Here is a 288358-nt window from a genome sequence, read left to right as displayed (position 1 = left end):
CATCCATCTAACCATCCAACCTCCAGTCCATCAGCTGATCTTCCTCACAAGCAAAGGCCCTGGCCAGTTTTAAGCCATTTGCCCGATTTTGCTTGCCAGCTGGTAAGCAGGCTTTTCTTAAAGTGGTGGCATGTTTGATTTATTTTGATTCACCCTGGTGTTCATTATTAGACTGATTTGTTTACCATTTATCCACAAGCAATTGTATGGACTTTCCATTTAATAGCGCAGCTTTTTTTTCCCCTTTATACAGTTTATTTGTGCTATTACACATTGAGCTGCTGCTTTTTGGACTACACTTTTTTGATTTGCAGTTATTTGTGAATTTTCAATTTATTTTCACTTAATTTTCAATGTATAAATATCTCTGACTTAGCGCGTTTTTTTTCTTGTTAATTTTAAAAAATAATATTGTAAAAAAAATTAATGAAACAAATGGTCAAAAAAAAAAATACTGACACCAGTGGCAGAACTAGCACATAAAAGTCACACTTGCGTTCTGCCACTGGGGTCAGAGGGAAGGGGTCGTCCAGGGGTCAGTGGGGCCCTTCATGGCTTCTTGCATCGGGGCCTTGAAGGTTCTAGTTACGCCACTGATACTGTACCTGGAAAATTGACCCCCTATAGCTGACTCAGCAGTACACTGTACATAAAAATATATATATACACAGTATACAGTATCTCATAAAACTGAGTACACCCCTCACATTTTTGTAAATATTTTATTATATCTTTTCAAGTGACAACACTGAAGAAATGAAACTTTGCTACAATGTAAAGTAGTGAGTGTTTGTTTAACAGTATAAATTTGCTGTTCCCTCAAAATAACTCAACACACAGCCATTAATGTCTAAAGCGCTGGCAACAAAAGTCACAAAATGCAAAATTATCACATATTCAATGAAAATTATTAAAATGCTTACAAATGGGTAGTGGTAGGTTCCTGGCATGTTTAACAGATATTCAGAAATCTGCTCAATCAGAAATCACCTAAAGGAGATATATATATAAAATGGCATTTGCCAGCAAAAGTGCATTTCCTGGGGAGACGTCTAGCACACTACAAAGGTATTCTATTTCATCTATTGCAGTTGAATTAAATAAATAAAATAACATAATGACTACGGTTATTCCTAAACTACTAAGTCGTGTTTTTTACAGTTTCTTAAAAATAATTTGCAGCTTTTGGCATAGATACCTACAGTCATTTGAAAAGTAAGTACACCCCATTGAAATCGATGACTTTTTCAATATGTTTCAGGCAAACATTAGATTAACCACCTCAATACAGGGCACTTTCACCCCCTTCCTGCCCAAGCCATTTTTCAATTTTCAGCGCTGTCGCACTTTGAATGACAATTGCGCGGTCATGTTACACTGCACCCTAATGAAATTTTTATCATTTTTTCCCCACAAATAGAGCTTTCTTTTGGTGGTATTTGATCACCTCTGTGGTTTTTATTTATTGTGCTATAAACAAAAGAAGAGGGACAATTTTTAAAAAACACAATATTTTTGACTTTTTGCTATAATAAATATCCATTTTTTTTTTTAACAAATTTTTAACAGTTTAGGCTGATATGTATTCTTCTACATATTTTTGGTAAAAAAAAAATCGCGATAAGCGTATATTGATTGGTTTGCGCAAAAGTTATAGCGTCTACAAAATAGGGGATAGATTTATAGCATTTTTATTTATTTATTTATTTATTACTAGTAATGGCAGTGATCTGCGATTTTTATTGTGACTGCGATATTGCAGCGGACATATCGGACACTTTTGACAAATTTTTGGGACCATTCACATTTATACAGCGATCCTGCTATAAAAATGCATTGATTACTGTGTAAATGTGACTGGCAGGGAAGGGGTTAACACTAGGGGGCGATCGAGGGGTTAATGTATGACCTAGGGAGGTGATTCTAACTGTGGGGGGAGGGGACTCACTAGGGGAGGAGACCAATCGGTGTCCCTATGTACAAGGGACACACCATCGGTCTCCTCTCCTCTCTGACAGGACGTGGATCTGTATTTACATACACAGATCCACGGTCCTGCTCTGTTACCCGGCAATCGCGGGTGCCCGGCAGACATCGCGGCCGCCGGGCACGCGCACCGGGTCCCGAGCGACGCATCGCGCGCGCCCCCTAGCGCCCCCTAGTGGCTCGGGAGGGCGATCACGTCATATGACGTCCGCCAAGAACAAGAGGTGCCTCGTCCCGCCGTCATATGACGGTGGGCGGTGGCTTAGTGGTTAATGACATTTATGACCACTCCTCCATGCAAAATTCTTTCACTTGCAAAATGTTTGTGGATTTCCTTGCATGAACTGCCTGTTTTGAATCCCATCCACAACATTTTAATGGGCTTTAAATCAGGGCTTTGACTAGGCCAGCCCATAACCCCCTATTTTTTTCTTAGCCATTCCTTAGTGGATTAGTGGATTTGGCTTTGGAGTATTAGGTAAGTTAGCATCTGTAAATTGAGTACACCCTTCTTTTGTCATTTTGCATCTTTGCTATAAATTATCTATTTGAACTGTTACCTGCAGCAACATTATTATTAGTTAGCAGATCATTACCATTATAGGCAGAATAGGTTAGATGTTACAGTGACTCCACTTAACTGGTAACTTTTGAGATGATAACCACAAAGGACATTCATTGTATTCAATATTCAGCCAACTCATAGACTTTCATTGTTAGAAGCAACAGTAAGAACTGCCTGCACTGTGCAATGAGTAAACATGGCTGCACCCATGTGCATATACAATTACAAATAAAGCATGGAGGGGCTTTTTAAAAGTTTAAGTGATACTTTACCCATAACAGTTTGAAAACAGTTAATGTTCTTTAATAAGAGCACATACCTCCACATAATTATGCTCAGTGTGTGCAGTAAATTGCCTCCAGCATTGCTCCTGTTTCTTCTTACTGGAGGCCATCATTTTGTTGAAGCCCAGAGCAATCACTTCCTTATTGGAAACTCTACCTCTCTCTGGTCTCAAAAACTATATGTCACTTTTTTCAACTAAAATATGTACATGTACAGCCTGTAATGTATGTCTTGGCTCAATCAGAGAGGAAGGCTGACAGAAGCTTTACATTGCTGAAGTTTTTTTAGGCTGCCTATGAACCTGAAAGAAGAGAACATCAGTTTGTGTCATTCCTATTGCTTTCTTCCCCCTTTAGCAACAGCAAATCTTAAAGCTGTCAACTGGCTGGCCTCTGGTGGCTCTGATTTTTGGCACACTGCAGAGAATAGAGAGCAACTGAGGCTGTGCAGAGTGGGATGAGCAGCCTTGTGACCACTATCAGTGTCTGGTTAACGTTTGTAGGAGGAGTTTTCATTCTACTCTGGCTGTCCTTCAAGGCTGCAGGACCCCTGACCCTCTGCCTGGACATTGGCCCTGTGCTGATCACATGCACTCCAAAGAAAAAAAAACTCTCTAGCAATACACACCAAATGGAGCATATGCAGCTTGTCCCCAAAGCTCCGTTCTATCAGGAGATGGTCTGGAGACTGTGGAAGGGAAGGAACGGAGAAGACAGGATCAAACAGCTTTTTTACACAATGCAAAGGATTAACCCCTATGTTCCACAGTGAGTATAACAAGCATGCATATATACAGACTGATTTAACTGTTGTGTGTTTACTCCCACTTTAAGGCTAATGACTCATCTTGGCCGTAGTTCTTCTTTAATAAGGATGGGCGAGCGTTTCAGGGCGAGCTTAAGTTTGGACCGAACATATCCTGTTCAGGTGATTGCCAAACACCGTAATTTTCTGTACGCTCAGCGGGATGTTCAGTCAAGCGCACAATAGGTTGCTAAGGAGTGAGGACTGGAAGACTGCCGTTGAATTTGCCATCAATAGAACATTGTTTTACAAAAAACGACGTTGGGGGTCCCCCCATCCATACTAGGCTCTTTGGGTCAGGTATGGATTTAAAGGGGACCCCACGCCAAAATAAAAAAAACAACGTGGGGTCACCCCTAAAATCCATACCAGATCCTTATCTGACAATGCAGCCTGGCAGGCCAGGAAAGGACGGGGACAAGCGAGCGCCCCCCCGAACCATACCAAGCCACATGCCCTTAATATGAGGGGTGCCCCAAAGCAAGGGCCTCTTTCCCACAACCCTAGGTGGTGGTTGTGGGGGCCTACAGGCAGGGGGCTTATCGGAATCTGGAAGGGGCCCCCAGATCCTGGCCCCCCTATGGGAAACATAGTACCCCTACCCATTCACCCAAAAACCTGTGTAATTACGCACCACCAGACCCGAAAAAAAGTAAAAAAAAAAAAAACTTTCCGCCTGACTTCCTGCCGCACTTAAATAGGTAAGGGGCGGAGCCACCTAGTGACGTTACCTGGTGGCGCCGCCCCCTTTTGACATCACTGACCCAGCATGCACCGGTCAGTGATTTCACAAGGGGGGTGCCACCAGGTGATGTCTATTACCTATTTAAGAACTGCCATATGGCAGAGCAGGCATTGTCAAAAAAACTCTCTCTGGGTTTGTTTTGTTTTTTTACATTTGTTTTGGTGAATGAGTAGGGGTACAATGTACCCCTACTCATCCACATAGGGGGGCTGGGATCTGGGGGCTCCTTTGTTAAAGGGGGCTTCCAGATGCTGATAAGCTTCCTGCCCGCAGATCCCCACCACCAACGTTCAGGGTTCTGGGGAAGAGGCCCTTGTCCCCATCAACATGGGGGCAAGGTGCTTTGGGTGCACCCGGGAGAATCATTTTATTTTCCTTATATATCAGTTTTGCTGCAGCACGTTCTATACACCACACCCTTTTAATTTTTTCTTTTTTATTGCCAGCAATGGTTTGCAGCTGGGAAAATCAATTTAATTTACATTTTTTCCTTTACATATGTCAGTTTTGCTGCAGCAGGTTCTATACATGCTACAGAGGAGCCACTTTACAGGCAATGTAAGGGTACCCCCCAGGCACTATAGTTAAAGGATTTTTTTCATTTTTATTGTTTCACTTTAAGCATCATTAAAATCACTGCTCCTTTAAAAACAATATATATTTTCTTTTAATTTGCATTGATAGTATCAATGCAATTTTTTAAAAATATTGGTATTTAAAGGAGCAGTGATTTTAATGATGCTTAAAGTGAAACAATAAAATAGAAAAATTCCTTAAAATATAGTGCCTGGGGGGTCCCCTTTGTCTGCCTGTAAAGTGGCTCATCTGTACCATGTATAGAACCTGCTGTAGAAAAACTGACATATGTAAAGGAAAAAAATTAATCAAAATTGATTTTCCCGGCTGAAAACCATTGCTGGCAATAAAAAATAAAGAAATGAAAAAGGAGTGGCGTCCCCCCCATGCATACCAGGCTCTTTTTTGTCTGGAATAGATTTTAAGGAAACCCCCACAGCAAAATTTTAAAAAAAGGCGTGGAGTCCCCCCAAAGTGTCAGGGCTGGGCTCAGCCCTTCCTTCTCTGAGCTGGCCACTTAGCTGTCGGCTAATTGCCAGCTCCCATCTCTCTCCAAAGTTACCCAGCTGTTGTTGATTCTGCTCGTCAGCCCTGCCTACTTAAAGCCGTCCAGCTCACTTGATCTCTGCCTTCGCCTTTGTCAACATCACAGGGACTTTCTCCTGCGTTTCTGTTGAAGACTTGCTCGGCTGACGTTCCTTCTGGCTCCTGATCCTGCTTGCTGTACTACTACATTTATCTCTGGGTCTCTGACATTTCATTGGCTGACTACCCGATCCGGTTACTGAACTCTGGCTTGTTTTCACTACGCTTACTCTGTTTACCTTATTATTATTATTATTATTAATAAACAAGTACGATTTAACTTTACTTCTGTCTCGGTCTGATTCATGGTTCCTGATACAATGTCTATATCAGATCCTTATCCGAGAAAGCAGCAGCCTGACAGGCCAGGAAAGGGGGGACGTGTGAGACCCCCCAAACCATACCAGGCCACATGCCTCAAAATGGGGGGTGACTTGGGTCAGGGTCTTTTTTTATTTTGACATGGGGTTCCCCTTAAAATCCATACCAGACCCAAAGCGGACCCCCACATTATTTTATTTTTTATTGAACATTTTTGTATTGCCAGCAATGGCTTACAGCTAGGAAAATAAATTTTAACGTCATTTTTTTTCTTTATCCACAATACAGATGCACCACTTTACAGGCAGACTAAGGGGACCCCCCCCAGTCACTGTATTTAAAGGAATTTTTCATTTTTATTGTTTCACTTTAAGCATCATTAAAATCACTGCTCCTGTAAAAACTATCTCTTAAAAAAAAACATTTTGCATTGATACATGTTCCACAGGGCAGTACCTGAGCCTCCATACCCTTTTTATGGCCAATAACTTGCATTCAAAATGGGGACTTTTTTGATTTTCCAAGTTCAGGTCGCATAGACTTTAATAAAGTTCACGGCTCAGGTCTGAAATTTTTACATGTTTGGGAGTTCTGGTGCGAACCGAACCAGGGGGGTGTTCGGCCCATCACTATTCTTTAATACACCTGGAATGTTACTTCCCAAAGGATTATTTTTAAGGGGCATTTGTTAGGGATTTTTATTTTAGGACTATCTTTCTATTCATGTGTAGTCTTTGCACTGGGACCCAAGATGTGTGCAGATGCACATACCAGGGAGACAGAGATGATTTTAGCGGCCAAGCTATAAAATTTTACTACAAAGCGTGTATTTTATTATTGATGGCAAGAGATAACCTCCACTATTTTGGTGAAATGATGAATGCTTTCTTTTGAAATTTTCATTGTCTTATTTTAGAGTACCATAAAGGTGATCTGCAAAAACTAAACATCTTGAACTTATGCTTTTTTAAACTTGCCAGACCTAATTGCCTGTTTTCAGTCTATGACAAAAGTAAGGAAACAGGAAATTTCCTTTGTTACTGCAAGAGGGAAATGCAAAAAATATTTAGCTGGTCCATTTATAGCTTATCCAGCTTGTTCAGTCGATTATGAAAGTGATAGCAGTAGGTTTTAGCTCCTTTCAGTTGTTTGAAAATAAATGAAAACTATATATATATATTAAATTGCAGTTGATAGCATTCGAAGAGAAGCCACCCGAAAATTACTGTGGTGCAGATCATACAGGACACCCAATCATCCCTGCTAAAACTTTAACACAAAGCAAATAAAATAAAGTACTTAGCAACTTAGAGACTTATCCAGATGCGGATTTTCTTTAATTTAAAGCCTCTTTAAACTGTTATAGCAATTAAAAAAAACTCTGTCTTTAACAAATAGTTTTATACATCCAAGAGAATGAAAAATGAAGCAGTCTATAGTTTAAAAGTACTGTGGTTAAAAGAAGTGTTTGCATGTATCCATTTTTTTTTCTTTTATATATTTCTCACATTCTTCATTTAGTTCACAGTCTTGTACTAACATAACACATGCAAAACAAAAAAAAGAAAAAACCCTTTAATCAACCGTAGGTTCTTTTTATTATCAAAGTATACTGTATATAGGTAAGTTTTGGTAGAAAACTAGTTACATCTGTTTTAGTCAAATCATAAAAAGGGGAGAACTATGAGTACCGCAATATTCAGGGATTTTCTTTTTTTTATTTAGATTTATATTACTGTTTTTGCTAAAAAGCTTTTGAAAAATCATCTTACAGACAAGTGAATAGTAGTTTTTGTTAGTTTCTAGTCTAGATAAACATGCAAAAGAGATCAGATTGATGAAAATAATACTATTTATAAAATATATATAAAAAAAGCTTGTTTCTAAGTATAAATTAGCTCTTTAGAATTGGAGATCGTGCTGGACTGGCTCAATCAGTCATTGGTCAATGGGTAGGTGATGATGGGGGGTGGGTTGGAAGAATTCTCTTTCAATGATTTCTGCCCAACTTAAAAAGAAGGTGATGGTGAGCCATTTTTGCGGGCTTGGGCTGCTACCAGGGCCGATGCTACCACTAGGCGAACTAGGCAGCCGCCTAGGGCAAACTGCCGCCTAGGGCGCAGTCACGGCCGCTGGTTCCCTATCTCAATGTGTGGCAGTAGTAGTCCTTAGTAGTCCTTGCCGTCACGCAGTCCTGTGGAGGAAGAGGAGGAGGCGCTGGGAGCTTGTCACAACCTCGATCATGCAATAGTTGTTGGGTCAGTGGGTGGATTCATGTGCTCCCCTCCCCTTCTCCCGATCTCTGCGGATCTCCTACCATGCAGAGCGTGGATAATGGCCGCTGCTGCTGAGCAGCTCCTTGACCTCCTCTCCAGGATGGACGGCCATAGTGTGGAAGACTTGCCAGAGCAGCGATCATCGGAGAGTCAGTGTCAAGGTAATGTGCATGACGGTCCGCTGCCCGACACTGACAGCATCTCGTGACGTCACTCCCTGATCGAGGGTGCCTCGAACATCCCTGCTACCAGCAGGCCCGTGATTACCTCACGCACAGCCCTGATGATATGATGCCACCTGCTATCCCCTGTCATCATCATGCTCCTCCTCATCCCCCTGTTCCTGGCATCCCACCACCCTACCTCTGAGGCCTGTCATACATTTTATCACCCCCCCCCCCTGTCATCTTCAACCCCCCGTCAACTTCCTTCACTCCAACCCTGTCATCTTCATCCCCCCTGGTCAGCTTCCTACCACCCACCCCTGTCATCTTCATCCTCCCTGTCATCTTCACTCCCCGGTCAGCTTCCTACCACCCCGTATCATCTTCACCCCCCTGTCAGAGCTTCCTACCACCCCCTGTCATCTTCAGCCCCCCTGTCAGCTTCCTACCCCCCTCTCATCTTCATCCCCCCTGTCAGCTTCCAACCACCCCCTGTCATCTTCACCCCCCGTCAGCATCCTACCACCCACCCCTGTCATCTTCATCCCCCCTGTCAGCTTCCTACCACCCCACCCCTGTCATCTTCATCCCCCCTGTCAGTTTCCTACCACCCCACCCCTGTCATCTTCATCCCCCCTGTCAGCTTCCTTCCACCCCACCCCTGTCATCTTCATCCCCCCTGTCAGCTTCCTACCAGCCCACCCCTGTCATCTTCACCCCCTGTCAGCTTCCTACCACCTCCAGTGATCTTCACTCCCCGGTCAGCTTCCTACCACCCCGTATCATCTTCACCCTCCTGTCAGAGCTTCCTACCACCCCCTGTCATCTTCAGCCCCCCTGTCAGCTTCCTACCCCCCTCTCATCTTCATCCCCCCTGTCAGCTTCCTACCACCCCCTGTCATCTTCACCCCCCCGTCAGCTTCCTACCACCCACCCCTGTCATCTTCATCCCCCCTGTCAGCTTCCTACCACCCCACCCCTGTCATCTTCACCCCCTGTCAGCTTCCTACCACCTCCAGTGATCTCCACCCCCTGTCAGCTTCCTACCCCCTGTCATCTTCATCCCCCCTGTCAGCTTCCTACCACCCCACCCCTGTCATCTTCATCCCCCCTGTCAGCTTCCTTCCACCCCACCCCTGTCATCTTCATCCCCCCCTGTCAGCTTCCTACCACCCTACCCCTGTCATCTTCACCCCCTGTCAGCTTCCTACCACCTCCAGTGATCTCCACCCCCTGTCAGCTTCCTACCCCCTGTCAGCTTCATCCCCCCTGTCAGCCTCCTACCACCCCCTGTCATCTTCACCCCCCCTGTCAGCTTCCTACCACCCCACCCCTGTCAGCTTCCTACCACCCCCTGTGATCTCCACCCTCCTGTCAGCTTTCTACCCCCTGTCATCTTCATCCCCCCTGTTAACTTCCTACCACCCACCCCTGTCATCTTCACCCCCCGTCAGCTTCCTACAACCCCCTGTCATCTTCACCCCCTGTCAGCTTCCTACCACCCCCTGTCATCTTCACCCCCCCTGTTGGCTTCCTGCCACCCCACCCCACCCCTGTCATCTTCATCCCCCTGTCAGCTTCCTACCACCCCACCCCTGTCATCTTCATACCCACTGTCAGCTTCCTACACCCCAACCCTGTCATCTTTACCCCCCAGTCAGCTTCCTACCAACCCATGTCATCTTCACCCCCTGTCAGGTTCCTACCACCCCCTGTCATCTTCACCCCCCTGTCAGCTTCCTACCACCCACCCCTGTTATCTTCATCCCCTCTGTCAGCTTCCTACCACCCCACCTCTGTCATCTTCACCCCCTGTCAGCTCCCTATCACCCCCTGTCATCTGCATCCCCCCCTGTCAGCTTCCTACCACCCCCTATCATCTTCACCTCCCTGTCAGCTTCCTACCACCCACCCCTGTTATCTTCATCCCCTCTGTCAGCTTCCTACCACCCCACCTCTGTCATCTTCACCCCCTGTCAGCTCCCTATCACCCCCTGTCATCTGCATCCCCCCCTGTCAGCTTCCTACCACCCCCTGTCATCTTCACTCCCTGTCAGCTTCCTACCACCCACCCCTGTCATCTTCATCCCCCTGTCAGCTTACTGCCACCCCCTGTCATCTTCATCCCCCCATCAGCTTCCTACCACCCTCCCCTGTAATCTTCATCCCCCTGTACCCCACTGTCAGCTAGCTAACAACATACCCCCTGTCATCTTAATCCCCCACTGCCAGCTTCTTAGCACCCCACCCTCTTAAATTTACTGGTACACATGACATATGATGGATGAAGGGACAATTTTTTTACTTGACAACACGGACAGAAGGATATTTGTCCTTCCAGTGAAACAGTGAAACCGCCAATGAAGGGACTTTTTTCTTTCAGTGATACCAAAAATGCAGGAGGGACATTCTTTTTTTTTCGGGGGCGGGGGGCGGGGGTGCGCACATAGCTGGTCTTGCCTAGGGCGCCAAATTGCCTAGCACTGACCCTGACTGTTATCTCTGGGTATGGCCTTGAAGTTGTTTCTGCATGTACTTGTAAAGGTAGGTAAAAAGGAGCACCCCATATCCAGTGAATGCAAGTTGGAAAGTGAGTTTGTAATCTAGCTCAATGCTGCCTCTACTAACACAGTCGGCATTGATCTTTCTGATCTTGGTGTTAGGGACACACCTGTTTGGGACCATTCCCTCATTATTACTAGTATGAGTCTTTGTTCCCCTGAAACACATTGGTTTGATTACTTGTTGCCACTCTCAGTAAATGATTACAAACTCACTTTCCAACTTTCATTCACTGGATATCAGGCACACCATTTTACTTACCTTTCTAAGTATAATTTGATTTTTTTCCACCATGTGCAAGATGACAGCCTTATATGTTCATTAAATATTCAGGCTCCGCTTTCTGATTTATAGTGTTGCACAATGGTTGTGCTTTACTGCCCCTGCTCATAATGCATGTCTGAGTTAGCTGACTTCATTAAAAACAATGCATTACATATGTAAACAATATCTCATCTCAGCAGTTGTTGAACGAGATATATCCAGTTCGGCTCCAGAGCAATTTTTTAAAATTTTTTACATACATGTAAAAGTCTAAATTTTTGGCAATAAAATTACTTAAACCCTCATAACCTTATATATTTTGTGAAAGCAGAGGCCCTTTAGAATCAAAAGGTAATAGTTGCAAAGTTTTATGTCTGATGATATTTGTGCAACTGTATATTAAATGCAAATTTTCAGGAAAAAATATAATAAAATTAATTTTAGTGCAAAAGCACACAATATAATACCCATTTATTGTTAAAATGTAAAAGATGAGACTGCATCAAGTAAATAGATATCAAACATTCCTTGTCTTAAAATTGCCCGGCGATATCGCCAAAAACTATGGTGTTCAAAAATCACCATAGGTGACGCTTTAAAAGCATTTACAGCTCATCAGTTTAGAGTTAACTGGGTGCTCTTGTGCTAGAATTATTCTTCTCGCTTTGCCATTGGCAGCGTTATGTTATGTGTGGTGTGACTGTGGTTTACATATGCGTGCACACCCTGGGCTTGTGTTTGTGTTTGCGCAGGTGTGCAGGGCAAAGGGGGTTATGGCATTAAAAAAAAAAAATAATTAATACATTTTATTATAATTTAATTTTTTTTTTAAACTTTTTTCTTTTATTTATTTTTGGTTGATTGCTATCACAAGGGGGTTAATAAACCCTTATGTGATAGCATTGAGCAGATGACAGGTACTCTTTACGAGGACATTAGGGGTTCCCCTGGTTGCCCCCTGGCTGTACTGGCCAGGAAATGGTGGATCTGAAACCGGAAGTGACATCACTCCTGGGATGCATGGCATCTTTTTGGCCTAGGCCAGAAAGCAGTAAGCAACGAAAGAAATGTAAAACAAAGTTGAAAAAAATATATATACAGTAATACATTTCTATATATTTACTAATGCTAGCAGCGTAAGGATTGAAAAAAGTTAATGTTGATTGAGAGAATTTACTTCTGCTTTAGGTATGGGTGTGTAATATTGTACAAATGTGAAACATATAAACATTTGCTTTAAAGAACAGTTACCGAAGAACATTTGTTTAAGAACATGTGTATGCATAGTGCTGTAAAATGTAGCAGTGGGGCTTTTTGCACATCTTCTTTTTGAAGGCCTGAGCTATCACTGTCTGTGTTCATGGAGCAAGAAATGCTATGCGAGTAGGGTTGCCTACATCATGCACAACAATATCCTTGTTGTTTACAGTAATATGGAAAAATAGTAAAATACTACATTATTCTATTTTTTTTCTTACAGTATACACAAACCCATTGTTTCACTGCTGCCTATGCAGTCAGTGTAGGTAGAACAACAAAATCAATAAATATTTAAGCCACAGGATTGTAATCAATGTGTCGATTTATGTTGTCACCTGGGATCCCCTGCCACTTTGTTTACAAGCACTTGTTGGGCTAGCAAGTTACATTTGAAGTGAGAGTCCCTCGGGAGTGCATCATGTTGGTATGTGTCAGTTATCATGATTGATGGGGCCTAGTATGTGGCCAGGTATGGTTCAGGAGGGAAGGGAGGGGGAGTATGCTCACCAACCAGGCTGCATGTTCAAATAGGGGGCTAGTATGGATTTTGAGAGGAGAGCCTACGCTTTTTTTTTTTGCAGTATCTGGTATGGATTTTGGGGAGAACCGCATATTGTTGCTGTTTTTTTGGCACAGCGTTATTGGTTGTTATGTCTGGCATCTGGCATTCCAGCAACCAATTACACCTTCAGTTGCTAGGATGCATGTGGCTGTCCTACACAGTGTCCTAGGTTGCAAGCATGCTGGCATCCGCCAGATCTTTAGTACCCAATGAGAGGGTGGATACACAGGCCAGAGCAAGAAGCACATCTAGTGATGGTAGTAATACAGCTAATAAATGTATGACTTTCTGCAGCAACCGGAGGCTCAATTCGGCAAACAGGCTTTTTAGTTTGCATATTCGGCAAATGGCAACCAGCCAGAGTTGGTGGTGAACCCTTTGTTTCTGTGAATTTAAACTTCATCCTTACAATCAAATTGAATTGTACTGTTACTGGAAATAATATATGGCAAAATGTACTCCCTACAGTAACCTATAAGAAGAAGAGGAACAAACATGGTTAGACACCAGCAGCATTTGTAAAGACTAAGGATTATTAATATTGCTTGTATTTTTTATGAAAGGAGTATTTACCGTCATGTTATAAAACTCAGCACTTACCCACACTTGTGAAGTATTTAAACACAAAGTTAAACTCACTAAGGCACTTAGGAAGAACTACCATTTTAGGTCTAGTTTACTTTGCCTTTTGAGATCAGTTTAGGTCAGATTAAGTTTTTTCCTCACTTCAAGTCTATGTGAATGCATGGTATATGAATGTAATGAAAGTCAAAAACATCTAAATTCAACTTAAATGCCTGTGTACTCTAGTCCATGTTTTATGTCCTTGAAAAAAGTATAGAAGAGCCAGGACTTGAAGGCTCTGTTGTATGGAAATATAAGCTAAGGTCAACAATTTTTTAAACATTAAATGTTGCTTTTGTACATTACTGTTTACAACTGGTCACACTTAAAATGCACTTCATATTATGTTACTGTTTTGTTTACTTGTAGAAAATCATGTTGAAATTAATTTTACAACATCATTTTTATTAGCACTTTATGCTTTTATGGAAGAACTAAGAATACTTTCAGTCAACCTGAAGTGACTTTCTGTAACATCTGTGATCACTTACAAGATTTCAAGGATACTGAATAAATTGTCTTAAAATAGTATGATCAGATACAGCACATGGGATAATCCCAGCTGGGAGCCTACATTTAGAAATAAATGTCTATACTATGGCCAGTGAAATGTTAAGTACAGATCTGTGTGCTAGGTTGTGTTACATTATATATACATTACACTAATGTTCAAATGGAAAACTTTCCTGCCTGGGTCTAAAGGTAAAGGTCAGTCCATTTTAAGGACATTGTAAGATACTTTAAGTACTGTGCAAATCAGCATGTGAGCTTATAAAAAAAAGTCTCAGTCTAAAGTTACTTCACTGACAACATCAAGGCATAGCTGCATGCATTCCAGGATTTCCTGGGGCTGTTCCAGGTTCTGGCATTCAGGAAGGTGTGGCTTCTCTGGAAATTAGGAGGGGTTCTAGACAGGTCAGTACCTTCCCTCATATAGTATCCTATATTATCAAAAAAATCAGGGCTAAGGACAGCCCAAACAGGAAGTTTAAAATGGAACCATGTAGCATACGTAGTATAAGGCTTTATTGAGAAAAATATCAATTCAAATTCATACAAAAAGGGGAGTTTAAAAAAAACAAAGTCCACCACCACACTTAAATATAAAAAGATGATGTTGTCTAATCACCACAGCAGCTGCTCATCCAACCTGCACACATTCACCACATATAGTTTACTAGATGGAATAATAAAGTACTTGTCTGATATACCAAGTGTAGGTGTCCAGGCTACTGGGGTATAAGCAGTGGGAACCACCTAGTAATTACCGTGGCTATTAACTACACATTACTCCCATGGCAGACAGTCGCCACCTGAACCTCAGCTAAATGGGGCACAGTGATCCCAACACAAAAGCAATTAGTAAGAAATGCACTAAGGACAGTTGTAATAAGTTATGTAATGCAGCTGGAGTCAAGTTGGCAATGAGAATAATCCAGTGGACTCAATGTGAGACTGTGACAGTTACTGCAGTATCAAGAGTACACAACAGTCAGTAGTGTGCATCAGCAGTACAGTGCTAATGAAGCAGCAACACATACAGCCCAGCCATCTGACAGACATCAAGAGAGGCAATGCACAGGATAGATCCTGACTGTGGCTCACCCAGACCTTGGAAGTCCAGCCACAATCCACTGCATCAGCAGGGAAAACCCAGGAATACTGCAATTCCTCCGCCACTCACCGGGCGGCAGGATGGGGTGCTGCTCTCACTGCCAGAATCTCCAGAGGCCTTTACTGTTGAAGCATTAACTGTTGAAAATGTCCCAGAGACGCAAAGGGGGCTTGGGCTGTGAGGAAGTCTACAGTTTGTGTGCAAGCCAGGCAGGGCAATGACAGGGCAATGGCTTTTTGTTGGCCAGTATCCAAATCCTCCTGTAGCCCAAAGTACAGCCCGATGGTATCAGATCAGCATCGGTCTGATGCTGCATCTGTCCCCCCGGTGCCTCTGCACTGAGAACCGAGCAATAAAATACAGCTGATCGCTCGGTTTTCAGAGCTTCGTGAGCAGAGAGCTGTAGACTGTCAGTCACAGCTCTCTGCTCTTCCCTCTCCTCGCTCATTGGAGAGCTGGGCTGTGGAGGGGCAGCCGGCTCAGGCTCTCAGCGGCTCGCTGAACGTACTGCACTCCTGTGATCCATAGCTTTGGCTGGACTTCTCCTTTAATGAATAATAAAGGAAATATTTGGTTAGAGTTTTAACATTCAATCTGTTGTATGTCAGTGTTATAGTCCCCATAGATAGCAGAATAGTGACTATAATTATGTCCATGGGTACCACCAGATACACTTGCCTTGTGCTCTTGGGTGAGTAGTGAATTGAGTCAGTTGTTTTCTTTTCATTTTCACACTATAGCTTCCCACAGGATAATGCCAGTCCCTCTCCCTCCATTGCATTAGTTATGTCCAACAATATTAAATGCAACGTTTTTGAGTCATGCAGGAACCCTTTATCAGGGATGCCATCACTTTAACAGTTTTGCAGCTGGCTGTTGCTGCAGCACACTTAAGCCTAGTACACAAAGGCCAAATGTTGGACGGATTTGGCCGGTTCAAGAGAAACTAGCCGACATTCAGGCCATGTGTACTGCAGTCGGTCCGACGGCCGGCTTTTGTCAAAGGGGTATGATCGAAAAAGGTCTGCCGATTGGCTCCTGATCTGTGCGCTCAGCCAGTGGCTGAGCACACTGACCAGAGTGTCCTGGCGAGGGGGCCTTCCCCCAGTCAGAACACAATAGAAAAGCAGGGTAGATCAATGTACTAACGTCAGATAGTACAGCGGCTACTCCTGAGCTCTCGGGTTTTTTTTTTTTGTTCAGCCCTGCAATATTCAAGCATGAACGCAATGGGAATATTCTTATCATAATTCCTTGTATAGGTCACAGGATTGGGAAGCAGAGACAGACTCTCTTGCAGTCCATGCCTGCTAAAATTCTGCTCCTTGTCCCCAGATAAGCAGTACTATGTATGTTCTCTTGACATTAGCTGAATGAATGAATCAAGTACTGACTATGTGTAGACAAACTGTGCTGCTGCTGCTATTGCTATACTGAAATTCCCAGTTGGCCTTAAGCAGCATATAAAGAGTGCCCTTTTGTGCACCATTGGAAAATATTTTGCGTAGTCACTTTTGGCCCAGAGGAATGTATATTGTTGAATATATTTGCAGCCCAGAGGAAAATATAATATTCAGAGGCCAAACAGCAGGCAGGGAATAGTGAGAAGGCACTGAAATAGAATGCTATTTGATCATGTGGGGATTCATAAGCCACAGAGAAATGATAAAATACAGAATATTGTATGAGTCATTTATCCCCTTGTCATCCTAACTGTCTTGCTACTTTATATGTCCTTTTCTTCAAAATGGTACAAAATAGTGGAAATTGACTCACTAGGTCAAATATGAGCACACTTTGAGAATTATTATTATTATTATACAGGATTTATATAGCGCCAACAGTTTACGCAGCGAGAATAACTTCTAATGCCTCTAAGGCCTTATGCACATTATGCTCTTCTGAATGCTTTTCTCCCGACAGGAGAGAAGCAGCTTTAAAAATGCACCTAAAGCTACGTTTTTCAAAAACGTTTAGACATGTTCAGGTGAATCAAGCATTTGGGTGTTTATTCTTTTCATTCGCCAGAATAGTATTCTGAAAATTGAAAGAAATTAACACCAAAAATAGAATTATAGTAAAATTTTTTTTTCATTTTGGATAGAGTAAAGGAAGATTATAACCCCTGTAAAGTTTATTTTTGCGCTCTTTGTCCCAATGGGGAGATTTACCTTCACTCCCTGTACCATAGCCAAAGCAGGAAGTGAGAGGAAATCACTGCAAATTAGGAGATTCTCTTGGGGACCCTCGGGTCACCAAAACTAAACAAAAATGTCCTCATGGGAAGATTTCCCCTCTATTTCTTTTTTGGGGACAACCCAAAATTTGGGATTTTCTTTTACTTTCACTTTCAAAGTAATGGTAAACAGGACAAAAAGAGAGGGTTGAATCTCCCAAACTGGGACACAGACAGCAATATAAACTGACCAGTGTTCTAATCCCTCTCCTTTCTATCTAAAACTAAAAATAAAGTTCTGACTGCAGTAATGCTTTAAGAGTCAAATGCTCCTAGCGTTTAGGAGCGTTTAGAAGCATTAGGCATTTTTTCTGCCCAAAAGCTCCTCTCCTGAATGCGATTTTGGGGTGTTTAGACCTTGATAACTTTTTTAAAGTACATAGTCAGTCAGGTGCCTAGGTAAAGTTTTGGTGCATTCCGAACTCTGTGGAGTTCTACTCTCCAGATAATGAGCGTGGAAGTTGTTGTCTGGGTTTCCAGATGTTTGTAGCTGTGTGGTAGGATTATACACATCATCACAAGTAAGCCAGTTAAGAGTAGTGTCTTGCCTGACCAAAGGATCTTGGACAGGTACTAACCGGCTCGTATGCCAAGTTGGTTCATCCTTCAGCCTACAGGTTACTGGTGTCAACTGGCTGTGGATTCTCCAGGATTAAACTAGGGGTTAAACATTGAGAACATAGAGAAAGTGATGCCACCATTAACATGCCCATGTACAAGACAATACCTTATGTTTTCCTGCAGAATACTTTTGCTCAAATGGGGAAAGAGCTTGAGAAGCAAAATTGATAGGATGTTTCTCTCCCTCCTTAATCTGTGATATATTTGAACCAATAACAACAGCAGAAGCATCACAAGAGACAAACGTTGGTGCATTTGGTGAAAAAAGTGCAAGTGTTGGTGCAGACGCTATCCAATGTTTCAGGACACATACAGCCTCGGAGCAGGCTTGTGTCCACTGCCATTCTGCATCATTTTTGAGTAAGGCATGCAAAGGTGTTGTGATTTCGGCATAGTCAACTACAAACCTAACTATTAGTTTGAGAATGCTAGAAATTAAGTAAGCTCTGCTTTATCTTTGGCTCTGGTAATTTACGTGTAGCTTGAATACAAATATATTAGTGGAAGAGATCCAAGATTTTTTTTACCTGTGAGTCATCAACCCAAGAGCAACAGAAGCAAACAACAAAACAGGGTGATCTAGGATGGCTCATTGGTGATAAATTAAAAAAACTACAACTTCCAAAAAAGGGGTGCCCGACTGCTGGATGTGGCCCGCGACATCTGTTGATGTGGCCCGCCATCCCCTGCTCTGGGATGGCGGATCAGCAAGCCCAGATCGTCCCCGAGCATCAGTGTGAAGAACGGAGCCAGCACTAGAGAAAGCAGAGCTGATGCTTCCTGTATAACTCTGGCTCCTGTCACAGACGCAGTAATACCAAATGTACTCCACCCATGACAGGAACAATACAGGAAGCATTGGCTCTGCTCTCTACTGCAGCCACATGCTTCCTGCAGAGCTCCTGTCACACTGATGCTCGTTATCGAGTCTGGAACCCGCGATCTGGGACAGGATCCACCAGGGATACCCACTGTCAGTGCCAGCAGTACCCACCAGCAGTGCCAGCAGTACCCATGGCCAGTGCCAGCAGTACCCATCAACAGTGCCAGCAGTACCCAGTGCCAGCAGTACCCACCAGCAGTACCAGCCAGCAGACACCACCAGCAGTACAAGCCATGGAGGACAGCTTAGCAGGTGCCCAAACTGGCAGTAGGGTATGGACCTTTTTTCCTGATGGGCAGGATTTATTTATATGGCTAAGAATGTTATGCTATGCATCATTAAAATTTTATCTTATTACTTTTTTCTTAATTTCTAGAATTGATATAAATCATTGCAGGAAACTTGTTGTATGCAAATATAGAGTCCTGAAGAAGCGGCTTTTGACCGTGAAACGCATTGACTATGTAAAATGTGACATTTACGTATGGAAGAATGCATTTTTCCTTTTTATGACGTGATGTATTTTGCTCTTTATGCCCATTTGTTGGGAAATGTGCTGCCAGCCATACCCTGGGACAACAGCAGCCAGCGATACCTGCAGGAGTCCTGAGGAAGAAGTGACAATTGAGGTCAGTTGAGGTACGGGTAAACATCAGTGTGAAAGCCCCTTCACACGATCGGTCCGATCGGGTCCTCCACTCTCTGTTTTTCGGGTGGACCCAATCAGACTCTCCATTCACCTCTATAGAGCGACAGATGTAGACGGATTTGTGTCCGTTTAAACCCGCCTATCTCCAATCCGATCCACTTAGAAAAACAGAAGGGGATCTGTCCCCTTCTGTCTAGGCAGAAAGTACTGGAGGGCCCATAGAGTAGAGCGGGCTGTGTCTGTTACTGCTCTGCATATGGAATGTGCACACAGATCTGTCATCTGCCGCTATGCTCATTGTGGCCCGCAAACGCTTATCAAGTCACTAAAATGGCGCTCGCACTTCAAAAGGTTGGGCACCCTTGTTCGAAAATATCATTGTTTATTACATACATAGAATACAGTTCCCAGCAAATGGGTATAAAGAGCAAAATACATCATGTCATAAAAGGGAAAAATGCATTATTCCATACGTAAATGTCTTATTTTACATAGTCAACGCGTTTCAAGGTCAAAAGCCGCTTCTTCAGGACTCTATATTTGCATACGACAAGTTTCCTGCAATGATTTATATCAATTCTAGAAATTAAGAAAAAAGTAATAAGATAACATTTTAATAGTGCATAGACAAACATATGCATAACATTCTTAGCCATATAAAGAAATCCTGCTCATCAGGAAAAAAGGGCCAGGGATCATTGTACCCTACTGCCAGTTTGGGCACCTGCTAAGCTAGATGGCACAAGAAAACAAAATACTCCTGAGATGTTATTATCCCCAACATTTTCAAAAGAAAATCCCCTAATTTCCCTGGGATGGCTCTTTTTATTTAGTGTTTGTACCTATAAAAACCTAGGATAACCTACCACCTTCCTAAGGATCCTCGTCCTTTACCTTTGCACATCTTTACCCTTTCCTCTTTTTCTTTTTGTTATTCAATGATACAATTGTCTTTGTTGATTTACTCACACTTAGCTTAACTAAAAAGCATTAAAAATAATCAAAAGTAATTTCAGTTTAAATTCAAAAATTTAGATAAAAGCGTTATTTAACCCAAAACCAAAAATGTAATCTATTGCAGCTTACCAATCATTAGTGGTGGCTGCATCAGTTTTCTTTTTTTCCCTTCCCCTTCTCTGTTTTTACCTGGTGATCTGGCCAGTAACACACCTCTGGTGTTAGAATGCCTCCCCTCTGGATGAATTAGCACAGGGGGCAGATTTGGACAGCAGCAATCTGGGGGGTCAGTCTGGGTGAAGGAGAGTGTTAGATGTACTAGCAGAGTTAGATGCAGAGTTAGATACAATAAACAAACTGAAGCCGAACTTTGTAACAGCCAACTTTTTTTTCTATTGGCGTAAAGGGTTTTCATAAACAAATAAAAGCTGAGCATTGTAAGCACCCCTGCTAGTGGTGAATGGTTTGTCTTATCCCTGTAGCTGCAAGAGAGCTTGTTTTGAAAAAAAAAAACAGACTTACTGGCTGGACCACCAGATGAAAATAGAAGAAAGAAAACCTAAAAAATAAAATTCTTGCAGCCATCACATCTAACAATTGGTAAGCTGCAACTTTATGACCAGGCCATTTTTTTTATTTTTGTCACTGCGTTACTTTAACTGATAATTGTACGGTCATGCAACGCTGTACCTAAATGAAATGTATATCATTTTTTTTCTTTGGCTGGTATTTGATCACCACTGGATTTTTTATTTTTTGCGCTATAAATTAAAAATAGAGATAATTTTGAAAAAAAAAACCAACAAAATTTTGTACTTTCTGCTATAAAACATTTAAAATTCAAAATTTTAAAAACCAAAATTCTTTATAAATTTAGGCCAGTATGTATTCTGCTACATGTTTTTGGTTAAAAAAATCCCAATAAGCGTATATTGATTGGTTTGCATGAAAGGTATAGTGTCTACAAACTATGGTGTATATATACTGGAATCATTTTTTTTTTTTTTTATACCAGAAATGGCAGCGACACTAATGACACTAATACAATGATCAGTGCTAAACATATACTCTGTGACATTACTAATGACACTGGCTGCTAAGGGGTTAACATCGATCAAAAGGGTTAAGAGGGTTATACCCCTCTTCTAATGCCCCGTACACACGGTCCGATGGAAAATGTCCGATCGGAGCGTGTTGTCGGAAATTCCGACCATGTGTGGGCTCCAACGGACATTTTCCATCGGATTTTCCGACACACAAAGTTGGAGAGCAGGAGATAAAATTTTCCGACAACAAAATCCGTTATCAGTAATTCTGATCGTGTGTACACAAATCCGACGGACAAAGTGCCACGCATGCTCAGAATAAATAAAGAGATGAAAGCTATTGGCCACTGCCCCCTTTATAGTCCCGACGTACATGTTTTACGTCACTGCGTTTAAAACGATCAGATTTTCCGACAACTTTGTGTGACCGTGTGTATGCAAGACAAGTTTGAGCCAACATCTGTTGGAAAAAATCCTAGGATTTTGTTGTCGGAATGTCCGAACAAAGTCCGACCGTGTGTACGGGGCATAACAGTTATAATAACTACCCTGTAAAAGGCAGTGTTACTTTTGATGTCAAATTTCAATTTCGTTTTAGTCATAGTTTTTTGACTAAAATGCCATTTTAGTTTTAATCGTATTCTAGTCATCTGAATTGTTTAAGTTTTAGTCGTATTTTAGTCAACTAAATCTCCAGTACATTTTAGTGAATTAAAATCTAATGGGTTTAGTTACACTGTAATGCATTATTTAGGCATTTCTCTAGAATTGCCAAACTCATATACTGCTGGAGTAAAAATCCAATAACAGATTAAGGTTTGAACATGCACTACAGACACAGATTTAGATGTTGTGATATATAACGTCTTTATAAATAAAATCAAGTTTCATAAACAAACAAAAATATTGCCTTTTGCCAAACAGAAGTGAAACTTTAAAATATAAAAAAAAACAAAAAACTGTAAGCTCTATTGGCTGTAATGCCATTGCATATATTACCAACATTAAATATAAAGAAAAAAAAAAAAAGAAAAGCCTTTTTCTTTTTTTTTTTTTCTTTCAGCAGCTTAGTAAGTGCCCTCTACTTTTCTTATGTGGTAGTGCAGTGTTGATTTTCATGTCTTTTTGACTAAAGTGGCATTTTAGTTTTAGTCATATTTTAGTCATCTGAATTGTTTTAGTTGTATTTTCGTCAATTAAATTAACACTGGTAAAAGAAAGATGCTTATACTTACCTATTCTCAGGGCGCTCAGGTCTGGACAAGTGATTGGCTCCCAGCAGCTGGCTTTAGGGGAGAGCGCCGACAATCGATGCCCCATACTAAGCCTATGGGTGACGTCACCCCCAGGAATTCCATCTGCTGTCGGTGCTCCCCCCCCCCCTTGCCGGGGAGATCATTTGACCAGATGGGAGCACCCTGAGAATCGGTAAGTACATACATCTTCCTTTTAAAGGGGAGTTAGAAGGTGGGTGGGAGCCGTTTTAAGCATAGTTAGTTCTAGCCCAGACTTCTACTTTAAGCTAAATGGATACTTACCTTATCCCTACAAAAAAAATATTCCACACCAAATCCTCATAGCCACCTAGATCTTACAGTGCCATAACTCCCAAGTATAAAATAATTTGCTTTGAAATGAAGGCTTTTTCTCTTCAGCAATCTTTACATTAATCAATGGCTGCCGTTTTCTATCACCACTTTATATGGCATCAGCTGCCTTTCAATTGCGCTAAGTGCCCCTATTCTATAAGCCTTGTGGGAAAAGTACTTTTTTTTGCCATTGTTATGTGAAATGTGGCAGACTGAATATTTCTGGTAATGTCATTAACAGAAAAAAAAACACGTTAACAGGACCATTCGATGGTACTTGACAGATGTACACCTTTGTAAGCAGCTAATGTACTCTATCAAAACGCAGCACTAAATGTTTTTGGTTCTAACACCAAACTTTACTTACTACACGTGAGCAAGCAATGATTACATGTTAAGACCAAAACATATAGAAAAACATTCAATGCACTATATACTTCTGGCCCAATAATAAATACAGTTTTACTTAGACAATTGTTATTAAAGTACCAGATGTGATGATGCATGGCAAATGTCAAAGTGTGACACTTTTATGTATACACTTTCTACTAATCAACCACATAAAAAGCTTTAGCAAGTTTCTTTCTAATCTGGTTGATATAATCTGAACCATAAATTCAATATTTGTGCGTTCTGCAGAATAGATCACTGACATCTGCACTATTATTTTACAGCAATTGAATAAACTATGTTTTTCTTCTTAAAACAGTAAAACAAAATATGCCCACAGTAAAGGATGACACCAATTACGCCAACTAGGCTTTATGCATCACGTTTACCTTTAGGGGTTTTTTTTCATTTATATATACAATAATTATTTGATCCCATGCAGGTTTTGTAAGTTTGCCCACTTACAAAGAAATGAAGGGTCTATAATTTTTATGTTATAAATTGAGTTTCAGTTCAGTAAGTAAAATAAGTATTTGATCCCCAAGCAAAATATGAGTTTTGTCGCGTATACACGACCGGACTTTCCGGCAAAGAAGGTCAGACGGAATCATTCCATCAGACATTCCGATCGTGTGTGGGCTTCATCGGACTTTTTCTTTGAAAAATTCTGACGGACCTAGAAATAGAACATGTTTTAAATCTTTCCGACGGACTCAATTCCTATCGGGAAAACCGTTCGTCTGTATGCTATTCCGATGGACCAAAAATGACGCAAGGGCAGTTATTGGCTACTGGCTATTGAACTACTTTTTTCTAGTCCCGTCGTACTTCATCGCATTCTAAACTATTGGACTTTGGTGTGATCGTGTGTAGGCAAGTCCGTTTCAGCGGAACTCCGTTGAAAAAACCATCAGAGTTCATTCCGACAGAAAAAACAGTCGTGTGTACGCGGCATTAGTACTTGGTGGAGAAACCCTTGTTGGCAAGCACAGAGGTAAGACGTTTCTAGTAGTTGGTGACCAGGTTTGCACACATCTCAGGAGGGATTTTGGTCCACTCTTTTTTACAGATCTCTAAATCCTTAAGGTTTCTTGGTTGTCGTTTAGAAACTTGAAGTTTCAGCTCCCTCCATAAATTTTCTATAGGATTAAAGTCTGACTAGGCCACTCCATGACCTTAATGTTCTTCTTCTTGAGCCACTCCTTTGTTGCCTTGGTGGTATGTTTTGGGTCTTTGTCATGCTGAAAGACCCATCCATGACCCATCTTCAGTGTTCTGGCTCAGGGAAGAAGGTTCTCATACAAGATTTTACAATACATGGCCCCATCCATTGGCCCTCAATGAGGTAAAGTTGGTCTATACCTTTAGCAGAGAAACAGCCACAAAGCATAAGGTTTCCATCTCCATGCTTGACTGTAGGGATGGTGTTCTTAGGGTCAAAGTCAGCATTTTTCTTCCTCCAAACACGATGAGTCCCCCTCCTCAAGAAGGCACATGTACAGTCATGCCAATAAACATCTAAATGATTCAGAGAAGGATTGGGAGAAAGTGCTTTGGTCAGATGAGACTAAAATTGAGCTCTTTGGCATTAACTCGACTTGCCGTGTTTGGAGGAAGAAAAATGCTGACTATGACCCTAAGAACACCATCCCTACAGTCAAGCACGGAGGTGGAAACATGATGCTTATTATGAATACTTATTTTACTTACTGAACTGCAACTTAGCATTTGTTTTATGTGTTTTTTTCAGGATTTTTGGTTAATATTCTGTCTCTATTATTTAAAATACACCTATGATAAAAATTATAGACCCTTCATTTCTTTTAAGTGGGCAAACTTAAAAAATCTGCAGGGGATTAAATACCTTTATCCCTGTCTTGGTGTGTTCTTTGGCCTTCATGATGCTGTTTGTTCACAAACCTCTGAGGGCTTCACAGAACAGCTGTATTTTTACTGAGATTAAATTACACACAGGTGGACTCTATTTACTACCTAGGTGACTTCTGAAGGCAATTGGTTCCACTCGATTTTAGTTAGGGGAATAAGAGTAAAGGGGGCTGAATACAAATAAGTGTGGTACTTATCAGATATTTATTTTTACAAAAATTTTAAAACCATTTATAATTTTCCTTCCACTTCACAATTATGTGCCATTTTGGGTTGGTTTATCACATAAAATCCTAATAAAATACATTTACGTTTTTGGTTGTAACATGACAAAATGTGGAAAAATTCAGGGGGTATAAATACTTTTTCAAGTCACTGTATATAATGCCAAGGAATGCTGGGATGTGCTGGAGGGTCTATTAATGCTGGCTCCTGGGGGCTTTATTGTTGCTGGGGGGATCTATTGTTGCTGGGGGTTCAATTGTTGATGGGAGAGATCTACTATTGAGGGATGGTCTATTGTCGCTGGCTGCTGCTGAGTCTATTAAAATGAATACTAGAAGGTCTGTTGTTGCTGGGAGTATTTTGCTGCGGGGGGGGGGACCTATTGTTGCTGTGGGGATCTATAGTTGCTGGGAGGGATCTGTTGTTGCTAGGGGGATCTATAGTTGCTGGGAGGCATATATTGTGGCTGGGCGGATCTATTGTTGCTGGGAGGGATCTATTGTTGCTGGGGAGATCTACAGTTGCTGAGGGTGTCTATTGTTGTTGGCTGCATGGGACCTATTTTACTGCCTTTCATTAGCAAATTCCATACAAACTACTTAGCGCTAAAAATGATATTTGCTTATGTATTCTCTAGATATGGAGTGGAACCAAGGGCCGATGCTCAGAGGTGGGTAGGCAGCGGAGACAAGAGGTGACTCGGAAAGGGAAAGTACCTGTACCTATTGTCTGAGAAAAAAAGCCCCGCTGCTCATTAACATTGATTGCATGTAAATACAGAGGTGGGCAGGAGTAATCTCCTGGAGGGTGAGGGCAGCTGCTGGGCATGTGTTCATGAGGTCAGCTGCTGAAGTACTTCCTCCTAACGCTTTTACAAGGAAGTAAGACCTGCTCTCAAGAATATAATAAAAGATTTTTATTTTCTGCAACAGAGATACATAATGATATATTGGTACATAGGGAAGTTGGAATAAAAAAAAGTGAACTTAGTTCACCTTCATAAAACACCCCACTAGGCCATCACACTACACCTTTGCAACTCCCCCTTCTTATAAATTCAGGTCTTACAACCATGCCTCCTCCTCTTGTAACATATCTGTGGGCCATATTGATGACAACAGAAGCCTGCCGGAAAAATTGCCACTGGTTTAAAATGGCTCCATCCCATCTTTTTACTATGATGGAGCGGCCATTGGAACAAAAACCCCCTAGTGCTGTAGGAGGGAGCGACAGCCTTCTCCCGGGGGCCCCATGCGTGCAGTGTGTGCTCACTCACAACTGCTTATCTCATCCAAGATGACAGCAGAGAGCGCACTGCACATGCCTGGCCCTAAAGATGGTGCATCCTCCTATAGCACTAGAGGTGCTCCAAACAGCTACTCCAACAGATGTGCAATGCTCAGGAAAGAAAAAATTGGCTTCTCGTAGTATAATCATTTAATTATTAAAAAAAAAAGTAAAACAGCAGGGGAACATTCATATAACAGAAAGCCATCTAGAATATAATACAGTATACAGAGCTTCAGCAAGCTAGTAACAGACCACAGTCACAATCCTGATCTCCCTCAGTATTAGACATGTACTGACATGTCTCCAAGTCCCATCTGACTCACTTCTTCACCGGGACTTCATCAAAAAATGTCTATTACACTATGAGAAGCTTCTTGTTTCATGTTTTTTTTTAATATACCCATTTTATTCCCTACATGTTGTTATTATGTGCACTTGCCATAAATTTGTTTTGTCGCTTGAAAACTATTTGTTAAAGCAGACCCATCTCTTTCCCCCTCTCTAAAAACTGTCAACGCTATTTAAAAGTAATTCTAGTAATAAGTTCACTTATTTCTATTAATTCGCCTTTTTAAAATGTCCTTGGTAGCCAGCTTCTTCTTCCCCGTAGTCCCCATCACTATGGGGACAAGGTGCTTTGGGGTGGGGGCGCAGAGCTTTATGATTTACTGCTGTTCAAGGGCTCTGGACTTCAGCAAAATGGCAGCCTCTGGCAAAAAGAAACAGGAGCAATGTTGGAGGAAATTTACAGCACACACTCATTTTAGTAGCATAATTATTAATGTGGAATGTATGTTAGATGCTAAAGAACATTATTTTTTATCAAGTTGTTATGGTAAATTTCCGCTTTAACCACTTCCCGTCTGGCCAATAGAAAAATGACGGTGGTTGCTTTTCTATTCTGACTGGATGTCATATGACGTCCTTCAGAACAAGCCCCTCGTGCATGCCCATCTGTGGTGTAGTTTGTTTAGCTCGGATAATCACAGTAAAGAGCCTATGCGATGCCTGTCAGTGCCCACCAGTGATGCCTACCAGTGATGCCCACCAATAAAGCCAATCAGTGCCCATCAGTGATGCCAATTAGTGCCCATCATTGCTGCCTTTCAGTACCCACCAGTGATGCCTGTCAGTGCCTCCTCATCAGTGCCACCTATCAGTGCACATCAGTCCTGCCTATCAGTTACCATCATTGCCACCAATCAGTGCCCATAAAGGCTTCCCATCAGTGCCGCCTATCAGTGCCCATCAGTGCTGCATATTAGTGCCTCCTCCTCAGTGCCCATCAGTGCAGCCTCATTAGTCAACATCAGTGAAGGAGAAAACTTACCTATTTACTACATTTTATAACAGAAAAGAAGAAAAACTTTTTTTTTTTTTTAAATCTTGGTCTTTTTCCATTTGTTTACCAAAAAAGTAAAACTCAGTGGTGATTAAATACCACCAAAAGAAATCTCCAGCTGTCTCAAAAAATGATAAAAATTTTATTTGGGTACAGCATTGCATGACCGCTCAATTGTCATTCAAAGTGTGACAGCACTAAAAGCTAAAAACTGGCCTGAGTAGGAAGAGTATTAGCTGGAGTTCAGCTTTTGTTAGTGTATCTAAGTCTGCTCCCCTCATCCAACACTACCTCCACCCAGACCATTCAAACGCAAATGTGTCTCCATTCCTTCGTCCAGAGTGGGGGCACTCTAATACAGGAGCAGGGGTGGATCCAGGGGGGGCAACGGGTCAATTGCCCCCCCCCCGAGAAAATAGTGAGCAGGCTGTGCTGATGCTGACCCCCCATCAGCCGTTGCTGACACAGGGCAGCGGCGCCGAAACTGACAGGCTCTGTGAAGGGAGTGACACAGGCAGAGCCACAGCTGCGGGGGATTTCCACCCCCCTTCTCCTCCTTGAGCTAAGCATTCACCTGGCAATGCACTCCTATTGATTACATTCAGGGCTGATGGCTGGGAAACTAGCAGCTAGAGGATTATGGGACATGTCGTTCTGGGTACCAGCAGGCCCCAGGATGATTCCCTGAGAGGAAGCGGGAGGGGGAAGAGGAAGAGAGGAGAAGAGGGACCATGAGGCTGTCGGGTGGAGGGAGCCAGTGATTCTATTATCATCCTCCATGGTAAGAACTTACCTCCAGGTGGGGGGAGTGAGGGGAATGGGGGCGGGGCGGGATGCAGGCTTCCACAAAGGTACAGGACCTTATCACTGGCTACATCCACCCTTTCCTCTCCTCCACCTGGCTGCTCTCACCCTGTCCTCCCCTCCACCTGGCTGCATCTACCCTGTCCTCCCCTCCACCTGGCTGCTCCCACCCTGTTCTCCCCTCCACCTGGCTCCTCCCACCCTGTTCTCCCCTCCACCTGGCTGCATCTACCGTGTCCTCCCCTCCACCTGGCTGCTCCCACCCTGTTCTCCCCTCCACCTGGCTCCTCCCACCCTGTCCTCCCCTCCACCTTGCTGCTCCCACCCTGTCCTCCCCTCCCCCTGGCTGCTCCCACCCTTTCCTCCTCTACACCTGGCTGCTCCCACCCTGTCCTCCCCTCCACCTGGCTACATCCACCCTGTCCTCCCCTCCATCTGGCTGCTCCCACCCTGTCCTCCCCTCCACCTGGCTACATCCACCCTGTCCTCCCCTCCATCTGGTTGCTCCCACCCTGTCCTCCCCTCTACCTGGCTGCATCCACCCTTTCCTCCACTTGGCTGCTCCCACCCTGTCCTCCCCTCCACCTGGCTGCATCTACCCTGTCCTCCCCTCCACCTGGCTGCATCTACCCTGTCCTCCCCTCCACTTGGCTGCTTCCACTCTGTCCTCCTCTCCACCTGGCTGCTCCCACTCTGTCCTCCTCTCCACCTGGCTGCTCCCACTCTGTCCTCCCCACCACCTGGCTGCTCCCACTCTGTCCTCCCCTCCACCTGGCTGCAACCACCAATACTTTTTCAAGACACTGTGTATTTATATGTGTGCGTGTGTATATATAATTGCATTTTATAGTTGCCCCCCCTACTTTTGTCCCTGTCCTCCCATGTGCCCCCCTAAATATGAAAGCTGAAGACGCCACTGTCTCTCACCGCCTCTCTGCGTCACCGCATTTCTGCATCTAAAAAACTGCCATTACTATGCAGGCCTCACTCTGGGACAACAGGGACACTGTCACTGGCCACTGGCAGTGACAATCTGCATCTAATAGGCGACGTAGCAAGTGACAAGCCCCATCTGAAGGCAGGTGACGGTGGCAAGTGATACACTCAGGGCTCCCACTGATTCTGCATTATGGTGAGTTGAACCATTTAATTTTATATTGCAATGTAATAAGAGAAATAATGCGCTTCAATCATCCTGACACCATATTAACCATGGTGCCATGATGATTGAAGCGCCAACACCAGCCATTTCCCCTACAAATTGCCCGCAAAGATTTTGGCAGTGCCCCTCCCAAGATTAGATCTGCCCCTGTACAGGAGGTGTGTTACTGGCCAGATCATCAGATGAAAACAGAGGGAAAAAACAAACAAACAAATGCGTCCACCACATCTAAGAATTGGTAAACTGCAATATATTACACTTTTGGTTTTGCATTTAATACCACTTTAACGTAAAAAAAAAACCCACCTAGCATTTAGAAGCACTTTAACCATGGAGCACACCCACTTTTGATAAGTGACATTAAGTTTTCAGTACAGTAATATGTGCTGCCTAGACACCCCAAGACTGGTTGCATAGACACCCCCAAAAGGTTGGAATCCTAGCTGCAGGATTTTTTTCCTATGAGCAGGCCAGATTATAAAATGAAAGTGTGTGCTTGATGATATATGATTTAGTTATAAAAACAGGATAGGCTGTGTCAATGTATTTGTGAGTGAGACATAGTAAAAAAGAAAACATCTGGAAAAGGATACGGGGAGTTTCTGTACTTCCTCTGACTTCTTTAGATCTCACATAAAGATTTTTTATTCCATTACTAATTTGGAAGTACCTGGCACTCTATGTCAGAAAACAGCAGCAGACTTTGGTTTCATGCCTTAGAATGTCCACTGTTTGCATACTATTTCATTCACAAATGATCCAGGGCACATGACTCTAGTATGAGTCACAGTAACCTCCAAAGCACTTAAATAACTTACAACCGGTGATTCAGCTCTATAATAATCACTATAAAGTAAACATTAGTAACCGAGCTGCTTACTATGCTGCCCACACAGTGATACCACTCCCACATATTTTGGTGTAGGAAGAGACTTGGTACACCCAGCTGATGACTAATGTCCAGAGGTACTCAGCAAGGAGGAGCAGCACTGTGGGTAGCTTCCTCCCACAGAAAACTACACTGTAAAGCTTTCCAATGTCTGGCCACTTTCCCTGCTAATGTAGTCTATGGCAGTGTTTCTCAACCTTTTTTCCATCAAGGCACATTTATGCATAATCCCGAAACACCCCATTCTAAAATATAAAAAAAATATAAACAAATAGTTTTACATAATGCAGTAGCATCAACACATTGGGACATCCAGCTTTGGAAGTGATTTATTTTTACAAAGCAAATATACCTTTTTTCACATTGGAACTGCTACCGACTAGTATTCCAGCATTTCTCCTCTCCCTCACATTCTGCTAATGTGACCTCAGTGCTGAGGCACAGGGGTAAACAAGGATGTTCTCAGGCTCCTTATCAACCTATGACATTGGTTATTAGAATGGCAGCAGCTGGCTCACACAGTGACCAATTTTGTAATGCACAATTAAAACCTGTGGCTTTGTGTAACAAAAACAAAGGCGGGTTTATTGACATTTTTGGGCAATTTTAAACAATGTTTAGGCATTTTGTCAAGGCATCCCTGAATGCACCCCGAGTGGAAACGAGTGGAAACTACATTTACTAGAGGAAATATATTTTTCTTTGTTCAACCACTTGCCGACCGCACTATAGCTGAATGATGGCTACAGCACGGTCGGCCAGTTCTGGGAAGCGTCCACCATGCACCCACAGCGGGGCACGGGAGGCACACTCTGTGATAGTAATGTCCTCCGGGCACTGCTGATCACAGATTGGCGTAAAGAGCCAATCAGCGGCTCTTTACCACGAATGGGGTGTCTCGAGGATGTCCATAATTTTAAAGGGTGCCTTGAGATTGTCCATAATTTTAAAGGGTGCCTTGACTGAAAAAAGGTTGAGAAACACTGGTGTAGAGAAATAACAACGGAGCTGGTGGAGGGTGTTGAAAAGTATTATGCTATCAAGGACTGGCCCCTGACTTATCTCTGCACTGCACTGCACTGGAAGCCACCACTGCTTCTGAAACACAAGAACCAGTTTACCTATCTAAAGACAGAGATGACTCCGTAGGGTCACCCCACTAATGCTAAGCACCTGACCCTGTATAAACTGTTGGCAGTGAGCCTTTGACTGTGAATGGCGTGTGGTAAAAATTGCCAGGAAGTTTACCAATGGTCATTGAAAGGTACTTCATGATGCTGAGACCCAGATGGCGATCACACCAAATTGCCAGGAGGGTAATAGTATCAAAATGGTTGTGTTTCCTTACGTGGTTACCAGGGACAATGCTGTTAATGGTATGTTTGCCAGGCTTACTCCTGAGCCTTTGGTACATAAATGTGTTGCCCTAGGAAGAGCAACAGGCCACATCTGATGCTAGACTTTTTGCGGATTCAGGGGTGTCAAGAGAACATTTTGGTACTGCCTTGACAAATGTTGCAATCCTCCAGAAAACTTGGGAGAATATTAAGAAGATAAATTCCAGAGGCAGATAGTGGTAACCTCTTTTAATATGATACGATGTGACCAAACTAAACAGTGAAACATTAGAATAACTTGTGGTACCCCACTTTTTCAGAAGGGTGGTACTGGAGCTGGTTTATTAGCATTCTTTGGGTGGTCATCTGGCTTGAAAAAAGACTAAAGAACTAATTATTCCCAGATTCTTTTGGTTGGGATTGGATAGCGGCTGAAGAATTCTGCAAAACTTGTCTTATTTAGCAAAAAAACAAAAAACAAAACTGTTTCACTGCCCTAGTATTGTGGCCCCTTTGTACACCTGCCCATTATAGAGGTGCTTTTTGAAAGAATTGCAAAGGGCTTGGTCAGACCCCTGATAAAGTCCACTGGGGGCCACTAGTATATTGTTATTTTGGATTATGCGTCCCAATAGAAATATCTGTTCACCCACACTGGAATAGCAAAAGAGATTCTTACCGATCAATGGACAGTCAAAAGTGATGAATGAGTCATGTATACATAACTATTTGATCCTAATCACTTTTGCTGGAGGTTAAACAGTTAGGAACCTCTATGTACCATCCAAAAAAAATGACAGGTTGGTGAAGCAGTTTAACAACTACTAAAAGCATGTTGCGTATAGTAATTGACAAAGATGGGTTAGACTGGGATTGTCCTCTACCCTATCTCATGTTCACTATATGCGAGGTCCCCCGGTTTACCAATATTTTTTTCCCCTTCCAGCTGCTGTATGGTAGATGGCCCAGCGGCCTGCTGGATATTGTGAAAAAGATAAGCAATAAGATAAGAAGCATCACCACAAAGGAATTCGATTAACTGCTTCACTATATATGAATGCCTGGCAGAACAAGCATCGGCCTGTGATTGGTCACAACAATCACATGGTACAGGACCAATGAAATTGGCCCTGTACCATGTGATTGCTGTGACCAATCACATTGATCACAGTAGTAAACAATGGCTGCATGACTGTGTAAGCAATCACAATATAAAAACAAAAAAGAACTACTGCCCAAAACAGTACAGAGTCACCATGTTGACACTGCACTGCTTTTGTTACAATATGTAAAAAAAAAAAAAAAATTGCAAAAAGATTTTTTTTTACATATTGTCACCAGAGCATGTGCAGAGTCACTATGGTGTCCTGCTGTGACGATGATCATGTACAATGTCTGGCTGCTCTAATATCACTTTAAGTGCTGTCTGCCATTGTCTCTGATCACAGCCACAGCAGTACAGTGTCCTTAATCACTCCTGCACCAGTCACCACATACCTAATCACCCCCGCACCAGTCACAGTGTGCCTGATCCCTGCCACACCAGTCCCAGTGTTCCTGATCACCACCACAGCAGTCCCAGTGTCACCATAATGACTCAGTCACATGTGCGATGCTCTCTGAAGAGCAATCCATGTTGGGATCATACTTCAGAAAGTATTTAACAGGTAGTGAGGAGACATTGTATCGCCACCTCACCACTTACTTTAATGCCTTGGACCCTGCACAAGCACCCATATTCACTTGAGTGGGTTGTGATCGACAGGCGTACAGGGGGTATAATTCCGGCCACAGCTGCAAAGCGAAGCATTACAGCCACAGCATGTCTACACCCCCAACCACTGCCTCTGCAACTAAAGAGGATAGTTAAGGGTGGTAAAACTACAGCTCAAACACAAGGTTTTACCACCCCCTAACCTCAGGTGTGAACAAGCCTTAAAGGATAAGTTCACCTTTGCGAACATGTTACATATTCCACCTGTTTTTAGGGTGGGACATGTAACATGTTCCCACTCCTGCAGCTGCTCCCGATCCGCAGCTTCTAGTGACAGCAAGCCTCGGATCTTCTCCCTAAACTCGCTGTCACTATTTTAAATAAACATGGCCGTACACTGGTCCACATAATTTATTTACAGTTTTGTGTAAAAAATACATTTTCATTTTCTTTCCTGCATTTTCCAAAAATGTGTGGCAAAAAAATATCATTTTGCCTTTCAGAAAATACCTTGGGTGCATGCTTTCCCAAATCTGGTCATTTTCTGGGTGTTTTTCATGTCCTGGTACTTCAGAGACTAAAGAAATATGATAGGTAGTCAGGAAATTAGACACGTAATTTATGCTCGTTGAAAGCCGAAAGGTGCTCCTTGGATTTTGGGACCCTCTTTACATCTAGGCTGTGAAAACATCTCACAAATGTGGTATCCCCATACTCAGGTGGCATAGCAGAATATGTTTTTGGGTGTAATTGTAAGTATGCTGTGTGTGAGAAATAACTTGTTAAAATTACAACATTGTGAAGGAAAAAAAAAATTAATTGAATTTATTAATTTTACAAAAAAATGTGACAAAAAAATTACAACTTCAAAAAACTCGCTATGCCTCTTACTTAATACCTTTGACTGTCTACTTCATTTTGGGGTATTTCAACTATCCTGGCATTTTAGGGTCTCAAAAAAGGAGATAGGCAGTGAGTACATCAGGATTGATCAATTTTCAAATATACTGTGTATACCATTGCTTGTAGACTCTATAACTTTCACAAAGACTAAATAATATGCACTGATTTGAGTTATTTTTTACCAAAGAAATATAGCACAATACATTTGGTCTAAAGTCATGAAGAAAGATTATTTTCAAAAGTTTATAACAAAAAAGAAAAAATTTGTTTTTTTTCTTTTTTTTCTTTTTTTTTCTTTTTGGCCTTTTTTTCCTTTTGTGATATGGGATGATTAGACCCAATGTGGTTAGCATTTTTTGCCCATGCAGGGGTTAAAGCTTCACTCAGCAACAACAAAAACAGAAAATGCAGAGCCACCTGGCTCTTCTGTCAGCAGTGCCACTGTCCTTTACACCTTTACACTGGTCCCCCAGACCACAGGTTCATCAGGCTCACTTAGCCTTTACCTATGGCACCTAGCTGTATTTGCGCACTCTTGGTCTCAGGATAGTGGCTCCCAGCACCCCAGGCTCTCCAACTAAAGACTTACAGATCTCCCTCCTGGACTCTCTGGTTGACTCAGCTCTGTCAGTCCTCTGCAGACCCACTTAGCTGTCCCAACTCTTGTAGTCCTGCGGTTAAGGGAATCTCTTCAACATGGAGTCTTGTCTCGCTAGTAGGTTTCTGCTTCTCACAAGTTAGGGAGGTAAACTATAAAGTGCTCTAGCCAGGTAAGCAGAAGACAAACCTGTGGCTTCCTTGACAGACCTAACCAAGGACACAGTGTCCACAACTGTTTTCAGTAACTGAAACTTGGATTGTGTATAAAAACAGTATTCCTTCTGTTTTCAAAAGAGAATTTTGGGTTGAAACAAATGCCTTGAGTTTGGGTTTAGGCATAGTCCTCACTCGGGTAGTAAACTCAAAAGCATTTGAACCCTGCAGAAAAGAATTATAACACAGTTAAACCTTGGATTGTGAGCATAATTTGTTCCTGTAATCCAAAGCACTCGTAAATCAAAGCGAATTTCCCCAAAAGAAATAATGGAAACTCAGATGATTCGTTCCACAACAATTTATACATATAAAAATGATTACAGCAATACAAAATAATGTATAAAGTGTACTGTAAAAATAAAACAAATTAACCTGCACTTCAGGAGCTACAAAGTATAAAGGAGAAGAGGGGCGGTTCACATTGCCTAGGTAATCTTCCTGTAATTGTATTGAAGAGGAATCATGGAATCATGATCCCTCTTCAACACAATTAACCTAGTTACTAGGACATGGCACCTTCTACCATTATTTATACACCCACAGTACCATCCTGTGGTGGTGTATCTTTGCTAATCTTCCTGTAATGTCGGATCCAAATCACATCAATTAAGATAAAGATCTGACTTGGAGGCAACTTCTATTAAAGTCTATGGGCACGGATAGAAGTCCGGAAGTCGGATAGAAGTCGCCTTGAAGTAGTACAGGAAGCTTTTCTAAAATTGAAGCGACTTCAGTAGTGCCAATTAAGACAGCTCTCATTGACTAAAAATTGATTTCACATGTCACGAGACTTGGGGTCTCACAAGTCGGATCCCAAGTCGTGACAGTGTAAATGGAGCCTTATACTTAGTTGTGACGTGACGTGACGCTACTCGTATTGCAATACCTTGCTCATTTATCAAGTTAAATTTTTTTTTAAATGTTGCTCATCTTGTAAAGCACTTTCAGACCAAGTTACTCGCAATCCAAAGTTTTACTGTATAGTGGAGCAGGAGTGCCTGGCCATCAAGTGGGTCTTGGAGTACCTAAGGTACCACCTCTTGATAACGCAGTTACACCTGGTTACAGATCACTCACTGCTCAAGTGGATGTGCCAAGTGAAAGAGAAAAATGCCAAAGTAACGCGATGGAAGTGAAGCTGTTTTCTGTTGACTGCATGCATGTAAACGAACATGCACAACGCACACACACACAACGTATATCAATGTATATACAAATCAAAATCAAATTCTCAATGGATTTTTTTTTTCTCTTCATATATGATTCTACTTTCGGCTGCCATTTACTTCAAGAATCATTAAAATGAATCATACAATTTCCAAAAGGAAATAACACTTTTTAAGAATGTTTTAGTAATTTTAGTAAAAATCTACATTTCTAAAGCTGTAAATAGCCTTAGCAATCATTCATCTGGAACACTTCAATCATAACAAAAATGTTTTCCAAATGTAAATAAAAGACTGAGAGCAGCTCTCACAAGCCTCATGTACCACACAAAGTACTGAATGGTTCACATATTTTCTTTACTAGTCTGAAACTGGGGCTTGGCATCCTGAAGGCTGGAGTGAATGAATGAGTCAGACATCAGGAAGAAGCTCTCTGTCTTTATTTATTCTGACCTTAGATGTTTAAACAAGAGCACTGTGTGACACCTCCTCAGAGGAAGCTCGGAGTGACACAGGGGAAAGGAAGCTGTGCTGGAATTACACCCTGCATTTTTAAATACTAATAAAAATACTAATATTCCATGAGATGTCTAAGCAACCCAAAAAGAATGGATTTTTATTTAGACGTAAAGAATTACTTTATTAAAATAAACCTGTCACAAAACTGGACAGTTCAAACTGAGAACAATGATGAAGCGGAAGAAACTTTAAGTGAAATGGCATGTCATAACTATTAGTCAATCTGGAGATATAGGGAATTTTTTTTTGAAAAAATCAACTTTTTTGAGTTAAAAAATAAGACAACGGTAAAGTTAGCCCAATTTTTTTTATATTGTGAAAGATAATGTTACGCCGAGTAAATTGATACCCAACATGTCATGCTTCAAAATTGCGCCCGCTCGTGGAATGGCGACAAACTTTTACCCTTAAAAATCTCCATAGGCGACATTTAAAAAATTCTACCGGTTGCATGTTTTGCGCTACAGAGGAGGTCTAGGGCTAGAATTATTGCTCTCGCTCTACTGTTCGTGGCGATACCTAACGTGTGTGGTTTGAACACTGTTTTCATATGCGGGCGCGGAGGGGGTGCGTTTAAATTTTTTTTTTCTTATTTATTTTACCTTTTACTTTTTATTTTTACACTGTTTAAAAAAAAAAATGTGTCACTTTCGTTCCTATTACAAGGAATGTAAACATCCCTTGTAATAGAAAAAAAGCATGACAGGATCTCTTAAATATGAGATCTGGGGTTAAAAAGACCTCAGATCTCATATTTACACTAAAATGCAATAATAAAAAAAAAAAATGTCATTTAAAAAATAAATAAATAAATAAAATGTCCCTTTAAGAGCTATGGACGGAAGTGATGTTTTGAAGTCGCTTCCGCCCTGCAGTGTCATGGAGACAGGTGGGGGCCATCTTCCCCTCACTCGTCTCCATGTCAGCCCAGGGGACAGACGCGATCACCTCCGCCGCTGCCGTCGGCTCCGGTAAGTGGTGGAGGGCACCGGATTGCGGCTGGAGGGGGGCCCTCTCCCGCCACCGGTAAATGTGATCTCGCGGCGAGTAATGGCTGCGATCAGCGACTCATATCAGAACTGCAATATTGCAGTAGACAACCGGACACTAACTGACACTTCTGACACTTTGCGAGAACCAGTAGCACTAATACAGTAAGCAGTGCTAAAAATATGCACTGTCACTGTACTAATGTCACTGCCTGGGATGGGGTTAAACATCTAGGGCAATCAAAGTATTAACTGAGCGCCTAGCCAGTGTTTTGGTGCACTGTTGCTTTTACTAGGGGAAGAGATGTATTTTAGTCCCTGATTTGCAGGAACACAAAATCCATCCCTTCCCCCCTGTCAGAACGGAGATCTGCCTTGTTTACATAGACAGAGCTCTGTTCTGACTCTCTGCCCGATGATCGGTGGTTCCCCAGCATCCAATGCACATTGAGTGCCCAGCATCCGCAGATTGGCTTCTGCTGTGAGGCGGAAGTGCAGGATCACATATATATATGTGATCTGGTGCAGAGCTGTCGCTCTGTAGCAGTAAAACTAGCAGTATGTAGCAGTACAGGGAGGTCAGCAAGTGGGTAATGTCAAAATTCCTTTTCTCTTAACTTGTTCCAGGTCAGTGGCTGAGAAAAAAATGGAGCAATTAGATCAGCGTGACATCCAGGGAGCCTACACCCTCAAAAAGAAAAGGTCAGCAATGACAGACTACATCATTTTTCCACCATATTCCCATTTTGAATTGCCCAGGTTTGCAGCATGCTTACTTTAAGCTGCCGTATAACAATCCCTTATACTTAAAGAGGTTGTAAACCTTCGTGTTTTTTTCACCTTAATGCATCATATGCATTAAGGTGAAAAAACACCTGGTGGTGACCGGCCCCCCAGCCCCCCCCGTTTTACTTACCTGAGCCCTGGAACTTGACCCAGCGGGAATACACTGTCTCTCTGCCCGGGGTTCTCGGCTCTTGATTGGATAGATTGATAGCAGCGCAGTCATTGGCTCCTGCTGCTGTCAATCAAATCCAATGACATGGGCGCCCGGGGGGCGGGGCCGAGTCATACATTCGGCAGCTATGGACGCCGAATGCTGGACTCGGGAGCGCGCCCGCAAGGTAAGCCCCTCAGGAGAGTGCTTCTCCTAAGGGGTTATATGATGTGGGGAGGAGCCGCAAGAGCCGCACGGGGGCCCCAGAAGACAAGGTTTCAGGGCCACTCTGTGCAAAATGAGCTGCACAGTGGAGGTAAGTATATGTTTGCTAATTAAAAAAAACAAAAACAAACCCTTACAATCACTTTAGGTAGCCTGCATGTCCTTTGTGTCCTGTTTTAGTTTGTTATTGATACTTAGAAGGAATCTGTCACAAAGGAAAGCACTTGTTCTGATGACTCAAGTAATTCCTTCAATTATGTCGCACATACCATTTCTTAGGAAATGAAGCTGAATAAGTTTAATGACACACTGCCCTGCAGGTATCATATAGCACATGAGTCAACGAGCGTCTGTTTCCATTCTTCTTACATAAGTAGAGTCTTTCTGATTATTAGAGGTGATTAGATGTATTTATTGTGGATCCCACATTACTTATAAGATAGATTATACATCGCGTAAAGTGAATGTGCAAAGTAAAAATCTAGCATTGGATTCTACTGTTTTCCCCTCTTTAGCAGGTTTCACTTAGTCACTAAGGTTTCAATATCCTCAACCCTTGGACTAAACCCAGCCCCAGGGTTAATCGCTATCCCCTTCACTACATGTAAGCAATGTTACTGATCATTAGTGGACAATCTATGGATGGGGCAGTGGAATAAGACTTTGGGAGTAGGTTTAAACCATTAAGTTAGGGACGTGGAGCCCCAAAACTCTTAACCAAGATTACAGAGGTACAAAAAAGGGTACTTTGGTGCATGTATTTCAACTGTTGAGAGGAAGATCTTCAGAACAGAAGAGGGTCTGGTATGTGACAGTTGATTGTCAGCGACAAGGCTTAATCTTACTTGGGCATAAGCTGATGCGACATGAACAGCATGGGCCAAGGGCACCCAAGGAAAACAAAGATCAGTTCGAGGACCAAAACAGGTACTTGCAGACATAATGAGTTATTTGCTGTTCAGCTTTGTTATCTTAGAAATGTGCTAGGTTATTCAAATTTCACTTAAATCTCATCAACACTGGTAATCTCTGCCTGATTTATGTTAAAGTAGACCATCACTCTCCTTTTATAGATTGCATTATCCAGCCCCCCTTATCTTTAACAAATTTGTAAACTCTTTCTTTTGGATAGGTAATTTCTTCCACTTCACTATTCCTCACCTGAGCAGGATGACAATTGTTGGGTCTGCCCCTCCCCCTTCCTACCTGCATCCTCCTGAGATATATCACACATTTCAGGAGGCTTCAGGAGAGTCTAATGTGCACATCTTGTGCATGCGCTTTGGTTAACCAGCTGTGACTGATCAGGAAGAATCCAAGATGATGGAGCAGGACGAGCTGAAGATTTCAGGTTATATGATGACTGTGTTGGACACCATTGACTGATAAGTACCTGCTTTGTAAAAGTCAGCACCTACAGTAATTGTAGCTGCTAAATTTTCCTTTTTGCAGACCCAGCTAGGTTCCTCTTTAAGCAGATATAAAGACATTAAGTTGTGAAAGAGATTGGCGGCTCAGTGATGCTCAGAGGTGATGCAAATCAATTTAGCCTTTCACACCTACCTCAGAGTGAAAAATGTTCCACCTTTTGCATCTCTCCTACAATTTCTATTGCAGGAGTGGAAAAATTTAAGAGCCAGCAGGTATATTTAGGAAGATAATGAATTTGGAGTTACACTGACAACAAAATAAAGGATTTTTCATCAACATATGACTTATCCTTTACCTATAAAAGTAATATATATATATATATATATAATTATTATTATTATTATTTCAGGTACTTATATAGCGCCGTCAATTTACGCAGCGCTTTACATATACATTGTACATTCACATCAGTCCCTACCCTCAAGGAGCTTACAATCTAAGGTCCCTAACACACATTCATACATACTAGGGACAATTTAGACAGGATCCAATTAACCTACCAGCATGTCTTTGGAGTGTGGGAGGAAACCGGAGTACCCGGAGGAAACCCAGGCACAGGGAGAACATGCAAACTCCAGGCAGGTAGTGTCGTGGTTGGGATTCGAACCAGCAACCCTTCTTACTGCTAGGCGAGAGTGCTACCACTATATATATATATATATATATATATATATATATATATATATATATATATATATATATATATATATATATATATATATATATATAATGAAAAATAAACCCAGTGGTGATCAAATACCACCAAAAGAAATCTCTATTTATGTGAAAAAAATTATATAAATTTTGTTTGGGTAAAGCATTGCATGACTGTGCAATTACCAGTTAAAAATGGCCTGGTCATGAAGGGTGTAAAACCTTCCGGAGTTAAAGTGGTTAAAATGTATATCCGGCCAAAACCTTTTCTTGTTTCCATTTTAGATAGCGTGGGTAAGGATTTGAACCTGTGTTGAGTTTTTTACTGCTATTCAGCTTTGAGAGATAACGCCCTACTTATTGTCACAGTATGGACAATTATGGGGTGTAGACACCTATAAGACCTGTGTGATTGAAATTCTTTGGCAGCATTTATATTTAAACAAATATCAATGGTATGTCCTGGCAGGTTTCATGTCATTTCATATGAAAAATACATATGTTACAGCATACACGGTATGTTTGTATATGATGAAACAGTGATTTAGTGCGATGAAACGGCGTCCTTGTAGTAATTACTCATCAATACCTGTATGTTGGAAAATTCCTTATACAATTTGATGTTTTACAAATATACATGCCAAAGAAACAGCATTCTATTATGAAAAGGGGGCTCTAATACACACGAGCAGACTTTTCGACCGACTATCCGACGGACTTTCAACGGACTTCCAACGGACTCTCCGAATGAACGGATTGCCTACACACAATCACACCAAAGTCCGACGGATTTCTACGTGATGACGTACAATCGGACTAAAATAAGGAAAATGATTGCCAGTAGCCAATAGCTGCCCTAGCGTAGTTTTTTGTCCGTCGGACTAGCATACAGACGAGCGGACTTTTCTATAGGAACTGGGTCCGGCGGAGTTCCGACGTAAAGATTTGAAACATGTTCCAAATCTAAAGTCCATCAGGTTTTCGACCGAAAAAGTCCGCTGCAGGTCCGATGAAGCCCACACACGTTCGGATTGTCCGCCAGACTCGGTCCGTCGGACCAGTCCGGTCGAAAAGTCCGCTCGTGTGTGCGCGGCATTACAGTTAAGGCCATACATTTAGAACAACTAAGTATATTTACACTCTCTACGTTAGAGAGGTTGGAAATTGGATTTGACTTTTTACAAATCAATAGACTTACATCTCTGTTAAAATCATTTCACAACCATTGTAGGCTTGTTGTTTGGGAATACAACATGAAAACAATATGCATATAAGGGGAAGTATAATAGGATAGAAAGATAGGATATTTGTAAAGGTTGTAAATTGCTGTCCACCTCAGCAGATGTATGAAAGCTTATCTTATGACCTAACCTTGAATACAGACTTCCCTCTTCCTACATATCTGCCTCCTCCATATCTGTACTCTTCCACTTTGCTAACTGGTAGCTGTTTTAGCAAAACTACACTCCTCAGCACATTTGAATTCATGACACAGATGTGCTGAATTGGGTGCATGTGAAGCCACAATCACTTACCACAAGGCCAATTGCATTTGTTATGTTATAGCAGCAGGTGCAACAAATAAATTGGGGAATGAAAGAATTGGTATTCCTACCACCTGTTGATTGGACACAGTACCTATTGACTAAATATTAAATATGCTTTTTGGTTGGCCAAGGGAGTCTTCCAAAAATAATTACTGCAAAATACCGTTTGAATTTATATACATAACAATGGATTCAATGTCTGCAAATGTGCAGTTGAAAAGTGAAGTGCTTGTGATATTTAACATGAAATGATTTAACAGGCCAATGACAAATCTATTTAACAAGCTCCAATAACTGGAATAATCGTTATTATTAAAGATTTTCCTCTGCCAACCAACCATAAAGTTGCTATAAGTATCTTTATGAGATTCATAAAACACTATAGTGACATATATGCATATAATATGTTGTAGACATAAATCTGAATTGAGACCAGAACTCATGAGTAAACCATCAGTCATAGGCCATCCATACAAGCACATTATTCGCTGAAATAACCATTCTTATGAACTGTTGCTTAAATGATAATTATAGACATTCATAATGCATAGACATTTATTACTATAATCTTATGCACTGATTACTTTCACTTATCTTTCAGAGTGATTTGCTGGTATATCCCGCACTGGGCTATTTATTGTGGACTTTTTATTAACTGTGCATGTGTCATTTATTACATTTTTTTTACAAATATACAGAAGACAAGTTTAATGAATGTCACATATGTGAAGCAAAAAGATACTGTCAGGGCTTACAACTCGGTGCATAGGTAAAAGAGTACTATTATAAATGATGTGCCTCCGCCCAATATTGATCCTTGTATCTCCAGGTGCTGTACATGAATTGGCAGCTACTCATGCTTGATATTTCTTTGGTTAGCTTATCCATGAACATGTCTTTGATCACATTTCTGCCGAGAGCATCTGCAACAGACAAATCTGCTTTTTCTCAGTATCGCTCTTCTCAGTGTAACTCCATACGCTGTACTCATTTACTTGCACCACTCTTCCAGCCAGGTGGTTTTTGACCTCTGGTGAGATTAATAAAATAATTTTCATTAGTAGATCTGTTTAAAACATAAACATTTATTGGGTAATATCCGTCAACTAATTTATTTACTAATGCATTGTTGTGAAATATTCCAAAACAAATTAATGATAACCTAAATGAATCCACTCTGCTTAAAATTTTATTATCCAGTCACTCAAACCATCAACTGTTGGTGTACTTATTCTTGCTCAATATACACATAATGTTAACATTTTCAGCTGCATCTTTAAAACATTTATATTAGATTGTGGTTCTTTAACCACTTCAGCCCTGGAAGATTTTACCCCTTTCCTGACCAGAGAACTAACAATTGCGCGGTCGTGCAACATTGTACCCAAACAAAATTGACGTCCTTTTTTTCCCACAAATAGAGCTTTCTTTTGGTGGTATTTGATCACCTCTGCGGTTTTTATTTTTTGCGCTATAAACAAAAAGATGAACGACAATTTTAAAAAAGAACGCAATATTTTTTACTTTTTGCTATAATAAATATCCCCCAAAAATATATAAAACATTTTTTTTTTCCTCAGTTTAGGCTGATATTTATTCTTCTACATATTTTTGGTGAAAAAAATCACAATAAGCGTATATTGATTGGTTTGCGCAAAAGTTATAGCGTCTACAAAATAGGGATAGGTTTATGGCATTTTTATTATTCATTTTTTTTTATTAGTAATGGCGGTGATCTGCGATATTTATCGTGACTGCGACATTATGGCGGACACATCGGCACCTTTGACACTATTTTGGGACCATTGTCATTTATACAGCGATCGGTGCTATAAAGATGCACTGATTACTGTGTAAATGACACTGTGTTATGTACCTCGTAGTAGAGCCTGACTTGTAGGATGAGACCTCTCTTACATCCCTGGTTCAGGAGCCACTGGAATGGGGACAGTAGTCTCGTGAGCGCAGTGGGGTAGGAGTGCCTGTGAAAGTTGTAGCGGCTGGCGCAGCAGCAGGATGATGACCCTCCAGGGATGGTTGGAACTGCAGATGACAGCAGAAGCAGGAACAGGTCAGCGACCTGATGAGCTGGTGGATGCAGGATCAACAGCAGGCTGGAGCTGGGTGAGACAAGCCGGGTGAGTGCAGGCATACACAGAGCTAGACAGCAGGCAGTAGAGGAGTCAGACAAGCCAGGTCAGAGCAGGTAATCAGGTAGGTAATGCAGCAGGCTGAAGCAGGGTCGGATAAACAGGCAGAGGTCTGGAAATGGGTAACAAGCAGGAGGTATTAGCAGAGTCAGGCAATCCGGGGTCGGGATAGGAGATAACGGGTAGGTCAGTCAAGCCGGGTCGGTACAGATGATCAGCTGGCAGAACACAGATTACTAGGCACAGAGCTGCAGATCAAACAGCACTGCACAAGTGCAGCTGCTGTTCCTTTGAAGGCCTATTGGCGCCAAGCAGCGCTAACGTGCACGCGCAACTGTTGCATGCGTTGGTGCACCTGAGGCGCACACTGGCACACCTGGGCAACCAGGCGCTGTTGTTCAGCCTGAACAGGAATGCGCGTGCACATGCATGCAAGCACGTACCCCCGTTCTGTCCTGGCATGTCCTTGACACACTGACAGGGAAGGGGTTAACCACTAGGGGGTGATGAAGGGGTTAGGTATGTCCTAGGGAGTGATTCTAACTGTGGGGGGAGGGACTACCTAGGACATGACATCTATACAAGGCAGAATGGGGAAATGCCTTGTTTACATAGGCACTCCCCCGTTTTACCGCTCCACACCGCAATTGTGGGCCGCCGGAGAACATCGAGTTCCTGGGACCCGTGGGCACACTCCCGTGGCGCGCGCACACCCGAAAGGCACCAAATTTAAAGGGACATACCCCTACACCCATTTGCCTGCCTGTGCCATTGTCCCGACGTACATCTGTGTGCGGCAGTCTGCAAGCGGTTAAAACAATAGGCTACATTTTTATATTTTCAATTCTTTCGAACATCCTTTATATCACACTAATGTTCTATTTGTTCAACTGGAACCAAACCAAACCAACAGTTAGTTGATATTATAATTGCCTGGTGTCAGGTCACCTTGAGGGTAGGTGACAGATGCACACCGTTGGGATCAGGAGTGCACTGCAAGGCAGTGGACCCTACGGCTGACTGCTGCGGATGGGAGTCTGGGTATAAGGAAGGCAGGACCGCTGGAACACCATCACGGATCCCACCGGGGTTAGAGTGTAGGATTCCCTGGGGCGCGGAGTCTAAGAGCCAGCAGGTGTTCACCAGAGCCTCTAGTGGTGAGGATGGACTGGGCTGCAACTGGCTCCAGGTCGTGACCCCCAGGGTCCCCCAGCTCACACCCGCAGTAGGCAACAGAAGGATAGGAATAGTAAAGGAATAAGCCAAGGTCAGGGCCACAAGCAGACAAGGACAACAGAGTACACGCCAAGGTTCAGGGTCACAGGCAAACAGGGATAGTCGGGGACGCGCCAAAGGTCAGGGTAACGAGCAGACAGGAATAGTATAAAACACGCCAAGGTCGGTAACATAAATAAACGTAGAGTACACGGCAAGCAGGAACAGGAAGCCAAACACACAAAGGTTGATCAGCAGGGCTGACCTGCAGTGCCAAGGTTAATATAGAGTTCTCTGATAGGAGCTAGGGTGGAGCTATGCTAGAGGAGAGTTAATAAAAGCAGTCAGGTGAGAGACAGCTGGTCTTTGGAGATAAACACATGGAGACAGGTAAGCTGACGAACAACCTCTATTGCATAACCATGACAGTACCCCCCCTCTTACGAGGCCTCCCCCTTCCCCGCCTGGGACCAGGTTTAGAGGGGAACTTCAAATGAAACTTCCTCAACAGACGAGGTGCAAAGACCTCAGAAGCCTTGATCCACGACCTCTCCTCGGGACCAAACCCCTTTCAATGCACGAGGTACTGGAGAATGCCTCTACAGAGTCGGGAATCCAAAATTTGGCTAACCTCATACTCCTGATTATCCTCAGAGACCGGCGCTGCGTTAGAGAGAGGACTAGAGAACTTATTGAGGACTAAAGGCTTCAGAAGGGCAACATGGAAGGAGTTAGAGATTTTGAGGCTTTTGGGAATCTGGAGCTTGAAACAAACCGGATTCAGTTTAGAAGTTATGGTGTACGGACCAATGAATCTTGGGGCAAATTCGAGAGAAGGAACCCCGAGTTTGATGTTCCTGGTGGAGAGCCAGACTTTGTCTCCTGGCTGAAGAGGAGGCGGCTTACGCCTGCGACGGTCAGCAAAACTCTTGAATTTGTTGGCAGCTTTCTGGAGGGAATCATGAACGTCAGCCCACATGGAATTGAATGATTCCTGAACAGTAGCCAAGGCTGGAATGTCGGAAGAACAGGTCATAGGAAGAGGGAGTTGAGGATGTCTTCCATAAACAGTGATAAAGGGTGTTTTCTGAGAACTGACGTTGACATGATTATTGTGGGAGAACTCTGCCCACGGAAGTAGTGATGCCCAATCATCGTGATGAGCCGAGACCAAGGTACGGAGAAAGATCTCCAACTCCTGATTAACCCTCTCAGTCTGGCCATTGGATTGGGGATGGTAAGAAGAGGTAAAATCCAAGGTAATGTTGAGGGATTTGCAAAAGGTTCTCCAAAAACGGGACGTAAACTGAACACCCCTGTCCGAAAGGACATGGGAAGGAACACCATGAAGGCGGAAAATCTCTCGTAAGAAAATGGGAACCAAGGCAGAGGCAGAAGGGAGACCAGGAAGAGAAACAAAATCAGCCATCTTGGAGAACTGATCGATTACCACCCAAATGGCTGTATTATTCTTCGACAGTGGAAGATCAGTGATAAAATCCATGGCGATGTGAGACCAGGGCTCCTTAGGAATGGGCAAGGGCATGAGAAGACCAGCAGGGGCTAGTGTGGAAGATTTAGACTGAGCACAGACATGACAAACCTTAACGTACTCTTTAACATCCGAGCGGAGGTTAGGCCACCAGTAGAGACGACTGATGAGCAGGAAGGATCGGAGGAACCCACATGACCTGCCACCTTGGAATCATGTCCCCAACGAAGGATCTTAGCTCTTAGCTCCGTGGGAACAAAGGTCTTGCCAGGAGGAATTTTTGATTCCAGGGTGGTAGAATGGGCAACAATGCATGAGGTCGGAATGATCGGCTCAGGATCAGGGGTGGACTCCTCGTCCAAAGTGTCAAATGACCTAGAGAGCGCATCAGCCCGACTGTTGCAGGAACCAGGTTTGTACGTAATCGTGAATTTAAAACGAGAAAAGAAGAGACTCCACCTGACCTGTCTGGGGTTCAGACGTTTGGCATTCTGTAGGTATTGTAGATTCTTGTGATCAGTAAAGATCGTAATGGAGTGAGGGGAACCCTCCAAGAGATGACACCACTCTTCCAACGCCAATTTAATTGCGAGAAGTTCCCGATCACCAATGGCATAATTTCTCTCTGCCTGAGAAAATTTTTTGGAGAAGAACGCACATGGTTGACGTCTCTTCTTAAAGAACTGAAGAAGCACAGCTCCCACCCCCTCGAAGAAGCGTTTATTTCAATAAAAAATGGGTCCCCAGGATTTGGTCTCCTCAAGAGAGGTCCAGAAACAAAGGCCTGTTTCAGATCGTGAAACGCAGAGACAGCCTCGGGAGGCCAGTCTTTGGCATTCGCACCCTTCTTGGTTAAAGCGATAATAGGCGCGGCAATGGAAGAGTAATTTCTTATGAACTGCCTATAATAATTTGTGAAGCCAAGAAAGCACTGTGTGGCCTTGAGGCTAGCAGAAAGGGGCCAGTTGGTAATGGCCGAGACCTTTCCGGGATCCATGCGAAGACCCAAACTAGAAACAAAACATCCCAGAAACCGGACCTCAGGACATTCAAAGGAACATTTCTCCAGCTTGGCATAGATATTATTCTCTCTAAGGCGCTGAAGAACGGTGCGGACATGGTTTCTGTGAGCAAGCAGATTTTCGGAAAAGATGAGAATGTCATTCAGATAGATGACAACAAACTGGTACAGTAGATTCCTGAAGATTTCATTGACAAAGTTCTGGAACACAGCTGAAGCATTACACAAACCACAAGGCATAACCAGGTATTCGTAATGCCCGTCCCTAGTGTTAAACGCAGTCTTCCATTCGTCACCTTCCCGTATTCTAATGAGATTGTATGCACCTCTGAGATCCAACTTGGTGAAAATGGAAGCCCCCTTCAACCTGTCGAATAGCTCAGATATTAGAGGTAAGGGGTATCGGTTTTTGATGGTCACTGGGTTTAACCCTTGATAGTTGATGCAGGGTCTGAGGGTACCATCCTTTTTAGCAACGAAAAAGAACCTTGCTCCTGCAGGCGACGAGGATTTCCGGATGAAACCTCTCTCCAGATTCTCGGCGACATACTCAGACATGGCCTGGGTCTCTGGAATGGACAGAGGGTAGATACGACCCCTGGGCAGAGTTGCTCCAGGGACAAGGTCAATGGCACAGTCAAAAGATCTGTGGGGAGGAAGCACCTCAGCAGACTTCTTACAGAACACATCCCGGTAATCGCTGTATGCCGCGGGAAGATCAGAAGATACGGATGTGGTAGCAATGGGAAGTCTCTCCTTGGGGACCACCTTGAGAAGACAGGACGAGAAACACGAAGGACCCCAAGCCAGGATCTGCCCAGAGACCCAGTCCACATGTGGAGAGTGGATCTGTAGCCAAGGAAGGCCCAATACAATGGGGGTAGAGGCCTTGGGTAGAATGAGGAAGGAAATCCACTCCTGGTGGAGTATCCCTACTGACATCCTAATAGGTAGCGTCTGGAAATGTATAGGACCCCCTGGGAGCATAGTGCCATCAATTGCCGAGACTACCAGTGGAGTAGCGAGGGGAGAAAGGGTAAGCTTCATAGAAGAAGCAGCTCTCCAGTCCATAAAATTGCCGGCAGCCCCGGAGTCCAGATATGCTAGGACCGATTGGGGAGAAGGGCCTACATGGAGGAACACCGGAAGAAGATGACGAAAAGGTGATGTTTCTGGGTCCAATACTCCACCTTCCAAATGTATTAGACCCGAGCGTTTCCTGAACAAAGCGAGCAGGAGTCACGAAAATGACCCTTGCCCCCACAATAAAGACACAAGCCTAGAGTTCTGCGTCTAGCACGTTCTTCGGGGGTTAGTCTAGTCCGGCCCAGCTGCATAGGTTCCTCAGCAGGCAGAGGATGCTCCACAGAGTGACGGGGGAAGAGTTCTGGCTGACTAGGACCTAGAGGGTGCTGGTGTCTTTTTTTCTAGGGACCTCTCCTGGAAACGAATGTCAAACTGATTGCACTAGGAAATTACATCGTCCAGACAGGCGGGGATGGCTCTTCCTGCTAATTCGTCCTTCACTCGGTCAGAGAGGCCATGTAAAAGGTTGCGACCAGGGCCTCATTGTTCCAGCTCGATTCAGCTGTGGGGATACGGAACTGAAGTGCATATTGTCCCACTGAACAAGATTCTTGGCGAAGGCGTAAAAGGGCACTAGCCGCTGAAGAAACCCGAGCTGGCTCCTGGAAGATATTACGAAAAAGCTTCAAGAAGTCGGACAGGCTGGAAACCACTGGGTCATTCTTCTCCCACAGGGGGGCAGCCCAAGCTAAAGCTTCACCAGAGAGGAGGGAAATGATATAGGCTACCTTAGCCCGATCAGACAGAAAGTTTTGAGGCTGGAGCTCAAAATGAATGGTGCATTGGCTGAGGAAGCCCCTGCAGGCCTTGGAGTCCCCAGAGAAACGGGACGGAGCTGGCAGTAAATATGAATGTGTGGCTGCGACCGGTGCGATAGGTGCAGCTGCTAATTGTACTTGAGGCTGCAGGTTCGGGTTTCCCAAAGAGGCCTGGAGCTGCTCGAAACGGGAAGCCAGATCCTTAAGGAATAGCATCACCTGAGTCTGATTAGATTCCCTTCGTCTCGAGTCTGCGAACTATGCCCTGCAATGGATTGGCTGCAGGAAGCGGCACGTCAGCCGGGTCCATGGCTGCTCAAACTGTCAGGTCACCTTGAGGCTAGGTGACAGATGCACACCGTTGGGATCAGGAGTGCACCGCAAGGCAGTGGACCCTACGGCTGACTGCTGCGGATGGGAGTCTAAGTATAAGGAAGGCAGGACCGCTGGAACACCAACACGGATCCCACCGGGGTTAGAGCGTAGGATTCCCTGGGGCGCGGAGTCTAAGAGCCAGCAGGTGTTCACCAGAGCCTTTAGTGGTAAGGATGGACTGGGCTGCAACTGGCTCCAGGTCGTGACCCCCAGGGTCCCCCAGCTCACACCCACAGTAGGCAACAGAAGGATAGGAATAGTAAAGGAATAAGCCAAGGTCAGGGCCACAAGCAGACAAGGACAACAGAGTACACGCCAAGGTTCAGGGTCACAGGCAAACAGGGATAGTTGGGGGCACGCCAAAGGTCAGGGTCACGAGCAGACAGGAATAGTATAGAACACGCCAAGGTCAGTAACAGAAATAAACGTAGAGCACACGGCAGGCAGGAACAGGAAGCCAAACACACAAAGGTTGATCAGCAGGGCTGACCTGCAGTGCCAAGGTTAATATAGAGTTCTCTGATAGGAGCTGGGGTGGAGCCATGCTAGAGGAGAGTTAATAAAAGCAGTCAGGTGAGAGACAGCTGGTCTTTGGAGATGAACACATGGGGACAGGTAAGCTGACAAACAACGTCTATTGCATAACCATGACACCTGGATAACAAACAAATCTATTGCTGAAGGCCAATATAATGTAAAAGCATAACTTTTAAAAATTGCGAGCAGACAGGCTCCTGATTGCAGAAGAGACATGTAATGTCTCTTCTGCATTAAAACAAAAAACCTTCCTGGCTGTGCAAGCACAGCTCAATCTACATTCTGGCACAGCGCCTCCTACAATGACTGTACTTCAAATGACGTCATCCTGTGCCAGCCAATGAGAATGGCTTCAGCCAAGGACCTGGAAGAAGCCAGGTAGGGCATACCGATAAGGGATGTGATATAGTTGAAGGAAGGCAAGTTATGTGGTGTTTAGCTCTGCTTTAAGACCAGCGGTAGAGATTGATAAAAAAAACACAGGACACATTGGTATTGATTTACTAAAGAAGTAGAGCATGTTCACTTTGCAAAGTGACTTTTTGATTTCACATACAATGAAATTTTTAAAATAAATTGTATTTTTGCTTGCACATGATTGGATGATAGTAGACAGCAGAGCTTCACCTCACTCACTTAGGTAAGTGAAAATTCACTTTGCTAAGTCAACAGCCTATTTGCCTTTAATAAATCAACCCCATTTAATCAAAGAGTTGCTCTTTCAGTTTAACAATAATATATGTCAGTGGTGATTACATGGGAACATATTCTGAGAATTAACGCCGAACTCCAGGGTAAGCAAATATTGTCTAAATACAAGATTCATGTGTATTCTTCCTTGAATCCTGGTGTGCTTTGTGTATTTCTTCCAGATCTGTGGCGTAATCCAATGTGCAAAAGCTTTCTGTAATAAAGACTGCTCACTGCTGCTCTCCTTCTTGGACTCTCCAGGGTGACTGGTCCTGTCTCTGGCCCCTCCTGTTGTTTTCTACAGGCAGACTGTAGTGTATGGAGCATGTTGGATCCTTCCCACAGTTCTGCTCACTGTGCTGATTATGTACAGCACAGTGATGATGTGATCACAAATTTTACAAGGTGATAACTTGGTTTGCAAAAGCATTTGGTACACAACAATTTAATTCATAGTTTTTGTAGCTATTGAGGAGTCTATTTCAATAAAAGTTTTTGTGCCCGGAGTTCAGCTTTAATGTTACTAAACTTGATCTAATTTAACCATATAGCAAATTCTGTACTAAAATGTTTGTCTTTTAATATATTTATTCACTAAAGCTCAAAATTACCTTTTTAATTTAACACAGACTGTGTTTTTAAAAAAAAAAGTCCTACCCCTAACTCCAACCCATTTCTTGGGCTAAATAAGTTAATAAGTTAATTCATATAAAGTAAAGACTTAATTGACTAATCTTATGAAGCCATTGTAGGGGTTAGGGTTTTCCAAATCAGTTTAGTTTGTTTTTTACCAGAAAAAAAAGAAGTAATAGGAAACTGTAGTCTTACTCATGGGTTATATATAGCTACCTTCAGGGGATTAAACACTTAAAAAAAAGCTGTACGGACATCCCCTATCCCATTCCCAGCTAGCCTGAGTTTTTTGTTGGTGTCTGTAAGGATTGAACATACTCCTATGCCTCATCACAGCTGGCTGCTCAACCCACAGCTCTGCCACCGTCATCACCCTCAGCCAGCTTTTTTAGTTGACAGGCAACTGTCCCTGCTTCTCTGGCAATGCCCCCTAAACTGGTGATGGCACAGCTGTTTTCATCTCTTCATACTGAAGCATTGGTCGCCAGAGAACAAGCTCTGCTTTGGCAGTCATGTCTGTTTTGCTATGATTGGCAGGCGGTGCCGTGGTACAATATTTGAACATCGCAAGCCCAGTGTTCTAGGCTTGGGATAGTTCTTTCTGTACTGGCCCGCACTATGTTAACCTGCGTCCTGATCCTGTATGCTGCTCCTGTATCCTGTATCTAGTATCCTGTTTCTGATTTCCATGCTCCTACTTGCTGTTAAAGTGCATTTTTCAGGAGCTCTGTATTCGGACCTCAGCCCATCCCAGCTGCTAGCCCTGACCTCTGCCTGTCCCTGGAATACTCCCTGTCTGCCACCAGCCCTGACCTCGGCCTGTCCCTGGAATACCCATTAGTGTGTTAAATCTGTTACCTGACAGGACCTTGGCCTGTTCCTGGAATATGCTTACTGACTGCCTTCTGCCCTAACTCTGCCTGACTCTGACTTAAGTTACCTGTCTCCGCTATCCTCTGATCATTTGACACCCTTGACAATCATAGGTTTCTCATTTACGTCTTGGCCATTGACTATAGCACTGTGTATTAAGACCAGTAACAACCAAGTACCAGTAAACCTACTTGCCTTAATGGAATAGGGGCTGCTATAGGTGATGCTACACCCACCAGCTATAGTCCTAGACCACCAGGGCTAAAGCAAGTGTGACAGTGACCAGTGTGTTCTCTCTTTAGAAAAGTACCTCTTTTTTAATATTTACTGTTTCTGCAAGATTTCTGCTAGCAAGTCTTGGTTCTTCATAGTCACTACAGCTCTCCTTTGCAGCTTTCTGGATCAGTTGACTCTTTGGCTGAGCCTCGGGGGAACACACCCTGATCACGCATGGAAGAAGATGCAGGGCTGACCTGTACCATCACTTCAGGCAGGGGGGGCGCAGGCTGTGGTTCTTCTTTTGACCATCTGTCCCAGTGGCCAGTACACCATCCTACTTCTTGGTCACTGAGCCCTTAGATTTAGTCATCCCTATGCTCCTAAAAGCCCTTAGATTTAGTCATCCCTATGCTCCTAAAAGCTCAGAAGTCATCTTCTTGCAGTCTATCAGTGCCTGTAGGGCCTACTTTGTGTAGAACAGGGGTCTCAAACTGGCGGCCCTCCAGCTGTTGCAAAACTACAAGTCCCATGAGGCCTTGCAAGGCTGATAGTTACAAACATGACTCTTACAGGCAGAGGCATGATGGGACTTGTAGTTTTGCAACAGCTGGAGGGCCGCCAGTTTGAGACCCCTGGTGTAGAACAAGGCTAGGAAATTTCATCCTAGGAAGAAAACGGGGGGGGGGGGGGGGGTGCATCCTTGTTTTTTTCTAGTCTAGTGTGGACCAGCATCTGGCCTTGGGTATCAACAGGTGGCAAAGCTCAGCTTTGGCAATTCTGTTTCAGATGCCGTTGGCCTCTCAATCCTTGTTAAGGCCTTTGTGCACAGTGTCGCACACATTGCTTCCCCTGTGAGTTTCCTATTCCATATACCTATTTAGGATATTCCTTTATCTGACCTTTCTCACAAGGTGGCCTTTCTTGTTGCTATCACCTCTGCATGGTGTGTCTTTGAATTAGTGGTCTTATCCTGTAAGAAGCCTAGCCTAGTGTTATAGAAGGATAATGCCCCGTACATACGGTCGGATATTCCGACGGAAAAGTGTCTGATAGGACCTTGTTGTCGGAAATTCCGACCGTGTGCGGGCTCCATCACACATTTTCCATCGGAATTTCCAACACACAAAGTTTGAGAGCTTGCTATAAAATTTTCCGACAACAAAATCCGTTGTCGGAAATTCCGATTGTGTGTACACAAATCCGACGCACAAAGTGCCACGCATGCTCAGAATAAATGAAGAGACGAAAGCTATTGGCTACTGTCCCAACGTACGTGTTTTACGCCACCACGTTCAGAACGATCGGATTTTCCAACAACTTTTTCTGACCGTGTGTATGCAAAACAAGTTTGAGCCAACATCCGTCGGAAAAAATCGATGGATTTTGTTGTCGGAATGTCCGATCAATGTCCGACTGTGTGTACAGGGCATAAGATTGTTCTGTGGCCTAAGCTCTTCTTTCTCCCCAAAGTGGTTTCCTTCTTCCTTCTTAACCAGGTCATTGTTTCTCCCTTTTTATGTACTGTACTTAAACATCCCAAGGAAATTTTTCTCCACTGTCTCAATGTAGTATGCTTTGAGAGTCTACCACTTAGCTATAGCCGCTTTTCAGCAATCCAATTCCCTCTTTGTCATTTCTGAAAGTTCCTGTAGGGGGCTTCCTGCTTGCTAGCTCCATAATTGTTCAGTGTATTAGGCCAGCCTCTTTCTCAACCAGGGTGCAGAGGCACCCTGGGGCGCCACTGGGGTTTGTCATGGATGCCCTTAACCTACAGCACTCCTGATGACAGTGTTAGGGCTCATTTACACTTGCTTCGGCTTCAACACACATGAACGGCTAGTTTACACTTGCTTCAAAACAAGGCTTCGGACAGGCTTTGTTAAAGCTCTCTGAATACTAGTCAAAGCTGTCACTAAAAAAATGGTTAGCTTACAGTCCTGTTTACACCTTGCTTTTGCTTTGCTTTGCTTTGGCTTCACAAAGTGGCTGATTGCTCGGGTCTCCCAGTTAGTTAGCCGCTAGGATTGCTTCTACAAGAGAGCTGACCTCCGGCTCTAAAAAACCTCAGGTGCAGTCATTATCTCCGTATAACCACTTGAAGCCCAGCGATGTACGGGTACGTCGCTGGTCGGCAAAAACTTAAATTTAGTGAAGGGGTAAAAAATATATGTGTGTGTTTATATCCCAGTATTGGACCAATTATCATAAAGCAGAACCTATATCAAACCATCCAGATGCTGCCAGGAAAATGTTGTCCATTAAAACTATCCTGTAAAGGGAGACTTGTGACAGAGAAGTACATCAAAAAGTCTGCAAAACTCTTGCCTGTATGGAAAGGCAGCAGAAAATATTCATTATTTAAAAAAATATAAAATAAAAGACGTGACACTTTACTAAAAGAATAAAAAATAGAAAAAATGCATCCAGGACATGAGGAAAGGTTTTGTAGTTGGTTGAGTGTAAAATATAAATGTATACTATATTGTTGATAGCTCATAAAAAGGCAGAAGACCAAGCAACATATTAAAAAGGAAAACTAAATGGTACAAGATGTCAGTGAAATACTACAAGTAAGCTTGTTTCATTGTGCAAAAAAATGAAGGTCAGATAGGAGGGCATCTTTCAACAGGATCATATTCTCAAACACAAGTCAAAGTAACACTGGAGAGACTTCTAAACAATAGAAAGTATGCCCTGTAACTGTGCCGTCTTTGGGTAAATCACCCCCTCAATTTTTCATGTTTAGCATTACCGCCAAAAATGAAAAAAAGTCCCAATTTTGTAGTTGTCACCAGAACAGGAATAGAGCGGAGATCTTTCAATGGAGACACTAGTTCTGGTGACAACCAGGGAATCCATCCCTATGGAGAGATTTCTCTCACTTACTGTTTGGGCTAAGGGACAGGAAGTTAAGGGAAATCTCCCCAATCGGGACACAGATAGCAAAAAAAAAAACCTGACAGGGGTTATAACCCTCCCTTACTCATTCCAAAATGAAAAAAAAAAAAAAACTTTGCCTTTAGTTCTGTTTTAGCTTTTAGCTGGTATGCGGGGGATGATGGACACTTAAAGTGATTGTAAGGCTATATTTAAAAAAAAAAAAAAAAAAACATGTTATACTTACCTGCTCTGTACAATGGTTTAACACAGACCAGCCCTGATTCTCCTCCTTTTGGGTCCTTTACCAGCGCTTTTGGCTCCTCCTCTTCGGCAAGTAGCCCTATAGAAAGCCATTTATATGGGGGCTCTCGTGAGAGCTCACTCTAAGGCCTCGCTGTCTGTATTCATTGACACAGACAGTGGGACTCAGTTCCATCCCCTGCTCCTTCATCACTGGCTTTGATTGACAGGAGCCAATGGCTCCCGCAGCTTTTGGCAAAACCTGTGAGAGCAGCGGGAAGGAGAGAGCCACTGCTCTCATGCACAGCACTGGATCAAGAATGGGCTCAGGTAAGTATAAAGGGGGTGAGGAGTGGACTCTGTGACACAGAAGGTTTTTTTATCCTAATACATGCAATGCATTAATGTAAAAACCTTTAGGCTTTAGCAGGGCTGGGACGAGGCAGAGCGGACACCAGCCCCGGGCACCATGTTGAGGGGGGCCACTTGTGCTGCTCTTGAAAGGAGTGATTAACTCCTGTCACAAGGAGCTAGCAGCCAACTTCTGCTGGAGGAGAGGATTTGGCTTCCCTCCAGCCTGTAGGGGGAGATAGAGAGCCTGCACTGAGACTGAGAACGCAGACTGCCCTTCCTCCTCTCCTTCCTCCTCCTGTCATGACTTGTCACATGACTGGAGATGGGGAAGAAGAAGCTGCCTGTGTTAACTGTGAGTACAAGGGGAAGGGGGGCCTTAGATCTCACCTCCCTTCTCCTTTTTAGAACCCCCCCATGCCCATTCCCCCTCCTCATACTCCTCTGTACACCTCAGACATTCCCCCTCAAACCTCCCATCCCCCAGACCCTCTTAGCCTCCTCTCTCTTACACTAGGTGGACATTTGTGCGTTGCAGGATTATGTACAAAATCATATGCATTCCTGCAATGCACAAAAACACACAGCTCTTTTGCAGGTGTGCGGTGGTACCATTCATTTTTAGTGGTGTCAAAATGTTTTAATGCCACCTCCACACACCTTGCTTTTTTGGTAACAAAGTAGCATTTTGGTATGGCATGATTTTTAAAAAGGCTCTTTTGTACATTTTTAATGCCTAGGGCAGCACATTGAAATGAATGAAGCTGCACTATATGTGCTGCACAAAATCACACACACACTTCGTCACAACTGTAAAGGTGTGAATGAAGCCTTAAGATTCGTTTACACTTGCAGTAGCCCTCTGGGGACCAGGATCGCTTTTTGGGGGGCATTTGACAGGCAGTGACGATGCATTATGTCTCTTCCTCACTGCCTGTTTAACCCCTTTAAAATCTGGCACCACCGCGCCAAAACTCCATGCATTGGATGATGTTGCAGCTCTGCCCCATTCACTTGGGTCATGTTAGGCAGTCAGTACTGCATGTCAAAGATGATGGGGATCATTTTTGCTGCACATGTGCATATCCCTATACAGCTTCCTTTGCAGCTCAGGAAGGTGTGTGTGTGTGTGTGTGTGTGTGTATGTGTGCGTTGGGGCAGAGCCATATTTAGTATTGACTGGACCCTGAGCAAACATTTTTTTGCTTGCTGATTGGTTGCTAGAGGTTACTGCACATAATAACCGCTCACTGATAGGTTGTTAGAGCTTACAGAACATCATTACCACTAACTGATTGGTTTCTAGAGGTTACTGCAAATCAATATTGCTCACTGATTAGTTGCTAGAGATTACAGAAGATCATTAACGCTCATTGATTAATTGATAGAGGTTACAGCACATAATTTCTGCTTGCTGATTGGTTGCTAGAGGTTACTGTACATCATTACCACTCACTGATTGGTTGCTAGAGGTTACCATACATGATTACTGCTAACTGATTTGATGTTGCAGCTCTGCCCCATTCACTTACATGGGTCATGTTAGGTGGGCAGTAATGCATGTCAAAGATGATGGGGATCATTTTTGCTACACATGTGTATATCCCTATACAGCTTCCTTTGCAGCTCAGGAAGGTGCGTGTGTGTATGCGTTGGGGGCAGAGCCATCTTTAGTACTGATTGGACCCTGAGCAAACATTTTCTTGCCCCCCTGCTCTGAGACATACAATAAATAGCAGCTAGACACACAATCAGTTTACTGCAGCAGATAAGATGAGGACTGCGATTGGCTGCCAGAAGTTACAGCATATTATTACCACTCACTGATTAGTTACTAGAGGTCACATCATTTCTGCTTGCTGATTGGTTGCTAGAGGTTACTGCATATAATAACCGCTCACTGATAGGTTGTTAGAGGTTACAGAACATCATTACTGCTAACTGATTTGTTTCTAGAGGTTACTGCAAATCAATATTGCTCACTGATTAGTTGCTAGAGATTACAGCAGATCATTAACGCTCATTGATTAATTGATAGGGGTTACAGCACATCATTTCTGCCTGCTGATTGGTTGCTAGAGGTTACTGCACATCATTACCACTCACTGATTGGTTGCTAGAGGTTACCATACATCATTACTGCTAACTGATTTGTTTCTAGATGTTACTGCAAATCATTATTAATCACTGATTAGTTGCTAGAGATTACAGCAGATCATTAATGTTCACTGATTGGTTGCTAGAGCTTACTGCACATCATTACTGCTGCATCAAATTGTGGGTGTGGCCAAGCTGCACTAACATTGAGGCATTGTTACATACCAGGAGTTCAGGAGTGAACTATATACAGAGTACAGGGTTGAGGGGTGCAGTACGTGCAGAGTGCAAGGTTGAGGGGTGCGCTAGGTGCAGAGGGCAGGGTTCAGGGGTGTGCTATGTGCAGAGTGCTGGGATCAGGGGTGCGCTATGTGCAGAGTGCAGGGTTCAGGGGTGTGCTATTTGCAGAGTGCAGGGTTGAGGGGTGTGCTATGTGCAGAGGGCAGAATTGAGGGGTGCACTATGTATAGAGTGCAGGGTTGAATCCAAGTCCCCCCAAGTACAAAGCTCTCCTGCCCCTCCCCTAGGATTCCAGTTCCAGTGCAGAGCTTTCCTCCAAATCCTCTCCCGCCACCTAGAAAACAAGAGTGGTGCTGCAGAAAAGCAGCTACAACTCCGTGCAGGCTGCCGGTCTCTGGAGGAGCTTCCACCTGTGTAGATGCCCTGCCTCCTCCCTCCTCTGCTCTCATAGAGATATATGTGTACAGGAGGGAGGGCTCTGAACAGCCACTGGGAGAGGAGCGCTGTCACTTGTAAATAAAGAAGCAGTGCTCATCTCCCAGAGGACAGTAGCGAGCAGCCAGCATGACAAGCCCCGAAGGTGGCAGAACTCCGGCTGACTCAAGCAGCGTGGGCAGCAGCGTGGGCTCAAGGATCAGCTGCTTTGGTCCCCCCCAAAAATGACTGGGCCCAGGGCAGCTGCCCCTGTTGCCCAGCATCAAAGACAGCCCTGGTTGGGGGGTTAGTAAAAAACATGGTTATAAACAATTTTTAGCATTTCTTCTGTTACTTCCTGATTTCAATGCCTGGGCAAATTATGTCATACATCCCAGGAGTCTTCAGGAGGGGAGGAGGAGTTTTCCCAGCTAAGCACACCTTCCTGCCGGCATGCCTGAGCTAAGGGCAGATGGATTTCAGAAAGTAAATGCTACATGAATATTCTGCCCTTACTCAAGATGGCCATGGATAGAAATGCTAGTGGGGTGTATTTAAATGGGATTGCTCAGCAAAATAAAGCATGGAGACATGGATGGATGGGCACGTTTGCTTTGAATAAAAAAAAATAATTTAACAGCATTTTCGGTTTGTGTGCTCAGAAGCAGTGCCATTCCACTTTAAGCATATTTTAATATGATGCATAATTCATAGCTGACTTGATGACTGCAAGCTGGCTAGGCCCTAAGCAGTAATACATCCGCAAACCAAAATGTTTTCATCACCTTGCTTGACTGCTGGTATGAGGTCCTTCTGCTGAAATGCTGTATTGGGTTTGCGCCTATAACTACTTTATCATTCCACGATACTTGTTTCAGAAGGCCTTGTGTTTACCTATATGTTCAATGGCAAACTGTAGTCTTGTTGTACTGTTCTACTTTGAACAGCAAATGTTTGTTCCTGGCACACTTCCCATGCAGGTTAAATAGGCGTAATATCACATGTATGGATCCGCTGCCCTCTATTAGCAGCTGCTAGTATCACAATGTAATGTAAAATTATTTATGTCAAATCCTGACTCAGGGGCTGTTGGGAAAAGATACTGGAAGGAGAAAGTGGAGGAAGAGAAGGTCTTAGCCACATGTCCTGTCCATGCTACTAATATCAGATCAGAAGAAACGATTATTGCCAGATAACTAGGACTGCATTCCAGACTGGTGGGATAGCAGCTGGAGGGTCTCTTCACCACCACAGATATTTTCTTCAGGTCTCCGACCCAAAGACAGACTCCGGATCATCCTCAGGGGCCCCTGCAATGGGACTTTGCTGCAACATTCATCTTTATAAATACCTATATAATTCGTACACCCGGGAATATATGCACATATGGGCATATATACTTATGGTTAATGTTATTAGCTGGCTGCAATAGTTCTTCTGCTTCCAACTACTTTGATTAGGTTACTGGTTAAATTCCCAAGAAGGGAATTCCCTCTGTTCACAGAGAACTTGTTGTGGGTAGAGGTACTGCCAACTTTATTATCAATCCCACTCTTTCACTTCTGGTTCTTGTGCTCTTATTTACTTACAGGTTTAGCACAATATCCTGTTTGAGAAGAACCATTTTTCTTAAAGTGGATGTAAACCCGATTCATGAAATTTGAGCTGGACACATATATATGCAGTGTTTTGTTATCTCTCTTCAAAGCACTATGTCCCGTAGCTGTCTTCTGCTCCGTTCTTCTGTTATCAGCATGCGAACATCTGACAAGTTCTCCGTCACATATGATAAAGTCAGCTGCAGTTTTGCGTTGGAGAGGATGCTATGAATAGATTAGCAGAGCCCTGAAGTATTCAATGGTCAGCTCTGAAAGTCTCTACCTATGAGGAGAGGAGGTGTGTGCCTTTCCTCCAATCACCTGTCTTGGATGTATGCCCAGGCTTCACTGCAGTGCTGAACAGAAAGAGAAAAATCTCCTAACAGGATCTGAACTTTCTAAACAGTATATAAAGCTGAAGACAGTAGATATACAGTACATGTAAAACTTATGTAGGCAAATTTGTTTCATCCCTGTGTATCATCTGAGGCTGTTCACTTCACTGGGTACATATGAAGGTTTACATCCACTTTAAGATCCCCCAAAAGGGGGCTACACTTACAGTACTTACTGTAGATCATACTTATTCTGAATGCATGCATGTTGAGACCACCTGTTGTAAGAGTTACCTGCTGATCCCACCATGAAACTGTGTTATTCTTGGAGATTTCCCTTAGCATGGTCAACTCTTTGGCTGACTTAGGTGGGTCAGCCAGTCTTGGACAAATTAGCAGTCATTTGAAATCTACACCGCTTGCATATTATTTTCCTTACAGTGGAATGATTGATTTCAAATAGTTTAGTGATCTTTTTAAATCCCTTGCCATAATTGAAGGCATTCATAACTTTTTTCTAAGAGGCTTAGAGAGCTATTGATCTTGACATGATGACATCACATATTTCAATAGCAAAGAGATCACCAGACCCTAGTCTGGAATACTTAATTCCAATTGATGGAATGCATAGATTTATACACAAATCTGTATTTTCATTCCTTTGGATTAGGAGAATCAATGCATTGGGGCTGATTTATTAAAGGTAAAAACCACTGTGCACTTTGCAAGGTAATTTGTACTTTGCAAAGCTCTTTTCCGCAGGGCTTACTAAAGGAGGTGAAGCTCTGCTGACTTCCATCATCCAACCTTGTGCAAGCAAAAAAAGCCATTTTTTAAAAATTTTCCTTGCATGCGACTGGATATTCTTTGAAAAAGTGAAATTTCACCACATTCACTAAACTTTGGGGAAAATTCCCTTGTAAAGTGAAACTTCCCTTGCAAAGTGACCAGCCTGTTTGCCTTTAGTACCTCTACCCCATAATGTCAATTTTATGTGTCAAGTATCACTTTTATCTGTAGAGACTGTTTGCATGAAAATCGAATGTGTCGTGTAAAAATAAAAAGTCAGCAAATCATAGTTGTACTTTAAACATTTACAGACCGCTGAATGTATATATACAGCCTGTCAGCAGATAGTTAGACCAAGATTATGGCTACAGCCGCAACAATGATCTTGGTGTAATTTTTTACAGCCAGCAATCAGCTGTTCAGTAAAAGTGATCCAGGTGGCTCTACAGCAGCCCAGTTGTGGTCATCCATGGTGGTTCCCTGGCTTTTCTGTTCCTCTGGGGAGCCTGGGACTGTGGTAAATGACAGCTTCACACAGAGGAGATAGAGGAGCATATTTTCCCTCAAACTCCTCTGTGACCAATGATGCTTGAAGTGACCATGGTTTTGTCACTTCCAGTTTCAGAGCTGTCATTCCCTGGCTTATACAGTGCTTGATCAGCTGCTTTGGAGGACAGGGGAAACATTGGTGGTCTAATAGACCCCTGATGTCTCTATAAAGAGAACCTGTCAGCTGCTCAAAGATATCATGTGGGGGCTTGGTAACTCATAATTAACTCTAAACTGATAAGCTGTAAAGGCTTTTAAAGCTATGCATATGAAAATGTTAGGTACTGTCATTTGTTGTCATTTCTTTATTGCCTGCAATTTTGAGACTTGACATGTTTGGTATCTATTTATGCAATGCAACATCATCTTTTATATTTATGAAACAAATGGATATTATATTATGTTAGTGTGCACTAAACCTTTTAGTGTATTTATCCTAAAAATCTGCATTTTATAAATGGATACGCAAATATTATGTGACATAAAATAAAGCAAATGCCACCATTTTATTCCACAGAGCCTCTGCTTTCAGAAAATATTTAATACTTGGGTATTTTAAGTAATTTTCTAGCAAAAAATGCACATATGCTAACTTATGTGTGAAGAATAAAAAAAAAAATGCCCCTGAAAGCAAGTGGTTAAATGAAAACAGCCAAATTAGCTACTAGTACTGCCCTCATTCTCCTTGTCAGGAACCATGGGTGAGACAGTCACTTCAATATGCCCATTTTCCAGAGTTTAAGGAGTAATTGGTGTTCCACCAGGGACCCCTTCATGGGAGTTTGGACCTCAGGTGACCCAACAGGTATTTACAGATGTGGAAGAGGAGGAGTGCCCTAAAGGCTGTGAAGGGCTGATAGCAGGCAGGACTGATGGCAAGACTGGTAGCAGACTGTACTGGCAGCAGGTTGTTTTGGATGCAGGACTAAAAACAGACAGTACTGGTAGCAGGGTGGACTGGAATCTGTCCTTGTGGCTGGTAGCAGACTGGACCACTAATGTGCTGGACTGGTAGCAGTCTGGACTGAGATAAAGTTGGATCAGAGACAGGCTATACTGGTAGCAGGCTGGACTGGTAATATGCTGGACTGAACACCGGCTGTTCTGGTAACAGACTGGATAGGTAACAGGCTGTACTGATAAACATACTGACCTGGAGACAGGCTATACTGGTAGCAGGCTGAACTGTAGACAGGCTGTACTGGTAGCAGGCTGAACTGTAGACAGGCTGTACTGGTAACAGACTGTACTGGTAGCAGGCTGAACTGTAGACAGGCTGTACTGGTAACAGACTGTACTGGTAGAAGGCTGAACTGGAGACAGGCTGTACTGGTAATACACTGCCCTGAAGACAGACTGTTCTGGTAGCAGACTGGACTGGGCACTGGCTGTGTCGGAAGCAAAGCAGGTAACAGGCAAGTAACAGACTGGTGACAGACTGGTACAGGAGCTTGGATGCATGGGTGTCTAATTGTCTTGTCAATTAGACACAATGGGGTTGATTTACTAAAGGCAAATAGACTGTGCCCTTTGCAAAGTGCAGTTGCTCCAGAGCTTAGTAAATGAGCAGAAGCTCTGCTGACTTTTATTATCCAATCATGTGCAAGCAAAAATGCTGTTTTTTTTTTTACTTTCCTTGCACATGATTGGGTATTCTTTCCAAAGTGAAGCTTTTCCTCATTTACTAAGCTCTGGAGCAACTGCACTTGCAGAGTGCAACTGCACCTTGCAAAGTGCACAGTCTATTTGCCTTTCGGAAATCAACCCCAATGCTCAAGTGTGACAGTACAGTATGTCCCGCTTGAACTTAAATGGATATCCAGGTCACTTGATGAGGCTGCAACACTCCGAGGGGAAAACCCAGAAGTGTCTGCAGCCACCGATGACAGAAGAGGAGCTGGTTCTGGATCAAGGTAGGTTAGTGAATGTGACACTCCTAGTTTGAGATTACATTCCATTTTTCTTTTTTTTGGCTATTGTACTAAAAATAAGAATTTGCAGTTTAGCCACTTGAGTGAGCTCTCAGTGGCTCATTGAAGCCCGTATCCCTCTTAACAGTTTTTGACATAAGATATTAGCCACTTAAGGAATGCATTGTTTTCAGTGAGTCCATGGAATTACAGACTTGCATTGTGAGAAGTAGCAGTAAATATAACGGTTGTGCAGCACTGCAAAACAGAACGCAAGTCCTGTAAATGTAACAAATGTGGCTGTCCTCATGTACATATTAAATGATACATTGAAGTAAAATGTATTTATTGTTAACACATATTAATAAGCCCATCTGCATCAAGCTAGTCTCTTTTACAAACTTATCTAGAAAAACATTCAACATTAGTGATCACAGAATAGTAATAATGAAAATTCTTGTAATACATGCGCTTTATTTGTAGGAAATCATTTATTTTATCCAATTTACTTAAAAATGTAGTTCAGATTTCTGCTTATCATTCCCACATGTAATAAGTGATTAAAGCGATGGTGGAGATCATTTTTTATTGTTCTCATATGTTTTCTGTAATGGTTGCTATAAGAGCAAAACTTTGTTCGATCTCTGACAATACTCTATTGTTTAACAATACTCTATTGTTTAATATCCAACAACCGATCTGTGACCATACTCTGTTGTTTAACATCCAGTTTGTTTTATCAACGGTCAATCAGTTTTGCCTAGACAATTTCTTTTATGAGGAGTACTGCTTTGATATATTCAGGATTTTCAGAAAACTACTCTGTTATTAAAGTTATATAAACTTGCTTTAATAGATAAATACATGTTCTGTTATTTATAAGAGAATGCTATTGTTTTCAGAATTCTCCTTGGGAGTAATACAAAAGCATACTTCACAGTGAAAATAGATCTATAATTTGTTGACTGAACTTTTTTAACTAATCTTGTACCTTAGGCACGATTTGTTTATTAATGCTTTGTACCTGAAATGTCATTTTAGTGTCATTATATATGGGACTCTTTATAGATTCAAATTTCTACTCTTTATCTGCAGTAACACGATTTTTTTTTACAGTGGTCATAGTAATGATAAAAAGTGCATTTCTAAAGTTATTTTTACATCTTTGTTTCTGTAAATTCTATTGAAAATAAATTTTTTTTGCAAGACAATACCATTAAAATAAATGAATGGTAAGCAATACATGCATTACTTTGTTATGACAAAGTTATTGACCTATAAACTGGCACTTAGCAAAAATAAAACAAATTCTCTAATCCATAAGCAGTATATATGTCTAAGAGTTGTAGCATTTACAAAATGGTAATTTTATGGCTAAATTGAAAACATTGAGTGTCTGTTTCCAAAAAGAAAACACGCACTGAAGATTATTATTATTATTGTTATTATTATTTGAGATTAAAAAAAAAAAAAGGTTTTTTTTGTTTTGTTTTTTGCATTTATTGCATTTAATTGCATTTATTGATTTTAGAAAAGGGGGGAAGGTTACAAAACCTATTGGGCATACCCAGGCTTAGAAAACAAGTACATAAGCAACAATAAACAAAAACAAAAACAAAAAAACATAAAACGTAAAAGGTGGTAACCAACGCCTAAGGTAACCTCACTCAACAGTTTGAACACTATTTTACAAAATGGAGGGAGACAGTACAATTACAAAACAGTTTAAGACCAGATGCTTGGGAGGGTCGTACTAGAAACACACAAGTTGCTATTCTTGTCCTTTTCTTTTAAAAAAATGCTAGTTAGACTGGCTGTCATGCAGATTGTCTGGCTTTAGTACTGACTTAAAAGAAGTATGCAGATGATGAGATTTGTCTTCACTTTGGCATATTTGCTTTGGGTCAGTAGTTAAAGGGTAACTCCACTTTTGTGGGGGAAAAAATAGCAAATAAAGAAAAAATAATGTAGCGTATACAATTGCGACACAAGTCATATTGTAATTGAATGTTATTAAAAATTACCTTCCCTTTTCAATCTGCAGCCGCTGTAATTTTCTGAACATGCAATGCAAAATGGCTACCTGGAGGTATTCTGTACAAAGAATGTGTACAGAACGCCCCCCAGAAACATAATTTCCTGCTTGTGTGATTGGCTCACTGATTTTCCCAGGAGTCTGCACTAAGATTCAAATCAGATTTCAAGCATCCCTTGCAACAAAAATGTAATTTTTGGTCAGAGTCTCCCAATATGAAATCACGTCTAAAGGGATGCAGACCCTGCCACTATCCTCATTAGTGCCCTGCAGGTGCACAGCTGATTGATAATTATGCAACCACTCCCATTAGACTCACTTCCCCACATGGATACAGACAAAAACACAGGGATTTCTTATAAAAACAAAAGGTAGGAATCTGCAAAAAAGTTTGTTAAAATCCTTGCAATGTACATAGATCACCCAGAGGGGAATGTTTTCTTTCTCAACAAAAGTGGAGTTACACTTTAAGTGTTAAAGCCAAAAATGGCCATGCAAATGTTTTAGGCAGGTGTGAAAAAAATGCTGTAAATTAAGAATACTTTCAGAGATAGAAGTGTTCATTTTTATCAATTTAAAAAAAGGAAAGTAAAAGAGAAATCAAATCGAATCAATATTTGGTGTGGCCACCCTTTGTTTTCAAAACAGCATCAATTCTTTTAGGTATACTTGCACACAGTTTTTGAAGGAACTTGGCAGGTAGGTTTTTTCAAACATCTTTAAAGGAGAAATATAGCAAAAGCTTCTTTTGGTTTGCGCTGCAGTCTGTTCTGCACACCTGTGACCCATTTTCAGGTAACTTTTTGGCTTCAGCCCTCTGTCAGCTGGCAGCTGGATTTCTCTGAGCCTGGAGCCTGAGCCAGTCAGACCCCCCCCCTCGCCCCCTCGCCCCCTCCACAGCCCAGTGCTCCAGTGATTGCTGGAGGGGAGAGCAGTGAGCCACTGACTGACAGTCATGGTTTTCTGCTCCGAGCAGAGAGGGAGAACTGAGGGAACCCTTTGGCGAACAAATTGCCTCCTGCTCCAGCCAAATATTTCAAATTTTGACTCATCAGTCCAGAACATCTGCTGTCATTTTTCTGCACCCCAGATCCTATGTTTCCATGGATAGTTTAGTCACTTAGCCCTGTATCCACATCGGAGGTATGGCTTTTTTTTGCCACAATTCTTCCATGAAGACCACTTCTGGCCAGACTTCTGCAGACAGTAGTGGGGAGTCCCACTGGTTTTCACCAGTCTTGTGTTAATGGCATTGCTGAACATCTTCCAGTGTCGAAGGGAAGCAAGTATGACGTCTTTCATCTGCTGCATTAAGTGACTTTGTTCTACCACTGCGTCTGCAGTCCTCATCATTGTCCATTTCTTTGTGCTTCTTCAAAAGAGCTTGAACAGCACATCTTGAAACCCCTAGGGCTGAAACAACTAATCGATTAATCGACAACTAATCGATTAATTTCATGATCGATTACTATTTTCATAATCGATTACGGTAATCGACCAGTAACATATTGGGGTTAAAAAAAACCTAAAATGAGCCCTTTAGAGTACAAAAAGAGCAAATAATCGCTACTGTAAATATTACTTTCACTGTTGCACAGTAAAAAAAAAAAAAAAAATGAACCCCTTACACTAGCGATTATTTGCTCTTTTTGTACTATAAAGGGCTATTTTTTTTTTTTTTTTAACCCCCTTATGTTACTAAACATCTTAGGCCTGGTTCACGTGTTTCATGCTTTTTTTGGTGCTTTTTGCAGAAACACACTACAGTTAATTTAACGTTCACATCTATGCTTTTTTCAGCCACTGCGTATTTGGAAAGGGTCAAGGACTTTTTTCAACGCAAAAACAGTGCTTTTTTGGTTCAATATACTTCAATGGAGAAGCTGCAGAAAAGCATGTAATGCGTTTTTGCAGCAATTTGTGTTTTTTTTTTTAATCTGCCCAACAACAAATTGGCCAAAAAAAAGGCATAAAAAAATGCACAATGCAAATCGCAGCAAAGTCATGTGCGCAAAAAATCAAAACGCACTGCAGAAACAGATCAAAACCGAGCCTTATGCTGGCCACACGGATCAATTTTTTTTTTCTTTCTTGTAACCACGTCAGCAGGACTTAAGAGAGATTTTAACTCAGCTGAGTCATTGAACTGCGCCCCCTCTCATTTTCGCATCATTGTGGCACAAAAGAAAAATATTTATTTTCCCTTTTTCTTATTAATACAAAACTTAAAAAGTGTTTTTCTTCTTTATTTCCTTCTTCCTTTCATTTTCCCTTCTCCTTTCCTCCCCCTCTCCCCCCCCCCTCCCTCTTCCCTTTTCTTAACTTTTTTTATCTGCCAAAGATACAAATATTTCTTTATTTGTTTTTCTCCCCCCCCCCAGTCCTCAGGGATCCATAATTGTCATATACCTCTCCGTGTTCCTATACTCAAGCCATCTTGCCCAAATCCTAAGGTATTTATCTTGTAGACCCTCCATCGAATGAATTGATTATTCCATTCCTCCTGCCCATTCTACCCTTGTTATCCACTCCCTTAACCTTGGGGCTTCCGCCCCCTTCCAACAACACGGGATCAGTACTTTAGCCGCGTTTAGGAGATATGGGACTGCTGACTTACAATACTAGGGTATCTCTTTCTCCGTGTCATGAAACAGACACATCCATGGGTTCTTGTTGACCTGCTCCCCCGTTATATGCTGTATTTCACCCAGAATTTCCTCCCAATACGCCTGGATTTTCGGGCACTCCCACCAAAGATGCGCAAGGGTGCCAATTTTTCCACATCCTCTCCAGCAAGTTGGGGGAGTCGCAGCATCGTATTCATGCACCTTCTGGGGCGTCCTATGCCACCTCGCTATTGCCTTATAAGCCATTTCGTGTGACCAAGAGTCTTTTGCCGTTAGGTATATCATCTTTAAAACCTTACATCTATGTGCCTCACCTTCTAAGCCTCCTATTTCCCTTTCCCACTTCTCCAGAAAAGTGGGGTGCCCTTTACTCGCTTCCCCCCTTAGTACTCTATACAATTTAGAAATGCTTCCTTTCACACTAGTGGGGGTGCTTAATAACTTTTCTATGACCCTTAGTTGGTCTCTTCCTCTCAGTGGTTGTGGCAGTGACCGTGCAAAGTGCTGTATCTGGGCGTACCTCCATTTATCCAATGGTTTGTTCCCCCAAGCCTGTGTAATTTCAGTGTAAGTGTAAAATCTGTTTACTCTCATCACATCCTGTAATTGTATTGCATCTTTTTTTGCCCATCTCGTGTTCCTCCTTCCCTGGTAAAAAATAATCTGTGTTCAATAGTGATATCAGTGGTGAGTTAAATTCCCAGTGGCATCTCTTGCTTACCCCATCCCAAATTCTAAATGTGTTCCTAGTCAAAAAATTAACTCTATTTCCCAATTCCCTATATTGTGGGGGGATCCATATCAGTTTTTCTATGTCCGCCCCGCTCAGTACTATTTCTATATTCACCCAGCTTTTCTTATGTTTGCTATACAACCAATCCGTTATCCTAGAGATAACAATGGCTTGGTAGTACTTTTTAAAATCCGGTGCACCCAACTCCCCCTGTTTTTTATCCTTCACCAAAATGTCATATGCTATCCTGGGGCGCCTGCATGCCCAAATAAATCTTAAAATTATAGACTGTAGTTTAACAAAAAATATAGGGGGGGGGGCAGCTATTGGAATCATTTGGAAGATATATATTAACATGGGCAACACAAACATTTTTATCGCGTTTATCCTACCGATCCACGACAAAGCTCTGTACCTCATCCTACTAAGTAGGTCTTTGATTTTATTAAGCAGGGGAATATAATTAGCTGCAAACAAGTCCCCTGGTGTGGATAGTAGTTTTATGCCCAAATACTCTAATTCCCTCTCACACCATGCGAATGAGAGACCAGATTGAATTGCTCTCTGCTCTTGCTTAGGGATTGAAATATTTAGGGGCGCGGACTTACTCATATTTATTTTAAAGTTTGTCAGTCTACCATAGCGCTCAAATTCCTTGAGCACCATGGGGATTGTTGTTCTAGGACAAGTGATGTAACACAGTAAGTCATCGGCAAATGCTGCTACTTTATACTCCCCTGCTCAAACCCTTATTCCCTTAATGTCTACTTTCTTACGAAATGCCGCTAAAAGTGGCTCCAAGGTTATAATAAACAAAATCGGGGAGAGGGGGCAACCCTGTCTTGTCCCATTAAATAATTCAAGGGGGAAAAGACAGGGTCTCGTTTACTCTAATTCTAGCCTTGGGATGCCTGTATAGAGACAGGATCCATCTCATCATCCTCTCCCCAATTCCAAGATGCTTCAGGGTTTCAGCCATAAATCCCCAATCCACTCTATCGAATGCCGCTCCTAATCGTTTCCTGCATTAGAAAAATTGTTTTCAGGGAATTGTCTCTCCCCTCCCTTCCGGGAACAAATCCCACCTGGTCATTATGTATCCATTGTTTCAAGCCGGCTTTCAACCTATCTGCGAGTATTTTAGCGAAGATTTTTGTATCTGCGTTTAACAGCGAGATTGGTCTGTAGCTTCCGGGAGATGCGGGGTCCTTTCCTTCTTTCAAAATAAAGGTAATATAGGCTAACAGGGAATCTTCTCGGGACTCTTCATTCTCACCTAGGGCATTCAAATAGTTACACAGTTTGGGTGCTAGGGTTTCAGAGAATTTTTTGTAGTAAGCTATGGAGTATCCGTCGGGGCCCGGGCTCTTTCCCAGGGCAGTGTTCTTTATCGCTTTTTCTACCTCCTCCTGAGATATAGGGGTATCGAGGCATACAGCCTCTTCCCTTGCTGCCCTGGGAAGGTCTAGTCCCCGCAGGTACTCCCTTATCCTTTCCTTCTTATTTTCACTCGACCCCTCGTTCCGGCCTACCTTATATAGGGCACTGTAATAGGAGTGGAATATTCTAGCAATCTTAGGAGTAGAAAATTCTAAGTTCCCCTCTTCATCTCTCATTTTAGGTATAAAGGTCCTATTCTTTTTTTCTTTAATCCTTCTTGCCATCCACTTTCCTGATTTATTACCCTCTTGATACATATCTCTATTAATCGTATCAAAAGCACACTTCCTTTCCTTATCCAGTAACTCGTCCAGATCTCTTCTTTTCTTTATTAGCTCTTGCTTTTCCGGGAGCCCCCTAGGTCTTGTACTTTGTTCTAATTCCTGGATCTCCCTATATAAACCTGTCAACTTTTCCCCCCTCTCTTTTTTTTCCCTGCTCCAATAGCAATCCAAATCCCTCTTATGTAGGTTTTGTGCGCTTCCCAAAGGGTGGCTCTGGATATGTCCTCTGTATCATTCAAGTAGCTTTTCAATTCCTGCTCTATTTTCGCGACTGCGTCCGGGTCTTGGATAAGGGAATCGTTAAGTTTCCAGTTCATCCTAGGCCGAACCACACCGGCAATCTCTACTTGGATTTTCACTGGTGCGTGATCGGACAGGGTGATAGCTTTAATTTCTGCTGCCTTCAAATAGGGGACCAACTGATGTTCTATTAAAATATAGTCTATCCTCGAGAATGATCTATGTGCAAAAGAGAAAAAAGTATAATCATTCCTTTAGATGACTTATCCTCCACGCGTCCATTAACTGAAGGCGCGTTAGCATTTTTTTGAGTGTCCCACCTTGTGTGGCGGATTTTGTCCCACCCCTTGATGTGTCCGTCTCGGGGTCCATGCTCAAGTTTAAGTCCCCTCAACAAAACTCTCCTTAGGAAGTTCTCTGGGTTTCTATTAGGAGCATAGATATTCGCCACTGTGATCCAGGTGTCAGATAATTTCCCCTTCACAAAAAGGAACCTGCTCCCTGGGTCGGCCAGTCGCTCCTCTTCTGCAAACATCGTTGTTCTATCGAACTCAATGGCCACTCCCCCTGAGTGTACTGATCCTGCGTTCCCATAGATCCACTTTGGGAACGAATGCGATGCCAGTCCCCTTCCTGAGTGCGTAATGTAGGTTTCTTGTAAAAACACCACATCTGCTCCCAAAAACTGCAATTCCTGATTTATTTTATACCTTTTTTTTTTTTCCGTATTTAGTCCCTTTACATTATACGTGACAAAGTTTACTACTCCCATATTTCACCCAAGGAAGGAGCGTCTGGCCAGGCCCACGAGGCACAGCAGGAGAGAGAGAGAGAGAGAGGGAAGAAAAAAAAAAACGCTCCACACCCAACCCTCAAACCCACCCTTCCTCCCTGCCCCCTCTCCCCTCTAACCCCCCTCACCCCAAGTCTGGAACAGATCGCCTATTATGGCTGGGCAGACCCCTCTGTTCATTATATGGGTCGGGTGGTCTCCCTCAATCTGGTGCCACCCTGCACCCATATTCCCTATTGGGCTTGTGTCACGGATGCCTCCCGATCCACCCTGGAGCCCCCCCCGCCCCCCACCCAGCCCACATCAGCACTAAGCTGCTTCTCCCAGCTATGCTTCATGGATACTGGCTTAAATTATCCGTTATGCCCCTTCCATCCCTCTGCCCTATTGTATTTCGCGTTGGTGCTACACTCTCCTCGACACCCCAACCAGGAATCGGTGGGGGGGTAATATCCAACTTGCTGCAAAAGTCCTCTAGGTCCTCTGGGAATCTTAGCACTGCCGTTCGCCCGTTCCTTTTCCCAATCAAGCAGGCTGGAAACCCCCATTGATAGAATATTTCTGTCCTTTTCAATAGGCTTGTCAGCGGTTTCAACAGCCTCCTTCTTGCAAGGGTCTCTGCTGACAGGTCTGAATAAACCTGTTTTTCTGCCCCTTCGAAGCTTAAGCCCGGCCGCTGTCGCGGTTTCCCCATAATTTTATCTTTTTCTTCTTCATGATGAAACTTTATTATCACATCTCTTGGGTTCTCTGATGTGTTTCGGAGATATGGTGCGATCCTGTGGGCTCTATCTAGCTTCAGGGGGGCTGTTGTTTCTCTGTCCAATAATGGGTTTAGCAGCTGCTGTAATACTGACACCAGATCTTCCTTGCCATATTTCTCCGGAAGGCCCTTGATTCGTAGGTTTCTGCGTCGGCTGCGATTCTCCTGGTCTTCTAATTTGTAAAGGAGACTTCTGATGGCCTTTTGTAGGTCTCTTACTTGCATACTCATGCCCTCTAGTCTTTGCTCGTGTTCAGCCAATCTTTCCTCCGTCTCCTCCACCCTTTTAAGCACGTGCCCGATATCTGTTCTTACAGCCGCAATATCTTTTTTCAAAGAGATCTCCATTTTCAGGAGCATCTCAGCGAGCATTTCTTTGATGTGTGGGGCTTCCTCCTGAGCAAGCTGCAGTGGGGGTCTTTTTCCTGCTGAATGTTCTTCATCCTCATTTCTCCCGTGAGGGCCTTCCTGAGCCTCAGAGCCGTTCATCTGATGGCTTCTGCTAGTCCTTGGTCTTGCGGTTTTCCCTTTGTTCTCCTCTACTACCCCTTTCTGTCTGTTTGTTCCTGGGCGTGAAGATGCTCCCGATCTGGGGCTTTCCTGTGATTCTTCCAGTATGCTGGATTCAGCCGACATGTATCGCTGGATCCCGCCTGGGCTTGGTGCAGCTGTAGCTCCCTTATTGCCTTTAGTTGCCTTTCCCCTCATCTCTCCCGCCCTTGGGGCTCTCCACACTACCCAGGTGTGTTAATTCAAACCTATGCGGGTATCCTGAAGGTCATAAAAAGATTATGTGTGGGAGGGATAACGGCCAGCTCCTTCGGGTCCCCCTCTTTTCACTCGTATGCAGCTGGTTGTACCACCCATATCCACCTAGGCGCGGGCTCCCGTGTTGGCTCCGCAGGGATTCCCCAAGGACCCAGGGAAGTCCGCGGGGAGAGCCTGTCTAATCAATACTGCTTACTACTTAGTACTGTAACAGGACTGCTGCCTAGTTCCTTTACACCCTGAGTACCAGGGTAGTAGATGTACCTTTGCCAGCCCAGATATTGACTGGTCATTTGTTAGGAGGGAAATGCCTCGTAGGTGGCTATTACTGAGCCCATGTTAACAACCAAACCCAAGCATAGAGTACTTAGCTCTTCATAGGCTTATCTCGCACCTACCTCTCTACCCCTCTATCCCAATAGTATGCATTCACTATATAGTCCAAGTGACCAAAAAGAACTATTAATTGGAGCCTCCAAGCCTATATAAAACATGGGAATCAGAGAGGATTCAGAAAGATATGTTACTATGAGGAAAAATGTAAACAGTTCATCTGCACAGTTCATCTGCGATCAGGCAAACACATCTCCTTTGATTATTTGTTATTGTGAGAATTGTCTCTACAATCTTGTGACACATATGGCTGAATCTTTAAATTTTAAGTCCAGGTATTTCATAAGCAAGCAACAGCGACATTCTCCTAGGGACATGTATAAATAATTTACCGTCTTTCCCCTGATTTCCTGTTGCTCCCGTTTCAGAGGAGGTTCAGAAGGGATGCAGGGGGAATGCAGGCATATACAGGCGCTCTCACCTCCTCTCTCCTTTTCCTGCTCCTGTTTCAATGGAGCCTTGTAGCGGCTCACCCCCCTCCAGCTGCAGCTTTACCTTGTTGAGATTCCCCAGCCTACGTCATACGGACCCGCTCTGGGCTGCTTCTCCGTCCAACGCTTCCAGGCTCCTGGCGCTTTCCAGGCTCCGAGCGCCAGTGGGGGAGGTGCGGGCCGACCCCCGCAGCTGCTAAGGATAGGCGGCTTCTCCTCTTACCACTCTCCGGGCCGCACCAACATCACCTCACGGCGCCAGCGTCCCCAGCGCCTCCTCCTCACTGCTGCGGGCTGAGTGAGCGTGCGGGGAGGACAGCGGCACCAGGCCGTCTACGGAGCGCTCCTACGTAGTGACGTTCCGCCCCATCCCCTCCACACGGATCAATTTTCAGATGAGAATATTCATACGAAAAATCTTTCTACATTCGCTGAATGAAAGAATGTTGTTTGAAATTTTCACTTGCTTTTAACATTCTGTTTTAAAATGAATGTAATTTCTGAACGAAAACCACATACACTGTCGATTTGACCCCATTAGAAAATCGAACGAACTTTCTTAAAATGAAAAATTTTTTTGAAGAAAGACATTGTTTTTGTATGGCCAGCATATAATATATTACAGTTCTGTTTGAAAATCTGCAAAACAGTCTAATTTTTTTTTCTTTTAAATCCCAAAAATTGATTTGAGTCTGATGATATTTACTAGATTCAACCTCTAATAGTATATACAGTATATATCTCTTCTGTCTGTTATTCTCAGAGTGGATTAAAGATTTTACTCCCTAACCATATAGTTGGTTATTTATATTTACCACTGCATATAGAGATATTTAAGAATAAGTTGCCTTTTTGTTAAAAACCTTACATATTAACTAAATTATACACCACACTTTTTTTAAGGTTATTAACCGATTAATCAAAATAATAATCAGCTAACTAATCGATTATGAAAATAATCGTTAGTTGCGTCCCTAGAAACCCCAGTCTGCTTTGAAATCTTTGAGTGGGAGAGACCTTGCTGATACAATATAACTTCCTTGTGTCTTGCTGCTGTGCTCAGGCCCTGATGTATGACCTGTGATATGAAAAGATTGTCTTCCACAACCTCACTTTAAGTGATTGTAAAGCTTCATTTTTTTTTTTTTAAATAACAAAAATGTTATACTTACCTCCTCTGTGCAAGGGTTTTACACAGAGCAGCCCCGATCCTCCTTTTCTGGGGTCCCCCCGCAGCACTCCTGGCTCCTCCCCTTCTTGAGTGCCCCCACGAACATTGACACTGTGTCCATTGACACAGACAGCAGGACTCGGCCCCACCCCCGGCTCCCGTGTCACTGGATTCGATTGACAGCAGCAGGAGCCAATGGCTCCTGCTGCTATCAATCTATCCAATGAGGACCCAAGACAGCGGATGGAGCGAATGGGTTCAGGTAAGAAAAGGGGGGGGGGTGCTGCAGCACAAAAGGTTTTTCACCTTAATGCATAGAATGCATTAGGGTGTAAAAACTGTGAGGGTTTACAACCCCTTTAGTAATAGAGTTTAGCTATTCCTCAGTTTTATGCTTCCTACACAGTTTTTTCTGTTTCCGTTAATGACAGTTTGAACCTACATATGTAATTGACGATCATTAGCACCTGCTTGGTGTAACTGGTTAATCATACACCTGACTCTAAACCTACAAAATCCCTGACTTTGTGCAAGTGTACAAAGTGTGCAAGTGTAAAAACTGATGCTGGTTTGAACCCAAAGGCTAATAACACCAAATATTGATTTGATTTAGATTTTTCCTCTGTTCGCTCAACCTGCATTTTGTAAATTGATAAAAATAAACAATATTTTTGAAAGCATTCTTACTTTACAGCATTTCTTCACACTTGCCTAAAGCTTTTACACAGTAATATATATATATATTAGCAACCTGGCAATCCAGGCATTTCACTAGAGGCAAAAGGTGCACAAGAATTGGGTCTAAGTCTACCTGTTTGACATTGCTCATGCAAAAAGCTTTCCATGATCATATATATGCTTGATAAAGACACAGCACATCAGGATATAAACACTAGCAGATAATGTAGGAGCTCTTGGTCACAGTATAAAAGATTTGGGACTGTTCTTGAGAAAGGGACAATGGAAGACACCCAATTCACTGGAGCATGTGTGAGGGCCTCAATTCACATGTCAAAGGATAACACATAGGGTACAGCATAATGACATTTCAACAAGCTAACTCATTTTTTGATTATAAAAGGCCTACTATTATAGTTGTATAGGTATTTTCAATCACTATGGTATTTTATTCTAAACCTGGCATATTCAACTAGTAATCTCATGGTGGAAGCATCCTGCAAATAATGTTCATTAACGAGCCAGAAAAGTATGTTCAAGCAGAATGACAGATTAGAGGTTCATTCATCTTGAGGATCAAGCTAGTGCGCATTTTCTCCAGACATATTTATGGACTAAATTTCACATTGCATTACAGTTATTCATATTTTAGAAGATTTACTATCATTTGGACAAGCATCACTGCAGAGATAGGCATCTCACTGATTAGCGAGGAAGCGTCTCATGTAGTTCCGCCTGGAACACACTCAAAATCATCCCCTGGATGTTAGCTCATCTTTAGGTGCTCCAACTCCTTTACAGCGGCAGAAATGCCAAACATAATTTTTCTTTAACTTTGTACTGCATTCAATACAATTAATTCTCTTTTTTTTTTTTTTTTTTTTTTTTTTTTTTAGGATGCCCACTAATACACATTGTATTTCCTGATAATAAAAATAATAATCACAGCAGTAATAATAAATAGCTGTTATTTTTGTTGTTTTCTTTTCTTGTCAATGTTAGTCCAGGGTGTTTTCTACTTCAAAAGAGAAAAAACACAGGAAAAATAATCAAGCAATGCCAGAAAGATATGATCACACTGTTGTAACAATTTAAATGTAGAGATTCAGAATATTACAAATGCCCATTGGTAATTGATTCTGTTTAGCCATATAATTGTAAATGTGTTTGTTTCTGTTAAAATGCAGTATTCATGCTAAAAAAAAATATTTGAAGTTCTATAAAATTCTGTAGGGCTAAAGTTATCTTTAAAGTGGAACTTTAGTCAGAAAATTAGGTTCACTTCAGAATGGCACCTTTTGCAGGTATAGTGTGTAAAACATTAAAAATAAGGGTCTATACTGTTTAAAATCCAGTAATACACTGTCTCACCCTGCTCTGCACATGTCAATTGCTCTCTATTTTTCAACACTGTACCCAAAAATGTAGAGGCCGATCTGCGGACAGCCTAAAGATTTACTGCTGGTCTGGGACTCTGAGCTTCAGCAAAATGGCAGTCTCCAACAAGAAGAAAGAGGAACAATGCTTTGGTAGAATAACTATTCATGTGTATGTCCCTTGCTAAAGAACATTATTTTTTTTTATCAAATTGTTATGGGTAAAGTTCTGCTTTAACAGATTTTCAACTTCATCTCTTCTGTCTTCTAAAAGTCCTTACCCTGATTAGTAGTAGATTCTTCAATCTCACACTGAGGTTTAGTTGATATTCTACAGTGGCTGGGCATAACATATCATACTGGGAGGGAAGGGAATAAGTTGAGTACTTATGTATAAAGACACTAAGTCAATCAACCACAAATTTCATGTTGTCTTGAAGGATACGCTAGGAGAAAATGATTACTAACCTATTTTAGCCCACACATATTTTGCACTATAAATTCTCCACCAGTTAAATTTTATTGTGTTATCTGTCTGGCTCCATCATGCTTGTAATCAGACTGTTCAGCTTTGACTCACATGGCCGAACATTTAGCTGGGGTTCCACCTACAAACAGGGTTCTTCAGGGCTGACTCTGTAGTATACACTGTGTAAGTCTATGCAGACCTAATCTATTGCAACACATGCTTAGATGCTGATCCAAGAATACTTAACGTTTTACATCCAGAGCATATCTCACGCAGAGCCCTGTGCCTTACTGTGGTTCAGATAAGGATGCACAGGGGAGCCCAGGTTACCCAAGATGTGTTCAGTGAGGAGGTTCACTCTCATTGCCAGGAAGGTGAATGCTTTCACCACCTGCTCCTTAGCCAATCTGGTTTGCGCACGTATTAATGTTTCCGCTTCTTCCCTGATGAGGCTGAGCCCACTGTAATACACTTCCTTAACTCACTGGCTTAAACAGGCATACGTAACTTTACAGTGAAATTTACTTAAAACACATGGTAGTTTACACATGGCATAGTCGGTCTCCAAACATTGGGATAACGATGCATAGCATGAAATTGTCCACATTCTGGTTGTACTATTATAACAGTCCCACTAACTACACAGGAGAGGGTGCTGTGGTGCAATTCACTATGTAAGGTTCCCATAATGTCTTTCCCAGGCTTTAGGCCACATGTCTTTCCTTCCAAAGACTCCCAGAAGGAGAGCTTCCTCTTTTTTGCTGCATCCTGTTGTTCTGTTGCAGACCAAAGACCTCAAATAGCTCCTCCTCCCATATATGAAGCAACAGTGCTGGGCTAGTACAAAGGACACACCCCCCGAAGGGAGTGGCAATACATGGGGGGAGGGGGAGACCTGCTTACATGCTACCTTTCAGCCATCTTAGCCTTTTCTACTCAATAGCCAATCATAAGAAGTGCTGTTTACAGACACTACCTCACTTATAAAAGCATTTTATATTGTGTTTGTGGATTGTTTTTGAAGCTGTTGCAGCGTTTTGTAGGAAGCGTTTGCTAACTATGGTTTGTTACCTTGTGGGGGGATTGGTGCGTGTGGCCTTAACACTTGAAAACATTTCTCTCTTCCTCACGGGGGTTCTTCCTGTCAAATGAAAATGACAAATTGAGGGCAATGTGTGTGCTGGGAGGAAATGTAGAAAGGGAGGTGTTGTGTGTAGACTGACGTAATTCTTGTGCCTGCACAGATTAGGAATGTGTTTTTTTAATTATCATCTGAGTGTTTTTGAATAAATGTGGACTTTTGGAAATACAATATCACTTCCATTTCATGATCCTTAACTATTAAAATGCCTTATCTTCAGTTTTTCTTTAAAACGCTTCTAGCCCTTGGTTGGTTGTTAACTGTAGATGGGGCAATTAATGGAATCTCATTGTTTTTGGAGGAAAAAAAGTGATTCATGAGACAAATTACTAGTTATTGATAAACAAACGTAATTATAGAAGTATAGGATATGAAAAAGCAAACATTCATACTTCTACATCAAGAACAGAGATCAGAGACCACTGGTCTTCAGTGAGCAGAAAGCCAGTGGTGACTGTCAGTCACCGGCTCTCTGCTCTGCCCCTCCAGTGCTCAATGGAGCCCTGGGCTGTGGAGGGGGCAGGTGCGGATGGCTCAGTCTCCCAGTGGTGTGCTGAGAGGCTGAACCAGCTGTCGGTCAGGCATCTGGGTGGATTAAAATCAGAATTTCTCCAGAATCTGGACCAGCTGAGTGACATCATCCGACTTTAGCCCACTGTTGGCTGAATACGGGTCATAGGTGTGCAGTACAAAGTGCACTTCTGTGATCTCTAGGAGAAGTAAGGCCAAAAAAGATTTGGCCCTACTTTTCCTTTAAATAACTATTATGTTAAAAATACCAATTGCACACCTATGTGATATTTATGTGTTTGAAAAAATGATTGAAAGTTGATGTACAAGTAATTTTTCAACTTGTAACTGTGAGATAATGAATGCAGTTAAAATTACTCAGATATTTTGACCCCAATACTTCCTCCTTTTCATCTCAGACCTTGGTAGTGCTGCTAGTAGTGTGCTACTCTTATTTCAACCTTGTTTTTTTATGCAGCAATGTCTTAAAGGGGTTGTAAACCCTTGTGTTTTTTCACCTTAATGCATCATATGCATTAAGGTAAAAAAACTTCTGACAGTGACCGCCCCCCCCCCGTTCTATTCACCCTTTGTTCCCTCGGCAGAGACACGCTCACCTTCTCTGCCCGGGGTTCTCGGCTCTTGATTGGATAGATTGATAGCAGCGCAGCAATTGGCTCCCGCTGCTGTCAATCAAATCCAATGACGCGGGCGACGGGGCCGAGACCTACATTCTGCGTCTATGCGCGCAAATGCTGGACTCGGGAACGCGCCTGCAAGGTAATCCCCTGGGAGAGCGCTTCTCCTAGGGGGTTATACGATGCGGGGAGGAGCTGATAGCGCCGCCGTGGGACCCCAGAAGAGGATGATCGGGGCCACTCTGTGCAAAACGAACTGCACAGTGGAGGTAATACGTATGACATGTTTGTTATTTTAAAAAAAACAAAGCTTTACAATCACTTAAAGTTAGTGAATTTTGGATGTGGTGATTACAGCCTTCTTCACTGTTCACAGTGCTTCTTCTTATCATCAACATCATCATCCTCAGCCCTTTGTTCATCAGCACTGCCATTATTTGTCATGCACTCACTGATGGCACCAATGACAATTCCTTAGCAGTGTTAATTGTCACTAATGTATTACCTCTTGTGACTTACTTTTGTTGCTGATGGTCACTGTTGCACACAAATATGCAAGGTTTTAAGCAGGGTTACTTCTAATCTACTAATCTGTAGGTTCCTGGAACTACATGGAAGGGACAGAAGGGAACTTAGAAGTGATGGGGACAGATAAATCTGGCTCTAGAAGTCATAGAACTCCATACAGCAAATATCACACCCACAACGTCTCCCCATACTTGGGTGTTGTGGCGTATGTGTGTTTCTGTGTGTGTACAGATAGTATATACGTACACACGTATAAACGTGTATGGTGCAGTGACATGTGTTTAACCACTTTCTGACCAGCCACCATCATTATACTGTGGCAGGTTGGCTCTATTACGCAAATCGCCGTAGCTGTACGTCGGTTTGTGTAATAGATACAGTGAGGGCCCGCACGCAGAGGCGCCGATACGTGTGACCGCAGAGAGCCAGGACGGGGATCTGTCAATGTAAACAAACAGATCTCTGTTCTGTCAGGGGAGTAGAGAGAGAGATTGTCTGTTCCTAGTGATCAGGAACAGTAAGCTCTCTCCTCCTCCAGTCAGTCCACTCCCCCCACAGTTAGAAACACCTCCCAGGGAACACATTTAACCCCTTGATCACCGCTAGTGTTAACGCCTTCCCTGCCAGTGTCATTTATACAGTAATCAGTGCATTTTTATAGCACTGATCACTGTATAATTGTCACTGGTCCCAAAAAAGTGTCAAAAGTGTCCGATTTGTCCGCCGCAATGTCGCAGTCTCGCTAAAAATCACTGATCATGGCTATTACTAGTAAAAAAAAATAAAAAATAATAACAATGCCATAAATCTATCCCCTAATTTGTAGAAGCTAAAAATTATGCACAAACCAATCAATATATGCTTATTGCGTTTTTTTTTACCAAAAATATGTAGAATACATATTGGCCTAAACTAAGGAAGAAATGTGTTTTTTTATATTGTTTGGGGGGATATTTATTATAGCAAAAAGTAAAAAATATTGTTTTTTTCAAAATTGTCGGTCTTTTTTTGTTTATAGCACAAAAAATAAAAACCACAGACGATTTCTTGCTAAAAAAAACAAAACGCAGAGGTGATCAAATACCACCAAAAAAAAACTATTTGTGGTGGAAAAAAAGGACATACATTTTGTTTGGGTACAGCGTTGCACGACCGCGCAATTTTCAGTTACAGTGACGCAGTGCCAAATCGCAAAAAATGTGCTGATCATTAAGGCGGTAAATCCTTCTGGTCCTTAAGTGGCTAAAGAAGGTACAGACTATGTGTATAGTGAAGTAATGTGTGTGTGTGTGTGTACAGAAGATATAGACATAGTCTATGATGATGTGTATAGAAGGTAAAGACAATGTATGTGCTACAGAGATGGTTTAGAACGGGGTCGGCAACCCGTCGATCGCAGGCTACTTGTCGACCGCCAACAGCTGACAGGTAGACCGCAAAGATGTCCCGCCGTTGCCGACTCGGTCCTTGCTCCGGAGTGGCGTGTGTGCGCACGCTCACCAATCCCAGTCTGCAGAGGCAGTCCGGAATAGCTTGGATGGGTTCGGGCTCTACTCTGAACATGCCCGAGCGCTTCATATGAGCCACTCTGCAGTTAAAACGTCTTCTGTACACACCTGAGCCCTCCTGACACCATAGCCCTCCTGACACCACAGCCCTCCTGATTCCCCCCAATAGCATACCCTCCTGTCCCCCCACCCCCCCTGATCCCCCTCAATTTCATACCTTCCTGTTCCCCCAGCCCTCCTGAACCCCCCCAATACCATGCCCTCCTGACACCACAGCACACTTGATCCCCCCAATACCATGCCCTCCTGATCCCCCCCAATACCATGCCCTCCTGTCCCCCCAACCCTCATGATCCCCCCAATACCATACCCTCCTGTCCCCCCAGTGCCATGCCCCATTCAGACCTCAGCCCTCCTGATACCCCTGTACTTTGCCCTCCATATCTTCCAGTACATTACTCTCCTGATTCCCCCAGTACCGAGCCCCCCCGACCCCCCTATAGCTTGCCCTCCTGACCTCCCTGTTCCATGCCCTCCCGACTCCTACCATATATACTACTGACCTCTGTACGCCGCCCTACATACTACGGACCTCTGTACACTGCCCTACATACAACTGACCTCTGTACACTGCTCTGCCTACTACTCACCTCTGTACACCACCCTACAAACTACTTGCACTGACCAGAAATCAGAGCAGATAGTCAGGCCTGAAATTAATCAAGAAAATCAGCCTGCAGTACTAGATCTTCTGCTTTCATGATAAACTTCGGCATCAGACTTCTCACTGAAGCTAACATTTAAGGTAGGCTGAGTTTATATTTTTACAGTGACAGTTTTAGTAGATTTTTCTAGGGTTTTTAATGCTGTCTTTACTTTTTAGAGGGGGCTTGCTAGTTAATTTATTTTAAAAAAAGGGGGAGCTGTTCCCTGGTGATTTTTGATCTCTTCAATGTTATCCAGGCAGATCGCCATCTCTCAGTGATTGCCTACCCCTGGTTTAGAAGATATGCATGAAGGAGTGACATGTGTGTAGAGAAGACATAGATGATGTGTATGATGTAGTGTCGTGTGTATAAAAGATTTAGACGATGTGTATGGTGTAGAAAAGGTATAGACAATATACAGTCAGGTCCCTAAATATTGGGACATCGACACAATTCTAATCTTTTTGGCTATACACCACCACAATGGATTTGGAATGAAACGAACAAGATGTGCTTTAACTGCAGTCTTTCAGCTTTAATTTGAGGGTATTTACATCCAAATCAGGTGAACGGTGTAGGAATTACAACAGTTTGTATATATGCCTCTCACTTTTTAAGGGACCAAAAGTAATGGGACAGATTAACAATCATCCATCAAACTTTCACTTTTTAATACTTGGTTGCAAATCCTTTGCAGTCAATTACAGCCTGAAGTCTGGAACGCATAGACATCACCAGACGCTGGGTTTCATCCCTGGTGATACTCTGCCAGGCCTCTACTGCAACTGTCTTCAGTTCCTGCTTGTTCTTGGGGCATTTTCCCTTCAGTTTTGTTTTCAGCAAGTGAAATGCATGCATAATCGGATTCAGGTCAGGTGATTGACTTGGCCATTGCATAACATTCCACTTCTTTCCCTTAAAAAACTCTTTGGTTGCTTTCGCAGTATGCTTCGGGTCATTGTCCATCTGCACTGTGAAGTGCCGTCCAATGAGTTCTGAAGGATTTTGCTGAATATGAGCAGATAATATTTCCCGAAACACTTCAGAATTCATCCTGCTGCTTTTGTCAGCAGTCACATCATCGATAAATACAAGAGAACCAGTTCCATTGGCAGCCATACATGCCCACGCCATGACACTACCACCACCATGCTTCACTGATGAGGTGGTATGCTTTGGATCATGAGCAGTTCCTTTCCTTCTCCATACTCTTCTCTTCCCATCACTCTGGTACAAGTTGATCTTGGTCTCATCTGTCCATAGGATGTTGTTCCAGAACTGTGAAGGCTTTTTTAGATGTTGTTTGGCAAACTCTAATCTGGCCTTCCTGTTTTTGAGGCTCACCAATGGTTTACATCTTGTGGTGAACCCTCTGTATTCACTCTGGTGAAGTCTTCTCTTGATTGTTGACTTTGACACACATACACCTACCTCCTGGAGAGTGTTCTTGATCTGGCCAACTGTTGTGAAGGGTGTTTTCTTCACCAGGGTAAGAATTCTTCGGTTATCCACCACAGTTGTTTTCCGTGGTCTTCCAAGTCTTTTGGTGTTGCTGAGCTCACCAGTGCGTTCTTTCTTTTTAAGGATGTTCCAAACATTTGATTTGGCCACACCTAATGTTTTTGCTATCTCTCTGATGGGTTTGTTTTGTTTTTTCAGCCTAATGGCTTGCTTCACTGATAGTGACAGTATCACATACCTGGTAGAAGAGCCTGAATGGACGAACAAGGCCTCCCTTACCACTCTGACTTAGGGCCCCTGATAGAGCAAACAGAAGGCACCAAAGTACAGAGTCGCACGAGTGCCAAAAAGTCTTTAGTGGCAGCAGGGCAGATGGTTCAGGTCGTGCTGGAGAGACACAGGGAAGCTTCTGCAGGAGACTAGCAGATGGCAGCAGGTGCAGATGACAACGACAAGTAGCAGGGTCAGACAGGCAGGGTCATACACGGCAGATCAAATCGGGTACTAGGTGCAGGCAGGATAGTAGTCAGGAACAAGCCGGGTCAAACCAGATCAGCAGTGCAGGTGCTAGGGAGAAAGCAGAAGATTAGTCACAGGACAAGCCGGGGTCAGTTCAAGGGAAGGTTACAAGACAAGCCAGGAATCAGGATACAGGTTCACAGGGTGCTGGATACTCAGAAGCTGAAGACAAGGCAGCACCAGGCCAGGTACTAACTGGACTTAAATAGACTGTTTGGCGCCAACGTGGGTGCGCGCTGACGCACACGGGTGTGCGCAGGTGCCGATCGTGCACGGGGATGCGCGACGGCTACTGTTTGCGCTCCTGTTCGCGCATGCGCACATCTCTGTGCCAAAGCCCGGTTTCTGTGTGCAACAGGAATATGTCTTCTTCTGTGCCTTAGACATCTTCGAGGCTGTCTGCTGATGGGTGTATCCTGACAGACAGCTCTTTGGATCTCATATTGAGAGCTGACAGCAACAGATTCCAAATGCAAATAGCACACTTGAAATGAACTCTGGACCTTTTATCTGCTCCATGTAAATGGGATAATGAGGGAATAACACACACCTGGCCATGGAACAGCTGAGCAGCCAATTGTCCCATTACTGTTGGTCCCTTAAAGTGGGAGGCACATATACAAACTGTTGTAATTCCTACACCGTTCACCTGATTTTGATGTAAATACCCTCAAATTAACGCTGAAAGTCTGCAGTTAAAGCATATATTGTTCGTTTCATTTCAAATCCATTGTGGTGGTGTATAGAGCCAAAAAGATTAGAATTGTGTTGATGTCCCAATATTTATGGACCTGACTGTATACAGTGGAGTGACATATGTGTGTAGAGAAGATACAGACGATTTGTATGATGTAGTGACGTGTGTATAGAAGGTATAGGCAACGTGCTAATAGGTATAGATAATGTGTATGGAGAATGAAGTGTGTGTAGAGAAGATATAGATGATGGGATGATGTGTAGAATGTGTACTGAAGATTTAGACAGTGGCAGCCTGTGCATTGTGGGCACATGGGTGCCGCCCCCCTATCCCTGCTGCCGCCTCCCTATCCATGTGCCCGACCCCTTTCAGGACGCCGGACGCATGGACTCCTATGGCGGAGCCAGAGGCTCTAATAGGCTTTAAAAAAGGGTGGGCTCGGGGAGCAGAGAATGCTCCCTGATCCCACCCAATTGTGTGACCATAGCGAATGAATATTCGTTATTTTCACACTGCATTGTCTCCCCACCAATCTGGAGGCAGGTCAGTGAGACCTGTTTCCTGATTGGCCAAAGCGCCAGGCGTCCCTATTGGATGCTCAGCGCTTTGGCAGAAGTGGGACAGAGCCGAGGAAGCTGACTGGAAGGAGACACTGGAGAAGAGGACACCTTACCAAGGTAAGTGCCGGTCCTACTGCACGGGGTGTGCCGCAATCTATGCGTGGGGGGAGCTATGTGAGCGGGCCGGGGTGTCCCATGATCCATCCACGCGGGGGGTGGTGTTAGCGGGGTGTCCCGCGATCCATCCGCGTGGTGTGAGCAGGCTGGCAGCATATGATGGGCACACTGGCAGAATATGATGGGCTGATGGGCACACTGGCAGCATATGATGGGCACACTGGCAGCATATGATGGGCAGACTGGCAGCATATAATGGGCACACTGGCAGCATTTGATGGGCACACTGGCAGCATATGATGGGCACCCTGGCAGCTTTTGATGGCACAGTGGCAGCGTTTAATGGGCATAGTGGCAGCGTTTAATGGGCATAGTGGCAGCGTTTGATGGCACAGTGGCAGCGTTTGATGGGCACAGTGGCCCGCAATTGATGGCACAGTGGTAGCATTTGAGGACACAGTGGCAGCGTTTGATGGGCACAGTGGCAGTGTTTGATGGGCGCAGTGGCTGCATTTGATGGGCACAGTGGCAGCGTTTGATGGCACAGTGGCAGCATTTGATGGGCACAGTGGCAGCGTTTGATGGCACAGTGGCTGCAATTGATTTTTTTTCAAAAAATTTTTGCGCCCCCCCCCCCCCCCAAAAAAAAAAAATTTTGAGCACAAGCCACCACTGAATTTAGACAATGTGTATGGTGGAGTGACATGTTTTTCTAGTATAGATATAGACAATGTATATTAATCTAATGTAATATATACATTGTGCACATGCGTATATAGAAGATATAGACAATGTAGCTAGGTAAGTGATCTGCAACCAGGTAGGAGGTCTCCACTATCAGAACTGAGGTACGGGCAGCCATACCAGAACCCGATAGCATACAGCTTCTCCAAAAGACCCAGTTTCTGTGGGGAGCACTTGCCTGAATTCTACCATACTGCAGTTCCTTTTGGGTGGTGCTTTGTCCTTGCATCCCTCAAATTGTTCTCCTATGTTACCAAATCTGTTGGTATGTATAATATTATAAACATAAAAAAGTGTGGCGCTAAGAGGAACGTGATGTTCGTTATTGAGCAAGACCAACCAGAATGTTCATCTGGAGGTCAAAAATGCACAATAAAGTATTTGATGAAACAAAAAACTCTACTGGTTGCATGAGAATCGCATACAATACAAGCTCATCAAAGCCCCTTGCGTATTTGTGAATCAATCTGGTATATTAAATTTATATAAAAGAAACTTTGCAATACTTAAACTACCGTATATGTCACTGTATATGACTCAAAAATACAAAATATCTCCGTATAATATATACTCATGTGAATAATATTGCAATCAATAACTGTGCACAAATCTAAACATAAGCGTGCTCAAAAATCACAAAAAGTGAATCTCCCATGGCTGGGGCAAACTTCATTGCAGTATGGTAACCAGGCTCGTAGTGTGGATAAAAACAGGTAAAAAATACCCTTACCGGAATTGATGGACTCACTAGCCAGCGGCTGAGAGTCAGACAGGCTTAAGGAGTAACCGGAGTTGGTATAAATGTGGCACTACATCCAGGCTCGATGGAGAAATGGTAGAAGCACTCACCGGTCACTCTCACCCAATCTCACTGTATTGCAGTCTCCATGGTATAGGACTGTATAGCAATCCAATTGTGGGTCTTCACGGAGAGGATATAACCCTCAAAATGGAAAAATGAAGAAAATACTTCCACATAGTGTGAATCAGCTTCCGAAAAAACTTTTATTAAAAGTTTGGTAATAAAAAACAATCTGGCTCCTAAAACAAACTCGGACCAGATGCAATAATAGATAAAATAAGTGCTTACATAAATCGTGGCTGGACAGGCATATCAAATCCAACGCGTTTCGTCCGCATGGACTTCAACTGGGGTATATGTCTGTCCGCCACTAACATGCCCATATATATATATAAAATATAATAAAAAAACATAAACACCTGTTTGCGCCATGTGAAGCGCTACTTCCGGGTATTCAGAAGATGGCGTCAATAGTGTAATCAGCCAATCGTATAGAACGAGTGAGGCATAGACAACCAAGCCTCAGTCCGGTTAGCCAATGAGGCACCGTCAAAACACTTCCTGTTACGCCCACTTTACGTTAGCGTCAGACAACGGCCTCCCCACCAACCAGGACCATCGGCTGTGAGACGTCACAACCCCACCTGACCACCTCGATATCGGGGCCAATCACCAACAGGCCGTCACCTGAAACCATCAGCCTATCTGAACCCACGCACATTGCGCCTGTTGGTGATTGGCCCCGATATCGAGGTGGTCACGTGGGGTTGTGACGTCTCACAGCCGATGGTCCTGGTTGGTGGGGAAGCCGCTGTCTGACGCTAACGTAAAGTGGGCGTAATAGGAAGTGTTTTGACGGTGCCTCATTGGCTAACCGGACTGAGGCTTGGTTGTCTTTGCCTCACTCGTTCTATACGATTGGATGATTACACTATTGACGCCATCTTCTGAATACCCGGAAGTAGCGCTTCATATGTTTATGGTTTTTTATTATATTTTATATATATATATATATATATATATATATAGGCATGTTAGTGGCGGACAGACATACACCCCAGTTGAAGTCCATTCGGACGAAACGCGTCGGGTTTGATATGCCTGTCCAGCCAAGATTTATGTAAGCGCTTATTTTATCTATTATTGCACCTGGTCCGGGTTTGTTTTAGGAGCCAGATTGTTTTTTATTACCAAACTTTTAATAAAAGTTTTTTTGGAAGCTGATTCACACTATGTGGAAGTATTTTCTTCATTTTTCCATTTTGAGGGTTATATCCTCTCCGTGAAGACCCACAATTGGATTGCTATACAGTCCTATACCATGGAGACTGCAATACAGTGAGATTGGGTGAGAGTGACCGGTGAGTGCTTCTACCATTTCTCCATCGAGCCTGGATGTAGTGCCACATTTATACCAACTCCGGTTACTCCTTAAGCCTGTCTGACTCTCAGCCGCTGGCTAGTGAGTCCATCAATTTCGGTAAGGGTATTTTTTACCTGTTTTTATCCACACTACGAGCCTGGTTACCATACTGCAATGAAGTTTGCCCCAGCCATGGGAGATTGATAGAATACGTCCTATTGTAGGCTATACCAGCCATTCTCGTATATATGTTCCAAAGAACTTTCACTGAACTTTTTCTATTTATTTTCTTCACGTTTTGTGATTTTTGAGCACATGCTTATGTTTAGATTTGTGCACAGTTATGATTGCAATATTATTCACATGAGTATATATTTTACGGAGATATTTTGTATTTTTGAGTCATATACAGTGACTTATAATTTTAAGTATTGCAAAGTTTCTTTTATGCTCAAATATAAATTTAATATACCAGATTGATTCACAAATACGCAAGGGGCTTTGATGAGCTTGTATTGTATGCGATTCTCATGCAACCAGTAGAGTTTTTTGTTTCATCAAATACTTTATTGTGCATTTTTGACCTCCAGATGAACATTCTGGTTGGTCTTGCTCAATAACGAACATCACGTTCCTCTTAGCGCCACACTTTTTTATGTTTATTGATTCACAATTAGTCTGATTGTTGTGTCGGCTGCTTGACATATCTTAGTTGGCGCAGTATTATTATTTTTTGATGTATAATATTATACCTGCATTTCTCAAAACCAAAAATATAATATATTGCATCTTACTAATCCTTAGTTATAGTGGCTGCATTTTATTTTTTTTTTCAGGCTTTTTTCCCTCTGTTTTCACCTGATGATGTAGTCAGTAACACCCCACTTCCTGTGAATGAAGGACTTGGGCACCTTTAGACAGCAACATTGTCATTTGGGGGGGGGGGGGGGGATTCGATGTATTAGCAGATTTAGATACACGAACAAATTGAAACCAAACTCCAGCTAATATTTTATAAGCGGTTACAGCAACAGTTTTGTTTCCTTTTGGGATAAAGGTTTTACATGAATAAATTAAAGGGGATCTTTGTAAGCACCACTTGTATATGGTTTGTCTCATCCCCATAGCTGATACATTTGCAAGAGAGCGTATTTTTAAACAAACAACAGACTTACTGACCAGTACATCAGATAAAAATAGAAGAACAAAAAGTCTAAAAATGAAAACTAATGCAACCACCACATCTAAGAATTGGTAAGCTGGAGTATAACTAATTTCTGCTTCTAGGTTAATGTAGCTAAACAGTGATATCTCCACTCGGGTGATCAGAGCTTACAGTAAAACATATCTGATAATAATACTAAGAAAATAAAAGTAATATGAAATAGGAATTGTAGGCACATACATTTGGCTTTGAATATGCGTACTTATTTGTATGTACAATAAAACATATGGACACAATTTATTATAAGTAATGAATGCCAAAATAAATGCAAATGAATTGTGAATATGCTACATGTCTGTTATTATTTTATGAGTAAGATGGATTGGATAATCTAGTTATTAGGTGTATAATGACTAGTGCGAAAAACAATGCATTCCTTTATCCTGGAAAGGAACTTCCATATGGATGAGTGTTAAGGTTTGGCTCTGTGCATGTGGGAATCATTTCAACATTTTTAAAGCCTGTTAATTTCAGTGATTTACTTCTATATACGAAGATACACTGTAAAATATAACCTCTGGATAGCAACTATTGAAAATGTTGACAAGCTGGTTTTTAAACTTTTGTCTTCTCTGACATTCTGTGTAACTAAACAGCATATTTGTGTTTTGGGCATACTTGAGTCTGGTTATAGATCATATAGATGAGAGGCCACCACTTACCTTCCTAATAATCATGATATTATAATTGGAGCTGTCATGTAAAAAGGTTCTGGGGCTGGCTTTTTGGAAACAAATGAGATAATCAGAAGTGTATAACTCAGTATCTCAGTAGATCCCAGCCAGCCCCAGAAGCAGTAATAATCTTATGTTATGTCTTATATTACAGAAATGATCAGAATACAGAAAAATCAGATGAGCATAGAAAACAGACATAATCTATAGTTTCTTGCCTTACCCACTAGGCAGTGCAACCCAGGTTATCATGAAGGTCCAAAAGGAACTAAAAATTAGTGTGTACAACATTGATTGTTTTATAAAGTAGATATATATTTGTAGTCAAAGTCTTTACTTGGAAACCCTATAACCCTAACTACCAAGACCTGAAATGTGCCCTGGTCCAGCTGTTCAGTATGCCTAAAAGAGGGCATACCCTGGATAAGGTATAAGAAATGTGTATGATGTATATGAAATAATGAAAGTTTGGGGGAAATGGGAGGTTGGAAACCATGAAGATGACCTGACGGGGAACCTGACAGAGGAGGAGGTATATATACCCCCCAGCCCTCTGGCCAGCCTTCTAACTTGTAGACAGAGTCTTCACTTGGAAATGCGATAACTACCAAGTCCTGAAATGTGCCCTGGTCTAGCTGGTCGGAACACCTAAAAGAGGGAAAAAGACATAAAGGTAGGTGAGATATGAAAACAGGTAACAATCAGTCCAGTAAAGTAGCGAATGCTCTGCTGACTTCCGTACGGGGTTCGGGTATGTATCTGCTATAACAGGAGGACCTCCAGTGCCCCATGTACTTGATGATATAAGAAGGGACCCCCTGCTTGGAAGCTGCCGACGCTGCCCCCATCCTAAACAAATGTCCAGAAAATTTCTTCAGATTTAAACCTACTTTGGCAAGTTTTATCTTGACATAAGAAACAAACTGCTTTGAAGTGAGAGGATGCATAGGAAAGGGGAGCAGAGGGCTGTCCAGAGGAGTTGCTGTGAAAAGATTGCAGAGAGAATCAAACACTCCAACCAGGCACTAATTACTGTTGGTTCTGTAGTACTTTACCACAAACGCTGACCTGTCTGTCTATTCTTGTTATTGGGAAGTTGTAACTCGTAATGATCAGGGAACCTGGTGAGACAGCCTCTGAGCAGAACAGGTGCATGACAGTTAGCCTGGGACACTTCCCCGGGTCTGAGGACTCCAAAGAAACTCAGATAAAAAGCTGCCTTGAGCACTAGACTGGGACCTGTGCCAAAAGGGGCAGAAGACTATAAGTCTAAAATATCATGGAAATACCATCTGGCCGGTGATTGGTTGATGAAACAAATGTGATCTCCCCTGGTTTCTCCGAATACCCCTTAGCAAGGCTTTAAGAGGGTAAGCCGCAAAAATGGAAGGACTGTCAGGAGTCTGGAGGGACCTGAAGTGCTGGACACCCAACAAATACAACTTTATGGTATTGGCGGACAATGCCAATCTGCTGTGGCAATACGCATTGAAAGCCATAACATAATTGATATCCTCAGGGCTACTACAAGGGTATAAAGACATGAACCTGAGAAAAGTCTTCCAACCCTTTCTCCGTTGGGGTCCCCCAAGGTTCTGTTCTTGGACCACTCCTTTTCTCAATCTACACCACCTCCCTGGGTCAGTTGATTGCCTCCCACAGCTTTAAATATCATCTCTACACTGATGACACCCAAATCTATCTCTCCACCCCCCAGCTCTCTCTTGTCTCCTCACGCATTACCAACTTACTAGGAGACATATCAGCCTGGATGTCACATCACTTCCTCAAACTCAACCTATCCAAAACCGAGCTCATGATATTTCCTCCCTCAGGTGCCCTGATTTCTCTGTCAATATCAACGGCTCAACTATCAACCCATCTCCCCACGCCAAGGTCCTAGGTGTAATCCTGGACTCTGAACTAACCTTTCGACCCCACATTCTATCACTATCCAAAATTTGCCCCCTCAATCGCCGCAACATCTCCAAGATACGCCCCTTCCTAAGCAATGTCAAAACAAAGCTTCTAATCCACTCCCTGGTCATCTTCCGCCTCGACTACTGCAACTCCCTCCTCATTGGCTTACCTCTAAATAGGCTATCCCCACTTCAGTCCATCATGAACGCTGCTGCCAGGCTCATCCACCTCACAAACCGCTCAGCCAATCCCTCCATTGGCTGCCACTCAGTCACCGAATTAAATTCAAGATACTAACTATAACTTACAAAGCCATCCACAACCTGGCCCCAGATACATCTCAAACCTAGTCTCAAAATATCAACCTAATCGTTCTCTTCGCTCCTTCCAAGACCTCCTGCTCTCAAATTCCCTTGTCACCTCATCCCATGCTTGCCTTCAGGACTTCTTCAGAGCCTCTCCCATCCTCTGGAATACTCTACTCTACCCCAATCCGTCCGATTTTCTCCTACTTTATCCACTTTCAGACGATCCCTGAAAACTCATCTCTTCAGAGAAGCCCATCTGGCCCCCACCTAACAACTGTACATTTATCTTCTCAATCAGCACATCACCCACAGTTATTATCTCTTGTATCTCTTGACTTTCCCTCTTAGATTGTAAGCTCTAAGGAGCAGGGCCCTCTGATTCCTACTGTATTAAAGTGTATTGTATTTGTACTGTCTACTCTCAAGTTGTAAAGCATTACGTAAACTGTTGGCGCTATATAAATCCTGTATAATAATAATAATAATAACCCGTAGTATATGCTTTCATAGTATTCCTGGATAAAGACCTATTAGCCAGATTGATCACCTGAGTCCAGAATGTGTTTAACCCATGACCAGTAGCGTGTAAGGGGAAACTGATTTGCCCATCAGCTCTTCTTCCGGATGCTGTAAGAAAAATTGAGGTAGGTTGAGTCGAGATAAAGCATCAGCTGCACCATTGTTACCCCCACTGATGAACTCTCCCCGAAAACTAAACTTCTGTGTTAAACCTAGCCATGTCAACCTGCGCATGAAGGACATAAGAAGGGACCCCGATCTACCTTTATTAACAATATTGGCTGTGGCCAAATTATCTGTAAAGAAGATCACTAAATTGCCTGACCAAACTGGACCCCATGTGACTGCTGCTGCCAATATAAATTTCGAACAATGCCGAAGTAAGAGCAAACTTCGACAGACGAAAAACCTCCGGGGCCAACGGCTGGCCAACCTTTCAAAGGCAAAAATGGCCGCAAAGCTGACTGAGGCGGCAGCGTCTGAAAACACTCTGGGAGACATATCTGTTGGTTGTGGGATAAACATTGAGATACCATTCCAGTCACACAAGAACTGTTCCCACATGATTAAACCGGCTTGAGCATCTGCTAGCAACTTGACAACTGAGTCAGAATCCTGATAGAGGGGAAGGAGGGCCAGCAACCTGGAAACAAAAGCTCTAACCTAAGGAATGATTCTAATGGCACGATTCAGCATCCCCAAAACTGCAAGTCCCCTTCGGAACAGACTGGGTATTGGACAAAAAGATGAATGGTCTGGCGTATCCTGACCAGTTTCTCCAAGGGCAGACTTGCAATCATGAGATTGGAGTCAAGGGTGATGCCCAAAAAATTGATAACTTTGGTCGGACCTTCCATTTTATGTGCAGCCAAGGGGACATTTAACTCTGAAAACAGCCCTGTGAGCGTCTGCAGATCCCTGGGCGGGTTACCAGGGACTTCCAACAGCAGGAAGTCATCAAGATATTAATTCTATGACAACCTTTGCAATTACCCAAGATCCAATGAAGTGTCTGGGCAAAGGTGTCAAACAAGCAAGGACTGCTCTTTGACCCAAAGTTTAACTCAGTAGAGAAATAATACTGACCGCGCCATTTAATGCCATGCCATTGCCAGAGGGCAGGTCTGATAGGAAGCAGCTTGAAAATATTGGTAATATCAACTTTGGAAAGCCACGTACCCCTGCCTAACTGTAGAATGTGCTGGATAGCCATATCCACAGATGAGTACTTCAGTGAATACTACTCAGAGGGGATAAGGTAATTGAGGCTTGGAATGTGAGATAAATGAGGCGCAGACAAATCGTATATCAATCGATATTTATTAGAAAACTTGCCACAGACCACCCCAATGGGGCTGACCCTCCACATACAGAATGGTGTTGAAACAAATGGATCAATCATGAACCCCTTGGACACGTCTGCCTTCATTAAATCATCAACAATGGCAGGTTGACTGACAGGATGACAAGCCATTAAAAACAAAACCTCAGCCCGTATGGATCTGTAGAAGTGACAGACCCTAGATGTAAGCACTAGCTAACTATACTCGTGACCTCAAGCACACCTGAATCCACCTGAAACAATATCACATGCAAAATCGATGAAAATACCATCGCAAAAGGTACGAAGATGCAAAGAAATGCTTATGAACCAAGACAGAAATAAAAAGTGCCCCAATGAGAACAGCTGACAAATGGACCTACCCGTACGCCTGCCTGAAATGGCAGCCGTAGGATGCTGATGACACCCCCCCTGAACTTAGTGGTAAAGAAAACAAGCTGTGGGCCCCCCCACACCTCCACAACCATGGCAAACAGTACTGCAGAGCTGAGAAGCTATGTGCAAACATGTCCAGTGGAACTACCAGTCCCAGCACCACCTCTCCTGGGCGCTAGGAACTGCAGCCTGCATCCCCCTGCTCCCAAAATCCGTTGAGGTGCTGAAGATCTGAGCAGCGATCCTGACAACCCTCAGGACTACTGATGACACCAGCTGCAACCAGCTGCAGAAATGCTATGAGAGAGATAATATGACAAAAATGATATGACAGAAACGATATGACAAAAATTCTATGAGAGAAATAATATGACAAAAATGCTATGACAGAAACGATATGACAGAAATGATATAACAGAAATAATATGACAGAAATGATATGACAGAAATCGCATGAATCGCATGAAATGACCATGACAGCGGAGCTGAGTCACCAACAAGACATCTGACAAACAAATTTCACCAACTTGTGCAGAGAGATGAGCTGCAGATCTGCAGCCCCCCCCCCTCCCCACGATCCATGACTACAAGGTATGCCTCGCGTAGACTGACAGCATGCGTCTCCCCACCCCCCGGACCTCCAGCGACAGACCAGCTGGCTTCTCTGTCCCCCTCCCCTCTCTCCAAGGCCTTTCGTCCAGGAATGAATGGCATACTGAAGTGGTGTACTTGGTCAGCAACAATGTTTAGGTAGGTGGCATGTGTCAAGTAACATCCACATGAATGGCAGGACCAGGGTTTCCTAGCAGAACATTACCCAAAGCATCACACTGCCTCCACCTGCTTGCCTTCTTCCCATAATTCATCCTGGTGCCATCTCTTCCCCGGGTAAGCGACACACCTGCACCCTGCCATTCACATAATGTGAATTGTGACATGATTCATCTGACCTGGCCACCTTCTTCCATTATAACCCAAAGTACTCTTGTGCCGAAATCCAAAAAATAAATAATACCACAAGTTTACTGTTACAAATTTTTTGTTAGAAGTCAGCTAGCACCGACATGTGTTGCCATTTCCACCTAGAATCTCACCTTAAAGTGCAGCGCTGCTGTAAACATATATCACAATAAATAACAAAAAAGCCTAACATAAAAAAAATCCAATGAGCTGGTAAATAAATATATTCCATTGCTCCAGGGTTTACTTCTGATGCTCATGTGCCCATTGTAGGTGCTTTTGGCTGTATACATGGGTCAGCATAGGCACCCTGACCAGTCTGTAGCTAGGCAGCCCTTTACGCAAAAAAAACTGCAATGTCAATTTTTTCTGCTTTCGACACATCAACTTCAATGTCAACATATTAAATTGCTGCCTAATATATCCCGCCAACTTCCAGATGCCATTGTACTGAGATAATCAATGTTATTCACCTGTCAGTGGTCAAAAAAAGTTAAGGCTGATCAGTGAAAACTTTTTTTAGCTTATTGTAATTGGGATAGAACTGCCCCTAGCCCCTAGTTCTTTACACCGGTGTAAAGACATAAAGGCTGGCTGAAATTGGCATAAGGCAGTATAGGTACAGAAAATATTATTTTTTTCTTTACCTTCTAAACAGCCTCTTGTTGTTTGTCCCCCATAATTTTTTTTATTGTTTTCTCTGTTTCTCAAGTTCTTGGATAGGGAAAACTATCCTTGTAAACCCTCTTATGAATCTTCAATAATTGCCCATTAAGGCAAGGAAGGCTCATACCTCCTGCAAAGTTCTAGGGACGTCCTTTGTCAAATTCTTCGATTTTATTTTTGTTTGTCCTCACCCCTTCCTGGGTGATCTCATGTCCCAAATACTCAAAAAGTGTTCAACAGATGACATTCTGTGGCTTCAATTTTAATCTATGATTTTTAATCTCATGAACACTGTCTGTGAGTAGCAAGGGTGTTCTTGAAACAAAAAGATTATTATGCCATCCAGCTTGATAACTAAATGTTAAAAATTTAAGTCATCTACACAATACATCATAGGCATATTTAGGCCGTGTTCACATATGTGCGAATTGGATGTGGTTTTCTCGGCATCCAATTCGCATAATCTAAAGTATTTTATTCCCGCACTATCATGTGAGAAATATGCTAGCAAAGGAAAAGCCACTTGCACCGGATAGGGTCCTAAATGGGCCCTATTGATATAATAAACTAGCAAATGAGGATGGTGTTGCGCTAATCCAAAAAAATAAATAAAATAAAAAATAAACGACGTGCTACAGTGCTCAAAGTGTGAATGTATATCCAGCTAGCCCAAAGACATGGGCATAGGGTGTATTGCCAGTGGATGCAATAGTATAGAGTGGTATGAGGTCTAAGTTACAATTGGATAAAACTAATCTCAAAGAGTGATCAATCAATATATCCAAACTTGTGCATATAAGTAACATGCAATATCATCATCATAAACAATATAAAACATGCAGTGTCAGTCAAAACGTCCATATAAGGGTGTGTGGATTACACAAAATAAATAGCCCAATATGCGGCATATATAATATTAGGAAAAATACAATGTTACACTGTACATCCGGGGAGATCACGAAGCGTACTTGATGATCTAAAGTGTCCAGTGCAAACAAATCAGTGCTCAGACGGTAAAACACATACAGTCTTGAATACAATCCAGAGAAAGTGACTTGTGCAACAAATAAATAAAAGCTCATCAGTCCTTAAAGTGCCAATCAGTGAACCAGTGCAAACAGCAAACTTTCTTCATAGACCAATCACTTGAATGGGTGGGAGTTGTGAAGTGCAAAGACCAGAAAGGGTTACTGGGTCCTCTCCATGCAGCAATCCTACACTAGTAGGTAGTGGCCCCTTACCTCATTACACTGAGGTTACAGCATAAGTGAAACCGCTCATAGCTTCTCTGGGGGTTGGTCCTGGGTCCTGGACACGATTTCTATGTGCCTAAGATCCTCAAGGAGCAGGGCGGCCAAGAAAGTAAGGGGATGCCATATAGTGTAGTAATTTTTTAAAACAGGTACGCTTTATTAACAAACAATAGTACTCACACAGTGTATGACAGAGAGTGCATCTATCCAACGAGCGGCAAGCTCGTACGCTTCTGTCAGTGGAAGGTGCCTGTCCCGTCCCTACGCGTGGCGTCACGGGTCATGTGACTTCATCAGGGGATATTTCAATTAAGCCGGTTCACACAGGTCCGGGGCAGCCGCGGAGCGGATTGCAAAAGGGTCCTCTGCGTGTTTGGGTCTGGTTCGGGTGCGAATTCAGGCAAAAATTCGGACCTGAACCAATGAACAGGCACGCACCAGACCCCAGGCACGAACCCACAGCCGCACATGTGTGAACCCGGCCTTAAAGTTAGCAGGTGCGTTTAAAAGTGTGAACGGCATTCATTTGAATTGAAACAATCTCATGGTGGTTATATAGACGGTTTTGGTGGCTCTTTCTCTGCCACTGAGATTTGCCAGTAACTAATTGCCAATCTAGGGTTGGAAAAATCGTGCCTTCCCTAATATGGCCAGTGACTCTGCAATTCTGGGTAAGAGATAGGCATCACATGTCATTACCACATTCAGCCTTCCAAAATCAACAAAATCTGACAGTGCTATCTTTCTTTTTAACTAAAGCCGCCCCTACATGGATCAAAATTCAGCCAGTTCAACTGTCTGAACTTCCATCCATGTATGGGCAGGCTGGTTGTACAGAAGTCGCTTTACAAATCGCACTGAATCACATGACAATGGAAATAACATTCCTTCCAATGGTACCTTTTCATATCAAAGCAGTGCACCTACAATGCAACTTTGTGGAAGGGTCCCATGCTAATTTGGTGCGATGCAGTGCAATTTTGTGATCCATAGACTTTTGTAGACCCACATCAAAATTGCATCTACGTGTGTTTTTGTGTGTGATTTGTGCTGGTTGTTAGGTGCAGGCGCCCGCTGATGTCCAAACAACTTGTGACTCATCCCTGCTGTTAGAACCAGGGATGAGTCATCGGCTGTTAAGGAGAGGGCACCTGCCACCATCCTAACAACCATGCTGACAGCAGAATGTAAACAAAAGAGTCCCCCCCCCTCAGGTCTACAATGGATTTTGAAGGGGACCCTCAGAAAAAAATTGCGTGGGTTCCTTAAAAATCAGACACTTATCTGAGCATGCAGCCTTGTAGTCCAGGAAAAGAGGGGGAGCAAACACCTTCCCCCTCCTAACCCATACCACGCCACTTTTCTAAGCACCCTTCCCATGTTGATGAGGACAAGGGGCTCTTCCCCACAACCATCAGGCCATCAACAGGTGCAGGGGTAGCTTTTTGGAATCTCCCCAGATCAACCCCCCCTGGTGTGAATGAGTGAACTCATTCAACAAAAAAATGTCAAAAGTAAATAAATAAGCACAATATGGTTTTTGACAAGTCCTTTATAAAAATTTTAAAAAAATGTCCCCTGATGTAAATCAATCCTCAATCATGATGAACGCTGGCTGCCAACCTGCATAAAAATAAATCTCTGCCGCCTTCCGAACACAACCGCTTCTGTTGCTTGACACTTGCCGAATGACAGTGCCGCCCCCACCTAAATAAACAAGTGGGCATAGTCATTCATATCATATAATGATATCATAGGACGGGGTCTCACAGGGACATCCTAGGGGCTGGTTCATCCAGTGACATCACTGGGTGACCACATACCTTTGTTTGGTGCGTCATTTAGCAAGTGTCAAGTGACCGAATCGGTTGTCTGACGGGTTTTTTTGTGCATTCGGCGGCCAGTGTTCACATTTTTTTTTACAAGGGACTTTTATTAACAGTCTGTGTTTGTATTCACTTTTGAATTTTTTTTGGTGTACCCCATACTCATTCACATGGGTGGGAAGCTAGGATCTTCTTAAAGGGAGCTTTCAAATTTTGATAACCCCCCCAGGTCAATGTTATGGGTAAGAGGCCCTTGCGTTGATCACCATGGGGACAAGGTGTTTTGCCAGAGGAAAATTCCCCCACCCCCATGTTGAGGTCATGTGGTCTGGTATATTGTTCAGGAGGAGGAGGGCTTGCTTATCCCCTCCCCATTCCTGGGTCTGGTATGGATTTTGGGGTGACCTCCCTGCCTTTTTCTTTTTTATGTGGGGTCTCCTTCAAAAACCAAGACCCAAAAATCAACTCTAATGAATTACACATTACAAGGTTTCAAGTAATTTGATGAAGATTTTTGCAGCTTCATAGCTTTTTCTTTTCTTAAAAGAGTTGTAAAGGCAGAAGGTTGTTTATTGTATTGCATTGTATGCAATAAGATAAAAAGCCTTCTGTGTGCAGCATCCCCCCCCAGCACCCCTAACACTTACCTGAGCCCCACCTCTGTCCAGCGATGTCCACTAGTCCTTCGGCCGTCAGAGACTCTCCCTCCTGATTGGCTGAGACACAGCAGCGGCGCCATTGGTTGCCGCAGTTGTCAAAGTCAGATAGCCAATCAGGAGAGAGAGAGGGGGCGGGGCCGAACCGCAGCTCTGTGTCTGAATGGACACATGGAGCTGTAGCTCGGCTTGTGTGCCCTCATAGCGAGCGGCTTGCTGTGGGGGCACATGGCAGAGGAGGGGTTAGGAGCAGCGAAGAGGCACCCAAGAAGAGGAGGATCTGTGTAAATCCACTGCAACAGTGCATGTAAGTATAACATGTTTATTTAAAAAAAAAGACTTTACAATCACTTTTTTTTATTAAGATATTGCTGTTAGACTGTGTGCTTTCTCTGTTTTCTGACTGGGCGAGTCTACCATCATTTTAGATTAGCCACCTGGTGTAATCTAACGCTGGCCATACATTATACAATTTTCTTATTCAATTTCCTTTAGATTTACCTTTAACTATGTAGTGCAAGCACCTGCCTGATTGTACACAAATCGAAAGAGTTTAGATTTGACCTCATATTATATCGTTTTGGTAAATCTAAAGGAAGATTGTACAAGAAGATTGTATAATGAAAGGCCAGCCTTAGTGTTGTAATTACAAAAGCTGCAGTGTCGGCATCCTTTAGAAGCAAACAAATTGGCCATTGCATGGTATGCCTGAAATTTCACTCGTATCTTAGTTCGGATTTCTGGGGAAGGCAATGAATCAATGACCTAGACCAGGAAATGGGGTGTACATAACACTTGTCATACTGATGGGAAGCTACCTTTAAATTTGTCAATTTTAGAAATGATATACTTTCCAGATTGTAATGGAACGGCAGCGTTTAATAACTGTCTTATGTAGAAACTTAGTATGTTCTATACTTCTTTGCGCAAATGTTGAGTTTTTCTTTAAGTGCCAAAACAGATAACTTTCTTGACTTTAAATATACAATATTGCTGGTTTTCTATACATGGCATCCATCCAAATGTATTTGTGTTTTATGAAGAATATTTAATCTTAAATGTTATATCCCTATGGAACATTTAGGGGGGAAAAAACACACAGGATATTACTATGAATTATGATTCTTGGTTTTATATGGCAGATTATGTTTTTGTGGAAGTTGTAACAAACTTCAGAAAAATATGTTCACATCTTTTCATGTCAAAATACTTAAAATTAATGATGTGTGAATGACACTGTACAATATTTTACAGCATAAAATACTTTTCAAGACATAATAGTTGGCTTAAAAATTGAAGATGTTCTGCAAGGGAGCACTTACCAAACTCAGGTTCATGACAGCACTGCTTGAATGCTAGTGGTAATCAAAATCTTCCACTCCTTAAAAGCCTAAATGATGGGGTGGGGATGAACACATCGCTCTCCAAAGCATTCCATTCCCTTCCAAAGCAGGAGGGGAAGGGGAAGCCAAACATGCACTTTGTCTAGGGTGCTGGAGCAATATATGTAACTGTATGTGAGCAATACATTCTTTTTGTATTCCCTTGGATCACTTTCCAAGTTTTTATTTTCTTCTGAAGATAAAGTGGAAGACACATAACCGAAAGACTAAAAGTCACTAGTTTCCTTTGGCAGACATATGGATTTCACGCTATATATTTGTGCTCCATGCAATCAATGCACCACCATGTTTAACTATTCATCAAGCATCTGCAGGATGCTTTATAAAATAAGACTCAGTTTTACTTACACTGCTTTAAATATTTTTTTGGCATTTTTAAAGTACATTTTAATGTGTTATATGTTTAAATATGATAACCACTTGGCATGAAGAAGTTTATAAAGCCATTCCTTTCCGGAAAGGTGTGAACAATGCAGCACCACAAGTAGAGATGTTCTAATGAATAATACTTGGGGTCTGCTATGCTCTTGGTATGTATTTCCAGACTCAGTTCTCAATAAACCCCTTACTCACAGGTGAATTTTTTTTTAGTTTTGGTAGTACATTTTTAACCCCTTTATGACAGTGAAAAGGAAAAAACAAAAACAAAAAACAAAAACAAAAAAACAAAACAAACAAAAAAACCCCAAAAAACACTATAGCATCACAATGGTAATAATGCCAACATTTTGCTTCAAAAAAGCCTGTTTTTGTCAAGCACAATACCCAGGGAAGCTGGCAAACATTTAATGATGATTTTGCTCCCGGTTTTTCAACTCCCAAAATTTGATGCATTGCACAGAGGCAATGGAATTTAAATTTTACTGCATGACTGGGAGTGAAAAGAATCACTCCAAGTATGGAGAGCATGTGACTCACTCCCCTCTCACCTATGTTACAATGCTAGTGCTTGGTGATTGGCCGCTCAGGCAACCACCGCTGTCACACTGGGGTTTGAAGGGAGTACTCACCTGTGTGTAAGCTTCAAGTCACAATTTGAAACTCACACAGGAAAAAAAAAAGGCTGAAGCACATTTTTCACTTTGAGATTTAGGCATAATTTTGAGGTTAGGTCAATATAGCTCTAACGAGCAGGGCCCTCTGATCCCTCCTGTATTGATTTGTATTGTAACTGTACTGTCTACTCCCAGATCGTAAAGTGCTGCGCAAACTGTTGGCGCTATATACATCCATAATAATAATATAGAACTAGGTTTTTGGGTGTTGTAAATTTTATGGGGCCACTACTATAACATAGCATGAATTTAAGCTTGCAAAATGGAGGACGCTTTGTTTATGGTTTCAAGCACCATCTTGGGTTTTTAGCACATTGCAAAGCTAAACTTTATAAAGCTGAGATTAAACTGGACATATACTGGTTCACTTTGAGTTAAACTGATTGGAATCTCTGATTTAGGCACTGGAGCAGTGTTTCCTGGGTAATATTTCCAGTTCACTGATGGATTTCAAACTGATTGGAATTTGTGGGAAGGAGCAGACAGGATTTGAAACTACAAGAAAACGACAAAGTTCATTTTTTTAAATGGCCTGGCATTTCTGCATAGTGGAGCCTGGAAAACTACTGCAGGTATGTGTATAGTTGAAAACAGTTTGGTTTTCTTTAGAGTGAAAAAGTCACTTTAAATTTTACTCCTCCTTCATTAAACAGAAGAATAGCTTCAGTTTTACAAAGGTATGCCAGATTGTTCTAAAGTGTTACTGTAGTGCAATGGGTTATTGTAAAGACAAACAAACTTGACAGTCTTTAGGATAAAGACTTTTGATCACTATATGGCCAAAAGTTTGTGAAGACGTGACCATCACATCTATGTTAGCTTGTTGAACATCACATTCCAAAACTATTGGCATTAGGCTACTTTCACAATGGGACGGGCAGGCGGTGGCGGTAAAGCGCCACTATTTTTACCGGCGATTTACCATCATTTTAGCGGCAGTTTGCGGGTGCTGCAGTGGCACTTTGCAGGAGCTGCCGCATTGAATTCAATGGGCAGGGGATCTTTAGGAGCGGTGTATGCACTGCTCCTACAGCGCTGCAAAGATGTGCTGCAAAGATTTTTTTTACCGTCCTGCAAGCACACCGGCTCCTGCGTGAAAGCACTCAGACTTTCACACTGGAGAGACAGGAGAGGTGCTTTACAGGCACTATTTTTAGTGCTGTAGCTCCTGTAAAGCGCCTCAGTGTGAAAGTAGCCTTAGTAAAAGTTGCCCGGCAAATCCCCCGCCCCCTTCCTTCTGCAGCCTTAACAACCTCGACTGTCCTGTGAATGATTTTTACAAGATTTAAGTGCATCTGTAGAAATGTGTGCCCATTCAGCCAAAAGTGCATGTGTGAGATCAGGTTTGATACCTTGCTCATGATAGGTATTCCATTACCTCTATTTCCAAAGGGTTTTAGTAAGATTGAGGTCAGGGCTTTGAAATGACCACTCAAGTTCCTCCACACCAAATTCAACAAACCATGGGGGTTATTTACTAAAGGAAACTACACTTTGCACTAAAAGTGCACTTGGAAGCAAAATCGCTGTACATCTGAGGGGGACATGCAAGGAAAATAAAAAACAGCATTTTTATAGCTTGTACTAGACATGTGCACACTGAAATATTTCGTTTCGGAATTTCGTTTTCATCCGAAAAATACATTTATTTCGTTTTTATTTATTTCGTTTTTGCGTTAAAAATTGCATTCGTCCGAAAATCCAAATTAAGGTCGAATCTGTCATTGAAGGCTTATGGTGGCTGTCGAATGTTCAAAGAAGATTCGACGGAGCAGCTAAACTGTATGACGCTGTATAGTTTACCTGCTCCATCGAATCTTCTTAGAACTTTCAACAGACACCATAAGCCAAAGTACGTGTGTACTTAGTTCTAGCTATTTTACTGCTCCTCCTCTTTGGTTACAATCAGCCAATAACATTCATCATCATCATTATTTTTATTTATCTTTTCTCCCCTACGTCGAATCTTTTCTGCGCTACGTCGAATCTTTTCTCCCCTACGTCGAATCTTTTCTCTCTATGTAGAATAATCTTGGACTAATAGAGTTAAGGTTAGGCACATTCGACCACAGGTTTGATGGACACAGATTGTTATTGTCATCATCATGTTGAATTTCCTATCTATATCAAACTGTTGTAGCAACGAAAAGGAAAATAAAGCATTTGTTTATGTCGGATCTTTCGGTTTTCAGATTCTGCATTTTCGTTATCGTTTAGTAAAACGATAACCAAAATACCTGAAATTCGGACGAAAATGCATTCGGACGAAAACGAATGCACATATCTAGGTTGTACATGATTGGAAGATAAAATCAGCAAAGCTTCCCCTCATTTCAGATCTACCCCTTAGATTTAGAGCGACTGTACTTCCAAGTGCACTTTCAGTGCACTGTAAAGTGCACTTGCAGTGCAAAGTGGATTTGCCTTTCGTAAATAACCCCCCATATGTTTTAGGACCAGACTTTGTGCACAAGTACACGCCTAAATTGTCTTTATGCTGTAACAGTGACAGTAACCTGTTTTTGTACTATAATGTCTATTATAAGTAACCTTCACTGGAAACACCAAAACTCAATTTGCAGGGTGTTCACGCACTTTTGGCCAATCAACCTTGAACAGACCTTCAGTCGTAGAGCTGGAGGAAGTATCAATGATATATAACTGTGGTGACATCACTGCACTTGTGCTCCATTGAGAACTACAGTCCCTCTGCTTCGGTGGAAGATGGGACTCATAGTAATTTCATTCACAACTTCAAGTGGATGAATGACGTGGCTCAAGTCACTCACAGCTGGGCAAATTTCAAATTTGACAGGATTATGCAGGGTGAACTGCACAATCCAGAAAAGGGGCAAGAGCTGTTGCATGCTGACCATGGTTTCTGTTACACCTTAAGACCCCTTTGACACTGGGAGCGCTTTTAAAAACCCCCATGTTGCGGCCCTTCCGAATCGCTTTGTAAGTGCTGCCCATTCATTTCAATGGGCAGGGCGTTTTGGGAGTGTTGTATACAGTGCTCCCAAACCTCCCCAAAGATGCTGCTTGCAGGAATTTTCCCAACGTCCCACAAGTGCACCGCCCCAGTGTGAAAAGACACTGAAATTAATGGGAGGCATTTTTCAGGCGCTATTTAGAGGCTATTTCTAGCGTTAAAATGCCTGAAAACCGCCTCAGTGTGAAAGGGGTCTAAATATAGGTGTAACACGAAACATGGTCAAAAAGGGAGAATTATTTTCTTAGGCTAATTATATACTTATAGTGCAGCGCTATTAATAAAGTGCAAATGTGTCTATATCATAATAATACATATAAATATACAGTATCTCACAAAAGTGGGTACAGCCCTTACAATTTTGTAAATTTTTTATTATATCTTTTAATGTGACAACACTGAAGAAATGAAACTTTGCTACAATGTAAAGTAGTGAGTGTACAGTGTAAATTTGCTGTCCCCTCAAAATAACTCAACACTGTGTTGCGTTTGTTACAATATGATTTTTTTTTATTAATCAGACTTACGATACATGGGACATAACATTACACAATAGTGGTTGGTCATAGAGATATTGTCAGTTTTTGGCTTGAGTAGATTTCTTGAACAAATGCTGTTTTATACAATGGGGTAGATATCATTGTTACAGTATTTTCAACAGGCTATTGCCTCTATAGCTACGGTACACAAGAAAGAGATTTAGTTGTTTGAGTTTTTTTTTCAGCTCTCAAACTGAAAGAATGACTGTTAGATTACTGTCATGTGCTGGCTTGATTAGACAATGGGTACGTAGATACAGTTTTCAGCAGTCCATTGTTTCTACAGCTACAGTAAACAGGCATGTTTTGTGTTGTTTGGTAACTATGGCAAACAGCCTGACACATAAAAGGGGTGAGCAGGGACACACACACCATCATGCTGTAACATCAGAAACTACCAGGATACGGGTGAAATTGGCTATTGGCAAGGGATCAGACTTTATGACAAATGTTTTGGTATCAGAGTTACCCGAAAATATTCTTGGGATGGATGTACTTCAAGGTCAGTCAATTCAGACTGAAAGAGGTACATTCACATTCGGGTATCCTGATAAAGCGTATCTTGTTAGGGCGGTGAAGGCTGTGGTCAGAGGTCATGCAAATTGGACCCCTGTCTACATTCCTCCACCAGAGAAGCCAGTCTGTCTCAAGCAGTACAGACTTCCTGGAGGCCACAAAGAAATTGGGGAGACTATTCATGAACTGTTGAGAGTAGGGATCCTTAGACCTGCTGTAAGTCCTTTCTCATCTCCGGTGTTCCCTGTAAAAAAAACCTGATGGGACATATAGAATGACTGTGGATTACAGAGGTCTAAACAAAGTGGCACCTCCATTGAAGTCAGCTGTACCAGATATGATCTCAATTGCTGAAATTGCTAAAAATGCAGGAGAATATCATGCTGTGATAGACCTGGATAATGCTTTCTTTTCAATTTTAATAGATCTAGAGTGTCAAGACCAGTTTGCTATGGTGTGGGACGGCCGCCAGTACACTTTCACTGTCCTTCCGCAAGGCTATCTTCATTCTCCAACGATTTGTCGTGGACTGATTGCCTGAGATTTAAGTACCCTGAATTTGAAAGTCGCTGTGTTTCACTACATTGATGACATCATGATCTCTGGGACAAAAGAAGATGTAATTGAAGCACTGCACCTGCTGATAGAGCACTTGGAGAACAGAGGGTGGGCTATCAACAGAGACAAAGTCCAAGGACCAGCCACAGAAGTGAAATTCCTGGGAATGATGTGGACTGGGCCGCAGAGGAAAATTCCAGAGACGCTTGTGCAAACTATCCAGGCTCTGTCGCCCCCTACTACCAAAAAGGAGGCACAGAAGTTCATTGGAGTTGTGGGGTTCTGGAGATCGTTCATCCCACATCTTGGACTGATTCTGAGGCCTATATATAATGTCACCAGAAAAAAGACTGAGTTCTCATGGGGTTCAGAGCAGCGGACTGCATTCCTGGCTGCTAAAGAAGCTATTTTGCAGCATCAGGGATTAGGACCCGTGAGACAAGGAGTACCATTTCAGCTGGATGTAGTGGAGCAGAATGGTACCATATCTTGGAGTCTGTGGCAGCCAAATGAAAAGAAAGGACTGAGAGCAATACCCATTGGATTTTGGTCCAAACAACTGACAGGGGCACAGAAGAGATACACGCCCCTAGAGAAGTACCTATTTGGGGCCTACACAGCACTTCAACATGTAGAGACCATTACAGGAAAGGACACAGTCACCATCCATACTGAGAGATAACGGACTGACCAATAGGGCAGCTGTAGCCCAGAACCAGACACTGATGAAATGGAAGTGGTACCTTCAAGAAAGAGGGGGTATTGCAGCTGGGGATGTTAGAGACATTTCAAAACAATTGGCTGGGCTTGTCACTTTTACCAGCACCCGAACAGAAGAAGAAATTCCTGTGCTGCAGTCATCCCCCATTCTAGAGGCTCCACCCTTTGAGTCTCTGTCAGAAGACATGAAGGAGTCAGCGTGATTCACTGATGGTTCAGCCATAGTCACCTCGTCTGGACGTAAATGGACAGCAGAAGCCTACAACCCAAGTACAGACATAGTCCTGCAGGAGACCGGAATTGGAGGGTCCAGTCAGTATGCAGAGTTGAAAGCTGTGGTGATGACTCTACAGGAGGATCCTTCTTCCCATGTCACTATCTACACTGACTGCTGGGCGGTTTTTAAAGGACTGACAACTTGGATGCCCACGTGGAAGTCCAATGAATGGATGATTCATGGAAAGGTGGTGTGGGGAGGCAAGGAAGTCTGGGACTACATCTGGAAGGAAGCTCACTCTCGCACCATAAAAGTGGGGCATGTTGATGCACATTTGCCCCTAGTCTCAGACTTTGAGAACTAGAACAGAGTTGCAGATGAAATCGCCAAAGTGAAGGCAGTTGTGCCAATTGATCCTGTCTTGATGAACTTGACCAACTGGGCCCACAAGCAATCTGGACATTTGGGGCAGAAAGCAACATATGAATGGGCACAGCAGAGAGGATTGCCTATATCCATGGACATGATAAAGACTGTAATAGGGAACTGTACAGTGAGTGGAGAAGGGCGACAATGGCCATTGCAAAAGTACTCCACCGGGTCGATTAAGAGGGGTGAGAGGCCTGCAGAGATCTGGCAGATTAATTTCATCGGTCCTCTGCTCCAGGGAAGTAATGGACTGAGATATTATTGCACTGCAGTGGACACCTATTCAGGACTTATGCTTGTTCATCCCTGCAAACGTGCAGATCAAGCCGCAACTCTTCACCTGCTCCAGAAACTTGTTGTTGCTTATGGTTGTCCCAAACAAGTCCAAAGTGATAACGGCTCACACTTCACTGGATCAACAATACAGCAGTGGGCCAAAGATTCTGGAGTGTACTGGTTGTGCCACATCCCATACCATCCACAGGCAGCTGGTTTGATTGAAAGATACAACGGGCTATTGAAGGACCAGATACGCAAACTTACACCCACACATACACCAAGGGGGTGGGATCGGGTCCTCACACAGGCAGTCATGTTGTTAAATTCTAGGCCAATAGCCAAAAGCACACCATATGAGAGGATGGTAGGGGCTGGGGCACAGATTCCACAGCTGGAGTGCAGAGTTCAGTATTTATGTAAGGTTCCTGAAAGAACAGGGCTTAACAGATACCATGTTACTGCTTCCCATGACATAGAAGAGTGATGTATCTGAAGCCTATCTAGGAATGAGAGGGAATCTGGCAGGAAGGTTTGAAGTTACATTTGCATTGACAGATGAGCTTCAAGACAGTGGCTGGGACTCTGACTGGTTAGTGGATACTTCTCAGCAAGAGTGGAAAGTGAGGCTACATAACAGCAAACCTTCCAAAATAAACAGCAGTGATCTTCTGGGAAATATCAGTATACTTTCTCTCCTCCCTATTGATGTTCTTTGGGAGGGTCAGAAGTGGGTACAAGCAGGGGGCAAAGTGTTAGTCAGATATCCAGGCAAGAAGCCACTTAGAGGAGAGATTTTAGCTGAAGGGCCTGGATCTACTGTTTATGTATTATTAGAAGGAACAGATAATCCGCTTTGTTTTCCACTCCACAGGCTGTCTCTGATTTGATCCATAGGAAGACCAGAGAAAAGTGGTTACATGATGGAAAGAATGACGGAAGATCGCAAGAGCTATGGAGAGCAAGGCCTTTGATGTATTACAAGCCTGAACTTGTTTCTAAAGAACTTTAAAATGGACTTTCTAATGAACTTTTTTAGATAAAGACTGAAACACCTTCTCAGTGACAGAAATGGGAGGTGTTGCATTCAAGGAAAATTAATGTTTAGAATGAGTTTAGTAATGAAGAAATTTTGTATGTAGTCTGAGAAAAAAAAATCTATGGCGGAATGTGTTGCATTTGTTACAATATGATTTTTTTTTATTAATCAGACTTCCGATACATGGGACATAACATTATACAATAGTGGTTGGTCATAGAGATATTGTCAGTTTTTGGCTTGAGTAGATTTCTTGAACAAATGCTGTTATATACAATGGGGGTAGATATCATTGTTACAGTGTTTTCAACAGGCTATTGTCTCTATAGCTACGGTACACAAGAAAGAGATTTAGTTGTTTGAGTTTTTTTTCAGCTCTCAAACTGAAAGAATGACTGTTAGATTACTCTCAGGTGCTGGCTTGATTAGACAATGGGTACGTAGATACAGTTTTCAACAGTCCATTGTTTCTACAGCTACAGTAAACAGGCATGTTTTCTGTTGTTTGGTAACTATGGCAAACAGCCTGACACATAAAAGGGGTGAGTAGGGACACACACACACACACCCAACATCATGCTGTAACATCAGAAACCACCCATGATACAAAAACAGTGCCTGATGCTCCCGAAAAATTGTTGCCAATGGAGATCACGAACATACAGTAACAGAAGATAAGTAACCTTTAAGTGTATTTGTACTGTTAGACCATAGGCTGTTCATTTGCTAGGCATTTTTTGCTTGTTATAGATATCTGTCAGTCTTGTATTGTATTCCTAATATTGTAATAGTTTTTGTATGTACAGCATCTTTGTATAGTAAAGCACATTTACACACTGCAGAAATCTCAGCTTCCTTGCTTATACCACAGAGTAACCTTGCTAGATAGACGCAAGCAAAACAAACACACAGCCATTAATGTCTAAACTGCTGGCAACAAAAGTGAGTACACCCCTAAGTGAAAATGTCCAAATTGGGCCCAAAGTGTCAATATTTTGTGTGGCCACCATTATTTTCCAGCACTGCCTTAACCCTCTTGGGCATGGAGTTCACCAGAGCTTCACAGGACATCACAGAGCTGGTGGATGTTAGAGAAAATAAACGATCAAGGGGTTAATATGGCGCACAATGGAGGTAGCCGAGTACGTATAACTAAAAATGGTGGGGGGAAGGGGGTGGGTTTGGGGTTCCTGAGAGGGGGAACTTGGTGGTGGTAGTTAATGTTTCACAACAAGTTCAGGTATTAGTCCATGTAAGGATAAAGTGATGCTGAATAAATGGAAGGCAGCCAGTCTATAAAAGCTAGAAGCAGCTCTGGAACAATAAAAAAGAAAGAAGGACGGCTCCCTGCAGCATGTATGTTAAAAATATGTATTACAATAGATAAAAACCAGCATGTAAAGTAGTTTCATCCGCGTGCTCTCGGGGGATGTGGGTGTCACGGGCCAGTGGGGGGGTTCCTGGGATGTGAGTCCTGTGACCTGGGTCCTGGTAGCTGTTCCGGTGGTGCTGAGGGTCCTCAGAGCCTCCGGGCAGCCAGGATGTCGGTCATGGATCCTCCGTGGAGCGCCGTGCTGACCTGCGTCTTCACTTCCGGGAGCGGGGTGAGGCGGGCGGTGCTTCGCGTTCGGGGCTTGCGTGCTCATTCATCAGGCTATGCTGGTGTCCATATTCAGTGTGGGAATTTATACCATAGGCACTGGGAGGGGTGGAGAGGTAATTGAGAGGAGGGCGGGACTATGTATAATGATTGGGCGCGTAGGTAACCATGGAGATGGGGTGTACACAATGTGGAAGGGGAGTGAAGGGAGACGGGGATTGGGCGGGACGGGGAGTGAGGAGGGGGGGAAAAAAGGGAGATATGCAAATGAGTATGTTGTGGTAAGAACATATATGTGTGTATATGGATCGTGGGGTAAGGAGAAGGCGGTCTATATGAAGAGGAATGTTGTATTGATCATAGTGGACGGGAACAAAATATATATATATATAAACCAATCTATTAACCTTCTATGAGGAGGTGAGTTGCCATCTAGATAAAGGAAGGCCCGTAGACGTGGTGTATCTGGATTTTGCAAAAGCATTTGACACAGTTCCCCATAAACGTTTACTGTACAAAATAAGGTGCGTTGGCATGGACCATAGGGTGAGTACATGGATTGAAAACTGGCTACAAGGGCGTGTTCAGAGGGTGGTGATAAATGGGGAGTACTCAGAATGGTCAGGGGTGGGTAGTGGGGTTCCCCAGGGTTCTGTGCTGGGACCAATCCTATTTAATTTGTTCATAAACGACCTGGAGGATGGGATAAACAGTTCAATCTCTGTATTTGCAGACGATACTAAGCTAAGCAGGGCAATAACTTCTCCGCAGGATGTGGAAATCTTGCAAAAAGACCTGAACAAATTAATGGGGTGGGCGACTACATGGCAAATGAGGTTCAATGTAGAAAAATGCTAAATAATGCATTTGGGTGGCAAAAATATGAATGCAATCTATACACTGGGGGGAGAACCTCTGGGGGAATCTAGGATGGAAAAGGACCTGGGGGTCCTAGTAGATGATAGGCTCAGCAATGGCATGCAATGCCAAGCTGCTGCTAATAAAGCAAACAGAATATTGACATGCATTAAAAGGGGGATCAACTCCAGAGATAAAACGATAATTCTCCCGCTCTACAAGACTCTGGTCCGGCCGCACCTGGAGTATGCTGTCCAGTTCTGGGCACCAGTCCTCAGGAGGGATGTACTGGAAATGGAGCGAGTACAAAGAAGGGCAACAAAGCTAATAAAGGGTCTGGAGGATCTTAGTTATGAGGAAAGGTTGCGAGCACTGAACTTATTCTCTCTGGAGAAGAGACGCTTGAGAGGGGATATGATTTCAATTTACAAATACTGTACTGGTGACCCCACAATAGGGATAAAACTTTTTCGCAGAAGAGAGTTTAATAAGACTCGTGGCCACTCATTACAATTAGAAGAAAAGAGGTTTAACCTTAAACTACGTAGAGGGTTCTTTACTGTAAGAGCGGCAAGGATGTGGAATTCCCTTCCACAGGCGGTGGTCTCAGCGGGGAGCATTGATAGCTTCAAGAAACTATTAGATAATCACCTGAATGACCGCAACATACAGGGATATGTAATGTAATACTGACACATAATCACACACATAGGTTGGACTTCATGGACTTGCGTCTTTTTTCAACCTCACCTACTATGTAACTATGTAACTATATATATACATACACACATATCTATATATATATATACATATATACATACACGTAAACATATATGGGAAGGGAATACAAAAATGCAGAAAACAGTATATAATTAAATAGGTATATAATTATAGGGAGAGATGGGTGGTATATATGAGAAGAAATGACGCAATGATGGAAAAGGAATAAAACATGTACAATGTATATACGTGTGTAAACACAAAGAACCTTTTATAAAGGATCCTTTCACACACACATACATACACATTTAAATGACGGGTAAGATTGGGACAAAAGGAGGGGGGGGAGTGTGTTTCCAGATGGGTATTTGGGAATGAGAGGAATGTTATGGGAAATACTGGGAAATAAATAAAAGTAAAAATAATAAAAATATATAGAAATATAAATAAAAATAAAGATAAATATCAATATAAAAATAAAAATAATAAACATAAAAATACAAGTACAATTAAATAAAAATAAAAATAATAGTAATAAAAATAAAAATAAATATAAAATAAAAATAAAGAAATTAAAAATAAAAATTTAAATAAAAAATAAATATAAAAATAAAAATAGAAATAAAAATAAGAAATAAAAATAAAAATGGTATGTGCTATACACTAGGGCTATGTGGATAGGGGTAATGGGTGGGAGACAGGTATACACTCACACTAGTGTTCCACGTAGACTGTAAGTTAATGGGGTAGTGACTAGATGATGGATAAAACAATGAATGAGCAACAGGTAGGACAATGGATGAAACAATACGTGGTGAATTGAGATGAGATGATGTGATGAGGCAGGGATGTGGTTGGGGTCACAGCAAAATGTTAATTTCAATGCCTTCTCTGAGGCCTCCTGGCGATAAAGTGTCCAGTGTGTATATCCAGTAGTTTTCTCTTTCACACAACCTTTTGTAGCGTTCAGCGGTAGGGAGGGTGGGTGGAATAGACTCAATAACCCACACACGTAGCCCTGAAGATGTTTGTCCATGATGTTCTTTAAAATGTCTTGGTACGCTATGCTTGTCAATGCCCTTCTCTACAAGGTTACGATGCTCACCAAACCTTTTGCGGAGTGGGCGTATAGTGCGGCCTACGTATAGTAGGCCGCAGGGGCATGTGAGGCAATAGACCACATAATCTGAACCACAATTGAAGAAGTCGGGGATGACATATAGTTTACCCTTATGATGGCAGTCTTTTTGCCTATGTGTAACATGGGCGCATGTGAGGCAGAGAGGCTTCCTACATTGATACATGCCTTTGATGTTAAAGAAGGTTAACGGGGCACTGGCGGTGGGACGTGCTGTTTTCACTTTGCTTGGTGCTATTTGGGCCTTAATATTCTTAGCCCGTCTGTAGGTGACCAGTGGTTTATCACGTATGGTGGGTTTTAGATGCGGATCCTCACGCAGAATGGACCAGTGTTTGGTGAAGATCTTTTCCATTTGCTTAAATCTGTTGTGCTATTGTGTCACAAATCTGACGGGTTGGGTAGTGTCGTCTGTACTGGTTTGTCTCTTGTCCTTCGTGTTTTCACTGAGATAGTATTGGAAGGCATCTTCTATGATGTGGTCTGGGTAACACTTGTCTTTGAATTTGGCTTTGAGTAGTAGGCCGTGTGTTTCATAGTCCTGTAGGCGCGAGCAATTGTGTTTTAGGCGGCAGAACTGGCTTTTTGGGATGTTTTTAACCCATCGTGGGTGATGGCAACTGTTAAAGTGTAGGTAAGAATTCCCTGAGGTGGATTTTGTATAATTCTGGGCGCAGATGGTGTTTTCATAGTGGAAGAGTTCCAGATCCAAAAAGGCCAGTTTGTTATTGTCTGTGACTGATGTAAATGATAGACCCTTGGTGTTGTTGTTGCAGTGTTGGACGAAGGGTAGGATGGAGGTTTCTGGACCATCCCAGATAATGACCACGTCATCTATGTAGCGCCCGTAATAGACTATGTGGGGCGCATATGGGTTATTGTTGTGTATATATTGTAGCTCCCAGTAACCCATGGTAAGGTTCGCGTAGCTGGGAGAGCTAGTGAGACCACATCTGACGAGAGCCAGTGGTATGTGGGTTCCCAGGAGTAGTATCGTAGCATGTTCAGAAGGTGGATACTGTCTTTAATGTAGGTAGGTAGGTTCTGTACTATACCTTGTAGAAGGTATAGGTCTCAGAAACCAAAAGACTTGCTCATTTCTGGGCGCAGATTTAGCCGCTGAATGGTCCACCATATCCGAATTCTGCACTCAAAAATGGATGGAAATCATCATCAAGCAAAGGGATACCCTATTCAACTAATTATCGTCTAAATTAACTAATCTTATAGATGAACTAAGATCGTACATTACACCTTTACCCACGTCATGGTACAAAAAACTGAAACTTAACACTAATTACCAAGAGGATTGCCTCATCAAATGTAAATTACAGAAGATACGCAGAGACTTTGACGATTACAACTCCAACAGGATCCACTGTTGGAAAAAACCCAGACGCAACACACCCCCCCAAAGTTAACAACCACCCCAATCTCCACACCCCATCAGGGCAAGAGAACCACACCCCAGTCCCCCTGATGGAATGCGTACCAAGGCCCACCACGGCCCTCTTATCCTGTCAAGGCCCCTCCACCAAGCCTTATAAACCACATAGGCCACCGGCACCTAACAGACAGCCACAGCCCACACCAAAAGAGGACCATCATCGTTCACCACCCCCTGTGCCAGTTTCTTCCTCCAGTGCACCCAAAACTTCCAAGAGTATAAAAAAGAAACCCCACACTGGCATCCTTACCTCAATCCCTTCCATACCGGTTACCCTCAAAGAAACACAGTGCCATATCAGATCACAATACCTATGAGGATCCCCAGTCATCCACTCTGGATTTTGGTATTGGGAATCTACACACCACACAGCCCAAGATCACTCATGCATCTGGGTCCACCATGGACCACCCCAGTATCCACGCCATCTCATCACCCCCCAGTTACAGTCTGACCAATAAACATATATCTCCCACCCCTACCCCCTCTTTTTTAGTGATCACCCCCCAACCCTGCCCAAAAAGAAAGCTCACCGACGAGGCAGGAGAGGGGGGAGACACAGACACAAAAAGGAGGGAGAAATTGTGCAGACTGTAAAAATCTTCAACCTCTCTGATCACACCTTATCCATGCCTGAAAAATCTCTACTAGCACGCGGGCTCACCTTCGCCCCCACAGCATCTCCCAACCCTTTCACTCTCTTCTTGGATCTCAATAGGTTCATTAGAAATATCACCATCAAATGATATTTCAACATTCAAGACACTAAGAAAGGTAATGGTACCCCAAACATTACCCCAAAGACTACTCCATATACTAGTAATGACCATGCTGAATGCAGTACTACTACAGAAGACTCCTCCACCCTAGGACCCGCAGAACTCATAGCCCTAGACCAGTTGGAAGATCTCTACATTGACGACCAGATTGAATCTCTAACTCAACATCCACCTACCTCTCCACCCATCTTACACACTAATTTCAAACCGAAATCTATCTTTTATCCCACATTTGCCAAAGGACCTTCCAGACCTTCTATCAGGTTGTATATGCTGATATACTACGAATGTGTCAAATGTCCAACTCACATTCCAATCCACCATCTAACTTAACCCCAGCAGAACGCACGGCTCTTAAATTACTCACCAACAACAGGCAACTGGTTATAAAGCCCGCAGATAAAGGAGGTGGTATCGTAGTCCAGAACCGTGCAGACTACATGCTGGAAACTAGACTCCTATCTGACACATCCACATACAAAAAACTTTCTGGAGATCCCTTACCCAAATTCTCTATTGAAGCTAACAACCTAATAGATCAAGCACAAGCAGATGGTATAGTTACTGCATCCGAAGCCTCATTTCTTAAACACGACTTTTATAAAAGGCCCTACTTTTACCACCTTCCGAAGGTGCACAAAGACCCCACACACCCTCCTGGTAGACCAATAGTAGCGGCCATGGAAAGCATAACCAGCTACTTCTCTAGCTACATTGATCATTTTCTACAAGGTATAGTACAGAATCTACCTTCCTACATTAAAGACAGCATCCACCTTCTGAACATGCTACGATACTACTCCTGGGAACCCACATACCGCTGGCTCTCGCTAGATGTGGTCTCACTATACACGTCCATTCCCCATAACATTGGTTTACAAGCTGTACGACACTACCTCAACAATGATCCATCACTCAACCCACGTCAGAACCAATTCTTACTGGAAATATTAGAATTCTGCCTAACCCACAATTATTTTGAATCCCACGGAGACTTCTAAATTCAAACACAAGGAACTGCCATGGGGGCCAATTTTGCCCCCAGCTACGTGAACCTTACCATGGGTTACTGGGAGCTACAATATATACACAACAATAACCCATATGCGCCCCACATAGTCTATTACGGGCGCTACATAGATGACGTGGTCATTATCTGGGATGGTCCAGAAACCTCCATCCTACCCTTTGTCCAACACTGCAACAACAACACCATGGGTCTATCATTTACATCAGTCACAGACAATAACAAACTGGCCTTTTTGGATCTGGAACTCTTCCACTATGAAAACACCATCTGCGCCCAGAATTATACAAAATCCACCTCAGGGAATTCTTACGTACACCTTAACAGTTGCCATCACCCACGATGGGTTAAAAACATCCCAAAAAGCCAGTTCTGCCGTCTAAAACACAATTGCACGCATCTACAGGACTATGAAACACACGGCTTACTACTCAAAGCCAAATTTAAAGACAAGGGTTACCCAGACCACATCATAGAAGATGCCTTCCAATACTATCTCAGTGAAAACGCGAAGGACAAGAGACAAACTAGTACAGACGACACTAACCAACCCGTCAGATTTGTGACACAATACCACAACAGATTTAAGCAAATGGAAAAGACCTTCACCAAACACTGGTCCATTCTGCGTGAGGATCCGCATCTAAAACCCACCATAAGTGATAAACCACTGGTCACCTACAGACGGGCTAAGAATATAAAGGCCCAAATAGCAACAAGCAAAGTGAAAACAGCACGCCCCACCGCCAGTACCCCGTTAACCTTCTTTAACATCAAAGGCATGTATCAATGTAGGAAGCCCCTCTGCCTCACATGCGCCCATGTTACACATAGGCAAAAAGACTTCCATCATAAGGGTAAACTATATGTCATCCCCAACTTCTTCAATTGTGGTTCAGATTATGTGGTCTATTGCCTCACATGCCCCTGCGGCCTACTATACGTAGGCTGCACTATACGCCCACTCCGCAAAAGGTTTGGTGAGCATCGTAACCTTGTAGAGAAGGGCATTGACAAGCATAGCGTACTGAGATATTTTAAAGAACATCATGGACAAACATCTTCAGGGCTACGCATGTGGGTTATTGAGTCTATTCCACCCACCCTCCCTACCGCTGAACGCTACAAAAGGTTGTGTGAAAGAGAAAACTACTGGATATACACACTGGACATTTTATCACCAGGAGGCCTCAATGAAGGCATTGAAATTAACATTTTGCTGTGACCCCAACCACATCCCTGCCTCATCACATCATCTCAATTCACCACGTATTGTTTCATCCATTGTCCTACCTGTTGTCACATTCATTGTTTTATCCATCATCTAGTCACTACCCCATTAACTTACAGTCTACGTGGAACACTAGTGTGAGTGTATACCTGTCTCCCACCCATTACTCCTATCCACATAGCCCTAGTGTATAACACATACCATTTTTATTTTTTATTTCTATTTCTATTTTTATATTTATTTTTATTTAAATTTGTATTTTTAATTTCTTTCTTTTTATTTTTATATTTATTTTTATTACTATTATTTTATTTATTTGTACTTGTATTTTTATTTTTATTATTTTTATTTTTATATTTATATTTATCTTTATTTTTATTTCTATATATTTTTTATTATTTTTACTTTATTTATTTCCCAGTATTTCCCATAACATTCCTCTCATTCCCAAATACCCGTCTGGAAACACACTCCCCCCCTCCTTTTGTCCCAATCTTACGCGTCATTTAAATGTGTATATATGTGTATATATGTGTATGTGTGTGTGAAAGGATCCTTTATAATTGGTTCTTTGTGTTTACACACGTATATACATTGTACATATTTTATTCCTTTTCCATCATTGCGTCATTTCTTCTCATATATACCACCCATCTCTCCCTATAATTATATACTTATTTAATTATATACCGTTTTCTGCATTTTTGTATTCCCTTCCCATATATGTTTACGTGTATGTATATATGTATATATATATATATATATATATATATATATATATATATATATATATATATTGTTCCCGTCCACTATGATCAATACAACATTCCTCTTCATATAGACCGCCTTCTCCTTACCCCACGATCCATATACACACATATATGTTCTTACCACAACATACTCATTTGCATATCTCTTTCCCCCCCTCCTCATTCCCCGCCCCGCCCACTCCCCGTCTCCCTTCACTCCCCTTCCACATTGTGTACACCCCATCTCCATGGTTACTTACGCGCCCAATTATACATAGTCCCGCCCTCCTCTCAATTACCTCTCCACCCCTCCCAGTGCCTATGGTATAAATTCCCACACTGAATATGGCCACCAGCATAGCCTGATGAAGGAGCATGCATGCTCCGAATGCGAAGCACCGCCCGCCTCACCCCGCTCCCGGAAGTGAAGATGCAGGTCACAACGGCGCTCCAAGGAGGATCCATGACCGACATCCTGGCCGCCCGGAGGCTCTGAGGACCCTCGGCACCACCGGAACAGCTACCAGGACCCAGGTCACAGGACTCACATCCCAGGAACCCCCCCACTGGCCCGTGACACCCACATCCCCCGAGAGCACGCGGATGAAACTACTTTACTTGCTGGTTTTTAGCAACTCAAATGTGAGTGTTTTTATCTATTGTAATAAATATTTTTAACATACATGCTGCACTTAGAGGGCGCCGTCCTTCTTTCTTTTTTATTGGTGGATGTTAGAGACCTTGTGCTCTTCCACCTTCCGTTTGAGGATGCTCAACATGGTTTGGCTCTGGAGACATGCTTGGCCAGTCCATCACCTTTACCCTCAGCTTCTTTAGCAAGGCAGTGGTCATCTTGGAGGTGTGTTTGGGGTTGTTATGTTGGAATACTGCCCTGCAGCCCAGTCACCAAAGGAAGGGGATCATGCTCTGCTTCAGTATGTCACAGTACATGTTGGCATTCATGGTTCCCTCAATGAACTGTAGCTCCCCAGTGCTGGCAGCACTCATGCAGCCCCAGAGCAGGACACTCCCACCACCATGCTTGACTGTAGGCAAGACACATTTGTCTTTGTACTCCTCACCTGGTTGCCGCCACACACGCTTGAAACCATCTGAACCAAATAAGTTTATCTTGGTCTCATCAGGACGTGGTTCCATATCATTAGTCTGCTTGTCTTCAGCAAACTGTTTCTGAGCTTTCTTCTGCATCATCTTTAGAAGAAGTTTCCTTCTGGGATGACAGCCATACAGACCAATTTGATGCAGTGTGCGGCGTATGGTCTGAGCACTGGCAGGCTGACCTCCCCACCCCTTCAACCTCGGCAGCAATGCTGGCAGCACTTATACGTTTATTTCCCAAAGACAACCTCTGGATATGACGCTGAGCACGTGTACTAAACTTCTTTTGTCGACCATGGCAAAGCCTGTTCAGAGTGGAACCTGTCCCTATTAAACCGCAGTATGGTTTTTGCTACCATGCTGCAGCTGTTTCAGGGTCTTGGCAATCTTCTTATAGCCTAGGCCAGTGTTTCTCAACTCCAGTCCTCAAGGCGCACCAACAGGTCATGTTTTCAGGATTTCCCTCAGATGAAACGGCTGTGGTAATTACTAAGGCAGTGAAAACTGATCAAATCACCTGTGCAAATTAGTGGAAATCCTGAAAACATGACCTGTTGGTGCGCCTTGAGGACTGGAGTTGAGAAACACTGGCCTAGGCCATCTTTATGTTGAGCAACAATTTTTTTTTTTTAGATCTTCAGAGAGTTCTTTGCCATGAGGTGCCATGTTGAACTTCCAGTGACCAGTATGAGAGAGAGAGCGATAACACCAAATTTAACACACCTGCTCCCCATTCACACCTGAGACCTTGTAACACTAACGAACCACATGACACCAGGGAGGAAAAATGGCTAATTGGGCCCAATTTGGACATTTTCACTTAGGGGTGTATTCACTTTTGTTGCCAGTGGTTTAGACAATAATGGCTGTGTGTAGAGCCATTTTGAGGGGACAGCAAATTTATACTGTTATACAAGCTGTACACTCACTACTTTACATTGTAGCAAAGTGTCATTTCTTCAGTGTTGTCACATGAAAAGATATAATAAAATATTTACACAAATGTGAGGGGAGTACTCACTTTTGTGAGATACTGTATATAAACAACCAAATACGCCCACAATCACCTATTGTAAATGTCTATGCAAAAAAACTGCAAAAAACACTTTCGTTCATAAAAGAGATAAGTTCAGTTTCTTTGTGCAAAAAATATACTGTGAAAATCCGCAAGTTGTGATACTAAACAGTCCTTAATAGAGTAATAATAAAATAAAATAAAGGTCTTGCGAGCTATCACAGGGATACTACCAGTAAAATATACAAACGTATATATATATATATATATATATATATATATATATATATATATATATATATATATAAGGATATCACATAAATCTATAATTTTCAGCCGCTGACACTGCTCACAGTCCCATATGTGCAAAATAATTACCAACCATATAGTGTCGCGCGTTTGGTAGCAGTAGCAACTTCTTGCTAGCTGCGGAGACCTCTGAAATAAAACGGTAGCCCTACGGGAATATTTTATTGTGCCTGTAACAGTCTGGTGCGCTGAAAGCACCATGCACATGTGAGTACCCATTTATGGGATTTTTAAATAAAGCAAGTTTAAAACAGTATTACACTATCCAGTCGTTTTTTTTCCATTATCAGGAGGATCCAGGACACCTTTCTCATAGAACCCAGAGGCGGTTCGTCAGCGTGTATTGACCAAACTTAACTGTGCGGTCACACGGCCTGATGTGAGGACATTCATAAAGGGGGGGGGCGCTCGGGAGTGTTGGCACTTTCTTTAAAGTTTGGACACCTCTCACAAAGGATTATTCTTTGGCATATATCTAATCTTCATCCTTATAATGTGGATTCTCACTATGAAGCATTATTTTCACATTTTTAATATGGATCTTCTGAGCACTGCAGCACTTTATTGGAATATATGGCATGAGTTTTACGCACTTTATAAGTACTAGTTTGTCATATTGCAGGATTACTGATATTGTTTGTTTAGCGCGACACTATATGGTTAGTTAGTGCTTAATAGATATCTTCATTAAATTCCACCATGCTTAATCCTTTAAGCAATTTGCCACCTCCACTGTTTAAGATGTGCCCTCACCTTAATAAGGTAGGTTATACACCTTTTAAGACTAATCCTTAGTCTTATATATTGATCATTACTGGGTTTATTGTCAGCATGCCCCACACTCCTAAACCTGCATACAATGATCTCTAGCTCGATAGCTCAATATGATCATGCAAGATAATAAGGGTATGCAATAGTGCTTTATCGTTTTAAAAAAACTTTTATTCAATACACATGTGCCAAATGAACACTTACATTGACATCATAGAACATAAGCATATATAGTAGTCAGGTTAGTTACTTGCCACCAGTCCTGCACTACCAGCAATAAGAATACTCGTACGTGGGTCATACACTGCCCTGCACCTCTTGTAATCCTTTCTGCGTAGGCCTCTCAGGTCCCTCCTACATGTTTCCTCACACCTCGTGACTTCCTCAGGGAGATGTGATAGGCCGATGCTGTTCCCATCATAGTTATAGTCTCAAAAATCTGCCATTTTCTTGTAGTCCATTAATCTAACATACGCCCACCATTTTCCAATGGTTTATGTCCGCGGCTCCACCATATTACTGTGGTTTACATATCATCATTTTATTGTGGATTACTACCATATATCCCTGTGCACTTCTTCTCAGAGTTAACCTTATGTGCATAGATCCACAATCCTCCACACCTATTGGCACTAGAATCTCATTATATATATAATATATAATATATATATATATATATATATATATATATATATATATATATATATATATATATATATATATATATAATATATAATGAGATTATATATATATATATATATATATATATATATAAATAATAGAGTAGAATACATTTAAAATTATATATATATATATATATATATATATATATATATATACAGTCCTTGAGAAAAGTCTTGTCGCTTCTCTGTTTTGTAGAAACTCCTGCTATTAACCTGACTTTTAATTAATCAATTGGTGTTAGAAATAGCTCATATGAAAAGCTAAAGCCCTCCCAAATGATGTTTAATGCACTGAAATAAATTAGTTTCACTGAAAAAAGATTTATCATTTAATCAAGACAGACAGGTCAAATTTTGGCAAGACAAAAGTTTTGTCGCCTATACAGAAATTGAACAACTTTACTGAAAATCCAAAAATATGTCAGCAAATTAAGTAGTGGTGCTGTGAGATCCAAATGTAATATCTTGTATGACTTCCATGAACTTGAAGGACAGCATCCATGCCGTTTGGCAAGGATTCATACAATTTATTGATGAAGTCATCAGGAATAGCAAAGAAAACAGTCTTGCATGCCTCCCAGAGTTCATCAATATTCTTTGGTTTCGTCTTCCATGCTTCATCTTTCATCCTACACCACATATGCTCAATGATGTTCATGTCTGGTGACTGGGCTAGCCAATCCTGGAGCATCTTGACCTTCTTTGCCTTAAGGAACTTTGATGTGGAAATGGAAGTATGCGATGGAGCACCATCCTGCTGCAAAATTTGGCCTTTTTTATGGTTGGGAATATAAGAGGTAGCTAAGATTTCTTGGTATTTTAAACTATTGATGTTGCCTTCCACCCTGCAGATCCCTCGCACACCCCCATACTGGATGTAACCCCAGACCATGATTTTGCCTCCACCAAACTTCACTGTTTTCTGGGTAAATCTCGGCTCCATGCGGGTTCAAGTAGGTCTCCTGCAATATTTGTGGCGACTGTGGTGTAATTCAACAGAAGATTCATCTGAAAAATCCATCTTCTGCCACTTTTCCAGAGTCCATCCTTTTAGCAGGCTGTGGCCCTTTGCAAATGCCAAATGGTTTTTCAAATGTCTTTTGTTTAGTGCTGGCTTATGGGCACTGATTCGACCATGGAGGCCATTTCGAGACAGAATCCGACAAACTGTTCTGGTTGACACAGGGACTTCAGGTGACTAGGTCTTGTGGAGCTCTGCTGCAGTGGAAAATGGGCTGGCCTTGGTTTTCCGAGCCAACAAACGGTCCTCTCGAGCAGTTGTCTTGTGGGGTCGCCCTGACCTGGCCTTGTCCAAAACGTCTCCAGTCTCTTCAAATCTTTTTTTTATCCTCTGAACTTGACGCTGAGACACATTGAAGGTGTCTGCCACATCAGCAGTGGATCTGGTCTTCAGCCTCTTAATAATCAACACTTTAGTCTCCGGGTGAATCTTAGGCATGTTTGCAGAGGTCTAGTTGCAGTTGAGAAGGTCTAGTGTACTGGTGTTCTTTTTATACACACCTGAGACCTAATTGATCCATTATTAGTCACAGATGAAGCTCATATAACAAGGCGACAACACTTACGTCTTGGCAAAAATTGACTCAATGGGCTTTACCAAGCTGTGAATATTAGAATACTTTTTGTCAGTTTCTTTTTGCACTGAAACCTTATTACAAAAGCTGTTGGGATTAAAATGACCCATTTCTTGTAACAAAATCTTGATTAGAAATATATTTTAGCGGCACTTCAGGTCAATTTGTACACAAGCGACAAGACTTTTGTCAGGGACTGTATAATATATATATATATATTAAAAATATAATAGAATACATTTAAAATCAACTAGAAATAAAAATAGACATAAAGATAAAACATAGATTTCAAAATGTGTATATATATATATCTATCTATAGATATATATACTGTATTAAAAAACACTAATAGTTATCTATAAAACAATTGCGATCAAATTCTCTATTCAAGTCCCTCGGCACCATAGGCCCTTATTCATTTATCCACCATGATTCCCGTTGGCTTAGACTTTTAATCTTATTACTACCCCTCCACTTACTTTTATATTTCTCCAAACCCCAACAATTCATTCCAGCTGGATTTTTATTGTGATGCATTAAAAATGTTGATATAAATAATGTACTTTTTTGCCTTTCTTTGTGTGGTAAACATGCTCTTTAATTCTCTCATGCATTACATCTTAGTTCTACCCACATAGATCTTGCCACATGGTTGGCATCTAAAGCATAAACTACACCAACTATGTTGCATTATACAAAATCCCTGATTTTATACTCCTTACCATTAAAATTATTAATAAAAGTTTTCCTTCTCCCATCAATATTTCTAACCGCCTTACAGCTATAACATCTACCACAAGCATAGAATCCTATACCATCAAAAAGGGAGAAACTATTATTTTTTGGAGGTTCTACCACATTTTTAACTATTTTATTTCTAATATTAGGGGCTTTTATATATAAAATATGGTATGATATCTTTCAGAATATTATCATATTTAAGTACATTTCAATACTTGCAAATGATTTTTTTCACCTGTTTAAACTGTAAATTATAATCTAAAATCATGGCCATAAGTGGTCTTATGTCGAAAATCTTTATTTTCTAATAATCTGTCCCTATCCATGTCTCTAACTGTGTTCCTTACTTTTTCTATATGATCACAATCATACCCTTTATTGATAAATCGCCTAGAAATTTCCTTAGATTGATGTTCATAATCTTCCTCATGGATACAATTTCTTTTAATCCTAGGGAATTGTCCTTTTGCTACATTAACCTCTTCAGCCCTGCAAGATTTTACCCCCTTCCTGACCAGAGCACTTTTTGCGATTCGGCACTGCATCGCTTTAACTGACAATTGCGCGGTCGTGTGACGTTGCACCCAAATAAAATTGACGTCCTTTTTTTCCCACAGAGCTTTCTTTTGGTGGTATTTGATCACCTCTGCGGTTTTTATTTTTTGCGCTAAAAAAAAGAACGTCAATTTTTAAAAAAAACGCAATATTTTTTACTTTTTGCTATAATAAATATCCTCCAAAAATATATAAATTTTTTTCCCTCAGTTTAGGTCAATATGTATTCTTCTACATATTTTTGGTAAAAAAAAAAAAAAAAATCGCAATAAGCGTATATTGATTGGTTTGCGCAAAATTTATAGCATCTACAGAATAGGGTATAGTTTTATGGCATTTTTATTATAATTTTTTACTAGTAATGGCGGCGATCTGTGATTTTTATTGGGACTGCGACATTATGGCGGACACATCAGACACTTTTGACACTATTTTGGGACCATTGTCATTTATACAGCGATCAGTGCTATAAAAATGCACTGATTACTGTGTAAATGTCACTGGCAGTGAAGGGGTTAACCACTAGTGGGCAATGAAGGGGTTAAGTGTGTCCTAGGGAGTGATTCTAACTGTGGGGGGATGGGCTTCCAGTCACATGACAGCGATCACTGCTCCCGATGACAGAGAGCAGTGATCTCTGTCATGACACAAGGCAGAATGGGGAAATGCCTTGTTTACATAGGCACTTCCCCGTTCTGCAGCTCCGTGACATCGGGTCCGCCGGTCCCCTGGGCACGGTCACGCTGTATGCGGCAGGCGCCCATGCGTCTTCTATCCCCGCCTCTTAAAGGGGACGTACAGGTACGACTATTTGCCCACCGCTGCCATTGTGGCGACGTATATCGGCGTCCAGCAGTCGGCAAGTGGTTAATCAACCATGGTTTATGATGACAACTTTTTTTGGTATATACGTGTAGCGCTGGTAGATTTTGCAATCTACCGTTTCTAGGTAAATTTAGTGGATTATCCGTGCTGTACATAGTTCAGATCTAATTTAGATTAAGTTAGATTAGCCTCTGTTCCAGTTTGGCTGTGTTGTGTGCAGTTCCACATTCTGCCTGTGGTTGTCGTTGTCACTCTGGGTCGGTGTTGGAAGGCAACAGGCTGAAACATATGAGTGCTCTTCTGTCCCGGAGACAACTCAGCGGAGGTGGTCCTCCGTGTTGCATTCTGGGAGAGGGTATTTATGGGGGAGACACCATGTTTCTGAAAGCTTTACCTCGTGGCCCTCCTGGCCTAGAGGCATGTGTTAGTGAGTTCTAGCTCACGGCCCTCTGGCATGGAGGGTTGCGTTGCGGCAGCCGAGCGGGTAGACCCAGAAGTCTGTCTGGGGCCTGCTATTGCTGGGATGGTCCTGTGCTGTCTGTCCTGCAGGAAGAAGCCGGACAATTGTGAAGATCCAAGGGAGGACCCATCTTGGAAGGGACCATGCAAGCCTGGTCTTAAGAAGGGCCTGGTGACTCGATTGGAGGACGCATCCTAAACTACTCTACTGCACAAGTACTGCCGGGTCAGCTTAAAGGTTCTGGTACTGTGTTTGCTGTTCATCGAAAACTACTACATCCTGTGGCAGAGGATTGTACAGTTTTGTTTCATCCAAGTCTGTGGCAGAGACTTTTTGTTCGTGCTGCGTTCCGGCTGCTAGGTTGGTGAGAGACCTATCCGGGCGGGCAAAGATTTAATCCTGAGCTGAGGATATATTCATCCCAAAGATTTCAATTCCTTAGTGCCACGCCAAGAAAAAGGTATTTGAACTTCCCTGCAACTCTTCTTCTACCTCTTTCCTGCTACATCTTCCAGTTATTTCCCATTAAAGCATTGAAAAAGTACTCAAGTGACTGGTGTCTACATTGTCTGATAATAAGCCCCACGGGACCCTAGACCCAGTACTGGTGAAATTACAGGAAAAAAGGTGACGGTAACAGCCCACTAAAAATCAGCAGCTCCACCGTGAGTTAGTGCTACATACCCATTTCTATCTGTTTTTTGAAAAACTTTTTAGTCTTAATACCATTTTGATCTTTAGTAATTTCCAAGTAAAGAAAGTGAACATTCTTATTACTGTACTGCAGGGGTCCTCAAACTACGGCCCGCCGGCCGAATACGGCCCTCCAGCGTTTTTTATCCGGCCCGCGGACTGCCCCTTTAACATCGCAGCACTCCCCCTGCCCTCACCTGCCTTTCACTTGCAAACTCCCGCCCTTTGTCCGGACCTACCATGCTTCGTGTCTTGTGTGATACAGGTAACAGAGGGGAGTGGGAGTGCTGTGATATTATAGAAGGGGCGGCAGTGTAATATCGATGAGGGGAGTCTGTGATGGGGGGCATCTGTGATAGAAGGCAGTCTGATATGGTGGGGGGGGGACTGTGATATGGGGGGCTCTGTGATGGCGGAGTCTGTTATGGGGGATCTGTGACATGGGGGGAGGGATCTGTGATATGGGGGGATCTGTGATGGGAGGGGATCTGTGATATGGGGGGAGTCTGTGATATGGGGGGATCTGTGATGGCGGAGTCTGTTATGAGGAAAGTCTGTGATGGGGAAAGTCTGTTATGGGGGTATCTGTGATGGGGGAAGTATGTGATATGGGGGTGTCTGTTATGGGGGAGTCTGTTATGGGGGGAATCTGTTATGTGGGGCTTTGTGATGGAGAGGAGTTTGTGTTGGGGGGCTTTGTGATGGGGGGGATCTGTCATGGGGGGCTTTGTTATGGGGTGAGTCTGTGATGGGGAGGGGGGTCTGTGATTGGGAGTGGTTCTGTAATGAGGGGAGTCTGAAATACTGATAAGTTCATATTGATTACAATTGTTCTTTATCTTAAATATTGTACTGTTTTTTCCTGTTTTTTTTTTCACTACAATTAAGATGTGTGCATAGGAATTAGTTCATATTTTTTTAAACTATAGTGCGGCCCCCCAACAGTCTGAGGGACTGTGAACTGGCCCCCTGTCTAAAAAGTTTGAGGACCCCTGCTGTACTGTATTCCCAAGATAACTGGATATATTATTGATATTCATAGGTGTATAAAAGGGAAAAAGTCGCGCTACTATGCAAGGTTAAAACCTGAGAAAACAATAATGATATTGTTCACAAAAACAAATTAATAAATCTGAACTATATAATAAAAAAATTGAATAGATAACAATATAGATACGTGCATAAAACGTCCACGTGAAAATTTCTAAATGAATAAAAAAATCACATAATATACACAAACCTATATGTGTACAAAGTCCACATGGGGTAATCTGTGAATCCAATCCAAAGGTGAAAAAGGATTAGAAAGAAGATGTTCTAGATTTTCCACCACCACCGAAGTGAACTTAGGATGACCCTTTCCTTGGGGTATATGCCTGAAGAAATAAAAACTCTTGGTGCGTGATGACGTCAACGCGTAGCTCTGCCCGACATGTTTCATCATACATAACGTCTTCCAGGGGCACAGGTGATGCGCTGAGTCATCACCTTAAATACTCACGGGAAGCAACCATGCCTCACTCTCATATGGCGGCCATATTAGTGATAATGAACCAAGCCTAATTTTGGATAATAATGGAAAAGATAGGGGCAAATATAGAAAAGCACTCGCTATCAGATTACTCTATCTCAAAAGGCTGCAAACAACCAAGCCTTCACTATCATATAGCAGGCAACAACCAAACCTCACTCTCATATAGCGGCCATATCAGAGTAGACATTCAAGACTTACTTCTATGGCGATATATACAGACTGTAACCATAAGCCAGATGTCGTATCTCAAATTAACCATCAGGCCAGTCTTCCTAAACTATTAAACATTAAATAACTCCAAATTGATAAATGCAAAGAGGTATTGGAGAAAAATTTAGGTGAAAATTTAGATATAAAACCCGCACCAAAAATAAAGTAAAAATAAAGAACGAAAGGAATAAAAAGGAGCGAAGTACATAAAAATATATATAAATGAAATAAAATAATATATTTATATACATATTTATCCTTTTGTAAATACATAAAATGGGCTTATCGAGGAAAAAAGGAGTCATCACTTTGAGATACGACCTCTAGTGAACAGAAAATACATAACGTCAATTCATTATGCAACTAAAAAACAGAAAATATGTAAATAAAGATAAAAGTAACCAATTATTCAACACCATTAAGAAATTAGGAGTTGTCTAAAAAAGCATTAATATCAATGTCGACATTTAGACCCAAAGGTTTGAGACATTTGACACGATATATCCAACTGATTTCGAGTTTGGATATAGCTCGTCTTTTGGGGCCCCCTCTCCAGTGAGACTTTAATTTATCAATGGCCAAAAAGGATGTACCTCTAGCAGTGGTGTATTTAGGTTTTGTGCTGCCCTAGGCCTGACTAAACGCATGCACCCCCCTAATTTAAATACAACCCACCCCATCCTGCCGAGGCCACACCCCTTCCTGTTTAAGACGCACCCTATCATCTGTAAACAACACCCCTTCCTCTTTAGGCTCATTTGGCACCTTTCAGGGGTGAACGGGTACCTGTTTCTGACAGGTACCCTTCCCCACTTCCGGAAAACTGCGCTGTCCCCTCTGAAGTTTGCCCCCCCTCCTCCTTCCTCCACTGGGCCATTCAGAAAGTGCAACGCGCTTCGCACATGTGCAGTAGGGAACCGGTCGGTTTCCCTTACCATGAATGATAGTGGCAAAACCCGAGAGCCAATCCAAAAATCGGCTGAGGTGTCGACATCGCTGAATCCCTGGACAGGTAAGTGTCCTAATATTAAAAGTCAGCAGCTACAGTATTTTTAGCTGCTGAGTTTTAATGCTATCACGGGGGGGTCTCACTGTGCCCATCAAACGCCGTCACTGTGCCCATCAAATGCAGCCACTGTGCCCATCAAATGCAGCCACTGTGCCCATCAAACGCAGCCACTGTGCCCATCAAACGCTGCCACTGTGCTATCAAACGTAGCCACTGTGCCATCAAACGCAGCCACTGTGCCCATCAATTGCAGCCACTGTGCCCATCAATTGCAGCCACTGTGCCCATCAATTGCAGCCACTGTGCCCATCAAACGCAGCCACTGTGCCCATCAAACGCAGCCACTGTGCCCATCAAACGCTGCCACTGTGCTATCAAACGTAGCCACTGTGCCATCAAACGCAGCCACTGTGCCCATCAATTGCAGCCACTGTGCCCATCAATTGCAGCCACTGTGCCCATCAATTGCAGCCACTGTGCCCATCAAACGCAGCCACTGTGCCCATCAAACGCAGCCACCGCGCCATCAAACGCAGCCACTGCGCCATCAAATGCAGCCACTGCGCCATCAAATGCTGCCACCGCGCCATCAAATGCTGCCACCGCGCTATCAAACGCAGCCACCGTGCTATCAAACGCAGCCACTGTGCTATCAAACGCAGCCACTGTGCCCATCAATCGCAGCCACTATGCCCATCAAATGCTGTCACTGTGCCCATCAAATGCAGCCACTGTGCCCATCAAACGCAGCCACTGTGCCCCATCAAACGCAGCCACTGTGCCCCATCAAACGCAGCCACTGTGCCATCAAACGTAGCCACTGTGCCCTCAAACGCAGCCACTGTGCCCTCAAACGCAGCCACTGTGCCCATCAATTGCAGCCACTGTGCCCATCAATTGCAGCCACTGTGCCCCATCAAACGCAGCCACTGTGCCCCATCAAACGCAGCCACTGTGCCATCAAACGCAGCCACTGTGCCATCAAACGTAGCCACTGTGCCCTCAAACGCAGCCACTGTGCCATCAAATGTAGCCACTGTGCCCTCAAACGCAGCCACTGTGCCCATCAAACGCAGCCACTGTGCCCATCAAACGCAGCCACTGTGCCCATCAAATGCAGCCACCGCGCCATCAAACGTAGCCATTGTGCCCTCAAACACAGCCACTGTGCCCTCAAACGCAGCCACTGTGCCATCAAATGCTGCCACTGTGCCCATCAAATTCTGCCACTGTGCCCATCAAATTCTGCCAGTGCCCATCAAATGCTGCCAGTGCCCATAACACTGATATACTTTATTAAATCATTGTACCTGCTGTCCTGGGGGTTTCCCTCATGCTCCTCTCTCTCCTGACGTCACAGCCCCAGGGCCGAGGAGAAGATTCACTGCAGCAAAGCAGTGCAGGGGAGGGTAGGTGGAGCTTAAGGCTCCACCTGTCACCTGTTGGTTATGGGGCGCGAGTGACACACGGCGCCCCCCCGCATGAGAGAAAGCCCCCCCACCCGTCTTGCTGATTCCCGGCTCCCGCACACATGCAGCGCACGGCGGCCGGCTTTCTGTAGTGGCGCCGTGGTGTATGGGCGTGCTTGTCAGAGGGTGGAGGCGTGTATCTCACGCCCCCTACTCTGACAAGCACGCCCATACACCACGGCGCCGCTACAGAAAGCCGGCCACCGTGGGCTGCATGTGTGCGGGAGGCGGCAGCAGGAGCCGGGAATCAGCAAGCCGGGTGGGGGGGTTTTCTCTCATGCGGGGGGGCGGCCCTTTTTGCCGCCCCCCGCAAAGTGCCGCCCTAGGCCTAGGCCTAGTCGGCCTAGGCCAAAACACAGCCCTGACCTCTAGGATCCTTACTGTGTACCTTCAAGTAGTGCCTAGACACTGAATGGCCTTTGAAGCCTCTCCTGATGTTCACAATATGCTCATTTAATTTATATATTGTATATTGTAATTCACATGGGCAAATCAAAAGATAAACCACATGGGTAGTAGAACAAGTCATGAAGGATTTTATATTGAATTCTGTGAAGTGCTATTGGAGACGAATTTAATGGTCTCCCGATCTTTGATATGATTAATACTGCAAACTGCGCATCTCTTACATTTATGGTAACCCACCAAATTTTGAAAATACATTGGTTTAGTAGTTGGAGGATCACAAGCGCTAGGGGCCAGTGAGTCCTTTAAGGAGGGGACTTCCCTAAAGACCACCTGAGGTCGTTCAGGGAGAATGGAACCCAACACTGCATCATTTTTAATCAGATGCCAATGTTTGCGTACCAATTTTTTTAATCAGGAAATGTTGGTTGGAATAACCTGTGATGAAAGGCCAAGCAAAATTGTTTTTCCCATCCACTACAGCAGGTCTTTCGGCCAAGAGTTGGCTTCTGTCCAATCGTTCCACTTCCAACACTCTCTGTTCCAAAACTTCAGTAGTATTTTTTCTCCAAAAATCTATCAGTCAGTACCTTAGCCTGCTTTCTAAAATCTTCTATTTTAGTGCGGTTACGTCATAAGCGCATGTATTGGCTTTTAGGAACTGAATCGAGCCATGAATGGTGATGACAGCTGTCAGTGGATTTGAAGTGGGTAGAAGTAAGAAAATGACTCTCCTCTATTCGTACCTGTAAATACAAAAAAATTATAAAGTTTTGACTTGCCTCAAATTTGAATTCTATACCTCTGTCATTGTCATTCAACAACTCCATAAAGATATGTAAAGATTCAAGTGACCCTTTCCATAGGAGGACGACGTCGTCAATATACCTAGCCTATACCTATTATTCTTCATATATATATATATATAAAAAAAAACATACATCAATATAAAATATCATAAAACATTTCAAAGTGCAAAAGACAAAACTGTCATTATTTTATCTACCCTATCCCTCCCAACCTATTACCACCCACCCTCCCACACACCACTCAATTATTAATTATGCATGTATTACTATTAGTCACATGGCCAAGAAAGTAAGGGGAAAGCCATCTCCCTGGACAGAACTATAGAAGAGAAAAACATTCAAGACCACGCAGGGGTGGGAAGCAAGAACAAGGGAGTGGCTAGGAACAATAGAGAGTCCCTCACCATCCCCTTATAGGGGGAACCCCATCTTGTCCAGCCAAGTCCTCCACATTCTTTCAAACTTATTATAATTACCCTGCCTAATACATCTCGCCCTCTCACTCCAAACCATTGAATTAATGGTCTCAACCCAGCTCTCCACTGTCGGGGGGTCTGTGCCTGCCATTTCTGTGCTATTAATTTTTTTGCCTGAAACAGGCATCTCAACACTACTTCAATGGCGCCAGTCGAGACTCTACCTTCTTCCAAACTCCCTAATAGACAAGTCTTGACCTCTGGTTCTAGTGTGGTTCCAAAAGTTTTACTTATCCTAGCTACTATCTCTGCCCAGTATCTAAATAGCTTAGGACACTTTCATACCATATGGATCAGATCTCCTGACACCTTACATCTGGGGCACTCATTATTTTGTCTCCTTCCAAATGTAAACATTTTTTTTGGGGTATAATAGACTCTGTGAATTAAGAACAAATGGGATACCTTCTGCGAGGGAGAAATCAAGACCAGGTCTCTGTGTTCTAATATCCTATCCCATTGTTCCATAGTCATTGCCCCCACATCTCTCTCCCACCTTTACTCCTGGATGGCCCTGCTCCACTTATTATTCTAGCCCCCAATCTGGCATACAACTCAGAAATTAATCCTTTAGTTGCGACTGGTTTAATTATATTTAGGAGTGGGGGGATCTGAATCCATTCAATGGTTTGTGACCTAAACTGTGCTTGGATGGCGTGCCTAATCTGCAGATATTTATAAAATGCCTTATTTGATATATCAAATTCCTGTCTTAAGTCCTCGAATGTCTTCATGAGATTGCCCTCATATAATTGAGCCAATCGGTTAATACCCTGCCTTTCCCATTCCCTGGGCCTCTCTATACCCCTTACTTCTGCCAAATTTTTAGTGTCCCATGAGGGGGGTATATTCTGTTACCCCATTATATCCCATTAATGCCTTCATTAACTGCCATACTTTACTGACTAATTGTATCGTTGGGCATCTACAAATAAATGAGTCCGCCTCTAACACCTCTACCAATACATTATGTGGGGCCCCCACTATCATCATTTTATTACAAGGGTTCCCCCCTCCCAGGTCTCCACATCCCATTAAATGTTGTAACTGGGATGCCAGGAAATATGATCTTGGTTGCGGAACCGCCATACCCCCTTCTTTAATCGGTAATTGCATGGCTCGCAATCCAATCCTAGATTGGCCCTTCCTCCAGATTAGTTCCCTAAAAAGGGATTCTATTCTCTTAAACCACTTATGACCTATCCAAATGGGAGAGTTATGGAGCAAGTATAGAATCTATGGTAGCCATCTTTATTAGATTACAACGCCCTGCTACAGATAGAGGGAGTTGGATCCAAATATCTCTCCTTTGCTTTAATTTAACTAATAGTGGGACTAAATTATCATTAATATACTGGGTTATATCGCTCGTAATCCAGACCCCAAGATATTTCAATTTGGTAACTACCTCCAAGTGGGGAGCACCAGGCAATATCTGGTTACCAAGTGGGTTAAATCGGTAACAAAGCCTATTTCTCCCAGTTGATAACCAGACCTGAGAATCGCCCAAATTCACTAACCATTTGTATCACTGTATTTAATGGGGTATTAACATCTCCAAGAAAAAATAGATCATCTGCATACAGTGCTATCTTGTCCTCCTCCTTTTGCTGCCGGAACCCATGTATATCTACCAGTGATCTAGTCATAATTGCTAGTGGTTCCATTGCTAGAGCAAACAAAAGAGGGGAGAAAGGACAGCCCTGTCTCGTCCCTCTCTCCAGCTGAAATAATTCTGAGTATTCATTGTTACTTTTTATTTTAGCTCTGGGTTCACTATAGAGTATTTTCACCCACTTGATAAAGGAGGGGCCAAACCCAAATCTCTCTAACACCCTCCATGAATAGTTCCATTCTAGGCTATCAAAGGCCTTAGCAGCATCCAAGGCCAATATGGCCCTAGAGCCTGCAGTGTCAGTTGGAATCTGCATGTTTAAAAAGACTCTTCTGATGTTGGTACTAGTTGATCTGTTGGGAATGAAACCCGACTGGTCAGGGTGTATCAACTTTTGAATACATCCATTTAGACGAGTTGCTAGAACTTTAGCCAAGATTTTTACATCGGTACATAGTAGTGAAATAGGGCGATAAGAGGATACATCCAATTGATCTTTCCCCTCCCTGTGTATTACGATGATGGCGGCTTCCGATATTGAAATGGGGAGTCTCTCATTGGCTAATGCCCATTCTAATGTTTTCAACAATTCTAGGAGTAGTACCTCACCATATAGTTTGTATATTTCTACTGGGAGCCCATCTGGGCCTGGTGATTTTTGGCAGGACATCCCAGCCACTGCTCGTTTTAACTCCTCAAGGGTCACCGGTGCTTCTATATCTGTTCTATCCTTCTCTGATAAGGTCGGGATTGATATTACCTGAAGGAAAGTGTCTGTTCTTGCATTCTCAGCTCCCCTCTTGGATTTATACAAATATTTATAATATTCACTGAATGTATGCATTATCGCTATTGCATCAGTCTATCCCCATTTGGTAACCTAATTGCCGCAACAGAAGGAGGAGTATTAGATTTAATCAAGAGGGACAACATACGGCCCACTCTCTCCCCTTCTCCAAAATGGTTCTGCCTCTGAAATATACGTTTGTTCTCCATCCTCTTTGTAGTGGCCATTTTGTAGACTTGTTGCTTATCTAGCCATTCCCTTTGCCTATGGGGAGTTGGGTCTTCAACATATCGCCTCTGCCTGCATCATCTCGTCCCTAATGTCCCTTTCCCACTCTCTAGATTTCCCCTTGGTTCTTACCACTTGTTGGATCAAGAGACCTCTAAGATAGGCCTTCAGGGAGTCCCAGACCACTCCAGCCGATGCCGTGCCTGCATTGATTTGCACAAATTCGTTCAATCTAGACACCATATCTCCAAGGTTGCCAATCAATTCCAACCAATAGGGACTGATCCTCCATTCTCTGGGATTGGCTTTATCCCCTGTATTCATTGTCAACACCAGCGGGGAGTGGTCCGAGACTCCTCTTGGACCATGCTCTATGTTGCTTACTAATGACAATGACTAATGTACTTATTACCTAGAGCCATTTTGACTTGCCTCATATTTGAATTCTATACCTCTGTCATTGTCATTCAACAACTCCATAAAGATATGTAAAGATTCAAGTGATCCTTTCCATAGGAGGTGGACGTCGTCAATATACCTAGCCCACAGAACCAATTCTGAGGTTGGCAAAGACAACGACCTCCTCCCATTTACCCATAAATAGGTTTGCAAGGCTGGGGGCAAATTTTGCCCCCATAGCCACACCCCTATTCTGAAGGTAAAACTTTTTATTGAACCAGAAGTTGTGTGTAGTTGCAAACTTCAAAAGTTCCATGACAAACCTCCTTTGTTTAATGGGTAAACCCAAATCTCTGTTTAAAAAGTGTTCTGTGATCTACTGAAGAGATTCCCCAATGATGGGGTATTATCATATACAATGATGTAATGTCTGCAGTAACTAACCAATAGCCCTCTTCAACTGGGCAACTCTTCAGCAGATTGATCACCTGTTTACTATCCTTGATATATGCAGGTAAGGATTTAACCAGAGGTTGAGGGTATCCATCAATGAATTTCCCTGCTCTAGATGTAATAGAGTTGATCCAACTTATAATGGGATGACCAGGGGGGTGGACTGGGTTTTTGTGTACTTTAGGTAAGTAATATATAAATCGGTATCCGTGAGGATGCAGGAACAAGAAACGCCTTTTCTTTTTTGTTAATTATACCTGAAATAAAACCCTTATCTACGTTTTCTAATTTTTTTTTATATAAGGGCCGTGGATCTGCTGGAAGGGGGACGTAGGTGTCAGTGTCCCCTACCAGGTGATTCAATGCTTTCAGATAATCGCTTTTGTTTAAAATCACAATTCCTACCCCCTCATCGGCGGGGTGAATGATGATCTCTTTATTCTCGCACAATTGATCCAAACCTGACTGCAAAGATTTGGTCAAATGTGTTTTCTTTAATCTAATGTTCCCAAGATCCCTCAGGAGTACATCCCTGAAGACCTGCACTGAAGGTGTGAGTCTTCCAGGCAGGTTAAAAAGGGAGGCATTAGCTAAATTAAAATGCTGGACATCCGACAAACCAATCCTATTCGTTTAGATAGGATTGGACGTTATGTATCTTTTAACACAATTTTCGAGTACTTATGGATATCCATGTAGGTCTGGAATTTATTTAATTTTTGTGGTGGTGCGAATTTTAGTCCTTTATGGTGATGGTACTTAGATTATAGATCCCCTGGCCAACTACTCCTTTTGGGCCTTTGATCTCCGCCCCCTCTGACTCTTCTCTTAGTTCTATAGGTCTTTGTTGGTTCTGGACTGACCTGGGAAAACCCCAATATTGGGGATAACTCCTATTTACCCACGGTTCTTGTTGTTGGGAGTATCCATCCTACCTATCACCCCTCTGAAGTGGTGGTGGGGGGATAGTGTCTAGGAGGTCTCATTCCAATTCCCCCTTCTTGGGGTATGGTTATACTGGTAACCATCAAGAGAATCTCTTCAGTAGAACACTTTTTAAACAGAGATTCAGGTTTACCCATTAAACAAAGGTGGTTTGTCATGGAACTTTTGAAGTTTGCAACCACACACTTCTTCCGGTTCAATAATAAGTTTTACCTTCAGAATAGGGGTGTGGCTATGGGGGCAAAATTTGCCCCCAGCCTCGCCAACCTATTTATGAGTAAATGGGAGGAGGACGTCTTCTTCGCCAACCGCAGACTAGAATTGGTTCTGTGGGCTAGGTATATTGACGACGTCCTCCTCCTATGGAAAGGGTCACTTGAATCTTTACATATCTTTATGGAGTTGTTGAATGACAATGACAGAGGTATAGAATTCAAATATGAGGCAAGTCAAAACGTTATAAATTTTTTGGATTTACAGATACGAATAGAGGAGGGTCATTTTCTTACTTCTACCTACTTCAAATCCAATGACAGGAACGCGTTCATTCCCCGAGATAGCTGTCATCACCATTCATGGCTCGATTCAGTTCCTAAAATACATGCGCTTATGATGTAACTGCACTAAAATTGAAGATTTTAGAGAGCAGGCTATGGTATTGACTTTGGAGAAGGGATATTTTACTGAAGTTTTGGAACAGAGAAATCTGGAAGTGGAACGATTGGACAGAAGCCAGCTTTTGGCCGAAAGGCCTGCCGTAGCGGATGGGCAAAACAATTTTGCTTGGCCTTTCGTCACAGGTTATTCCAACCAACATTTCCTGATTAAAAAATTGGTACGCAAACATTGGCATCTGATTAAAAATGATGCAGTGTTGGGTTCCATTCTCCCTGAAAGTCTCCAAAAGCACTTCACAAGAATTCGATATAAAATCCTTCATTACTTGTTCTACTACCCATGTGGTTTATCTTTTGATTTTCCCATGTGGATTACAATATATAGGGCGTACGGTGCGACCTCTCCAAGTGAGATTAATTGAGCATATTGGGAACATCAGGAGAGGCTTCAAAGGCCATTCAGTGTCCAGGCACTATTTGGAGGTACACAGTAAGGATAGTAAAGATGCAGCCTTTTTGGCCATTGATAAATTAAAGTCTCACTGGAGAGGGGGCCCCAAAAGACGAGCTATATCCAAACTCAAAATGAGTTGGATATATCGTGTCAAATGTCTCAAAACTTTGGGTCTAAATGTCGACATTGATATTAATGCTTTTTTAGACCACTTCTAATTTCTTAATGGTGTTGAATAATTAGTTACTTTTATCTTTATTCATATATTTTCTGTTTTTTAGTTGCATAATGAATCAATTGATGTTATGTATTTTCTGTTCACTAGAGGTCGTATCTCAAAGTGACGACTCCTTTTTTCCTCCTTAAGCCCATTTTATGTATTTACAAAAAGGATAAATATGTATCTTATTTTATTTCATTTATATATTTTTCTTACGTACTTCGCTCCTTTTTATTCCGTTCATTTTTTATTTTTAGTTTATTTTTGGTGCGGGTTTTACGTCTAAATTTTCACCTAAATTTTTCTTCAATACTTCTTTGCATTTATCAATTTGGAGTTATTTATTGTTTAATAGTTTAGGCAGACTGGCCTGACAGTTAATTTGAGATACGACATCTGGCTTATGGTTACAGTCTGTATATATATCGCCATAGAAGTCTTGAATGTCTTCACTGATATGGCTGCTATATGAGAGTGAGGTTTGGTTGTCTGCTATTTGATAGTGAGGCTTGGTTGTTTTCAACCTTTTGAGGTAGAGTAATCTGATAATGATTGCTTTTCTATATTTGCCCCCATCTTTTCCATTAATAATCCAAAATGAGGCTTGGTTCATTATCCCTAATATGGCCACCATATGAGAGTGAGGCTTGCTTGCTTCCCGTGAGTATTTAAGGTGGTGTCGCCCGTGCCCCTGGAAGACGTCACGTATGACGAAACATGTCGGGCGAAGCTGCGCATTGACATCATCACGCCCCACGTGACCCCGGAAGTGCAGGTGTTCGTTTGCATTGTAATTGCCGGAAAATATATATATTTTTTTATACTACATTGGAATCGTTTTGAATGATAAAGGAACTGTGTTTAAACTATGACACACTATTGGAGGCCTTTTTTTATTCTCCTACACGCTACGCTCCCGTCTAGGATATCGTGTCTGAGCGCAGCGGATGGAAGGCCCCTTTCCGGAGTGAGGAGGACGCCTGGATCTTGGTGGGATCTGCATCCCGGACTCATCTTAGACCCCGCAGAGGGCTATATCTGCAGGCGCTGTTGACCTCGCTTCTAACAGGAGGTCCTGTCTATCTGGTAAGAGTTTTTATTTCTTCCGGTGTATACCCCAAGGAAAGTTCCCTTCTGTGGTGGAACATCTTCCCATTTTCTTTCTAATCCCTTTTCACCTTTGGATTGGATGCATAGATTACCCCATGTGGACTTTGTACACATATATGTTTGCGTATATTATGCGATTTTTATTCATTTAGAAATTTTCACGTGGATGTTTTATGCACGTATTCATATTGTTATCTATTCAATTTTTTTATTACATAATTCAGATTTATTAATTTTTTTTGAGAACGATATCATTATTCACTTAAGGTTTTCTCAGGTTTTAACCTTACATAGTAGCGCAACTTTTTCCCTTTTATACACTTTGTTTACATGAGTATATTGCATGTTTTTGTGCTGCTGCTTCTTTTTCTCTATTAGTTTAAATTTTCTTTTTCATTAGTGCGGTATATACCCCACTTGTTTATATATTGATATTCATACCCTTCAAAAATTGTTTTAAATCTCATTCATTGCCTTCCCAGAATAATAAAAGGTCATCTATGAATCTATTGTACGAACTTAATTGTTGTGGTCTATTTGCCAAAATGATCTCCTCCTCCCATTTCACTATATATATATATATATATATATATATATATATATATTTATATTAGCGATACTTGGTGCGAATCTAGCATTCATTGTAACACCAGAAATTTGTAAAAAATATTGATCCGATACCAAAAATAATTATGTTGTAAGCAAAATCTTAGGCAGCCCACAATAAACTTTTTTACTCTGTCATCTTTATCTCTGATCAAAGCCAATTTAGCCACATTAATAGCTCCTTCATGAATAATATTGGTATATAATGATGCTACATCTCCAGTTATCATAATAGTATAATCTGAAGTATTAGTGGCTTTCATAATCTGTTATATATGTCTTGTATCTTTTAAATATGCTTGGGTAGTTTTTACTAATGGCTGCAGATAACAGTCTATATATTGTTCTAATCTAGATGTTAAGGAATCAATCCCATTCATTATGGGGCGTGCTGGGGGGTTGGTACTATCTTTGTGAATTTTCAGGGTAGCATAAATAACAGGAATCCTGCATGTCTCTTGTAAAAGGTATCTTGCTTCCTTAGCATTCAATATTCCTTTACTATTTCCAGCTCTTTTTTAAACTGTCTAGTTGGGTTCCACTTAAAGGTTCTGTATGTTTCCTTGTCCTTTAATAGATCTTCCATCACTGCCTTATACTAATCTTTATTTCACACCACAATACCCTTGTCTGCTGGTCTAATAACCAACTCCTTTCTATTTCCCAACCTTTTTATACCTTCTTTGATATGATCCTGACCTGTCGGTTTTTTGATTTTCAATACCTCTAGATCTTGTGTTACCAGTTTTTTAAACATATCCACATATCTATTTTCCTGGATTTTAGGGTTAAATGTGGTTTTATTCCTAAGATGTATGTATGTTCTGGTATCTTGAGTTGGGGCATTTCTAACAATTGGCTGCATAGCATAAGGTTTTTTTATATTCACATTTCTGATGAAGTTTTGAATTCCTACATATGTATCAAACTTATTCAGTTTTTTTGGGGCAAATTTCAAGCCTTTATCTAGTACATGCAATTCCTGTTTGGTGAGTTCTATACCACTCAGATTATATTTTTCAGGCTAGTTCTGACTAATTCAAGTCTGGCTGCTTGGCCATTACTCCTACCCACTGGCTTCAGTATGCAGATCAGTAAAGGGCTTACGATTACATGAAGCAGTTTGGAAGCAGATTTTTATATCTTCACATGCTGGTGAATTGGAAAAGAACAGACCCTGTATCAACCTCTAACATTTGACCAGCAATATAAAAAAAAATTGTAAAATGGTAGCCCATGTTTAATGTTAAACTGTGTCCAAGATATGAACAAATATTTACATATTCTTAATATGCAGTAAATAAGCTTTAAAACAAGGCTTTGCTGACATCTGCAGCTCCAAACACTAAAAAAGCAATTCATCCACTTAGCTCAGCTCTCCCTTACACACACACACACACAACTTAACCTATATTTTTATTATTAATATTATACAGGATTTGTAGAATGCCATTTGAAATAGGAAGGTTGGTAGGCAAGCTGCCATGTAACTACTAAAAATGGGGTAGCAGAACTAAGGATAAATTATGCCACAGTGCCTGCAGCTACAGAGGTTAGCAATGCCTTGTTTGCAAGCATTTGTGCTGTTTGCTAAGAAAACACAAATATTTGAATGTCTGAAGGCTTGCCAAAATGAAAATCAGAAGAAATAACAAAAACATAGTCAACATGGGGATAACAGAGGTTATTATGTTTATTGTGCTAAAGAAACATGATAAACTATTTAAGAAATATGATCAATAAGCAAGCAATTTAAAGTACAATCACAGACAAAGTCTATGCAAAGAGCAAGGCAAAGGTTAGAAGACAAAATTAATAGCAAACATCATCTTGAAGCATCTTGATACTTTTCCCCTTAATCACACTAATGTGACAAGAGGAACCGGAAAGTAAAATGTCCAGTCTTGTTTACAGGTGACCAGGGACAACAAAGAACAGTCTTATAAAATTTATCTCCCACAAAAATAAACTATATGTATAAAAATTTATAATGTTCTTTCTGTCTGAGTGGTCACCAGCTGCTTTTGTTCAGTCTGAAAAAATGAGGTATAGTAAGCCCTAAGAGGTAGTAATGTCTTTTTCTGATTGTACTAAAACAAGGAAAAACATACGGTTAGGTGCTACAGAGATGAGAGCTCCTCGGGGTTTGAAATCTATGCATGAAGGCCAAAGCTTACCACAGACAGGCTCTATGTTGTCTGTGACTGTCAAAATTTCAATCAAATTGGTGTAGCATGAACAGCTTTGCTCTAAAATGTAAAGCTGTTCATGCGTTTAGAGGCCAAGGAAAATGTTGACCATATGGGCAGTACTTCAATCTACTTGAAGCAGATCTGCTGAGAAAGGGTCAGCAAAGGTGATTATATATATAAAAAAAATATTATATTACCTTCTGGGGGTTTACTTAATTAAAATCATAAGGCGAGCAAGACAGTAGACAACTGGCTTCATTTTAAGCACATGAGCATTCCAAACAAGGCTCAATTTCAGAAAATATTTAGCAGTGATGTAAAAAAAAAACAAAAAAAAAAAACTGCAACCCCATGTACGTATGCTGACACTGGATAAACTGAAAGACATAATATAACACCGGCAGAACATCACAAAATTCTTATGAATCTCGTGAAAGCTCAGATTAATTTTATATTGGATGATTCAGTGACTGACAGTACCGCCCATGTACAACCAGCCTTGTTCTTACTAAAAAAATGATCAAAAAATTACAATATTATGTGTTTTATGTTGGACAAAATGGAACAAGGTTTTGCAAAGAATCTTCTGCATCATATTAAATTTTTAAGCACTATTTTTAGCACTATAAGCTTTTATATAAGAAGGTACTTAACACTATATAGATGTAAGCCTTTTCTCACAAAAGTTCTGCAAACATTAAATAAATTCCAAATGGGTTTGGACAAAAAAGCAGGGATGGAGCATTACAGATGCGGTCATATGTAAAAATTTTGACACAAAAAAGGAGTCAATAACTAGTGAATAGAATTTATCATTTTTTTCTTTTTTGCCAAGCCGTTTTGTACCATTACAAAGTATGCCACTTTAAATTCCATCACATGCAATACATCTCTATTTGTCTCCATGTTTACCAAACCAGGCACTTATAAGCACCCCCAAGGAACTCTCTCTCTCTGGCCCCGTTATTAATACAATGTTAAGAACTTGTAAATACTGGCTAAACAGAGAATAAAATTCTACTTGAGAACTCAAAATACATCTTAATGCAACTCAATATAAAATAAAATCACATTTGTGTAAAATACATGAAAATACAATTCAATCCACTACATTAAACACATACTTATGATTGCATTATGCAAAAGCAAAGCTTGCATCTTCCCGCCTACAAAGCTTCAAGTTTCTTTGAAGGTTTTTGTTAGAAGGCATTGAGGTCCATGCTTATGAGTGCTATGAAATTACATTGTTCTCAACTTATAGTAACTGAAAAGTAGTAGGAATTCTACAGGATGAAGCAAAATTTTTATTTTGCTGGAGGCCCCCCTCTAAAGAGCTCACCCACCCTAATTTTAACCATCAAGGTGTTGAAACCTAATATTGCAGTGCAACCATTGACATTAAATGAGGCTTATTTTCAAAAGTCAGACTAAAGTGGAATTTGTTTGTCAGCACTGCATTGTGAACAGTAAATAAAGAGGAAGCCCAACTTTAGACCTCCACTGGGTCTCAGTCAATCAACATAGCACAATTGAAGCTATGTGACATAATGAAACCCTGCACTGTTGCAGAATTTTCTCCAGCAGGGAACAAATTTTATTTAGTCTGGGTTCCATTGCAATAAACACAGACCTATATGTGTTTACTTGGTATGAAGTCCTACAGAAATACAATGGTGAGGGATTAATTGCAGTCGTAAAAGTATGACTATTTTAATAGTATCTGATGTCTGGAGGTACTGTTGTTTTTGTAAATTAGTCCATTCTCCTTTAACAATACAAATCTGAGGTAAAAATATGGACAGTAATATTTCAACAAAAGGCTTAACATTTGTATTGTGTAAAATCAGAAAGATTCTCCTTAAAAACCTTAAAAAAAAAATTCAGTACAAAAATATATTCAAGTTAACAGTTCAATATACAGACATCCAAATACAAGGTTGAAAGGAACAAAATGTTATTGCTAAACAAAGATTTTTTGCATAACTGTATTAAGGTGTTTAGGTAGACAAACTGATAAAAAGGGATAACTGTACTATTAACATTTTCTGTAATGTATAGCAGAGTATAGCAGCATTAAGTCTTTAGGCTGTAGGGATCTGTAAAATTCAGAGGTAGTCATGAGTAGTGAAGGGTATAAACGTTGCTTGCCAAGCAATGGCATGTGATAGGCACATCCTTTTTAATACACGACCCTGAAAGTTAAACCATACATTTTTACATTGGACTAAATTATGAAAATACATAATTTACTAAATTGTTGTATGGGGTTTCCTTTTGTCATCTTGGATGTTTGTCATAAAATAAAAAATGTTTACTAAAAATGATGCAAGCATTTGCAGTACTTTTGGTTAAAGATGGTTCAGTTTGCATCTTAAGTTTTTTTTTTTTTTTCAGGTTAACAAAGACATGTTATTCACTTAAGGGGTTTCATGCTATAAGACCTGTGAGGCATAATACTCCCCCCTTGGTTCTCTCTGAGGCTTCTTTTACTACTGCACAGAGATTCCGTAAACTAGGTAGAAACCTCACCTTCTGAATTCTTTATTTAATGGAGTAATTCAGAGGGTTGAATTTGAATATTTCACAGCCAAAAGATATTACATTCCACCAGTGGACCAAGACACTGGAGGTTGAAATCTCCTTTAAAGCGGAACTAAACCCCCAATTAAACAGTTTCCCAAAACAGTCATATCTAAGGCATGCCTTGAATGATAACTGTTGTAGTTACTAGTGTACATATGTCAGCTCGCAAAGGGCTAGTATCTTAGCTGATCATGTGTGCAGCACCATAGCAACAAGGGCTAGGATGGCAGCTTCCATGGCTGTAAGGGAAAGTAGAGTTTAGTTCTGCTTTAAGTGATCATTACAACAAGGTTTAAGACTGATTTAACCAAACATTAATGGTCAACATCTAAAATAAGTAAAGCTTCTGCTGTGTTATTAGCTTTGCTGAGGTACAGATCTTGGTAGAATTGCGGAATTACTGAGCAATTTTACCTGTATGCTGTAGTCTATTATTCAAGCATTTTCAACCATAAACAAAAAAGAACCATATCTCCCAAGTTGTTCCTACAGAATTCTGCTTATACTATAACAACCTTTTAGTAGGGCAAATTCAAAAGATCTTTTTTTTTTTTTTTTAACCAATAGGCTTTCAAATTGTATGTGTTTGGAAACATTCAATTAGTGTTACAGGAAGACCATTTCTTATATCACCAGTCAGAGCCATAAAAAGCTAGCATAAGACTTTTTGGTCTACTTATAAATGTTTTCACCTAAAAATCACAGCTATATCATCCAAGATTTAATTAGAAAAAAATGTTTGAATCATGGGTGAAAAACATTGATAAATAAACCCGCTTGTGTCCCCACCCGCTCTGCCTTCCAAGATAAGTAAATTCTTCAGCATCACTTATTCCCAATTTTGTGATTTGTACTGCTTATTGGAGACCTACTTGATGAACCACAAATAAACATGTAAAGGCATTGTCTTTTTAAAAGACAAGTTAATAGTCCCTTTACCTTTCCTGCAGGATGCTACACCCATTATGCTTGGCAAGGTGAGGGATTTTGTATAGTTAATTGTAATGTGACGGATTTTAGCAAGGGTGGTTAAATTGAAAAAAAAAAAATAAAATAAAAAAACAAATCTCGCCCCAATATACTAAAACAAAGATAGTAAGTCGGATACTTATAACAACATTTTCAAGGTCATACTTGGCAATTGTTGCGTAGAACGTTGAAATTTGCATTTTGGTTTTTAGTATAGTGATGTATTATAAAGAACATGTATATTAAAATTAGGGATGAGCCCGATGTTCGAGTCCAGCCTAAGTTGGACTCGAACATCGGGTGTTCGCCTGTTCTCTGAATAGCGAACAATTTGGGGTGTTTGTGGCAAATTTGAAAGCAGCGAAACACCCTTTAAAAGTCTATGGGAGAAATCAAAAGTGCTAATTTTAAAGGCTTATATGCTTGGTATTGTCATAAAAAGTGTTTGGGGACCTGGGTCCTGCCCCAGGGGACATGTATCAATGCAAAAAAAAGTTCTAAAAATGGCCATTTTTTTCGGGAGCAATGATTTTAATAATGCTAAAAGTGAAACAATAAAAGTGAAATATTCCTTTAAATTTCCTAACTGGGGGGGGTGTCTATAGTATGCCTGTAAAGTGGCACCTTTTCCCGTGTTTAGAACAGTCCCTGCACAAAATGACATTTCTAAAGGAAAAAATTTCATTTAAAACTTCTTGCGGCTATAATGAATTGTCGGGTCTCGGCAATACAAATAAAAGTCATTGAAAAAAACGGCATGGGGGTCCCCCCAAAAATCCATACCAGGCCCTTTGGGTCTGGTATGAATATTAATGGGAACCCAAACCAAAATTTAAAAAAAAAATTGTGTGGGGGTCCCCCCAAATTCCATACCAGGCCCTTCAGGTCTGGTATGGATTTTAAGGGGAACCCAGTGCCAAATTTTTTTAAAAAATGGCGTGGAGTCCCCTATCCACAATCCATACCAGACCCTTATCTGAGCATGCAACCTGGCAGGCCGCAGGAAAAGAGGGGGGGGACGAGAGAGCGCCCCCCCCTCCTGAACCGTACCAGGCCACATGCCCTCAACATGGGGAGGGTGCTTTGGGGTAGCCCCCCAATGCACCTTGTCCCCATGTTGATAGGGACAAGGGCCTCATCCCCACAACCTCCATGCCGTTTTTTACAATGACTTTTATCTGTATTGCCGAGACCCAACAATTCATTATAGCTGCGAGTAGTTTTAAAATTACTTTTTTTCCTTTAGAAATGTCATTTTGTGCAGGGACTGTTCTAAACACGGGAAAAATGCAGCACTTTACAGGCATACTATAGACACCCCCCAGGTACGAAATTTAAAGGAATATTTTGCTTTTATTGTTTAATTTAAGCATTATTAAAATCACTGCTCCCGAAAAAACTGCCTTTTTAAAAACTTTTTTTTGCATTTATACATGTCCCCTGAGGCAGGACCCAGGTCCCCAAACACTTTTTATGACAATACCATGCATATAAGCCTTTAAAATTAGCACTTTTGATTTCTCCCAAAGACAATTCATTATACCCGCGAGTAGTTTTAAAATGACTTTTTTTTCCTTTAGAAATGTCATTTTGTGCAGGGACTGTTCTAAACACGGGAAAAAGGCGCCACTTTACAGGCATACTATGAACACCCCCCAGGTATGAAATTTAAAGGAATATTTCACTTTTATTGTTTCGCTTTAAGCATTATTAAAATCACTGCTCCTGAAAAAACGGCTGTTTTTAAAACTTTTTTTTGCATTGATACATGTCCCCTGGGGCAGGACCCAGGTCCCCAAACACTTTTTATGAAAATAACTTGCATATTAACCCTTAAAATTAGCACTTTTGATTTTTCATGTTTGTGTCCCATAGACTTTAATGGTGTTCGCGTGTTCAAACTAATTTTTTGCCTGTTCGCATGTTCTGTTGCGAACCGGGGGGTGTTCGGCTCATCCCTAATTAAAATCAAAGAATCCTGAACTCTAAAAATTCTAAATATGAGCAATCATGTTTTTTTTTTTGGTTATGAAATAGCCCTAATATTGGAATTTATAAGATACAAACAGGTGGGGCAGGGCACGCCAGTGAGAGAGAACGTGAGATGTGAGAGGCTGGGTTGAGATGGGGCTCCTCAGCTAAATCCCCTCTCTATACTATCATTTTGTGACTGGAAAAAGATACAAACACTCAAATATATTTAGAACAATATCTGTGCCCATTTCCTTCAAAAATGGATACCTCACAAGCATTTAAAGCGCCTTTCTTATTAAAATGACAAAACCTCTATGAGGTTCAAGCCTAACAACAAAAGTATGTGATTGCTTAAGGATCCTTTTTTCCCCCCATTTCTTTTTAATGAAATGTGGCTGCATGAGGGTAAAGTATAATTTTTCAGCTTTTACTGAATATGTAATGAAGTCTTTTTTGTCATAAACCATATGGTAGGACAGTTTTGTTTAGAAACACAGGTTTTAAGCATGTTGCTTCCTTACAGAAACATATGAAGCTACTAAGCAAAAAGTAAAGATCTACAAGAAGCTTTGGGGGAAAAAAATCCCTCATCTTTGGTGTTCTAAGGGAGTTTTGTCAAGTTTGGGTGTTAGCTGGTGTGAAATACTCATCTTTGCACACCAAGCTTTGCCCATTTCAATGCCCATTTTGTTTTAAAAGTCCTTATGTGTATGCAGTGCAGTGAGTGACAATGACTAAAACCTGATTCAAGAATGTTTGACCCACACATCTTTTCTCAACAGCGTTATTGATTAGTAGGTTAAAGATAAAAACAGCATTTTTAAAAAGTTACCATTTATCTGTATCCCCTGTCTTACAGCAGTATTTTAGAACTAAACCTGGGACAGTGAAAAGGATTAGAAAGAAAGTAATGAACAAGTTTTTGGAGAGGTTGAATCATTTTTGAATTCTGCCCAATAGGCAACGAGTGGAGAGATGGGGGTAGTACAAATTAAGTGGTCAAAGCAGCGTCTTTTTATTTCCAAGATCCAGAAAAGTTGAAGGGACTGAATCTGAATCTAAGAAAAACTGCTGTCTGAGGTAGAAATTCATGTCAGCGGTTGTCTAGTCCTCTTCAGATTCATGTGAGGAGGCCTCTTCAGTTTCTTCCTAAAATTGACAAAAGACAAGATGAAGGTTAATTATTGATATGTGTTATAAAGTACAAAACTACTATTGTTTAAAAAAACATCTTTATAAAAAAAATGGGTATATGGTTAATCACTGATATCTTCTGTATTTTAATTTCTTTACCACAGCTCTTGTATGCAGCACCTTTTTAGATCAGTAGATATCCTGACAACTATGATTTGTGTTTGGACTTACATTCGCTGCAGAATTTTAATGAGATACAACTTTTGAGCTTGTGAACGCCAATGGGACATTTTATTTCAGATTTCATCTATAAAGTAGATCAGATCTATCAACTGTCAACAGTGTTTTTCTTTACAGATACAGTTATGCTCATAAGTTTACATACCCTGGCAGAATTTATGATTTCTTGGCCCTTTTTCAGAGAATATGAATGATAACACAAAAACTTTTCTTTCACTCATGGTTAGTGTTTGGCTGAAGCCATTTATTCAATCAACTGTGTTTACTCTTTTTAAATCATAATCACAACAGAAACTACCCAAATGACACTGATTAAAAGTTTACATACCCTGGTGATTTTGGCCTGATAACATGCACAAAGTTGACACAAAGGGGTTTGAATGGCTATTATAGGTAACCATCCTCACCTGTGATCTGTTTGCTTGTAATTAGTGTGTGTGTGTATAAAAGGTCAATGAGTTTCTGGACTCCTGACAGACCCTTGCATCTTTCATCCAGTGCTGCACTGACGTTTCTGGATTCTGAGTCATGGGGAAAGCAAAAGAATTGTCAAAGGATCTGCGGGAAAGGGTAGTTGAACTGTATAAACAGGAAAGTAATATAAAAAGATATCCAAGGAATTGAGAATGCCAATCAGCAGTGTTCAAACTTTAATCAAGAAGTGGAAGATCAAGGGGTTCTGTTGAAACCAAACCACAGTCAGGTAGACCAACTAAATTTTCAGTCACAACTGCCAGGAAAATTGTTTGGGATGCAAAGAAAAACCCACAAATAACTTCAGGTGAAATACAGGACTCTCTGAAAACGTGATGTGGCTGTTTCAAGATGCACAATAAGGAGGCACTTGAAGAAAGATGGGCTGCATGGTCAAGTCGCCACAAAGTATCCCGCTTAAAATATGCCAAACAGCACAGAGACAAGCCTCAAACCTTCTGGCACAAAGTAATTTGGAGTGATGAGACCAAAATTGAGCTTTTTGGCCACAACCATAAACACCACATTTGGAGAGGAGTCAACAAGGCCTATGATGAAAGGTACACCATTCCTACTGTGAAACATGGAGGTGGATCGCTGATGTTTTGGGGATGTGTGAGCTACAAAAGGCATAGGAAATTTGGTCAAAATTGATGGCAGGATGAATGCAGTATATTATCAAAAAATACTGGAGGAACATTTGCATTCATTAGCTAGGAAGCTGCGCATGGGACATACTTGGACATTCCAACATGACAATGATCCAAAACACAAGGCCAAGTCGACCTGTCATTGGCTACAGCAGAATAAAGTGAAGGTTCAGGAGTGGCCATCTCAGTCTCCTGACCTCAATATCATTGAGCCCGTCCGAGGAGATCTCAAATGTGCAGTTCACACAAGACAGCCCAAGAATTTACAGGAACTGGAGGCTTTTTGCCAAGGGGAATGGACAGCTTTACCATCTGAGAAGATAAGGAGCCTCATCCACAAATACCACAAAAGACTTCAAGCTGTCATTGATGTTAAAGGGGGCAATACACGGTATTAAGAACTGGGGTATGTAAACTTTAGATCAGGGTCATTTGGGTAGTTTCTGTTGTGATTATGATTTAAAAAGAGTAAACATAGTTGATTGATAATAAATAGCTTCAGCCAAACACTAACCATGAGTGAAAGAAAAGTTTTTGTATTATCATTTATATTCTCTGAAAAATGACCAAGAAATCATAAATTCTGCCAGGGTATGTAAACTTTTGAGCACAACTGTGTTTTAAATGAAGAATGGACGGTCAATGAGATCTGTCCATAATCTTCCAGACTATAGCCCTACTAAATTAACTGACTCTCTCTCTCCCCCACCCTCAAAAGTTAAATCTGACTGCGGTTTGTGTGCAATAAAATCACTGCCTTTTTTAAGGAGGAAACAGAAAATGGTTCAATGATTAAAGAAATGTCCACCAAACATTGTAAAAATCTGAAAGTGCTCTGAGAATCTGAACCTCACTTGTGTTTCATCCCTTATACATCAACACTGCTTGCTTGAAGTGATGCTCAAGTTTCACTGCAATCACTCTTTTCTTAAAGAATAACTCCACTTTTGAGAAAAAAAAAAAAAAAACATTGCCTCCTGGTGATCTATGTACTTTGCAAGGATTTTAATAAACTTTGTTGCAGATTCCAACCTTTTGTTATTCTGAAGAAATAGCTGTTTGACTGTGTGCATGTGCAAAATGAATCTAAGGAGTGACTGTATAATTATCAATTAGCTGCTGCGCTTGCAGGGTTCTAACGAGGAAAGTGTCAGGGTCTGCATTCCTTTAGATGTGATTTTCCTTTGGGAGTATATCACCAAAAATTAAATTTTTTTTGCAGAGGATGCCCAAAATCTGACTTGTATCTTAGTGAAGAAAATCAGTAAGCCAATGAAACAAGCAGGGAATGACATATCTGGGGGGCGTTCTGTACACCATCTGTGTATGGAATGCCTCCAGGTTGCCATATTGCATTGCATTTTATAGAAAATTACAGCCCTGCAGATCAAAAACAAAAAAGTAATTTTTTTTAAAAACGTTCAACTACAATATGACTTGTGTAGCAATTGAATATGGTATATATATTTTTTTCATTTGCTATTTTTTCCCCACAAAAGTGAAGTTACCCTTTAACACAAGATGTCCACAACAAAGGGAGGGCATGGTTTATCGTAGATTGGAAAAGCAGTAAAACAAAGTCATTGTGAAGCAGGTCCTAGATCAGTGGCGAACCTTGGCACCCCAGATGTTTTGGAACTACATTTCCCATGATGCTCAACTACACTGCAGAGGGCATGAGCATCACAGGAAATGTAGTTCCAAATATCTGGGGTGCCAAGGTTCCATCACTGTCCTAGATCCTTCATAAGTAATGAAAAATAACAAATCATACATAGAATCAATATTTTCAAAATAAAAGAAAATCACTTACAGAAGTTTTAGGTAAAATAACTCCTACCATTTAAATACTGCCACTTTCAAATCCCCCCCCCCCCCCCCCCCCATCTGTGCTGCATACAATAAAGCACATATCAAAATGCAAATACTTTTCTTTTGATTTTCCATGCTGTCATTTGACTGCAAAGCTCCAGTCTCTCTGTGTAATGTGCAGGGCTGATAACAGGGTGGAATTCCCTAGAGCAGTGACATCACCCACCTGCACCCACTGATCTTGGTGTTGTCAGAGTGTTGTCAGAGGGGAAGACAGTCTCCTACTACCTACATCACACAAAGGAGCCATGTATACAGCACAATGGAGGGCAGCAGCATTTAAAAAGGTAGGAGTTATAGTTCCTCAACTTCTAACTTGATTTTTTGGAAAGCCTTGATGTTACACAATGCTTCCTAAGAAACACAGCAATGGAGAACAAGATTGGAGATGCAGGTGCAGATGCATGTCAAAATGTATTAAAAAGGTCTTGTAAATTTTTACACAATGGACCATGACTGGTGTATTTACTAAACGATTATAGACATTGGATCAATAACAGCAAAAGAAACTGAAGGTGGCTCAAACTGGAACTGGTGTTTTGTGCGAATACATCGGTTTATGAAAAAAACTGCTATGCTCTATATTTAAAGCCTTTAATGACTCATGACTGAGGTTTTTATAGCAAAATCAAAGGACAGATAAACTGAAAACTGGTCATGCAAGCAACACAACTAATGTTGATATGCATTTTAATCTTCAAACATCTGTCAATTTTCTAAATAAATACTTGTTCTTAACACCAAACAGGAAAAAAACAAGACTGACATGAAAACCTCATTCTGATGTCAAAACTGAAACTGTAGGTAATATCTTTTGTATCCGTTTTCTGAACTCATTGGGATTCGAATATAATGTTTCCTTCTGTGCCAAAACAATGCTTTTGTAATCCATTTGATCCTTCCTTTACATACAGTTGGCTATACAACTTAACAACCACTATAGATATTCTTATTCTTATAACGATAAGTGAACGCAAATTACATCTGTTTGTTAAAATGAACTTTACAGAAGGGACTGCTCCTTCCATCTTGGCTACCATAACCCATATGATATATCTACTATACAATGAGTAATTTGCCCAATATCCTAAAGTGTGCTTGATTGCCTAACAGGGATCTAGGCATTGATTATTACCTAGACAGATAGCAAAGTGTATACAATCTAATATAGTATGTTTAATAGTGTGTTTTGTCCTGAAGCAGTTGTGTATATATATATATATATATATATATATAATGCAACCATTCAGCAGTTCCTTCCTCTAGTAAATTCTGAAATGTTAAGAAAAATTAATTAAAAAACACTGTAGTTGTACCTTTAAGTATATTTCCTATAATTTAGGGAATATGATAAAATCAGCCAAGCAGACGTTTTAATTACAAATAGAGTAGAATTACTTTTTACTAGGTGTAAACGCTAAGATGTGGTCATGGATTCTACATTGTAAAATGGTCAGTGGGTCCTTCACTGGAATGCGAGCCTGCCCATCAGGATACCAGGCTGGTAGTTTAGTTTTTAATTTTTTTAATCACGATGTACACAATGAGAAACCTAGGAAAAACACATTTACCTAAATAGAAAAAAAAAATAATCTCCTTCACCACTAGCTAAACCAGATTATAAAAGTCTTCATACTTTAAATAGATTTAATTTTCCACATGGCTTCATTTTGTCTGGGTGGCTAAGTGACAGAATTTATAACCCTCTTCCTTTCCCAGGCTGTTACACTACCCCATTCAATAAAGCACGCCTTCAAGTTTTTCTGCATTACATGAGCAGGCTTTCATTCATTAGTGTTTGAAACACTTCAGCTGTGAAAGAGCTGCTAAACGTTACCACGTGTGACGTTGCTACAGTAGGGCACCCTGGTTAAGGATATAAAACAAAGCTCCGGCCTTTAAAACTTGCTTAAAAACCTTGTGCAATATGTTAAAAAACACTGTCTTTGTTGTGACAGAAAAGAAACCCCTTCAAAGCACGAAACACCATATACTGTGAGGATAAACACATACAGAAAAGGTTGACAGCTGTATAGATAGGACCACAGCATCAAGCTGTGAAATTTCACACTAGCTGGTACTTTTGTCAGCCTGTACCAATGTGGGAAATATAACAAGCATGAAAAGAAGCCCTTTCTGGGACAAAATATCCTACGAAAATTCCAGCTTAGGTCACATCCATTAACTGGCTAGCAAGGCAAGTACCCCATGCCCAGGTTTAAAAGAGAAATTTAGACACAAGGGTTTTTAGTCCCAAGATGAGAAATGTGCATAGGAAGCTAGTTTGTAGAATAATTTGAAGTGAATCAATTCACTATTCACCTTGAGCATACCCAGAGTTTCAGTGACAGGCTCCAATTGCCAGGTCGCTGGCAGACCAAACTGCTTAAAGATCATAACATAATTAGTTATGTGTAATCTCCTAAGAGGCTGTTCTCGCTCAGAAAAAGTCATTTTACATACCACTATTATACCCAATATGCTTGATGGGAATCACTGTAACCTTCTCAAATTTTATCAGCATCATTATGATTTGTTGCACATTCAATGCTATGTTCAGCTCGTAAAAGTATATGTTAAAACGCTAACTACATATGTTTGACAAAGAGCGGTGTACATTTTTGCAGGATGTAATTTTCTAGAGTTAAGCAACAGCATCAAATTGCAATACATCATATACTGGATCTGACAATAAATGGGTACAAATCTTACCCAATTTCTATAAACTAGCATGGCTGAAGTGCTCATGAGGTACAATAACTGCACTGTACGGCACAAATAAACTTATGTGAAGTGTTTGCATGAGTTTTGCTGAGATTTCACATCTGTTTCTCAGTGGAGTCCATTTTTCTCTTCAGTTTCTTACCTTAACTAAAATTTGAAAGGATAAGTTCACCTTTGGGAACATATTACATGTTCCACCCATTTTTAGCAGCAGCTCAGTGATCTGAGCCCCCTGTGTTGCAGCAGAGCTCTGTGAATGAATCGACTACAAGTACCAACATACTTCGTGGATGTCGGCTTGTAGTACTCAATGAACTACCACAGTGCTGTTGAGCGCTGAGGTAGTTCATTGATACTTCCCTGTCAGTGTGAAACTGCCTGCCTATACAATGCTTACACTGGTACTGTGTACACACGAGCGGAATGTCCGACGGGAGCTTTTCATCGTATATTCCGATCGTGTGTATACCTCATCGAACGTTTTAAGTCGAAAATTCTGACGGACCTAGAAAGAGAACTTGTTGTAAATATTTCAGACGGAACCAATTCCTATCGGGGAAAAAAACGCTCGTCTGTATGCTGTTCCGACGTACCAAAAACAACGCATGCTCTGAAGCAAGTACTAAATGGAAGCTATTGGCTACTGGCTACTGAACTTCCGTTTTCTAGTCCCGTCGTACGTGTTGTACGTCACGGCGTTCTGGACGGTCAGAATTTGGTGGACCGTGTGTTTGCAAGACAGCTTGAGCGGAATTCCGTCGGAACTCCATCAGAAAAACCTTCAGAAATTATTCCGATGGAAAAACCGGTCATGTGTACAGGGCATGACAGTCTGTAGGAGTCCTGCATGGTACCAGAAATCTCCTGATCACTGGTGCAATGCTTTCCAGGTTCCTAAAAATAAAATAAAATTGTAAATGCACATTTTGTTACTCTTTATCATAACACAAGGATATTTGCTGGTATATTTCTTTGTTTTAGACGTTATGAAGTGCCGTAGAAAATACCGTAGAAAAAGTTTGACTCTTGCTGGATTCATTTAACAAAATATAGATTTTACAGTTTTATGTTTGATCACTACTAGGTATAAGGCCTCATTCAAACGAGGCAGATCCACTCAGCGGAGTCCGCCAGCTCAGCAGGAGATCTCTCCGTTGATCTCTGCTGAGCCAGCGGATGACAGGTCCGTCTCTGCTCACTGAGCGGGGAGGGGCCTGTCAGAGTGCCACTGATTCCTATGGAGAGATCGGACGAAAATTGACAGCATGTCTGTTTTCAACAGATCTCAGCTGATCCGCCAAGACGAATGGCGAACGTATCGCCATACGTCTGATTTTAGCGGATCGGATGGCAGACGGGTGTCAGCAGACACATCTCCACTGACATCTGTTTCCCCATAGGAGTCAATGGATGGTCTGCTCGGACCCGCCTGAAAAACGGACAGGTGGATCCGAGCAGGCTTGTCATGTGAAAGGGGCCTAAGACAGCAGCATAGTCCATGTAATGGAAATATTTCTAAATTATATAGTGTTATGGCCAGTTACATTTTGTAACTTACAAGCATGCTATTAACTCCGCATTGTATTTGATGACATCAGAGTGCTTGCAACCTCTGGAGCACCTTAAGGAAAAAGCCTGTAGGGGCCAGTAGGATGGCTTAGAGAATTTCTGCAGAAGCAAGGCATTAGGAAAGTAAAAGACGTTTTTACTGGTACCCTAGGTATAAGTTAGCATTTCATCCTTGCAGTGTGGTGTGAGCCCCAATACAGGGGGGTGGGGGGGTTTTCTTCTTCCCGGAGTTCAGCTTTAAAGATCTTTTAGAGGTGCTTATCCATAGATACAATTCAGCAAGATGTTACTGGCAGGATTATCAGGTAAAAATAAAAGGGATTCAGCCACCTAATCTAAGGAATGGTAAGCTGCAATAGATTACATTTTTGTCCTAGGGTTTAGATATGTGAAAAGTGGGTATTCTTGCTTGAAACCTACTATATATTTTTGCTGAAAAAAATATCAAGCAGTCTGTGCTCAGTAAGGTCTTGTTTACACAGTGCAGTGACTGGTGGTTTTCTGCACTGTTTAAAAGCTAGTCACTGCTGGGGCACATAGAAAACTACTGTAACTGCAACACAGATGGGAGGTGTGGTGAGCTGCGGTAAAATGAAAACATGTAGCATTTTACCGCAACATACAGGGAAGCACCACATGTCAACACACAGCAGTACACGGCACCACTGTGTGGAGACATACGTAAAGTGTCACTTTGTTACCCCAAGCAGCTCACTACTGGTAAAAACTGACAGCTGCCCGCACTCTAACATGGAACATTTAGCATGCGGGCAGCTGGATCCAGCCTATAGAGGTTTTTTTACCGAACATCATGCAGACTGCCATTAGCTATGTTCCTTAATGTTATATATGCCACATTGCTTACTATAAAACGATCCGCATTTTAGATCTTTAAAAGGAAGAGTTCTGAAAAAATGGGAGAGAATCTGTAACCAAGAGACATAGATACACACCTCATTAAAATCTAGCTATGTTGGAAGGCCAGGCTGCAGCTTCCAGGTCAAGGTATTTAACCATTGGAAAGGGACTTCAGCAAAGTAACATAAAAGGGCCTTTCAAAGTGGAAGTGCACAGTGATGTTTTTATGAGTACCAGGCATGAGGGCTGCTGAACACTGAACAGCTTGCACAGTCACTTCCACAACCAATTCACAAAGAAAATGAACACTGCAGCAATGCAAGGAACATTCTTTAGGTGGGGGTATTGTGAGGCTGAGAGAAGCAGGGATAGGTAGCGTTCTCTAAGAACCCTTTGTGCTCTGGCATTTTCTGTGTTCAACAAGACCTATTCAGCATCATCAATTATGTACTATTACTTACTGCTAAATATTAAAAGTAATACTTCTGATTTATTTTCCACAATGCTATTTGATGCTTGCTTTCAGCTCTGCTGCATTATCACATATTTTCTTTCTGCAGCCCAGAACATAACGTAATCATTTATTTAAAAAGAAATGATAAAGTTGTTACTGAATTCGCTTAAAAGGAAACGATCAGATTCACATTAAGCACATTATAAAGATACTACTGAGGTCACCCCCCCCCCCCCTCCCCCGCCCTTCCTCAAACTGGTGAGGGACAAATGTCTGGTTGTTATATGTTACTAAACCTCTTACAACACTGCTTTAACAAGCAATCCTCACAGAACAGGCTGACAGATGGCCAGGCTGGTTGTTGGACTTGGTAGTCTCTCTCCAGGGTCAAGTTAATCTCTGTTCCATAGAATGCTATGGGGAAAGCCTGGGAGACAGTACAAAGCATACAGTACAATGGTCTCTGCCAGTGCAGTAACATCATTACACTGTAGAATAAAACATTATTACTGCTTTGTAATTACTTTTGTCATAGCCATTAGCCAGTTTGTAAGCTATTCATACACTGCTTACATTTTCACATGATAAACATGACATGTCTAGCTTTGCAATGGTTTTGCTACCGAATTAGTGATGTCTAGTACTAAAAACATGTGGATAAGGTGTTTTTTTCTTTTTCAGTGAGTGGTTCACCACCCAGTGGGAGAGGATTTCAAAATAAACAGTGAAAGACCTGCTGGGAACATCAGCAGACCAAGACATGGACATGAATTTAGTAAAAACAAGAAATCAAAACACAAGGAATGTTTCCACCTTTGAGACATATGGACTAGCTTGTGGATGGGGGTCTGGTTTGATTCATTTCTCATCCCGGTGTTAATAACCAGAGGCCAAGAAGCCACTATCTGGCACACATTCATATATAGCCTTCTCCCCCAATCGTCTCACCACATAAAAACCACAAAAAGGACCAATATACACTAAGCATTAACAATTTAATGGAAACTATAGAAAATTACCTTCTCATCTCCCCCTCCCCCTCTTTCCCTCTTTTTAGTGTCATTCTTGATATTTTTACTTCCTCCTCTTTTTTTATTAAAATGGAGTCTCTCGATGCATGAAAGCAGGGGATGCCCCAGCCAATAGATATTCCTTTATCTATAATGTGAGGGTCACCACTCTCATACACCAGATTCACATTTACTCTTTGACGTTCCCCTTTGTGAACAGTTAGCTGGTAGTCGGCGTGTACCACACATACACAGCACATCGAAAATATAAGTAAATTATATGAAGATAGTGTACAGTGCTCTAGTGCCTTACTCCAGTCCCGACACTCTGGAAGTTTGCTAAACCAACAAAAGACCATTCTATAAACTGCTTGGAAAACGAAGCTGGAAAATGTCAATCCTGTACACTTGTGTGTGAAAATGAAGGTCTGGAACCACTGTGAAGGAATCCTGTGTGTCACTTTATATCTCAGCAACACATAGCTTCACAACTTACAGTACAGTGCATCTGGAAAGTATTCACAGCGCTTCACTTTTCCCATTTTGTTATTTTGCAGCCTTATTCCAAAATAGATTAAATTCAAAATTCTACAAACAATACCCCATAATGACAACGTGAAAGAAGTTTGTTTGAAATCTTTGCAAATGTATTAAGAAAAAAAAAAAAAAAAACTAAGAAAAAAAAAGTCACATGTACATAAGTATTCACAGCCTTTGCTCAATACTGTGTTGAAGCACCCTTGGCACCAATTACAGCCTGAAGTCGTTGGGTATGATGCTACAAGCTTGGCATACCTATTTTTGGGCAGTTTTTCCTATTCTTCTTTGCTGGACCTCTCAAGCTCCATCTTGGATCAGGTTGGATGGGGAGGATCGGTGCTGGGCCACTCAAGAACATTCACAGAGTTGTCCCATAGCCACTTCTTTGTTATCTTGGCTGTGTGCTTAGGTTCATTGTCCTGTTGGAAGATGCACCTTCGCCCCAGTCTGAGGTCCAGAACTCTCTGGAACAGGTTTTCATCAAGGAGGTCTCTGTACATTGCTGCATTCATCTTTCCCTCAATCCTGACTAGTCTCCTAGTTGCTCCAGCTAAAAAACATCCCCACAGCATGATGCTTCCACCACCATGCTTCACTGTAGGGATTGTATTGGCCAGGTGATGAGCGGTGCCTGGTTTCCTCCAGACATGATGCTTGCAATTCAGGCCAAAGAGTTCAATCTTTGTTTCATCAGACCAAAGAATTTAGTTTTTTATGGTCTGAGTCCTTCAGGTGGCTTTTGGCAAACACCAGGTAGGCAGGCAGGCTGTCATGTGTATTTTACTGAGGAGTGGCTTCCGTCTGACCACTCTACCATACAGGCCTGATTGGTGGAGTGATGCAGAGATGATTGTTCTTCTGGAAAGTTCTCCTCTCTCCACAGAGAAACGCTGGAGCTCTGTCAGAGTGACCATCTGGTTCTTTGTCACCTCCCTGCCTCAAGGCCCTTCTCCCCCGACCTCTCAGTTTGGCCTGGGTAGCATGCTCTAGGAAGAGTCCTGGAAGTTCCAAACTTCTTTCATTTATGGATGATGGAGGCCACTGTGCTCATTGGGACTTATAATGCTGCAGAAATTTTTCTGTACCATTCCCCAGATCTGTGCCTCAATATAATCCTGTCTCTGAGGTCTACAGACAATTCCTTGGACTTCATGGCTTGGTTTTTGCTCTGACATGCACTGTTAACTGTGGGTCCTTATATAGACAGGCGTGTGCCTTTCGAAATTATGTCCAATCAACTGAATTTACCACAGGTGGACTCCAATCAACTTGTAGAAAAATCTCAAGTGGAAACCGGGATGTACCTGAGCTCAATTTCGAGAGTCATGACAAAGGCTGTGAATACTTATGTACATATGATCTTTTCATTTTTTATTTTAATACATTTGAAAAGATTTCAAACTCAATTTTCTTCATGGGGTACAGTTCAAACAATTGCAGTGCAGTGAAAAAAAAAAAAAAAGTACAGCAAGCTCCATTTTTTTCACAAGGCAAACAATTAATGTAAACACAACACATTGCAGTACACATAAAAGCTCAAAGAGAAAGAAAGTGGTCTCAATGGAAATGCAAGCAGATAAGCCCCTAAAAAAGCTTAGGGAAAACACACCACAAGCACACGTAAAAAAGGCGCCTCTTATGTGGATCAATGTACATGCAGATATGCGTGGTTTCCGATGTAAATGGGTCCCGAGAGTTTGCTAAAGCATTGTGACTAGCCTCAGATGATACACAGAGATTAAACATATCCTTCTACATAAATTGTACCTACGTAATTATCTGCAGCCATGTGTCCTGTACATCCTTCTACAACACAGGGGGTTAACATTGAATCTGTCAACATCTCTCAGCAGCACAAAGCAAGGGGTGTGGATCTGAATTCACACACTACACAGCTCAGGGGGAAGAACTCCAAGCCCTGATTGGAGGGAAGGGACACACCCCTCCTCATACTACATGGAGAACATGCACAACGTTTGGCTGTCAATCACAGGCTGTGTGCTGGAGCTCTCTCCCCCACCACTTTTTCTTACTTGGTGTCGGAAAAGCTGTCAGAAGTAACTCATGCAGATAACAGAAGAACAAGTTAGCAGAGAGAAATCACACACAGAGCTTTGGATAGAGTCAAGTACACAGTATAGAAGGAGGTGCTTTGTTCAGATTTCATGTATGCAAGCACTTTTAGGCTTGGTTTCATTATGTTTTTTCAAAGGAATCCTGTGCGGTTTCATTCACAGGTTCAGGTGCAAATTTTTAAAGTGTATGACACTTGAAATCGCACTTGAACTGGACTGAAAATCGTACAGGACTCTTTTTTGAAAATGCACTGCAGCCGGCCCGCACATACAGTCATGGTCAAAAATATTGGCACCCCTGCATTTCTGTCAGATAATGCACCACTTTGCCCAGAAAACTGTTGCAATTACAAATGTTTAGGCATTCTCATGTTTATTTGTTTTTTGTATTGTATGACACTAAAAAGTGGAGAAACAAAAAGCCAAATTTGACACATTCCGCACAAAACTCCACAAAATGGACTGGGCAAAATTATTGGCACCCTCAATTTAATATCTGTTAGCACACCCCTTGGAAGAATTAACTGAAATCAATTGCTTTCTGTAACCATCAATGAGTTTCTTACACCTCTCTACTGGAATTTTGGACCACTCTTCTTCTTCGCCAACTGCTCCAGGCCTCTCAGATTGGAAAGGTTCTATTTCCCAACTACTATTTTGAGATCTTTCCACAGCTGCCCTATGGAATTTAGATCTGAACTCACTGCTGGCCAGTTCAGTACTCTCTTTGTCTTAAACTATTTTTGGGTGCTTTTTGACGTGTGCTTTGGGTCATTGACCTGCTGTAAGACCCAAGACTTCTGATAGAGACCCATCTTTCTGACACTTGCACCTCAGAATTCTTTGGTAGTCTTCAGATTTGATAATGCCATGCACACAGTCAAGACATACAGTGCCTGAAGCAGCAAAGCAACCCCAAAACATCAGTGAACCTCCACCATGTTTGACTGTAGGGACTGTATTCTTTTCTTTAAAGGCCTCATTTCTTTTTCTGAAAACAGTAGAATGGGCTTTATCAAAAAGCTGTAATTTTGTTTCGTCTGCCTACAGCACATTCTTACAAAAAGATTTTGGTTTCCTCAGGTAAGTTTGGGCTAAATCTTTGGTCAATTTTTCTATTTCGTTCATGCCCAGGGAGATTAGCGATCGTGCCATGGGCTGTAAACTTCTTCACAATGTTGCGCACAGTGGACACAGGAACAATAAGATCTCTGGAGATGGACTTTGGATGTAACCTTGAGATTGTCCATGCTTTTCAACAATTTTTGTTCTCAAATCCTCAGACAATTCTTTGCTGCTCTTTCTCTTCTCTATGCATCGTGTGGCACACAGAGACACACAACAGAAAGGTTGAGTCAATTTTTCACTATGTTAAACTGGTTGCTGGTTGAGCCTATGTGGATCATTTGGAGCTATGTCTATACTATCCCCAATATGAGGATCTCCAATTTTCCTTTGTATACACAGAGATGAAGAAAGTATTTACTAAATTTGCCTTCTATTTGTCTCTAGTTATCAACTCTAAATTATCCTGTAAAGGACCTAAATTCTCAGACCTGACTTTTTTTTTTTTTACTATTAATATAAATATTTTTTGAGGATTTCTCCTACTCCCTTTTGCAACTTGTCATTTGTTTTGGATTTTTGCAGGCTTGATTTCCCTTTTACATAATCTGTTAGCTTCTTTAAATGATAATAGTGTTCCTTCATTATTTACAGCTTTTTTTTTAACTTTGCCCGTGAGCCACATAGGTTTTATTTTTAGCCTTTTAAAGGTATTGCCCATGGGAATATATTTTGCAGGATGTTTGAATTCCCATTTCTGTTCTGTATTCTTTAATGACAATATTTCCTCCCAGTCTAAATATTGGAGAACAGACCTAAACCTTGGATATATGCTCTTTTAAAATGAAGTATTTTTTATCTTTCTAGTATGCGCTTGCTGTTTACACCTTTCATTTAATGAAATTATAGTAAATACAACTTTTCAAATTATACTACCATGAGAGTTTAGCGACTGGGTTTACATCTACTTTAAGTTAACCACTATACCCAATGTCCAGTACTGGCTGACTGGTAAACAATACCTGACTGAATCATGGGAAGCCCATCACTTAAGGCCACATGTCATCCATAATAAACAGGAACGCCATATCTGTCTTTTACATATATTGTGGCCATGTCCTGCATAAAGACATTGTACATACATACATACATACATACATACAGTTGCAATAAAAAGTATGTGAACCCATTTGGAATGATATGGATTTCTGCACAAATTGGTCATAAAATGTGATCTGATCTTCATCTAATTTACAACAATAGACAATCACAGTCTGAAGAATTTAAAGAATTAAATGTTACCAAGTTTTTATTGAACACACCATGTAAACATTCACAGTGCAGGTGGAAAAAGTATGTGAGCCCTTGGATTTAATAAATGGTTGAACCTCCTTTGGCAGCAATAACTTCAACCAAACGCTTCCTGTAGTTGCAGATCAGACGTGCACAATGGTCAGGAGTAATTCTTGACCATTCCTCTTTACAGAACTGTTTCAGTTCAGAAATATTCTTGGGATGTCTGGTGTGAATCACTTTCTTGAGGTCATGCCACAGCATCTCAATCGGGTTGAGGTCAGGACTCTGACTGGGCCACTCCAGAAAGCGTATTTTCTTCTGTTTAAGCCATTCTGTTGTCGATTTACTTCTATGCTTTGGGTCGTTGTCCTGTTGCAACACCCATCTTCTGTTGAGTTTCAGCTGGTGGACAGATGGCCTTAAATTCTCCTGCAAAATGTCTTGATAAACTTGGGAATTCATTCTACCTTCGATGATAGCAATCCGTCCAGGCCCTGACGCAGCAAAGCAGCCCCAAACCATGATGCCCCCACCACCATACTTCACAGTTGGGATGAGGTTTTGATGTTGTGTGCTGTGCCTCTTTTTCTCCACACATAGTGTTGTGTGTTTCTTCTAAACAACTCAACTTTGGTTTCATCTGTCCACAGAATATTTTGCCAGTACTGCTGTGGAACATCCAGGTGCTCTTGTGCAAACTAAACGTGCAGCAATGTTTTTTTTGGGCAGCAGTGGCTTCCTCTGTGGTATCCTCCCATGAAATCCATTCTTGTTTAGTGTTTTACATATCGTAGATTCGCTAACAGGGATGTTAGCATATGCCAGAGACTTTTGTAAGTCTTTAGCTGATACTCTAGGATTCTTCTTCACCTCATTGAGCAGTCTGCACTGTGCTCTTGCAGTCATCTTTACAGGACGCCCACTCCTAGGGAGAGTAACAGCAGTGCTGAACTTTCTTCATTCATAGACAATTTGTCTTACTGTGGACTGATGAACAGCAAGGCTTTTGGAGATATTTTTTTAACCCTTTCCAGCTTTATGCAAGTCAACAATTCTTAATCATAGGTCTTCTGAGAGCTCTTTTATGCGAGGCATCATTCACATCAGGCAATGCATCTTGTGAAAAGCAAACCCAGAACTGGTGTGTGTTTTTTATAGGGCAGGGCAGCTGTAACCAACACCTCCAATCTCACTCCAATTAGCTCTTGGAGATCTCATTAGTCTAGGGGTTCACATACTTTTTCTACCTGCACTGTGAATGTTTACATGGTGTGTTCGATAAAAACATGGTAACATTTAATTCTTTGTGCGTTATTAGTTTAAGCAGACAGTGATTGTCTATTGTTGTGACTTAGATGAAGATCAGATCACATTTTATGACCAATTTGTGCAGAAATCCATATCATTCCAAAAGGGTTCACATACTTTTTATTGCAACTGTACATAAATACAGATTTTTCTTTTCTTACAGTATGAATATTAGGCTAAATAACCTGATAATAAAAAGTGAAAATAATGAATGGCTAGCAATGTACTTGTAAATGACCAATCAAAAAGTAATTATATTAACTTTGGTTGAACTTGATGGACAAGTCTATTAAACCGACATTAAAAGTTTGAATTACAAAAATAAAATAAATATGTTATACTTACATGCTCTGTGCAGTGGTTTTGCAGAGCAGCCCCGATCCTCCTCTTCTCGGGTCCCCTGCCGGCCTGGCTCCCCCCCCCCCCGCTCTCCTCCTCATTGGCTCACTGGCTGTAATTGACAATGAGGAGAGAGACACCCGGGACAGCCGAGTATCTCGTGCACATCGCTGGATCGAGAGGTGGCTCAAGTGAATATTAGGGGGGCTTTGGTGGGAGCAGCACACAGAGACTTTTTACCTTCATGGATATAATCCATGAAGGTAAAAAAAAACTTCAGCATTTACAACCACTTTAACTATACAAACCTAAAAAAAATGCTGGAAGATTGCAAGCTCATTGAAATAAGTAAGTATTTATTATTTATGAAAAGTGATTACATAAAAAACAATAATTTCACGTAAATCGGCATGCATTTGGTATATCAGAGTAAAGCAAAGAATGTGTGAAAAGAAAAATGATTGCTTATTCTAGAAAGCTATTCCAAAATGGCATGGACAGATTTGTTGGTACCTCTAAAAAGGTTATATTTGGTTCAGTGATATTAGAAACTTTTATGTCATTTGCCTCAAGTCTTAAATCTTGTAATCAGTCAGCCTATTTAAATAAAGAAAAGTGGTCTGTTTAGTATCATTGTATTCATCATACGGAACACAGACCAGAGAAAGCAATGGAGAGTTGTCTGAGAAGATCAGATTGAAAATTATAGCCCAGCATGTCAGAGGTAAAGGCTATACGATCATCTACAAGCAACTTGATGTTCCAGAAGCAACAGTTGCAAATATTAGCTTTACGGTCTTTGTTAGTGTAGCCAACTTTGCTTGATGTGTCAGCAAGAGGACCATTGACCCCAGGTTGAACAAAAGTAAAGTGTGAATGGTAGACAAAAAGCCAAGGACAACGTCTAAAAAGATACAAGCTAAACTCCACGGTCAAAGTAAATAAGTGTCTGATCTAACCTACATCACAAGTCTCTGATCACACACACAAAAAATCCAGACCAGAATTTGCAAAAAACATTGACAAGCCACAATGCTTCTGGAAGAATGTTCTTTGGACAGATGAGACAAAACTGGAGCTTTTTGGCAAGTCACATCAGCTTTATGCTCACATACAAAAAAAAAACCAAAGCTTTCAAATAAAAACAGGATACCTGCTGGAAAAGGTGGCTTGGTTATATTATGGGAATGCCTTGAATCTTTGTAGGGCACAATAAAATCTCCAAATTATCAAATAATTTAGGATCTAATTGTACTGCTCGGTGTCAGGAAGCTCACTCCCAGTTGCAAGTGATGGGTCCTCCAACAAGATAATGACGCAATACACATACCTAAATGCACCCAAAAAAAAACAAAACCAAAACCAAAAGGTCTTCCATGAGCCCTGATCTGAATTCTATCAAACATCTATAGAAAGACTTAAAACATGCAGTCGGGACAAAATACCCTTCAAATTCAAAGAAAATCTTGTTCAAAACCTGTGAAAAAATAGCTAAGAGATTGATGCCTAATTTTACTTCAAGGGAATTCGTTGAAAGAAAAAAAAAATAGAAAAATGTGGTTCAAATAAGATTAATTTACATGAACTAGAAAATAAACTAAACTGTCAATAGAAGCGTGAAACACCAATCTGTATTGTCGGAAACAGCATCAACTTCAAAATAATTTCACACTACCACATGGAAAATAGATAAAAAGGGATATTCTTAAGGAAATAGATGAAAAAAAAGAAAGATTCCTGTTAATGGGTTTAAGATATACATTATCCTCCATGAACTTCCATGTAGTCTGCATGTTTACATAATTTATCACTATTTCCTTACACTGTTCAGATTAGGAAGTCCTTATGAGCTCATGTCCTTGTTAGTTTTGAGTCTGAACTCTTCTCCTTTAAAGGGAAACTCATTTAAAACAAAAGAACTGTGGTGCTGACTGAACATGGCTTATGAAGTTTACAATTTGTGTCCAACATCCTTTTAGTAACAACTAGGGATGTCAGGCAAGATTTCACAAACAGTAACTAGATGAAAAAACTATTTTGCTTTCATTTCAGGCAAATCTGATAAATACCAGCCCAGTTAAATCAAACAAAGGAGTGTATATGGGATTTTCTTAACTTGTTTGGAAATAAGAGTTTATCTCATAAAGCGACAGATGTACAGTATGAGCTGTCAATCTGATTAGATGTAGTAAGGGCAGTTCCTCCACTAGCCCCATTTGTATGTAGCAGTGAAGCTGACAGTGACAGTATTTGACAGTGGCTAGCAATGATTCATAGGACTTGTAGTTTTGCAACAGCTGGAGGGCCACAGGTTGAGCACCCATGAGTTAGATCCTCTGTTGGGTTTATATTGCTGTCTGTGCCCTAGTAAACATGTTGCGAAACAGAAAGAAATGGACAATCCAAGTTTTGGCTTTAGATCTACCTTTACCCTTTCGTGATCAGAAGTTAGAAATACCTAACTGTCCAGGTTAAATAATGCAGCATATCATATATTTTTGGTAGGAAGCTGGCACTTCTGGTGGTTTCGAAAGTTGGGAGCACCAAAGGTTTGACTTCAATGCACAAATGCTATATGATATTTTAGCGTTATCACCCTATGTTGGTCGTCTTCTTCTCCTATTACACATGAGGTGAGCTGTGCATTATAGGATATTTGCTGTATTCCAGGAGAAATACACCATATTACCAAAAGTATTGGCACGCCTGCCTTTACACGCACATGAACTTTAATGGCACCCCAGTCTTGGTCTGTAGGGTTCAATATTGAGCCCACCCTCGCTCATCTATGTCTTTATAGATCTTGCTTTGTGCTCTGATCCAAATCATTGGTGGAGAGGGGATTATGGTGTGGGGTTTTTTTTTCAGGGGTAGGGTTTGGCCCCTTAGTTCCAGTGAAGGGAACTCCTAAGGCATCAGTTTGGAAAATGTTATGCTCCCAACTTTGTGAGAACAGTTTGGGGGTGGCCCCTTCCTGTTCCAACATGACTGCGCACCAGTGCACAAAGCAAGGTCCATAAAGACAAGCGAGTTTGGGGTGGAGGAACTTGGCCTGCACAGAGTCCTAAACCCGATAGAACACCTTTGTGGTGAATTAGAGTGGAGACTGAGAGCCAGGCCTTCTCATCCACATCAGTGTCTGACCTCACAAATGCGCTTTGGGAAGAACGGTCAAACATTCCCATAGACACACTCCTAAACCTTGTGGACAGCCTTCCCAGAAGAGTTGAAGCTGTTATAGCTGCAAAAGGTGGACCAACTCAATATTAAACCCTAGGGACTAAGACGCCATTTAAGTTCATGTGTGTGTGTGAGGGCAGGCATCCCAATACTTTTGGTAATACGGTAAATGTGGAAACATACAGTGTGTCTGGCTGGGTTTAACCCTTTTCACAAGCACATTGGAGCTCTATAATGCAGAGATCATATATTTTCTGTATCAACCTGGCACTTTTAGCATTTTCAAAAGATGGGAGCAATGAATACTTGATTTCCATGCATAAGTTTCATACCATGCATTAGCAGCCCTTTGGGCTATTTTTGGACACTGTTTGTGGACTTCATGTTTCACATATGTTTTATGAACAATTGTATGAATTAACTTTTGATTGTAGTTTATATTTATGTAATTAGTGAATTTTTTTAATGATTCTTTGTAAACACAGAATAAATATATTTTGTAGTGTGCAGGTATATTCAGTCACAGACTGTTTTTTACGTGAAATTGTGTACGGTTTTGAATTTATATATTTTTTTTAATCAAAGACCCTGAGAGTAAGATGGTACTCTTTATTGCCCCCAAAAGCATCTGATCAAACTGAGATGGGTTTGATCAGATGCTTTGCAAGCTGGTAAAAACAAACTGAAGTGATGAAATCCTTACATCACGTGGGGGCAGGTCCCCCTTTTGTGCCCTGTAGAAGTGATCGGGTGGCTATAGAGCGCTTAGGTCACAAAAGCCTATTGGCAGCTGAAAATGTTGACACCGAGATTATGGCTGCAGCCATTTAACCACAATAACCTAAGTATGTACATGATATGTCCTAAGGGCGTGAAGTGTACAGAATTTACACATCATATAAATGTAATCAGACAACATCATTGTTTGTAAAATCCACAGCTACATAGCTAACATCTTGTCATATACACACACGGTAAGTACTTTGTTTGGTACACTGTTTTTAAAAAATTGCTCCGTTATTATTCTAGGCTTACAAATGCACCAAAAATTGTTAAAATTGTATATTTTATTTTTTTTCTATTTTTTAAATTATTTTACTAGTGCAACTGTATCTGACAGCTAAACTGGAAATTACATGGCTGCAGATGAACACTGCAACCAAAAGATCTGTGTTCCATCTACGGCCTGAAGGATTTATTTTTTGTCAAGGGAGCCTTCAGTCTGCATGTGATCACTTTATCAGAGCTCACATAGTGACCACATCATTTGGGAACTACTTTGATTCATTCCTAATCTTTAGTCAGCACCCAGGTGTCACTGATAGCTGGATTGAGAACAACACATCCCAAAATGCTGGTTATTAAAGGGGGAGAGTGTACATTAACATATCCTTTGCATAGGTAATCTTGCCAGGAAATGTTAACATACAGATTGCAGATGGCAAAGAGTAATCAAAATGGTCTGTGTTCATAATGCAGGCAACTTTATAAGGAGATCACTACAAATGGATTTTAACTGAGCAGAGTAACCAGTAATACAGTTACTGTATCTGCTTATGTTAAAAATTCTTTGTACGACTGCTTACACTTTTGCAGACAAATGGGATATCATCTAATTTATATTTGTTCTCATTCACAAAGCATAACTTGAAAAAAATATTTTAAATTGTTGCTTACCTTTTTACTTGCTTAAATGTCTACCTAGCCTTCCACTTCTATGTGATAAGGTAGGATAAAGGGAGCAAAAGAGTATTACGGTACAGTAAGTTAATTCACAATTTATTCAACTCATATAATAAATTTAGACACAGAACAATAAATGCGCTCACGATATGCTGGAGAGGCACAGGCAGCATTAATCACAGTCCACTGTAAGCACCGCCGAGACACCTGACATATGGATCAATTCTGACTGCCGGCATACAGAGCCTTGCACCCAGCTGGTCTCTGTGCTTTACAGAAAGTGTTGTCCATTCTCCGCCCCCCGGCTAGTTTTTGCCTATCTCGGAGGTATGCCATTATCTCAGTTAGGCTGAAGAAGAGGATTTCCCGGAAACGTGTCCCATCAACCACTGTGGTGCCAAGCAGCAGAGAGAAGGAGGATGTACTGGCTATGGTAAGCAATGCTTCCCAATTCCCTGCATTTATTGTCCTGGTGTCACAAAGATAAAGAGTAAGGCTTAATGTACATGGGACGTTTTTATAACCTCTCCTAACGATTTAATTTGACAGATAGTAACCCACGTTTAAAACGTCCGTTTTGCCGCATTTGTGTTTAGAAGTGTTTGAAGAAAAAAATGTTTTTTTAATTTTTTTTCAAAATAGCCAAAAATGAAAAACGCCTGTAAATGAAACGTGGCTAAACGCGAGTTACCGCGTTTAGAAGCGTTTGGCGCTTGAAATGCCTCTAAACTCAGCGTCTGAACTCATTTTTTTGCTTTCCAAAAAAGGCCTCTAAACTCAACTGCCTAAAAACGACATTAAACAAACCTGTGTACATGTACACATAAGATAACATTGGATGAGTTCAGGGGCAACAGCCAACTGCCTCTGAACGTCCGTTTACCAGCAGCAGTGTACATGAGGCCTAAAACTTCCATAAAAATCTAATAAAGTTTTTGCTTGACTTGACTGGCAGCTACATGCCAATGCAAGCTTATTCTATGGCGACCATAACAGACAAAAACTGACTTATTCAGACATGCTAACAAAAAGGTATACATAAATTATTCTTACCTGACTAGATTTTTTCTCTTGTTGTGGCTGCAAGAAAAAAAAAAAAAATTAATCCCGCAGGTCACAAATATTAAACTCACATATGCAAATGACCCTCCAAATTCACCAAATAAGCATGTTTAGATTGTATAAAATAGTTCAACAAGTTCTGCTTTGTACACTTATCATTCAAGTACTTGGGTATATATTTTTTTACCTTTGTTTAATAAAAACCCATTCAAACGGTTGTACTTGTGAGGTCTCCAACTGAATCTCTACAGAAAACTTTCAACAATATGTCGGCATAACCACTGAATAGAAAATTCAGCTAAACAGAAATGCTTACATTTTTTCCTTTTAATATATTTGGCGAGTGCTCCCAGGCAAAGCCACTTTCCCCGGGGGCACCCGGGCGTGCTTGCTCCCAAGCTGTCCAGTCTACATCTATTAACACATACCGGTAGACTCTGCCCTGCCCCCTCCTCACAACATTTGATTGACAGCAGCAGGAGTCAATGGCTGCGGCTGCGGCTGCTATCTGCTTAATGAGGAGGGAGACAGCAGTGGGAGCTGCTGCTTTTGTGCACATCGCTGGATCGGATCGGTCTCAGGTAAGAAAAAGGATGGGGCTCCTGCAGCACAGAAGGTTTTTATCTTCATGCATTGGAAGTATTAAGGTAAAAAACCTTGAGGCTTTAGAACCACTTTAAGGCAGGTGTGAAGTAATGGTGTAAGAATGTTTTCATATATATTGTTTATTTTCATAAATTTACAAAATACAAAGCAAGTGAACAGAAGAAGAATCTAAATCAAATCAATATTTTGTTTGACTACCCTATGGATTCAAACCAGCATCAATTTTTTTAGCAGGTGCTAATGATCATCAATTTCATACGTAGGTTGAAACAGTCTTTAATTGAAGCAGGTGTGCAGGAGGCCTAAAACCGGGTGAGGAACATACAAACTCTGCTACTAAGGTGAGGTTGTGGAAGGCAGTTTCATGTCACAGGTCACACACCATGGCAAGCCTCAGCACTGCTACAAGACACAAGATAGCTTTACTGCATCAGCAAGGTCTCTCCCAGGCAAAGATTTCAGCAGACTGGGGTTTCAACAAGTGCTGTTCAAGCTCCTCTAAAGAAGCACAAAGAAACAGTCAACGTTGCGGACCGTAGACGCAGAAACTTAATGCAGCAGATGAAAGACACATACTGCTTACTTCCATTTGACACTGGAAGACATCCAGCAGTGCCACCAGCACAGCACTATGTCTTATGGACCCATAGAGCAGGGCTCGGGAGTGAGCATGCACCAGTGCCCCTATAGTAAGTGGCTTGCTACTGGGGGCACTGGTTAAGGGGGAGGAGCGCTTGCGAGGATTGGGGATGCTCTGTGCAAAACAACTGCACAGAGAAGGTAAGTATGACATATTTCTTCTTTAAAAAAAAAAAAGTTTAGCAGCAAATACTGCAGTCGACAAACCAATTTGCTTGCTCTAATAGTAAATATAGCATTCATATGCAATGATTCAAATCAAAATATATATATATATATATATATATATATATATATATATATAAATAAAAATATATATGTGAGTAACATGTCCCTAAAGCTGATGTAATTAAAGAAGGAAAAATGGGTACCACAGTTTGTTGTATATAAGGCTGCGTTGCCGCAGACCGGTCAGGGTTCCCATGCTGACACATGTCTACCGCCAAAAGCGCCTACAATGGTCACATGAGCATCAGAACTTGACCATGGAGCAATAGAAGAAGGTGGCCTGGTCTGATGAATTACATTTTCTTTTACATCATGTGGATGGCCTGGGTGCGTCACTAACCAGAGGAAGAGATGTCACCTGGATGCAGTATCGGAAGAAGGCAAGCCGGTTGAGGCAGCGTGCTACTTTGATTAATGTTCTGCTAAGAAACATTGGTCCTGTCATTCATGTGAATGTTCCTTGACATGTACCACCTACCTAAACATTGTTGCTGACCAGGCGCAACCCTTCGTGGAAACTGAATTCCCTGACAGTGGCCTCTTTAAGCAGAACAATTCACCTTACCACACTACAAAAATGGTTCAAGAATAGTTTGAGGAACACAACAAATTCAAGGTAATGGCCTCCAAATTCTCCAGATCTTAGTCCAATAGAGAATCTGTGGAATGTGCTTGAAAAACAGGTCTGATCCATGGAGGCCCCACCTTGCAATGTACAGGACTTAAATGATCTGCTACTGACAGCTTGGTGACAGATACCACAGCATACCTTCAGAGGTCTAGTGGCATCCATGCCTCAACGGGCATTTTTGTTGGCAAAAGGGGAAGTTACTCAATATTAGGTGCGTGGTCATAAAGTTATGACTGATCGGTGTATAGTCCATTTAAAAGAACTGTTCTGCTATCAGTTAGATATCAATGAGTACAATACTGGGAAAAACAAAAAGCTGACTGCAAGAAAGATTGCAAGAAACCAGCCATAGATTGCAAGATCTAAAAGCCTTTGAAGGAAAGTGCAGGCCTGTGTTTTTTTTTATTTGGTCCGGTTAGCAAAAATTTATCACTATCAGCTAGAAATTATCTTATCCAATATGTCATAGGGCATATTTGACCCCGGCCAGCTTAGCCAAGTTCTTTCCCTCACAGTCCTCTGCCTGTTGGCGCTGTGCTGCCCCACAGGCAGATTTAATTCACATATTTTGGAATTGCGCGGCTATCCAACAATTTTGGTTGCATGTCATGCAACGTGTTTGGGCGTCACAACTATACATATTCAACCTTACATTGCAATTTGTTTATTGGGCCTGGTGGACGACTTAGCCCTGATAAACAAACGGCACCCTACTCTCATTATTTTATTATATGAGAAAACTCATTGTCTTGTCATGGAAGAATCCAGTGGCTCTGCCAATATTTGCCTGGAAGGCTTTAATTAACAAGACCACAATCTTATATAAGGCTACCTATGTCAGTAGAGGTGTGCCAGACAAGTTTGACAAGGTGTGTGGGAGTTGGGTGAACACGTTGTCTGATTAATTGTTCAATATTACTATTTTTTTCCCTTCTTGCTGTATAAATTGAGATTGTTTGATTACTTGTATGTGCCCTAGTATCCCTTGGCGGTGCTTATGGAGATGGAGTCTCATCCCCATCTAACACTTGTAGAAGAATGCTTATAACACAATTTTTGGAGTCGTACTAACCATTGGTGCTAAACTACTGTCTTGTGTGGTGTACTTGTAGCTATGGTTGTAACTGTAGCGTATGCCTCTTGCATACCTTGTTAAAATGAATAAAGAGATTAAAAAAAAAAAAAGGTTTTTATTGAGGAACCAGCAGGTACAATAGCAATGAAGCCCTTAGGCTGCAGTACATAGGTAGGATTAAGTCAACCTGAGTATCATGATTTTTCAATTTTTAACAATCGAAGAGAAAAACATCATATATCATAGCACTGGTTCCCATGTTTTGCAAAAACATAATATATCATGCATTACAGGGACAGAGGGATAGAGAAGGGAAAAAGAAGAGGATTCGATGAGGGGGAGAGGGGAACCCTGGGGTGTCAGAAGATGGACCCTAGAGAACTCAGAAGTCAAAGAAAACCAAAATCAGGTTATCATGGGTTTCAATAGGGATGAGTCAAAAGTCAGTGCAAGGAAGTGATCAATCCATGGCTGCCATAAAGCAATATTAGCAGGGGCATTATCGTGCAATCTGGCTTCAATTTGGTGTGGGTGATCACCAACCAGTACCCTCAGTTATGCATTCTAAAGCTCTGCACTGAGCATCAAAAGGCTTGATGCATCTGTCCTTTTCCTTTTAAAAAACTTTTAGGGGCAGCTACTGGAAGAAAATGGAGCAGATTAGAAGATATAGCGAATAGTTAGTGATATTTAACTGAACATGTCCAGTTGAGTGTGACCGACTACTATGAACTATACCATGAGACCAGCATAAATGAGAACTTTCACGGACATATCAGCAGATACTTAGCAAAGCTAGCTTTTGAAGAGCTTGTCTCTTGGTCAGCAGTGATGTGGCAGATCCAGTTTATCTCCATTTGGAGCCCATTATGGACATCCAAACATAAAAGCTTGTTTGGGAATGGGGGGACTGCTGACAGTTTGTTAAAACTGTTTCATTGCTTGTTAATATTCCACAGTGTATGGCCACCTTTGTTTCTTAGCCTGTTTTATCTGTGTGTAGATAAAGCTACATGAATAACTAATTTGAGCTAAAACAAAGCCAAAGAACACCAGTTTAGGAAAAAGCCCCAAAAGGAGCAGAACTAAAGCAATATAAACAAAAGATCTGAAAAAAAAATCTACACATTATAACTAAATATTTAAAATGATGTAACCAATATTTTTTATGTTACAAAATGTAAAATTTAAAATAATATTCTTCCTGCATTACTGCAATTTTAATCACACCTGAAATAATGTAAAAGCAACATCAAACAGACATTCTTGTAGCCCAACTGTCTCTGTTCCTCAAGTAAATAAATCTTTGTGCATTACTCTGCTTCAGGTCCTGAACTCATGTGACTTTGCCACACTGAAGCTCAATGAAAGAGCCAGCTCAACCAAATGTTCCATGAATTACTTTCTGACACTTCAATGAGGGGGAAGACAATGTCTGAAATCGGGCCAGCTTTGGCACACTGCCCAGTATGTGTCACAGTTATTCTGAAAGTTGCCCTTCTTAAAAAAATAAAATAAAATTAACTCCATACTTTGCAGACCAACATACAAACAGACCCATGAAACATTTCAGTGCTTGTCAGGGTTATAACCGTGTGCATGTTTTTCCAGCTTGTGGCACCAAATGGCTCCAGACACTACACTAAGGTTTGTTTTTTTCATCTGTTCCTAGATTTATGAATGGTATGCTCTTGAACTTCTAGTACATTTAACACACTATAAATTGACCTTAGTTTAACTGGGAAAAAAACAAAACTAGCATTTTCTTTTTTTCTTTTCTAGAACATATATTCCGAGTCTACCCATTTGCTTTGTATTTTTTAGAAAATTTAAAAACAATCAATCATTCTCCCTTTTTTCTTTAGAGAGTCTTGTTTTTTTTCTTATTTTGAAAAGCATCCAAGAAAAACCCACAACACACTCACATTTCTACTTGTGAGCTATGCTCCGAGAATATCCCGGTAGCTTTTAGCACCTTGGATAACCACCCTACAGGTAGGAAAATACTGACTTTCTGCACAAATCTGTACACAGTTATACAACCTTGTGGGCAGTAATATAGTTTTGAACCAAAAAAAGCTGGCATTAAAGTGGTTGTAAACTTCAATCTTTGACTTGTACTTATAGGTAAGCCTATAATAAGACTTACCTATAGGTACTGTACGTGCACCGTTTAGGAGATATTTACTGTATTTGCAGCCGATGCAGTGACCAGTGCATGCGCTCTGAAGGAATGGCCACCCGGCCATTTCTTTAGAATCCTGAGCCTTAAACGGAGGCTCCCCCGCGCATGTCATTGCGGCTCTGGCCAGTCACACACCTGGAGTCTACGGACCCGGAAGGAAGACGGGTGAAGATGGAAGCGGCCTTCAATGATGACAGTGGACCGCTGGAAGGCTTCATTTTCAGGTAAGTTTCACATAATGCGCTAGTAAGTGATGCATACTAGCACATTATGACTTTACCTTTCAGGTCAGAAAAAAAAAGGCACCCAGAAGTTGTATGCAATGTATGCAAAACCTAACAATGACTTCTCTCATTTGTTCCTTTGTGATCTATTATATACACACTATAGAATGAATTCTGTTATGCAAGTGCAAAGAAATACATATTCTATCCGAAATGTAAAGTTGCCCTGTGCACACTTCCTGTATTTTCTCAGAATCCTTCCTGTTCTCTTGCACTACAGAACAATTAGTTTCTATGCTATGGAGATGAAGAGCATGGGATGGATTCTGTAGTCTATCACCAGATAACTCTGTTGCCCCAGTGAGGACGTCCTATAGGGCAAAACGTGTCGGGCGGAGCTACAGCAGTGACGTCATCACGCCCCAGAGGCGCTGATCGGGATTTACTGTTGATGAGATGCTGTCTTACTCTTTACACTTGTGAGCAATTCTCTTATACAATAAAAAAGATTTTTTAATACTACACCATGAGAGATCTTATTCCTCTTGCTTGTCATTGACATATATTGAGTCGGCTTATCATATGGTGGATTGCTGCTGTTGGTTAGATGAGCCATGTTTAACATACTAGGAAGCCATCATCCATCCATCCATGTGGGTTTTCTCCCTTATAGCATAGCCAGACCTCCTTCTTTTTGAGGTAAGCAATCTGGTAAGCAATTTGCGACTGTTGGTGCACACAAGTGGTGAAAAGTCTACTTGCTTGTGGGACTATTTGGCTGTCGTATTTGCACGTTTTCCTTTAGTTTCATTGTCAGAAGGTTCATTCGATTTTATATTGACTAGTGGGATCAAATCAAAATTTGTTTTGGACTGCAGTGATGAGAAAATTCAAAGGAGCAGAATGGAAAAAATATTTTTTAACAATCTAATTTCTAACAGTGTATGTTGTTTTCGTTCTGGAAATTCCATTCATACCCAAATACCTTTAAACCAGGGGCAGGCAACCCCCGGCATGGGTGTCGCAAGCGGCACGCAAAGGCTCCTTTGCCGGTACTCGACTCCCTGCCCATCAGCAGAGCAGCGCAGGGAATTGTCCATGAGACACTAATGCATTCCAATTTTAGAATTCCCCACACAGCACCTCCACTGAGGGGGAGGCACTGCACCCCCACACATTGTAAAGGATGGGAAACATTGTTCGGTTCTCTAATTTTGCTCTGGCTGCGATCGTCAGCTTTTGTGATGGGGAAGAGATTGGGTGGTGTTCTGCTAGGAGGGGTGGTCCCTGTTTCCAGGAGGAGGACTGTCATTGACCACTGCTAAAACCAATCATAGTCCTGCTACCCCGGGCCACCATCTGGAGGAAGATGACTCGCTTGGTTGCCACTATCAATCTCAGAAAGAAGGGAGTTTCATTGTGATTGAGAAAACCACAATCAGGTGACAGTTTGTGGAATTACTGTTGAGCTTCTGGGAACTTTGTTGAAATTATTCCTGAACCTTTACGTCACTTACTACTGAACCCCTCTGCACTCTGTGTCCCTTTAACCACTTAAGCCCCGGACCACTTGGCTGGCCAAAGACCAGAGCACTTTTTGCGATTCGGCACTGCGCTGCTTTAACTGACAATTGCGCGGTCGTGCAACGTGGCTCCCAAACAAAATTGACGTCCTTTTTTCCCCACAAATAGAATTTTCTTTTCGTGGTATTTGATCACCTCTGCAGTTATTTTTTGCGCTATAAACAAAAAAAAGAGCGACAATTTTGAAAAAAATGCATTAATTTTTACTTTTTTTCTTTTAGGCCGATACGTATTCTTCTACATATTTTTGGTAAAAAAAAAAAAAAAAAATCGCAATAAGCGTATATTGATTGGTTTGCGCAAAAGTTATAGGGTCTACAAAGTAGGGGATAGTCTTATGGCATTTTTATTAATATTTTTTTTTATTAGTAATGTCGGCGATCATTTTTATCGTGACTGCGACATTATGGTGGACACGTCGGACAATTTTGACACATTTTTGGGACCATTGGCATTAATACAGCGATCAGTGCGATTAAAAATGCATTGATTACTTTAAAAATGTCACTGGCAGTGAAGGAGTTAACGCTAGGGGGCAGTGAAGGGGTTAATGTGTGTCCTAGTGTGTGTTCTAACTGAAGGGGGATGGGGACTGTGCAGGGAAGCTAACAGATCGCTGTTCATACTCTGTATGAACAAACGATCTGTCAGTTCTCCCCTCAGAGAACCGGAATCTGTGTGTTTACACACACAGTTCCGGGTTCTCCATGTGCCCCGAGCGATCGCGGGAGCCCATCGGTGATCGAGACCGCCGGGCACTCGCATCAGCTTGAGGGGCGCGCCCCCGAGTGGCCACAGGGCGAAGCGTCGTTACATAACGTAGTTTCGCCCAGCCGTGCCATTCTGCCGCAGTACAACTGCAGCGGCTGGTCGGCATGTGGTTAAGCCACAGCCAGTATTTAGCGCAATGAAAATCACACCCGACTTTTGCTGCGGTGAGAAACTTTTTCTCAGCTGTGGGGGCCCAACTTATGATTCTGCACACAGGCCCACTGCTTTCAGAAAATGCCGCTGACCTGAGCTCATCATTGCATATCCATTCCAGATGCTTGTACGTGACATCACATACATCCCATTCAAGCACATGGGCTGGATGCGATAGCTGGATCAGAAGGATGAGTGTGCCAGGACAGGTAGATGTGTCTCATCTCTGCTTCCTTTAACCACTCTGCATATCACATATATCATAGATGAGAAGAGGGTACAGCCGTGGAGCATTTGAGCAGGAAGGGTTCGGAGGTGGGACAGAAGAGCAGGAGGTATAGCGGTGGGGCATATGTGCAGGGAGCTAGAGAAGGGGGTTACAATGGTGGGACAGATAAGCAGAGGGATTCAGTGTTGGGGCAGATGAGAAGGGGGTTCAGTGGTGGGACAGAAGAGCAGAGGGGTACAGCGGTGGGGCAGATGTAAAAGGAGGTGCATTGGTGGGACAGATGAGCAGGGGGAACAGAGGTGGGACAGAAGAGCAGGGGTGTACAGAGGTGAGACAGATGTGCAGGAGGTACCTTGGTAAGGCAGATGAGAAAGCAGGTTACAGTGGTGGGGCAGATGAGTTCAGTGTTAGGACAGATGAGAAGGTGATTCAATAGTGAGACAGAAGAGCATGGGGATACAGCGGTGGAGCAGATGGGCAGGGAGGTACAGTGGTGGGGCAGATGAGCAGAGGGGGTTACAGTGGTGGGACAGAAGAGCAGGAGGTACAGTGGTGGGAGGGATGAGAAGGGGGTTCAGCAGTGGGACAGAAAAGCAGGGGGGTACAGTGATGGGGCAGATGAGCAGGGGGTTACAGTGGTGGGACAGATGAGAAGGAGGTTCAGTGGTGGGACAGAAGAGCAGAGGGGTACAGCGGTGGGGCAGATGTGAAAGAAGGTGCATTGGTGGGACAGATGAGCAGGGGGGTTCAGTGTTGGGGCAGATGAGAAGGAGGTTCAGTGGTGGGACAGAAGAGCAGGGGGGTACAGAGGTGGGGCAGATGTGCAGGGTAGTACAGTGGTGGGGCAGATTTGCAGGGGGCACAGTGATCTGAGGTGTGAAGGTGCAGGAATTGGGGCTGATCTGAGGCGTGAGTGCAGGATGTTAATTTCTCACTACTACTCAAGTAGTTTACAGCACTTACTTTATAAAAAATCCTTTTCGTGATTGAGAGTGTGAAGTTGAAATTTTTTTGTTATAAAATCAGCACGCTCAATTTCTTTGAAAATATTTTTCGGCACACTGTGCTCAAAAGATTGCCTACCCCTGCCTTTAAACAATATCTGTAAAGCTTCTGTTGGCATAATCACACGCACTGCCATAATTTTTCATATGAACATTAGTTTAAAAAGCACACCAGGCTATGGCCAGCTATAAGCTGGCCATAGATGGAATGAAGTTTGGCTGGTTCAGTGGGGACTAGCTAAAGTTTAATTCATGTGTGGCCACACCCATATGTCAGAAGTCGATTGTTAGATCAGCTTCTGTTAAACGGGGATGCTGGAAAACTCTTTTTCAGTATTCTGATGGTGGAGAATCCTGCTGTCAGAATACCATAACGGTATCAATGGTTTCTGCCATCCACACAAGTGAATTCCACTGACTGAAGGGAAAAAAAGGACCCATCTATGACAAGTTTAAAGTGGAGCTGCACCCAAAAGGAGAAGCTCCACTTACTTGCCCCCCCCCCGCTGCCACATTTGGCACCTTTCAAGGGGGAGCAGGTACCTGGTTTTGACAGGCGGACTCATCCAAAAGTTCAGCCCCCTTCACTGCCAGTTTCCCTTAGCCGAGATAGTGGCGAAAGCACCAAGCAAAAATCGGCTCCGGTGAAGACCACTGGATTTGTGGACAGGTAAGTGTCTTAATATCAAAAGTCAGCAGCTACAGTATTTGTAGCTGCTGACTTAATTTTTTCTGAAGGAGCCGGGAGCTCCGCTTTTAAGTCTTTCAGTCTCAGTTCACAAAAAGACCTGGGCATTTATTTCTTAAAGTGATTTTAAACCATTCTCTTTATTTTTTAAATAGCAAACATTATATACTTACAATGGTTTCGCATAGAGCAGCACCTATCCTCCTCTTATGGGGTCCCCCCGCTGGCACTCCTGGCCCCACCTGCCTTCTGAGTATCCCTTCTAGTAAGCCGCTTGCTAGGGGGGTACTCATGTGGGCTCACTTGCTAGCCCCGCTGCCTGCATCCATGGACAAAGACAGTGGGGCTTTGCCCCACTCCCACCTCAAAGGATTTGATTAACAGAAGTAGAAGCCAATGGCTCAGGCTGCTATCAATCTGCCCAGTGAGAAAGGGGGAGAGGGAGGAGAGAGGCGCTGCTCTCATGCATAGCGCTGGATCGAAATCTGGCTCAGGTAAGTATAATTGGGGCTGGAGGACACAGTAGGATTTGCACATTAATGCATTAAGGTAAAAACACTGGGAACCATGCAACTTGAAAAAAAGTGATGGACACTAAATGAGGTAGCACCAATGTGGGTATGCTGGCTCCCTTGCAAATATGACTTAATTTTTATTCAAGTAGACTGTAGCAAAGATAGTAAAAGCTAGCTCACAGTAGCAGCTTTGGTAAATGTGCTTTAATGACCATATTTATTGGCGTATAACACGCACCTTACATTTTTTTGAGGGAAGTTTCAGGAAAAAAAAATTTAATTTTAAAGCAAAATAAGGGGCCAGTGCCCATCAATGCAGCCTTATCCGCGTCCATCTGCAGCCTTGCCATTGCCCATCATTGCAGCCTGATCAGTGCCTACCTGCAGCCTCGCCAATTGCCCCTCATTGCAGCCTAATCAGTGCCCATCTGCAGCCTTGCAAATCACTGATGCCTGATCAGTGCCCATCTGCAGCCTTGCCCATCATTGCAGCCTGATCAGTGCCCATCTGCAGCCTTGCCCATCATTGCAGCCTGATCAGTGCCCATCTGCAGCCTTGCTCATCACTGCAGCCTGATCAGTGCCCATCTGCAGCCTTACCGTTGCCAGAATAGACAGAGCCAGATCTCCTGTGTACTCGGCGTCATGCCCAGTCCCACACCTTGGCCCGGCTCCTATGATGGACATAACACCAGTCCAATGCCAGGACGTCAATGCTGGGAGCCATCCAGGAGGTGGGGACTGGTCGTGACTATGAGCAGAGCACACAGGAAATCTGGCTCTGTCTATTTTGGCGGTGCTCATTCCCCCCTTCCCCTCCGAGGCAGCCCTATGTCAGCTTATAACACGCACACACGATTTGCGTGTTACACGCCGATAAATACAGTAATAATTCCACTTTAAAGCAAATCTGTACCTATCTTAACGTCAATTGGCAGAAGATACCCAGAAATTTTTATTATGCAAAAGCTAAATTCAGCTTGAAAGACTGTGCTTTAGCGCACTCCCACCCCCTTCCTTGTCCATACACGAGATGTGCACCGATCAGGTGAGTATATTATGCTGCAGTCCTGTGTAGGTGCCCACCCCGGCTCGCCACCGTATATATGCTTAAGGAAAGAGAAGATAATGTTTATATGTTCAAGGGCTTATATGCTTAAATGCTTATGCATATATGCAAGGAAAGAGAAAATATGGCTGTACCCAGACTTGATCCAAAAAATCTTTATTGCTCCAATGTCAGAGTATTCAGCACACAGGGCAGATAAGCTATTGACGTGTTTCACACAATTAAGTGCTTAATCATAACAATGTGGAGAATCGAGCAATTTTCTTTCCTGCAACCTGTGGTTGCAGAAAAGAAAATCATGCCATCTGTCTGCAGGAATATTGTCTGATTCAGGCAAGTATACATCTGGGACAGGATGGATAACTGTATTTTCATATAAAGTACAGTACGTTTATCCTGTAAACTAGCCTAAACTTAAAAAAAAGGAAAAAAAAGAAAGTCATGTGACTTTAATTTTTGGAGATAGATACATAAAGTGAAGTACATAAGCTGAAATGCCTATTGTTTCTTAACAAAGTGAATCTACAGATCCATCCTATAATGGCAATAATCAATGTTTCAATGGTGCAGAGTCTCGGAAACAAACGCATTATAAATTAGACCTGTAAAATCCTGGAGGTTGATAGTATAGCTTTGTTTTGTGGTATCTATGAAAAGTGCATGTGCCAGTAATTTGCAAAGCCTTGTTCCCACTTGGTCATGCTCACACTTTTCAAGGTATTTTGTAAAAGGATCTCAAGGAAAAATCTTGATAAACTGAGGCCCCAGCCACATATAGCATCTGCTAGGTGGAGGCAGAACCCACTTTTGTCTAACACCTGCACTTCTCACAGAAGCTGCAAAAAATATTCAAAACCTAATATTTTCTCTAGTAAAAGCTTAAAGTTAAAAGCTAAACACGTATTTAATGCCAGAACGTAAAATGCAAGGATGAGCACAGAAAACTGCTCATCTCCCAGGTTTAGTGACATCTGAGGACTGCTTGTGTTATATACCCCCTCTTAGCAATATATGGGTCCAACATTTTGGGAGAATTTTTGTCTAAACCACCTCCCATCGAAAATAGGTGTCCAATTCCTTGAGCTACTGTTCAAACACTGGACCTTTTTCGTTTAATAGAAACTATAATCAATGTCCCATAGCGATCTAACATTTCTAAATCTGCAGTGGAAGACAAATAGATAATAAAATTTCCACTGACAGGGTGCAGTGGAACAATCAAGGCAGCTCTTCGCTTAACCACTTAAGGACCGAGCCTCTATTTGACACTTGTTGTTTACAAGTTAAAATCAGTCTTTTTTGCTAGAAAATTACTTAAAACCCCTGAAAATTATATATATTTTTTCAGACACCCTAGACAATAAAACGGCGGTCGCTGCAATACTTTTTCATACTGCAAAGTACACAGCAAAGTTACACTGCGCAGCGGTCTTACAAGCGCAATTTTTTGGGAAAAAATAAACCTTTTTGACTTAGCCCAATTTTTTTTTAAATTGTGAAAGATAATGTTATGCTGAGTAAATTAATACCCAACATGTCATGCTTCAGAATTGTGCCCGTACTACGAGCCGAGAAAGATGAAGTTGAATAGCCAGTGCGGCTCTTCTGCTTGATTCCGAGCATGCGTTGAACTTTGTGCGTCGGAATTGTGCACATGATCGGAATTTACGACAACGGATTTTGTCGTCGGAAAATTTGAGATCCAGATCTCACATATTGTTCGTCAGAAATTCCGATGTAAAATGTCCGATGGAGCCTACACACGGTCGGAATTTCCGAAAACAAGCTCCCATCGAACATTTCCCGTTGGAAAATCCGACCGTGTGTATGCGGCATTAGAAATGAATAACTGATGTATATACTTAAAATGTAAGTTCACCTTTACAGAAAATCTGTAAGGTGAACTTACACTGGACCCCCTTCCCCATCGCACCCAGTCCCACTAAACTGAAGTCGGGCGATCCCCCACACTCACAGATCATATCCCACTTTACCGGTCCGGGGCTTTGAAATCCCTGCAGCTTGCTCTCTTCGTCTGCAGTGACAGGACGATCTACGCAGGTTCTGATTGGTCGTCGCCACCCATGTGACAGCGCCAACCAATTAGAATGCTCCGAAATGTACCTCCTGACGAGGTATGTTTTGGAGATTAAGCTGTGGGGGATTTCTAAGCCCTGGACAGTGAAGTGGCCACCCGACGTCTCCTAGCAGGTAATCGCCATGTTCCAGGTCAGCGGGACTTGGGGGGTGGGGGGGGGGGTTTGGGGGGTCCTGTGTAAGTTCACCTTACAGATTTTTCTGTAAAGGTGAACTTACCCTTTAACCAGTTGCCACCCGCCCACCATCAAATGGTGGACAGACGATGTGGCTCTCATTCTGGGTGGACGTCATAATGGCGCACCCGAACAGCCGTTCCCGCGAGCCCCCGGGGGCGCGCAGCGATCACGGATGCATTGTATTGCTAGGACACGGCACGACCCCAATCTCTGTAAAGAGCTGCTATCGCGGCTCTTTAACCATGTGATTGGCTGTGTCCAATCACAGCCGTTCACTTGTAAAAACAGGAAGTTCCGGTAATCGGCTATCATTGCCTCACGCTGATAGAATGTGTGGTGAGGAGAGCCGATCAGCGGCATCTCCTTGCAGGGGACAACAAGACATGTAATCAGGGCACTGATAATCAGTGCTCTGATTACACTAAAGCGCCACCAGTGCCAGCAATCAGTGCCCACCAGTGCCAGAAATCAGTGACCATTAGTGATGTCAGTCAGTGCTGGCTTTCAGTGCCCATCAGTGCTACCTATCCATGCCGCCTCTCAGTGCCCACCAGCGCTGCCTATCAGTGCCACTTATCAGTGCCTGACAGTGCCACCTATCAATGCCCTTCATTGCCACCCATCAGTGCCACCTACCAGTGCCACCTATCAGTGCTCATCAGTGCCACATATCAATGCCCATAAGTGTGGCATATTAGTGCCTCATCAGTGCCACCTAATCAGTGCCCATAAATGCCACCTCATCAGTGCCGCCTCATCAGCACACATCAGTGAAGGAGAAACATATTTATTTACAAATATTACTGACAGAAACTAAGATTTTTTTTTAAGTAAAAAATAAATAAACCATCAGTAATTAAATACCACCAAAAGAAAGCTCCATTTGTGTGAAGAAAATGATAAAAATTTCACATGGTTACAGTGTTGCGTGACCGCGCAATTGTCATGCAAAGTGTGACAGCGCTGAAAGCTGAAAATGGCCTGGGCAGGAAGGGGGTGTAAGTGCCCTGTATTGAGGTGGTTAAAGTGGTTGTAAACCCTCACATGAACCCAGTGAAGTGACTATCCGCAAGTGATACACTGAGATGAAACAAATTCTCCTATATAAGGTTTGACCCATCTATCTGCAGTCTTCTCTTCTCTACATTCATTCAAAGTGCAGAATTTATACAGCTTGTATAAGCTTCCAAAAAGTAGTGGGCAGGGAGCTCAAGTTATACACGGAAGAGCTCAATGAGAGCTGATTGGAGGGCCATAACTCCCTTCACAGAGCTGAGGCTGTCAATCACAGGGTGTGTGGGTGCTCCCCCCTGTCTTGTTAACATCTCTTGGTGTCAGGAAAACTTGTACACACTATAGAAGGATATGCTTTGTTCATATTTCATGTCTGAGATTTACAGCCACTTTAAGTCCCAGTGAAAACAAGCTTTGAGCATTCGAAGGACAGTGAGAAATAGCAAGAGACTGGAGTTAGGTTATTAGCTGTGACTGTGATGCTCCTCTCTTGGTGGTCTAAAAGTGAAAGTTTCAGATGATGCAGAAGACACATTTTCATGCCATGACTATAGTTCATGGCTGCTTGTAGTCTCCACTGGAAGCCCCATGTGACAGGGTGACAATCCAGGAGCACGAGTGAAAGACAAGTCAGGCTATAACAGAAGGTGCATGAACAAAGACCTTCATGGTAAGCTTCCCATGTATTGTTTTAATAAAAGTGACTTAAAACTAATAAAAATACTTTTGAAATAACAATAACATGTTATTGTACTGCACTAGTGACGATATGTAAAAAAAAAAAAAAAAAAGAGAAAAAAAACATTTTATTTAATTTCTTAATTTTCCAAAAAATTATGACAAAAAATTACAACTTTAAAAAACTTGCCATGCCTCTTACTAAATGCCTTAGACTGTCTACTTTTCAAAAAGGGGAAATTTGGGGGTATATCTACTGTCCTGACATTTTAAGGGCCTCAAGAAATAAGATCAGCAATTACTACATTAAAACTGATCAATTTTCAAATATATATAGCATAGTTTGTGGATGCTATAACTTTCACACAGACTAATTAAGAAACACTTATTGGGATTTTTTTTTACCAAAGACATGTAGCAGAATACATTTTGGCTTAAATTTTTAAAAGTATAAAGTTTTTAAACTAGCTAACCGGGACGGGGTTCCTTGACTGAGGGTATAAAGGAATAAGGGGGAACTTATACCGAGGAAGTAAGACTTGCTGTGATACACTTTCACAGGCGGCACTACCTCTGGCCACCACTAGAGGGAGACTTCGCTCCAGTCCAGCTGGCTGACCACACACAGGCATATACAAATCTTACATACAATCTGGTGCACTCCAAGGGTTGGGGAGCAGTCTAGCAATTGGGACACACTTTTAGGGTTCCTCCAGCTTTCCTACAAGCTAGAACCCCAGTGTTAATTACTTTCCACTGTCCGCACACCCACACACCAGACGAAGGCCATTGCCGAAACAAGTCAGTGCTATTTTTTCTACGGTCACTCTTTTGTACCAATAAAGAACACTTCAAGGATTACAGTTTTTCCGGCTCTTCTTACTATTTGTTCACCCACACACCAGACACAAAACAAACAATAGCCTGCCACCACCCAAAAGTTTGTCCGCAGACCGGTCTGCTGGGCCACCACACACACACAGATCTCTGTCTGGCAGATCTGCTAGTTTACAATCTGCCTGCAATCTGCCAACACGCGGTGCAATTGCATACGGATTGGCACGTAACTTAGACCGAGCACTTAGGCACTAAAATGCAACCATCTCTCCAGAGATATGAGCCCTAGCTTAGTACATAGAAGTCACTTGTTAATTTTATAATTTTATATCCCACAAGTGGGCAGTGCATAAAATATATACAAAGAAAAAGGAGTTACAAAAAATACACACACTTGGCAGTTTGTTATGAAAATAAAAGGGATAAAAAACAGAAATAAACTTTACCGAAGTTTATCCTTTGGCAGAAGCATGCCGGAAACTGCGTGAGGACTCCCCAGTTTTGAACTGGCTTTGTGGATAATCACCATCCATATCTCAGGTTCCCCAATTTATTAAAATATGGCTGTGAGCTGGACTTTAGCCCTTGGCTAATCAACCTTGGGGGTGTTCCCATCTCAACCCACAGAATGTTTTGTGTTCTGAAACTACCAGAGTCAAATTGGCCCAGAACGGCGCTGATCGCTGTGTCAGGGATAGGATTTCCAACACCAGCGCATCGGTCCGATCGCGACAGTACCAATCACTGCCTGCCTGCTGAAATCAGGTGCCATCTAATGGTTTTGTGTGTTTAATCCAATTCCAAGAAGGTAAAGTAGTCTATTATAATTAATAGTAGTTAATATTAATTGACAAGCATTCCCTAGGTGATTGGGCAGTTGCCAAGATGGTTACTAGGCCTAGTTTCTGTTGCATGCTTTTACCTGATATAACCAGTTGTTATATAAATTGGTAAGCTATAATTTCAGTTTCCTGCCTAGAAGCTGTGCTACACCTTACAATTTCCTAAATTCCATAGGTAATTTTATTAGGTATAAAGCAAGTCTTAACTCATTAGTCACATAATTATCTCCAACCTCTCTCAGTAGGAGAATTAAAAGACACAATTGCAGAGTTGCATTACCAATGGCAAAAACCCTTGCTAAGCTTGGAAAGACAAAGCCCCCCCACACTGTTTGACATTTTATGTATTTGTTTCCTAGATAATATACTGTACATTATACAATTCATCTAAAAAGCACATTGCTAATTTCTCATCTATTCAATCTGCAGTATGCCAAAATCAGTTCTGTTAAGGCCCCTTTAACACATGTGGACTCTTTGTTTCATCAGTTCAGCAACTTTTTTTTTAAAGAAAAACTGTATGAAGTTTATATCAGTTTTTACATATGTTTGTCCGTTTACATCAGTTTTTTGTCCATTTTTCGTCCAATCTGTTTCTTTAATGGAAGAAAAATAGGGCTTTGATCGGTTCCAAAAACAGATGTTGACGATGATCATCCGTTTACATACGTTTTTCCATTGAGATGCATTAATGTCCGTTTTTCATCTGTCAACGGATGGATGAAAAACGGACAAACGGTCTGCATGTGTGAAAGGGGCCTTAAGGTCAACCTTTGAAGTTGTGGGGGTTCTTTGGATACACATAGTACAACCTAAATGGGGCAACCTCATATCAGATCTCATGAAATATTGTGAGATGACAGTGCAGCCAAGTTTAAAAAGTGAAACCAAAGTTAAAAAGAACATGTAATTGCATGAAAATAATAAGCAATATGCCCTGTGTGTAGATATATCTATCTATCTATCTATCTATCTATCTATCTATCTATCTATCTATCTATCTATCTATCTATCTATCTATCTATCTATCTATCTATCTATATATGTATACACACAGTATCTCACAAAAGTGAGTACACCCCTCACATTTTTGTAAATATTTTATTATATCTTTTCATGTGACAACACTGAAGAAATGACACTTTGCTACAATGTAAAGTAGTGAGTGTACAGCTTGTATAACAGTGTACATTTGCTGTCCCCTCAAAATAACTCAGCACACATCCATTATTGTATAACTGCTGGCAACAAAAGTGAGTACACCCCTAAGTGAAAATGTCCAATGTCCAAATTGGGCCCAATTAGACATTTTCCCTCTCCAGTGTCATGTGACTTGTTAAGTGTTCCAAGGTCTCGGGTGTGAATGGGGAGCAGGTGTGTTAAATTTGGTGTTATCGCTCTCACTCTCTCATACTGGTCACTGGAAGTTCAACATGGCGCCTCATGGCAAAGAACTCTCTGAGGATCTGAAAAAAGAATTGTTGCTCTACACCAGGGGTCTCCAAACCCTGGCTCGTGGGTGTGTTTTGTCTGGCCCCCAGCTTGCTCAGACTGTGCCAACACAGCACTGCCGATATGCTGGCTTTGAAAAGCAGCTGCTGTTATCGGCAGTATATGTCTGGCAGGTCCAGGACAAAAAGCCGCTCCCCGCACACCCTTCCATGCTGCCAGAGGATTGGCTTTTAGGAGGTGATGTCATCAGAGCAGCACCTCCCGGCTTCCCGCCCGTTGTTTGCATTAGGAACCCTTCCACCTTACAGTCTGCGTGTGTAGCAGTGGGCAGGAGTCGGGAGGTGCAGGAGAGCTGAAGTCAGCTCCTACAGTGAAGAAGTCGGCTTGTACAGGCAAGCGTCAAATAAATCTGCACGCATACATCTGCTGGGGACACTGATAATGGGCACATCTATGCTGGGGACACTGATAATGGGGACATCTATGCTGGGGACACTGATAATGGGGAAATCTATGCTGGGGACACTGATAATGGGGACATCTATGCTGGGGACACTGATAATGGGGACATCTATGCTGGGGACACTGATAATGGGGAGTGGATTTTGAGCAGTGTTTTGGGGCGTTGTCTTGTTGAAATATCTACTTCAACTTTGTGACTGATTCCTCAACATTATTCTCAAGAATCTGCTGATATTGAGTGGAATCCATGGGACCCTCAACTTTAACCAGGTTCCCAGTACCGGAACTGCCCACACAGCCCCACAGCATGATGGAACCTCCACCAAATTTTACTGTGGGTAGCAAGTGTTTTTCTTGGAATGTTGTGTTCTTTTGCCGCCATGCATAACGCCCCTTGTTATGACCAAATAACTCAATCTTTGTTTCATCAGTCCACAGCACCTTATTCCAAAATGAAGCTGGCTTGTCCAAATGTGCGTTTGCATACCTCAAGCGACTCCGTTTGTGGCATGTGTGCAGAAAAGGCTTCTTTCACATCACTCTCCCATACAGCTTCTCCCAGTGAAAAGTGCACTGAATTGTTGAAGGATGCACAGTGACACCATCAGCAGCAAGTTGATGTTGTAGGTCTTTGGAGGTGGTCCGTGGGCTGTTTTTGACCGTTCTCACCTTCGCTTTTGCCTCTCCAATATTTTATGTGGCCTGCCACTTCTGGAGTTAACAAGAACTGTGCCTGTGGTCTTCCATTTCCTCACTATGTTCCTCATAGTGGACACTGACAGCTTATATCTCTGCGATAACTTTTTGTAGCCTTCCCCTAAACCATAATGTAGAACAATCTGTTTTCAGGTCATTTGAGAGTTGTTTTGAGGCCCCCATGATGCCACTCTTCAGAGGAGAGTCAAGGAGAACAACAACTTGCAATTGGTCACCTTAAATACCTTTTCTCATGATTGGATGAAGTTCAAGGCTTAATGAGCTCACCAAACCAATTCTGTGTTCCAATTAATCAGTGCTAAGTAGTTACAGGTATTCAAATCAACAAAATGACAAGGGTGCCCAAATTTATGCACCTGTCTAATTTCGTTTTGATGCATATTGCACATTTTCTGTTAATCCAATAAACCTCATTTCACTACTGAAATATTACTGTGTCCTTCAGTTATTTGATAGATCAAAATGGAAGGGGTTCCTAAACTTTTGCATACAACTGTACCTAGCAGAACTACAAGGGAATATCCTGCTCCTAGATCACACCCTCTCCAAAAACATCTCAATTTCTGGTTTAAATACACCAACCTCACATTAAAGTACAAATATATTTTTTTCTACTACTTTCCTTTAGGCTCCGTGGAATATAGGGTTATTAATTTCAATGCAAGTGGAGACTTACAGTTCCTATATCAGTATGTAAGTATATATAAGTTAGACTATTTGCCTCACTGCATTGAGGTAGAATATCCATTAATACCTAATATATTCTTATTATACCTCCAGTTATTTGGTGTGTCCCCACATTCTGGCACATGAACCAATTGTGGCCGCACTGGGGGATCCTTGCAGAGCTGTGAGGGTAGCGCTGTGGCTATAGTGTCCATGATGCAAGTGAGTGTCTGGCGTGCATGGAACAAGCATATGCAATTATTGTGTTTGGATTTTTTGTAATTTTTGTACTTTAATAAATGCATGTTTTTACTTGAATAGATGTATCAAAGCTCCTGAAAAAGCGTCAGTATTGTGGCGAAACATGTTGAGCAGGACATATTAGCAGGAAGACATATGAGGACAAATGGTATCCCCAACTTTGAGGATTTACATAAGTTAATACATTAAGATCTGTATGACTTCATTATATGGTACTATATCCTCGAGGGGAGCCACATGTTGTTCAACAACATTTTAGATTTTTTTTATTACTTTGATCTTATGTGGAAAACTTTTATGTAGATCAGAGGTCTCAAACTGGTAGCCCACCAGCTGTTGCGAAACTACAAGTCCCATGAGGCATTGCAAGACTGACAGTTACAAGCATGACTCCCAAGGCAGAGGCATGATGGGACTTGTAGTTTTGCAACAGCTAGAGGGCTGTCAGTTTGAGACCCCTGATCTAGATCAATAAATTGTTAAATTGTATGATATGTGCCTTTAAAGTCCATTATTTTCTAGCAAATTCATTGTCTATATAAGTTAGTTTGCTGCATACATCTCTAACAGGTTGACATCAGGCAGGAAAACAAGTTGAATATTTAATGGCAGCTCATCCTTCCAGAAATCCAATGAGCTTCTAACTTTCTGTCTCTCTTACATTGTTGTTACTATATTGGTACTTGTCTGCTACATTGCTTTTGCCTGCTACATTGTTAGGCTCTATGCACACAAAAAAAATAGTTTTTGTAGTTTTTTTGGGCGTTTTTCCAGCAGGAAAAACTCTAAACACTCCTAAACGCTTCTAAATGGTACTAAAATGCTCCTAACAGAGCCCCCCCCCCCCCAATATAGTTTATTAGGTTTCAACAGGTTACACAATAGATAAACAAGCAGTTTAGTTGCATAATGGTGGCCAACTATTAGAGCTTTTTCCTTTTTTTTTTTTAGACAGGAAAGTTAAAAGAGGAGAAGGAAAAGAAAGAGAAGATTCACAAAGAAAGCAGGGAGTGGTTGAAGTAAACCAGGGAGGGATGTCTAGAGTCTATCCCCTCCTGTTTTACCCCAGGGGTGCAGGGTTGTTTAACAAAAACAAAAAAATCAATAATCATTGGATATGTTATAACATAACTAAAGTTTTTTTTTTTTTCAACAACCTGTAGTAACAGAGTCCAAGACAACGTTTGGTCCAGAGACCTTGTAGAAAGGGGGGAGGTCATAGGTTCTATCCAGGAGTGCCCATGGGGCATGACATATAGCCACTACTGATGAAGGAGGAGGGTGCTTGTAGGGAGGATTGTTCAGAAGTATTTTTCAATGAAGGAGCTCCGCCTTTTTTCAAATAATTTGTTGTCCCCATCATTTTGCAGCAAGGTGTCTATTTTTTTTTTTTTGGCATAATAAAGTTTTAAGGTCTCTCTTCGTTTCTGACAGAGTGGGCGGTGAAGAGGAGATCTAGTGTCTGAGGATATTTCTGCGAGCGATAAGTAACGCCAGGAGGATCCATTGTTGTTTTTTTTGGAGATCATTGAGAGGTGAACTCGCAGTATCAGTTGTTGCTGGTTTGAGGTACCCAAATAGAAGGCGCCTGGGATCCTTATTTATGTGGCAATTAGTCACTCCATGGATAAAAGACAGGATTTGTGACAGATAGTCTGTGATAGGTGGGCAAGACCATAGATGATGGATCAGGGTCAGTTTCCGGATTGAGCACCAAGGGCATGAGGCTTCCTTAGTTGAGGAGTGTTTCATTGAGAATGGGAAGTAGGCATTATGAATTATTTTAAATTGTGTTTCCCTCCAGGTTTCGTTTGATATTAGCTTTCTGGTTGCATTATCACCTTCGAGGATGCCAGGTATATCTGCTAGCCAAGATTTCATCGTAGTTTGATGTAAAGGTTTTGTAAAGGTTGAGTTCAAAGGTTGGTAAATATCTGTAATCGAGTAGTGTTGTTCCTTAAGCAACTTGTCCAGAAAGGTGGACCATGTGTTTCTGAGGGCAAGTTCTGCTTATGAAGTCTGAGAATTGTGTGGAGAAAATGATGTTTTGGTAGATGAAAGTCCTCAGCTATGGAGAGGAAGGACTTAAGAGCTCCGGATTCTTTATGGTAAAAGGAGAATGCGTTGACTAAACCCTTATCTTTCCATTTGGATTTCCTTGTATGGGTAGGAATTTAGCAGAGCTTTTTTCAAGCATTTTTTATTTCCTTCATGTCCTATCGCTTCTAAACACTCCTAAAAGATTTTTTCATCCAGCATTTTTGTCCAGCATTTTTTTGAACTTATAAAAAAAGCTAGTGTGCATGGAGCCTTATGCTGGCTATGAACTATACGAATAATCGGCCAAACCCATTTTCGAAAAACAAACATTCGGCAGTGAGAGCAAATGATAGTGCCATCATGTAATGACCGATAAATCATTCAGTGGACATAAATTAATCAATTTTTTGTTAATTTTTTTACGTATACCCAGTGCAAACAGTTCGGACGGGAAACACATTAACCTTTCAATTTATCGTTCTCTCTGCAGAAAATTTCCAAACTTGTCCTTTGTTCTTTCGGCTCAGAAACGTCCCCACGATTACCGTTTTTGGCTGAAAAACGTACAAACTGGCCAAATGACCGAGTTTTGGCCGATTTTTTTGTATAGTGTATGGCCAGCATTAGTCAACATTTTTTTCCAGTTCTCTCTGTAGACTACAAAACACCACCCTCGTGTTATGACAAAGATGGGGGGGGGGTGTCTGTAGTCCTGTCCTCGAGGGGCAACACTGCTCCTTCATAAATACAGTAAGGGTTACCAGGTGAAAATAAAGGTAAAGAAAGCCTGAAAAAAGAAAATGAATCCCTTTCTTCTAGATTGTAAGCTCTAACGAACAGGGCCCTCTGATCCCTCCTGTATTGATTTGTATGGTAAGTGTACTGTCTGCCCTCATGTTGTAAAGCGCTACGCAAACTGTTGGTGCTATATAAATCCTGTATAATAATAATAATAATAAAAATAATGCAGCCAACACATCTAAGGAATGGTAAGCTGTAATGTATTACAATCATGAAGCTAAAATTTCTTTGAAAACCTGATGATACTCCAATGTGACCTATTGTATATGTGATCCAGCTCTCCCGTTTGCTTGTCTTTCAGGGTTAGACACTGACTTTGAACTGGCCCACTAATTTGCTGGGTTCATTGCAGGTCACACAGACCACCACTACAAGCGATTGGTGGAGAGGGGGGGGGGTGGTGGATAATTGTGGAAAACATGCTTGGGATAGCTTAGAACTAGCAAGTGGCAGAAGGAGAAGGGAGGGGAACAGTTCAATCTTATGCAACTGAGGCTTTGTGATTCCTCCAGTAATGTTACACATTTTTTTTTCTGTACTATGAAAAGATCCCTTCAATGCCTGTGCCCCATCACATAGCAGACTATGTTTATGAATGGCACCTATCAGACTCTAGGATAAATCTAGTGATTAGAGAGAATTTGCCAAAGGGCCTTTGTAGCTCAGAAAAATGCCTACTCCAAAATGGAATGCAGTGAATTCCTGGGAGCACAGGTCCTCCTTTGTTGGAACTCTAGTGGTATTCTGGAGCAAATAAAAGGCACAAAAAGTATCTGAGATGCAATAAGTATTTGGAAAAATGTTCAAAGGGTTCATTTAAACATTCCTTGCTGTTAACTGAATCAATCTGTTTAGCATAATATACAATCTTTAGAATCATCATTCTGAGATACTGTATATAATCCAGTCTAGTTTTTGTCTAGTGTCATTTTAAGTCAGACACTTTTAAAATTTATTTTAGGTAATTGAAGAGTATATGGTGCTGCACTACAACGTGGCACAAAGATAATTCTAAAAGTCATTTTTAAAGGGAATGTAAAGCGGTTTTGTGTACTGTATATTGTTTTCATTAAAGCCTGGACTATACCTGACCTATTTTTTTTGTCAGTACACATGAAATACTGCATTATTTTGTAGTCTGTCTGGCCAACAAAATGAACTTTAGGTTTCTGTTTTATGTGTTTGTCTACTTGCCACCTGTTCACAGAACTCAATAGCCCTAGCTTCTACACATGTGACTGAGACAGATCAGTGATTCATAACTGCTTGGATGGATCTGAGATTACAATCTGACAAGGCAAGCCAAAAACAGTGTCTGTTATGATTTCTCTTTATAGATAATTGTAAAAGAATGATTGTATACATATAGTGGAAAAAAATCGATTTAAAAACAAAGCAAACAAAATATCACTCAAAACCATTATAAGTTCCCTCTAATTCCCATTGTTCTTGAAATAAACAACATTTAAATATGTTGTAAAACTAAATTTTTTTTTCTGTTAGCCCAAAATTTCAGATGCAATTTCAACATTTATTGTTGGGAAGGGAGATCAATATACATATTAGTCCACTAAAGATGAAAAAAATGCAGTTTTTGCTGCAATACTTACATTTAATCTGAAGCTGCCCCCTCAGTGCTACTTTTTAGCCATTAGACATCAGTCTTGGATTCAAGGATGGCCTGTGTCACTTCAAGTGGCTGTAATGGTACAACGTTTTTTACCTTCATACATTCAATGCATGAAGTTAAAAAACCTTCTGTGTGCAGCAGCCCCCCCAATAATTACCTGAGCCCCCCCCCCTTCGTTGTTCGGGGACTCGCACTCCTGATTGGCTTTTGGCAGCAGCGGGAGCCCATGTCAATCACAGCCTGTGAGCCAATCAGGAGACGGAGGAGGCTGGGCCGAGCTGCAGCTCCATGAGTAAATGGACACACAGAGCTACTGCTTGGGAGCATGCCTATTTGGGTGCTCCCAGAGCAATCTACTTGCTCTGGGGGCTCCCGGCAGGAGGGAGGGGCCAGGAGCGCAGCAGGGGACCCCAGAAGAGGAGGATTCGGGCTGCTCTGTGCAAAACCACTGCACAGAGCAGGTAAGTATAACATGTTTGTAATTTTAGGAAAAAAAAAAAAAAAACAAGACTTTAATATAGCTTTTGAACCCAGTCTCTCATAAACCTGCCCCCAGCCTGTGACCAGACAGTAAAGGAGAAGCAGTACAGTTTTTTGTCAGCTATTCTACTCCTATTAGCATGCTTCGTGTCAGCATACCAACTGACTGGAATGTTGTACTGCTTTCCAAATTACTTACATTGCTTGCATTTAAAAATAAAACACTGAATAATGTCTTAATGATTACAGAACTGTATTATGTCTTTTATATCTGCCTTGAGTTTATCTTTAACAATAGGAGCATGGAAAATAAAAAGGGTAGACAGTAAATCCTCCTCTCGGATGTTCTCAATATCAAAGAAAAACACAGTATAGTACAGAATAATTCCGGTTGGCTCACTTGGGAAATTGGCAAACATACTGTTAGACTTTGACAGTTAAGACTCTAATTAAATAAAAAAAAAAAAAAAACTGTTACTAGGTCATACTGAAAGAACAAAAGAAACTGGTGCTTTGTTTGGGTGCAGGGGACATTCTTACTACAGTAGTACTCTGCAGCTTTTGCCCATTTTAAAAATGTTACATTTAAACGTGGAACCCATGCTGTTATAAAACAAAAAAAAAAAGCCAGAAGACCAGAAAAGTTCTTTCAAGGGGTAATCCTGACCATTGATTCCTATGAGAGGAAGAACATATTAAAAAGAGGGTGGGTAAGTCAACAAAATGAGTTTTGGCAAAAAAAAAAAAAAAACAGTGTGATCTTTCAGGATATACCCAAAAGAGGTGAAGTTCTCCCCCTGAGGAGCGATGGGGTGGAAGAAACTGCGGAATCTTCCACAATGGACTACAGTTAGAATTGGTAGAATTCCTTTTGGACTCCAGAGAAGTGCAGGACTAGTAACAGAAGTATGCTTCTTCAGGAGGAAGAAGTGGGACAAATCAGAGAAAATCCCTCGCTGACTAGGAATATATAGTCAGTCAAACAAAGAGGTTTACCCAGTGTAGCAAGGGGATTGCTGAACCCTCACTGGAGAAGATCTACCAGATCAAAGCTGCAAGGTAGGGGAGATCCCATCAATAGAATGACTAAGAAGGAATTCTCACAGCACAGGAAGTCATATAGAGAATAAACTCAAAGATGCCTCTGACGAGGGAGTTTTAAGCTGGCTATACACTGTTCAAATAGTGGCCGAAGTATGTGAACCCCTTGGAATTACATGGTTTTCTATAGTATTTTGCCATCAAATTGTAGGACTTTGACCTTGAGCATCAAAGTCAATCCTACCGACTGGCTTCAGAAAAATAAAATGTGCCTTTTGGAGTGGCCCAGTTAGAGGCCAGACCTTAACCTTGGAGATATGGAATAACCTCAAAAGAGCTATTCACACCAAACATTCTACAAATGTGTCTGAGCTGAAGCAGTTTTGTAGGAGGAATGGTCAAAAACTCCTCAAAGTCATTGCTGCCAAAGGAGGTTCAACTAGCTAATAATGCAAAGGGTGCACTTACTTTTTCCTTGAGCACCGTGAATGTTTAATGGGTGTGTTGAATAAAGACACGAACAATTAGAATTGGTTGTGTGTTATCAACTAAAGCACACTATATTTGTCTATTGATGTGACTTAGATGAGGCTCAGATCACATTTTACTGCAAATTACCACAGAAAACAGTTCATTCCAATGGGGTTCATATACATTTTCTTGCCACTGTATATATTAGCACCAAATTCATATAGAACAAACAGCAACCATGTGTGATAAAAACTTATCAAACTTTGCATATCATAAACAAAACATTAAAGTGTCCAGTGCCTCAATAAAGTGCAAAATCTTTACCATCTTGATTCAAAGTGCACACCCCTGTGAAATCCCCACCATCCACTGTAATAACTTACCAGAGGCAAGTTATTACAGTGGATGATCTGTCTTATCTTGCTCAAAACACAACACTCCCCAGGTTCAGCTATCTGTAAAAAAAAAAAAAAAAAAAAAAAAAGCTCTCTTATCATATTCCAAGTTCCCTTTAAAATTCAAGAGGATACTGGTGGAAAGCAAAGAACAAAGGCGCCATTGTGTAAAAACACTCTTTTTAAAAGAATATTAAAAGCAATACATTACATCTACATGGATTAAATGTCTCTTCTGACACGCTTATGTCTTTAAGCCGTGCCAGCTCCAGTCGCACACACTCAGGCTACGAGTGAGCACCACCATACGGGATGAAATCATGTCCAATAATCCCCAACCTAACTGTTTCATCAAGATGACGTCTTCAAGAATAGATTGTTTCAGGATTGATTTGGGAAGGCAATAGCAGTGTTGTCGACCTAGTAGATCGAGAGAGTAATAGGAGGAACAAAGTGTAGTCGACCTAAAAGATAGAGATCTCTCAGAAGAAGCCTGAGCATCCAAACTGAAAGGAAGTAGCTGTCCAAGGGACCCAAAGGATGAAGGAGCTGTATCATGAAACAGAATGCTACTGACTTTGAAATATGCAGTTAAAGCAAGGGGCAGATTCTAAACGGCAACAAAGTACTAAGGCTATAGTACAGTAATGGTGAACCTTTTTGAGCCAGAGGGCCCAAACAGCGACACAAAAACAACTTACTTATTTCAAAGTGCCAATATGGAATTAAACCTACCAGCATTTCTGTAGAGGATGGGACTGAGCATCTAAATGAGCCCTAAGGCACCAAAAACGTATGATTCTGCCCAGAAAAAAATATTTTGTGCTTTTTCCAAGGAGTGCATTACGCTCAGAATACAGGGTTGAGGAATGCGTTGTGCTCAGAATATACAGGGTTCAGGAATGCGTTGTGCTCAGAATATACAGGGTTCAGGAATGCGTTGTGCTCACAATATACAGGGTTCAGGAATGCGTTGTGCTCACAATATACAGGGTTCAGGAATGCGTTGTGCTCAGAATATACAGGGTTCAGGAATGCGTTGTGCTTAGAATACAGGGTTCAGGAAAGCGTTGTGCTCAGATTACAGGGTTCAGGAATGGGTTGTGCTCAGATTACAGGGTTCAGGAATGCGTTGTGCTCAGAATATACAGGGTTCAGGAATGCGTTGTGCGCAGAGTATGCAGGGTTCAGGAATGCGTTGTGCGCAGAGTATGCAGGGTTCAGGAATGCGTTGAGCTCAGAATGCAGGGTTCAGAATTGCGTTGAGCTCAGAATGCAGGGTTCAGGAATGCGCTGAGCTCAGAATGCAGGGTTCAGGAATGCATTGAGCTCAGAATGTAGGGGGGGGGTGATGTGAAGGCCAGTAGAGGACACTGCTTTGGGGTTGGCCCTTCCTAAAGCAGTGTCCTCTGCCCCCTTCACATTACCCCCCCACACAGTAATGTCCACTGCCCCGAGAGAGTAATAGGAGGAACAAAGTGCAGTCGACCTAAAAGATAGAGATCTCTCAGAAGAAGCCTGAGCATCCAAACTGAAAGGAAGTAGCTGTCCAAGGGACCCAAAGGATGAAGGAACTGTATCATGAAACAAAATGCTACTGACTTTGAAATATGCAGTTAAAGCAAGGGGCAGATTCTAAACGGCAACAAAGTACTAAGGCTATAGTACAGTGATGGCGAACCTTTTTGAGCCAGAGGGCCCAAACAGCGACACAAAAACAACTTACTTATTTCAAAGTGCCAATATGGAATTAAACCTACCAGCATCTCTGTACAGGGGATGGGACTGAGCATCTGAATGAGCCCTAAGGCACCAAAAACGTATGATTCTGCCCAGAAAAAAATATTTTGTGCTTTTTCCAAGGAGTGCATTACGCTCAGAATACAGGGTTGAGGAATGCGTTGTGCTCAGAATATACAGGGTTCAGGAATGCGTTGTGCTCAGAATATACAGGGTTCAGGAATGCGTTGTGCTCAGAATATACAGGGTTCAGGAATGCGTTGTGCTCAGAATATACAGGGTTCAGGAATGCGTTGTGCTCAGAATATACAGGGTTTAGGAATGCGTTGTGCTCAGAATACAGGGTTCAGGAATGCGTTGTGCTCAGAATACAGGGTTCAGGAATGCGTTGTGCTCAGATTACAGGGTTCAGGAATGCGTTGTGCTCAGAAAACAGGGTTCAGGAATGCGTTGTGCTCAGAATATACAGGGTTCAGGAATGCGTTGTGCTCAGACTATGCAGGGTTCAGGAATGCGTTGTGCTCAGACTATGCAGGGTTCAGGAATGCGTTGTGCTCAGACTATGCAGGGTTCAGGAATGCGCTGAGCTCAGAATGCAGGGTTCAGAAATGCGTTGAGCTCAGAATGTAGGGTTCGGGGGGGGTGATGTGAAGGCCAGTAGAGGACACTGCTTTGGGGTTGGCCCTTCCTAAAGCAGTGTCCTCTGCCCCCTTCACATCACCCCCCCCCCCCACACACACAGTAGTGTCCACTGCCCCCCCTTTACCCTATAACAGTAACCTCTGGCTTCCCTCCCATAGCACTGTCCTACCTGTGTATGTACACACAGTCCTCCACATGCTCATGCTTCAGCGCTTGAGCCTCTTCACAGGCAGCCGTTCTCCTATTGGCTCTCAAAGTCCAGAAAGTTTTATGATAAAGGGGGAAGTTCCTCTTTAACAGGTTCCCAAACACCCTCTCATACTCACATTATCTATTCTTAGGGCTCTTTCACACTGGCGGGCTTTCCACTGATCCCCGGCAGGCAGATGACAAATCTGTGTCTGTTCCGATTATGCAGAGTGGACACGGACACAGCTTGCTTTCCTCTATAGGCGGTCAGATGTAAACAGACCTCCTGTCCTGTCCAATTTGATAGATGGATGGGGAACAGATCCCCAAGCCGTCTGTTTTTAGCGCATAGGATCGGACGTCGGTGGGTGTCAAAAGACAAATGTCTCCATAGAGGAGACTGAAGGGACTGCTTGGGTCCACCTGAAAAACTGACAGGCTGACCCAGTCGGCCCGTGTGAAAGGGGCCTTAGGATTAGATTCCTGGACAAATACAAGCTTAAAAGGATGGCGATAAAAACATTAATATCCTAAGATTGATTAAAGCAGTAGTAAACCGCTGAATAAAAAACCCCAAAAAAACCTGCAAGGCAATAGCATAATATGCTAGTAGGCATTGCCTACTAGCACAATATGAAATACTTACCTTAGAACAAAGCCCCCACAGTGGTGCCGGTCACCACTGAGGGGGCTGACATGTTCCCTCAGCGTTTCTTCCGGGTTCCCGGGTTCGCGGGCTCCGGTGCTGTGAGTGGCCAGAGCCATGATGACGTCGCTCCCACACGGAAGGAGCTCTAAAGTTCTGGCACGATACGCTGAACCTTCAGAGCGCATGCGCTGCTGTCAGCGGCTGCAAGCAGGGTGAATACTTCCTAAACTGTACAGGTTTAGGAGATATTCATTTTACCTACAGGTAAGCCTTATTATAGGCTTACCTGTAGGTAAAAATCACCAAGCGGGTAATACAACTGCTTTAAAGTGGATGTAAACCCGAAAGTTTTGTTTTTTGTTTTTTTGATGTCATAATGTAGAGTATAAGATTTCCTATCATTTGAGCCCAGTCTTGCCACAAAGAGCTAATCCAGCTCTGAGCAATCCTCTTATTGTTCAGTGAGATAAAACTTGACAAAGAGAAAAACTTTGTCAAATCCTCCCCCTTGCTGTGATTTACATATCTCGGGCACTAGCCTAAGACATGCATTGTTTTTTAATTCCCTCCCACTCCTTTCTTCAGCAGCTCTGCAAGGATTGGCTGTTCCACACCTCAGCATGATTTGGCATGCTGAAGTCATGTGGTTACTTTCCTGTCTTTTCACTGGATGTTAGAGATCATAGCAGAAGTTCAGTGTAAGAAATACACAGGAGAAAATGCATATTGACAAGGGGAGTGTAGAGGTGGGCGGGGAGTCTACTGACATCACGACTCCACCCACCGAGCTCCAGACAACAGACCCACCCACAGAATCTGCAGTTTTTCGGGTCTAATAACAGACAGAGGGGAGATATTTGACAGGTAAAGATACATGCAGGAGGCATGTATATCCTTATAGATAACCCCTATGGCAGTAGTTTAGAAAGGATGACATTGGGTTTACATCCACTTTAAGGAAATATACAGTGAAAAACATTTGTAAAGTCAGAATGGATACCATGTGAAATGGAAACAAAATCTAGCCATAAATGACTTGAAGTTTAGCCAATTCCTTCTGAGACAGGTTCTTAATGTGGTGGTAGTAAGAACTAGCTGAATGTGTCACATGTGTCAGTAATATTACCAAAGCTGGTGCAAATGCTTGCCTGAACTAGGCGCAGGTACTACTGCCATTGTCATTAATGCTTAATTGAAGTCTCTGGGCGTTTTATCACAAAAAGCACTTCTGTGCAAAAACAGCTCTAAATTATCAGTTGAATTAATCTATGAAAATCCCAAAAGATTATTTTTCTAAAAAGAAAAAAATATTAACAAGGCAACATGATGTACCTTTAAAACCACCAGTGACCAATTCATGTTGTTCTGCAAGTATTAATGGTGAGGATTTTGGAAACATTATGCTAGGGCTACACAAGAGATTTTTAATTTCATAGACTGAAGAAAAATCTTTGAGGGCAAAAAAAATTGTTCTACTGCAGGAGATTGTTGGGAAATTATACTTGTGAAATGAACGCCATAAGACATATTCAAACAAGAAAAAGCTCAGGAAGAATCTACTAAATTTAAGCTCCTGCTTCAATTCAAGTCTAGAGAGAAGAAGATAGTTTATGAATGGCTAGTCATTTTTCCTACATGACCAAAATGAGGCAGTGTGCAATTATGGGAGATCAATTGTGCTACTAAAAAAAGGCATAGGTAGCAATTTGCATTAAAGGCAATGTGGTACAAAAGATCGCTCTCATGGGATTTTAGTAGTGCTGTTAATCTACTAAAAGTCACCCGTGTAGCCCTAGCCCAATAGTGACCATACAAAACCATATTTGAGAATTTGTAGAGAATTGTAATCTCAACTTTCTGTACAAGGTCTCCAGCTGACACACACCAATATTAAGTATTTCATGACCTCCAACCCTACAGCAACTTTTGGCTGCCTACAGTTGAGCACAATTGAGCATGTCACGATCTGCAAATCTCTTGGTATCATTAAGCCCTGACTTAACATTTACAATCCAGATTGTTTTATTTGGCATGCCCCAGCAGGGGCACAAAGCTGTACATAGAGCAAGTGTACATACAACCAACAGAAGGCTAGTTGTGGGCCCTCTTAGGACATCCACTTTTCTACTATATCTGTTCCCATCTAGACATTTTTAATCCTCAAATGCCCAACACCTGTGCACATCATAAACCATCGTCCCTATGACTTTGTGTCCACCAAACACGTCAATGGATGGAAATCCCATACGTGCACATGTGAATATGAACCCATCTGTTCTCCACAGAAGGGAAGATCTTCTGCACCCACAAACATGCTAGAGCAGGACATAATCAGCAGGTGTCAAGCTCTGTAGACGCTATACTCTTGGACATCAACCGTTACATTGACACCTACACAAAAACTTGAAACACAAAAACGTAAAAATACTTTGACAGTGACAGGTGCCACCTTGTGTAAATTAATCCTATTATCTGCAGATAGGGCCACTTGCAGCTAAGACAGTACAGCTAAGCAAATACTGTGGGAATGTGGAGAGGCTAAAGTTTAGGTTATCCTGGAAAATATCACCCCACTAACAAAGTGACCAGTACTTTATTTTTTCACTTTCAGAAAACCTAATTTTTTAAACAGAAAAATGGCCTACACCATTGATTAAAATGTAGGAAAATTGTAATTAAAAACCCTGCAAAAACACACACAGAATTAAAACTCAGCAGGAGAGACTTAAGAACTCCGAGGAGAGAACTCACACAATAGTCTTGCTATACTGTATTTGTTAAAAGTTGTGCTGTACTAACAGCAATTAGAAAGTTCAGGTGTAATTTCACCCCGCATTCATACAAGACCTCCTCTCACCTTAAACAGGAAGCAGGGGCTGGCTTGCTGGAGCTTGAATATAATAGAAGTCTGTGAATGCAGTGCGGCATAGTAATCAATATAAATCTGTCATAGGCACAAGTAATAAGAAAGAGGAATGTCTGCAGTACACACACACACTTAAAAATTTTCGTTATTCACACACACAGATTCAAAGCTGATGTTCATATGAGCAGACAGCATCTAGACATTTCATGTAAAAGATTTTTGTTTTAGACGCAACATGCAATCTTTTAAAGAAATATGCACTATTTGATGTGTCTGCTCTATAAAATACACACTTTAATAGGATATCTTAACCCAAGAACATACGTTTCAATTTACCAGTCTATAGTTGTGCTGGTTCGTTTTCAGGGGGTGTCCCGGCTGGGAGAAATCCCAGTGATCATTGCTAGTGGCTATAGTTGCTGGCAATAATCACATTTAAAATCTGATAGGCTGGTTGTACCCAAGTGGATTGATTGATCAACTTGGGAACAATTAGCCTGCCTATACATGGTTTGAATCTCATCCGGTCCCTGCTTGGCCGGCTTAAGTTGCAACCATGACTCATATTAAACAGTGCATCTGAAGTATTCACAGCGTTTCACTTTTCCCACATTTTGATATGTTACAGCCTTATTCAAAAATTGACAAAAATGCATTATTTTCTTCAAAATTCTCCAAACAATACCCCATAATGACGTGAAGAAGTTTGCTGAAATCTTTGCAAATTTATTAAAAATATATATTTATATTTTAAAAACACATGTACATAAGTATTCACAGCCTTTGCTCAATACTTTGTTGAAGCACCTTTGGCACCAATTACAGCCTCAAGGTCTTTCTGAGTATGATGCTACAAGCTTGGCACACCAATTTTTGGGTAGTTTCTCTCATTCTTCTTGGCAGGACCTCTCAAGCTCCATCAGGTTGGATGGGGCGCGTCAATGCACAGCCATTGTCAGATCTCTCCAGAGACGTTCAAGTCTGGGCTCTGGTAGGGCCACTTAAGGACATTCACAGAAGTTGTCTCGTAGCCACTCCTTTGTTATCTTGGCTGTGTGCTTAGGGTCGTTGTCCTGTTGGAAAATGAACCTTCGCCCCAGTCTAAGGTTCGGAGCGCTCTGGAGAAGGTTTTCTTCAAGGATGTCTCTGAACATTGTTGCATTCATTTTTCCCTCAATCCTGACTAGTCTCCCAGTTCCTGCTGCTGAAAAACATCCCCACAGCATGATGCTGCCACCACCATGCTTCGCTGCAGAGATGGTATTGGCCAGGTGATGAGCAGTGCCTAGTTTTCTCCAGAAATGATGCTTGCCATTCAGGCCTAAGAGTTCAATCTTTGCTTCATCAGACCAAAAGAATTTTTTTTCTCATGGTCAGAGTCCTTCGGTTGCCTCTTGGCAAACTCCAGGAAGGGTGTCATGTGCCTTTTACTGGGGAGTGGCTTCTGTCTGGCCACAGGCCTGATTGGTGGAGTGCTACAGAGATGGTTGTTCTTCTGGAAGGTACTCCTCTCTTTACAGAGAAACACTGGAGCTCTGTCTGAGTGATTAACGGTTCCTGGTCACCTCCCTGACTAAGGCCCCCCCCCGATTGCTCAGTTTGGCCAGGTGGCCCGCTATAGAAAGAGTCCTGGTGGTTCCAAACCTCTTCCATTTACAGATAATGGAGGCCACTGTGTTTATTGGGTGCAGAAATTTTTCTGTATGCTTCCCCAGATCTGTGACCTGATACAATCCTGTCTCGTAGGTCTACAGACAATTCCTTGGACTTCATGGTTGGTTTGTGCTCTGACATGCACGGTTAACTGTGGGACCTTATATAGACAGGCGTGTGCCTTTCCAAATCATGTCCAATCAACTGAATTTACCAATCAAGTTTTAGAAACATCTCAAGGATGATCAGTGGAAACATTGAGCAAAGGCTGTGAATACTTATGCCCTGTACACACGGTCGGATTTTCCGACGGAAAATGTGTGATAGGACCTTGTTGTCGGAAATTCCGACCGTGTGTGGGCTCCATCACACATTTTCCATTGGAATTTCCGACACACAAAGTTTGAGAGCTTGCTATAAAATTTTCCGACAAAAAAAATCCATTGTCGGAAATTCTGATCGTGTGTACACAGATGCGACGCACAAAGTGCCACGCATGCTCAGAATAAATTAAGAGACTAAAGCTGGGGGCGTGGCTTAACAATGGAAGTGTGAGGACGCACAGCCAGGAGCTCTGCACTGGGACGGGCTGAGAATCACCCGTAGAACCGCTCAGACGAGCCAGCTTCTCATGCCAGGGGACCGTAAACACCCGCCGGCCAGTGAGGAATGGAGGGGACCCGAGATTTCTCATTATTTCCTGCGGCAGCATCAGCTTTCTTCACCGGCCGCACGAAGCAAGATGGCGCCGCCACGAGTCCCGCCGGGAGGTACCACCGCATCAGCAAGTAAGAAGAGAGGGCAGGTGGAAGCCGCAGCAGTGGAGGGGGACTTTCCCCCTCTCCCCTCCAGGTCACACTCACCCTACAGTCCCCTGCCAACCCCTTCCTGAACTCACAATTGCTATCTGAGAGCACAGGGGGAACGAGCAGCCTTCTAGAGGAATCCCTGAAGGACATAGTCTCAGGCTTGCCCACAAAGCAGGATCTCAATGCAATGGCAACCTCCATAGTTAACGCTCTCACAAACGAACTGCATGACTTAAAGCGGCAGGTAGATACGGTGGAGGAGAGGGTAACTGTGTTAGAATCCTCTCAGATAACCACTGACGCACGCATCACCTCCCTTGAACTGGATCACAAAGTTTTCCGCCGCCATCTTGTGGATGTCCACCTGCGGATCGATGGCGGCGAGAATAGGAGCAGGCGGAACAATTTACGCCTCAGAGGTATCCCGGAGGCCACCATGGGCCCAGACCTCCGCTCTACTGTTGTGGCGATCCTGAACCAGGTTTTAGGTAAGCCACCTACCGCAGACCTGGAGCTGGACAGGGTTCGCCGTATACCCGGCCCCAGGACCCCTCCTACAGCACAGCGGGTCGCAGCAGACCAGGACCCCCCCCCCGTGATGTTCTGTGCAGGGTGCACTTCTTCACAATTAAAGAAGAGATTCTACGCCTAGCAAGGCACGATTGACTTTGATGGGGCGCCCATACGGATCTTTCCTGACATATCAAGACAGACCCGTGTTATGAGAGGCCTGCTGCGACCATTGCTAGAGGTGATACGGGAAGCTGAAGCCACATACCGCTGGGGTCATCCCTTTCATCTGATCGTCAGGAGGCAAGGTTCAGAGTTTCATCTCCGCACACCAGATCAACTTCCAGACCTGTTCCAATTCATTGCCAAACCTGCCGTCAGCGTTCCTAATTGGTTTGACTACCTGCTATCTCAGGAAACCCCAAGTCCAGCCTTGCCCAGGCAGCAGCGGATCAGGCGATCGCGTTCCCGTCCACCCAATCGAGATGCTTACAGACCACATCCAACGTCATCCGAAGATTGACCGCTTTTCCTTCTGCACGGTCTGGTAAGGTTGTGCGGTATTCCCCTCCTGCAGTTTCTACCATCTACTGTTTTGTTTTCATGACTTCCTCTGACACTGCCCCGTCAACCATCAAGACTTTTGGTTAACTCAGGAGACGTCACCTGCAATTTTTCTTCAATTTTTCTTTTTTTGTCTCATGGACAATGTTTGCACATAGCTGGTTAGTTATAACTACAGCAGAAGAAGACGTTTCTCTCTTTTTTCTTTCACCCTGAGTGCCTGTTTTTATTTTTACTTTTGGGGACTATCTTGGTGGGGAGGGGGGGGGGGGGGGATTTTACACTTCAGAATGCTAGATCACAATAAGAGTTGACCTAACTACCTTTGTTTACAGCTGATTATGGTGGGCCCTAACTAGTTGAGGTATACTTTAGGTTGCTGCAGCATTTACGTTACTAATGTTACTCTCCTGTTTCTAGCACACTTAACCTTATTTTTACTTCCAATTGCTGCAAATATTTATTTTTCAGGAAAGATGGTGTCCCGGACTTGATGCATCGGGGGGCGGGACGGAGAAAACTCGGGCAGGTTTAACCTATTGGCATCTATGACCTAAGTTGGGTCCCTGAGACACAGAGCCCTCCTCCCGATGCAGCAACGTTCTGCGGTTACAACAGACTGGTATTTACATATGGTATGTTTACTACATGCTCGCTTGATTATATTTGATGTTAAGTTGGTCCTAACGTTATATTTATTTCTTACGGTTCTCATAGCCCCCGCCTAGTGCATCTCCTAACTCAATGACTTTTTTGTTTAATTTTTGGTCATTGAATTGTTTGATTAAAACAAACAATCCTCACTGCCCTGTCCACCCCCATTTAGGGCGGTCACCCGAATGGACTTTTTAGTGCTAATCGGGGGTCCAGAGAGTAATTGTATTGCTAGATCACTTTTCCCATAACCCCTCCCCTCTATCCCCCTCCCCCCTCCTTTCCTTGCTTGCCCTCTCTCTCCTCTACCCCTCCTGCTTGCTCTCCCCCTTCTCTACCCCTCTTTTGTCCCTTTTTCTTCTTGTCGGTGGTGGTGCTGGGACTGGAGACGATTGCTCAACTCACACTATTGTCCTTGCTTGCCAGTGTGATAACTGACGCTATGGGCCTCCAAAAGGTCACCTCCCTCAATGTGCGCGGTCTCAATGTTCCAGAAAAGCGCTCCCAGTTACTAACTGATTTGCGTAAAGACAAAACCCAAATTGCTTTTTTACAGGAAACGCACTTCCATGGTGACCGTATTCCTAAATTGACCAATGGAGCGTTCCCGACGGCATACCACAGCATATCGCCCATCTCCAAATCCAAGGGGGTCAGCATCCTTGTAGCAAAATCGGTATCGTGGGTCTTTGAGGCGCAGCGAGTGGATCCCCAGGGTCGTTTTCTCCTCCTGAAGGGAAGGTTGTCTGATGTGCAGGTCACCTTCGCCAATGTCTACTTCCCCAATGTTGACCACCCGCAATTCTTGCGGAAGCTGCTACCTCAGTTACTGGAGTTTTCAGAGGGGGTGCTCGTCTTTGGGGGGGACCTTAACTTTACAATAGATCCCTTACTAGATGCCTCACGCGGCTCGTCCCATCTTTCCTACTCGCGCCTCAAGCGAATGAAAACAGACCTCCATGCTCTACGCTTGATAGATCCTTGGCGTCTGTCACGCCCTCAGGATAGGGACTATACATATTTCTCTTCAGTCCACCACTCTTACTCGAGACTGGACTATTTGCTGATCTCACATAAAGATCTAGCTAGGGTGGTGAATACCTCCATAGATGTCATTTCCTTTTCGGACCATGCACCGATTCATATGACACTTCGGCTGGGGCCGATGACCCGGACTCCACCCTCCTGGAGGCTTAATGAAGCCATGTTGCAGTCAGAGGAGATCCGCTCAGAAATACAGGCCAAGTTGCGGGAATACTTCTCTGTCAACGAAGCCTCAGTCCCTAACCCTTTAATGGTTTGGGAGGCCCACAAGACAGTTGTTAGGGGCATTTTAATTAGCATAGGTGCCCGCCTTAAACGGGAAAGAACACGCCGCATAGATGAGCTCTTCACCCAGATCCGTACCCTAGAGTGTGCCCATAAGGCCAGTCTTGCCCGTTCCACCCACCATGATCTTTTTAAAGCGCGCGAGGAGCTTCGTGCACTTTTGTTCCATAAAACGAAACAAAAACTGGCATGGGCACGCCAAACGATGTACGAGTACTCCAATAAACCCGGTTCGCTCCTAGCCAGAGCACTGCGTGGTCCCCGTACCAAAACTTATATTTCCCACATCTTGTCATCCTCTGGTCGGAAGATGACTGCATCCTCCGATATCGCAGCAGAGTTCCGATCCTTCTATGAAGGCCTCTACAATCTTGACAGGCCACCACCTGAGGACCCCAATTCTGCTGGGGGATTTACCCCCCGATCCTACATAGCCTCGTCGGGTATGCCCTCACTTCCGACTGCGGTTCAGGAAGAATTAGAAGAACCCATCACTTTGGAGGAGCTGGGTGTGGCACTGGCAAACTCGAAGCCCAAGAAAGCCCCAGGCCCGGATGGGTTTACACCGGCGTACTTAACTCGATCACTGAAGGCAATTCCTTTCCCATTGACACTTTAAGAGCTTATATTTCCCTTATCCCCAAAGAGGGGAAGGATCCATTGCGGTGTGGAAGCTATCGGCCGATAGCTCTCCTGAACACTGATCTGAAATTGTTTGCCAAGATACTGGCCAATAGGATAATTCTGCATATACCGAGCCTGATCCATAAGGACCAGGCAGGTTTTGTGCCACAGCGAGAACCCCGCGATAACACCATCAGGGTAATAAATTTAATCCATGCAGCCAAGACGTCACGGCGACCCCTTCTCCTGCTGTCTACGGACGCGGAGAAGGCCTTCGACCGTGTAGATTGGTCCTTCATACAGGCCACCCTGGAGCACATCGGTCTTCGCTCATCAATGCTCAGCTGGATATTATCCCTCTACTCCCATCCTACGGCTGCAGTTAAGGTCAACGAGACAAGGTCGAGCTACTTTACCATACGTAACGGTACCCGACAGGGTTGTCCTCTGTCTCCGCTGATCTTTATACTCACGTTGGAGCCCTTCCTCTGCAAGATAAGGGCAAACTCGGGCATTATCGGTTATCACAAATCCTCCGGGGCACATAAAGTAGCCGCTTTCGCGGACGACCTCATCTTTTTCCTGGCAGACCCACTGGCCTCACTTCCTACCTTACTTCACTCCCTCCGAGTCTATGGGGATCTCTCCCAGTTCCGAATTAATTTAACAAAATCATCCTTACTTAACATTACGATGGGCACAGACATAGTACGCCGTCTGCGCGCGGATTACCAGTTTCATTGGACAACTGTTACTATCCCATATTTGGGAGTTGACATTACCTCTGACCCTGCTAATCTATACCAGGCGAATTTCGCTCCTCTACTCCTTCGTCTCAAAACGGACCTGCTTCACCGGCACTCCCTAACCCTAACGTGGTTTGGTCGATGTAATGCCATCAAGATGACAGCATTGCCAAGGGTGCTTTATCTGCTACAGGCCCTCCCCATTCGTCTCCCCCCTCCTTTCTTCAAGCTAATCCATTCAATGTTCCGCGACTTTGTCTGGTCACACCGACAACCACGTATTAAACTGCAACTTCTCCACATGGCAAAACATAAAGGTGGGGTTGGCCTCCATGATGTGAAAGCGTACTATAGGGCAACACACCTCACTAGGGTGGTTGACTGGCACTGTCATGTGGAGGCAAAGCAGTGGGTGACAATGGAGTTAGAGGACTCTGAAGGCACGGCCAAGAGCTGGCCATGGATTACCACTCCCATACCGAAGACCATCGTCGCTCACCCCACTCAAGGAAGCACAATTCAGGTGGCGAGAGACGCCTTCAAATACTCCTCGGTATCCCCAATACCCTCACCTATGGTGCCAATCCCGGGCAACCCTGATTTTCCACCCGGTTGCCGGGGTCCTGTATTCCGTCATTTGACGACGGAGGGCAGGTGGCCACACCTCCATGACTTTCTAGGCCCGACTGGTCAGCTCACGGCGGACGCCGGGATGGCAGGTTCCGATCCTCCATTGGACTTTTTGAGCGGCCTCCAACTTCGCAACTTCCTACGCCGATGTGCACGGACTCCAGGTATATCGCACCAGCTTACAGAGCTGGAACAAATCTGCCATCGCAAAGAACCAACCCGCCATTGCCTATCGTTGATATACTCTTCTCTGATATCACCAGCAGAAGGATTCGTGCCCCCCTTTCTCTCTAAGTGGGAAGAAGAACTAGGTGTACAATTCACTGAACCACAAAGAGAAAAGATCCTACATTTTGCCCAGAAATCATCCTTGGCCACCAGGGTTCAAGAGACATGCTATAAAATTGTGACTCGCTGGTACAGAGTGCCTTCTACTCTGCACCGTTTCCTCCCACAGGTCTCTAGCTCATGTTGGAGGTGTGGGGTGGGAGAGGGAACGATGCTCCATGTTTTCTGGGATTGTCCCAAAATCAAACCCTACTGGCTGGAGGTGGCACGCACAGTTGAGCACCTGACCGGTGTTGCCTTGGAGTGAGACCCGGGGGCCTGCTTGCTGCATCTCTCTAGACGTCCGATCAAGAAATATAAAGCCTCTCTAACCATCCAATTATTGAACGCCGCCAGGGCATGTATACCCTTATGCTGGAGATCGGAGTCCCCACCAACAAAAACGCAGTGGTATGCCAAGGTGAACGAACTTCGAAATATGGAAGATCTAACCGCCACACTATATGGCAGGGAGGAGGCCTTTCGGGAGACTTGGCAACCTTGGCAACACTATATCTACTCTGAATCGTACCTCCAAGAGGTAGCACAGGCTGAATGATTCCGGGACCCGGGCTGCCTGCCTGGCCGGGGGGCGCCTCTGCTGCTTTTTCTTCTTCTTTTTCGCTTCCCCGCCCTTCTTCTTTTTCTGCTTCCCCCCTTCTGTTTCCCCCTCAATCCCTTCCAGTTGTGGGGAAAGTTTAGTCAGATACTGAGAATATCCTGATACATATTACCTGTCTATGCATCGCACGATTGGACCCAGCTGGTTCCATGGGGGGCATTCCTTCCAGCCAGCTGGGAAATTTTAATTTTACTATCACTGGTTAGTCTCGGTTGCTATGCAGACTCGAACGGGTTATTAAGATGATACTTGAGAAGCTTTTCTTAGGTTGGGTTCATAGAATGCCCCACCGCAAGGTTTAAACCCTCCATACGCTACGCTGAACACATAATTGAGGGGCTTGTTCGTCTGTCACTTCTGATTTGGTATCTAACCCTTTATGTGACATGTTTATGATTCAATCATCTCTGTATATGCTGTCATTTGTTACATCTTTGTTAATTAACATGTGATGTCTTTGAAAGAAATAAAAAAAATTACAAAAAAAAAAAAAAAAAGAGACTAAAGCTATTGGCTACTGCACCGTTTATAGTCCCGACGTACGTGTTTTACGTCACCGATCGGATTTTCCGACAACTTTGTGTGACCGTGTGTATGCAAGACAAGTTTGAGCCAACATCCGTTGGAAAAAATTCATGGATTTTGTTGTCGGAATGTCCGATCAATGTCCAACCGTGTGTACAGGGCATTACAGTTGTGAGAAAAAGTATTTGCCCCCTTCCTGATTTTTTTTTTTTTGCATATTTCTCAAACAAATGATTTAGATCAAACTAATTTTATTTTACACAAAGATAACCAGAGCAAATCCAAGATGCAGTTTTTAAATTATTATTTAAAGGAAGGGAAAAAGGGAAAAAAAAGTTGTTCAAACCTGCCTGGCCCTATGTGAAAAAGTAATTGACCACTCATGCTGAATCATGAATTAACTGTGATTGACCACAATTTTTTGGAAAACCGAGTTAAATTTTACTTGCCACACCCAGGGGTGATTACTGCCAGGCCTGTTGAATGAAGAAATCACATTAATAGAAGCTGTCTGACAATGTGAAGCACGCTAACAGATCACAAAAAGCCACACATCCTGCCACAATCTAAACAAATTCAAGAACAGATTAGAAACAAAGTAATGTACATGTATCGGGCTAGGAAGGCTTTCAAAGCAATTTCTAAGGCTTTGGAACTCCAGTGACCTACGGGGAGAGCCATTATCCACAAATGGAGATAACTTGGAACAGTGCTGAACCTTCCCAGGAGTGGCCGGCCTACAAAAATTACTACAAAGGGCATGACGACAACTCATCCAGGAGGTCAAAAAGAACCCAGAACAACATCTAAAGAACTGCAGGCCTCACTTGCCTTTAGGTAGGATCAGTGTTCATGATTCGACAATAAGAAAGAGACTGGGCAAAAATGACATTCGTACGAGAGTTCCAAGGCCAAAGCCACTGCTGACCAAAAAGAACACAAAGGCTCATCTCACACTTATCAAAAAACATCTTAATTATCCCCAAGACTTTTAGGCAAATATTCTGTGGACTGATGAGACAAAAATTTAACTTTTTGGAAGGTGTGTGTCCTGTTACAGCTGGCATAAAACAAATACAGCATTTCATAACAAGAACATCATACCAACAATCAGACATGGTGGAGGTAGCATGATGGTCTGGGGCTGCTGTGCAACTTCAGGACCTGGGCGACTTACCATAATTGATGGAACCATGAATTCTGAGCTCTACCAGAAAGTCATAAAGGTGAATGTCCGGCCATTAGTTTGTGACCTCAAGCTCAGGTGCACTTGGGTTATGCAGCAGGACAATGATCCGAAACACAACAGCAAGTCCGCCTCCAAATGGTTCAAACAAAGCAAAATTTAGGTTTTGGAGTGGCCTAGTCAAAGCCCGGACTTAAATTCATTTGAGGTGCTGTATCATGACCTTACACAGTCCGTTCATGCTGGAAAACCCTCCAATGTGGCTGAATTAAAACAATTCTGCAAAGAAGAGTGGGCCAAAATTGCTCCACGACAATGTGAAAGACTCAATGCTAGTTATCGCAAACGCTTGATTACAGTTGTTGCCGCCAAGGGTGGCACAACCAGTTATTAGGGGGCAATTATTTTTTCCCATAAAGCCAGGCAGGTTTGGCCAGATTTTTTTCCCTAATAAATGAAACCATAATTTAAAAACTGCATTTTGTATTAACTCGGGTTATCTTTGTGTAATAAAATGTGTTTGATGATCTGAGTCATTTAAGTGTAACAAATATGCAAAAAAAAAATAAAAATCAGAAAGGGGAAAAATACTTTTTTTCACACAATTGTATGTATATATGATTTTTTTTTATTTTTAATACATTTACAAAGATTTCAAACAAATCACTTTCATATTGTCATTATGGGGCATGGTTTGTAGAATTTTGAGGAAAATAATAAATTTAATCCATTGTGGAATAAGGCTATAACGCTGAAGCGCCGTGAATACTTTCCGGATGCATTGTAGTTACTATGGCGTGAGTATAACCACCCTAGGACAGGAATCACTTTATTTGCAGAATCACCAGGTGACAAAGGAAAAAAAAAAAAAAAAAAAAAAAGACTGAAAAAAGAAAAATGATTCAGCCACAAGATCACTTTTATCGGCAGCGAATCCGGTAGCAGCGGAGATGATCGTGTCTTCTCCCGTGGATGCCTGGCTGCTGACTGAGGGGAGGATGGCCCCTGCTTGGCTCCATGGCACGGGAGGGTTAAAGCGCTCCGTCCCGACAAGCTTGCGCGCATACATGAGTAGCGCCCGCAAATGAAAACAGTGTTCAAACCACACATGTGAGGTATCACTACGATTGCTAGAGCGAGAGCTATAATTCTAGCCCTAGATCTCCTCTGTAACTCACAACTGGTAACCTGTAGAAACTTTGAAACATCACCTATAAAGGTTTTTAAGGGTAAAAGTTTGTCGCCATTCCACGAACGAACGGGTATCAGTTTACTCGGCTTTACATTATATTTCACAATATAAAAAAAATCTGGGCTAACTTTACTGTTGTCTTATTTTTTAATTTAAAATGTCTTTTTTCCAAAAAAGTGTGCTTGTAAGACCACTGCGCAAATACAGTATGACAGAAAGTATTGCAACAACCGCCATTATATTCTCTAGGGTTGCGGTCATGCAACACTGTACCAATATGAAATTTTTATCATTTTTTTCACACAAATAGAGCTTTCTTTTGGTGGTATTTAATCACCACTGGGTTTTTTTTTTTTTTTTTTGCTAAACAAACAGAGACCGAAAATTTTGAAGAAAAAATGAATTTTTTTTTTCATAGTTCTAAAAATTTTGCAAACAGGTGACTTTACGCCTTCACTGATGTATGCTACTGAAGCTGCATTGATGGACACTGATAGACTACACTGGTGGACACTGATAGGTGACACTGATAAGGAGGCACTAATTGGCAACACTGATGGGCACTGGTTGACAGCACCAATGAAGAGCTCTGATTGGCAGACTGGGGGGGCACTGTTGGGACTGCACTAATAATCAGGACACTGATAATCAATGTCCCTTTAACACAAGCTGGTTATCGGCTCTCTTTTTCTCTCCTTGCGCTGTCATGAGGAAAGAAAAGACGATAACTGGCTTGTGTTTATTTTCATGGTCAGTTGTCATTGGACATCACAGAGCACGCTGCAGAGGGCACGCAGGCAGCGCGATCAGGGGAGGACATTCATGCAAATTAAGCCCATGCTGTAGCCGTCTTTCGGCTATAGTGTGGGTGGGAAGGAGTTAATATCACTTTAAGAAGCAGACAGCACATTGAAAACAAATGGCAAATAAACATTTACATGTAGGTGTTGCAGCTAACTTAATCCTTGATGTTTGCAGCAGTAAAAGGGTCACAGTTATTCTGAAAGATGGCACAAATTACTGTAGAAGTCAAAAGCCCAAAAACGAATTTTAAAGTGTATGTTAACTCCAAAAATGTCCTTTTGATTTGTTAAATAAACCATTTAAACCATTTACAGCATTTGTTATATCTCTCTGTGCCAAAAACACAAATTGATTGTTAGAAATCCAGAATGAGAATGTAAGTTTCAGTGCATTTGCAGTGTTATCTGCCCTGCCCGTTTTTTTAAACTTCAGAACACCTCCTACTTATGTTACAAAGATGAGAAGGGCGGTGATCTAGATAGATTGCTCATCCACAGATAAAGTACAATGCGCAGGAAGTGTGTTAGGCAGGCCATACACCATTCGAATCTCGGCAGGCTGAATTTACCAAGTTGATCGACTCATCAACTTGGGTACAAGCAGCATGCTGGGTTTTACCTGTGATTACTGCTAGCAGCTGCTATAGCTCCAGCAATAACCACTATCCTCTCCCAGCAGGGATGGCTTCCCCCGCTGGGAGAAGACAATGGCCTGGCAGGAGGGATTCCCGCATTAACATGGTCTGTGTTGATGGGGGAATCGAGTGAATTTCTTTCCTGCAACTTTGCTCTGTGTATGGCCTGCCTTAATGGCAAGATCACCCTGTGAAAATAATAATTAAGAACCCTGAAAAAGAAAACTAATGCAGCCACCACGTCTAAGGACTGTTAAGCTGCAAAATATTACACTTTAGGAATCCTAGCACAGATCAACACAAAATAGATCCAAAAATCATAAATCATACATGGGGCTAAATCAGTCACGGATATTTTTATGAAAGTCTAAGTGTATACTACTCCCAGGATTCAACGTCTGGCACAAACACTGTAAACTGAAAATAAATCATCTCACAAAGTAAGACAGAATGTTTCCTACAAGCAACTGGCCATTGATTATGTATGGAGGTGGCATACACAGGAGATGTGGATTGTAATTTAAAAAAACTATTAGAATATTTTGCATGTGAGGCATGCCTGTGCTATAAAAAGCATGTGATGTCTGTGTGTGACCGTATCTTCACTGTTCTGACAGAAAAATCCTTTCCAAGCTTTCCCTGTTTCAAGAGTACAAAATGAATCACAATCATGTGGCTTAGATCCCTGCCAAATTCTTCTTTTCTGCTACCACTATGACTGTCTCTGAGTGCTGCCAACAACATTTGTCTTCTTGCCAAGATCAATTGGCTGAGTGCTCAACTGGGAGGTAATTTTTTTTTCTTTTTTCTTTTTCTTAATGAAACAAACAGGCAGCACTCATTGTGTTTTGTTTTCAAGAAGAAAATGTATATGTATGTGTAAGTATGTGTATGTGTAAGTACAGAATGCAAAGGAAGGGGGTTTGTATGTGTATGACAGATCCTAACTTTGTCACTTCTAGTGCACCAGTAATATTTACATTGTAACAAAATACTGAGACACAAAGGCAAAATTTGACCAACAGCAATGCATGCTTTTTACAACCCTGTCAAAAATTCAGTGTGGCATGTTCACACAGTGAAGTCTAATGCCCCGTACACACGATCGGACATTCCGACAACAAAATCCATGGATTTTTTCCGACGGATGTTGGCTCAAACTTGCCTTGCATACACACGGTCACACAAAGTTGTCGGAAAATCCGATCATTCTGAACGCGGTGACGTAAAACACGTACGTCGGGACTATAAACGGGGCAGTAGCCAATAGCTTTCATCTCTTTATTTATTCTGAGCATGCGTGGCACTTTGTGCGTCGGATTTGTGTACACACGATCGGAAAGTCCGATTTTGTTGTCGGAAAATTTTATAGCCTGCTCTCAAACTTTGTGTGTCGGAAAATCCGATGGAAAATGTATGATGGAGCCCACACACAGTCGGAATTTCCGACAACAAGGTCCTATCACACATTTTCCGTCGGAAAATCCGACCGTGTGTACGGGGCATAATGCTGTAATGCTGTTAAGTGGACACAAACATGTTAGAAGTATGTCCTTGTGTCATCTTAAAGCCCCATTCTGCAGAAAAACAATCTTTTTCCTACCTCCTCCTGCAACATCCCCGCTGATGACTTTGTCCAATTCTGAATGCTGAGAGGACCCCACTGCAGCCTATCCAATAAAAAAATGTCAGGTTGCCACCCTACGTGGAAACCCAAAGAAGGAAGCAACAGAATAGGAGAAGAATCTGGCCGGATTGTGACAGGACGGCGGCTACAGGTAAGTTAAAAGGTCTTTTAGAAAAGAGCTGTGGGGTTTTTTTTGTTTTTTTTTATGCAGCAATTAGCTAGAGGTGGGTTGGTAGGTTTTCATCCCGGAGTGGGGCTTTAAAGAGGAACTGAACTGTGGAAGCTGTACCCAAAAAAGCCAGGCAGAAAGCAAAGGTATAGCCACCAGTTTTTTTTTCTCTGGTCTCCCTGCAGCTGACCTTTTCCTATTATGAGGTTATGCCTTGGCATCTTGTCCTGTACAGTGTCTCTGTAGGGAGGTGGCCATCTTGGTAAAGGCAGGGCTTTGCTTTCTTGTTTCAGAACCTCCAACAAGGAGTACAATGAGCATCATTGTAGTGACAGCACCATATCTCACTTCAGATCTCTGGAGACTAGCAGTCCGAGTCAACCATGTCTTACATCTTCAACTGCAGATATACAGCTTAGGCACAATTAACATTTCTAAATGTTCCTTCTACTATAGAAAATCTTCACTTTCTGAGTCAAGTTCCACTTTAAGTAGAAAGCTGCACTAACCTGCCCTATGTGGGCATGACAACCTTCGCTGATGTTTATCAGTGCATTTCACCAAAGGAAACATGGGTATCAGGAACCAAAGACGGAGTGAACAACGTTCTGTGAAAGCATGCCCATTTTTTTAAATTGGAACTTTGAACAAATGTCATTTTTCATAAAGAGAATTTTAAATCTCTGTTTTAACTACTTACTGAAACATTTCAAACTGCTGAGGGAAGGAAGTCATATTATGACAGGCATACACAAACATTTTTACATTGTTCTATTTTAGAATAATTCAAGGTTTTGCAGAAGTCTGTGCAAAAAAAAAAAAAAAAAAATGCCTAGAGCTTCACAAAGTGAATTTGCAAGATAGCCCTTTCCTGAAGACGAGAATCCTTGAATGAACGTATAAATCTTGGCCCTATTCCATGCAAATATATCAAAGTGTGTTTGGTTCTGTTAAAACCACATTATAAATAGACTGTACAAGCTAGAGATATATGCGCTGAATGCATGCAGTACATTTAACGTGGCAAAAAAAAAAAAAAAAAAACATGGAATTTGTGGAATGAATACAGAAAATACCATGAAAAGGTATTGTAAGGTCATTGCACATTAAGATATCTGTATGCTAGCTAAACGCATCAGAGTTTACTTAAGTGAAACTTTAGTCTAAAAACAAAGCCCTGATAGATCACTTCAGGCTGACCCCTTTTGCAGATATAGCTATGTAAAACATTAAAAATACGTGTGAGGAAAAGGTTTAGGACTTTATAAGAAGCATGTGGCCGAAATAGCAACGTGAACATGGAATGGCTGGCAGATGTATAATAAAGGATGACCTAATGACATTGTGTCATTACATATATATAATAGCATAGCATAAACAAGTATAATACAAGTAGATTAATATATATCACATAATATGGTAACATTTTGCATGATAATGACACAATAATATTACAAACACCAGACTCTAAAAAACATGTACACATGCTAGTAAAATGGATGATTTATTATTCTATACAGCTTTTTCCCTTTGCTTGTCATTTGACAGCTAATTAGATGCTATTATGATCATTAATTCAAGAGTTGTATCCTTTATTTAAGTCAATATGTACTGGCTTATGCCAATGTTATATTGTTTTGTTACTATCATGTGTACATGGTTTTTAGAGTCTGGTATTTGTAATATTATTGTGTGATTATCATGCAAAATGTTACCATGTTATTATGTGATATATATCAATAAATCTACTTTTATTACACTTGTTTATGCTATGCGATTATCTATATGTTATGACATAATGTCATTAGGTCGACCTTTATTATATATCTGCGAGCCATTACATATTCACGTTGCTAATTCGGCCTTTATATAAAGTCCCAAACCTTTTCCTCATGCTAATAGCAATTAGGGATGGAGGTACTTGCCGTCCTTTGTCTTGGCTTCATATAAATTTCCAATCCTTTTCTCCTTTACTAATTAAAAATAAGTGTCTATACTGTTTAAAATCCAGTAATGTACTGTCTCAGCCTACTCTGCACATGCTCAGTTGTTCTCTATTTTTAGGGACTGTGCCTAAAATCAGAGCCACTAGAGGCCGATCAACTGACCATGGTGATGCAGCCACCATTTCCGGTAAGGGAACCCAGCAGTGAAGCTTTGCGGCTTCACAGCCAGGTCCCTACTGCACATGCGCAAAGCACACTGTGCTCTCTTACTGGCCCGACAGCAGGGGAAGGAGGCAGGAGACCGAACTTCTGATGTACCTCACCGCGGCGAGGCCCGACGGAAGTGGGGACAGGGTACCAAATGTGGCACCGGAGGAGGGGGGGAAATCAGATAAGCGGTACTTGCACTTTTGGGTGGAACTCTTCTTTAAGATTCACGGTTGCTGAAGGGGAGGAAAGCAACAGGAATGACACAGCCTGTATTGAAGAAGGACAGATCAGGGAGGGAGTGTCAGGGCTGGGCTCAGCCCTTCCTTCTCTGAGCTGGCCACTCAGCTGTCGGCTAATTGCCAGCTCCTATCTCTCCACAATGACTCACCTGTTGATGATATCCTGCTCGTCAGTCCTGCCTACTTAAGCCGTCCAGCCCAGATGACCTCTGCCTTCACCTTGGACACATCTCTAGAGACACTCTCCTGTGTTCCTGTTAAAGACCTGCTTGGCCGACATTCCTTCTGACTCCAGATCCTGCTTGCTGTTCTACTACACTTATCTCTGCCTCCCTGACTTTTTGGCTTGTCCGACTATCCATTCTGGTTCCTGAACTCTGGTTATGGTTTGACTACATTTACTCTGTTTACCTTTTTTTATTATTATTAAACAAGTGAGATTTTACTGTACTTCTGTCTCAGTCCGATTCATGGTTTCTGACAGTAGGCGAAGGCCATGAATTCAGAAGATGCAGTCAATCCACTTGTTGGTAATATTTTTTCCAGATTGGATGAGCAGGATCACCACATGGATCAGTTTGCCATGGCGTTACAAACGCTCCTGAGTCGCACGTCTCACCTGGAATCTCCCACTGTGGCTGCTCCGGTACAACCTGTGTTGCAAGCCGTCCCTGCTGCTGCTCCACTCCGTGCAGGCACTTGCCTCAAATACTACCTCGATAAGAGGTATGTCTGGTTCCGCTTCGCTTTCCCAGCGATTTGGGGGTGATCCAGTCCAATGCAGAGGGTTTCTCAACCAGGTTGAGATATAATTTGAGATGCTGCCCCAGGTGTTTCCCACAGACAGAAGCAAAGTAGGTTTTGTGATATCTTTGCTTTCTGAGAGAGCCTTGGCCTGAGCAAACCCTCTATTGGAGACACAAAAACCTGTTGTCTTGAGTTACCCTGAGTTTGTGGCTTCCTTTAAAAGGGGTATTTGACATTCCTGCGCGCTCCGCTTCTGCTGCCAAGTGCCTCATATCATCAGAGTACAAGAACTGTTGCAGATTAGGCCATTGAATTCCGTACCCTGGCAGCAGAGGTTGCTTGGAACAATGAGGCCCTTGTGGCTGATTTTTCTCATGGTCTCTCGGATACCATCAAGGATGAGATAGTAGCCCAAGATATACCCACTGAGCTGTAGAAGTTGATCAAGTATGCCGTCCTCATTGACTCCAGATTCAGAGAAAGACTCTTTTAAGGGAGCGCTTGCGGAAGCCTACTATATATTTGTCTCCGAGCTTTGCAATCCCACCCTTGCCTCCCTCACCTCCCATGCGTCCTGGAACCGAGTCGGTCAGTAAAGATGAACCCATGCACTTGCACTTCACACATCTCTCTGTGGATGAGAGAACCCTTAGGAGGAAGGAGAGATTGTGCCTTTATTGTGGCCAGGCAGGTCACTTTTTGAAGTCTTGTCCTACCCGTCCAGGGAATGCCCGAACCTTGAGGTTCTGTCACGGACAGTCTATAGGTGGCGTTGTTCTTTCCCCAGTTATCCAGAAGGGTAAGCCCCTGGTTTCGGTTACCCTCTCTTGGGCTGAGTCATCCATCGAGATACAGGCTCTAATCGACTCTGGGGCTGCAGGCCTGTTCATTGATGCTGCCTTTGTATCGAAGCACTTGATTCCGCTGCAGCTGCGTGACACTCCACTTGCCATTGAGGCTCTTGATGGGAGACCTCTACAGCCTGTCCATTTGACTCATAAGACTGTTCCGTTGTCCATGGTCGTAGGGGCTCTTCACCATGAGCTAATCCAATTCCAAGTTATTTCCTCACCTAAGTTTCTGCTGGTTATTGGTTATCCTTGGTTACAGAGGCACAACCCCTCCTGATTGGCTCTGTGCTGAGGTTCTCTCCTGGTTGCCATAATGCAGTAAGACATGCTTCCAGAGGGTAGCCAAGGTCCTGTGCACTTCTCTCTCCTTCCTGCTGGAGTACCGCGATTTTAGCGATGTCTTTGACAAAGGTCAAGCCGGTAGTTTGCCTCCACACCGGTCGTATGATTGCGCAATTGACCTTCAACCTGGTGCCACACCCCCTAGTGGCCAGGTTTACCCTTTGTCGGTCTTGGAGGATAAGGCCATGGAGAAGTATGTTGTAGACGCACTTTCTCAAAGTTTCATCTGCAAATGCTTGTCTCCTGATGGTGCTGGTTTCTTCTTTGTGAAAAGGAAGAGTGGTAAACTGAGACCTTGTATTGATTATAGGGGTCTCAATCATTTCACAATTAAGAATGCTTATCCGATTCCATTGATTGCGGACTTATTTGACCGCCTCAAGGGAGAAACGGTTTTCACAAAGCTTGATTTGAGAGGGGCATACAATCTCGTGAGGATTGAGGGTGATGAGTGGAAAACTGTGTTTAATACCAGGACAGGCCATTATGAGTACCTCGTAATGCCTTTTGGCCTTTGTAACGCCCTGGCAGTTTTCCAGGAATTTATTAACAATGTCCTCCGAGATTTGTTGCAGTTATGTGTGGTGGTTTATCTCGAAGATATCCTCATATTTTCCAAGTCCCTGGAGAGCCACCACACAGATGTCTGTCGTGTGCTTCAGAAACTAAGAGAGAACAATCTCTATTGTAAATTGGAGATATGCGAATTCCATTGTCAACAGGTTAAATTCCTGGGTTATGTCATTTCCACTGTTGGTTTTCCAATTGACCCAGAGAAACTTTCAGCAGTCCTACAGTGGCCCCGACCCGTGGGTTTACGTCCTCTGCAGCGTTTTCTTGGCTTTGCCAATTATTATCGGAAGTTTATTTGTAACTTCTCCGGAGTCCATTAAGGCCTTAAGGCCTTTGAGAGTCTCAGGGCTGCCTTTGTTTCTGCTCCTGTGTTGGCACATCCTGATCCTGCGTTACCTTTTATCCTTGAGGTTGATGTTTCTAAGACTGGAGTTGGCACCCTTCTGTCTCAACGTCTTACCTCTGAGAGAGCTATGCATCCTTGTGGCTACTTTTCCAAGAAATTGTCACCTGCGGAATTCAATTACGAGATTGGTGACAGAGAGCTGTTAGCAATCATTTTAGCCCTGAAAGAATGGAGACATCCCCTCGAAGGTACCACTGTGCCAGTTCTCTTTCTTACTGACCATAAGAATATCACATTCTTGTCTGAGGCTAAATGCCTCTCTCCCAGAAGTGCATGATGGGCTCTTTTCTTGTCTAGTTTCAATTACATTGTCTCATTCTTACCTGGCACTAAGAATGTAAGGGCTGACGCTTTGTCACAACAATTTTCCTCCATTTCCAAGATGGAGTCTGTTCCGGTTCCTGGGATTCCTCCTGTTTGTATTCTGGCTACGGTTTGCACCAGTCTCACATCTCCTTTGGGTGACAAAATTCTTGCTGCTCAGGTTCACACTCCTCCTGAGAAACTTTGTGACCTCTGCTTTGTCCCAGAGAGTCTCCATACTGCCATGCTCCAGACTTGCCATTCTCCCAAGGCTGCTGGCCACCCTGGGAAGAATCAACTCTTTTGGGCCATTTCTCAACAATTCTGGTGGCCTAGTCCACGTGCTGATGTAAATGCCTTCGTAGCTGCCTGTTCCGTGTGTGCTCAGAGTAAGACTCCACGACACCTTCCAGTGGGCCTCCTACAACCCATACCCAATGGAGAGAGGCCCTGGACCCACCTACCTGTCTATGGATTATATTGTGGAGTTACCCAACTCCCAGGGCAACACAGTTATCCTTATAGTGGTTGAACGGTTCTCGAAAATGTCTCATTGTATTCCACTTAAGAAGTTGCCCACTTCTGAGGGACTGGCTTCCATTTTTGCTCAGGAGATCTTTCGCTTACATGGGCTAACCAAGGTGATTGCCTCTGACGGGGGTAGTCAGTTTGTGTCCCGGTTCTGACGAGCCTTTTGTGCACAGTTGGGAATTCAGCTTGCTTTCTCCTCTGCGTATCACCCGCAGAACGAGCCTACCAGTCGTTGGAGCAATTCCTACGTTGCTATATTTCTGACCATCTTAAGAACTGGTCAGACCTTTTACCGTGGGCGGAGTTTGCTCACAATAGTGCCTTAAATTCTGCTTCCCGATTGTCCCCATTTACGGTGAACTATAGCTTCCAACCTCCCATGTTGCCTGACTCCGCAGAGTATTCCTGCGTTAGAGAGGCATCTCTGTGGTCTTTGTTCCACTTGGGCACAAGTCCAGGAGGCTTTGCGACATGCTAATTATAGGTACAGACTCCATGCTGACTGCAGACGCCTGCCTGCACCTTCCTACCAGGTTGGGGACAGGGTCTGGCATGTCATCTCGCAACCTCTGACTTGGTGTTCCCTCTCTGAACCGGGCCTTTCCGTATTCTTCGCAGGATTAACCCAGTGGCTTACGCATTAGACCTTCCTTCTATTATGCGTATCTCAAATGTATTTCATGTCTCCTTATTAAAACCTTTGGTCTGCAACCGCTTTACCACCTCGGTGCCTGGTCCTCACTCTGTACAGGTTGAGAACCACGAGGAGTATGAAGTACAGTCCATTGTTGACTTCCGTAGGTTCCGTGGGCGCATACAGATCCTGGTGCATTGGACAGGGTATGGTCCTGAGGAACGCTCTTGGGTCTCATCCTCGGACGTACATGCCCCTGATTTCCATGGACGTTTTCCCCTCAAGCCTAGTGGTCCCCCCGAGGGGGAGGGGGGGGGGTCATTGAGGAGGGGGTACTGTCAGGGCCTTCCCTGAGCTTTCCGCTTAGCTGTCGGCTAATTGCCAGCTCTTATCTCTCTTATCACACCTGCTGAAATCCTGCTTGTCAGTCCTGCCTACTTAAACCGTCCAGCCCAGAGGATCTCTGCCTTTGCCTTGGTCACATCTCGAGACGCTCCCCTGTGTTCCTGGTAAAGATCTGCTTGGCTGACATGCCTTCTGGCTCCAGATCCTGCTTGCTGTTCCACTACGCTCATCTCTGCCTCCCTGACGTTTTGACTTGTCTGACTAGCCCTACCGATTCCTAAACTCTGGCTATGTTTTGACTACGTTTACTCTGTTTACCTTTTTTTATTATTATTAAACAAATGTGATTTTACTGTACTACTGTCTCAGTCTGATTCATGGTTTCTGAAAGTAGGCGAAGGCCATGAATTCAGAAGATTCAGTCAATCCACTTGTTGGTAATATTTTTTCCAAATTGAATGAGCAGGATCACTGCATGGATCAGTTTGCCATTGCGTTATGAACGCTCCTGAGTCGTACCGCTCACCTGGAATCTCCCACTGTGGCTGCTCCGGACTACGTTTACTCCATTTACCTTTTTTTATCATTATTAAACAAGTGAGATTTAACTGTACTTCTGTCTCAGTCTGATTCATGGTTTCTGACAGGGAGAAAAGAAAAGCAGAAGAGTGGACAGTAAAAACTGCTGCAAGGGAGACACAAATAAGTTAAGCTTACAAGGATAGTGTCCTATCTCCCCGATTCTCTCTCCCTTCACTCCCATGGGAAGCCTGTGAACTTTAGTACTGTAAAGCTTCTGTCAGCCTTCCTCTCTATCTGAACCAAGACATACGATCAGGGCCAGAAATGTACATATTTTAACTGAAGAAAGTGGCATATATTTTTTTTTGAGACCAAGGAGAGGGGTAGAGTTTCCAATCAGGATTTGGCTGCTTAACAAAATGGCAGCCTCCAGCAAGAAGAAACAGGAGCAATGCTGGAGGCAATTTACAGCACACAATAATTTTGGTAATTATTAAATGTGGACTGTATGTTATTTTGTTAAAGAACATTATTTGTTATCAAACTGGTATGGATTAAGTTCATAACACATATGAAACTTTGCACACCTTGATAGTAACAGACATTTACAATTCAAAAATGGCTTTCAGTTACAATTTGAGTATTGCTTGGCTAAAGTCTCAGAATCTCTAATTTAGTAATGAGATGGATGACCTCTGCTGGCAGGGCAGGGGTGTTGTGGGTTGAAGACTATATATAACCACTTATATATGACGAGGCACCCAACTCAGTCTGTTAGTCAACAAGCAAGTTATTCCTTAAAAAAAGGTAAATTTAGAAAAGAAATGTGTTCCATTAGCGTTGTGTTTTGTGCATGTTTGTATATATACTTATGTATTATGCCGATCATTTACACTTCACCTAGTGTTACCCGAGAAGTGTCTGTCCTCTGTGCAATGTTCTTGTCTGTACAAATTCTAACCCTGGACTAAAGCCAACTGGCAAAGAACAATACATCCCTTGCTGCAGCTTGTTCTAGCAAGGCTCTCCACATTAAAAACATTGTCATCAAAAAGTATAACTTATGCTCAAAAAAAATGTATCTGATGTAGAATTGTATCCCCTCCACATCCCCTGTTTCACCATTCTTTATTTGCTAAAGGGAGAAAAGAACAGAGTGGTGGATATTCAGTAAATGCCTGACTGCTCAAAGTGTAGTTTTCAACCTAAAGCCAAAACTTACATTCTACTTTATAAGCATACTTGTGTACATGAAGTGCAGTCACTTGCTGTCACTTGTCAAACACTGTCATCTTGGAGAAGCAGAACCACTGAGCACTGTAAAAAATAAAAACATTTCTATCTACCAGTCTTGGATTCTAACCATTGGTATAGGTCAGAAAAGGGAAGCCAAAAGTATAGTAAGCCAGGGTGGGATGTGATTTGTGCAAGACTAACCAATAAGCATGCAATATTGTATATCTATACCCACTTTAAATTTAAAATATTACAGAGGCCCCACTCTTGTAATATTTCATTTAGCAGAGTCAAAGGAGTAAAGTGGAAGATGCGAGTATAGGTAAAAAAACAGAATATCAACAAGTGAGTGAGAGTGAGGAGGTCATTTGAAGCCTCCTTGCTGCCTGTTTTAACCCTGTAAATGCTGAACCAGCACATTTGCCGCACATCCCTATTTACTTTAATAGGTTGCGCGCATTAGTCATGCTGCATGCTAAACGTGGCAGAAGGGATTATTTTGGCCACAGGTGCAAAGCATCACGACTGGGGGATGTGTACACCCCATCCCTGCCTTTGAAGCCTTTATTAGGGTGGTTGGGGGCAACAAAAATGCAGCTCAATTACACGTTTTTAACACCCCCCAACTGCAAGTCTAAACAAGCTTAAAAAAAAAAAAAAAACAATATACACAAATCCGGATCCTTCTATTCACATGCCGACATGAAAGCATATCTAAACTCTAAAACAAAATGATTATATTACAGCTTACCAATCCTTATATGTTGAGGCTACATGAGGTTTTCTTTTCATCTAATGATCCAGGTAGTGTAAGCACTTCCTGTCTGAGGGTGACTATGCTCACTCCACTTCACCTATGCAGGAACAACATAGCCACCCTTGGACAGAAGCACTGTCAACATGTGGAGAGGAAATTGTTAAATAGACTAGTAGATTTGGGCCTGGTTCTCACTGGTGTACTTTTGTGCAAGGGCCCTGTTTACTGCATGGGGATGCACGGGTGTGTGCTACGTCCGTCCCCTGTTGTGTTGTATTCATGTCAAATGGGACAGAGTGGCTTCACAGACAAAGCCACTGCTCCCACTAGGACAGCCGTGCGAGTGTGGATGCCCGGCTCTAAATGCAGACAGTGTGTGTTTAGGGCCTAGCAACCTCACAGCCGCTTTAAAATTGGGGGCAGCCACTACATCCCAATCGACTTCAGTGGAGCTACCTGCACAGGGAAGCACAGAACAAACACCTATGCATCCCCCGTACAGCAAAGACAGCCCTTGCATGGGCATACGCCTAATTATGCCTGTGGGTATGAGACCTCGAATGCACTTTACATAGGTGACAATCTAATGCCCAACTACAGCCAACAGTTTTTTAAGGAGTTGCAGCAACAGTTTTGTTCTATTTGGGTAAAAGATTTGAACTAAATGAAAAGCTGACCATTGCAAGCACCCCTGTTAATGTAACACGTGGTCACAACCCACTGACCGCCACTTTTGCAGGACAGTTTGGTCTGTTAAAGAAAGTTGAAAAATGAACAAATCTACAGGCAGAATCAACCTGTAAATTTACTATGTTACTGGGACTCAGAAAAACAGACTTATGTTAACGCAAATGACAGACTGCATTGCATGTATTGTATGTATATCCCCTCTCAAGCGTCTCTTCTCCAGAGAGAATACGTTCAGTGCTCGCAACCTTTCCTCATAACTAATATCCTCCAGACCCTTTATTAGCTTTGTTGCCCTTCTTTGTACTCGCTCCAATTCCAGTACATCCTTCCTGAGGACTGGTACCCACTTTAATTTGGGATCCACCTATGCACTAAAATAATCAAAACAAATGCAATTTAACAATATGCATACAAGTAGTTGTAACAGTGAAAAAGTGCTAAAATAATTGAGGTTTCCTTTATAATAAGTATATCCTAGTGATCTAAAACAGTGGTCATCAACCCTGTCCTCAGGGCCCACTAACAGGCCAGATTTTAGGTATTACCTTGGGGAGATGCAGACTAGAATACTGCAATCACTGAGCAGCAAATGATATCACCTGTGATGTATTTCAGTTATCTTGCAAACCTGGCCTGTTAGTGGGTTCTGAGGACAGGGTTGATGACCACTGATCTAAAGATCTGTCTAAAACTTGTAAATTAATGTCAGAACATACAAGTGGCACCTCCCATTGACTACAGTCTACATTTTTGTAACCGCTTACATATTTTTGGTAAACCACTGTAAAATAAACACACTTTCCAAAAGCCGAGCAATAACTCATTTAAAAAGGCATGTGGTATAATAGCAATTTCACGTTGCTGCAACACTCCCCTTCCCAAGATTTAGACTTCATTGTTTTTCAATAGGGAAACATTAGAAAATACATTGGGTAAAAGATCATGTTCACAGCATTAGACTCGAATGTTATGGCAACTTAGTTGCCATATGCTGAAGCAATGTACCTTACGCTGTGAACACCGTAATCCACCTACAGCCATGACATAAAGGGGCTGATTTAACTAAAGCAAATAGACTGTGCGCTTTGCAAGTGCAGTTGCACTAATTTTCCCCAGAGTTTAGAGAATGTGGTGAGCCTTCCCTTTCTATAAAAAAAAAAAAAAAAAAAGCATTTTTGTTTGCACTTAATTGTTGGGGAAATCAGTGGAGCGTCACCGCATTAACTAAGCTCTTGAGAAAAGGAGTGCAACTGCACTTGTAAAGTGCACAATTTATTTGACTTTAGTAAATCCACCCCATAGCTTATTTTTGTTCCCCAAATAACTGTGAAGATAACAGCAGTCTTTTAACAAAGGTGCAACTTTTTTGTTAAATTGTTTTGTGTTCAAATATTTATCAGCCTCTCTACAGTGGTCTGAGCAAACCTTAAAACTAGTTTTACTTTAAGGACATTTTACTTGTAAAGGTAAGGGATTGCAAGTCATTCACTGTCTGCCTTTCAAAGGAGTCACAAACCTGTGACCTGTAGTGCACCTGTGCTTTAGGATGGGATGGGAGACTCCGCTTGTATCTGCTACTCTACCTCATAGCTTCTCCAGCAGAGTGCAGTGAAAGACTGCCTGTGTGGGAAACCTAGAGCATTCTCGAGCATGGGAAACCCCCGCCTCCCTCCATCATGATCTGTGTGGCTTAGGGATGCGATAAGCTAATTGTCAGCTGGCATTACAACAACAGATGTTATACAAGGAGGTCATCCCAAAACACGGAAAACTATACATGTTTGTGCATATATGTTACGAGAGAAGACAGATGCATTTAAGCACTTGATTCTACACAGCAAAGGCTGAGGAAATGTAAAAGTTCAACTCTATACTGTAAAGAAATAGTGGTCATTCTTTCAACAGCCAACTGGCATTAAAAAAAAAGTTTAGATAAAACACAATATACCACAGATCCTATGCCGATTAAAAGGTTAATGGAATGCTCTCACACCAGCCATCATGTTTTCGATTTGCATCTAACATTAAATTCAGCATTTTCATCTGTACCTGCTGTATCAGATCTAATGCCCTGTACACACAATAGGATTTTCCAATGGAAAATGTGTGATAGGACCTTGTTGTTGGAAATTCCGATTGTGTGTAGGCTCCATCACACGTTTTCCATAGGAATTTCCGTCACACAAAATTTGAGAGCTGGTTCTCAAATTTTCCGACAACAAAATCCGTTGTCGGAAATTTCAATCGTGTGTACACAATTCCGACGCACAAAGTTCCACGCATGCTCTGAATCAAGCAGAAGAGCAGCACTGGCTATTGAATTTCATTTTTCTCGGCTCGTCGTACGTGTTGTAGGTCACCGTGTTCTTGACGTTCGGAATTTCCGACCAACTTTGTGTGACCGTGTGTATGCAAGACAAGTTTGAGCCAACATCCGTTGGAAGAAATCCCATAGATTTTGTTGTCGGAAAATCCTATCGTGTGTACAGGGCATAAGGTTATCACTCTCCGAAAAACATAATAAGATGTTCACCTTCAAAGTTAGGTTTGAGATGAGTTCACAAATCTTTGGACTTTTTCATATAAATTGATGTGAATGCAACTGTTTAAAAGCAGGGTGTATTTGATTTAAATCAAGTCGAATTAAATCACTAGTAAAAAGGCTTGATTTAAATCAACTTGATTTAAATCATAATTTTTTAAAGAGCAACTGTCACCTCTGACCCGCTATTGACTCACCGACAGTTCCATTCACTTTAATGGGACGGCTGGTGATGCGGCAGTGACACAACAAGGTGAGGGACATGGCGGAAGCAGGTGAGTGGATGCCCACTAAGGGGCGCTGCCAAAATGCATCTGAAGTGACAGGTGCTCTTTAAATGTAGGGACTCATTCTTGCTGGTAGTTAGAATCTTTAATATTTGCAAACAAAATGAAGGTTTCCTATTTAGAATAATAAGCTGACAGGTTAGTAAAACAGCGATATCAGAACCGATTCAATCATACAGTTTGTAGTGTACATAGATTTGCAAAACAATGGGATAAAGGAATATTCCTGAACTTTGTTTTATCTCATGGTTACTGTGAAATTGTGTGAATGCATCAATGCAGTGCATGTTATCTTGGATTCAGTGAATGAGTTTACCAAAAATGTAAATATTGCAGAACATACATCCTCATGCTACATAACAGCGCTGACCGTAGGCACATATGTGGCCTTGGCTTGAAGGGGTTATACCGGGGTGATGCCTGCAGCTGCAGGCATCACCCCGCTACCTCTTTTTAGAGCAGATGGTCGGCTCTTTAGGGATAACAACCGATGCAGCTAAAAGCCACTCAGCTGTTATTCTAAAGGAGCGGGAGGGGACATCCCCCCTCCCGCCGCCTTCCACCTCTCTTTCCTGGCCTCCCGTCCCACCGGGAGACCCGATCCACGATCCGGCACTTCCACCGGCTAGGCTGAGACTGGAACAAAGCTGGAAACGGCAGTCAAGTGAGACCCACTGCTAAATTAAGGCTCAAGCAGTGGGTATGCAGGTATATGAAAGGACTTACTAGCAAAAAAATTCAAGGACAGCAGGCCCATCGTAATAACATCACTGAGCTTTTCTAAAAATGCAGTGCAAGGTTTATTAAAATGGGCATAAGTACATACCCCCATGTCCGTGTACAATAGGGAATATTTACTTTCACTTCCTGTCCCGAAGAAACAAAGGGAAGAAAAAGAAAATCTGTCCTAAGTGAACTGCAAGCTGTGACCTGTGTGACCAGTTTGTTTCTGTAACAACTGTAACATTTGAGGGGTTTTTCCCAGCAATTTTATGTCTAGGTCAAGTAAGGATGAATCTCTTCAGCTGGTGCAGGAACAAGAAAAAAAAAAAAAAAGTATCAGCTACAATAGCTACATCAAATATGCCAGCTTGTTATTCAAAACTGTTATGGTGGGGCGAGAGGGGATGGAAAATATTCAACTAAGAAATCACAAACAGGAGATTAGCACTATGTGCTTTTTTGAGTCTCTACTACGTCAGTGGATGAATTGTATGGTAATCTAGATACAGCAAGCGTGCCTATATCATGGACACTGGTGTGTTGGGTTTCTGAAGCTTATAGTGTGCAGGAATATCAATGTAAGCTATTTGTGTCCAAGACAGGAGCCTAAACAACTATGAAAGACTCAAGGTAAAGCTGGAGTTCAACTTAAGGTGCAAAAATACAGTGACCAGCCAGTTCTGTAAAAGACAACTCCTGATCTGCCACAATAGTATTCTGTTTTCTGACTTTTTGTCTATACCAAAGTTATAAACATCCCACAACAGCTCTTATTCAGCAGGATAATGTTCAGCGCTGTAAAGGACTAGCTTCAGAGGCCTACTAGCCTACTACATATCCGGCAGACATACCCATGTTAAAATATCAAGACAATTCTGATCTCATTTAAAATTTATGAACACTTTTTCTTGACTTGGGGGCTTACTTAAATCATATCTAAAAAGCAAAAACTTTTTTTTTTCCCCTCATTTTAGAAAGAGCAGGGGACTGCTATCTGTTTTCTTGCCATCTGTGTCCTAGTAGGAAAGTCGTCTTTACTTCCGGTCCTGTAGAATCAACTAGCCATGAGAAAATACCTTTCCAATGTGAGGGACATCCCTTTTTTGAAAGGTGTAACAGGAACAAGTGTCCCAGATTAAAGGTTTCCCCTTGATTACTGTTCTAACGGACACTAAACATATTGGGCCCTTACTTTCATTAAAAAAAGAGAATGATAATCTTGGGAACCCTGCTTAGTGAAGCCCAAAAATGAGAGGTACTCACCTATATGGTATAAGGAGGGTGTAATCAAAAAGTCAAGTATCAAAAAATGAAAAAAAAGAACGATAAACACACCCTAATGAGTTACCTCTCCAAAATATTTATTAGCATGTATAATGCATAAAAAAGTATCAGCATCAGAACCTAGAGATCCCCATCCTCGCCTCTCCCCCCTCCCAACATCAACCTCCAATCAAAAACAACCCCAGCCAGCTAGTGCCTTCCCCAAAAAAAAACCACCCTGCCTAGTGCAAAAAATATAAAAAGTATGTACAACCTCCAATGGGAGCTGGTGTAAACCTCCCCCTAGGCCCCCTACTACCTGCTCATCCACCTGCATAAAAAGCACTATGCAACTTGCCTATACACTGAGGAGCCAGCACCCCACCTTAAAACCACAATGGGTGAATAGATTGCTGAATTCCATTGGGACGAAGCTAAAAACTGGACCATACTAATAGATCATCAGTAACTCAATGCCTGCAAAGAGCCGTCCAGAGTCCAGAGGAGGTATGTAATGCTAGAAGTATGTAGAAAACAGAAAAAATCCATCAAAAAACGTCCTCAGTGAAGTTCTAATATGGATAAACAGTGCTGGATAGATGATTCCTGAGTTGGTATGGTATGTCCATGTGCTGCTGCATAGCCATGTGGGGAACAGTAATTGATGTCACCCCATAAATGAAAAAGTCAGCTGCTGATAGATTAGAAACTTCCATTATTTGTGGCTTTGGGGATCATGACACCCCCCACCCCCAACCACTCTATTGAAATAAAAAAGTTTTCCCATTAGTTAGACCTTAAATTTGAGTTCCACTCAAAAGTGGAAGCTCTGCTTGTTTGCTTCCTCCCTCCTCCAGTGCACATTTGGCACCTTTCAGGTGGGAGGGGAAACGGGTACCTGTTTTTGATAGGAACCCGTCCCCACTTCTAGGAATCCTGGCTGCGGCGAGATGCGGTGAGGTCCCCCAGAAGTTTGGCCCCCTCCTCTTTCCTCTGCTGCCGGGTCATGTAGAAAGTGCAACACGCTTCGTGCATGCGCAGTAGGGAACCGGTTGTGAAACCGAAAGGCTCCACTGCCGGTTTCCCTTACCACCATGGCGGCGGCGGCAGCACCCGAGAGCCGATTGGAAAATCGGCTGGGGTGCAAACAATCCCTGGACAGGTACATCTCCTAATATTAAAAGTCAGCAGCTACAGTATTTTTAGCTGCTGACTTTAATTTTTTTGGTGTGGGGGGGGGGGGGGGGGGAGCATAATTCCTCTCTAAATACTCACACTGATGGATCTTTAGGCTTTAAAGAAAAAAAACAAAACAAAATGGGCATCTTTATTATAATACTTATGTCATTTTTTAAAGCAAAGCCGATTTTAAAATGTTATTATATAAAGAGTTATAAAAATAAAACAAGGTAGTAGACACATTTTAAGAATATAGACAGACAATCTAAAAAAAAAAAGTGTGTTACTATAATAAAACTAGAAGTAAATGCCATCTTAAGAAAAGATCTTTTGAAGATTTGTTTACTCAAAACATAAATGGTCATATTCTCTGCAAAAATGGCTAGCTATAGTATGACAATACAAGCTGACTAATCCAGTCATATGGGTAACTAAAGATGGACAAGCCACACTAACTAGAGGAGCAGTGCAACACACAACTGCACCAATACAGGGCAATCTATGTTCGATGTTTGTAATTCTGCTAAATTATTTCCATTTCATTTTTAAGCATTAAGCCCAATTTTACTTTTCTTCATAAGACAACACTATATTTGATACATGTAATCCAAGTAAAGATTTTAGTAGATATTTGCAGTTTGGTAAATAGTTATGGACAATTATTCTCTCCCAAAAGTATTTGCCACTCAGCTAACAGGTATTCAAATGACTCACCCTTGGAAAATGCATGCTAGTTTAATCATGATTTCTCCTACTATAAAATGTAAGTACTGAAACTAGTTTGGTTGTAGTTTTCAGGTATCTTTGTAGAAGAATTATTTTTGGATATCTACACAGCAATGGCTGTTTGGTTTGATTTACTTTGCACATACTTAATTTTTAAACAGAAATCATACCAACTATAGAAAAGGATCATTTGAACATCCACAGCCCTTTCTTATCATAGTCAATTCTTTAAATTAAAAGTGAACTTCTAAATATAGCCCAAATTCCAATGGACAAATTATCATCATTTAGGCCCCTTTCACACTACCGCAACTTCAAAGTTGCGCGATTTTGTTGCGATGCAGCCATGGGAATGCCTGTGTAAACTTGAGGTCTATGGACCTCAACTCGCATCAAAGTCAGACCAAAGTAGTACAGGGACTACTTTGAAGTCGGTGCGACTTGAAAACACACAGATATGAATGGTACTCATTGGAAAACATGGGGAATGACTTGTCATGCGACTTTGCAGTCCCAGGACAAGTCGCACAAGTGTGAAAGGGGCCTAAAGATTTCCAATGCTGTTAGCACTTTGCAGATGTCTGTGCATCTGCATTTCCTAGTACATATCACTGTAAATGGCCTGCTAAACACACTGTAGAATACAGGTATACACTGGGACTGTGAACTCTAAAAACTTTCAATTACAGAAGGGGTATTAGGTTCCACAGAAATTACCAAAGATCAATAGCGAGGTCGGTTTGAGTAAAAAATAAGGCAAGAGATCCACTTCCTCACATGCCTATTATGTACAATGATCTTCAGTTTTCTTCCTGGACAGTACGATGTCTGAGCAGTACACCTAGGGTCAGAGCTGACTGCTGTTGTAGAAGAATGCAGTGTGCAAAGCTTGGGAAAGTGCAGCCCTGCTGCTCCATGTCAACATTCCACCCCTTCTGCATTTCCCAAGGTCTCAGGCAGAAAACCCTTTTTTGTTCTTATCAGCTCAAACAAGAACAATGAATTCCACTAGCCTACAAGAATGTGACAAGGTGCCAACAAAGCCAACCAGGAAGGTGATGTATGACCTATAGGCTACAGTTCAGATAGATTACACAATTCATTATTATATAGCAATAATCTGCATTTCATATAAACATTTGGGCTTCAAATAGGGTGGCGAGATAAACAATGCAGGATATCTCCATGTTGCATTTGTTTGGGTACACAAGTATCCACATTTCTCAAAGCTGAAAAGCTGAAAGCTGGTGAGGCGGCTTACCAAAACAGTGGATTGCCATTTTCATGCCATGGGATCAGTGAAATAAAATGATTTGTACAAAACAAAAAATAATAATAATAATAATAATATATATACATACATATACACACACATAATTTTTGGTAAAAAAAAAAAAAAAATCGCAATAAGCGTTTATTGATTGGTTTGCGCAAAAGTTATAGCGTTTACAAAATAGGGAATAGTTTTATGGCATTTTTATTATTAATTTTTTTTCTAGTAATGGCGCCAATCAGCGATTTTTATCGTGACTGCGACATTATGGCAGACACATCGAACATTTTTGACACATTTTTGGGACCATTGTCATTTATACAGCAATCCGTGCTATACAAATGAACTGATTCCTGTGTAAATGACACTGGCAGTGAAGGGGTTAACCACTAGGGGGCTAGGGAGGGGTTAAGTGTGTCCTAGGGATGTGTTACTAACTGTGGGGGGGCGTGGCTACATGTGACACGTCACCATAGGTGTGCGCACAGGGTGTGCTGGGTGTGCCTGGGCACACCCTAATTACCTAGTGCGCATTAGCATTATCGCTCTGTGGGCAGCGGGGAGATGGGAAAGATCTCCTTCTTACCAGCTCTGCCATAAGAGAAGTGCTTACGTACCTCTTTCACTGTCCCGGCAGGGAGATCAATGTGCCAGGGCCATATATATATATATATATATATATATATATATATATATATATATATATATATATATATATATATATATATATACATACATACACACACACACACACACACACACACATACACACACACACACGTGTGTTTGAGCTTTGGGGTGCACACCCTAATACAATAGGTTGCACACACCTATGCACATCACTGATCTCTGCTCCCAATCACAGGGAGCAGAGATCAGTGACACTGTTACTAGGCAGACCCGGGAGATGCTTGTTTACATTAGCATCTCCCCGTTCGTCCTCTCCGTGAGGCGATCGCGGGTATCCCCGCGGCGATCGAGTCTGCGGGACCCACGACCCGACTCACAGAGCTCCCGGGCGGCGCGCGCCCGCATCGTACAGGTACACCCATTTGCCCAGCCGTGTCATTCTGCCGACGTACATCGGCGTGCGCCGGTTGGGAACCGGTTAAATGAGAGAGATAGAATATCAACCAAACATCCAGAAAAAACACATGATACAAATGTTATAAATTGAGTTGTAGTTCAGTGAGTAAAATAAGTATTTGCTCCCCAAGCAAAACATGACTTAGTACTTGGTGGAGAAACCTTTGTTTGCAAGCACAGAGGTATGACGTTTCTTGTAGTTGGTTGTCAGGTTTGCACACATCTCAGGAGGGATTTTGGCCCACTCTTCTTTACAGATCTCTAAATCCCAATGTCATTGTCATGCTGAAAGACCCATCCATGACCCATCTTCAGTGGATGGGTCTTCCAGCATGACAATGACGCAAACTGCTGAGGCAACAAAGGAGTGGCTCAAGAAGAAGCACATTAAGGTCATGGAGTGGCCTAGTCAGTCTCCAGACCTTAATCCTACATAAAATTTATGGCGGGAGCTGAAACTTTGAGTTGCCAATCGACAGCCAAGAATCCTTAAGGATTTAAAGAAGATCTGTAAAGAAGAACAAGGGTTTCTCCACCAAGTACTAAGTCATGCTTTGCTTGAGGATCAAATACTTATTTTACTCACTGAACTGCAACCTAATTTATAGCATTTGATTTATGTTTTTTTTTTTTCTGGATTTTTGGTCGATATTCTGTCTCTATCATATGAAATACACCTACGATAAAAATTATAGACCCTTCATTTCTTTGTAAGTGGGCAAAGTTACAAAATAATCTATATATATATATATATATATATATATATATATATATATATACACATATACACACACACACACACACATTATATACACATTATATACACATATATATATATATATATATATATATATATATATATATATATATATATATTAGAGGTCGACCGATATGGGTTTTTCTCTGGTCGATGCCGATATTTAGAAATCGCGGTGGCCGATATGTGATGCCAATTTTTTGGGGCTGATATATTAGGCCGATTTTTTTTTTTTTTTCCTTCATCTCATAAAATTTAACAGTTAGACCCCTTCCACACTGGGGCGTTTTTCAGGCGCTTTTGGGCTAAAAATAGCACTTGTAAAGTGCCTGTAAAACAGCTCCCCTGCAGTCTCAGTGTGATATCCTGAGTGCTTTCACATTGAGGCGATGCGCTGGCAGGATGTTAAAAAAAAAGTCCTGCAAGCAGCATCTTTGGAGCGGTGTATACCACCACTCCTGCCCATTGAAATGAATGCGCACCGCTGCCAAAGCGCCTGCAAAGCGTTTCGGCAGCGGTGCTTCAGGGGCGCATTTAACCCCTTCCTCGGCTGCTAGCTGGCTTATAAGCGCCCCGCTAGCAGTCGAATAGCGCCGCTAAAATGACGGTAAAGCGCCGCTAAAACTAGCAGCGTTTTACCGTCAACGTATGCCCGCTGCAGTGTGAAAGCAACCTTAAGTGATACAGAAAATTTTTTACATTTAAACATTTATTAAACAAAACAAACCTCCAAGCAGTTCACTTGTATGTATAATTTAGATTAAAAAAAAAAAAAACTAAAAAAAAAACTATATCTTGAAAATAAATACACAAAGTGTAATCAAAACTTTTGGACGAAAAAAAATGGGCTAACTTTACTGCTTAGTTTTTTTTAAAATTTATTAGTGTATTTAAAAAAAAAAAAAATTGCGTTTGAAAGACCGCTGTGCAAATACCGTGTGACATAAAATATTGCAACAACCGCTATTTTATTCCCTAGGGTCTCTGCTAAAAAAATATATATATATAATGTTTGGGGGTTCCAAGTGATTTTCTAGCAGAAAATACAGGATTTTTACTTGTAAGCAACAAGTGTCAGAAAAGATTTAGTCTTTAAATGGTTAAACGTAGAGCTTCTACACAGGGAGCTCAGTTCATTCATAAGTGTAAACATTGTATCCTGCAGGTTCTTTTTATCAGATTTGGCAGGCTGCCCAGATAGGGGAGAAGTTGCTTCACATTATAATACAGGCAACTTGTATTGACTTCTATTACAGAAGTCATTTGCAAGTCGTGCTTATATCGGCCTTTTTTATCAGCACAATCGGCCGATGCCGATTAAGTAAAAAACACTAAATATCGGCCGATATATCGGTCGACCTCTAAATATATATAAATATATATATATATATATATATATATATATATATATATATACACACATACATATACACACATACACAGTTGTGCTCATAAGTTTACATACCCTGGCAGAATTTATGATTTCTTGGCCATTTTTCAAAGAATATGAATAACATAGAAACTTTTCTTTCACTCATGGTTAGTGTTTGGCTGGAGCCATTTATTATCAATCAACTGTGTTTACTCTTTTTAAATCATAATGACAACAGAAACTACCCGAATGACCCTGATCAAAAGTTTACATACCCAAAAAGCCTCCGGTTGAAAGATGCAAGGGTCTGTCAGGAGTCCAGAAACTCATTGACCTTTTATACACACACAATTACAAGCAAACAGATCACAGGTGAGGATGGTTACCTTTAATATCCATTCAAACCCCTTTGTGTCAACTTGTGTGCATGTTATCAGGCCAAAATCACCAGGGTATGTAAACTTTTGATCAGGGTCATTTGGGTAGTTTCTGTTGTCATTATGATTTAAAAAGAGTAAACACAGTTGATTGATAATAAATGGCTTCAGCCAAACACTAACCATGAGTGAAATTAATGTTTTTGTGTTATCATTCATATTCTCTGAAAAATGGCCAAGAAATCATAAATTCTGCCAGGGTATAAAATGAGCACAACTGCATATACACACCCTGTATAACACACACTTTTTCCCCCTAAAAATAGCGGGGAAATCAGGGGGTGCGTGTTATACATTGATACCTGGTTGCCTCAGAGGGGAAGGAGGGGACGAGTATCACGGGAACACAGAGCCGAGATCTCCTGTGTATACGGCGTTCGCAGTCATTCACAATCCTGCCTCCTGGCATGGCTCCTAGCATAGACGTCACATGTCCTGGCATTGGACCGGTGTTCTGTCTATCATAGGAGCCGTGCCAGGAGGCAGGACTGTGTGCGACTGCGAGCGCCGAGTACACAGAAGATCCCGGCTCTGTGTAATCCGGAACTGGTGAGGCTGCATTGATGCGCAACGACAAGGCTACATAGATGGGCACTGAACAGGCTACATAGATGGGCAAGATGGGCAATGCTGAGGCTGCAGATGAGCACTGAGCAGCTGCATTATTGGGCAATGGTGAGGCTGCAGATGGGCACTGAGCAGGCTGCATTATTGGGCAATAAGCAGGCTGCATTCATGGGCAAAGGCGAGGCTGTAGATGGGCACTGATCAGGCTGCAATAGAGAGGCTGCTTATTTTGCTTCAAAGTTCTTCTCCTTAAACTTCCCTCTTAAAATTAAGGTGCGTGCTAAATACGATAGATAGATATATATATCTAGATAGATAGATAGATAGATAGATATTCTCGTACAGACCTACTCAATTGTTTCAATTTTCTAAACTTTAGGAGGGGTCAAATTGACACTCATTTTAACCACAGCAAGAGGAAATTCAAAGTAGGAAGGAAAATTTTTCCTAAAATGAATCAATTTCTAACAACATATGTGTTTTTGGTTTGGTAAAGTCCATTCTTTCCTAAACTATTAAAAGCAAAAACAAAATTTTGAACTACTTTAAGCAACATTTGTCAAGACGTCAAATGTACAGAGCATTTTTTGTACAAATGTTCATACAAATATTCATACGAATGTTCATTCTAAAATCTACTAGCGTACACCCAGTTTTACTTCTCTCAACAATTAATTACAGTACACAAGTACAGGACCACTAAAGGCATTAATAATGTGTGCAGCTGTGTTAAGCCAAGTACACACGATGAGAATATCGGGCAAATGATCATTTTTTGGGGTTTTTTGCATGCTAGTTTCATATTGAAAACCAACAGGTTATTAAAGTTATGTAAATTCTTGTAAGACATATTTTTCATACAAATACTTTGCTAATTACATGAAAATCATTTGTTCTGTTATTTTTGTGCTTGTCCCTTCAGATATTTTTGCATCATCGCCTCTCAAATGCTGTGTACTAACAGATTTTCAGACAAATCGCTCCAAATGTATAATTTTTTTTTCTGATATTCTCATTGTGCGTATGGGACCTTAAGCTTAAATTTTGAAAAGGAAAAAAAAAAACACGCATACACTTTGGAAGTTGGTGTTTAATGACGACAGTACAGATGATTGGGTTTTAGGTGACCTGACCTTGCAGTAGATCTCACAAACGGACAACAGGAATGCTTTGAAGTTTAATGATAAAACACACTTTTTGTTCAAAGATTTTTATCTCAGGTCCATGCTGTATGGAGTTCCAGCAAATCTGTATCTTCTGTAAATTTCTAACATTTGTATAACAAAATGCAAGTAAACATTTAGATCAATAGAATTAACTTTTTAATTGTCCAGGTAAGTTTTTCTTCAACATTTTACAAAAATAAAATTTGCTTCTATTTGAGATTATTATTTTAACAGTGTTTAGCCAACATTTATGATCAGATCTGTCAGATATGCATTTTTTCAAATATTGGCATAATTGACTCAAAATAAGGATGGGATATGTGTTCCTTAATATAAAGTTGCCAAAGCCATGTCAGAATATGCTCGTGATGAGAACTACTGATTTAGAAAAGGATTTCCAGTAAAAACAAACTCTTTGTCCGATGATGTTGAGATCAGAGCTCTGTGGGGCCAAACCAATACTTCCAGGACTCCTTGCTCTTCTTTACACTGAAGATGGTTCTTGATGACATTGAACTACACAAGGTAGGTATACTGTTTTAGCAAGGTCTCTGACATGCAAAGATTTCAAAGCAGACTGGGGTTTCAAGATGTGCTGTTCAGGCAGTGGTTTGACAAGGAAACTTAATGTAGCAGATGAAAGACACATCATGCTTAATTCCCTTCAACATTAGAAGAGGCCCAGCAGTGCTATCAGCACGGAACCTGTGGAAACCAGTGAGATCGAGGTACACCCATCTACTGTCTAAAGAAGTCTGGCCAGAAGTGGTCTTCATCGAACAATTGCAGCCAAAAAACCATACCTCCAATGTGGAAACAAGGCTAAGTAGCTCAACTATGCACGAAAACATAGGAATTGATAAATGGCAGCAGGTGCTCTGGACTGACGAGTCAAATTTTGAAATATTTGGCTGTAGCAAGAGGCGAATTGTTTGCCGAAGGGCTGGAGATTATTACAATAATAAGGGTCTGCGTGCAATGGTAAAGCATGGTGGAGGTTCCTTGCAAGTTTGGGACTGCATTTCTGCAAATGCAGTTGGAGATTTGGTCAGGATCAATGGTGTCCTCAATGCTAAGAAATACAGGCTGATACTTATCCGTCATGCAATTTCATCAGGGAGGAGTGTGGTTGGCCCCAAATGTATTCTGCAGCAGGAAAATGACCCCAAATATACAGGCAATGTCATTAAGAACTGTATCTTCAGCCTAAAGAAGAACAAGGAGTCCTGGTTTGGCACCCACAGAGCCCTGATCTCAACACAGAGTCTGGGGTCTGTGGTTAGTTCTCCAGGATGTTTGGAATAACCTACCTGCCAAGTTGCTTACAAAAAACTGTGTGCAAGTGTACCTAGAAGAATAGATGTTTTGAAGGCAAAGGGTGGTCACACCAAATATTGATTGGATTTGGATTTCTCTTCTGTTCATTTACTTTCCATTTTGTTAATTGATAATAAAAATAAACTTTAATGCTTTTTTTCTGAAAGAATTCCTAATTTACAGCATTTTTTTCACACCTTCCTAAAACTTTTGCACAGTAATATATATTATTTTATTATATATTTTTTTTTGTTTTGTTTTTTATTTATTTATTTTTTTTACTTTTTAAAAAATTCTAAAATTGTAACACTTCCATAAGCTATTCAAAATTATTAAAAGTTTTGGTTAGCGGTACCTTTTAAGCACAGTTTGTCCAGTGCATAAGACAGACAGTAACCAAAATATTAAAATCCTAATCATAGATAGAAAAAAAAAAAAAAGAATTTTTAGCTACCTGGAGTACAGTACAGGACATGGGCAGAGTATTCCTACACCATGGGTTATACACCTTCACCTTCAGATGATTGGACACTGGCAAAGCTTTAGGGCATGCCCCCGGCTTCCCTATAGCCCCCATCCCACTCCGCGAGTCCTCAGCTTTGTATCAAGCAATGCAAAGTAAACCCAGGAATGTAAGAGAGGGTGGACGGTGTCCTGTAATGCACTGCAAGATATTGAATAGTACAATACAGGACACAGGCAGAGTATTCATACATCATGGGACATCCCCAAGCAATGAATAGAAAGGAAGTGCAACAATGAGGCAAACTGAGCTGTGCTAACAGGCCCAAATGAGGGTCAGAAGACCCAATCTCAGGGCTGCTGCCAGAACCTTGTGACCAAAAGGTGCATCAGCAAAAGAACAGACGTCCACCTATTAAACTTGGAAAAAGTATGAACAGAAGACCCAGTGGTGGCCTTACACATCTGGGCTAAAGAGGCTTGGGGCTGAAATGCCCAGGAAATGCTCACCACTCTGGTGGAATGGGTACATAAAAGTACAGGGGGGAGGAGGAGCAGCAGATTTCCCTTTGAGAATATAAGCTCTTGCAATCAGGTTTTGTATCCATCAATCAATGATGGAGAGGTTTTGTTGTAGAGTTCTTGAATTGGGTAAATGGTACTGCTATGACGGAGGCTACCATTAGGTCAAGAACTCTCATGGTGAATCTTAACATGGGATGTCTCTTGAATCTCAATCCTCAAGCTGGAGTCTTGCTCAGTATGTGTCCAGAACCAGACCCAAATATTTAATGTGAAGGGAAGGAAAGAGTACAGATTTGCAAAAATGTATTACCCAGCTGAAGGCCTGGAGCATCCAATTGTTCCCAGTCTTTCAGAAGAAGCTCATCTAGGCAGCCTGTGACTTAGCTGGAGTTCTGAGAAGGGCAAGTTGAGGTGAAAAGGTGAGGTGTGAACACTCTGGGAACAGAGTATAGGCCAAAAGGGAAGTGTGACAAACTGGAAGTGGTTGTCTGCTAATGCGAAGGGCAGAAAATGCTGAAGAGGGAAGTTAAGGGAACGTGAAAATAGACAATCTTGGATGTCCACATATGCCTTGTATTCCCTTTGACTTAGAGAGGCAATTACTGACCTTGCATATTCCATGTGAAATTTTAGAATTTAAAGTAATTTATTGAGGGATTGTAAATCCAGAATAGTACGAATACCCCATTGGGTTTTGGTACCCTGAACAGGCTCGACTAGAATCCTTTGAACTTGTCCAGTGATGCTACTGGCACAGTGATTCTCTGGGGCAAGAGGTAGTTTAGGGCATTCTGTAAATATAACTGTCCTTGGGACTGTATTTGGTTGATTTAAACAGTTAAGTGGTAGAGCTTTAAACTGTATTTTGTACCCCTCCGAAACAACCAATTGAACCCACGGGTCTGGGATGTCTGTAACCCAGAGAGATGCAGACTAACGGACATCTCCCCTCATTTTGGAGTGGGATTGCTCCTTCTTTGTGAAGAAGGCTTGGTTGCCTAAGTGGGCCAAGCTTTGCACCGAAAAGAAGTGCCTGGACCTTCCACTGTGGAAGGAAAACCTTCCCACCTGTAACCTGTTTTGTGAACTGGTCAAGTGTTTCACCAAACATATGTCTTAATTGGAAAGGCATATGCGTTAGTGGCCTTTTACAGGCAACTTCAGCTGTCCAAGCTTTTATCCATAAGATTCTGTGCATGTGAATGGAGATTAGAGCCATTCTGGAAAATTGTCTCACGACATGTTCTAGGGCATCCACACAAAAAAGGAAAGCAGAAAGCAATTACTGTAATTGCCATGTAAGTTGTAATGCGTGAACTTGTAATACAGGGTCATGTAGGTTGTTCACCATCTTACTCTAGTTAGCTGCAGTTTGACATGCAATTGCAGCAAGAGCTGGTTACAGGTCTGGGCCTGCAAGATTAAAGACAATCTTTAAGTGCACCTCAAACTTGGTAGAATCTTCGAAAGAAGGCCGTCTTCAATAGAAATAGCGAGAGGTTTGTTCAGAACAGAGACAGCAGGATTAGCTACAGAATAGCCCACTTCTTGGTGAACTCTTTTTCTTTTGGCGTTCAGCAAAGATTTTGAGGGAAGCAAAAATTCTTTCAGGAGTGACCCACTCAGATCGCAAAGATAACTTGCCACACATTTGTGGCAGTGTTGAATTGTAAGTCTGCTAACTTGCTGCACATTTTCACTGGCAAGTTGTACACTCGCAGAGCACTTGAAACACGTTCTAGTTGACACTTTTTCAATTTGTAGCAACGTTGCGTGGCAAGTCTCTAGCAAAAGCAAAGTTGCAGTGGTGGGTCTACAGCAAGAGCTCTGCAAGTCTACAGCATGAAAATTCAGCCACAGTGACCCCTGTGGTGGGACGACTATTGCCCAACATAACTAAACCAGAACTTGCAGCAGACTTGCAGAATGTTTGTAAAGAAAGTTGATCAGGAGTCATGCAATGCAGACTTGCTGCAATTGTGCAAAAAACTTGTGAAGCCTGGAAAGTCTAGCAATAGCTTAGCAAGTAATTTTCAAACTTGCAGCTCAACTGCTTGCTATCTGGGCAGTCCTTATAGACAGGGCACATTCTATCTTTTCATAGACAGGGAATGTTTTGCAGGTCTCTTTGTACCCAAAAGGGCATGGTGAGACAGAGGACATTCAGGCTGCACAATGCCAAGGCGTCTTGGACAGAAGCAATGAGCTTTTTAACATGATCAAGCATGTTGTGTGAAGGTCCCTGACAGAGAATGTCTATCAGACGTTTGGCTCACAAAAATTTGCATGCTTGCAGAATTCCTAACAGAATAGTGAACAGGCATGCACATATGCATAGGCACGCACTGCATGTTGGTATCAGACGGGCTATTTAAGGATGCACATGCTCATGTTTAAGTGCTGACTGGTCTTTCAGCTATTCTGTGTCCTGCTACTACTCTGCAAGTAGCCTTGTTACTGACCCGTCTTGCCTCTAACCTGAACTTGGGTCCGGATTCTGCCTTGTTGCCAGTTCCCGAACCTAGCTCCGTTCCCGACCACATCTTGCCTTATGATTCTGTACCTTGCTGCCCACCTGCTGCTGACCTCGGCTATCCCTGTGACCACTCTTCTGTTCCTGGCTCTGTTCCCACATCTGGTTCAAGTGCCTACCTGGCTGTCATCTGTATCAGCTCTGCTCACCACAGTGAGTTCCTGTCTCAAGTCTGCTGGGAGCTCTGATAAGCCTCGCCTCTGAAACCTGCAGCTCATGCAGAGTGCCCCAATAACTTTGGCTGGCTCTCTGTGCACAAACTACTGTTCCTGACCTGATGTTCTGCCGGCCTGCCCGGGACTGCTTCACCCGCTGTAAGCATTCCTATCAACACCTGCCAACACTAGTGTTTCTCCTGTCCCTCGGTACCCTCTGTTCCATCTTCAGTGGGACCTGAGCTGGAGATACAAGAGAGGCCTACCTCGTTATTTCAGTCTCTGGTCAGGTACGTGACATTCCCTCTTCAATAGAGTGACAATATGGAGAAGAAAAATCTTCCACAGCTAACTCCAGTACTGCCTCAATATCTTTTTCATGCTCTTCTGTTTCTGCATCCTCTAGGATAGTCATGTTGGGATCGGGCCAAGGTTGAGAATTGAGAGTAGGAGAAGCGGGTGGCATTTTTGGGCCCTTGATGAAGATGGCTGTATTGAGGCCTTACTCTGTCCATAGAAACCTGACATAGATGCAGAGAATTATTTTGTTTGGGTTTGTTTTTTTGTTAAACACGTCAGCAGGCATTACAATATTGCAGTCTGATCACTGGAGGAAAGAGGACAGAGAAAATGCTTTCTCCTGCCTGCAGCAGACTGGTGACATCATCTCAGCCTAGGCAAAGTCACTAAAGGCCAAGAACTGCTTTTTGTGGTAAGGAACGGCTTTTGGAAATTATATTGTTGTAACATGTCAGGAATTGTTTACATGCAGACTTGGAAAAGCTGTTGATAGGTCCACTTTAGGAACTTTATTCCACACTTCTGGGCTGACACATGTTACAAGGGCTCCAAGAAAGCTGTTTGATGCTGTCAAATGCTTTATAAATTGCAGTACCCATGATTTGCTCTGTGCAAAAAAGTCAATAAATCACTATAATTGATTTTCTATTTAGGACCAAGGATTATTAAGCGATATTACTTTGACAATGCACAGTTCCAGCGTGGTTCATAAAGTATTAAACAAGTACTTGTGTACCAGGCCTAAAACAGCAGGGACCTCTAGTACAGACTCCAGTTGATCACTTGCTTGACCCATTTGAAAAATCATCTGCAAGGACCGGGGTCATCCTAATTTTCCGCACAATGCAACTTAGGACCTGGAAACAGCTCAAAAGACAGAAGCGCAAAGCAAGAAAAACCACAGCAAAGACAATGCAAGCAGCCAACAAAACGCTCCAGTGCAGAGACCTATGTCAATCCACATCATGCTACAATGGGTTTACCTGAAATACTCTGGCCAAATGTTGAAGGAGAATAGGGGTCAACTTAAAGTCAGATGCCACTGGTTCTCTAGAAAGCGGATATAAAGTCTGATGGACATCTGGTAAAAGCATATGTATCTACTTTAATAACAGATGTAGAGACAATTAATGCAGTACTTTGAAACTATAAAAAAACAAATTAACATACTAGGCAAAGTACCTGGTTTGTTTGATAGTGGGCACCACAATGATTGATATTTATCTCTTCCTTACTATGTCGCTGCCACAAATGCTAACGCTTATCATAAACCTGGAATTTCCAGACATGAGGGAACAAGTGACAATCCCGTTTTTATTTTAATAGTTTCGTTTAGTTTATTTTTTTTATAAAGTATACAAAACCTTGCACAATTTTTCTTCTACATTGCTAAAGATTTATAAAAAGGGTCTAAATTGAATCCATGAAGATGGACTAGCAAGTTGTTATTGAAGATGCGTTATAAATAACCTAGTGCTTACACTAAACAAAAATAGATAAAATATATCTAATCAAGCTCAGTCATAAAACTAAGCATGTAACATTAAAGCCTGGTACACACGATCAGATTGTTGGCCAACAGAGCGTCAGACTTTTGTCAAAAGGGCATGTGCCTGGATCTTGTCTTGCATACTAATGGCACACAATTGTCAGCCAACAAACCCTTTGGGCACCTTCTGCTAATCTCGTATTTGATGAGCATTGATTACCAGCATGTGGACCGTTGTCCGCCGAAAATTTACTAGCCTGCCATCCAACATTTGTTGGCCGAAAGTTGGACAACAATTGTCTGAAGGAGCGTACTAATGGTCGGATTTTAAGCCAACAATATGTCATCACACAATCCCCTGCCAACAATCAGATTGTGTGTACGTGGCTTTACTCACAGAGGTCGCCAGCATCAGTGCAGCTAGATGATCTGCTCTGTAGTCCTGCAGAGTATACAGCATAGGTGTAGCGGCTGACACCTGGGAAGCAGTGAATAAAGCGGAATGCTGGAGTAATGGAAAAAGAGCGCTAAATCTTCATTGGGGTCCCAGTCGTGGACATTCCAATAAGTTGCGGTATGACAGCTGATCCAGCCAAATGTAAAAACAAGAGGTGCCTCTCCTACCCTGATGACATCACCTGCAGCCTAATTTTGACATGTTTTGATTGGTGGAGGCTATTGAAGGGAGAAACACTCTAAAAATGCTCTCATCCCCACTCACCCAGATTTCCTAAACCTTAGTCACCCAGATAAAATTTAAAATCCCCCTTCTACTGTATCATCAAAACATTGAATCCATAATAAACGTCATCAATCAATCTAAAGAATTATATATATATATATATATATATATATATATATATATATATATATATATATATATATATATATATATATATATATATATATATATATATATTTATTTATTTATTTATTTTTAGAACAAATCAAATGCAAAAAGCTCAACGTTGATGTTTAGTCCATCTGCATTTAGCATTTGGATTCACATTTTTAAAATAAAAGTACCACCTCTCCAATCTGGTTTTACAGATTCTATTCCCCAGAAACGAGTCCCTTTCAAATGCCTATTCTGGAACTCTTTATAATGTCTGGGTAGGGGATGTTTATCATTACCTTGTAAGGCCTCAAAAAATGTTCCAAAACGTGAACTCTCACTTCTCATTTTGTTTACCCCACATATAGTTTCTAAAACAGGCACCTAACAATGTTAATAACCCCTATTGATGCACAGGTCATAAACTCCCTGATACTATACACTTGTTATATCCCAGGGCAAACAGAACAAGTGGATAGTTTATTCATTATATCAGTGTTTGTGTCACATCGATCTATTCATTGCCAATATTGAGGTAACACGGACAATCTCAATCTGTTTTGAGCAAGGTAGAGAGCAACAACTCCATAAAAGAATGAGAAAGAAGGTAAAAGTGGCAAAGTAAAAGATAAAAGAGAAGAATCAATTGGCCCAGCCAAATACCTTCCTGCGTAGCCTCATAATTATTAACCCCCTCCGGTCCAGGCCTTTTTTTAGTACTTTTTGTTAACATGTAACAATCATTTTTTTTTTTGCTAGAAAATTAGAACTCCCAAACATTATAGATTTTTTTAAAGCAGAGGCCCTAGAGAATAAATTGGTAGGTTTTGCAATTTTTTATGTCACACGGTGTTTATGCAGCGGTTTTTGCAAACGCAATTTTTTGGGAAAAAATACACTTTTTTGGATTTAAATGGAAAACACCACAATACAATACACACTTTTTTTGTAAAATATGAAAGATGATGATGTCACGTCGAGTAAATACCAAATATGTCACGCTTTAAAACTGCGCACGCCCCTGCAACAGCGAAAAACTATGTAAATTTTACTATCCATAGCCGACGTTTTTAAAGCCTTTACAGGTTACCACTGTAGATTTAAAGAGGAGGTCTGGTGCTAGAATTATTGTCTATGATCTGACATTAGTGGTTAAACTTCATGTGTGGGACGATCACTGTTTGCATGCGTGCAGGACTGACACGCCCATTCGCCTTTGTGCGCGAGCACGGGAGAATAGGAGCACTTTCTTAAAATTACTAATTCATTTGATTTTTCTTTACGTTTTTACACTGTTGCTTTATGGGGTTTTTTTTATCACTTTTATTGCTTTTACGAGGAATGTAAACATCCTTTGTGACAGCAATAGGCATGCGACAGGTATTCAAAACATGGGTACGTCGCGGGACAAAGTGGTTAAAGTTAAGCCCCTATTAACACTTTAGTTTTTTTCTGCTAGTTTCCCTACACCTGACTATACAGAATTCCATTCTGTCCCTGTTCACACTTATATGCCCAGTCACCCTACGCTCTACACCCTATGCTCAAAAACGTTTAACTTTTTTTTTTTACTGTGTTCAGGGATTTTTGATCCCATAGACCCAAATGGGAGTGCCTGTAACAGCGCACGAAACACACATTCTTCGTGAAGAATTCCTCCTCTCCTGTAGAACTGCTCTCCATCCCTCGTCCAGCCCAGGGACAAACTCCTGAAGCTTGATACACAAGCAAAAATACCTTCATAATGTCTGTAATACACCTGAAATCTTCCTGAACAAAACGTGCTTCAAAATGCTTCTAAATGCTAACACTCTACTGAGGTGTGAATGCAGGCTAGAGGGAAGGCTGTAGATAAGACAACCCTCTGTTTTTTCCACAAAGCAGTACCAGAGCAGTTAAATGCCAGGCTTGAGTACTCTCACATGGGGACAGTTGAAGCTTGTATAGCTGTAAGCAAGTAACTTTATAAAAGTCACAGAAATGTTTGTGGGTTATGAATGGAAGCAGCAGAGGAGAGTGGGAAAGAAGAGACTCCTTGTGAATTCTGCTATCAAGCAAATAGTTACTATTCCAGTCAAACAATAGATTTGCTACAAAGCAGACATGCTCTTCAAGTGGAACTACACTCATTTAAAAAAAATAAGTTAGCAGCTACAAATATTGTATCTATCTGCAGACTTTTAATCAGTCAGTTTTTTTTCACCAGTCTTCGGATCTTTCACACCGCCATCTTGGCTGTGGAAAGCCAACTGTGACTTCCTGTTTCACAGCTGACTCCCCACTGTGCTATGTGTGAGATTGTGCTGTGCTTTTAGACTGGTCCTGCAGCCTCTTGGGACATGCGGCATATCCAAACTTTTGCAGCTCTTGCCTAGGTGAGAAATAAGGAAGGAGTGGGTACCGGTCAGAACAAGGTACTCTCTCCCAGGAAAAAAAAACCTGCAAATAATGTTACTTTGGGTGGTTTAAAGACCAACTCCGAGCATTCACAAAATAATTAAAATGACCCTCCCCTCAGCTGCTAAGCTATTTAATGCTTACGATTTACCTAATAGTTACATTAGACAATTGAAATCAACTACATCTAGTATTACCTTATTTTAAGGCCCCACTGTCTTCCTTCCCAACACCTGTTCTAGTTGGGATGTCTGGGCCCCCCGTGCCTTTCTTTCTTTCTGGTCTCCAACTAGTATTGTTGCCATCTCCCTTGCCACTGTGATCATGTACAAAGCAGGACCAGAGGTCACCACTGGCCCTGTATGTGATGATGTAGGAGTGGTAGGAGTGCCCACTTACATTTCAGTGCTGCAGGGAAAAGATTTAGACCACTGGTTGGCTATTACTCTGTTATCTTACTCTCTAAAACAAAACAAGCATTAAATCTTTCATCAGCTGTTGCCGGGGGGGGGGTATTACTATATTTGTGAATGTCTGTAGTTCAGCTGTAATATAATTAGTTTCATTATTAAAGAAGTAGCATTTCACCATGAACAAAACATTTTTTTCTTTCTTTAATATTTTAAAGTAAACTTATATGAAGGTGGAACAAAAATGGTAGATCGGTTTAGGCTTTGTAGGATCCCAGCACCTAGCATACTTCAGAAAATGCTCGGAAGCACCCTAAAATTTAAGGCATATCATTTAATGGTAGCAGAAGATAGGCACTCTGCACACCCCACAATGCAATACTCAATGCTAGATCATCCTATCCTGAGGCCAGAGTAATCAGGGAGCTCCACATAACCACACCGACATGATTTTAACATGCAAGAGCACATTGATTCCAGTCCCAAGCATTGTGAGTCAAGGGGATGTCTGTAAATTATCACTTTTTAGAGCAACAACAAAAAAGGTATGTATGGGTGCCTTATGGTGCCTACCACCAATAATGTGGCTTGGACCAGTAGTCTTCTTCCACTGTACAGGTAAACTTAAAACTGCACCTGGAAGAAGCCTAATGTAGCAGTGGTTAGCTTTATGAGTGCAATGAAAAACGGTTGTTGCCTTGTTTAGTTTAATAAAAGAATTAAGTTTTTGAAAAAAAAAGGAAGAGCAAAACACCTGTCTGCTGGAAGCTTATATTGTCTGTCTTGGGACTAGTAGGCAGTTTCTAAGTCAATTATCTCACTCACAGAAATACTGAATGGATGATTCACTGCACTGGAATTAACATTCAGGTTGTGAGTCACAAAATGACAGCCTCCATCGGAAAGTTATTTGGCTTCATCATAGATTCCGTTAGGGCCAACAATAGTTTTGAGTGCTTCACATGGTTTGTTAGGGCTCATACCCACTTTAGCTCAAAGAACCTCAAAGAAGAGGGCTCCTATGGGCGTTTGAGCTTTTTTGAGCTTTTATTTTCCTTTTCCTGGAAACTACTCTCCGTATTAGTCAATGTGTCCATGCACACTATAGGTTTTTCAGGAGCTTACAGGCATAGGAGCTTACAGGCAGAAAAAAAAAAACAAACCTTCTGGGTGTTTTTTTCTGCCAGTAAGCTCCTGAAAACATCTATAGTGTGCATGGACACATTGGCTAACATGGAGGGGAGTTTTCAGGCAGAGAAAAATAAAAGCTCAAAAAAGCTCAAATGCCTGTTGGAGCATCTTTGAGCTGCAGTTTGCATTAGCCCTTACACCTTGGCAACATAGGCATTTCATGGGCATATCACTGTTGGGTCCTGCACTAGCCCACCGCAATCTCCATTTAATGCAATGGGGAGTTTTGTATCCTTAAGTATTTTTCTCTACACTCATAGGCAATCAGGGTGGTGGGGGAATGAAAGGAAGGAAAATATAAGTAGTTTCAGGAAGCATGGCACATCCAAAATACACCAAAACGTTCAAATGCAATAATCAAACTGTGTATCTCATCCAACCCTCCTCCATTACAACACCATTTTTACATACATTTTGTATATAAAGCACCAACATGTTATACAGTGCTTTACAAAGTACATAGAACCATCCATTTTAGCCCCTGCCCCCAAAGGAGCTTACAAACTAAGGTGCCCATCACAGCTCTAGAACAATCTGCTCAATTCTCAGTTATCCTACCACTAAGTTTTTTTATGATCTGCAAGCTAGAGGAGATCTATATAAACATGAAACATATACAAACTCAATGCAGATAGGGTCCCCTGTGAGAGACAAACCCAGGACCCAAAGCTGCTAGCCACTAGTGATAACTTATGTACTGTAAACTGACATTTAACAGCAAAAGTTCAACAACTACTATTGCCACAAGTGATCGGTGAATTCTGTTCAGTACTGAGCCCTTGGCCATGGCAGTAGCTTGGTAGTAGGACAATAGATGACTCATTTAGCAATGCCACAAACACACAATTATTATGAAATAATAATAATAATATAGAAGAATATAGAACAGTGGTTCTCAACTACTGTCCTCGGGACCCACTAACAGGCCAGGTTTGCAAGATAACTGAAAAACATCACAGGTGATATCATTTGCTGCTCAGTGATTGCAGTATTCTAGTCTGCATCTCCCCAAATACTTAAATTCTGGCCTGTTAGTGCGTCCCGAGGACCGGAGTTGAGAACCACTGATATAGAAACTGTATAATCCTAAAATCAGTATGAAAATGTGTATTATCTTGCAATCATTTCCATCAGTGATTGAAGAGAGTTTAGTATTTGTCTGTGGGTTTCAAACCAATACAGAAGCACTAGAAGCACAAAAGCTGCCACTGCCTTTGAAGGTACAAACTCCAGGGACTGCTTGTCCCAGGTAAGTGACTAACGATGCAAGGATAAGGATGACAACCCTATAGATTGAATCTTTAGGATAAAGTCAGAAGAGGGAGCTCCCATGTTTCACTTTAAAGTATAATATAAATGTAAAAAAAAAAAAAAATTCTGAAAATGACAGCTGCACACAAACAATATCTGGATACAGAATATACCTGACACTACTCAAAAAATAGGTTGACTAGCTCTTTAAATATAATAATCAAGCAATCCACATACATATAGATGAGGGAAAAAATCCAATAAAGTCCACTATATAAAATGAAATAAATCCTCTACAAGTGATGTTCATATTAATTATAAATAATCCTATTAATTATAAATAACATGTTGGGTAGAGCTTATGGCCAATGTAGTTATTGCGCACGCCTGTGGAAGTTTTGTTCTTCCTCTTTTATATAAATACTTACCAATTTTAATGCTGATGTGGAACGTAAGGGGAACCAGCTTGGTGGATCCACAGAACAAATGTGATGATAGTATAGGACAGTGATGGCGAACCTTGGCACCCCAGATGTTTTGGAACTAAATTTCCCATGATGCTCATGCATGTATATCTGTGTGTCAGCTGAATTCATTTGCCCGAGATCCAATCTTTCAGGTAAAAAGTGTGCGTATCCTGGTGGCGTCGATACACAACACTGGCTTCTTTTGGGATTAGCACGGGATTATGATTATTTACAATGAATTTGAACGTCACTTTAGTAGACTTTTCCTCATTTATGTGTATGTGGATTATTATATTTAAAGAGATAGCACACTTTTTTTTTTTTTTTTTTGAGTATTAAAATATAAATGTACAGTATCCAAAATATAGGCTCCTGAACTCTCCTTGTGTGCCTAAAGAAATGGTAAACTTTTGCTTGTAGGCCTGGGGAACTGTAGACACAGCATTCACATTCCTAACAGCTCTTCACACGTGTTCCATCCCTAAACGTCCCTGAAAATTCAAGTGCTGGAACTACAAATCTGCTGCAAAAGGAAAATATTTGCCTCAAGAGCCACTAAAATCACAGGAAAACAAGTATGAAATACCATTCACAAAATGCATAATTCTGCCCCATAGAACACGAATCTTGGCTTTCAAGCTTTCCAATTAGCAATAAACATTTCACAGTACACCTACCCATTTTCTGGGGCGTCCTCTTGGACGTTTTTCGCCACTTCCCTCTTCTTTCTAAAAAAAAAAAAAAAAAAAAAAAAAAAAAATGAAAAAAAAGAAGATACATTAATTTAGTCATCTACAAAAATAAAAATCATTTGATTTCTTTCCTAAATGTCACAAAATTACTGTCAGGATTAAAACATACCTTTGTGATGCGGTGCATTAATATGCAACTTACCATTTTGTTCCATCTGAATGGCACGCCATCACACATGCATTGCAGCATACCATGATGCACAAACTCACTACCGTGCGTTGTGGTGCGATGCATGGGGAAAAATGCTGCATTGACTTTTTTGTCCAGCCCATTCAAAAATGAATAGACTGCCTTAACACAACGCATGGTATCAGGTGACGACTCGCATTAACACACTGCTCAAGAATGAAAGTGTGAACGACTCTAAAAGGAAACCTGAATAAGGCTCCATTCACACTAGCGCGTTTTTTGATGCATTTTGCAGACATGCATGGGAATTTTTTAACATGGGTTCCTATGGAACATGTTCACATCAATGCCTTTTTGTAGCTCTGCATTTTTGGAAACGGTCAGGGACTTTTTTTCATGCAAAATGCAGCATTTTGCATGTAATGGAAGTCAATGGACAAGCATCAAAAACACAAGTGCACCGTTTTTACAGCGTTTTTGCCGTTTTTTTTTTTTTGACTGTATACAGTCAAAAAAAAAAACTGTAAAAAAAAAAAAAAACGCAAAACGTGGCAAAAACGCATCAAAAACGCTGTAAAAACGCTACAAAAACGCTGCTAGCATGAAAAAAAAAACTCCAAAAACGCTCAAAAGCAACATGCATAGGTGTGACTCGAGCCTAAGAGAACATGGAGGATAACACTGCTGACCTCTTTTGAAAATGCTATTTGCCAGGAGGTCATGCTAGTCAAACAGCTTCAATGCTTCCAGCAGCATTGACATGGGACAAGTATGCAAATCTTGGGGTCTGTCTTTCACATTTGCATGTTTACTCCAAAGAAAGCATGTGGCTTCACAGATATACACTGCAGTAACATAAAATGCATTTTATTGCATGTTAATGCAACACTGAGGCACTGTATGTGGCAACGCACCTGTGCTACAGCTCACCAAAACACATAGGGGGGAATTTACTAAAACTGGAGCAGACAGAGGCTGAAGCAGCTGTGCATAATAACCAACCAGTTTCTATCTTCAACTTGCTCATTTGAGGTTTGGATATAAAAGCTGAAAGTTAATTATTTGCCATTCACAGCTGCTCTGGATTCTGTCCGCTTCAGTCTTAGTAAATTACCCTCATGGTGTGTAGTTTGAAAGGAAGCCAGAGTGCAAAGAAGCACAGGAGGAAACCTACAAGTATAGGATAAATTCACCTTTAAAAAATAAATGCAATTTTTTTTGCTGGTATAAGAATGTGCAATAATGATTTTTTTTTTTTTTTTTTTTTAGGGGCCTGTAAAGCATTTTGACCTGTGATCAACAGATTGCAAGTTCAATGTCAGGCTCCTGCAGACACTCAGGATATCTTTCTGCCCCCATCTCCCATGGGCAGACAGTTGCTTGAGAGAAGAAAGATCGAGGAACTATGAGAGCATTAACCAGCACCCTGACAGTTCATTGAGAACTACAAGCTGTCATCTGCCACAATGGTAGACAGTACTTGTAGTCCATTCATTCAAAGGAAACTGTAATGCCGCGTACACACGGTCGGACTTTTCGTCTACAAAAGTCCGACAGCCTGTCCGACAGACTTCCTGCGGACTTTCGGCGGACTTGCAGCAGACTTTCTAACGAACGGACTTGCCTACACACGACCACACAAAAGTCCGACGGATTCGTACGTGATGACGTACACCGGACTAAAATAAGGAAGTTCATAGCCAGTAGCCAATAGCTGCCCTAGCATGGGTTTTTGTCCGTCGGACTAGCACACAGACGAGCGGATTTCGGGGTCCGTCGTAGTTACGACGTAAAGATTTGAAGCATGTTTCAAATCTAAAGTCCGTCGGATTTGAGGCTGAAAAAGTCTGCTGAAAGTCCGGAGAAGCCCACACACGATCGGATTACCAGCCAGCTTTAGTCCGTCGGCGTCCGTTGGACTTTTGTAGACGAAAAGTCCGACCGTGTGTACGCGGCATAAATGAATGAAGCTGGTATGTGGGCGGAGCCCCACACAGCTTTGTTGTTTTCAAAGTATGACAGCGAGTCTAACTGTAAGATTTACCAAAGATGTTTTTAAGAGTAAAGACAAGATATTGTACCCACGTTACTTTAAAGCTTGAAAAGTATAGCCAAGATGATCAGTTGTGGGTGTTGACATTTTTATTGCAGCTTACCAATCCTTATATGTGGTAGCTGCATTCATTTATTTTTTTGGGCTCTTTTCCCCTTTTTTTCACCTGGTGATGATCCAGCCATGCTGGTTGTAACCAAGTCGATCGGTACAATCAGCCTGCCCATAGATGGTTTGAACCTTGGCCAGTACTTGCTGAACCAGCCGAGATTCAAACCATCTATGGCCGACTTAAGTCTGTTATTTTTTAGCTTCCTTTAATAGACCAAGCTATCCAAAGAGAAAATTAGAGGGTTCAGACAAACTATTCACCGACACTGACAGGGTCATTGTAGATCAGCTTGTATTCCTTTATGTAAAACCTTTATCCCAAAAGGAAAAAAAAAATTTGCTTTAGTTGCCTAAAATGTATTAGCTGGAGTTCAGTTTTAATATGTTAGCCAAGTCCATCTAAATCCGCTTGTGCATCTAAACACTACCCTCTTCCCAGATTGACCCTGCTGCTGTCCAAAAGGTGTCTCCATTGCTTCTCCATCCAGTGCGGAGATAGCCTAAAGCCGCGTACACACGAGCGGAATGTCTGACAGAAAAAATCAGACAGAAGCTTTTCGTCTATTCTGATCGTGTGTAGGCCTCATCGGACTTTTGTTTTCGAAAATTCTGACGGACCTAGAAATGGAACATGTTCTAAATATTTCCGACGGAACCAATTCCTATCGGGAAAACCGATCGTCTGTATGCTGTTCCGACGTACCAAAAATGACGCAATCTCTGAAGCAAGTACGAGATGGAAGCTATTGGCTACTGGCTATTGAACTTCCTTTTTCTAGTCTCGTCATAAGTGTTGTACGTCACCACGTTCTGGACGGTCAGACTTTGGTCGGACTTTGGGTTGACCGTGTGTAGGCAAGACCGCTAGAATGGAATTCTGTCAGAGAAACCTTCGGAGTTTATTCCGATGGCAAAACCGGTCGTGTGTACAGGGCATAAGACAGCTAGTGTGTTACTGGCTTGATCACCAGGTAAGAAACAAAATGAATGCAGTCATCCCATTTAAGGATTGGCAAGTTGAAATATAGTTTTAGATTTTGAGTTTAATGTTTTACTACACTGAAAAAGAGTTAAAAGGTATGTTTATGGAAAAATGAGCAACAACAACAAAAACGTTCAGTACATTTGTGCAATACATGCATATTTCACTGTTTTATTACTCTTTTTTTTTTTTTAAAGAGTAATATGCCAGAAATCCAGTGAGCTCCTAACTTTTTGTTTGAGCTGACAACATAGTGACTGCTGTACTGCAATTCTAAGCAATGTTGTCAGCCCTGCCATGTTCTCCCCTGCTGGACTACTCTGATAATGGGGAGGCGTTCTGTAGTCCAGAAAGATAACTTATGCAGGGTAAGTTAGGAGCTCACTAGTTTTCTGGCAGGATAAAGACATTTTTTTCTGTACTTAAAATGTTTTCAAAGTAAAAAAACATGGCAAAACAAGCATGGATTTTTTTGCCCAGGTGCACACTTTACTATAAACTACAAGTCAAGTACAAGAAAGTCAATATAAAGTCCAGATTGCTTGCTCAATTTGAAAGATAAAGTCAGTGAGGTTGTGATGGATAATCGCTTTACTTTTACAATGGTTATAAATATATACTGCCAAAAACTATCTAGCTTACAAACAATCAGTGCATAATTTTTGAGCAAAGGCTCCAGCCTGTCTTCAGAGACCTAGGTATTCTGTTGGGTGTTACCACCTGTCCTCTGCCACAACACAGGGAAGGTGATGGCAGGCTGTCAATTGCAGTTCAGATGTCAAACACACCTGTCCTTCCTATGACTTTCATGTGGAAAGTAAAAACTAGCACCCAGTATAAAGGGAAAAATGCTGGATAAGAGTGCAGTTAAAAAAATAGTTTATCTTATAGGGTAACGTTACATTTACATGTTTGGGAAATAAAGAGATCTACTATAGTCAGAAGAGCATCCAGCACCTGTGTTTTCTAGGGACGTGTTTGGCTTGTGAAAGAAGGCAAAGTAACAGGTTCACTTGATAGTAGTCACCGCAAGAAATTTACACTCCTCTCAGTCTGTCACTGCAACTCATCATCATAAACCTTGTATTTCCAGGTACGGGGAAGCAAGCGACAATCCTGTTTTTTTCTACAGTAAACTGCCAGGCTTGGGTATTCTTACGTGGGGACAGTTGGAGATTACATAGCTCTAAGCAGCAACTTTGTCAAAGTTCTTCAAAGAAGATGTTTTTGGGCTATGAATTGAAGCAGCAGAGGAGCATGAGCAAGATGAAACTCCTTGTGGAGTCTGCTACCAAGCAAGTGGTTACTATTCCAATGAAAAACGGAGGTTCACTATGAAAACTCCATTCACACTTATGCAACTTGTCATACAAATTTGGACATCAAAGTCGCATAGCAAGTCATACCTAATGTTTTCCAATGATAACCATTCATATATGTGTGACTTAAAGTGGTAGTGACTTAAAAGTAGTTCACGCACTACTTTGGTCCGACTTTCATGCAAATTGAAGCCCTTAGATTTCAATGTTAACCCTCAAAAGTTGCATGAAAGTTGTACCTGAATGTTTTACATGCAACAGTGGGTCTGATTTTGCAGAGGGACGAGTCACACGCATCCAAAGTTGCACCAAAGTTATGTCAAATTTGCATCAAAAGGTGCACTGCACAGTCATGCAACTTTGGAGTAGTACAAGTGCGAATGGAGCCTAAAGCAGACAGGCACTTAAGTAAACAGATGCTATGAAGGATAAAGCCATGTGAGGCAGATTGGTACTTTTTTCCCCTTTGATGAGAGTTAAAGCCTAGTACACATGGGCCGAATGTCGGGCGGCATCGGCGGTTTCGATAGAAACCATCTGACATTTGGCCCTTGTGTACTGGAGTTTGTCCGACAGAAGTTGGCCAATGGCTGAGATCACTGACCAGAGTGTTCTGGCGGGGGGGGGGTCCTGTCAAAACACATAGAATAGAACAGCAGGGGAGATCGCTGTACTAATGTTGGATAGTAAGTATAGCGGTTCCTCCTGAGCTGTCAGTTTTTTTCATTCAGCCCTGTTGAATGTGTGTACAAAACTTTAGTGTAACAAAATTAAAGCCCAACTCCAAGTTTTTTTTTAAAGTGACCCTCCCCCAGCTGATAAAATATTTAATGATCATTTTCTTCCTAGTGGAGGTAAAATGGTCTATTTACCTTATTCTAAGGTCCCGCAATATTCCTTCCCATCGCCTGTTCTGGTTAGGATGTCCAGTCCCCTGAAGTATCTCTTCTGGTCTCCAACTACTATTGTTGCCAACCCTCCTACCAATGTGATCAGGTACAATGCAGGACCAGAAGCCACCAGGTGTCCTGCACTGTATGCGATGACGTAGGTGTGCCAGCTCACATTCCAGTGCTGTATTGATTGGACTGCTGCTGGCTGGCTAATACTCTATTCTATTTCTTTGCACTTTATGATTTTGGGGGGACTGTCACACAGCAGATATTTCTATACACAAAAGGAAGTGATAATTAACATCTACACACAGTGTTGCACTTTTTGGTTGTTTAATAGTCAGGGTAAATAGAGGGGGAAATGTAGTAGGCGTGCATTTAAAAAACAAGTTGATGCTGTGGGGTACCACCACATTTACATTTTTGGAAATAAAAAGGTCTACTATATTCAGAAGAGCATCCAGCACCCATGTTTTGCAGGTTTGTGATAGGAACACTCTCCTACTACAAAAATGGACTGATGTGGCCTAATGTTGCTTCCACTGTTTGGCCACTGTATACAGTGCCATGCCTACCTAAATTTATATAGAGCTGAATGGCTGAGCATCAGGCAAATACGAAACAAGAGAGTGTTGGCCTTTTTGTAAACCTCACACATAAAATATGAACAAAGCATATCTTTCTCGTGTACTTGTCTCAATTAAAAGCACTAAGTGTCATTTCTTTCTGCTGCTTTGTTCCTCTGCTATCAGCATTAATCACTTCTGACAATTTTTTCTGATACCAAGAGAAAAATGGTGGTGACAGGGTAGGGACCTTCAGCTGATTGACATCCTCAGCTCTGTTTCTGTGTGCTGTCCTCACTGAGCTCTGCAGAATGTAACTTCAGGTTTCCGCCCCATTTTTTTCTGGACTCTCAGACAAGCCTATAAACTTTCAACGGATGTAGAGAAGACTGCAGATAAATAGGTACAATTTATGTAAGAGAACTTGTTTCATCTCTGTGTATCATCTGAAGATAGTACCTTCTATATATATATATATATATATATATATATATATATATATATATATATATATATATATATATATATATTTACCACTTTAACTAACAGGATTACCATGTAAATGATAAAATGAAAAGCTCACTCTGGTCTTTGTTCCAGTTGGGGTAGAGCCATGTTTACCAGGATGTAGCATCCTCTCTTCTTTTAACACCCTGTAAACATCTGGGAACGGAGGCCAGTTGCTGGAGTTTTGGAAACAGAATGTTGTCCCATTCATGGCTGATATAGGATCCTAACTGCTCAACAGCCTTGGATCTTCTTTGTTGTATTTTTCATTTCAAAATGTGCCAAATAGTGTAAGGTCTGGACTGCAGGCAGGCCAGTTAAGCACCCAGACAGTTTAGTATTGTCCTGCTGAAATATGCAAAGACTTACCTGAAAAAGGCATTGTCTGGATGGGAGCAAATGCTGCTTTAAAACCTGTTTGCCCATTCTACACACACTAATTCATCGCCATACCATCAGAGAATAAGGCTTTTGAACTAAACGCTATCAACAAGCTGGAAGTTCCCTCTCCTCTACTCCAGAAGACTAAAGTTGTCAAAAAAAATTTCAAGTTTAAATTTTGTCAGATTACAGTTTTCCACTTTGCAGCAGACAATTTTAAATGAGCTATGGCCTAGAGAAGACATCAGTGTTTCTGGATCATATTCAGGTATGGCTTGGTAGAGCTTTACATTGCATTTTTGGATGGCACGATAACTTTGTTTACAGACAGTTATTTTTGGAAGTATTCCTGAGCCCATGCAGTGATGTTCATCGCAGAATTATGCCTATTTTTAATACAGTGCTGTCTGAAGTCCTGAAGATCACAGACAAGCAATACTGCATTTTGGCCTTGTCCCTTGCGCACAGGGATTTCTTCAGATTCTCAGAATCTTTTGATGATATTATGCAGTGTAGATGATATCATACTTAAAGTCTTTGCAATTTTACATTGAGAAACATTATTCTGATATTCAACAATTTTTAGATGTAGCTTTTCAGGAATTGGTGAAGCTCTTCCCATCTTTATTTCTGAGATACCTTGGCTCTCTAAGATGCGCTTTTTATAACCAGTCATGTTACTGACCTTTTGCCAATTAACCTAATTAGTTGCAAAATGTTCTTCCAGCGCTTCCTTGTTAAGCTGTTAAAGCCATAAATGAGTTGAAAATTGAATGGAAATTCTTGTAGATTGTCAGGTCTTTCTTTTTCGTATCATTAACTGTGACACGCAGTTTTGTGCTGCAATCTAATGTGCCTGATCCAACATGCTGGATTTTTTATTTAGAGAAATTGAAACAAATGATGGCACAATTACGTATGCCGTTTTCGATCATCAGAATGCTTGGTTTTCTACTCGTCTATGGCCAGCTTTAGTAACACCAACTGTGCCAGCTTTTTGTTACCCTGTCCCAACTTTTGTGAGATGTGGTGCCGGCGTCAATTCAAAATTCTTTTTTTTTCCTTAAAATTGTACATTTTCTCGTTTTAAACATATGATATGTTTTATTTTTTCTATTGTGAATAAAATATAGGTTTATGAGATTTGCAAATCATTGCATTCTGTTTTTGTAGATTTTACACAGCAGCCCAACTTTTTTGGAACTGGGTGTTATACATGGTTGATTTGAGAAATGTTGGCAGAGTTTTATGCCTAGGGATACACACAGTGCATATCCAAATGTAAACATGACCGTGACTTGACAAACATACCTAATAGTTTTTTTAAAACTTACAAAAAAAAAATCAAACACAGTACAAACATCAACTATTTCATAATGAAATGATAGGCACCATGTTTATTCAGTCCACATGTTGTCTTTGACAACATGACTATGAATCAGAGGTAAATTCACGTTAAATATTGTCAAAATAATAAGGGAAGATGGGGGGGGGGGGGGGGGCTGCCAGCTTTATCTCTTACTCCTTACAGTAAGTCAGGCTATATCAAGGGCTTCTGCAGCCCTATCAAAAGGGTGAACATGTAAAAAAATAAAAGTGGGTAAATCTGGCACCTTATATTGCCTACTACCCAGAGGGGATTATAGTTTAATATCCCCCCCCCCCCCCCCAAAGTACAGATTTACTTTGCTTTAGATCTAATATTATGGTTTTCTTGACAAATTCGAAAATAGAAAAATGTAAAAAAAATCCTGCTTCAGAGTGAAAGGAAATTATTTTACACTTTATTATTGTCAGTACTCAAAATACAATCTTTTGTAAAGTCAGGTAAATAAGAAATATTGTATATGAATATTTTATATTTTTACTGTCAGCCTGCAGTTTAAGCTCCAGGCTCCTTTCAACTTGTTTTTCTGTTGATCCTTACCACATGTAAAAATCCTATTTACAGAGCTCAATAGCTAAAGCCAAAATTTTCATACAAGCTACTGGAGGTCTTAGGTGAAAGGAAGAGTGCCTAAAAGGGAAGTATTTCTGTTGCATATTAGGTCATAGTATTCATGAGAATCTGTCATGCATTAAATATATATTTGTACAACCTGACAGGTTATGGTGAAGTGGGCCAAATGGAACCAAAATAGCCTCCACTATCCCAGTGCAAAGTACAGTAGAGCCTTCTTAGGACAGAAGGTATTTACACATTTCATTCCATCACAAGTCCCAAAAGTAAGGATATGAGGTCTCATTTTAGGCTAGTGGATGAAGCCATGGAAATAAAATCCCGTGTACGTGGTACACACAGCTACAAAGCATTTGTTTTAAATCTGAACACAAAGTAAAATTGACTGAAAATTATTAGTAGAATTCCATGAAAAACCTAACTACTCTTAAAAATACTTCCTCACCCCTTACCACCTACTCTGACTAATTTGTATAATAAAGATGTACATACCTACCTAATTTTAGCCTGGTCCGCTTGACAATGGCTGGTAATGCATAGTAGCAGTGAAATAACCAATAGGCTCCAATGGCCCAATTATACCCAGATCACGTGATCAGATCAGAGTGGCCTGGAAAAAGGTAAGTATACACATCTTTCTTACACAGGTTAGTCAGAATAGGTGTTAGAATGTGGAAGGGAGCATTTTTAGGAATAGTAGGTTTTGCATGGAATTCAACTTTAAAGTCATATGTGTTTTTCCTGAATATCACCGGGTTAAGAGTATGAATGGCAAAAAACAATCAGCTGTAGTAGAATCTAAGATCTACAGAGTTGACAGGGGTTATTTGACATTCACAAAGCACAAACAGAAGCTGCAAGCAGCAGTAAACCATTCATCACGAGTCCCCACCCTGAAGACAGCTTACAATGTCAATTTTCTGCCAATCATGCAGACAATTTAGGTGGAAGCCAATTAAATTTAAAGAGGAACTGAACTGAAGTTGTTCCCAAAAAAAAAAAAAAAAGACAGACAGGACTAGTCACCAGCATTGCATGTGGGCTCCCTGCAGCTGCTCTTTCCCTATTACTGACTTACCATGCCTTGTAGAAGCAGGGCTTTGATTTTTTCATGTCACAACCTCCTCCTGAAAGGATAAAGTGAGCAGCACAGCTGTGAAATTACCAAATCTCATGAGACTAGCTGTCAGAGGCAGCAGTGCCTTAGAGCGTACACTGCAGATATACAGCTATGAGGCTGTAAGCACAGATAAAGAGCACAGATAAACTGCTATTTTCCAGAAGAAAGTGCAGGCAGAATTCAGAGTATTGCTTAGGTACAATTACAGTTCTAAATGTCCCCTATAACGTTTTAAGTTCATGTTCACTTTAAAGGAAGTGTGTACTGAAAGAATATGAATGCTGTCATTGGTGACCTCTTTCTCTACATACGTATTGACTGGCTGTCATGTTAATCTAATGGCTTCAAAAATTATAGGAGACAAAGACTAGTATGCAGGTCAGGAGTTCAACTTTACTTTGACTTTCTAATCTACAATTGTCCTAGGTCAGTCACTCTGAAAATACAAAGGCCATAATATTCCTAGGAGGTCAGCAAAGGCAGCCAACATATTTCTTGCAGCACAAATTTTCTTTGAAGTACATTTTTTTTGTTTGCGGGATCACCTAAACCCACATTAAATTTACAGATCAATAGTTTGCTGTAAAGCTCTAGTTTTGTCCAACCTTTTTGGATATGTACCAATCATATTAAAGAACTACTAAACTGTAAAATCTGTAAACAAAAATGCTGACAGAAAGCAAAGGACTGGTCACCATTATTGCCTGTGATTTTCTTTGTATAGATCTTCTTTCTTCTACTGACTTTCCATGTCTTGTTCTGCAGGACATCTGTGTGGAGACAGCCATCACCAAATCACAATCCCAGACATCTCAAGTCTCCCGGAAAGTGCGGGAGACTCCCGCATTTCTGCGTTGGCTCCCGCACAGCTGCAAGAGCCTCACTATCTCCCGAGAATGAGCGGTGCGGCAGCTGTCTCTCCTGCTGTGCCCCGATCATCCCCAGCTTCTCTGTGTACTCCTCCCCCATCCCCCTCCGTGTCCTTCTCCGCCCCCCCTCGTCTCCAGCAACCGGCTCCCCACCAAGGAGATCGCTCCTGTGTCCTGTGATTACTGAGCAGAGTAAACTGTATTTACTCTGCTCAGTTTATGAATGGACAGGAGCCTCTGGCTCCTGTTCATTCATCTTTAGTGCTGAGAAAGGGACTGGGGAATGTGTCCTCAGTCCCTTTGTCTGTCTCAAAGGGGAGATGTCAGGGGTCTGTTTGACCCCTGACATCTCACCAAAGCCCCCCAAAAATAAAAAAAATGTAAAAAAAGAAAAAAAAAAGTGTAAAAAAAAAAAAAAAAAGCATTGTGAAAACTACTGACACCGTCCACTGCCACCCACTACCCACCCACTTCTCCAGAAGCACTGCGAAAAAATTTTGAGAAAGTGATTTAAATAATATTTTGCTGGGGGGGGGGGGTTGCGGGCGCGAAGCGCCACCTCCCTGATATTAGTTTTTGCAGGAGTGCCTAGGCACCCCACACACACGGCACAGGAGTGCCTAGGCACCCCACTTACCAAGAAGTGCACCACTAATTTTCGTGAGTAATTCGAGAAAAGAAACATTTAAATCTTTCAGTGACCAGCCTAGGCAAAATTAAGATTTCTGGATGTTCCCTAAAAAAAATCTTCATTTTTTCCAGTTCAGATCCACTTTAAATAGCCAATACAGATGCTCTAGAGGCAAAGAATAGCTGGAACAAAGCTTGACTTTTGCTGCTTTTCCTCAGTTGCATATCCACAAATCTACTAATCATTTTGGAATGTTGTTTCCACCAACTGTATCCTTTACTTAAGCATTTCTTATCATAAACCCAGTTTACCCAAGTTTACTTTAGTTTCTGTATACACAGGTTAGAATCTGCTTGAAGCAAGTAATGTGAGTGAAAGCAGGATGAACTGGTCTTTCAATGTGGTGGTGACTGATGTGAGGTAGGTGGCTAAATCATGATAAAGGGTGGGATGCAAGACACAGGGGGAGATTTACTAAAACTGAGTGTAGAATCTGGTGCAGTAGGTGTGCAAAATCTAGTGCGGCTCTGCAACGAAACCAATCAGCTTTTATTGTCAAAGCTTAATTGAACAAGCTGAAGTTAGAAGCTTATTGGCTTCTATGCACAGCTGCACCAGATTTTGCACTCTCCAATGTTAGTAAATCAACTCCACGCTGCCTATACATAAATATATTAAAAAAAAAGAAAGATTGCTATGCAGAGTTTATGGAGAACTGTTTAATTGCAAAATGTGTATGCTTTCGTAATCAGTCTGCTTTGCCATGCAAACACAAGGTTGCTTAATGCGGGATATAATAAGCCTCTTCAGTTAAAAGCAATTAATCACATAAGAGCACTTTAAATAATGTAGACATCAGGCATCTAGCATTCATCAAGCAGAAAACCTGGTGCAATATAATGGGAGGTTTACCTGTTATGCAACATGAATTACGAATGCAACAAACACAATGGGTGTTATTTACGAAAGGCAAATCTACTTTGCACTACAAGTGCAATGCAAGTGCACTTGGAAGTGCAGTTGCTGTAAATCTGAGGGGTAGATCTGAAATGAGGGGAAGCTCTGCTGATTTTATCACCCGATCATATACAAGCTAAAATGCTGTTTTTTATTTTCCTTGCATGTCCCCTTTGAATCTACAGCAACTGCACTTTCAAGTGCACTTGCAGTGCACTTGTAGTGCAAAGTGGATTTGCCTTTAGTAAATAACCACCAATGCTACACATTTTAATATAAAGGCACTAATATAATTAACTATTCTTATATACTAATGTCTGTTAATTTCACCAGTGCACAGTGCAGTGGAACACAGATGGGTGGCCTTTGCTTTGTTGTGAAATGATGTTTTGCTACATACTTTTGCTGCCTTTGTGCTACTTATTTATGCAGCATATACATATACAGCCATTGCAGCTCATCTTTGTTATTTTTTCTTTAAAGGTTAAGATCTTGAGTGTGAAACACTCTGTTACAGATGTGTATGCAAATGGGACACAAATTTGTACTTACAAGCTTTATCATCTGACAAAAAAATTATATTCCTGCCCATCCAAACCTGAGATTTAGGTTGGGTTCACACCTCCGAGCGGAGCGGCTCACAGCAGGGGTTCGGTGCGTCTCTGTTCACTGTTTTAGGTCCAATTTTTTGGCTGAATTCGGACCTGAAATGAACCAGAAAATGCACAGGACTCCTGTGCAATTCACTCTGCAGGCATCCCGGAGCTGTGTGAACCGGCTCCATTGAGAGCCGGTCACAGGCTTCTGACATGCGAATTGGATGCGAGGAAACCCACATCCAATTCGTAATAGTGTGAACCCAGCCTTAGACAGCCCTTCTAGACAACCCAGCCAGCCTGGTGACCTGATTTTTATCTACTGCAGTTAAACAGTACAGCTTGGTCACCATGCCCACAGACTGATCGTTCACCTCTCTGCTCTGTCCTATGTTCAATATTTTCTTTATGATTGCATGTGCATGCAAGAAACTGTACTGGCTTCAAGTGCTGACCACCCCTCTCTCCCAGTCTGATTGCTGCCATAAAGAGTATTACACAATCAAGCCTCCGGGTACTTTCAATAATTGCGATCAAAAATATAATACTGCCTGGAGCTTGCATGTTCCCCCCGTGCTTGCGTGGGTTTCCTCCGGGTACTCCGGTTCCTCCCAAACTCCAAAGACATACTGATAGGGTAAATGGCTCCTGTCTAAATTGGCCCTAGTATGTGTATATTGACTATGAGTCAGGAACCTTAGATTGCAAGCTCCTTGAGGGCAGGGACTGGTGTAAATGTACAATATATATATATGGAAAGTGCTGCTTACATTGACAGCACTATATAAGTACCCATAAAAAAATTAACAAAAATAAAATACAAATTTAACAAACTGCATTTATTGCCATTTAACATCTTAACATTCTAGCTATAAATCAAAATGCTGGATAATGTACTACTGGGTAATGGGAGTATTAGGCTTAATGTACACTACAGCTCCTAAACTTGAGTTTAGGAGCTTTTTTGCATTTCTTTTTGGCAAAGCTCCTAAACTCAACTCCTTAAAAGCCTATGGGGTTGATTTATAAAGGTGAATAGGCTGTGCACTCTGCAGCTGCAATTGCTCTAGAGCTTAGTAAATGAGTTAAAGCTTCACTTTACAAAGAATATCCAATCACCTGCAAGGAAAATAAAAATAAAAAAACAGCACCTTACCTACCCCCCACATCAAATAAACTTATACCCCTGAATTAATTCAAGTGATAGTAAAGCTTCAACTTTTTTAATCTAAATCATAAAAATATCATACTTATCTGCTTTGTGCAATGGTATTGCACAGAGCAGCCTCGATCCTCTTGTCCACAAAAGCACGATACCTTCTGGATGACTGTTCCTGAATTCTATAACAATAATATGCTGGGTCCGCGACTCCATGACCCCCTACCCTTATTTACATTTACTGTTCTTACAGCAAATCTGAACAGGAAATAATGGTAAGAACACTTTTTAAAATCTTGTCTCCATCCTGTTCTTTTCAAAATGCCGATATTCCTTTCAAGTGACCATGCCATGTTACCATTTTACTTTGTATATATGTCTAAACGTAAATATTGGAGGATTACCAGGACTAGTCATACATTCTTCAGGCCATTTTACTGAAAGAATACCTAAACTGTTTTACAGGCCATCTTTTCCCCACATACTAATATCTAACCATGTAGTACTGATGCCAGTCCTGAGTTATGACAAACCGCACACAAAATAAAATCTGGGCATGGCTAGGGGCAAAGCAAATTATATTATGGCTGTAAATGGTGGGCATGGCCTTGTCTATAAGACCACTGATGAAGAAATAGCAAATATACATACACATGCATTTTTTAGTCTTGACAATCTTCGAGGTTAGTAAAGACAATCTCAAATTACGGATCTTGAGAAAATGTAAAGACCAATAGTACACTATATTCATAATATGTTGAATACAATTATTAATTGTATAGCTGCACACCTTTTATGAATCATGAAACCTATTGAACTCCTTTCCTCTTATCTTGTGTCATAAACTACACTGACATAAAGGAACCTGTCAATCACAAGACTTTCAATGGAACTTGCAATTCTTTGACTCCTGGGCTAAATACAGTACTAGTTTTGAAGTAGTGATTTTTAATCCATTCTGCTTCGCTGCAAGTAATGTCACTGCCCTGGAACTAGCCTCTGACCAGGGATCCAAAAACAGTTTACATTTGAGGCTTCTCGCACATGTACTGTATTTCTGTTCATGGCAGATTACTCTCAATGTAGCTGCTATTTATATGTATGTCATAGGATTATTCAGAGCCTACTGTAGTATGGTCTGTCTTAAAAAAAAAAAAAAGGGAAATTGCTTGTATAACAAAACCCTTTAGGAGCAGCGTAAGCATCTGTCTAGCCATTGGTGATCTATTAACACACACATTAACACTTTTTTTTTTTTTATAGCAGTGTATAAGTTGCCCAATAGAGGTAGACTTGTTTAATGTGATACTGTAAGAGGTATATAATCTATGCCAGGGATATGCAATTAGCAGACCTCCAGCTGTTGCAGAACTACAACTCCCATGAGGCATAGCAAGACTGACAGCCACAAGCATGACACCCAGAGGTAGAGGCATGATGGGACTTGTAGTTTTGCAACAGCTGGAGGTCCACCAATTGCATATCTCTGATCTATGCAATTGAATGTTACACATTTCTTTTGGCCCCTTGCTCTGATGAGCTGGCCTACTGGCACAATTTAGAAGGAGGTATTTGAGTTTCAGCACTATGAGGATGTGTCGGAGCTTTGCCTGCTGGTACAGCTCATCATTAAGCCTTATCTGCATGGTATTAGAAGTTACTGCACATTTTGTGCAGAAACCCTAGGTGCCTGTACTTTATGCCTACAGCAGTTTTGTGTTTTTGTTCTTCAGATAATCTCCTTAGTGAAATCACTGCTTACTACTGGTAGCTTACCCTTTCATTGGTGTCATCCCAGTTGTGATTCAAGCACATTGCTAACTACACTGTATGAGAGCTAAGTGTAACCTGCAAACATTTTATATGAAAAGCCATAATGAGTATTTGGCATGATAAATAAGTACATATGTGAAAGCAATAAAAAATACTTGGTAGACAGAATTTGTGTACTTTGAAAATAAATGCACTGCTTTATTCATTAAAGAAGGGTTTTTTAACAGTTACCCATAGCAGCTAATAAGAATACATTGTGTACCAATCTAACCTAAACTAAGTGAACTCTGATTGGTTATAGGAATTAGTAGAGAAGAATACAAACTTCTTTAAACTTAGATCAAAAATATCTTATATTATGCTTTACCACGTTTACCATCTTAGGCTTAATGCACATGGGACGTTTTTACAACCTCTCCTGAACGATTTAACTTGACAGATAGCAACCCACATTTAACCGCTTGCCGACCAGCGCACATCGGCAGAATGGCACTGGCAGACAAAAGGGCAAACAGGTATGTCCCCTTTAATAAGCGCTGTCGTGGGCGCCTGCCGCGGTCTCTGTGACCACGGGTCCCACGGACTCGATTCCCGCGATCGTGTCACGGAGAGAAAGAACGGGGAGACGCTTATGTAAACAAAGCATTCCCCGTTCTACCTAGTGACAGGACAGTGATCTACTGCTCTCTGTGATCGAGAGCAGTGATCACTGTCCTGTGTGTTTAAGCCCAGCCCCCTCACAGTTGGAATCACTCCCTAGGACACACTTAACCCCTTCACTGTCCCTTAGTGGTTAACCCCTTCACTGCCAGTGTCATTTACACAGTAATCAATGCATTTTTAATCGCACCGATCGCTGTATAAATGACAATGGTCCCAAAAATGTCTGATGTGTCCACCATAATGTCGCAGTCCTGATTAAAAAAAAAAAATATATCACAGATCGGCGCCATAACTAATAAATTAAAAAAAAGCCATAAACATATCCCCTATTTTGTAGACGCTATACATTTTGCGCAAACCAATCAATATACGCTTATTGCGATTTTTTTTTTTACCAAAAACATGTAGAAGAATACATATCGGCCTAAACTGAGGAAATACATTTTTTTGTTATATATTTTTGGGGGATATTTATTAAAGCAAAAAGTAAAAAATACTGCGTTTTTTTTTCAAAATTGACGCCCTTTTTTGTTTATAGCGCAAAAAATAAAAACTGCAGAGGCGATCAAATACCACCAAAAGAAAGCTCTATTTGTGGGGAAAAAAAAGACGTCAATTTTGTTTGGATACAGCGTCGCACGGCCGCGCTATTGTCAGTTAAAGCGCTGCAGTGCCGAATCGCAAATAGTGCTCTGGTCAGGATGGGGTAAAATCTTCCAGACATTCCGACAACAAAATCAATCGGATTTTTTCTGACGGATTTTGGGCCAAACTTCTTTTGCATACACACGGTCGCACAAATTGGTCAGAAAATCCGATCATTCTGAACGCGGTGACGTAAAACATGTACGCCGGGACTACAAAACGGGGCAGTAGCCAATAGCTTTCGTCTCTTAATTTATTCTGAGCATGCGTGGCACTGTGTGCGTCGGATTTGTGTACACACGATCGGAATTTAAAGGATTGGATTTTGTTGTCGGAAAATTTTATATCCTGCTCTCAAACTTTGTGTGTCGGCAATTCCGACGGAAAAAGTCCAATGTCCAAAAGTCCAACATGCGATCGGAATTTCCGACAACACAATCCGATTGCACTTTTTCCATCGGAAAATACGACCGTGTGCACAGGGCATTATACTTCACAGGTTATCACAGGAACAAAACAGATAGTGGACAGTTTAATTATGATCTCATGGCTGACAATTTGGATTCAGCACCTCTTGACTAGACCTGAGAAGTACCTAGCTTACTGTTTTTTGAGGGCACCCAAGCCTTTATATCATTCTCAGCTTTATGTTTGCTTGCTGAAACAATGCTTACGTATATTATATACCAAATCACACACTTGCATCCAGTTCCTGCCAATTGTATGGTCAAGTATAGCTAGTATTTAAAAAAAACAAAACACCCACAGGTTAATTTAGCCTTTATACCAGCAAACAGTGATTTTACCCAATGGTAAATGTTGGAAGCACTCATCTAAAAGTTTTCTTGTTCTGTTTCCATTGAAAACTCCCAATCATCACTGACTGCAATGATAATCCATATTCCCACCAAACTGGAGTACACTATTGCATGCAAAGAATGTTCAAAGGGCAATATACTTCAAATTCATACTTTCTCCAGTAATAATTTACTATGCAAATATAGGAGAATGAAATGCAATAAACAGCAGTTTAGATGATGTTGAATTACAAACATACTTTGCAGCCTATTCTAAAAAATCTAGTAGCAAAGGTGTATTTGCTGCCCTAGTTACACTAAAGGCCAGTTCACACCACATGCAGTCCAGTGCGTTTTTCTTCTGCATGAAAAACGCATGGAAAGTAGGTTATATGGTTTTTAATGGCATAGTTCACACCAGTGCTTGCTGTTCCAGTAAAAAAGGTAGAACATGCTGATTTTTTCCTGCACTGGACTGTACTGGAACACTGTAAAATGCATCAAGAAGGAACCTAAACGCATCAAAAACACACTGGAACACACATGCCCTTATTTAAGGTTAAGAAAAAAAGAGGGGGAAAAAAATGCTACGGAGATTTACTGGTTTTTCAATGGACCAAACACTAAATACTGTAATACTCTATGAAAGCTGTCTTGTTTCTTAAGCATATGGATAGCAAAATTAATTTGCTTCAAATAGGCAACCATGATTATTTCAACATACATCATTCAACCAGCAAACAATGCCCACTTATAATTGTTGGTTAGTTCTTAGGGTACATTAATAGTCTCAAAAAGATCTAAACCTGCAAATTTCCAACATTCTAAAGTGTAGAAAGGTCATTACAAATTTATTTTTTCTAAACAACGTAATTATATTTTTATTACACATATCAGGAATTGGTAATATCCAAGTACAACATTCTATACAGAAGAAATTTAAGAAATATTCTAAAGCAATACGTTTCTTTTTATGAATAATTAAATCACTTTGTGCTGACTAACATATAGCTAGCACTTTGTACAGTACCAAGAGAGATAACTGTGCCATAAAAATATCTCTTGTTACATCTTAAAAGCAACATATTTGTTTAATCTAACCAAATAAATACCCTTAAGAGTGCAGTGCATATAGCTTTACAAACTAAACACTTAAACAAGAGCTATAGTCATAGTATACACTTTCATTTTATATGAGCATTGTAATAGCAATAGAAATTGTATATATATTTGACAATCCAATATAAGCTTACTTGAACAATCTCCTTTCATGTTATGCCTTCTGCCTGTCTGCCCTGCATGCTTTGCAGTTTCTCCTCAGCTGTTTACTTTCAAATTCGAAGGACTACATATCCCATGGTACCTTGCTACCTATAAGCGATTCCTGTACTGACTCCACCTCCTAAAATTCCTTTTCGGAGAATTCAAGGAAGTAAATGTGTGACATTCTTTAAAAAGAAAAGCCCCTTTCACATGAGTGGACCGATGGGGACTGCTTTTCAGGCCAGATCGGACCCTTCATTTTCCTCTATGAAACGGCGGGTGTAAATGGACATGTGTCCATTTACACCCACCTACATCCAATCCGTTCCCCTTCCGTCTATCGGACCGGTTGGCAGTCAGGTGTAAACTGACTGGAAGTCATGACGTCACACATGCGTATCGCTAAGGATTCTGGATGTTGTAGTTTTAATGCGATTTTACTTTAGCGTTCATGTAAGTGTTTCTAACCGATTTAAAAAAAAAAAAAAAACATACCTGCCGAATTTACACTACTGGAAGTGGTTTTGGTTCTCTTTCATGTCATATGCTCATTTGGTGATTGGGATAGAGGAAGGAATCGCTATGTGATGTACAGAGCTTTATGGGGATTGACTGCTATAGTGGTAACAAGCATTGTTTGACTTCTCTGTTCAGAGTCACAAAATCTCTGGTAAGCCATAGAGTGTTTGGTGGAGGACACGTGGTGTTTCTACGCTTGCTTATGCATCTAAAGTGGAAACATACTACAATTTTATCCCTTGTGCTCAAGGAGTCACGGTTGTGTATTTATTATGGACACTTGGGCCTTTAACATAAAAAAATATATATATTTATCTTAATGTATATTTAACTTGTAGCATATATCACTATCCTGTTTATATAGCATGTCCTATACTGTGTGCTAGCTGCTTTTCTTACATTACATTATTCCTTGCAGCTTTTTCCTTTTGTATTTATTTCCTTTTATCTAGAGGAGGGACTCACAGCTAGGCACACTCTACTGCATGCAGGCCTGAGCTAAAGGCAGATGGATTCCAGGAAATAAATGCTACATCAATCATCTGCCCTTACTCAAGATGACCGCTGCTATAACTGCCCGGGGTGCTCAACAAAAAGCATTGAAACATGGATGAGTTTGCTTTGAATATTAAAAATTAAATTAAATTAAATTGCGTTTTCAGTTTGTGGTGCTCAATACATTGAAGTTTTACTTTAAAATGTATGGTACCCAAACATTTCTTATTCCTGATATGTGTCTGTTGTACCATGTACTTAAAAAGTATTTTGTTTCCTTTGCATTGCCTCCTTTGTGTGAAATACCTGGTGATCTTTCCAGACCCCTGCTTTCCTATTTCAAACTGACTACGCTTGGCATGGTAGAACATCCATCCCAGTGTTGTCAGTTTTCTGGCTGTGCTGACAGCACAACCTGCCTGTCCTCCAACATCCAAGACTTGTGCTGGCACATCCCCTTGCTAGGAAGATCAGGGTATTTCTCTCTCTTTGCCTCCTACTGACACAACCCCCTGAAGTCTCCACATCACACACACACAAACACACACACAGTTTCTGGTTATATTTCATTTTTAAAAGGGGCATACATTTCAGAAAAAAAACAAAACTTTTTTTTTTTTTTTTTATTCTTTAATAGTGTATTTTTAGTTTTCTTTTTTTTTTTTAATTGCGATGTGTAATGGTTCGCAAGAGAACATCCAATCAATTAATCATGAAAAACTTCTCATGCCTGCTTAGAGGGTTGTAAAGTTGCTAGCTCGGCTTCCATGTTGTGGACATAGTAGTAAATTCCACAGAGTTAATTTATGAACACAGGGTGCACACCATTCCTCCCACTGCTCTATCTTGCTCAGCTTCTTAAAAATGCTTAAGTCCGCCTTCTCTAGGAGGGATTTGTAAGAGGACCGTCTTGCAATGGAAGACTAATGTACCCAAGAACCTTTTTTTTAACTGACTGTTACAGAGGCTCCAAAACATATTTTACCCCCTGATTACAATTAGAATACACATGTAGACAACAGTAAAAAAAAAAAAAAAAAAAAAAAAAACAACACACAACAAACATGCAAGCCTAAAATAAAACAATGATTCATACAAGTTAACATATGTCATTACTTTCTGTGTAGCAAACAGCATTTTTTACCTTTCAACTATCTACAACTTGCATATGCTGGCCATGTATGTGTTGTTCAAGGAAACTGTCATTCTGATACTCTGATCACGTCAGAACTGTTTTGACTAGTTTTTTTTTTTTTTTTTTATGACTAAATTGATGAAAAAAGCAATCAGGTTAAAAATCCCCATTGCTTTTATGTCAATTATGTGGTGGCTAGAAAAACTGATTGCTTTCAGTTTACTTTAAATTGTGTGATGAACACTGAATTTTCCTGGCAAAAAGTTCTCGTGCAAAAAACGCTGGTATGGTCTGTATAGTTTGCGTGTTTACATGCGTATAAAAATTCTACTGACGCCTAGAATTGCAAGTATTCAAATAATATAATCTACCATTAGGGGGGGGGGGGGGATTTCTTTTCTGAAAATAATGACAGCTGGAACTGAATAAAAAGTGTTTGAGGGGTACCAGGGAAGGATGTAAGATTTGGCTACTTATGAGTCATGTAAAAAGATGATGCACATGTATCCTTTATTATATACTGTGTAATTGCTGTTACTTCCCAAAATAAAACAAAGCATTGTTGTGTGCTTCTGGCAACTTGAACAATTAAATTAGACCTCGAACCATAAGAATGTCGAAAAAAATGTCAACACAGAGTTAGCCACCTGGAACATCTCAAATGTTCCAATTATACTGTTAAATGAGGATAAGAACAACTGTTCCTACTTCACAGAATGACAATTATGTAAATGTTACTTGTTGAGAGCTGTCATTAGAGAACTTTGCCTTACTGGTGTAAATGGATAAATAATGGGCCATTTTAGGGGAACCAACTACACAACATATAGGGTTTTTTTTTGGTTTTTTTATACAGAAATTTGATCTTTTGGTTACTATATGCTATTTCAAGCATGAATTAAGAACAAGTGGTGACAGCAAAACAACGCTGCAGAACTTGAACACTAGTTAAGTGGTGGTGGTGGTGGTGGTGGGGGGGTAGAGAGTAAAGTCTTGTGGTTTACTATAACAGTCTGATTTTTTTTATTTTTATATTTTGCAAATTCTTTATAACAGTCTCTGACTTTTATTTATTTATTTTTGTGAACTCTTTATAACAGTCTGACTTTTATTTATTTTTTTGGGGAACTCTTTATAACAGTCTCTGATTTCTTTTTAAAAAATCTCTGATTTGTAACATTTACCATGTCAGTAAATAATGCATGGGCTGTAAATGAGAGGACTAGCAGAGTTCCATAGAAATCACACACTTTGGCCACACATTTCGAGAGCATGTGCTGCTAAGCTCACCTTCTGTGCAGATTTTGAAGGACCTTTGTTTTTGCTCCCCTTAGGTCTTCCTCTGGGTCTTTTAGGAGAAGGCTCTCCAGTTGCTGGCTCCTAAATACAGAAACAAAACTTGATATACCAGAAAGAATTTAACATGGGGGAAAAAAAAAAAAAAAAAATCTCCTACACTGCTAAATCTCAAAAGGCAGCTAAACCTTCTTTTACCATGATATACTGTAGTATTAAAAACCCTTACAGGGAAACATATGTAACCAATGTAGGAAATCCAATGATTTTGAAGGAAAGGAAAACATTTACACACTGAGATAGGTAATAAAAATTGAAGTTGTGCTCTCTGGGCTGTAACTTTTCCTAACCAAATGACATAAAGCTCATTACAATTTATATCCTGAAATAGAATAAAACAAAAAGCATGTGACCTAACATAGTAATCCTCACAATGTTGAAAGTGCATTTTATTCAGTGCAATCCAAAATAAAGGGAACTTTTCCAAACACACACATCTCCAAAACAAAGTGTTATACTTCAATATATCAAAAAAACAAAACAAGACCAAAAACAACTGTGACAAATTCTGGGCACAGTGAATGCCACCGCTGTGGAAGGAGAATGTTGTGAACTATTTTATGACATGGGAAAACACTGCAACAACACCGATCTTTTGTAAACAAGACCTTTTACTCAGGACAGGTCAGCATGTTTTTGTAAAAAAAAAAAAGAAAGAAAAAAACAAAAAAAAACAAAAAAAAAATACAAAACAAAAAAAACTACTTTGCTGATACTGCATCATGTGACTTGGTTACAACATAGTATGATAATCAGGATAAAAACACTGCCTCGCCAGTAAATCTTCATAGCCCTTTCAAAGCACTTTATTTAAAAGTCCTAGCACCGATATGAAAATTCTGTGCTGAATTACAGCACCAGGGATAGCTTTGATTGTTGAAAACTGTGTGTAAATGGATTTTCCCTCCAAGCAAAAACCACACATAGCCCATAGCTAGGCACACAGGAGCTGAAATGAAGCCATGAATGAAAGCAGGCGCAGGCAGTACACTTAGCTCAGCACAGAATTGCATGAAACGTTTATTGTGGCAGATCAACACGGCAAAGGAAGGCTTTGCCATCCAACTTACACAGGCAATCGGATCAAAGAGCAACATGCATGCCACAAAGAGGGGAATTCCCATTGTCTGCAAGGGAAGCTTTGTGCAGGGGCGGCAAGCATGGGAAGGTAAAGCCCCTCTCTCTCTCTCTGTGTGATCTCCTGCCGCTTAGCTAAAGGACAAATGAGGTCTGGCTGACCCCCTGCATGCACTGACCCCCAGTAAGGTGAACATGAACACAGAATGGGACTGGGGGCATGCGGGGAATACCATAAGGAGGACCCGTGCATACACATGGGTGACTGCAGGCATGCACTGACCCCCATAAGGAGGACACACACAGGTGAATGGGACTGCAGCATGCACTGACCCCCATTAGGACACACACATAGGACTGCAGGCAGACAATGACTCCCATAAGGAGGACACACATGGGTGAATGGGACTGTAGGCATACCAGGCTCCCAAAAGGAGGGCACTCATACAGAGGGGTGAATGGGACTGCAGCCTGCAAGGACCCCCCTAAGGAGAACATACACATGGGTGAATAGGACTGTAGGCATGCAAGGATTCCCCTAAGAAGAACATACACATGGGTGAATAGGACTGTAGGCATGCAAGGATTCCCCTAAGAAGAACATACACATGGGTGAATAGGACTGTAGGCATGCAAGGATTCCCCTAAGAAGAACATACACATGGGTGAATAGGACTGTAGGCTGCAAGGATTCCCCTAAGAAGAACATACACATGGGTGAATAGGACTGTAGGCATGCAAGGACTCCCATAAGAACATACACATGGGTGAATAGGACTGTAGGCATGCAAGGATTCCCATAAGAAAAACCATACACATGGGTGAATAGGACTGTAGCATGCAAGGACTTCCATAAGGAGAACACACACATACACATGGGTGAAAATGACTGTAGGCATGCAAGGATTCCCATAAGAACACACACATACACATGGGTGAATAGGACTGTAGGCATGCAAGGACCTCCATAAAAAAAACACACACATACACATGGGTGAATAGGACTGTAGGCATGCAAGGACTCCCATAAGAACATACACATGGGTGAATAGGACTGTAGGCATGCAAGGATTCCCATAAGAAGAACATACACATGGGTGAATAGGACTGTAGCATGCAAGGACTTCCATAAGGAGAACACACACATACACATGGGTGAATATGACTGTAGGCATGCAAGGATTCCCATAAGAACACACACATACAAATGAGTGAATATGACTGTAGCCTGCAAGGACCTCCATAAGAAGAACACACACATACACATGGGTGAATAGGACTGTAGCATGCAAGGATTCCCATAAGAACACACACACAGTGGTGAATAGGACTATAGCATGCAAGGATTCCCATAAGAAGAACACACACATACACAGTGGTGAATAGGACTGTAGCATGCATTGACCCCCCATAAGGACACACACATAAGTGAATAGGACTCTCACACACAGAGGGGTGAATGGGAGTGCAGGAGGCAGTGTGGGCTCCATTGTGTGTCATGCTGAGTGCAGGAAGATGCGGGTACTGACTTTTTGCGGTTTCCGGGGTCTCCCTCGTGCCCTCTTCGGTGACTCTTCGGGGGATGCAGGCTGCTCCTCGGAAGTGGATTGGCGGGCACTTTCCCTTGAGCTCATGGTGATTTGCTCCTCACACCCAGCGATCTGCTCTGTGCTGCACCGCGAGGATCCACACGAGGAGCCGCCGCCGCACCGGACGTCCTGCTACTGCCAGAGAAGAGAGAGGAGGAGATCGGGGGGATCTGTGTGGACTGAACACGGGGGGCTCTACACACTACACAACACTCAGCCCGACGATCAATGACACTGCTATGGGATCTGATGATTGGGACACTTCAGGTCACAGGAGGGAACTGGTGACACCACTTTCCTACATGGGGCTGCGACTTCCACTTAGCTGCACGTATAAGTATTGCGGGATGCCCACACGTGTGTGTGATTTGGGGGGTAAGGGAGGGCTTGTGTTTGTGTGAGTAGGGCATGTGATAGAAGGACGGCCCACGGATTACAGTGGGATGGCTAGAAAAAACACCTTTACCCGTGGGTGGAAAAAAGAGGAGGAGGCTGCATGAGGAGAGGGCAGGACACATGTCTCAGGAGCCCGGCGGACACACACATACGATACACAACACTACACACAGGATACACTACACACGTAGGATACACTACACACAACACTACACACAGGATACACTACACACGTAGTTTACACTACACTACACACATACGATACACAACACTACACACAGGATACACTACACACGTAGGATACACTACACTACACACAGGATACACAACACACGTAGGATACACTACACTACACACAGGATACACTACACACAACACTACACACAGGATACACTACACACGTAGTTTACACTACACTACACACATACGATACACAACACTACACACAGGATACACTACACACGTAGGATACACTACACTACACACAGGATACACAACACACGTAGGATACACTACACTACACACAGGATACACTAC

The 288358-nt window shown here is 41.8% G+C and overlaps 1 protein-coding gene across 3 annotated transcripts; it reads right to left on the bottom strand.

Moving 5' to 3' along the window:
- Positions 1 to 151493: 151493 nt before the first annotated feature.
- Positions 151494 to 287883, bottom strand: HMGA2 (high mobility group AT-hook 2). Of its 3 annotated transcripts, XM_073620132.1 has the most exons (6): positions 287366 to 287883; positions 284694 to 284783; positions 261805 to 261855; positions 175722 to 175748; positions 174663 to 174700; positions 151494 to 153346 (listed from the first exon to the last, which is right to left on the bottom strand). In XM_073620132.1, exons 1-5 carry the CDS (start codon positions 287468 to 287470, stop codon positions 174683 to 174685), a joined length of 291 nt encoding a protein of 96 aa, XP_073476233.1. In that variant the 5' UTR covers positions 287471 to 287883; the 3' UTR covers positions 151494 to 153346; positions 174663 to 174682. The 3 variants fall into 3 exon arrangements, with proteins under 3 accessions (XP_073476233.1, XP_073476231.1, XP_073476234.1); XM_073620130.1 differs by lacking the exon at positions 174663 to 174700 and having other exon boundaries at positions 151499 to 153346; positions 287366 to 287880; XM_073620133.1 differs by lacking the exon at positions 151494 to 153346 and having other exon boundaries at positions 174662 to 174700.
- Positions 287884 to 288358: the final 475 nt, after the last annotated feature.

This window comes from Aquarana catesbeiana, linkage group LG03, assembly GCF_042186555.1.
Source record: "Aquarana catesbeiana isolate 2022-GZ linkage group LG03, ASM4218655v1, whole genome shotgun sequence".
NCBI lineage: Eukaryota > Metazoa > Chordata > Amphibia > Anura > Ranidae > Aquarana > Aquarana catesbeiana.
Note: the sequence above shows the minus strand (reverse complement) of the source record. Positions and strands in the feature narration are given on the sequence as shown.

Bases quoted from the DNA above. Each gene is read 5' to 3' on its own strand.
- HMGA2 (XM_073620130.1), bottom strand. From the start codon at position 287,470: ATGAGCTCAAGGGAAAGTGCCCGCCAATCCACTTCCGAGGAGCAGCCT. The intron at 261,856-284,693 runs GTGAGCTTAGCA...TTTTTTTTTTAG, and splicing joins CTTCAAAATCTGCACAGAAG to AAAGAAGAGGGAAGTGGCGA. The intron at 153,347-175,721 runs GTAAGAATAATT...TGTCAATTTTAG, and splicing joins AAGAGAAAAAATCTAGTCAG to GAAGAAACTGAAGAGGCCTC.